Source organism: Rhinolophus ferrumequinum, chromosome 8, assembly GCF_004115265.2.
Source record: "Rhinolophus ferrumequinum isolate MPI-CBG mRhiFer1 chromosome 8, mRhiFer1_v1.p, whole genome shotgun sequence".
NCBI lineage: Eukaryota > Metazoa > Chordata > Mammalia > Chiroptera > Rhinolophidae > Rhinolophus > Rhinolophus ferrumequinum.
This window is the reverse complement of record NC_046291.1, coordinates 57,743,190-58,031,547: the sequence shown is the minus strand read 5'-3', so window position 1 is coordinate 58,031,547 and position 288,358 is coordinate 57,743,190. Positions and strand designations below refer to the sequence as shown.

The window sequence follows — 288,358 nt, the reverse complement described above, 5'->3', positions numbered from 1 at the left end:
TGTTGCCATCTCACACTCCTGGGCGCCTCAGTATTACCGTGTGATCCCTCACACTTGGGGATTTGTTAACTAAGATAATAGGGATAATGAACTTGAGCAAATGAAAGAGTTCTCTTAGAAGATTGGTTTCTACTTCCCTAGTAACTTGGAGGGGACTCAACTATCTTGTCAGAATATGGTTTGGTCTGCACTTAAAATATAATAGACATTAGATGACTTTATTTTCTAATACTAGTTACTTGCAAACAACCAAGGATGGGTCTGAAAAACTCAAATTAATCTAATCAGGATTTAACTCTCCATGTAAAAATACTAAATTTTATCTTCTTTTTCCCTTTAAAAAGTGTATATTTAATTAACACTACTACCTTAACGTACATTCATTAAGGTGCAGAGATCAAAGCAGACATTAGGTGGCAAACTATGCACTCTGAAGTGTAATTTGTTGTTTTATATTATGTCAAGTTAATTTTACAGCATTATGAGAAAACTGAAAGATACAGTTTACTCTGGTTGTTATAACCAACAATGGGCTCAGGAGTCACCTGGGTTTAAATACCTGCGCTCTCGTAGTTATGTGACCTTGGTTCTGTTTCTAACCCTAAGCCTCAGTCTCCCCATCTTTGAAATGGGGATAAAAATAATGCCTTTTTCATATGGTGGTTGTGAGACTTAATTGACATAATTCATGCAAATTACCAAGTATGGATTTTAGGCTTATAAATGTTAGCTATTCATACTTCAAAAATTAAAACACTAAGATATTCTGAAGTTGAAGGTGGAATATCTCTAATTCCATAGGGATAATTTTTCCTTTCTTTTATACGATTACAATAACCACTGCCAGAACAGCAGGCATCTATATTACTTGATTTGCCTAAAACGGTAAACTTAAGCACCCTGAGTATATATTTCTTCAGCAAATTGTGTATAATGATTCATCAAAATCAGCATGAATATTTGAATATACTCTGTGTGTGTGTATTTTGAGGAGCCTCCTTATAAGAATTTTTTAAAAGTCATAAACATGAAATAAACATGAAATAAATAAAAGAAATAACCATTGTAAACCAGTTGGTGCTAATAGGACCAATTTTTAAATCCCTACCCATAAATACCCTCACAGACATGTATATTGGTACTTATATGTGTTTCTGTAATGCAAAGGCATAAATTATTTGTGCATGTGTTTGCCAGACAGTGGTCATACAGTAATACTATTTTATCTCCTGCTCTTTCTTATTAAATAATGTATGCTGCCAAGAACTTACCCCATCGATACCCAGCAAAAGAATGTTACATACGTCCAAGATTCATCATAGTGGCATCATTTGTAATAGGATAAAAGTAGCTAATTATTCTGAGTTTAAATATATAAAGTAGAGTTAAAACATAATATTGTAGCAGCCTCTCCTCACAATAAGCTTTTACTCTGGCTTACCATCTTCCCTTGGTTGAATTCAAGATTATTTCACTCTTCATTGGTTTATTTGGTCAGTTTGGTAAGTCACACAGTATTTATTGTGTACTCTGTGCCAGGACTCTCTGCTAGGCCCTGAAGTATCACATGGCCTGTTCCCTCATGTGGTTTATAGCCTTGCCACCTAGTTAGGTAACTTATTTTTATTTCTCAGGCTCACGTAGGTATCCTTTGTACAGGAAAGTAGCAAAGACCGAGTTAAGTGCCCACTTTTCTGTTCCCATAGCAGCCTGTATATGCCGCCTGCCCCATTTTAGCCTTATTACACAGCACTGATATTTCTTGTATGTTTCTCTGTGTCCCCTACTAGTCAGTAAACTCTGTGAGAACAGAGAGTGTACGGTATTTTCTTGGCCAATGTTGTTTACTCAGCCTTTAGCACAATGCCAGGCACAGTAGGTGCTCAATAAATATGTTAACTGAATCAATGTTCATCTTGCCTGAATCAATGTTCATCTTGCCTGAATTTTGCTTTGGCCTCTCCATTGTCCCTATTATAGTCTTTGCTTCATTTTTCAGTGTCTGTGTTTGTTTCTTCTGTGTGTGTGTCAGTGCCGCCTGACCCTAATTGGGTGAGACATTGTCTATTTAATCAATCTTTTTCCATGTCCAGAACAGAATAGTTCATGTGATCTAGCCTTTAAACTCAGAACAAGTTGTTCTGAAATGAAATAATTTTAAGCTCAAGGGCAGAGTTGAACTCAAAACTGCAGAGTTTTTTTTTTTGTATTCTCTCATACCTTCTGATTCTCTACATAAAAGGATATTCAATAAATATTAAGCAATATCAAATGTGATTGCAGAGAACATATTGACTAAAGTAAAGATAGCCGTGAAATAGCTGACATGTTTGATAGTTTTAGAGAGGCAATATACTACATAGGGCTTGAAGTTTGGCAGGGTTGGTCCCTGCCAGAACTGGATTTGAATGTTGGCTCAGCCACTGACTTTGTGATCCTCAGCCTTAGTTTCTTCATCTTTAAAAGAGGGTTAATAAAATTTACCTCACTGGGTTCTTACGAGTGATAAATAGGACAGATTTTTATAAACACAGGGCACATAATACAGTGGTCTACAGTTGTTGTTTCACTCTTGTCTTTCTTGACAATTTATAGTCTTTATTAAGATAAATAGGAGATACTTTACATTTGTATATTATGCCAATATATTTATTGGCTTATTTTCTTTTACAAATAGAGATATTCTTAAATAAATGTAAAAGCCTCTGAGTCTATATAATTTTGGCACATAGTGATATAGGATTCTTGTATCTGTCACCTGGAGTTTGTGGCCTCATGCACTCAAAGAATGAGAACGCGGACCTGGAGAGGTAAATTGAAGCAGTATATAGTTTTATTGCAAAAGTGAAAAGCACAATAGTACAGCTCTCTGAAGAGAGGGGAGATCTGAACGGAGTACCCTGCATGCTACATAGTCCAAGGAGACTATATGTCCTTGGATTGTTTACCAGGAGCCATTGGGCTCTCCCCACTACTTCCGTTCCTGCACCTGGGCTAGTATCTTGGCTGACTCTGCAGTCTTAGGCAGTAGCCCCTCCCGTCTAATTCCCTTTTCTACATTTTTGTTGTTGTTGTTAGTTACTGTTCTCTTTGGCCTTGAGGCCCTCCACTGCATGTCCCTGACTGCCTATGATTTTCTCATCTCACTTTGAGACTGTTTGTCTGGGCCTTGATGCCTTCCACTATGGTTCTGTCCCTAACTGCCTGTGACTTTCCTATCTCAATAGGAGTGAATGCAGTAAACAAAATAATTTTCTGTTGCAGCTTCCAGAGATGGAGAAATATGGAGACTGAACCAGAGTATTAGGAGGCTATAACTCTGCATATTGCCTGCTTTCAATCAGCGGGCCACTAACAAGTTCCAGTTCCAAAATGAGTTGTAGAAAGTACTATTTATGTTAAGGAGAGTTGGCCACTTTAAACTGGAATGCAGGATACATCGTTTTCTTTTAAATGATTGCTCCTGAAATATGCTTTTCAAAGCACATTATTAAAATGGAAAATGAAATCTTATAAAATATGTATTTTTTTTAAAAAAGCAGTATTGAAGTCATGTTATTTGTGGAAACTAGAATTGGAAATGAGTTACCTTAAAATATGGTTCTCGAACTCTAGAGTTGATTAAATTCTCCTGTTTTATTCCTATATGATAACCGCAAATTGAAAAATCATTAAATATTTGAAGCTGGGTTAACGTCTTGAAGTAAAATTTGAATATTAAGAGTGGGACAACGTCACACACACGCGTACATGAGATTTGGGGAAGGCCAAATTTACTCTCTTCAAAGCTAGACAAGTGTAGGTCTTCTTTACTGGAACAAAGCTGGCCCACAAGGATTACTGCAACACACAGCACATCCGAATGTCTCCTGCAGACAGGAAGACCCAGAAATAGAGCTCAGAAGATGTAAGCCAAGTTTTCCTGGTTCCTTCTACTAAAACCCCTAGGGGCCATCACTCTTCCCACTCTCGGAGGAGTAAGGAGGTGAACAGACACTGGAAATATTCTTTCCACACTTTTCCCTCTGGGATAATGGGTTGGAAATTTCTTTTATGAAAACATGGAGAGAGAGAGAGAGAGAACATATGTATTTTCTGTTTAATTTTTACATTAATATATATGTATATGCATATATACATCATCACACACATTCCTTATAAGAGAGAAAGAAAGGAGGCAAGAGAAAATAAACAGAAAATAACAGGAAATTTTTCAATTATTTCAAGTTTCAAAATAAAAAGTTAGAGTAGTCCTAAAAGTCCAGGAACATTAGCTAATCTATTGAAGATAAATTGCCATCATCATTTGTTTATCTTTGATCTTTTATTGTTATAATTAACATTACCATCATAATATGTTCCCCAAGTCATGAATAACTTAAATATTAATCATGCTATCAGTTTTAGAATCTTAGGCAAGTATTAGTATCCCCTACAAAGTATATTTTTCCTTTTCATTATAGCTAAAGATCCATTTTTATGTAACATTTTTTTCATTTCTGGTTTGTTTTCCATGTTTTTTCCAGAAAGGTTTTGGGTGGCATTATGTTATAAATTCCTCTATTTATATGCTAGACTGTGCTCTCAGAATCTAGAAGGAAAAAGTGTTCAGTGAATCAATATCTGTTTCCTTATTTAAAGATAAAAAATTCCACCCATATTATCCATCATCTAACTATTTTAAAAAACACATTGATAACTTTAGTGTTGTGTGTAGTTCACGAATAATATAAAAACAAGACATTCATAGCATTTTTATATAAGGGCTTAAAAAATTCAAGAATGTACTTGTGTTAATTTTCTTTTGAAATTTTTTTCAAGGGAAGTAGCTTGTAGTATTAAAAATTTTAAATAATTTGCATATAAATTTATTATTCATTTTATTAACTTTCTTCATTTACATACTTTTTCCTATTTGCATTCTCTCCTAAAGGATATAGGATGACAACATAAACTGAAGATGTGACCATAGATTTTCTTTCTTTCTTTTTTTTTAAATATATATCACGTGTGTTCACCACCTAGAGTCAGTTCTCTTTCCATCACCATTTATTGGATTCCCCTTTACCCTCATCTACCACCCCTGTCCCCTCTTACCCTCTGGTAACCACTAAACTATTGTCTGTGTCTATGAGATTTTGTTTCTTCATTTGTCTTGTTCTTTTGTTGTTTGCAGTTTTATGTACCACATATCAGTGAAATCATATGGTTCTTGACTTTTTCTATCTTATTTCGCTCAGCATAATAATCTCAAAATCCATCCATGTTGTCGCAAAAGGTACTATTTCATCTTATGGCAGAATAGTATTCCATTGTGTGTATATATATACACATACACTTCTTTATCCAATCATCTATTGAAGGACCCTTTTGTTGTTTCCATGTCTTGGCCACCATAAATAAAACTGCAGTGAACATTGGAGCACATATATCTTTATGGATAAATGTTTTCAGATTTTTGGGTAGATACCCAGGAGAGGGATTGCTGGGTCATACAGTAATTCTATTCTTAATTTTTTGAGGAACCTCCACAATGCCTTCCATAGTGGCTGCACCAATCTGCATTCCTACCAACAGTGCATGAGCGTTCCATTTTCTCCACAGTCTCTCCAACACTTGTTATCAATTGTCTTGTTGATGATAGCCATTCTAACTGGTGTTAGGTGATATCTTATTGTGGTTTTTATTTGCATTCTTTGTTCATTGATGTTGCACATTTTTTCATATGTCTATTGCCATATGTATGTCTTCTTTGGAGAAATGTCTCTTCAGGTCCTCTGCCCATTTTTAATTGGATTGTTTGTTTTTTTGTTGTTGAATTGTATGAGTTCCTTATATATTTTGGATATTAGCACCTTATCAGAGGTGTTGTTTGGCATAGGTTTTCTAAACAAACTAGCTTGCTTTGAATTTAATAAGACTACAGAATAAAGGAAGAAACGTTATTTATGCTTGCCCAGACAGTTGAAATGTAAAGAATACTATTAAATATCACTGACTCACATTTTCACTTTTAATTACCTTTTAAATTCTAGTTGAATTAATTTGCTGTTTTATAATATAAATAGGGCATTTTTATAAAATAGGAGAAGTGGTTCTTTGTAAGTACCAATAGATTCCATATTTCTATTTGTGTTTTTATTCATTTTTAATTTTAAGAAATTTGTTAGTTTGCACTTACTGTACATTTTATTGATATTTAATGAAAGAGTCTTGTAACTAAACTGGTATATAACTTTCTTAAAGAATTTATATATTCTTGTTATAATATTATTTGTTTATTCTCATTTTTAATAACTATTGCTATTACATAGAAAGATTGAATTATGTTGTAGTAATAACTTTGTCTTTATTTAACCATAGAAGAAATAAATGGCTTTTCTAAAAACAGCTCTTTAATCTATTTACATTTTAGCTGAGTAAATAGGTGACCAAAGAGTATCCTCATTGTCTCTAATATTGTGTTGTGTGTGTGTGTTGGGGGGGGGTATTTGTGTTCTTTTTCTTTTCTCTCTGTGAGTGTGCTAGGTCATTGCATTACCTCCTCTGCAAGCAGCACAAGGGCTCATCACTGTTCCAAGCTTGCTCCAATCAGCCCTGCTATTTCTGCTCAGAGGGCAGAGGAGGAGGCCTCTCCTGTCTCCATGACAACCGTGCGTCCTTGGGGAAGCTGCTCTTAGCTAAAGAACTATGAGAGTTGGGGGAGGGGCCGTTTCTAAGGAAAATTTCACTGCATCTCCCTGCTTTCCAGCGAAATTTGCTTAATTGTGTATCTCTTTTATTGTGTTTCTATATAATGCTGTTACCCAAAAGCAACACACCCAAAACGTATTTTCATAAGCAAAAGAGCCATATCACAAGAATTTTTGTAGCATCTGGCACATAGTTTCTTCCTCGCCCCCCCTTTTTGTGTTAACTTTGACTTGTCTCTAGTTCTCCAATTCCCTGAAATGATTTAAATACTAATGATCACTGGAAAGCCAAACACTGCCGTGGCCTGGGAACATTGTTGATATACCTTATGAATATTTAAAAAGAAAAAAATTTCATTCCTTTGCTTTTTGTTTAAACAGACTTTCTGGTGTAATTTAAAATTGCAGGTGCCCACACACAGACTAAAAAAAGTTTTATCGTTAGACACCATCGATGTGTGCCATATATATTATACAGATCTAAATTTACCAAATTAATTCATTAGGGAGTAAGCATTTGATCCACATTTGTCACACATTCTCAGCAATATTTTACATACACATTCCTTTAAATAAGCTCTGTTATGAGAAAATAAGTTTACTTTTACCTTGTGGCTATACCTTGTAATGGTATTGGGCTGGTACAGTCATCTTCCAGACTGTGGCTTCAACTAGCATCCTAAATCAAATGAATTACAATTCGCGGCAAGTTTATCTTGGGCCCTGGATTCCTCCTTAACCTGGGGTGGTGACCTATGTGGAATGAATTTAGATAAGTTGGAAATACATTTACAGAATTCCTGTACCCCTATGGCTTTGATTTAGCCCAGCTGCTAAGCAGAATGGAAGCAGCCGCCATATTATTTTATGCTCCGAGGGTCACACATGACCCCAAGTAAAATGCTAAATTGTGCTGCTGCTGTTCATCTTTCGGGAGCAGCTAGGGCAATACTGGGGCCTTAAACTCCTCTAGCTTTTTAATCTTCTGTGGATCCTGGACCAGGTCGGTGAGCAGTTCCACATTGCTGGGGTCCAGCTTCTTCTGCAGGTCATCCACCTTCTTGATCTCTTTTGGCTTCTCTGAGGCCTAGGCCAGGTGACTGTGGGCGAAACTTGACTAAATTTAAAGGAGAAATAGACAAATCCACAATTACATATGAGATTTAAACATGTTTTTCTCAATGACTGATAGAATAAGCAGGGAAAAATAGTAAATAAAGAAATGGTTAAATAATAAATATATAGATCGCTGTAGCTCACAGGTGCAGAATAGACATTGTTTTCCAACACATGTGGAAAAACACGGTATGTCATCTATAAAATCCCAACAAGACTTAATTTATTTTTTTAAATTTTATTTTATCGTAAGAACATTTAACATGAGATATACCATCTTAACAATTTTTAAGTGTACAATATGTCATTGTTGACTATAGGAACAATGCTGCACAGCAGATCTCTAGAGCTTATTTATCTTGTTTAACCCAAACTTTATGCCTATTGATTAGTAACTTCTATTTCCCCTGGCAACCACCATTCCAATCTTTGAATCTATAAATTTGACTATTTTAGATATCTGGTCTAAGTGTTATTATGCAGTATTTGTCTTTTTGTGATTGGCTTATTCCACCTAGCATAATGTCCTTAAGGTACATTCATGTTGCCTCAAATTGCAGAACTTATTTCCTGCATAGTATTCCTTTGTATGTATATACCACATTTTCTTTATTCATTCATCACAGATGGACTTTTAGGTTGTTTCCACATCTTGACTATTTTGAAGAGTGCTATGATGAAAATGGAAGTGATAGTATCTCTTTGAGATCCTGACTTCAATTTTTTGGATAAATAACCAGAAGTGGGATTGACGGATTTTATGAAGTTCTGTTTTTTAATTTTTTGAGGAACCTTCATACTGTTTTCCTTCACAGCTACACCATTTTGCATTCCTGCCAACAATGTACAAGAATTCCAATTTTTCCATAGGCTCGCCAACACTTGTCTTCTTGTATATGTAGATTACTGTTTTTGATCAAATTTGGAAAGTTTTTTGCCATTATTTCTTCAAAAGTTCTTTCTTTCTCTCCTTTTGGCACTGCCATTATACAGATGTTGGTGTGTTTTATGGTGTCTCACATTTTTCTGAGGTTGTGTATTTTTCATTTTATTTCTCTCTCTCTTCTTAAAATTGTGTAATCTCTATCAATCTGTCTTCAATTTTGCTACCTTTTGTTCGGCCAGGTCAAATCCACTGCCGGATCCCTCCAAAGAAGTTTTTACTGTAGCTATTGTTTTTCAACTCTAGAATTTCTGATCCTGCCTACACTCCAAGATTATTGTTGTTATTGTTTGCTAGTTTGCTTGGTGTTTTTTTATTTGTTTAGTGATTTGGCTGAACTAATTTTGTATTCTATTTTCTCTACAGTGTTCAACTCTGATTTCCCTACTCAGATTGTTTTCCTTTATTTTTCTCTCTTAGCCTTAGATGCCTTAGTGTTGTCCTTGGGTCAGCATTAGCCACTTACCGGTCAAAGATTGTGCTTAAGCCCCCTTATCCAGTTAGATTTTTACTCTTTGCCATTAGATGTGTGTGTGTTTGTGTGTGGCTTGGAGGCCATTATCACAGTTCGGGGAGTTTGGGTTTTGGACCCTTTGTTCAACCAGGGACTAGTAGCTTTGAATTCTCTCTGCATCTAAGGGAGTATAACATTGCACAAGGACAATATCTCTCAGCTTGCTGGAGATGAATCTGAATTTATTTTTAGTTCTGGCCTCCTAATAGTCACGCTTGGGTTAGAATAGTTTGTCGTTCAGTCAGTGTTTGGTCCGAGTTGCATTTAAGCCTCTTATGCAAGTGAGCCGTATGCTGTCCTGTAAGATGGGTTTGTGTGCCTCTGGGGAGTGCTTTCTTGCCTGCCCCATGTCTTGTTCTGATTACTCTTGAGTGAATGACGCGTAATGCGTGTACAACCTTCTTGACCCACTGAATTGGCTATGACCTTAAGAGGGCTGTTTTTGGCTTCTCTTTCCTTGGTTCACGCCATTACATTTCGGGCTGCTCTGTTGTTTTGATTGTAATGTGGAACTACTAGCCACCTCTTAAAGTCCACGAATATCTCTTTGGTTTTCGATAACACCTTTGGATATGGAGTTCTATACTTTCTGTTCCAAATAAAGTCAGTCCCCTCAGGAACTAAAGCTCTTTGTCTTTATCCTCATTTAGAACTAGGACTCGAAATATATTCCAAAAAGATATTTTTAATTTAATTGCATTCAAATCAGACACCATGGTGTGGTCTGTATGATATCAATTCTTTGAAATTTTTTGACACTTTCTTTTTGGTCCGTTATTTAATGCATTTTAATAACTGTGACGTGCATTTGAAAAAAAATCATGAGAGTTTTTCAAATGTTGCTGCAGAGTTCTTTATGTGTCCAATAGGTGAAGCTTTTAATTATAATCAATGATTACATGGCCTTTTAGGTTTTTATGCCCGCTCATTATATTCTGATTATTGTTCATTTCCACCAGGTTATTTTGTACTTTTTATTTATCTTATTTTTCCTATATCACATGTTCTTCTCGTGCATTTGAGTGTATTTAATATTGTTATTTCATTTTCCTCTTGTGCTAGTTTTAACATTTTTATTCAATTTTTTTCCATGTATATCTTTGACATTTTAGTAAACATTTTCAGCAGTTTAATATCTTTATCATCCTCCTGAATAAGACAGAGACCTTGCAATTCTTGAACTCTATCAACATCTTTCACAGCTTGCATGAAAATATTTTACTCTTTTAGCTCTATTTGTTTTAACAACAGAAGTAAAAATTATTATTGCTTTTTGCCATTACTGTTTTTTAACTTTATCCTGTTATAGATTTACAAGTATTTTTTTCTTTTTTGTCTGAACATTCCTTTCTGCATTTTAGAGATTTCTGATGAAATAATTTTTCTTCTTCATGAAGTATATGTATTTCAGATATTTCTTTTGTGAGTTTATATTGGTAATAAAATATATTTTTTGTTTATCTGAAAATGTTTTAATTTCCTCTTTATTAAAGAGAGTTTTTCTGTATGTAGACTATCTATTTAACATTTTTATAATATTTCTGTAATTACTGTTATATTCAAATTGTTCTGTTTAGTTTGTATTTCTTTTCTATTTACTTTTAAGATTTTTTTTAGGACTTTATTGTTCTGAAATTTATTAACTTGTGCCTGAGCAGGGCTTTCTTTTATTTACCTTAATTAGGATTTTTTTGTGATTCCTGAATGTTAAGATTTATGTCCATTATCAATAATGGAAAATTCTTAGTCATTATGTAAGCAGTCATAGGATATATTTTAATTTTCCTTTTGGAATTCTAATTATGGAATTCCAATTTCTTCTCACAATGTGCTTAATTTCTCTTAACGTTTTTCATGTATTTCACATCTTTGTATCTGCTGTTTTGTGTGTAATTTTTTCAGATGTTAATTCACTATTTCTCTCTTCATTTCCATGTAACCTGCTATTTAAGTCTTCCATTTTGTTTTAATTTCAATTATTATATTCTTTATTTCTAGAAAAGGCATAATATTCTCCAAGTGTGTCACATAGTTTGTCTCTTACTCATTATTCATATTTTAATTTCTTTTTTATGTTTTAATACTATTAAACATGCTCATATCCTATATCTTAAGACTGTTGATATGTTCTCCTCTTGCTCTGTAGCTTTGTTTTCTCATTGGTTACTTTGTTATTTCTCTTATTGTGAGTTCATGTTTCTTGGACTTTATTTGTGGGATATGTGAGGTCTGGACTGAGGTGTGGTCTTTCAGAAAGGATTGCAGTAAATTTCTACCAGGAGCCTAGAACCACTAGCAACTTGTATCTGCTTTAATTGAAATTTTGGCTTGCAGTATTTTGACTTCCAGTACTAAGCAGGTAGTATACATTTGGGCCATAAATCCAGGTGAATTCTGGGCCTAAGGGGTCTGAATCTCAGGAGAGAGTATTTCTATAAATCCAGAGCTAAGAGAAGACAGAAGTTTGCTTGCCAAGTTGCCTTTCTATCTGCTTTTGCAAGGTTGGTTTTTAAAAATGTTTTCATTAAGTGTGTAGCTTTTTGTGGGTCTTAAATTTATTTAGAATCTCCAACTCTTATTGGATCCAAATATTTCTCTTCTATTCCCTGTATGCAGACAATTGAAATCAAGCTATGGTATAAGTCACTAGGATCCATAGAAGCCCAAAGAGCTGTCTCTGAGTTCAGTGCTCACTTACCTTTTTCTGTCAGCCCTAGGGAATTGCCCTTGCTTTCTTTTAAGCCCAACCATACATTAAAATGGTCTTTTAAAATAGTTTATTCTGTTCTTAGATATTTTATGATAGGAAGATTTTAGGATAGTTGTCTCATTACATGATGAAATATATATTCATTAACAAAATCCAAAAGCTATCACACTACAGTGTACTCATGAATTACCAAAAGTGAAGAATATATCTATATGATTAAGATACTGAAATTTTAAAAAAGCTTTTTTTATTCATGCGACATATTTCTAATTGAGGATAAACTATTGTTTCTCTCATAGAATTAATGAAATGAAGTTTTTGTTTCAGTAATTTTTGTTAGAACATAGACATTAATTGTACATCAGTTAACAAGGTATACAGTATTTGTATATTTTCAACTGATTATAGAGGTGGATTATCTGAATTTAGATGCTAACAAATTTGAGAGTCATTCTCAGTAAGGTCTGAAAAAAAATTACTTGTATTGTTTGGCACTTAAATATTTTTGTGTGTTCCTACAAGAATCAATTCTAGCAATATATCTGAATACTGATAGTCACTGATGCTCTGCCTCTCATTGCTGACAAAAGAAAGAAGGGTTAAAAAGAAAATTAATGAGATGTGTCCCATACCTTGGATGTACTACAGTATTTTAGAAGAGATGAATGCGAAGGATGTAATATAGCGTGGTATAATACACATCATCATAGGAAGTCTGAGGGGAAATAATATACTCTATTTGGGGAAATCTGAGGCAGCTTCTTATAGATGATGATATTTGAGCCTGTTCTTAAAAAATGAGCAATGATTTACCAGAGAAAAAAGGAGAGGGAAGAACACTTAAGGCAAAGAGAGTAGCATGTGCCAAGACAGGAGAAATATCAAAACATTGTGTAATTGGCAATTATGTGATTCTGTGGGGGAAGAAGGAGCATGAGTTGTGGAGTGGTGGCCAAATGGCAGATGATAGTAGTGGAATATGTGAGGGCTGATTATTCAGAGCATTTCTATTTTTTTTTTTTTTTTACTTCATGATAAGAGGAAATTGATTGTCAGGTTTAGAAGGTTTCAGATATGTACTTCAGTATGTTAACTGCTGTGTTTCCCTGAAAATAAGACCTAGCCGGACAATCAGCTCTAATGCATCTTTTGGAGCAAAAATTAATATAAGACCCGGTCTTATAATATAGTAAATTAAGACCGGTCTTTAATATATCATATCATATCATATCATATCATATCATATCATATCATACATCATATATCATATATATAATAATACCGGGACTTATATTAATTTTTGCTCCAAAAGATGCATTAGAGCTGATTGTCCAGCTAGGTCTTATTTTCGGGGAAACAGGATAGCAGTATTACAGAGGACAGAGAGATTCTGGTGAGAAAAGGAGAGGAGAAACACTGCCACCAAAAGGACCCTTAGGAGTAACAACAAATGTTTAGATGCATGAAATTTTTAATTCTTTTCCTTGTGAAAAGAATAAAACATATTAGATATTATTATAAGGTAAGAGAATGATGTACATTTTTGATTCATTTGTGATAAAAACAGTCTTCTAGGGAATACAAAACTTTAGCCCAACTTCTTCAAGTTTTGTGGCAAATGTTAATTAGTATACCAGGAAGTAAGTAACTTGGGGTTTGAGACAGTTTTAGAAATTATTAATAATTTACTTTTTTAATCTCTTCTGTTATATATCATGTATTGTCTTTTAGAAATCTGTAAGATCACACAGAAGAAAAATGAAGAAATAATAGCCATCTTTTCAGTTACTTAAAGCATCCTTCAACTTTGTGGCATAAAATTTTGAGGACAAGAAGGCTTTTAATGGGGCTAAACTCAAGGCCAAATGTTGTGTTTCTGTCTATTTAAAATTATCTGAGGAACGTTTTAAAAAGTATCTTGACTGTTCTGACTATTTTGGAAGATGATCATTTAGATATAATGCACATCAATTAATAGATTGCTTAACTAATGATTACATAATAGTATACATTAAAAGGCTAAGGATTTTGCAAATTAGTTCTTGACTTCTCTGTGGTATTGGCAAGATCTGAAAATTGGCTTGAGCAGAAAGAAGCCAATTAATTCCAATTAAGTCACCTTATATCACTTATGTTGGGGTAATATGAAATGCATGTTTAGATGCAATTCATCTTCAAAAAAATATGCATTGCAACTGGAGTTTCCCACTGAGAATAAATGTTTCGTTTTGACCTGACATAAATCCAAGGGACCCTGAAAAAAATTCATATAAATCCTCAATCTCTACATCATTGATACTTTATCTGTAAATAGGAGTTCATAAGATTCATTTAAATAACAAAGTATATAATATTTATTAACTATCAAGAAATTTGGAGATAGTATCAATCACATTGAGAGGAGTTGAGATTCAAGTGCTAATAGCCAAGGTAATTAATTTAAATTGATAATAATTGTAGATAGCTATTATTGTTATTGGACCTGCAAGTTGGACTAGGTGGGTGTGATCCTTTGCACACACAAAAGTTCACAACACTGTTTTTAATAGCCTTTATTCTGTAGTACTGCTTAGTGAATCATGCACTTCTTTATTATAAAATGCATATGAACTTTTATGTATAGAAATGTCAGATCAAGTACAGGTTTCAATAATTATATATGTTTTTAAACTTCCAACAATAAAAAAACCAGAGGCCAAGAAATTAAATACAATAAAAAATGAAATATTTATTCTTTTGGCTCAATAATGATGTTAACTCACCATTCTTTTCAGTAATAGCAATTCCCTGCATGCAATTCATCAATACACTACAAGTAAATAGTTTTGTAAAATGAATCAACATTTAATTTTTGGTTTGTGCAAAAAACAAAAAAATTATATCATGTTAGGTAATTGCACACTTTGCCATTTTGTTCATGGATAGAAAGGACAGAACCCATATTTTATCTCTAGTAGCTTTAGTGCAGCAGGAATTAAAAAAATAAGACTAGTCTGCATAAGCAAGTACTACAAAAGTTGAGTAAAAAGAAAAAAACCTTCCATGAATAAAGGGTTATATTGAGGCAACCATAGTTGGTAGAAAATTATCTAGGTTTGAGTTTTTGACCAATGTATCTCCTGTTGACATGGTAGAAAATATAACAAAGAAATCCACAAAACCCAGTGTCTAACTTTTATTTTAGGAAATTATCCATTGAAAAGTCTTATGGATTCAAAAGTTTGGAGTTGTGATTAAAAATAAAAAGCAAAAGCATAAAGTAAAATAAATTGCCATGTCATCAACCTGAAAATAATTTTCTTATGTACAAAATGCAACAAATAAAATTGATCATATTTTTACATTATTTATATTTAAACAAGTTTTGGACATATTTTTAGCAAAATATGAAGTATAGGTTTTGACAACAGGCAGTACACAGTGTATATCCTTGAAATCTAGAGAAACATCATACGATACTCAAATTAAATATGCAGAAGTAAAAGTGCTTTTAAATAACTGCAAGTTATTCTGTTTGACATACTAGACAGAAAGCTTGTTGAATTCACTCTACCACCAACATGTGACTTCTAAACAAGACTTATGAAGAATGGATTGAGTAAAATAGAGCAGCATAGGCAATATTAACATGCATTAGTGATAGACTCAAGCTACTGATGTTTAATGAATGGTACAGGATACATCCCTGTTGGAAGCTCGCAAAAAACACATACACTGTGGTACATATTTGATTTAATAGAAGTTGTTTATCAGGCCATATATATATATATATATATATATATATATATATATATGCCTTAAAATGCACCACAGGATAAAATAACTATTTACATAACAGAGGGTGTTTAATTGACATAAAGTGTCAGCTTTGCTAAGAGCAGAAGATGGCAAAGCAATACTGCAGCAGAAAGTAGAACAACTATTCTAAAGAGATACTTCAGATATACTTTCTAGAACAGATTTATTAGATTACTTTTTTTGGAAAGCATTTAACCAAAATTAAATATAGAGCTCTGGAACTTGGAATAAAATTTGCACTTGCTGAAACTGAATACTTTGCATAAAAATAATCCTTTAAAAATTAGAGGAAACTTTACAGGCACATAACTGTTCAGATATAAACAAACAAAACAGACTAAAACACTTTCAAAATTAAAGTCATCTAGAAAATGGAAGTACCTGAAATTGTTGACATTAGCATCTTTTTCAGGTTTTGAGAAAAAAAATTTATCTCTCAGACAAAACATTTTTGTCTTGATTATTTGAGAAACTTTTGGAGTAGGAATACAGGGCTCTTATATCCTTTTTTTCTCAACTTAAATGTCATTTACAAAAATAGTGACATAATATTATGAATAAACTATGAATTAGTGACCAGGGAAGTCTACTAGAAGAAATTTTGTAAAAATATGGCGGATATGGAAGTTAAAAATAGAATGGATGCAAGTACTGTACTAAAGGTGTTTGGTGTAGTTACAACAATCACTTTGCACAACTATCCCTACAGTCTAGATAGTTGTTGTGTTTCTCCTCAGCAGTGTCAGCGGGTAATGAAAACAGCAACATTTTGTCGATGTTTATACCCTGACTCACAGAGTTGTAGTGACAGAGAGGTCACTGTCTTGTTATAGGCACTGACCATGAATATTTGTTAAAACAGTCAGTTTGGCATAGACCTCTGGAAGTCCAGTTGACATGTAGACTTTACCTTCGTTGGCTGTAAACAGTTGATCACAAAGATAATTATTTTCTTTTCACTTTTGATTTTCCCTGACCTCTTTCCCTTTGCTTTCTTTTTCTGGTTTGTCTTTCTCAAACTTTTCTTTGTCTGGCTTTGTTACACTATCATAGGAAGGAGGAGAGGTGGTAGAGGAACTTCCATCTGTTTTTTCTGGGGTGGAGTTTCCATTTAATTTGTCAATAATCATCTCTTCTTTTATAGGTAAGTCAACCCTCCCTTTGACTGCCTCTTTATTATATATACTTGATACATTTTTTAACCTTTGCCTTAAAAGATAACATCTGAAATTACGCTGAATGATAGCAGCTGACACCTCCTCTTGTTTGCGTTTCAAAGTGGTTGTGATGGGCTCATAGGAGACCTTGGAGGGGTTCGATGCCATGAACCTGTCTTCCATCTGTATTCGAAGCGCATCCATCTCTCCACTCTCACCCAAAACACGCTTTGTAAAGGCAAATAAAATATCGAGGCAGTGGATCCGGTCCCCACTGACCATGGGCAGATCCATGGCGATGAGCTGGACTTTGTTTGGTTTTGCTATGAGAAGAGGAGGATCCAGGGCAGCTGCAAAATCAGAGAGCTTGGAGAACTCTATAAACTGGGTGGCATCGGGATCAAACTTCTCCCAAACCTCGTAGAACATCTCAAAGTCATCCTCACTCAGGGGCTCTGCACTTTCTTCAGTAGCAACACTGAAGTTCTCCAGGATGACGGCGATGTACATGTTCACCACAACCAGAAATGATATGATGATGTAACTGACAAAAAAGAAAATCCCAACAGATGGGTTCCCACAGTCTCCTTTAACTGAGCTTCCAGGGTGAATTGTGTCAGGGTCACAGTCAGGTGGTGCACTGTTGAGAATAGGTGACAATAAACCATCCCAGCCAGCGGAGGTGGTAATCTGGAACAGGCAGATCATGCTGTTGCCAAAGGTTTCGAAGTTGAACATGTCATCAATTCCAGCTTCCTTTTTAACGTAGGCGAAGTTGGACATTCCAAAGATGGCATAGATGAACATGACCAGGAAGAGCAGGAGGCCGATGTTAAACAATGCAGGAAGGGACATCATCAGCGCAAAGAGCAGCGTGCGGATCCCCTTGGCCCCTTTGATCAGACGTAGGATTCGGCCAATCCTGGCCAGACGGATCACTCGGAACAAGGTAGGGGACACAAAATATTTTTCTATCAGCTCAGCCAGAAACATGCCTGTGGAAAAATATAGAAAATAGCAAAACAGTTAATATACTTATATGAATACTTTATCTTTGCAAGGTCTATGAAAACAACAAATTTGTTGAGTATAAACCTTGGCTAAATACCGGGGGTGCCAAAAGAATGTATACATATGACTTGTATTCATCTTTTGTTGTTGGTATATATTGAGTATTACAATTTTAATACAGTTTTTTCCTTTCTTAAAATGTATATACATTTTTTTTGGCACCCTCTGTTTTTAGATCTACTCCTTAATTCAGCAATTAAAGATGATAAAGTTTTATACAATTCTGGTGTAATATCATAAACCAATGTGGATTTTTACAAATCCAACAAATTAAATAATCGCAGATAGGGTATGGCAATTTAAGATTATACATACCCAATTTCTATGAATAGTTATCCTCACATATGAAATGGGCCAATTCCAAACAAAGGCTATTTGTGAAATCTCCATATATATTGTTTTCTATTTTTGAATACAAACATTCTTCAGATAGAGGAAAATGAACAAGAGTGTTCAACTTTAGGTGTACACGCATTACAATTCTCAGATCTGATTTCCATGTTACAGAGCTGTCAGGCCTTGGGGGACTTCCAACTGCACCTCTCTGTAATTAAGGGTGTTCTTACCTACAATGGAGAGAATCACCACCACAAAATCAAAGATGTTCCAGCCTATGGTGAAGTAGTAGTATCTGAGGGAGATGAGCTTTAGCACAAATTCTCCAGTAAACAGGACAATGAACACAAGGTTGATCCGGGATAAAACTAGAGTCATATATTTGCTCTGGTCGTCAGTTTCCACCATCATGGTGACCATGTTGAGGCAGATGAGGATCATAATGCTGATATCAAAGACTTGTCTGGTTACAAAATCAAAGACCATGCCTTGGAACTTGTTCTAGACAAAGAGAGAGGACAGAGAAGTTTCATATGCAGAGTTCGTAGACAGCAATCCAGTAAAATTGCAGAAGTTCTTCCACACATGGCTGTGAGATGTACACCCTTCTCACATTACCCCAAACAATTCTTTGTGCTCCATTTTGCTTCATGTTGAAAAAAGAGAAAAAAAATGAAAAAAGTCACATGACAAGAACAAAGCATAATTAGTAGCAATTGGCTGATAATGTGTATGGGCTTTGTTTGATTTTAATTACTATGATAACGTTTATAAAAATGACAACTAATAATGAACATTTACTAACTAGGTTAGTATAGACAGACTTTTAGATGGATGAATACCCCATTTATCCATACTTTAGGACTTTGATAGTATCTTCTTCCCATCTCTCCCTCCCTCAAAATATCAGTCATTTTCTATTTAATTCTACGTCTTGTAACTATAATGTTTAAGTGACCCAAGTAAAGCAGGTTCATGCCATTTTGAATAGCTTACTCAGCTCCAACTGTTCTTAAAAACATGGTAAAGTAAAATCATTTATAGGATTCATGAGACCTGGTTGTGTCCCAGTTCTAACAATTACAGGCTTTGTGACTTTGTATGATACGTACCTTCTTTGGGCCTCAGTTTCCTTATTTCTTACTCATCTCAGAGAGTAGATGAGTTAGAGTATAAGCTCTCTGAGCATAATACATTATTGTACCTTCCTATTAGGAAGCTCTACAGAGTATGCATTCTGAATAAGTCTTTTTCTTTTTTGCGTATGTAGTGAAACAGACTATTTTGAGGGTACCCTTCTCCTTTCTAAGTTTATTATCTAGTCATAAAAATAAAGAGAACAACCAGCAGAGAAGGAGGCCATGGGTATGGGATGGGATGGGAAATCTGGAAAACTCCATCTTCGTCAAAGGACAAGAGGGTGCCTTATAATACGATCAGAGGAGCAGGAGCTGGGTAAAATGTTGGCTGCAGTAGGGTGGCAGCACGAGCATGAAGCCTGCTTCAGAAAGAGTTATCGAGAACCCTGAGTTGGAAGCTTTGAACTGACAAACTGGAAGGAACATTGCCCCTTTTTAAAGAACTTAGTAATTCTGATTGAATGTAGCAGTTGTGAATTGTCTTACAAAATATGGACGTCACAATTAGGGCATATTACGTATTGGTATTATCACCCAATGTGTTCTGATCAGAGCACTGCCCAGTTTCATCATATGGAAATAAGGCTTTGGAATGTTAAATAGTCATTCTTACTGCTGGCCGAGGTATGGGTTTCTGCGGTTTCTTGGATCCAAGTTTCTTCATTGCATTGTAATATTTTTTCTGTTCCTCTGTCATAAAGATATCTTGACCTCCAAAGTAAAGACATAGTATAAAACTGGTTACAATCCCAACATGTGCTACAACAGCACTTATACAAAAATATTTCTGAGTCTTTCCTTTAGTTCTTTCTCAGTATTTAAATGGATATCACGCTGCTTCATATATATTTATCCTGCTTTTCCCATTTATGTGAAATTCTGAGTACTTTAATATTGTGGAAAACCCATAACCACATAAAACTGTGATTAGCATAGGGTCTTAATTTGATTATATTGTATTGAGAAGGAGGATCAGAGTTCTCAAATATATTTTCGTGAAAGACAAAATGTTTTCTTAGTCTGTTTCACTGCTGACAGTTTTAATTTTTTATTTAACATTTTTTGAGCTCTTCCTGTGTGTGCTGGTATCAGATTTACATAGATATATGACAGTGTCCATATGAAAAAAATTTAAAAAGCACTACAGGTACGGCAGAGATATCCATAAATTCCAAGACTCAGAAATGGGCTTTATATACGAGAGTCCCCTTAAGCTAGACCTTAAAGGAGAGTAAGGGCTTGCTAAGCAAAGGATTCCAGGAAGAGAAACTATCCTATGTAAAATCATGGAGGTACAAGAACATGGCTTGTTCAGAAAAGGACAGAATATCCATGTAGCTGTGTATGTAGCAAGAGATAGTGTTGATGGTGGGTGGGTGGTGACTGAGCAGTAGGGGGACAGACGTAGAAAATGGGGTTTGGGAGAAGATGAAGCTGGGAAATTGGGTGGAAATAATTCCTGAGAGGTTCTGTAAACAAGCATTAAGCATTGGAGGCCCATTGGATGTTTTGAAGTATAGGACACATTTTTGGGTGACAAAAACACTGTAGCAGATCTATGGAGGATGAACCTGGAGAGGTGCCATTCAATACAGAGGGTGGAATCCTCTGCACCGAGTTAATCATATTGTAAATGGAAAAGAACATCAAAATGATCTAAGTCTGTCATGACTGCAAGTATCCTGGTTACCTGGGTATATAACAGAGAGAACCTCAAAATGGAGAAAAGTTAGAGCTGAGGAATACTTATCTTCTTTTTCTGTTGGTTGAAGTTATCTATGATGACACCAATGAATAGATTCAGAGTGAAGAATGACCCAAAGATGATAAAGATGACAAAGTATAAATACATATACAGATTTTCTTCATATACAGGCTGAAGTTTAACCTAAATAATATGGAAAATATTAAATATTTTAAAACACAATAAATACTTGAACTAAATTAGCAGTTTGTGTAAGTGTTGTTACTTAATATAGATCTATTTTTGCCTTGAGATTGTGTTCTGCAAAAACAATTCTTTTCTCAAATTAGTATGATGTAGTATAGTGAAAGTTTGTAATTTTTATAATTGCTTGCATCTGTTCTCCCTTTGTGGCTTACCTGTACATTTTCTTTAGAGTAAATCACAGTGGTATAAACATGGCAAATATTTTGAGCCTTTTCTTAGTCTTATTATACTTTCTTTTTATACTTTTTTGTGATATTTTCAGTTTGGGTTTGGGAATGCTAGCTCTTGGAGATAATAACAGAACATGGACTTCTAGGAGGAAAATTCAGCATAAACAGTTATGTTCTGAGGAATTATTTTTATTCCTATTTTTAAAATTGAGTTTCACTGAAACTTGCTTGCTTTATCATGGTATTTTTGGAAGCTTCACAGACCCTGGCTTATCTTACTCTCTAGGGATAGGGAGAGAGACAAGTTACTTCTCCACTGAGCAACTTTCCCAATCTTCAGAGTCTCATTTGCGGGGCCAATCTTGTGTCTTCTGATCCATGCAGTTAGATATCTTTGTAATATACATATTAGACATGTTAACCAAAAAAATCATCTATAATGAAGTATATTGTCTTAAAAAATAATTTCTACATACAATAGTTAATGTTCTGATTACATCTAATATAAAATTCTGTGCCTTTCAATTAAATAATCTCAAATGTTCACTATGGAAAATCTAGTAGCTATAAATAGTGTTTGAGTGATACTTACATCTCGTGAATCAACAGCTGCATACATAATGTCCATCCAGCCTTTAAATGTGGCCTGTAAACAACATATTTTTGAATTCTGCATAAAAACCTACTCCATGAATATGCATTTGACTATATGAAAATCTGATAGTGCCGGTACAAATGACTTTTGTACAATATTATAAAATTTTCTATAAAGAGATTGAAATGAATTGAATGAAGAAATGAAACTGAAATAGAACAAGATTTTGTCTAGAGTCCGGAACTCGTTTTCTATGTTATTCTTGGAAGGTTTTCTATTTTTTTTCTACAGTAAAATTTAACCAGATTCATGAAACTTCCATCTCGGTCCCAAATACTTTTCACACCAAAAGGTAAGCTCTATTCCAACATATGGCATGTTTAAACACAACTCAGTTGTGTTTATTGATTAGGTAATATATTGTAACTTAAGTCAAACTTGTTAAACATTACACATTTTGAAATCCATTCCATAAAATCTGCATTTCCACAGATAGTACAATCATACTCCTTAGATGTCGGCACAGTTATTAATTGGCTAATAATCCATATATTTAATACACAAAATTGCTCCTTTGGCATTCATTGCTACAGCAAACTAAAAATGGTAATAACACAATAGCCCTCAGTAATATAATAAGAACAAATGGGAAGCAGAAATATAAAATCACATTAAAATATACTAAAAGCAGAATACTGGAGGAAATACGTTATAAAATAACTGCAAAACACCTTCTTTACAGTCAAGTCAAGCTAATTGTATAGGTGTCATCATCAACTAACTTCTGTACTTTCAGGTATTAATCATTCAAAGAACGTCAGATAAATGATCTTACTTGAACCATTTTGAAAACGTTTTCAAAACAGAGTAGCCACTTACCACTTGAAGCAATGCGAGATAGCCAGCACCAACATTATCAAAATTTACTTTCACATTTTTCCACCGAGCTTGCTTGCCAAGAGCCTGACAATCGCTAAAATTGTTGACTTCACTAACTTCAAACATGGCTCCTGTTGTTGTGTTAACACAATGGTAGAACTTGCCAGCAAACAAATTCACACCCATGATGCTAAAGATCAGCCAGAAGATGAGACAAACCAACAGCACGTTCATGATGGAGGGAATTGCTCCCACAAGAGCGTTCACAACCACCTAGAAGAGGACATGAGGATAAGACAGCTTAGAAATTGCCAAAGTGGAAAACATTTCTTTCATTTATTTAATACTAAAATGGGGGAGAAAAGAGTTAAATAAAAATATAGACGGACGAGTTTCTTCTGGTATTTTCTAGGACATACTTGATAAGGGAAAATAAACAGTGACACAATGAAAGAGCTAAAGGATTTAAGGAAAGCCAAATAATTCAAAGTGTGAAAAGAAATAAACAAAACCTGATATAGTAAGATGGAATCAGAAAATGTTTGTATGCTGGAGAGAAAAAGAAAAAAAAAATGCATTAAATACCAACAGAAGAAATAATCATCATTCAGCAATGAATTTTAATTTTCAAGAGTGTTAATGACTGATTGATAATTTGAAAGCATGGCTAAACAAACCCTTTGCAATAAAAAAGTATTAATAATGTAATAAATCTGTATCTGAAGATCAAGTTAACTTTTCATGGCTATTTAGAATAGGATTAGGAATTTACAAGGTCCTTTTTCCCCTATTGGTAAATCCCAGTTTTAAAAAGTACATTATTAAATTATGAAATGAGATAGAATTCATCTCTGGATATAAAAGCACCAAATGTGTCCCCATTATTATTATTCCAAATCTCTTAAATATTCACTTTGGGACACATGTTACTTCACCAGACCAACCTACTTCACGAAGGGAAAATTTAGTCACCTTTTCTCTAATTAAATTCAGAAGAGATTAAGACATATTTTGAAATCTCTAGGGAGGTCAACAGTATCTTTTCTTATCTAATTTAATCTGGTTTATATTGACTATTTTGTTAAGCATTTATATTAAATGAAACTATTGTTTTATTTTAAAATATCATAAATATTATTTTAGAAATCAACACCAAAATTTTTTTAATTGATGTCAAAACCTGAAAACCCAAATTTTAAAAATTTCATATGCTACTTGGATTTTATTTCTTTTTCAAGCTAAGTCAAATATATTGTACTTAAGCCAGGTTTTTTTTGCCACTAAAATTTGGTCAAATGACCTCCACAAGTTTTCTTATCAAAAAAAATGCGTAGTATATTTTGCTGTATTTTATAGCTAGGATGTTAATTCTGCTAAATGACTGAATTAAAAAAAATTACAAACAGAATATTTTTCAGAGTGCAGCAAATTTTATCAGTGTTTTTATCTTATTTAATTGCTATCTCCTCCTCAAAAATGAATTCTTAATATGAAACTGTACAACCAGATGAGGGCATTGTCAGTAGTGGTAAAAGATTGATTTGAAAAAAACCCTGAAATTGTGAAATAATTTTTATAAATTTTGTCTTGTGATTTTCTTATCAAGTAACAAAGAAATGAAGTTATAATGTAAAACCAAGTATTTCCTTGCTTGTAGTGATTTGAAAAGTCTGGAGAATGGTTTCATTCTTTTTGGTGAGTGAATCTCAAAGTCAAGGCTGAAATGTTTTTATTGCCCAAACAAACTACCTCCTAACATAAAGGCTCCATGACCTAGAAGAAATTGAATATCCATATGCATTTGCAAGCTGGCCTTTGTGCTATATACCATGTTTCCCCGAAAATAAGACCTAGCCAGACAATCAGCTCTCATGTGTCTTTTGGAGCAAAAATTAATATAAGACCCAGTCTTTTTTTACTATAACACTGGGTCTTTAATATAATAATATAATATAATATAACATAATATAATAACATAATATAATATAAAATAATACCGGGTCTTATATTAATTTTTGCTCCAAAAGACACAGTAGAGTTGATTGTCTGGCTAGGTATTATTTTCGGAGAAACAGGGTAGTATTTTGAGGGCTATAGCAAGTGGGTGTGTATATAAGTGAGTACTTTATGTTTAGAAACATACAATACACACTATGGAAGAGTGTTAGAAAGGAAAATACGAGTGCTATAGAAAAAGTGAACTTCATTCAGAATGCTCACTTAAAAGAGAGCAAACCCCAGGGGTTGCCTCTACTGCTTAATTAACCTAACCCTCTACTTTGTTTGCTTAGGATATATAGATTTTGTCAGAGGCTACAATTTAGTGTTGTTTTCTTGTACAACAACTATTTTTCTTACTGATATTAATTGAAGAAGTAAAAGCACACAAAACCCATTTTACCTTTCATTCATTACCAGTAATTTTTGAGGAATGAAGCTACCTATTGAGGAAGAAAATCCCCTGCTAGGATGAACGTCTGTAGTAAATAGTCATTTTAAAGTGTATAAGTAATGGAATGAAATAAACGGCAGCACACGGTTTAGGGATTTTGTGGAAACATCCTTGAACTGCCATCAGTTGACCTGGATTCTAGTCCTAGTTCTGTCACAATTTTTGAGGACCTGTTTCAGTTTCAGGAGGCTACGACTTAGTGATCATTCAGATTACTGGACTGAAACTCTGTAATTCTATTAAATAAATTTCAAGAGAATATGACGCCTCTCTGTATCTAAATCGTGACCTACATTTAATTTTGACATGAATCATTAGAGAGGTCTACTCTTCTTACCCTCATGCCTTCAAACCGGGATAAAGCTCTTAGAGGTCGTAAAGCTCTTAGTGTCCGGAGGGATTTGATGGCACCAAGTTCTGAGTAGCCGAGAGCATTGGCTACCAAGCTAACCAAAGAAACCTACGAAAGAAAAAAATTATTAATTAGTCCACCAGGAAATAAACTGCTGACTGAAAGAATAGGATGTGCTGTCTATTCTTTAGTGACAACCGCATGAAACTTCAGACATGTCTTGGCAGCCTTTATCTCCCTCATAGTGGGATCGTTTTATATTGCCAGCCCCATCTCATATTATTGCTTTTCATACCAGTGAAACAGAGCCCTTGACTATTTTTATAAACATTTGTAAACTCCTCCAGTTAGATATTTCACCCATGGAGCCCTGTTAAACATGTGTATATATATCAGTGATGATTCATGATTTGGTTCAAAAGCCATAGCCTCCATAGATGTACACTTAATGTCGTTGGTTAGACATCATGTTTTCCTGAATTTATGTAGTATCTTAGTTATGTGTACTGGAGGCATTTACCATGTAATAGCATCAATCAGTTAAATAATTTTCTTCCCTTCCAGGTTATAATAAACTTTTCATGGGCTGAGATAAAACATTCTTCTCTTAATGTGCCTAATACTGTCTGGTTGAATATGCTTTAGCCAATATGTGTTGCATAAATAAACAAAAGGAGAAAACATTACCTGGAAAAACATTTCATCGGACCGTGTTCTAGTTTCATAATAATAAAGAAATTTTTACCCAAACTCTTGGACTTACGCGTTAGAATATGCGTCTCTCATGCAAGGTGATACCACATCTTTCTAATATTTACACATATGTTAAATTTTACTTAAATATGTGGTAGATTAAAGAAGACATGTCTTTTTTTGGTGGAAGGTACTTTATTTGCTTTGATTTGCTTTCAACATAATACTTATTGAAAGTTTACTATGTGCTAAGGTTCTGTTCTAAGTGCCTTATACATATAAATCTAAAGAATTAGGTACTTTTGACTTTTTACTGGTGGAATTTGAGTCACCTCCTGGCCCCTCCCCCATGTATTCCCCCAAAAGCAAAAAGATGGATTTGGGGCTTGAACTCAAGTTATCTGACTTAAAAACCATATCTTAACCTTTGAATCCATTATAAAAAATATGTTCCTCATCTGAACTACAAAATAAAAAAATGACTTGAGTGATTATCTTCTCAGTGCTTTCCTTGATGCATAGGAAAGAAATTAATTCATTATATCCATTGGGAGGCTTCAGGGCATTAGGGCTTAATTTCTTGTGAAACGGGCTGTTGAACATGGATCTAAATGAATCCCCCCAATAATCCTGTGAGGTCAGATGAAAACAATGATATGACCAAGAACACAAGGTATGAAGGGTGACGCCAAAACCAGAACCAAGGCTTCCAAGGCAAATGGAGCCACTGTCCCCTCCTTGTTTAATTTAGCATACATCTCACAAAATTGAACAGAAAAATAAATGACTTGAAGTTAAACTTGAGTAGTGACAGGATAATTTATTGAGCTATTCATTTCTGTCTAGTATTTGCTGCTACAGAAGACTGGACAGATGGGAGAGGTTATTAGAGAATGCTCAGGCTTCTATATTCTGGGCTCCTTTGCCTCAAGAGGCATTAACATCTTCTTTATATTTCTGGAGCTGCTTTCTGAAGACTTCCCTTATCCTCCTACCCAATTCCTTTGTTTAAAGGTAAATGGCTGCAAATTTATCAAGACCTTAAAGTAAGGAAGCTCATGCTTTGAAAGGATAATAGCCAGAACTAGAAGGTACTGGAAGAATAGGAAGTTGTGGGTTCAAAGGGTGGGAGGTACCATTTGCATATAATCACCCCACAGTGGGGGATTTCTGTGTGTTTCTAGAGAATCTGGACATTAGTGAATCGCCCTTCTTTTAAGGAAGCTCATGTTATTTTATGTAGCACAAAAACTTAATAAGCTTTAAAGGCAATTTTGAAATAAGTAATTTAGATTTGCAATATACTTAAAATTTGAAAATAATTCCTATATTGGTAGGGTGCTTTACAACTTACAGTGATCTTTTTCACTCATTATCTCTGTCTCGGAGTAGTCAAATGACTAGTCACTAGTCCAAGAAAAAGTAGCAAGGGGCAAACTCATAACTAGAATTTAGGTCTTCTGTTTTCAAGTCCAGTGTTTTACACCTCAGCAACTTTGTCCTCAACCTTTAAATACATAATGTTTTAATCTTCATCACTTTTGAGCCAAACACGAAAGGCACACTTGCTAATATGTAAAAATGATTAGGTTGGTGCAAAAGTTTTGTAGTTTAAAAGGTTAAAATTAATTGCAAAAACTGCAATTACTTTTGCACCAACCTAATATAACAGAAACCTTTTGCCGAAAACTGAATTTTTAGTACACATTTACATGATTCTTGATGCCTCACTACACAGCAAATACTACTGTATGAAACTGTCTGTGCTAGATGTTTCAGAGGTGGTTTAGTTGTCATCCACATTTTTCAACATTCCTGTGACAGCTGAGACAGAGAAGGAAAAGAATAAAGCAGAAGGGATTTATGGTTCTGACAAAGACCCTGGAAGTCCTGTGACTTGTTAATGAACCAAGTGATATGAATTTATTTCCCTTAAAAATGGCTAAAGATGAGTGTTTAAGTTCAATATAAACAGTTAAAAGATTAAAACCATATGATCACCTCCATACATTCAAATAATACATTTCAATCCAAAAGTTCGTATGAATTTTTTATGGTGAAATCTAGAAGCATTCCCATTAAAACCAGAAATAAAAAAATATGCCCACAACTAACATTACTATTTAAAACTTTCTGGAAAAAGAAATAAGAGCTATAAGAATTTTTTAAAATGGAAAAAGTCATTATTTGTAGATATATTATTGTTGACCTCAAAAGAAAACCAAGGGAATAAAATGAAAACTATTGCAAACAATGATATAATTATTTTAAGTACGAATATGTTTTTTCTTTTTTTTTTTTTTACAATTTGTGTGTCTTTTGGAACTACACAAATGTTTAAATATTAAAAGAAAAAAGAATAAGATAATCTGACATATTGTTTTAAGAAGAAGAGAAATCAGAGAGGACAAATTCCATCTTATATTAAAACTAATTACAAATCTGCAATAATTAAAACTGTCATTTAGTAGAAAAGAGAAATGAAAGAAACAAAGTGAATGTAAATTAGACCCAAGACACACTGAGAGTTAGCATGTAGGTAGGAGTAGCATTTTAAATGAGAGGTAAAAAGAACAATGAAAATGAGAAACAATTGTGAGGAAAATAATATTGGAGCCTCACCTCACTCCTTACACCAAAATAAGTTCCAGATTGATCAGAAATTAAAACATTAAGTAAAAATGGATGAAGAAACAAAACTCAAATTATAAAACTGGAAAAAAATATGAGAAAATATTTAAATGATAAAAAATAATATTCTTGAAGGGAAATGGTCTTCATAAGCATGAGAAAAATTAAGAAGAAAAAGAAGACTGATAAATTTGAATAAATCGATATTAAAAATTTCCAGATAACAAAGAAACAGAGACAAAAACTCTTAATAGGAAAAATAGTCATACCAGTTATGACAAAATAGCAAATTTCTTTAATATAAAAAGAACTCCTACAAATCAGTGACAAAAAGGTCAGTAATCAAATAGTATAACATACCGATTTTCTCCAAATTTTCCTTTATTCTATTTGCTTGAACAACACATTTATTTAAACTCCCTATTGAAACTCAACTAGCAGGAAAGCAAAGGAGTACAAACAGAGAAGGTGGAAAAAGACCACAAATTCTGGACTATGGAGAACACAGAAGTGATTACTTCCTCAGCAAAGCCAAAGCAACAGAAACCCAAGAAGTCAAACTGTTTCAGTGAACTGTCAAAAGGCTCTGGACTTAGAGGCACCAGGTTCCCCTAAAACTGGGATAACAGATGGCACTGAAAACAATCGATTGGAAGTCTCTATAAAGGCAAGGTGAGCACTTTTGAGTCCCATCATCCACCTCTCTCCAGCCCTGCAGGAGAGCAGAATGGAATAGCACACCATCACAGCTTACAGAGTAAAATCTATCTCTGCTACAGAAGTCAGAACACAGAAATACTAATCCATGTTGTGACACTTGTGAGACCACAAAATCCTCTTCAACACATCATGCAATTGAGGGTTTTCCATTAACTATACCATAGGGTTTAAATAGCATGTGGACTAACTCAGTATTTCTTCGCGCAAGTGCACCTGGTCCTTCAGATTGCTAGGGGCACACCTCCCCCATGCTACTCTAAAACAGTCCTCTTTCCTATCTCCTAGGCCGTTGCTACAATGGGGACAGGTAATGGTGAGGACCAGGTACAAAGCTGCCATGGAAGTGGTGGCAAGGGGCAATTGGTGACAACGGGACACTGAGGATACTGCAGATGGTGGGTTTGGCCAGCTGGGATGGGTAAGGTTCACGGCAGGAAGGGAGTGAAGGATATCCAGTGTCTGAGATGCAAAAGATAGTTTCTATGCAATATTAGTCAGGAAAGAGAGTTCATTTTTATGTAAGGGGAGTTTGTAACTCAGGGACTGTCTCTTTGCCTTTGACACGCTTTTACTTCTGTCTTAGGCTTTTACAGTTTATTTGTCTTGAACTTGGTACATGATTAGAAAATTCACCATGCTTACCGGCTATACATGTATAAAAGCAAACATCTTGGTCATTATGCCATTGTGTATGTGTGTGTGTGGTATATGGCAGTGGGAGGCTGAAGATAATCTAAGTGTTCATCCCTTGGGGAATGGATGAGTAAATTCTGCTGGTGCATCACTGCAAATGGCTGTGTGGTACACAGAGCCATGGGGTGTGCAGCAATTTCATTTAAATTACAAACACCATTTTTTAAAATGGGGACTTTGAACCAGGTAATTTCTAAGTTTACCTCCTTGTCTGGAATTCTATAATTCAATAATTTCAAGATGATTAGAGCAAAATAACACTATATGTTTTTTATGCTGAAAAGACAAATCACAGTATTTTTATTTATGGATGCATCATCTTTAATCAAGTACACTACTGGAAAAATACTCATGTTTATTGGGTATGTAATTATGAATCTATCCTGAGGTTTAATTTTTTTTTTCTGGGAAAATAGGAATTGTTTCTGACATTTTACATAACACACATATGTTAGTCACTTAACAGCTAAGTAACTACTCTGCCTCAATTTCCTCATCTACAAAATTGAGATCATAACAATAGATGTCTCGGTGGTTGTGAAGATTAAATGAATTACGACAAAGGCTAGTTATTAATATCATGTATTATTAATATCATACATGAAAATCGTTATCTGCCTTTAGAATCCTAGCTAATAAGTTGGTATGGTATCCCATGGGATGGCCTTTAAGAAGACAAAGAGCCATGGGGATCTTTCTAAGGGAGGCATTTAACAAGGTCATAACTGGAGGCAGGGAGAACCTTATTAAGCCATTGCTTGGTCCAGTTAGTCATAATGATGCGGGTGTTGAAGAGGAGGGTCCAGACCCAATTCATTTTTTAGTTGGTAACGTGGAGAATTTTGCTGATTGAGTGGTTGTCAGGAGTGATAGAGAAGGAATAGCCTAAAGATGACATTTGGTTTAGCTTTGTAGATATACCACCTTCAGACTAAACAGAGAGTTAGGAAGAATGCATGATTGGAGGGCAGAGACAATGAATGTACTCAGATGGGAGAAGCATCAGTAGGTATTATCTAGGAAGCATTTAGAAATATGGGTTGGGGTTTTAGGAAAGAACAGAATTAAAGATTTAAAATCTCTTTGTCCTAAAAGTCATGATCTTTTCAGACACGAAAAATAAATGAAAGGCATCCAAATTGGAAAGGAAGAAGTAAAACTGTCATTATTTGCAGATGACATGATACTATATATGAAGACAACCCTAAAGATTCCACCAAAATCTAGTCTTGAGATATTTTGCATTATATTCATATCTTCTATATGGGTGAAATACATGGAAATACTAAAAGTGCAATGTAGTATTTCAGTGAATGTAAATTTCAGTAAATGTAAATATTCAGTACATTTCAGTTTTCTCAAGAATTTCTATTACATTTGTAAATGATCTTTATACATGACGAAATCCTTTTGAATCAGAGAAGATTCCTAAATGTGTTTAGTGTTTCATCATTTCAGGGAGAAGCTGGAGATTATGAATGCTAAATCCTAAAGCCAATTTGACAAAAAATTAATACTACATTTGTACCAGTTAGGTAAGAAATTAGTGGGGTAAAGGAGTGCTGAATTGAGAATTAGGAAATTTGTACACTATTCTTAGCTTTGTTTTAAAGTAGTTGTGCTATTTTTGGATAATTCTTTAAACTGAGGCTTCAATTTAGAATAAACACTTTAGAAAATTGTCTAGGATAAATGCTAGTTATTCTTTAAGATCCATTCCAGCTGCAGAATATGAGAATATTAAACTTCCCTTTATGAGTAGCTTTTGAGGATAATATTGAAAGTCATCTCTGTTATTCACTAAAGACCAGCCATAGAAATTGAAAGTCATTTGTGATCTATTAAAAGTGACATGGCAGCAGATTTCTTCTCAATTCAAAGAGTTAAACGCATTTTGGTTATAGAATAATGAGTATGTATGTGTGGGAGAAAGGGGAATAGAATTTAGATAGACCCGTACTTGTCAAAATGATAAGAAGAATGAATGGACACATACCACAATCATTGATTCATAGTGGCAAATGTTAGAGCTAAAAATAAAGTGCTTTATGATTGCTAGGAAACAGCTAGAGGTGCTTAAAGCACCTTGTTTTATTGGGAGGCTATGAGGCCTTGTGCAATGGAGTATCACAGATGGCAAAGAACCAGGTGACTGTCATTTTGCCCCAGTGCCTCTAAATTGCTAAGAATAAAAAAAGTATGCGAGTCAGACAGATCCCATTTTTGGCAGCCTTGCCATGACTACTCACCCAGGGTAATCAGATTCAGCGCAGGGCTCTTACACCTAGCTCTCTGCGTGGTAAATATCTGATTAGCTACTGGGCTAACTACTTATTTAAGAAGAGAAGTGCATTTTACTGTCTGTGGGTATGTGGCTGAATTCATACAGTATAGGTTATTTTAACACTATTTAATAACATGTAAGGGATTAAAGATCAGTTCTCATGATTTCTGTCCTCAAATTACTCTTCATTTTACTTCCTTGATATTTTTTTTTACTGAACTGTTAATAAATGCTTAGATCTGTCAATTAATACTGATTTTTTTTTTTTTTTTTTTTTTCCTTAACTTGAGGTCCTTCTTGTGACATAGAACCAGAAGAGAAACAGAAGAGCTGTCTTCTTGTGACATAGAACCACTCTTTCTGTGTTTTCTCTTACCACTGTCCACATTTTTAGGACCTTGTCTACTCTATTCCAGGAGTCTTTTCTCATTTTTGCGTTTATTATACTTTTTTTAAAAAAGATAACTGCATAATTGTGTCAGCATTAATGAAACTAGCTTCTCAAAAGTCAATTAGAGAAGTATATGGAATGTCAAATTTGCCTCTTAAAAATAATTTTATAGAAATCACTCAGTGTACTTACATCGACGATCAGGAAATCTAGCCAGCACCAGGCATTAGTGAAATATGTTTGAAATCCATAAGCTACCCATTTGAGAAGCATTTCCAGGATGAATATATAAGTGAAGACTTTGTCAGCATATTCTAACATGGTTTTGATAGTCTTTCGCTGTTCAATGTATATATCTTCAAATGCCTGTGAATGAAGAATGCTTTTATTTTACTTAAATGGCTTGCCTTCCCCAAATACTTGATAAAATTCTTAATGTAATACTGTTCACAAAGCTATCATTTGATAAATATTAGCTAATATCAGACTATCATTGAACATCAGTCAAAATTTAAAGACTAAAACTAATGGAAAGTGTTGTTAAAGAAATGTCAATATCTTTACTGATTTAGTATGGATTTTTTCCCCTGCCTCTCACCCCAAAATCTCTATTTCAATTATGGCTAGAAAGACATGCTTTAAGAGAAGTAATATAAATTCAAAAAATAGCTAGAATTTTTGTTAATGAGGGAGAGACTTGGCCTATTCCAACATAACCTTGAATGGTTATCTGAATGATCAGGCTTATTTTGAAAGAATAAATTGATTAGACATAAAGAAAACAAGATACACTTTTAGTCCATAAATGCTAATATGATTATTAGGGAGAACTGGATGGCATTTGACATGGAAGGTAACGTAGTTACAGAATGTCTCTGTAAATGGTTTTCTCAGTGAGGAAAACATCTGTTAGATAAACACCAGATGAGAAATTCCATCTGGCTTTTCACAGTCCTGATTTATTCTGTACTGAATTTTGCAGAAATCCTGGGAGCCAAGCACTGCAAGGCACACATACCTCCTCTTTTGCTTCTTAAACTCAGTGTATGCTTCTGGCATTTTTGGAGAATAAGCTATTTTACTAGAACCTGATTCTTGCCAATATGCATTTCACTTACCAAAGCACCACTACTAAGAAGGATCATGAAGACAATGAACGTCTCAAACCAGTTGTGCTCAACAATGCTGTAGCAGGTTTTCCGAAGATGCCACCACACCTTTCCTTTGCCTTCTTCTATACTTACTTGACAGAATGGAAACTTTTTAATACATCCTAAAAGATAAGATTAAATATAATAAATTAGAAAAATGTATTTTACCCTTAGGAAAAAATAAACTTCGTTGCTCCCTCTCCACATCAGGCTCAGATCATTTAATAGGGTAACTGGTGTCTCCATTCTCTAGTCATCTTCAGCATCCTTTCTGTATAATGAGTCGATCTCAGACTTAGATATTCAGCCAGCTATCTAGAATTTAAGGAATTACTTTACCAAGAGTTGCTTGAGTATAAATGGTTTCTTCCTGGAATACTAGTTAGGATCTCTCTTTGCCTCAAGGTCACTGATAGAAACAGGGTCCAAGAACACTTCTCAGGTTTGGGGATAAACCACATGTTTGAATTGTTTATTCATTTTTTGATGGGATCCTGGATTTTTCCTCCCTCCCTTTCATGCACAGAACATCCCCATCTTCCCAGGTATCAGCCACTGTCAGTTTTTCCAAGCTAATTTACTTTCTGCCTCAGTGCCTTTTATGGTCACACCTATGACTCATTTTGTCTGTCAGTATCTCGATTCCTTTGTCTTCCCCTTCTTTGCTTTCATGATATTTCTGACTTCCATCCACTCTAACTCTGAGCTTCTATTCATTGGATTAAATCCAATCACATCGAGTCAGCAAATCTTTATTGATTTGTATGCAAGAGGCTCTATTGGCCACTGTGAGAACTACTGTCCTCCCTGCCAAAGCTCTACAACCCATGCACATCCCCAAACAGCTCTGGTTCACAGCACAAATTAACCACATTTGAAACTGTAAGGGGGGGGCGTGTAATTATTGCAGTATCTATACATCAGATCACCACATTGACAATGAGGTCTGAAGGGACTGCTGTATCAATGAGATGACATTCCAGAATGTCATTTATCTCATAGTATTAACTTCTCCACATTCTGGAGGACTAAAAACAAAACAAAAAAAAGACATGTCAATTCATCTTAATTGTGCCGGTACAGTCACTGCTATAGTATAATATGGAAATATAGAGAAATTAACATTTCTCTAAGAATAGAGAAAAACAAAGATACACATGCCTTCACCATTTCTTTGAAATATTTCCTTCAAATGGTCAGTCTCTATAAAGAAACGGGAGATTACATTTAATCATACGAGAGCTTGTTTACCTTCAGTAAAACAAGCTTCTGGTTTAAGGTCTTCCTCAGGTTCAGTTTCAGCCTGTTCACCTTCTCGGGGTGGGGCTACATCAACTGTGCTTCCTTCTGATGAGCTGGTTGCATTTAATTTCTGGAAACAAAACCCCATTGCAAAGATGTAATTTTTCTTCCCTATTATTCAGTTAATTTGGAGCAAATGCTCTGTCATAGTGTGAAAAAATGGTAATGATTGCATTGGATTCTACTAACATTACTGATAATTATGCATAATAATGTAACATCATTAAAGTCCTACTATTCAGAGCAACATAACTCATCACCTGGTTCAGACAAAAAAAAAATGTTTAGACAGCTTTCGATGTGGGTGATTTGGAAAGGATGGACTATACTGATGAACTGTTCTATCGTCTCTATATAAGAATGCCATATGAAAATAATTTAACACATTAAGACTCAGGCAAGTTCAAGAGCAGTTTGATAAAAGTTTGGTATGCTGACATCCACTACTGACTATATTAATTAAAATGCATCAGATCAAATTGTAATTTCCACCTTTCCCAATGGAAATTTTCAGAGGGCAAAGAACATTACCAATTGTCTGTAACTACTGTCCATGTTTCTGTAATTTTAGAAAGGAAAAATGGATCATTGACATTACTCACAGTCATTATACTTCAATTTTGAGCTATATTTTTCTCTGGCTTACATAATTTTCATCTTACTTTACTAGCAGAAAAATGATGGATCTCTCTCTCTGTCTTTCTCTCTCTCTCTCTCTCACTCTCTCTCTTTCTCTCTCTGAATTGCTTAAATGGATTCAATACTTGCCAAAGAATTCTAAATGGAAATTTCTCCACAAATGGCATTGTCCAGAATCTGGATAGACTTATTAGGAGCACATTCTTAATTCAGCATGTGATCAGGCTGTGAATTTTTCCATTAAATAAATCATTGTGACATGCCACAGGATTAGGAAGAGCCACTTCAGTGTTACAAGAATAAATGTCTAATAGGTACTCTGAGATCACTCAGGAAGACAGTATGGATGTACAATGCTTTATGACACCAGCTGCAAAGACATGATATACAACACAACCTAGGAAATGTAAAGCTTTTAGACTGATAGAACAGCACATGGACATGTTAATGGTTACAAAGCCTCAATTAACTTTAGTAGCCAAGTGGTAGGGTAACGCTGCTTCTGAAAGAGTTAATGTGTTATTGACAAATACTTAAATGACTCCCTAAAGATAGGTCATAGTGGAGGAAATATGGCTCAGAATTCTTGATTTATTGAAATCATAATGCAAATGTAGTTTAATATTTTATAATGTGAACTAATTGAAGAGTGGTATCCAGATGATAACTTTCTGTGATGTTTCTTTGAGGGTGAGGTTAACCAGGTGCAACTAAATATATTATAAAAATTACGTTAAGTCAAAATATAGCTTTATAATAAAATGCCTCCTAGTGTGGAGTGTGGTACAGTATGGTACATCATTTTTGGCTGATGGTTCATAGGATCATTATAGTACAAGAATTTACCATTAAATTCCTCTCATTTTTGGAGAGGTGAAAAGCCAAGACATATTTTCTTCTCCCAGGAATTTTTTGCTTCTTATAGCCAGGATGTCTTTATTCTTTTAAGAAAATCCCAAGAAAGTTATTGCTGGATAGAATTGCAGCAGAAATACTGGATAATTGTTTCCACTCAGCAACTTAACTCTTTCCTTCCAATTTCACTTGTTGTTTAATGGGTTGAACACTATGGCATTTAATGAGTAGCAGCAATACTATCATAATTGCATATATGATACTATAACTGCATATAGAAAAACAGTAAGAAACCAATTTCTTGGGGATTAGTCATAAAAAGTTTTATGTTTTTCCTCTAGGCCAATCCAAGCTCAGTAATTTCTTTTGAGTCCGGTCATGATCCACCTATAGCATGAATCCTTTCTTTCATGAATGGTTTCTCCATACTAAATTTTATAGACATTTTGTATGTTATACCTGTTTGTTTTGAATATTTATGATAAATACTCTCATAAATATATATATATCAATTAAATATGTGCATAGTTATATATTTATGTACACATACATAAACATATATACCAAAAATGTTACACACACACACACACATATATATACCAAAAGATCCAAGCATAGCATAGACACTAAATAGTGTTGTGGAGTTTATGAAGAGTGAATAAATGAATGATTGCATTTTTGTATTACTCTTACAGAGAGAATTATAGTAGTTAGATAATTTCATCTCTCCATTTTGATATAGGACTAATTCATGGCCTCGACAGAAATCTATTTAATGTATCAGAAAATGCATTTTCATAATGATTAGGAATTATTTAATTAGCAATATTTAGTGATAAAAACACATATTTCCAAACCGTTTCTCTAAAAGTTTGGCAGACAATTAAAAAATTCTGACTTCTTTATCAGATTTACTAAAGAAATCTGAGAGAAGAAATTAATAAGTATATATGTATATACACACACACACACACACACAAATACACATATAATTTTCCATTTGAAAACTTTAGAAAATATACTCACCCTTCACTTCTCATTTTACCACTGCTAATATAATTGTGAGATGTTTATTGTTTTGCATTATAATTATCTGCCATATATTATTTAGGTGTCTTATATTTAAATACAAATATTTAAAGCAAACATTTCACAGCACAAGTAATGGTAGCTGCTAATCTTAATCACAACTGAATCTACTCTTTACTAATTATTGACCTCTGTATATATTTTTGTAGTGAGACTCTCTTTAGATTACAAATATTGGTGAATGTGGTCAACATGTTTGGATATAAATAATTTTAATTTTCTAAATGGCTATATAAAGTATGCATTCGAAAACTGTAAAGTAGAGAGGGTCAGTAGTGAGTTCGTTTCTGTCTGCCTGGCATTATGAGTCATGACACATCTTTTGAAAACAGACAAGGAAAGAACTCTACATCTTCTCTTCTCAAACAAGCAAAACCCATTTTACATGGAGAATTGCTTCACTGTTATCCAGGAGTTTTTCCGATTGGAAGGATAAGCTCTTTATAGTTATGCTCTGGAAAGCTCCTTAAGGAATATTCAGACGGAGACTTGTAGACCCTCATGCACCAAAGCTTAAAAGATAGTTGGTAGCTTAGTGTTCATTTTACTAAAAAATATTTTGTGGGAGGCTCCTTGCCCTACACCATAAAGTTAATTTGTCCTAAATTGAAGAATCGGGCTTATTCATAGTATAATCTTCATAGACCACAATTTTGTCATAGGAAAACATGTACATTTTATTCTATGAAAAATATTGTATCAACTACATAAATTTTAAAAATTGTGCATGTATTTACATTTATAAATTAAAGCTTAGGCTGTCATTAAGTTATGACAACTTATCAATTATGATATACTTCCTGCTATGATTTGGATCCATAAAGAATTTTACTGCTGTATTTTTAAACCGTTAATTTATACCCTTGAAAACTACTTAAGCATTTAAAAATCTATACATTGATATAATACTATCCACATAATCTAAACAGTTTGACATTCATAAGACGGTAAAGGTAGTTTGTGATTCGTTTTATCATAGGCACACCAAAATGACTTATGTAAAAGCATGTAACTGATTTTAAAGCAAGTGACTGATGATAAATACAAAGAATAACTTACTTTCTTTATATTGCCATAGCTGTGATACTAAAATGATATTAAAAAAAAAAAAAGCAAAGAAACCTGAAATGAAATTTTCCACATTAAGGAACTTGATGACTATACCAAATAACTAAAGTTATATTTGTTCTAAAGTAGTTAGAAAAATATATTTGGGTAATTGGCATAACAATAGAAAGCTTCCGTATTAAGCTGCATAGTACAAGCTCAGACTTGTTTTCTTGTACTATTTTCTTCCTACTCCTCCAATATTTTATGGCACTTAAAGTTAGATTCTTCCATCCCTTGTAGAAACTACGGAATCTACAGAGGGATGATGATTTATGCTCTACAAATGCACACTGGAAAGCAGGTTTGAAGATGCAACATTCCCCCGGCCTAATTCAGCCGCAAAAACATGCCTGGCTGCAGCAGAAGCCCGGCGCAATGCTGTGGAAGCCGCACGCTGATCCAAGAACCATGTCCACAAAGACATGGTACCTGATTGGAAAGTTTTCAAGAAGGTTAACTGCAAATACCACTCATAAGAAATGACAGAATCAGCACCCCGAAAGGCCATGAGACCATGTTTTCCCTCTAATAGCATGAACTTACATAGAAATTCCCCCTTATGATGAATATTGCTCTTGATTTTTATCCAATTACATAATGCAATTTAACTTTCGGAGATAGAAGAGAATGTTAGCAACTGGCCTACTTCCACTGAAATGCGCTCACATTTCATTTATTTTCAATCAGTATCACATGTTTGACTCTCATGAACTGCCGTATGATTCAAGAGGCAAAAATAAAAGATTCAGCCATTACAGATTGCCTTTAAAATCTAGCCATTGATCTCCAAACTTCTGGGTTTTGTCTTGCAAAGTAGAAAAGGAAAATCTTTTGGTTATACATACAGTGTATGTATACATACATACGTACACTGTATGTATGACCAAATATAGGTACTAGGGCCTTAGTCTGACCTTTTGGATATGCATATCCATATCTTGACTTACGATATTTCACTTGAAGAACATGTAGCCACACAGCGAGGCCATTTGGCTTCTTGTCCAAGACAGGAAGAATAAAACTAAAACCAACAGTCCTTTCTTCTGGACCACTTAGCAAATGCTTAAAAATGTAAACCACCTCTATTTGGTTTGACCTAGAAATATTTTAAGTGTGCAACACCCCTGGTGCTCCTTTTATTTTAAAATAGCCTGAATAAGAACATAATATATGAAACTGAAAATAATTATGTGGTAGTTGAAGAATAAGAGAAAGGGGTATCAAGAAGGCAAACGAAAAAGCTGGTTCGTCTTCAGAAGATCTACAAAAATTGCCATCTAAACCAGCCTTAACTGAATATTATTTCAGCAGAAGTGCACTCACTAAAGCACCAAAATAGTTCTCTACAGGTTGAGCTAGGTTTTAAATGACCATTCACACACCTTTCTGTGCCTCTCTAAGAGTTGCCTCGCATTCAGTTTCACAAAGAGTGTGACTGAAAAATTATTGCTAAGTAAAAATTACATAAATCACCAGGGACTGTATTTTTTTGCTTTTCACTATTTTTCATTAATAATTTTATTTCTGAATTTGTTTCATTCTAGTAATTCTCAGTTGTTCCTGAAGAAGATGAGAGTATGTATAAATTAAACCTAGAGACAACCCGGAACTCTACTTATTCTTTTTCACCAAAAGCCTTGAAAATTGCCAATATTCATGAACTTTTCACTTTTGCTTTGTAATTTCCCTCCCAGAACCCTCACTTAGGCTGATCTTCCAGTAAGCAATGATATCAACAGGAGAAAGTTTAGTCAAGAGAATAAACTACAGATTTAGTTAATCCACAAACCTACAGTAATTTTGGAAGATGCCCTTTACTCCTCATGAAACTATAATTAATAATAATCAAAAGTAGGACATTTTCCAAGTCCCTTTTTTTTGCCTGGTCAGTTTTGGGTAGAACATTTAGGGAGAATTAATGTAGATCAGAGAAATTTTTTAAAAATGGGTACACTGAACCAATTATATAATGATCAAGATGCAATGAAATTTTCCTAACCCATATTGTGATGCTTTCCTTCTTTTAATTACTTTGTAGTTATCACTTACGCTTTTTCAGACACATGACTTAACAACTTCCCTAAATTGTATGCAAATCCAAGATATATGGTGACCAAATGCATACAGACTATGGCCCTTCATATCCAAAAATTTGTGATCTCCCTACTCAGTTTTGTAACAGAGCCTTTCCCCAAAAAAAACATGAAAGCAGACATTTCCATCCGGAGTGCATGAGTTGAAAATTATATTCACAGGTCTGAATATAATGACCTGAAAATGTAGCACTATCAAAAAACCTTGTGAGGCTCATTTTGGTAATACAATTTATTAATACTTATAAAGGCTGAATCAACAACCAAACAGTTGTGATCTTATTTTAATGAAATAAAAGCAGAGGAAAAAAAAAAGAATGCATGCTCTCAAGTTCTTGACTATATGAACTTTACACATTCCTATCATGTTTTAAAATAGATATAAATCCTATGAGCATGCAGTTACTGCTTTAAAAAGTCTTAAAAGACGAAACTGGAAAACTCATTAGCAGAATCAGATATGATGTTGGACTGCCCGCCTTGCCTGACCATGCTGTGATGTGTCACACGACTCAGCAGAGAGCAGCTGGGATGTCTAGCACTTCCTTGCCATGGCAGGGGAAGGAACAGAGCTGAATAGCATGCAGGCCAGTCAAAATTCACTTAGAAAGTGATTGTACATGTACAACTTGCTTGGGTAACCTGGGTAATAGTGGTGGCACGAGCCTCTGGCTGATTAAAAAACACCAGAGCTGCATTCTTGATGTCTCCAGCTTGATTTTACCCCTGTGAGAAGTAAGAAGGGTAAGCGGTGAAGGTCACGGTATGATATTGCTAGGTTATGCTTTGGAATTCAACTTCAAATATGATTCTTAAGAGCATGTATCTTATATCCTTCACCTAGGAAGACAATGACATCGTTTAAGAACTAAATTGTCAAAATCCATAGTTATATAAAAATTTCAATAAATCATGATTATGGGAACTTTAAAACTATAAAAATCAACAAAATTCTGTTATATCTTATCACACGATTTGTATAATCCAAGGTATTCCAAAATAAGAAGATCACTGTTTTGAAATCCATACTTTCAATTCTCTTACATTTTTTTCATGCAAAGCTTTATATTTGTTTCCATACCAGCCTGTTTATGTTAGTGGTCCATATATATAGATACACATGTATAAATATATATATAATGTATATAATATATAATAACAGCAATTCATATTTTTATCTCTAAAAACTTCTAAGGATCATTTCTTCCCAATTCTGCTACAGCCAGTACTTTATTACTGAAGTGAATGTAAGGAGTAGAGTTTTCAAATACCATCTACCATCTAAATTAATGACTAATTTACTGCCTGTTCTAAAACCAGAAATGTATTGAAAAAATTTTGCTTTCTCCCTTCCCTCTTTCCTTCTTTCCTTCTTTCCTTCTTTCCTTCTTTCCTTCTTTCCTTCTTTCCTTCTTTCCTTCTTTCCTTCTTTCCTTCTTTCCTTCTTTCCTTCCTTCCTTCCTTCCTTCCTTCCTTCCTTCCTTCCTTCCTTCCTTCCTTCCTTCCTTCCTTCCTTCCTTCCTATGTATCACTGTGAGAAATTCATCAATATGCTTTTATCATGTACGTTTTCTCACTTTGTCAGAAAAGAAAAAAGATATCCTGTGCTCACCAAAGCATGGCTGTGTTTTTTGTTTGTTTGTTTGTTTGTTTGTCTTTTTACTTGTGGTCAAAAACTAAGAAGCATAAACCAAAATGTCACTTTATGGATATGTTATTAATATTTTAAATTTATGTGTGTGTACAATAGCTACTAAAAAAGAATAATAGCTAACATAAATGCACATCTGAAATATGACCTGAGTTCAATGCTAGCAGTTTCAGAAATTTCAGATCAAAACTGAACTTTACTAGATTTTATCTAAATTTGCGCTTGTAATGTTAGAGCATGGTGATTTTTGCTTTTAATCTTTGTGTAAGTATATATGAGAACTGCCCTATTAATTTTTCAGGACTTTTTTGGTACTAATTTTAAAAATCATTAATATAAAACATATTGAATTTAATTTTACTGCACAAAATAATTTGAAATGCTATCCTAACTTTGTAAAAGTATTTAATTTTATATTTACTTTGATTGATTTTCCCCACTATTGTATTTGTACATTTTAAACACTTTCATTACATTTTGTAATTATATTCCATGTATCCAAAATTAGCTTGGAATGCTTACTTTAAAAAGTCACCCAATAAGGAATTATTTTTTCCATATAATAAAATATTTTCTAGGACTTGATGATGATGATATTGTATCTCATTGTTCCAAATTTTTTATTTTTTTAGCCATTAAGAAGATACGACAACAAGGTAGTATCCTTCTAAGTAATCATTTGAAATATCTGTGGACATTACAGAGTTTCTGAAGTATTCCAGAAACCAGCTGTTTGAAGACATTTAATTTCCATGATCTAATGTGATAAAACTGTGATATTAATGTAGCAAAAGTTTATCTACATCTTTGACTTTTCTACCTCTTCTTGATCCCAAGCTAGTCTTGTTGGTAGTCTTCCCTATTTTCTCTTTATAATTACTTTTTTGGTGAGCTCCTCTATGTTGGAGGAACAGATAATTATGAAATCTGCGTTGTTGAAGCAATTTTTAAACCCTGACCTCTCATCCAGACTCTGGGTCCTAACATTGTCACTTCTTCACTGTATCCCAACTGAATTCCTCTTCTTCCCACATAAACCTGGTAACCTTTCTAAAAAGGCCACCTCAGACCATGGCATTGCCATTTTTCCAATTTCCCAGATTCTTTACTAGGTCTGTCAAGTTGACAGTCTCACTTCCCACACTTATCACCCTAGTCCCGTGGTTCCTCACCTCATTGCTGTGAAATGATCGTTAACCACATTCCCCAAGAAAACTTCCTTAACCCTCACTCCAAACTGTTTTACTCATTGATATCAAATGCATTTTCCTAAAACATCACTTTTTATTGCCTTTCCCCTGCTTCAGAACAGACAAATCGTTCCTTATTGTCTATGCAGCCAATTCAGAACTCTTCGGCCTTCTTCAAAGACTATACAATCTGAAACACCTGACTTGTCCAAACAGTTTTCCACTATCTTCTCAACCAGTACATACTTTATTCATGCTGATTGTTTCACTGCCTCGGCTTACTACTAAGCTCACTCTAAACTGTCTTTTGTTTAGTGGGTTTCTGCTTTTTGCTTTCTGTTCATATATTTGAGCCAGACTTTGAAGTCTGTTATAATTTTATCTCTTCCATTTACCAATTTGCTGTGTTCTTGCTATTCTCAATACCTATAACCTTACATTCAGTCCTGCAGGATTAAAGTTTTCAATATGTCCCTAGTGATATTGTGACTTAGTGACGTTGAGCTTCTGCAAAGATGTTGAGATTTTGAGATGTCGAGATTTCTCTGAAGAGGGTCAGGTTATGGAGCTCTCCCCTTGAATTCCTTACACTTAGTGTCCAACCAAGTTCACAAAAAGTGCCTAATAAATGTTTGTTAATCAATTTGTGTTTCTTATTAAATAAATCTATGTCATAAAATTAGAATTCTTGTTTTTCCAGAATGAGCAACATATAGATTATAATTGAACTCACTAAGCAGACTTGGAGTGGAATTAAGAGAAAGAATCTTATACCTCACTTTGAAATATTTTTCAAAATATTTTTACATTTACTATTATACCTCAGCAACTCTGAAATGCCTGCAAAAAAGGGATCAGGAGGCTATGAGTTGTGACATTGTCAACTACTTGTTACTTACACAAATTCTGTTCATACTGTTATTAAAAAGGGTTCCAAAATACGCTCACAAAATCAGACATTGTTAGTCTGATTCCTATGGTGTCAATATTACACCCTGAATCTAAAATTCCATGAATCTTTTATAACTCCATGCTAGACTTATTTCCTATTGCTGTATTAGAAATCCATAAATAGTAATAGGAAAAATTTCAATCCTATTCTTCACAACATAGAATTGCAGAATTAATACCATTAAGCTACTATTATGGGATCCTATGAATTCTAATCATACAGTAGGAATAATATCCTTCTTTTCTTTTAAACAACTAGTAATATGACAGAGCAGCTTTTCAGTGTATGGTTTAACTGTAATCCTCAAGTGGAGCTTTTCTAAGTAGTTCTTAGTATTTTCAAGTTCATCTGGAAAACCTTATAGATTTGCTCATTCTTGACTGGGTAAAATATAATCAGTGGTACTTGGACTTTCCTAATATGTGTAACACTTTCATAAATGAATAACATTCTATCGTAGTCAATAAAACTTTCAGAGGTGAACAAAAAACTACACAAAACTTTCATATTAAAACAAACCGTAGCAAAAGCTAATATAGAAAGTAAGGAGGTGACACTTAACACAATATCAATAAAATATGGTTCATTAATTTTTCTAAAGAGCATAAGATAGTATAGAATGGAATGTATTAAATAACATCTCTTTTTTGGAAGGGCATACTTTTTTTTTAAGACTTTCAAACTATCAAGTTGAATATACTAATTATTCAAAATGATGGTTTCCAGTGGAAAGTTGGAATTTCTATGAATGAATTTCCCAATAAAGAACATCTCATACTTTTCTAACATTACCATATATATGATTTTCAATAAACTTTTAAACAATATAAACACAATGAAATACTCAATAACCATATTGCATGGGTATTATAAAAAATACAACAAAAAGTTAAAAACATTCTTACCTCCTTGCTTTCTTCTAGTTCTGACTCACTACTGAACTCTTCAGTATTTAAGTTTTCAAAATCAGACTCTCCAACAGCAATTGGCACTGTTACAGTGAGACTTGGGTTGTTTATGAATGACATATAATCATTTTCATCGATTACATATTTTTCGACACTGCTTCCAGTACCTAACCCACTGGTGGTTCCATTTCCATCTTTAAGATAATTTAGCTCTTTGCTTATTTCAATCCCAGTATTATTGGACAAGCAGCTGTCTATCTTTGTGCCCTCTTGTATTTCTATAACTTTTGGCTTTCTCAGAAAGGTTTTTCGGAAACACTCCCGTATCTTGTTCTTTATGTAATCGATTCCCTTCTGCATCCTTCCTATTGCAATCTGGAGGTTGTTCATTTCATTATCATCATCAGTAGCAGCAAGGTTGTCTGAGCTAAATGAACTCAACAATAAGGCCAGAAAGAGGTTCAGAACCTAAACAAAAAAAAGAAAATTTGCGACATTAATATTGAAGTATACATAAATACAATAGTTTAAACAGGAAGCATGTAGATCTTTGCTAAAATTAATTCATCACATGCTTCTTGAATGCTTACTATATTTCAGACACCATGTCTTAATTACACACTGTTTACAGGACCTGATATCTTCTACCTGCTGTAAGGGTTGAATGGTAAAACAAGTGTCTTCTGTTTCCTACTGAAAACAATGGGAAACCAGAGCCTCTAAGATCTAAACAGTATCTACTAAGGGTTGTCAGTGAAAGAGCAAATCCCATTTTTATGGTTTTGGCCAATAAGAAAAAAAATAGATATTTTCATTTTAGTCATTTTATCTGTTTGTCTAGGGAACGTCTAGCTTTGTGTGTAATTAATTAATTAATTTAATAGCTTAGTGATATTCACTAAAACAATATACTTAAAATATAAATTCTGTTGTCCAATGGTCACAAACTCCTATAAGAACAGAAATTTCTAAATCGAAATTATATAACACATTTCCCACCAACATGCATTGAAATTTTTGTGTCCAAATAGTTTAGCAGATGGAGAAAAATCTAAAATTATTCCAAGGATAGGCTAGACCCACATAATGTAAATTACTTTTCTCTTTCCTTTTTTTGTGCAGAAAATATGAGTAAATCTTAAATCTTGGAGTATCATTGGGATACATGGGGGAAAATTACCTAATTAACTGATAAAATATGACTAATGCAGGAATAATTAAATATAGCTGATATAAAATAAAATTGATTTATAGGAATATTTTTAGCTTGACATGTCGTTACTGTATTTCAAAAACTGTTACATGGTAGGAAGACACATGCAAAGCAAGAACCCCAGTTTGTTTCCTCATTTCTATATCAGATTTCAGAATCTAGAGCTTCCTAATTTTCTATTCTGAAAAAAATTGCCTGTTCACTGGTATCCCACAAAATTCTTTTAAGCAATCTCACTTGAAATGTACCTCTCAAAGGAAAAGTCTAGTACGATACATAAGGAATGCTTTGTCTGTACATGATTGAGAAGTTTTAAACATTTAAATACAAACATACAAATTATGCTTTTACAGTGGTGCTTTTCAGTTAGAGCTAAAAGAAGTAAGTTTTTAAAATCTGGTCAATATCCGTATGTATGACTAATTTAAACTATAGTAATTTATTTTCCTTTAAGAAAAAAAATTCAGGGAAGCATATATTTAGTTCCTTTCCAAGTCATTTAGATAATTACAATACATAACTAAAATGTAAAGCTCTATTTCATCAAAATTTGGTAATATGCAACTTATGCCTTTGAGTAAGTAAACAGTATGGACTATGAATGTATAAAGAGCAATTTCAATATAGAATAGATTGTTGTATTTTTAGATTTACTAGAGATCATTGTCTTATCAAAATAATATTGGGATAAAAATAATTTAGGCTATAAGAATATTAAGATTAAGTTAGTCTTGATGATAAATAAAACATTTCATTGAATAAAAAAAGCAAAAAAAAAAAGACCCACTAATGTTTTTGCTCCTAAATTTTCAGATAGACCTCATTTAATCCTCACATCAACCATAAAATTTCAGTTTTGTTATTTCAGTTTCATAGTATGGGAACGTGAGCCTCAGAAAAGTTAAGTAACTCACCCATGCACAGAGTGCTAGTAGTGGGATTTGAGTCTACATCACTGATAATAAACCAGAGATACATCTACTGGGTCAGGCTACCTTTCTAGGTACTATGTGAACTTGTTCTTAATTATAAGCACTTGTAACACATACGTACCACAAGGTTTCCAATGACCATGACCAACATAAATACAATAAGGCACATGGTTTGGCCAGCGACCTCCATGCAGTCCCACATGGTCTCTATCCACTCTCCACACAGCACGCGGAACACAATCAGGAAAGAGTGAAAGAAGTCATTCATGTGCCAGCGTGGGAGTTCACAGTCACTGGAGATCTTGCAGACACATTCTTTGTAGCTCTTACCAAACAGCTGCATGCCGACCACGGCAAAAATGAAGACGATGATGGCCAACACCAAGGTGAGGTTACCCAGAGCCCCCACTGAATTGCCAATGATCTTAATCAGCATATTCAGGGTAGGCCAAGATTTTGCCAGCTTGAAAACTCGAAGCTGCAATCAAGTGAAAAGATACTCTTGGTAGAAATCACAATATAATTTGGAAGTACGTTAGACATCGTTTTATTAGTATGCCATATTGTAGACCTGCCTCTGAGGGATATAAAAACTCAAACCATACTAAACAAACTCAAATCCAGAAAAAAAAAGTTAATAATATTGGAATTGTAAATCAAATTGTAATATCATTTAAATGCAAAAAATTGAAAAGATAAAATATTTTAAAGGTGATGAATAAAACATTTCGGATTCATCAATAGCTATATCTATGAAAACAAGTTAATATTTTGATTAGAGACATTGTAAATTAAGCAAATTAATATCATCCTTAAGCTACATTTTAGAGAGTTAAGAAGAAATATGAAAAGCATGAGTTATATATTACAAATGCACATTTATAAAATAAAAGTAAAATAAACTAATTTGATAAACTTACAGAAGGCTTCCTTTCAATTTGAAAAAAATACACATTTTACTTAATTTCCAATAAAATTTTGCATATTTTTCAATAATTTTTTTTTGCTAAATTCAAAAAAGTTTGTTATACCATTGTTTAAAGTGCTAATGGTATCAAATATTTCCCCACATGTTTGTTTAAAGTCGCTCCCACTATCATAAGTTGATAAAAAGCTAAGATTAATTGGGGGCCTAAAGTTTTTATTTGCATTTCTTTACAGACTTTAAAGCTTTAAACAATTTTAAAGCAAAAAAAAAAATTTTAATGAATTTAAAACAATTTTTGAAGCATATTGTGTTTTTAAATGTGCCCCATATAGCTAACCATTATGGTGTTTCAACCATTTTTATCATTCTTAGAAAACAGTCACACTTAGCTTTAAAGAGAACATTTATATATTTTCTTAGAATACCACACATATTGGTGTAAATTTAAAATATCAGTGAAAGTAAATAACTATAGAAATACGTATTGATTCACTTTCAAAATAAATCTTCTGTTAATGAAAGACAAAATATAAACAGTCTATGTAGATACCAGTCTGAATGATCTCAGTACAGACAATCCCTCCACATTTGACAGGCCAAGCTCCATCAAACTGAGACTGACAATAATTCCATCAAAGATATTCCAACCCTCTTGGAAATAATAATATGGATCCATGGCAATGATCTTGAGAACCATTTCTGCTGTGAAAATTCCAGTGAAGACCTAAAGTGAGGAATTGATGAAGTTTAGCATTTTGTTTGAGGGGAGTATTTTAAATAGATTTGTTTTATTTAATGAATCTGTTAGATTTCCAGGAAAATGCTAATTTTAAGACATTTCATGGTCCACATTTTAAATTTGATACTAAATAATAGCTACTGAATATCAATGAAATACCAGTTACCCTTTTTGGTACACTGTGCTTCTACCATAATCACAGTATTTTTTTTTTAGAGTACTATCGCATTAGGAACAAATCTGTGTTATTGGAAGTAATATAAACATTACTTTAAATTTGATAGAAACCATATTTTGTTCTTGATTTTTTTTAAGGGACATCATCGTATTTCTATGATTTTCTACACATTCCTGAAAGAAGAACGAGTTTGCCACAAATGTTTTATAATAATGATCTCTGGATGCATGCCTCAAAATTAAGGGTAATGGATTAATAGAGCAAAGAACTGCAGATTTAATTGAAAGCAGCAGGAGAACATCCTCAGCATGCATACATCCATAATTAAGAATAACAAATTATTTGACTGGTTGAATGAGTATTTCCCAATAGAAAGAAAAACAATGGCATAAACTCAAAATTTGTTTTTTAACTCAAAACCACAGCCTAAGAGACCCAAAGACATGAAGAGTTATGAAATTACTCTTGCAAAAATATATATATACATTTTAAAGCAATTCTTTTAATTAACTGCAAGTAAAAGCTTCATGTCATGACTATAAAGTCAAGCTTACCATTTACCAAGGTAAATCAGCCTTTACTTTGGAGAAACTCTATCAAGTAACTGTATCAAAATTATTTGGTTTCCTAAAACATCATATTAACATATCTTAATCCACTCTTACTAATATGTAATTGCAGCTAACATCTCATTTTCCCAGTCGCAGAAAGACCTAAGGGAAATACCCATCCAGGAAAAAAAACGAAAAACAAACAAAACCTTCAGTTTATCATTTATTCATTCAAATGAAAATAAAATGTATTTTAAGCAAGCCTATCCACGAAAATCCAGATATATGGTGGAATGCACATTGAAAAATTATTTTTTCATTTTATGCATTGATTCACCATGGGATTTTCCCCCTGGTGAATATAAAACATGTTTTGATTTATACAAATTTTCTTTCTTATATAAAGTTTCAGAAGCAGCTACTATTTAAAATAGGCAGCCTAATTGTAGAAATATATTAGTTAAACTATCCAGGTAAGAGTTAGAAACTATCCACATAAATGATCTATAAATATCTCTTCCTACCGAAAATCATAAGGCGATCTTTTTAGCTCTTCTGAAGTGACTGGAAGATATCTTTCATTCTAAAAACATATACCTTAAACTTACATTCTTTCATCTAAAATTTTATCCCAATGTGATACTTCTCTTTAAAAATAACATTTTAATTACAATCTGCCATTTAAAATCACAGCTCTTTGTATCTTTCAGTGTTTTCAATTTAAGTCCTAAAAATCACTGGGACTGCTTTTGGTATATTTTAGTCTAGGTTTAGCATTGTCAGTGAGTAAGAATTTTTAAGGGGGCGGCCAGTTAGCTCAGTTGGTTAGAGCACCGTGCTCTTAACAGCAAGGTTGCTGGTTCCATCCTCACATGGGCCACTGTGAGCTGCGCCCTCCACAACAAGATTGAAACAACTACTTGACTTGGAGCTAATGGGTGTGTGGAAAAACACACTTAAATAAACAAAAGTTTAAGAAAAATAATTTTTAGAAGTCTTTCCCATTCTTGCTAAGGTCAACCAAGCATACTGATTGTGATACCTATATTTACATAATTTTAAAACTCCATTAAAAAATGCTAACAGCAGAAAGAACTGGCAACCTCTGGATATGGACAGGAATTTATATATATATATGAAATATTACCCCAAAAATAAGACCTAGCCGGACCATCAGCTCTAATGCATCTTTTGGAGCAAAAATTAATATAATGCCTAGCATTATATTATACCCAGTCTTATATTACATAAGACACGGTCTTATATTAATTTTTGCTCCAAAAGACACATTAGAACTGATGGTCCAGCTAGGTCTTATTTTTGGGAAAACATGGTGTATATATTACACACACACACACACACACTGTGGTATGGTTTATAAACCATGCTAATGCATGGTTTATAAACATACATTCATCTGCTTTTGAATTTTCTGTATCACAAAAATAATTTTCAAGACCCAGACAATTAATAAAAAACATGTAGAATGTTTATTGTTTGTACTTAGCCAAGTTATATCTTGTCTTCTGCAGAAGCTTTTTATCTTTTGAAACTGGTTTATATGATCCTGTAGGCATTTATTCTTTCATTTATAAAAAATTGCTGGGCACCTAATAAATGGTAGATACTGTGCTAGCTTTGAAAATACAATAGTATTTAAGATATACAAACCTGAAATTGCATAAACATAATTCTTTTAGGCTGATATATTTTTTATGGACAGTGTGAATTATTAAGTTTCTTAAACCAGCTTCTATAATGAGGAGATAAGTTCAGTGAGAAGTTCCTAATATATGCTATGTGATGGATAAGATAACTAGTCAACTAGTCAAAATGTAATTGCTAAAAAAAAAAAAAAAAAAAAAAAATGTAATTGCTAAGGGTTGGGATGAGAATCAGCTTGTGAGGTCTGGATCAAGAGTAAAAGAAATCTGAGGCATTTGGAGTTGTTTGGGGGGGGTGGCATAGAGTTTGGGGTGATCAAATGTTAGGGGTTAAGGCCTCAGTTCAGGGATGGGAAGGTTAAATAAGTTATATACTATTGAGTATTTACCTAGACAGAGAGGAAAATTCTGTTGATACACATTAAAAAGATAGAAATGTTCCTTCTAAAAGCTGAAGTTCTCATATTGATCAGTTTGCTCTGCAGAACCTCTGCAGACTGATGTTGCTCAGTCTGTTGCTCAGACTGATGTTCCTTTCCTTTGTAGAGAATTTGATGTAGCCATTTGCTCCATTATTACTAGCCTCTGTTTTAATGCTTATAGTTTTATTATCCCCATGCCTTTTGGATATGCATGATTAAATATTTGTTGTTAATTCGTTTTCGATAAAATTGAAATATAGTTAAGGAAAAGTGATGGCAAATAATTTGACATTTGTGATTTTCATTTCCCTTCTCTGTCAAGGGAGGATATTTATTGAAATGATTTATCAGATCTGTGTCTAAACTTCTTGGACTTCTATCAGTATTAGCTTAGCAAATTTTATTCAGAAATTGGTGTGCACATGATTATTGTCATACAAGAGCCTCATTAGAAGTTGTTAGTTTGGAGATGACAAGGCATTATTATACTACACCAGGTAAGGAGTTAGGTGGCAAAATTGCACTCCGTAGATGTGAGAGGCCTCCCAGGTGAATTCTAGGATTTGGCTCCCAAATGTTTTTTCTTTAAATAAATAAGTCATTATTTTTCCTTCAAAGAGTTATCATATCCCTTTCCTGAAATTTAAAATTAATGTCCTACACCATTCCACTTAATTAAAATAATTTTGCTAATTGTGTTTCTTTGGGTTTTTATTTCCAAATAGCCTGTAAAATCCTTAGAACAGGTAATAGCTCTGAGTTCCCTTCTGGATGTAGCAGAATAAGGACATATGATGCACCCTTAATCACTGTTTACAATGAGCATTATAGAAAGAAAAGAAACCAGTTTGTAGGCGTTATACATCTTTGTCTGTATTCCCTTAAGAAAAAGTTATAGGTTATTTGGAAATGATTGTGTGATAAAGAGGTTGTCTAACCTACTATGACCGATTGGAGGATTTCTTGCTTAGAGAATCCCTAAGGTGGGTGCATGGACTTTATAATTGTCACAATAAAATAAAAAACAAAAACAAAACAGATCATGTTAGAGAAACTTAATAGATATTTGAGGTCTCTTGATAGTCAAATTTAATCAATCCATTCAACAGAGACGTGATGTAATTTTTATATGCTCCAGAAACAGGATGCAAAAGGGACACATCGATCTAAGTAAAGACTCAAAGTTATGCAATTCTGTTATGGGTCGTTCTTTTCTTATCAATTCAACCAAAACCTCTTGTGTCATTTATAAGGCAGTATGCAGTCATTTGAGCAGTAAAAAGTAATCCATAGAAATTCTAATTTTATTTTAATGAGCAAACTATAAACTCCCCACAAACTATGAATGCAACCATACAAGGTGTGTAATATATCCCAAAGTCAGCTAAGTATCCATGATATAAGAAATATTATATCATCTATCTATCTATCTATGAAATGTTATTTTTATATTTAATAGTACGTGTATTTGAAACACATTGTTTTTTCATATATAGACATTTATTATAAAGTTTTTATTGGTATCAAATATGATATGTGAGACATTAAACTATAAAATGCTTTATGGATGTAAGATGATAATAATAATAATAATAATAATAATAATAGACCCATCAACCAATAGAGATAAGTCAGTTTTCACATTCTCCTATTCTTATTTTAGGAATAGTTCATTCAAATCTGTTCCATTATCTACACTCTCCATCTTGATGCGCTTTCTTTCCTCAGCACTAATCTCAATTTAACAGTGGTTCTACCAGTCATTAGTCTTCTACCTCACTTCCCTACCTTCTTATCTTCATTGCTACTCATAACTTTATAGAATTTTAGAACTGGGCGGGAGGGCATCAAATGTTATCTAATCCAAACATTGTACTCATGAGAAAACAGACCCAAATATCTATGTGACTTTTTTAGGACCACACCGATATTTAGCTTGGACACTTGAACTTAGACCCAGATTTGAAGCTTTAGTCTAGTGCTTTTCCATTTCATTATTCTATAACCCAACCTCTCTTATCCTGTGCTTCCATACTCAATTACTTGAACATTGGAATTCTATAAAACTTCAATTTCCTGCTTCACTCGGGCAAATTTCCAAAATGTCTTCCTTCATTTGTTCAACTTCCCTAACACTCCAATATCCTGGGGAAAATACAAGAGCTAGAGCAAGACTATTTTCCATCAGTATTTCAAAGAAAGGTTAATAGCATATATAAGAGGAAGGAAATTATTTATTGAGTGCATGCTAGATGCCAGGCATAGTGCTAAGTGTTTTCACATTACCTCATTCAACCTTCACAACAACTCTGGGAGATGGGTATTATTATGTCCGTTTCAGTAATAGAAAACAAAGACTCAGATGTTTTATCAGAATTGTCCAGATTGCTACATGATTAGTAAGCATTGGCAATGAGGTCAAACCCAGTTCCAACTGCCTTCAAAGCCCATATTCTTTAATAAAACATAGCCCCTTTTGGGGGGAAACAGCCCTTTTGGATAGGAAACAATGAGTTGGTAATTTATTGAGCAACAACCGTGTAAACACTGTTGGAGATACAAAAGAAAAATGGGATGTGACCTTAGCCACCAATAATTTATAATGGACTTGAAAATCAAGAATTATAATATAACATAGAAGTGTTTAATATTCATCCATGTTTTATTACAAATCCATTTGGAGTTAAAAGAGTGTTCAATTGGGAGAGTATCATAATTAGAGGAGATAGGGCTGGAGTTGAGTCTTGGAAAACATGAAGAATTAAGGTGAGGTGAGTTAGAATATTCTAAATGTGAATGTAGAGCACAGTGAAATATTTTTTCATAGGTAAACATATAAACATTTGTGTGGTGTTTATGTGGTACAGTGATAAGTCTGCTCTGACGGGGCTGATGGTAGCTAATTAGGAAACAATGGACAATAAGCTAGTATAAGAAGGATAGGATCAGATAGGGTAGGGGGAGTCTTGAAAACCAGACAGATAAGAGTGTTGAACCACAAATATAGACAATAGACACTTTATCAAGGTCAAATCATATTGAGTGCCGAAATTGGTGTACACATGACTATTATTGCACAAGAGCCTCATTAGAAGAATACCAAAAATATTATTTTAATAGTAGTTATTGAAAGAAGAAGTAATGGTCTTCATACCAAGTTGTATTAAGAAAGAAGGGAGAAGTAAGTTAAAATAGCTATAAAACTCCTATGAAGATAGGATTCTTTGAAGCTGGAAAGCCACTATTAGAGGTAACACAAAAATGAAGTGAGATTGTTAGGACTTTCAATAGACTGTGGGAAAGATGTACTATGTACTATGTCTCATATACTATGTTTAAAGTTGTCCTTGAGCAATGATCTATAACAGTTGGAAACATAGGACTGGGACATACCTTATTTCACAAGAGTGGATAATCATTAGAGTTGTCAAGTACATAAAAACATTGAGTAAAAAACAGAGCTGTAAGAGGCATAAGAAGAGAAGTTCAGAAAAGGAGGCAGAGTTGGACTAATTGGAAATATCAATAATCAGAACAAAAATCAATATCACAGGTGCCAAAGATGAAGATCTCAAGAATCTGGTAGGGTTCTATTGAATCAAATAATGCAATGAAATTGAGGCCAGTTATTGGGGTAGAGGTTTACACAATTTTCTGCCGAGTATTCTCTTTCCCCTTCTGTTGGCGATTGCTCCTCCACCTGTATGATTCCTTAACACTGCGATGTTTTCATCTGACTCCACTCTCTGCCAAGGCTGATTTAGCTAGAGGTGAGCATCTAACCCAAGCTATGCCAAGTAGAGTCCTCTTATCATGAGAGTCTTTGAACTGGAATTTAAAAAGAGATCTAGTCTTTTTTAAGTGCAAAAGTTACAGGATGTAAAACCAGTGAGCTATGGCTGAGCATGTTTCCTGTCCTAGAGGCAAAAGACGGCAGTGAACGTTTGGGCTATACCCAGGCCCTTGGTTAAAACAATTTCCTGGAGCCTAACTACAAAATTACCCTTTATATGGTTTGGTAGTTTGTTTTCTCTTTCCTTTCCACAATTCAGTGTTTTTCTTCCCCCCTTCTTAAGCTAGCTTGAGTTTGTTTCTGTCTTGTGCCAAAAAGGAAGATGTTGATTAATATAAATCCTTTTCTTACTTGTTCATCCATTTCAATCTCTTCATCTAATTTAGGAGGAAATGTATATGCCAGTATACACAAACACAGATGCCTGCTCAAGTAATTTGAACCAAAAGTATGGCTAAATTACAAATGCATTTTTACTATTCCATCTATGTGTAAATACTATTTCTAACGCTTTTTGTTAGTTAATTCAGTTTGAAGCAACTATGCCCTCTTTGGTATAGAATTCGACCTGTATACAATGGACATGATGTCTTCAGAGGCTGTGTATGTTTGTGGAGCCAGATTTAGATCTCATGTTTTCTCTGGATCTATATTTTCAGCAAGAATGATAGTAAAAATTTTAATAAGTTTGCAACTGGTAAGATACCATTATCAATCAGTATGGACATTAAACAGTCAGCATTAATACTAGTTGAATTTTAGACCTTATTGCTGAGATTCCCTGTAATATTCCTTGAGATTTCTTCCTATGAAGAAAGAAGATACAATTTTTGTTTCAACACAGCACGAATGTATTTCTTTTTTGGTCTGTCTCCTTCACTCCTACCCAAGGAAATAAACTTCGAATGAACTTACCAGGTTTCCTACTGTCAACACTCTACTGAATTGACCAGTCATTGGATAATGTTCCATGGCCATAAAGAGGGTATTTAAGACAATGCAAATAGTAATGGCAAGATCAACAAATGGATCCATAACAATTAAATTGACAAGATGCTTCACTTTTAACCACGCATCACAGCAGTCCCAGATCAAGAACACGTTGGCAAATCTATACCAGCATGGTGGACATTTCTGTCTAGATTCTTCAAGTTCTGGGGAAACAATAAAGAGGAAGAGTAGTAAATAACAATAAAATTTAATTATTGTTGCTATAGATTATACATTATTTGATAAAATTGATGCGTCTACTTGGGGATGGAAGTTTATATAACTTACCTTAAACATGAGAAGACAATCTCATTAAATATTTTCATAAAAATGTTCATTAAAAATGTCATGGAAATAGACTTTATCTCTCCTTTAATTAAATACAGAAAATAAACACTTTGAATTTAATATTTTGCTTCAAACTAACTTCATTACCTAATAACTTAGGTAATAGTTGATTAAATAGCTATAGTCTCTTGTATCAAAATAAGTTTTATATCAGCTTTACAGGAATATTAAATCTATCAAACAATTATTCTTTCTTTGAAAGTAGCTTTTTAAGAACATCATCTAAAGCTGTGATCCTTATTAGTATGTGTGACTCATCTCTCGTCTCATTGTCTCCACATAAGCATTGATCTTGCACACAATGAGAATATCATATGTCCGTCTTTTTAGTATAGTATAGATTCAGACCCAAACTTACTTCCATTATTCATATTTCTCGTATCTTTCAGAATTTTAGCCTAATATATAAACAGTTACTATTAATTTTAATGGGTGAAACCTGTTATAATTATGTGACTGTGTTCAGGTATCCAATACATCAACAGAACAAGATACAAAATGTAATTGGTATTTCCTGAAGAACATAAGAACATATGTTAGATATGACATATAATTGACTTATAAAGTTGCAGTACTAATGTAACATCTCTCTTCAAGAAGTGGAGACTTATTTAATGAATGAACAAAGGAGCAATAGTTGCTGCCCATTCTCCTGTGCCAAAATTAACAAGCATTGTGTCAGCCCTCCTTTGAAGGAATGTAATGGGTTCTGTATATATGGAAGATGGAGGAGAAATCTTTTTTCAGGGTCCCTATTGAAGCAGAGCACAGGTTTTGATTTGTCTAACTCGTTTATATGTCTCCCCAGACCCCACCACCTTGCCTAGAAAACAGACTAAAGGTTGAAAGAGATGTTTCCTTGTGCTTCTATATACCAAAATTTAAAAAGGGAAGTGTTCCCTCTAATTGCTTAAGGATAATGTAACATAAGGATAAATTCTCACTGATAGGATACCAAATGGTGAAATATCATTCTGCAGACAAGAAAAGGACCCAAGTAAAAAAAGAAATAAGGACACCATTAGTTTTATAATCGATGTGGACATAATGTATTCCATATATCATCTGCTTAGGTCTATAATACAGTTCTGATCCTGGGTAATTGACTGTGGCAATTCTATGAGAAGAAGGTATAGATCCACAAAGCATACAATCATAGAAAGCTGCCTATTCCATGGCCTCCTTCTTACCCTCCATTGTGTTGGTCAGTTTGCTGGCTATGCTCATGGCTCTTTGCCTTCCAGAGGAATCCTCCAGCATCTCCATTGAAATCTGATAAGAACTTAGCCTTCTCTTTCTGACCTCCGTTTCGGTGGTGGTGCCCTGCAAACCAAATACTGATGGCTCAAACCACCCTTTTCAATGAGTAATACAACACCACATAGCATTTCTTTGGAAAATCATGCTACATGCAATTTTTTCCAAGTGACAGTTTTTAACTAATAATATCTATTGATTTTTAAGTTATAAATAATTTTAAAAACAATATCACAGGTAATACCCCTTAACAAGAATTAACCAGTTAGATGCAATCAAATAGGGCAATTATATTGCAGAAATATTTTAAATAACCTGCAGGAATTTTCAGGGAAAATTTTCATAAGCATGCTAATGATATTGTTTCATTTTTCTCAAATGCAAATCATTTTTCAGCTTATTTCAATGATTACTAATCAAATCAATATTCCCCCAAACAGATAATAGGATTATATAGTCCCAAAGCTGAATTATTTTCTTTGAGGCTGTTTTGACAATATTGACATATATGGGCCAATTTTTCCATGCACAAACACAGATGTACAATGAAATGTGTGTGCTTTCCTGATATTTTGAAAATTATTTCTATATGCCATCCTATAAGAAATCAAAACATTTTAGAGTCATTTTAATAGACATCAAAACATTTTCGAGTCACTGTAATATTCACAGTCGTGTGAAAACTATCTATGTTGGTCCCTACAATAGTTAATTTTAAGTATATGAAATGTTCAGAATACGAATAGATAATTACACAGTTCTGGGCGAACATATATCTATAATAATGATTTGGTTGTTAAAATGTCCAGTATTTTGTGTTGGTAGGTCTACTGAATTTGCAGATATGTGTGTCATCCCAGACTCCAAAAACTGGGTTCTTTTAATCTAAAATATTTGAAAGCTAATGGTCCCATACAATTCAGTTGGTTCTGAATATTCTATTGTTTTGCATTCAATAAATCATATATCATTTTTAAGGACTTTCATTTTGGGGAAGCAAGATGGTATAACAGGCTAAACTGCCCAGGCCTTGATTATTTCAAATTGGTGTGTAATGTCAGTGTTAGCTAACTTATTATCTATTATCACCTCTGGCGGAAGTTGTCCAGTAGGTGAGGTTAGAGCTGTTGGTCCACCCACCAAGGAAACCACACCATTGCAATCCACAGTGCTGTGCATCTTCCCATTTGCTGGAAGCCCTGGCACCATCCTGGATGACATACTGGCCTGACTAACGTTACTGTTGCGTCGCTCTCCATGTCTGTGGGGCACAAACAGTGAGTCTCTCCTGCTCTCGCTGTCTTCAAATGTACTGTGCTCGTCGTCAGCAAAGTCATTTTCAGAACCGACATCCTTTGTCCGACCTCTGAAGCTGAAAATGCTTGTTTTGCTATTGCGTCGTGGGGAAAACAGAGAGCCACGGATACTTAACAGAGACTGAAAAGAGAGCAAGGAAGAAAGGAATGGGGATACACACACAGTAATTTAGTAAAAGTCTGAATGTTGCAGAATCTAATTGCTCTGGGGTTAGCATAGTCTTGCTCTTAAGCACAGGTAATCAAATTTATAAAGAACACATATGTTTCAATCGTTTTACTACAGATCACAACGTTAATTTAAGCATAACGAGTGTCTTTTTGATTAAGCATCCTGATCTGCAATTTACTAAGTGCTCATCCAGTTCATTTAATCTCCACTCTAGTACTGGGAGTTGGAGTTTGTCATCAGAATGTTATAGGTGTAGAACTTGATCCTGGAGAGGACAAATGATTCTTTTTGGTGGGAGTGGTGGTTAAACAGCCAGTACGTGGCTTTCACTCCCAAATGCTATGATTTGAAAGGCATGCAACTTGGAAAATAAGGTATGGCTCAAGTGACACTGTGGGCTCAAATGTGTAATATTTGTAGCAAATATTTTACTTTAGGATAATGTTTTGAAAACAACAACTATTATCTTCTCATTCCCTTCTTTTGAATTGTAAAAGGAAATTACTCTTTTTCTGTCTCTATCCATATGGGAATAAAAGTCACGAAATTTACCTATGATGTTGTCTTCCATATTTGCTAACAGTTTCCCAAATGATTTCTAATGATTTACATTATTTGAGAGAAATATATGTTGTAGCGGTAACAACAGAGAGAATTCCTAAACTGCTATATAAATTCCTGTTCTTATTTAACATTTAACAATGGCTTTAAAAAGCAAGACATATACACATGATTTTACTAAAGGTGATGTGGAAGACAGCTTTTCCTTCTCATCTCACTTTAATTTTATTAAATGGAACTGGATGATTCAAAAACTTTTTGTATTATTTGTGTTCACAAATAAATCAAGGAAATACTTTCTGGTACAGGAAAATGAGGATTTAGCATGAAGTGCCTTCTTTCACTTTTTGGATAGATTTTAAACTGTCAGCATCACATAATTGTATTTATTCTAGCCTTGATGAAATTTTCAAAAATACCTTTATTCAGTCTGCAGAACCTTTGTTTACTCTCTTCCTCATTAACAGTGACATTCCCTGTGGCCTCCCTGGTTCATCTCTCATCACCTCTCTTACCTCTCTGCATAACCAGGGTAATATGCATGCTTACATACACATCCCTAAGCATACATAGCCGTATGCCAGCGTAAGTATGCCTGGACCTTCCCTTTCTTCCTCCAAGCTTCAGTGTAAAACCAAATACAAATAATTTTAGTGGTAAAAAACATAAAAGCAAACTCCATCACATTTATTTTTGGTCCTTTTGCCTAATTAGGTCATGCTGATTTTCTTAGGCCCCATTTGTAACTTTATTGTTATGGCTTTTCCCAGACTGCAAAACACTAGAATAATCTTTGTTGCCCTCTTTCTCAGCGATGTTCTGGAAAGATATTATTCGTTAAGAAATGCACCATTGGTTTGGACTTGGCTCGGATACCCACAGGAATTATTGACTGTCTGGTTTGTCAAATCTGTGGCTATGTCTTTGTGACACACAGGTACGCAGCAGGTTTGTCTCCCCAATGTCAGGCAATAGTTAACCTGATTTTTCCAGTCATCAGACAGATCAAGAAATTAAACATTGTAAAGACATTAATTCAGCTCCCTAAAATAAAGAATATTAATGTTTTTAATCTCCCCAGACTCAGATTAAATTATTGTTGGTTATGTTCAGACTTGTTTTTGGAACTTGAGTGTGCATGTTTAGGTCCTTGCTTTTGCGAATTGGGATTCAGTAAGCAGGGGTTAGGACTCTGGAATTTGAATATTTACCACACGTTCCAGGTGGTTCTATGCATGTGGACCTCTCCCTACACTCCAGGAATGCTAACTTTGTTTTACAGTAATCCCTGGGATGGTTCAGTGTAATCATCTTAATTAATATGCTTACTCTCAGAGACTGTCTTTGGAAACTGAAACTGTCTATATGATGTTAGTTGGCAGTATGTAGTATGTGGTAGTCCATGATGTATCTTGTACATGCCTTTAATTTGCATATTTTTATGTCAGGGTGTTCTCAAAGGCGTTCCAGATCTTTGGGTTTATTTGAAACTTCTATTCACTCTTTGGAAAGTATAATAATGGGTGTGAGCACAGCTTTCAAGGCAATAAAGACTGAAAAAGAAGATAACAAAAATAGTATTCAGAGAAAATAAACCAAAAATAACACAGTAGAAGGTGAAGCAGCGTAGAGGGAATACCCACAGCTGTGGCAGTCCTTTCTCCAGGGAAAACAAGTTATTATGCTTTAAGGACCAAAAGGTCACCTTTCTTTGCCTGGGGCCCCAGGGTTTTTTTTGTTTTGTTTTGGTTGTTTTGTTGTTGTTTCATTTTGTTTTGCCTTGTTCCAAGAAGGTAAATCTGAACTCTTTTTCTTAATTTTCAATAACAAAAGCGGAAATAGAAGAAATTAGGTCTATAAAACACAATCCTGCATTTAGGCATTAAACACGAAGGGGATTGGGAAAAGTCAAGATGGAAGATAATGCAGGAATTTGAACGTGTTCTAGTAAAAGCATGTAAAGTATTTGTTAGAAATACCTACTTAATAGCATTTCAAGTTAAATGTGTGTCCCTTATCAATGTTTTCAATTAATCAACAATTACACTTCGTTCTAGCTACGAAGGTTTTGATTTAAAATAAATTGTGTCAGTGTGTCCAAACAACATAGGTTGAAATCTTTGGGCAGGATTTCCTTTCCAGTGTACAACTTTAAAAACTTTTGCCATTTTTGTCCTGTGAACATATATTATCTATTTTAAAACAAAATAATGTAATACATGTAAAATAACATTTAAAATGTATGATAGTAGAGGGTAGGGGACCTGTAATTTACAGCTTCTCTGCCTTGACATTTACAAAAGACATTTCTCTTTGAACAGTATGCCCTGTCTATCTTCTTCTTCCTGTCCCCACTTCACTGATTCTCTTTCCCATCAAAGAGAGTCCTTTTTTGTTCACAAATCCAGAACTCGTAAATGGCTTCTGGTGTACTATTGCTTATGAGTCGTGTTAATGTTCTCTGCCTCTTTTTTACTGGGGTATGTAAATATCAGCGCTAATAAGTTTTTTCTTTTACTTTTGAAATATCGACTATCATGTACTCTATCGAACATCTATCTACCTATCTCACTGTCTCTCTATCTACAAATATAAAATGAACTACATATGACATATGTATATACTGATTGTGTTTTTAGTATTTAAACTCTGGCTGTCGACTGACTTCTCTCTTCTGTTGCCTCTCTGTGGCTTATTCAACACAGGCCTCGCAGCTGCTCATTGAGCATTCAAGGCCCTACTGCATCAGGGACTTAACACTTACGCTTTCATGATCCTGGAATGCTCTTCTGTGACATAGCCTCTTCCCTTGCCACCTCCAAATCTTTGCTGAAATGTTTCCTTTACAGTGAGGTGTTCCCAAACCACCCTGTTTAAAATGTTTGCCTCCATTTAGCTCCCATGATCCCCCTTTCCTGCTTTGTTTGTTTGTTTATTCCCATAGCACTTGTCACCTTCTGACATCGTCTATAACTTATTTATCTTGTTTATGTCTATCTCCTCTTTTCGTATAAAGTTTCATGAGGTCAGTGAATTGTAGCTCTTTTGTTCATTAAGATATTTTCACAAAAAAAAAAAAAGGAAGATATTTTCAGCATCTAGAACTATTTCTGCCACATAAGGTGATCAACAAATATTTGTGGATGGGCTGAATGAACAGATTCATTAAGTCTTTACTGAGCATAATGATGAAACAATGGTGGACAAGTACTGTTTTCAAAACCACACAGCTATGTATTTTCATGTAAATATTGCTACTAAGCATGTATATTTGTGAGTAGTTGAATCTACTCAAATTTTCAGTTTCCTTCATTTAGAATTCATTTCATCTTAAGAGCTTTACTATTTGTCACATAGGCATTCCATATATTGCTTAATCCCCCACAACTCTTTAAAGTAAATGTTATTACCCCATTTTACAGAAATCTTTCAAAGTACAAGTGACTTGACCAAGGTCACAATTAATTTATAATTGAGATATTAGCACAAGCTTTTGTGACATCAATCATTATGCTATGGTTTCAAATAGTACTACTCCTAATAATTTAATAATGCTAAAATACCAAGGGTGACAGTTTAAGGCAAAAAGTCTTGTCTGAGAAACTGACTTGCTTCATAGAGCTTCAGGTTAACCCCAAATGTGTTATACTGATCTACTACCATACTTTATATTTGTGTTATGCAAAATAGTAGTTGGATCCCTTGATACCGGCATTATTTATAGGAAAATGGTTTTTATCTTATAACTTCTTGCAGGAACATAACTATTTTGTCCGAATATGAGAATTCAAGTTAAAAGTTATTATATAGAGTTTATTTCTTTTTAAACATTTTATTTACTTATTCAATATAAATTATAAAATAAACACCCATTCATAACTTGTATATGCCTTTTCTCCCAAGCAAGAACTAAACACTACACTGAATTTTGTGCTTACCACTCAAATTGTTTAAAAAGTTTTTGTTATTTATAAGAAGGATATTTTACGCTTGGTTGATGTACATTTTTTTGCTCTAACTTAATTATATAGAGTGCCTCTCAAAGCATTATCTTTGGGGTATAATTCTGACCCAGATTAATATGATTAAAAGAGTTAATAATTCAGAGCACATGAAATTTTAATGGAACCAAATAGTGTTCAAAGTCATAACTGTACTTATCACAGATCCCATAACTATCTACTCTTTACATTTTGCAATAGATAAAACTTATTAACAGACAAAAAGTTGAAACTATTTTTCCTTTTTGACTTGAATCTATGCTGAAGAATTGGTTAGTTGGCATTAAATCGGAGCAAAAATAGATGTCTTCAATTTAGTTCTCTTCAAGAGCATTCAGGTCATAATTTTAATGTATCATAACATGACACCATATCAGGTTAATGAAGACTCATGATAGCACAGTTCTCATATCAAAAGATAAAGGCAAAATCCAGAGACATTTATTTTCAAGATGTATGCATATATTATGATTAGAACCTCAGATAATAAAGGTAGAAACCCAAATGCAAAGAAGATAAGTTCATGTGAGGTCTTAGAATGGAAAAGGTAAACAAGAGATACAAAACTGTCTACCTGAAGAGAAAAATCTGATAGATAGGCCCTTTCCCCCCAAAAAAGCAGATGAAAAAACATGGTCTCAAAATAGTGCAACATATAAAGCTGATTGCCTCAAATGAAAAGTTATTAATGGTTTAATCAAAGTCCTGTTTAAACACAATTTATGATACAAATTTAAATAACTATTAATGTCAGTTACCTGTCCTTCATTTAAATCAGATATTACAAAAATACACCAAAACAAAAATAACAGCAATTAAAAAGCAATAGCAATGTCAAAAACAATTTGGAGCACTTAGTAGAAAGCCATACCTGATGAGGGGAGTAGAATTTCTTGTCATTAGTCAGTTGGTTTCCATCCATAGAGAAAAGGAAGCTTCTTCTTTTGACACTGTCTTCAGATTCAGATTTAGGAAACCTGTCTTCCTCTCCTTTGTTTCCTTCAAGGTGCTCCCTCTGTCTTCTTTTCTTCCTTCGGTTCCTCCACTCCTTAGCGCTTTTGGAGCTTAACTTTGATGCTTCTGAAGAACTTTCCAAGAGCTCTCCTAAGCCACCTATTCCACTGAAATCTCTTGAAGCAGCTGACGCTGCTGCAACTGCCTGTTTAAAACAAAGCGAGGCACTATTTAGAACATAAAATTTTGAAAGCAGTTGACTATGGTACAAATTTGCCATTTATGACTCTTAACTATATGTGAAAATTATGTCTTCTGGTCATTTCTTTCTGATTTACTACAAGAGAGTTCACTTAATAATGACACAATTTTGAATAATATAAGGCAATATGCTAGCCTATGCATTAAGACAAGAAAAGTCTGCTTTGGCACATCTTCTGGAGAGACCCCGCCCCTTTTAATTCTGTTGAGATTAGCTTCATTTCAGGGGACAATTGCTCTCTTAAAAGTATCTTCTACACTTTAAAAGCAAATGTTCTCTTTTGATGGTTGCTGATCTGATTACTATTTCAATTCTATCCATAGGCTTTTTCCTCCCAAATGTGATTGTGAATAACTGAATGGTGTTTTGTTCCTTCTAAATCTAGGACAAATGACTTTTTCTTTTCTTTTTTTGGGGAACAATGCATTTAAACTGTCTGCTATTTCACCTTTAGATAGAAGTAGTGGGAATATATTGGTTAGTTTATCCTCTTCCTTAATTTGAATTACATTTGTTGCTATAGTTCACATCATTGGGGTCATGTTAATTTCTGCTATTACACAGAACTTTTAGTTTTAAATTTTTTAATATTATAAATTATTATTATAAATAATAACAAATTATTAACACATCAATCAATAAGTACCTGAAATAATCATTCAAGGGATTATGAGTACTTCTTCAAATATTTTCTTTCTATATTTCAGCACTAAGTATACTTAAGCATTTTTAATTTCTGTACATACTAAAGAAACCCAACCTGCTCTGAGGTGAAGCATGGCAGATGTTTTGTATTTTCATTACCATGACTAGTATTTTTAGACTGGAAATGATCTAACCATGACTAGAGAGGATATGAAATAACAATATAGTGCATATCAAAGCGGAGTTCTCATTTAGTATATTCCTGTTTTTAAGCATAATCAAGGAAGTGGAAATGATTACATTATGAGAATATTGGTTCAACTCTTTATATATGTCATTACTAAGTACAAACAACCTTATCTACCATTTTGTTCTGTCTTCTCCACTAGACTATAAATTGCATAGGAATTTTGTCATATGTTTTTATATGCATTGCCTAGCATGTCACCTGACATAGAAAGGGCTCAGTTACTATTTGGCAAATAAAGATGAAAAAAGGCATCATGCTGACAGTTGTCTCAGATACTGGGGTGGGGTTGGGGAACGAATAGGGCATTCTTAGACTTGACTCTTCAAAAATCTCATAGAAGACTATGTGTCAGAACGATCTATACAACGGGAATGTATTTTAGGAAAGACTGAAGAAGAAACCCATTTATAATGCTTTGACAACATGTTGTGTTTTATGTTTCTTCCTTCCTGAGGAGAAGCAAACCCTCCTAAGTAGCTTCCATTTCTGAATCTCATCTCAACTAAAAAAAGTGATACAAATTCTCTAGAATTAACATGAACCCAGGGATGGGAACCGAAGTACTATATATAGTACTAAATATGGATGTTGAGCTAAGCAATACATAAAATTAAATGCAGATATTTGTTTATATTGAATTCTATATTCATTATGGAAACCCAGATCTAAAACTCAGTATAAGACAATGCCTAGCATTTAAATGAATCATTAATTCAGAATTTGGATATTTATAGAATTGCATATAGTCAGATAGCCAGATTTTTTAATTGAATTTTTGATCCTCAATATCACTTCTAATATCAATGATGAAAGATGAGAAATATTAAAGGCCCTTTTTAAATATTAAGTTTAATATAAATATGTGTAAAATAAAGTGAATAAATGAAGCTCTTATCTATAGCAAGTTAAATATAGTTTCATAGAGCTTGATACATAGGGGTACGTAATATACACCATTTGTTGAACGTATGAATATACCTAAATTCCTTTTTTCCAAACAAAGTCCTTAATTCACCTTTCCACTTCGTATAGACAGAAACATGCAACACACAGTGCTAATCATTTATTGACTTGCTTGTCGTTAGAAACAAAGGAAGTGGTGGTAATATTCCTTTGCTTGTAATCCGGAAACTCACATTCATTTAAATCACTTCTGGAATTTGTTTTGCATAAGATATGATTTCCCTGCCTATTCTGGGTAACAGTTGGAATAACTCAAAACCAAAACAGATTTCTAAGGCAATGTCGGTAACCTCCCGACACAACACATTTTCTGTGTCACTCATCAACTCAAATCTGTCACTTATTCCACTTCCAGTGATTTGATGATCCCTCAAAGGCAGATGTTTCCTGTCACCTCCCATGTCTGTGTACCTGTTTATACCTAGCTCTATGACATGGCCAATGTCCTGTTTATTTAGACTAATAGCGTTACTTTTACAACTAACTGCCTTTCTGAATTTCTCTTGTAACAACTAACAAATAAGTCCTTAACATTTGCACAGATAATGACATTTTCCTCCTCTTATAACATTGCAGTGTGATTCAAAATAGGCTTTATAACTCACTATATCCATGTGTCTTTAAAAAAATAAAACCACATGACCACCTGTGATTATACTTCATTTTAAATATAAAACCCAGTTTTAAAATCCCATTCAAAACTACAAGACATTAACTATAGCTGTTTCAATTCAACCCCTAATTATATTAGATCTCTTAAATACCACTATTTCTGATTTTGTCCTAAAGCTTACTCCTAAATTTTTCCTGTGGCATATGCTATGCTGGGCACTGTTAGCCATTTAAAGATCACAAATTAAATGCCAAACACAATTATGATGATTTAGGACAAAACTTTTGTGGTTTTTTTTGTTAGGCTTTATCTGTCTCCATCTTTTAAAGTTGCATTTGATTTGTGAGTCAACTGAGAAGAATATGTCACTTTTTCATGTCCAAATGATGACTAGAACTAGGAGGTCCCTTAAAGAAAAAAAAATGGAAGTGATGCTAAGCTTCATGAAATCATTGATTAGATAGTAACTTTTGAAGAGCGATAGGTTAGCAAGACTCAAGTTAGACTGGAGCACCATGATCTCATGGATAGACTAAGTCTGCCTCTGTCCCTTTCTCCAACCCCCACTCTCCTCCAATATGGGATATTTACTAGTTATTGTTACCTGTGTCATCAATAAGGAACTAACACTGGTTTGGTACTATGCCATCTGGGATCAGTCACCCTGGGGTCAGTTTAAATTTTTGTACATATGAAGCTAAAGCTGCGTCTAAGAATGATTTGATCAGTGGAATCCAATAACTGACCTTTAAATGAAAAGAACTGACATATTTCAGCTGTCCCAATTAAGATCTAGATAATTAGGTTTCTTGAAGCTCTATTAGTACATAGTACATTTTTACTTCTAAGTTTAAAAGATTATACTCTTTTAAACATATTTTACCCTTCGGTGGCTCAATTTCGGAATATACTCTTATTCTTGTACTGTGTGTCTGTGTAGCATTCTCAAACACATTGCTCTGTTTTTATAAATGATAATAGGGTAATCCAGTGTTTTAAAAAATAATGATATGCAATCCATGAATATTTCTTATAACATTTATTTAAAACTTTGAAATAAAGAAATTGTTTGCCCTATAAATAGCTATTTTATTTCATTATCTTACAAATGTGTTTTAATTATAGTGATCTGAAATAAATGCTTAAATTCTTGAAATATAGTATAACTTTCTGGTAAGCATGAGGTATACGTTATAAGATTTTTAACTATCAGCAAATTTGTTTATAGCTTTCCTTATAAAATCAATAAAATATAACCATGTTACTACTCTGTACTCAATGGGAAGAGGAAGATAGCAAAGCCAGCATGTTCAGCAAATGCTAAGTCTATGGTTGGTGTGGTAACCAGCTGAGCAGTTTATTGTCAAATCCCTGTCTCATCAAAAATGCCTCAAGAAAGGACCTAATGCTTTATAGTGTGTATATTCAAAGTAACTTAGAATTATTGAAAATTTAAATTTTGAACCTACAAATTTCAAGGATATACTGGCCATTCAAATAATGCTTCAAATATCTGGTACCATCTATCTGAAAAAAAATCACCATGTATCAAATAGTCACCATAGACAAAAGTTATTTGGACTTCTGTTTCTGGCCAAGAAATAGTAACAGGGATCAGACTTGCTCTCCCTCCCGAAACAACCAACAAAACATACAGAATACATGTAGCAATGGTTTTGAAGACACTGAATGAATGAGATGTTGGTAGAGTATTACGAAGGATTTTCACACAGATGTAGGGGATAATTAACCTTAGACTAAATTCTGCCCTAATTCTACCTAACGAATCTTCAAAGGTTTGAAGATGCAAAAAGATCAAACTGTTTATAAGTAATGTAACTATGAACCCAAACAAAGATCAAGAATTTTCATAAGAATACAGAAATAGTCAGCACCTAAAAAGGTAAAATAAGAGTGTCTGGAATTCAACTAAAGCTTGTCAGGAATGCAAAGAATCAGGACTATATGACCAATAATGAAGAAAAAAAATAATTTGAAAAACCAAGATCTGATATAGATGTTAGAATTAGCAGATGAGGACTTTGAACAGTTATAACTGTGTTGTGTATGTTCAAAATGCTAGAAATAGGAGAGATATAAAAGATTTAGATCAAGCTTTTCGAGGTGAAAACTAAAATATCTGATATGGAAAATACACTGTATGGGACTAATGGAAGACATGACATTGTAGGAGAAAGGATGATAAACTTGAAGATATCGCAATAGAAACTATCCAAACTGAAATTAACAGGCTGATTCTAAAATGCATATGAAATTACAAAGGACCTAGAATAGTCAAAACAGCTTTGAAAAAGAAAAACAAAGTTGGAGAACTACCACTATCTGATTTTAAGGTTTATTAAACAGCTACAGTAATTAGGAGAGTATGGTATTGGTGTAAAGAGAGACAAATAGATCAATTTAGCAGAATAGAATCCAGAAGTAGATCCACTCACACATGGACAACAGATTTTTGACGTTTTCAAAGGAATTTAGTAGAGAAAAGATATTTTGTTTAACAAATAGTGCTGGAATAATTAGATAACTATATTTAAAAAAAAATCTCAATACATAAATCGCTTTTTACACAAAAATTTACTTAAAATGGGTCATTGACCTAAATGTAAAACACAACGCTTTAAACTTCTCAAAGAAAAAAGAGGAAAAAAATCTTTGTGATGTTGGTATGGCAAAATTTTCTTAGATACAACACCAAAAGCATGATCAAACAAACAAAAGAGCTTCATAAAATTAATTTAATCAAAATTAAAAACTTTTACTTTAAAAAAAAATACTGAGCATAAAAAGGCAAGTTACAGACTAGGAGAAAATATTTGCAGAGCATATATATCACAAAGGAGTAAAAGACTTATTCCCAGAATATATGAAGACTACTCAAAACTCAGTAAGTAAACAAACAGCTCAGCTAATATAATGGGCAAAAAATTTGAACGTCCACTTCAAGATAGAAGCTATACATATACAAAGTGAGAACATGAAAAGATACTCAATATCATCAGTCATTAAGAAAACGCAAAACAAAACAGCAATGAGATACTTAGTAGAATGGCTAACACCAGTAGACTGACCATACCAAATGTTGGCAAAGATGAATTTGAGGCAGCGTAACACTCTCTGACATGAATTAGATCTCACTGTGGTTTCCCATGATTTTCACCTTTCAATTTATGTTTTGTTCATTTTAATCAAGTACTGTTTTTCTGTCTCTTCTCCTCAAGACATAAATGCCCCACTCACCATGCTCATAGCCCAAACAGCCTTTAATATTGAGAATATAATTTGGAATCTAATAGCAGTGAATGCCTTCCTGATATCCTGATAAGGGCTACAGCAAACACTTTTTGTACTACAGAAACCGCAAAGAACCGTTAGGAGTAGATATACATGAAGTTTTCTTGTTAACATTTGAGGTTAATTTCAGAATAAAACCTCACATGTTATAATTAGGAGTGAAGCACCATAGTGGAAATAACAGTTATGTATCTTTTTCATGTTAAACTGAAAATCAGATTCTCCTCTCAGGTTTTACGAGACAATTGCATAGTAGTTAACCTTATCCCAAATGGGTTTTCTACTCCCAGCTAATTTTCTTATAGTTATCGTCTAAAACGTTCCTTTACTCCAACTTCAGAAACAATTTGAGGTGAATTATTTTCTCTTTTAAGTTTTGATAGTTTTTTTTTCTTGATTTAAGTTAATTGGGGTGACAATGGTTAGTAAAGTTACATAGGTTTCAAGTGTATAATTCTGTAATACATCATCTATATATCTCATTGTGTGTTCACCACCCAGAGTCAGTTCTCCTTCCATCACCATATATTTGATCCCCCTTACCCTCATCTACCACTCCCCTTCCCCCTTCTCTGGTAACCATTATGAGAATGCCTGTAGACCAAATGAAAAGCCAATTCCCATTTGACTTTATGGTACAAAAACATTCTTACCTAAAACAATAACAACAACAACAACAATAATAATGAAGCTTTGCTTATTTTCACTCAGTACCTGAGCTTCTTCCTGTTGCTTTTTAAGCTGTTCAAGCACTTGCTGAAATTCAGCCTCTTTCTGTTCTGCTTCTTCCAACGTGGCCTGATTCTGTTCCTCATAGGCCATGGCCACCACTGCCAGGATCAAATTCACCAAATAAAAAGAGCCCAAGAAAATCACCAGGACAAAAAATATCATGTATGTTTTTCCAGCAGCACGTAATGTCTAGGGGACAAAAGGGATTATTTCAGCAGTATTTTATATAATGTCAGTAAAGATCTAATTACTCTCATTAGATAATAGATGAATGATTTATCAAGATTTTTTTTTGTTAAAATGCACGTTTACACACACGTGCATGCACAAACACACACACAAATAAATTATCTGAGGCTTGACTATCGTGTCACTTAATATAAGCATACATTTCAAATTAGTATATATTGGATATATATTTAATCCCTACTAAAATTCTTTTCTTCGAGTCCATAATGCAGGACAATATTACAAGTGATAGTAGAGTTCCACGTCCACTGCAGCCTACTCTCTGCACCATCTAGCGATAACATCTTCCTCCCTGTTCTTCTAGCCCCACTTAATCATAGGTCTGATTTAAAATTTTATGTAATTGATTTTTAAAATCTTTTCACATGCTCTTTTTGTATTTATAATTTGATTATAAATTCAGTCGTGAACATTTCTTTGCATCCTCCACAGACCCTAGTAGAATTCCTTTCATGTACTGACTGAATGACCAATTGGGGATTCTAGGTACACTTTCTATAAGACCCGCCTCTGTATTCTAGAGTGTTATAAACAAGTATCCATATTTGTTGTTTCATATGTTCATAAAATTAAATCCTGTGCATGTTAATTTGAAGCTTACTGCTATGTCCTGAGTGCGGTGTCCCTCCAAAACTCGTATGTTGAAATTCTAATGCCTAATGTGATGGTATTAGAAGGGGGGCTTTTGGGAAGTGCTTAGGTCATGAGAGTGGAGCCCTCATGAATGGGGCTAGTGCATTAAAAGGAGCCTGCACTGAGATCCTTTGTCCCTCCCACCAGGTGATGACACAGTGAGAAGTCGTCGGTTATGAACCAGGAAGAGGGCTCTGGCCAGAATGTGACCATGTTGGTGTCTTGATTTTGCACTTCCCAGCCTCCAGAACTGTAAGCAGTGCATTTATGTTTTTTATAAGCTACCCATCTATTGTATTTTGCTATGGAAGCCCAAATGGACTAAGACGCTAACCAGCTGGTAAAGGTTCTCCCAGTAGTCTTGAGTCATGAGTCGAAATAGAGACAAGAAAGCCCAGCTAAATGTGTCAAAGCTTGTGTAGCCATAGTTGGGGTTTCTTCCAGCCTTCACACAGATGTATCCTTCTGGACACTGGCTGTAAGAGAGAAGTGGAGCTAAGGTCAGCATAGGAATTATTGCTATTTCAATCGATGTTGATTTATAGGAGTTGTCAAAACCCAGAGCTGATGTCTGTGATGAATTTTTTGCCTTTCATTTCCAGAACACTTTAGATGATTGTTCACAGTGAAATTGTTATCAGATGAAATTTGTTAGGAAAACCAATAGAAAATCTAGGTGCAAAGAAGTCAGATTTATAGACATTTAGGAGGGCAGAGAGGCAGCAATCACAGACTTCTGTCTCTGACACCGTCACTATCCCACTCTTTACACAGTGGCAAGAATCAATAATTAAAAATGAAAAGACAGAAAACAGCCAAACGAGAGGGAATCACTTAATGAGCTACTTCATTAATCACTTCTGTAGAATTTCCTAAAATAAAATTTGTATTTTAGAACAATGTTAGATTTACATAAAAGTTGCAAAGAGTACAGACTTCTCTTATATCCCAGGCCCAGTTTTTCATATTATTAACATCTTATGTTGGTATGGTACATTTCAATCCGTATTGATACATTATTATTAACCAAAGTCCATACTTTATTCAGATTTCCTCAGTTTTTCCCTGATATCCTTTTTTATGTCCCAAGGCCCAATCCAGGACACCATATTCCATTTAGTCATTATGTCTCTGGAGTTCTCTTGGTTGTGACAGTTTCTCGGACTATCCTTGTGTTTGATGACCTTGACAGTTTTGAGGAGTACTAGTCAGATATTTTGAAGAATGTTCTTCAATTGAGATTTTGTCTGATGTATTTTTCATGATTAGATTGGGTTATAGATTTTCGGGAGGAAGACGACAACTGTGAAGTGTCATTATCTTCACATCATTATCAAGAGTACATATTATTAATATGACTTAATCATCATTGAGGCTAACTTTCATCACCTGACTTGAGGTAGAGTTTTCTCAGGTTTCTTCACTGTAAATTTACGCTTTTCTTCTTCTTTTTCCATACCGCATTCTTTGGACTAAAGTCGGTATGTGCAGCCCACACATAGGAGCAGGGAGTTATGACCAACCTTCTTAAGACTAGAGTATGTACATAAATTATTTAGAATTCTGCATGAGAAATTTGTCTATTATCTCTCATTTATTTATCTACTTATGTATTCAATCATTTATTTATATGAATATGTACTCACAAATATCTATTTTCTACTTTGAATTATAATCTAATATTTATTTATTTATTTTTGCTAAAATTTTCCAATTTTGGCCATTGGGAGCTTTTCCAGTTGACTCCTGTATCTCCTTGACATAGCTCTGTGGCTGTGTGTGTTTTTGTTGTTATTGTTTTGTTTTTTAGCACTTTCTTACTTTCTGGCACTACAAGAGGCTCCATGATCATCTTTTATATTTCCGGCCCCAGTGCTAGAATCAGTCATTTCTCCAAGGGGCCCTTGTTCTTTTATTGGAGGATGGTGTTAGAAACCAAGATAAATGTGTGTAGTTGTCTGTGTATGTGTAGTTGTAGTTGTAGATGCAGGTGTAGGTGTAGGTGTATACCTATATACCTCCTTGCTCTGTCAGTTGAGGGCCTAGAAGCAATGACACTGCCTTAGCAACAAACATACTTAGCACCCAGATGTTGGTTTCTAATAACATATATATATATACATATACATATGTGTGTGTGTGTGTATATATATATTTTTTTTTTCTATATGTAACCACCTGTGCCTAGATTAGTCTAAATATGAGGTCATACTCATGTTTCCAACTTTACTTCATTACCACAGGATCTCTCTAGACTTCTCCCTTTGCTTACCTGTAATCTCTCACTCCAAAAGTAAGAAGCTTGGCTTCTATCATCTGCTATCCATATACTTAATGTGTAGTTGTTTCAGGATTGTTAACCCATACTACCATGGGAAACAACTTTATCAACTAGAGAACAGTTCCTTTTGGAGTCTTACAGACTCCAGTCAAATTTATTTAAATTACCACCTATTCCCTCACCTCTCTCAGTGAGGTTATTTTTTACAGTTAAGTATATTTAGATACTTTCTGTGCTTCAACAGGGATCCCCTAACCTCACAAATTATTTTTTTAAATTTGCATACAACATTCACTCTTTGTGCTATAAAGTCCTATAAGTTTTGACAAATGCTTAGTGAATCACACAGAATAGCTGCTCCACCCCCCAAAATTTCCTGTGCATAACCCAGTCAACTACCTACCCTGAACCCACCCCTGAAAAACACTGGTATTTTTACCATCTCTATTGTTTACCTTTTCAGAATGTCATGTAACTGGAATCATACAGAATATAGTTTTTTCATATTGGCTTTTTTCATACATTAATGTAAATTTAAGGCTCATCAATGTCTTTTTGCAGCTTGATAGCTCATTTCTTTCTAACACTGAATAATATTTCATTCTATTAGTATACCACAGTTTGTTTATCCATTCACATATTGAAGGACATCGTAATTGCTTCCAGTTTCTTGTTATGAAGAATATAGCTGCTATAAATATTCACATGCAGGTTTTTGTGTGGATATAAATTTTTAAATTAATTGGCTAAATACCTAGCAGGGCAATTGTATGGTAAAACTGTGTTTATTTTGTAAAAAACTGTCAAATTTTCTCCCAAAGTGTCTATACTATTTTGCATACCTACCAGCAATGAATGAGAATTCCTGTTGTTCTGCATCCTCATCAGCAGTTATTACTGTCATGTTTTTTTTTGGATTTAGCCATTCTAACAGGTGTATAGTAATAACTCATTGCTGTTTTAATTTTCAATTCTCTAATGACAAATGATGTTGAGCATTTTATATATCCATATTAGCCATCTGTATATATTCTGTAATGTGTCTGTTCAATTTTTAAATTGAGTTATTTGTTTTCTTTCTGTTGAATTTTGAATACTTTGTATATTTTGGATACAGGTCCTTTATCAGATATGCGTTTTGCAATATTTTCTCCCAGTCTATGGCTTGTCTTTTTATTCCCATTACACTGTTTTTACAGAGCAGAAATTTTTAATTTTAGTAAAATTCAACTTGCCATCTTTTTCTTTCATGGATTGCGCCTATTGGTGTTACTTTTAAGACTCATAATCAAATACAAAATCATGTTAGCTTTATCCTATGTTTTCTTAAATAATTTTTATAGTTTTGTATTTTACGTTTAGGTCTATTGTTGATTTTTTAGTTAATTTTTCTGTAAGGTGTAAGATCTATATCTAGGTCCATTTCTTTGCATATAGGTCTTCAGTTGTTCCAATTTGTTGAAAACTTTCCTTTCTCCATTGAATTGCATTTTCTTCTTTGTCAAAAATTAGTTGACTACATTTGTATGTGTCTTTTTTTTGGCTTTCTGTTCTGTTTCATTGATCTATATGCCTATTATTTTCCAGTAGCATACTGTCTCAATTATTGTAGCCTTATAAGAAGTCTTAAAATTGGGTATATATTTTTAGAGTTTATTTAATAATAGAGCAGCTATCGATTTTACCATGTAAATTACCTAACCCGTAGTAGGTACTCAATAAATGGAAGTGATTATTATTATTTAATAAGGATAAAGTATGTATTAACCAACCTTATCCAAAGTGTTACCTAGTCTTTTACATTAACCATAATAATAAAAAGTAATAGGTAACATGCAATAACTACTTATGATGCACCAGATACTAGTCCAAGTGCTTTATGTGTGTTAAGTAATTAATCACCGTAACAACCCTAAGAGAGAGGTTGTTACTCTCTCCATTTTAGAAATAAGTAAGGTCAAACACAGAGAGCTTAAGCCACTTTTCCAAGGTCAAAGAGTTTGTAAATGGTGGAGTTAGGATTTGAACCCAGGTATATATGAACTCTAGAATCTATGCTCTTATTCTTTATACTCTCCTAACAAAGATTAGGGAATCTATCAGGGAAAACAAATTCTCCCATAAGCTCCGTCTCTGTGACTGGTATGTGTTTTCAGTAACGCTCTTAGATCTTTATGGCCAAGCCAGTTTTCAATTTGCAGAGTATGTTCTGTGTAAGTTCTATGGTCTAAGAGTCACTAGCTATTGCTATTCCTTGGTATCTAAAAAATTTACTCTCCACCCTGACTTAAAATTAGTTTATAATACTCTTGAGAAAATATGTTAAGTATGAGAGATTCACAGGGTGATTAAGATACTACAGCACCTGTTATTATAGAATGAGACCAAAAGGAACCGTTAAGTGTGCAGTCTCAGCCTTGAATATGCCTTTGACATAAATCTGCACTATGGCTTCTTTGTACACAGGGTTTCATGCTATTTCAAAGAGATTAAGTCTCTCAAAGCAGTTTCCCAACAGGACTTGTATCCTGAAGACCACGTTATATTCTGGATCTTTTTCCAGCCACAGCAAAATATCCTATCCACACATACTGACACCAACTAAAACATGCCCATTTTATGTTTCCTTCCCTGTGTTTTTTACACAGCTCTGATAAATTTACAGAAAAGACAGACTGTGGGCCATCACATTTTGGATCAATAATTCAAGTACATCTTAACTGTGAAACTTTGCAGAAAAGGTCTTCACCCAAAAGGATGATTTTAATGGCTGTGAGTTTAGGACTAATAGCAATGCAATAAGACAGAGGAGGGACTTCCTAGGTAGGCAGCACCACTCTTTATTATATATATGGAACACTGTCTTTATATATTTTTTTCTTATCTGCTTTTTTTCAAAGTAGTCTATAGCTTTAAAAAAATTTGTTCCTTACCCCGCGTCTGAGCCATTTCCACAGAGTAAAGGGTCTTTTTGTCCATCCAAAACGTAAAAGTGACCTGTTAATATAAAGAATATACTATTTCATTTCATATCAATTTTATTGACATTAGGAATTAAATGAGAGTTTGACTATCTCAGTTATTTCCCAAATGGACACTGATAAATTATATTTACAAAGATGGCTTCACACCCATAGCCTCAACTATTTATAGTTGAAAACTCATTCATCAATGGCTAAGGGTAACAATGTAGCAATATTTCTTACTGTCATCTTCAATGTAATCTTTCCAGTTAAATGTGCTCATTGTTACATTAACAAATGTCCCATTCGAATCCATTGTGCCATTAAAGAAGGAAGTGGTGCTGCTTTCAAAAGCAGAATCGCTTGGGGGCCATTGCAAGCATTTATTCCTCAGGTTGCCCATGAAGAGCTGCAGACCAATTAGAGCAAACACACTCAGACAGAACACAGTCAGGATCATGACATCTGAGAGCTTCTTCACAGACTGGATCAGGGCCCCCACAATGGTCTTTAAACCTGAGGAGAGAGAACAATAGGTCAGCTGAGAAGGAGTGCCATAGCCACAACATCTTCTTAATAGTCATATACATTCCTTTTCCCACAAACATTTGCTTGGCTATTTAGACATCAAAGCTTTGTGGACAGCCAGATGGTTTGAGAAATGGATGAAAAGCAGATTTTATTTATGAACAGTATGCTTTCTGGAGGTGAAAAATGAAAGTGTAAATATCTAGGCAGGAAGTTTTGTATGTGTGTAATTTTGCATGCTGCCATAGACATGTAAAGACAAACTTATAGTTGTTTTTCATTTCAGATTTTCTGTTTCATGGGGCTATTTCCTTCCAACCCCTTCTTTATACTAGCCTCCAAGTAGCAATGATTTAGAGGAGAAAAGAATTTTAAAATGATGAATTTTCCATGCCATGTGCATGCCATTCAATAATCATCTTTTCTCCTTTATAAAAGAAGATCCATTTTCAAAACAGATCTGCAGTGAATGGTAAAATCCAAATCAGTTAGTAAAGCCATGGTAGCAAAGCTTTTTTAAGAATGTAAAAGAGAAAACTTTACATCATAAAAGGAAAAATAGAGGGAGAGAGCAAAACTGATATTTTTTTATACACATGCAATTCTCTGTTAAACTCAAAGGCTGACTTGCTAAATAAGCATGTAATTTCTAAAACTGTAGGATCTGAACTGCATTGAAATGTCATTTGGCATTCTTGAAGGTGACAAGCAAGGATAATAAGCAAAAAGGTTAATGTAATAAGTGTGATTTGAACCTCAACATTATTACAATATATTTAGTCAGCCTCAGTGTTTAACCTAGCTCTCACCTGGAATGACTGAAATTGTTTTCAGTGCTCGGAGAACTCTGAATGTTCTCAACGCTGAGACATTGCCCAGGTCCACAAACTCTGTCACATATCTGTAATAAGGGAGTTCACACACAAACACAACAACACACAAGAAAAGTTGAAAATATAAGGGGTCTACCATCTTACACCAGTTTCTTCTTACCTGGGATTACAGAAATAGTTTTCAGAGCTCTCAAGACTCTGAAAGTTCGAAGAGCTGAAACATTGCCTAGGCTTACAAATTCTGTTACATACCTGTAGAATTAAATCAGAGTTACTGATAGTCTTGGCAAAGTTTATAATAAATAAAGAATGAAAGCTGGGTTGGGCATATAAAGCCTCTTGAGCTTAACAAATGGAATTTCTGTAGACATCAGGGTGCCATATGCTAAAAGCTGCTTTTAAGGAATAAAATTTTCTTGTTTTATGTTAATGTAATTTTCGTTAATGTGAACAAGTTTGTTTGCAAAACTAATCAAAGTAGACTGGTGTTGTTAAGTTAGTCAATGAATAACTTCATTTTGATGAAGTGGAAGACTATATGACATGAAAGTTATTCTTTTTATTGCTCATTTACCAGATCAATTGACTGTGCAATATGTAATCTAATATGTATTCTCAAAATATATGAGGCATATAGTTAATTTGGCTAATAAGCAAATTCTACATTTACAGTATGTCACAACAACCTGATTTACGCTGCAAATATTTTCATTCCTTTGAGCTTAACAATTTTTCAAAAATACTCACGCCATCACAATGACACTGAAATCCAACCAGTTCCATGGATCACGAAGAAATGTAAAATTTTCTAAGCAAAATCCTCTGGCCAAGATTTTTATAAGTGACTCAAAGGTATAGATTCCAGTGAATGTGTACCTAGGAAAAGCATCCAAATGAAATTAACAATTTTGTTTGAACTGTTAAAATAGACATTTTTAAAGATAGCAAATCCTATCGTTTTGCGGTTTTTCAATTCACTAAAATTTTGTTCCTTATTTTCACTTACGTAAGAACCTACTAGTTTCATGAATTCTACAAGTCTGAGTAAAAGGTTAAACCTAAGAGATAGTATCTTCCCCAAACAATATGATCGTGTGTACAATTGAGGTTTTAGAATAATAGTTTCATGTGTTTTATGGATAATTGAACTTGACCCTCTAGAACAACAGTGTCTGGTTAATATATAACGCAAGCTCTATACGTAGTTTTCAAATTTCTAGTAGCAAAATACAAAAGTAAAAAGGAACAAGTGAACTTAATTTTCAAATCATATTTTATTTAAACCAATACATCTAAACTATCATTTCAACAATTAAGACTAGCCAAATTTCAAGTTTCAATAGCCACCTGTGGCTGGTGTCTCCCTCACTAGATAGCACAGCTCTAAAGGTAACATTTCTTGGATTTATTTACTTATAATAAAATATTTCATCCAAATTTTTTAATGATTAGAATTATTTTGGGGGATACTTTACATGTCTAATCTATAAAATATAATTCCCTTTTTACATCTTTAAGAGTGAGGCATACAGTTACAAAACTGCGCCTCTCTCTCTCTGTCTCTGTCTCTCTTTCTCTATCTAGATAACTTTTTTTTCACAAGAAACTTTTCAATTCATTAGGATTTTATATGTGTGTACACAGTTACCAAAATTCAGGGATGAACAAAATTCCTGAATCTAACCTTATATCAGCTACTATCTCTCCGCAGTTGGACCAAAGAATTTAAACATGCTCAAATTCAATTTCAGCCTCCAATATGGTGAAAGACTTTTCATTTGCTGCTTTGATATAGTAGTGCATTTCTAGCCCTCCTTTTGAGGGTTGATAATATATTTCTGTTTCTTCCAAAAGTAGTTGAAGTAACTTGTTTTTCGATATTATGTTCTTTTTAAAAGTACAATTTAAGTTTATTCTTCAGATTATTTCACTTAAGCCACAAAGATTTGATTTCCTCTTATTGAAATTCATCATATTTTCCAGCCTACTAGAATTTTATATATGAAAAAAGTTAGGAGTGTTATTTTTGCATTACTTTCCATAGATTTTTTTTGTATGAGGAACAAAGAACTCAGAGGAAAATGTGTGGAGAAATCTTCACATCTAGTTTTCCTAAGAATATTCTGTCTCCTTTTTAACCAATTCAGTTGATTTCATAAGGACTCTGTATCATTGCTATCTTTACTTTCTATGAAGTAGCTGACTTGATTAGGAAAAGATATAATTTACAATGTCAAGCTTATGTTTACTTGTGTTTTAGCTTGGATCTTTGTGTATTACACATAATCACCAGGACATTTCTATTTGAAAAGATAGCAAGCAGGCTCTGTAAAAGGCCATAAGAGACAGCTCACATGTATGTTCTATTTATCGTATCAATTGTTAGTGTCCTATGGTCTATGCTTATACAATTCTAAGTAATCCACAGAGTTACTAGGAATAAGATTAAAGTTCCTACTTCTATTCTTTTTTTTTTCCTCTTTTTTTTTTTGGAAAAGTAAGACATTATGTTAGGACATTTGGAATTAAGGTGAGTGTTGATAGCTATGCAAGGAAGAGAATCTGAGAGCTTAACATCTGAGACAGAGCTTTGCACAGAACAGGTGTTCAGAAGTGCCCGTTAGCAAACTAAATTGAACGGGTAAGTGAGAATTGAGGAGACTTGATCTTTCTTGGCTCTGTGCCCACTAGGCTCCTAATCATCCTGTTGATTGTGTCCATGTCACAGGTTTTGGTTTTTGTTTTTGTTTTTTCCTGTAATTATGTCTGTAGAAGTGCCTTGCCTTATATAATGTGAACTTCACTATATAATTTGGTCGTTCGGCCGTATCTGTGTATGCCACCTCTTTGTACAGGGACTGTTTCTGCTCTCAATGACTTCTGTTTTCTTTTCTTTTTTTCCTTTTTCTAATTAAAGTCTGTTAGGGTGACAATTGTTAGTAAAGTTACATAGGTTTCAGGTGTACAAGTCTGAACTTGTAACGGTGACCCTATATCTTCTATTTTTGAAATTTAAATCTCTGATGTAATTCGTTAGCTTGGGACTTTTTGAAAGTATTTTTTTTTCTTTGCTTTGCTTCCCTCTCCTCTCACTAAACCTTGATGACTCTGTTTACTGTACATTTACTATGTATGTATACCACTTCCAATGGTTCTGTTTACTTTGGAACAGTGTGCACACCTGGCTTGGTAATTCAGGAGGAGGTTTTGCATCTATGTGGGGTTCACTCTTGACCCTGGGGCATAACAGCCTCTAGGAAGTGCTTTTTCCTAAAGTTGCCAGGCCAACTTCTCCTTCCTTTGTTCTGCCCCTCCTTGTGCATCTGTAAGACCTTTTGATCATATAGAGAGAAGGAAGGCAGTCTTTGTGGCAGGGAGACCCTGTCTTCGCTTAATGCTGGCATCTTAGAATAAAACTTGCTTTCCTTTCCACCAACTCTGCCTCTCGAGTTTTGGCTTTCGTGCGGCGAGCAGCCGGACCTATTGCACGATAACAAACTGTTTTCTTTTCATTGGACTTTGGGTTTTTAGTTTTTTTTTCTGTAACCATTAATACTTTGTTTGTTTTCCTGATGCCTTGTTATCAAGTGACTAGAGATAATTGATCAGGAGCCTTGTGAAAAGTTTTCCAAATGCAAGATGTCGGTCAAAAACTTTTACAAGGCTGTGACTATTTTCATAATGGATATAGTCAACTCTAAAAATGACTTTACAAAGAGAGACCTGCAAATTCAAGTAATAATGTTCAGGTGTTTCCTTTACCTATCTTTTTAAAATGATATACAAATAAGTGAAATGTATACATGTTTAAATATTTCAATAATTTCTGTTGGGAAAAGTACATACAGAATAGTTTTATAGAGGTATGTCCATAAGTTAACCTCCAAATCATAAGTGGTAATGGAATTTTGTTAAATGGCTTGCTTCAGTATAAGAACTGGATTCTTTACTAAAATAATTTCTAGGGAACATTTCCAAGCTACTATTAAAAAATCTTCAATGCATTAAATCACTGGCAAATGATGGTTTAGGATGGTACAATAAATGTTCATGGAAATCCATAAAAATACTTAGAATTAAAAGTGGCAGTATTACCAAATACCTAATTGTTGTGTTGTGCTATACATAAATAGCCTGTACAACCTAAACACCTTCTGTTTCATGAAAAAAAAACCAAAAAACAAGACCATGTTTCTTTATCGTGAATAACCTTATATGTGACTGATAAATTAGGGATAATGTTATAATGCAGAAATTGTGTTAGTTAATATACAATTTTCTCTGGTATATATGGTTATATGTTTTGAAACAATCAGGGGCATCTTTTCTCCACTCGTAACTAGATTATTCTTAGCAATAAAAGCAGACCTTAAGTCTAAAGCAGAAAATTGGTAGAAGTACCTTCTTTAACGTAAACAGGGGCTAGTATAATATTCCCAAGAACTACTGTGCCTCTGTATTAAAATATTGAATCAAATGTTTTAGTTTGATGACATCATACAAATGTCCCCAGGGTCTCCATCTCAAGAGAAAAAGGATGAGGCCCAGGGTCTGTGACTGCAAAGGAGTTGCTGGCTAGGATTTTAGGTACAATGTCTAGAGAGATTTACCTGGACCAGTACCTTTTTATTGGGACTGTTATTGTTTTAATTAGTGTTCTAATTACAAAGTTTCATAAGTTTTGAGTGATCTTCCCTTTATCATGCTTTTCTGTTAAGTCTTCTTATTTTTTGAGCATGATTTTTCAGAGATGTTTTATTTATTTTATGGAACACATCTATGGTGTTTTAGCACACATGCTCTGTCTAAATAAACTATATATCTGAATATAACTAAACATCTAAGTAACTTAAATACCTAAATGTATTTTTCCTAAATATAACAATATGAAATATAACCAAAATTCCTACTATAATAATATAGAACTAAACACCTATATAGAACTAAACTATTTTATCAGAATATAACTATAATAGTAATATACTAGAATAAAGTAATTTTATTTATCAAATTACTCTAATAGTCATTGTTTTTTACCTAAAATACATAACTATGATTGAGTATTAACTTTTATGTTAAATGCTTGGTTTAGTTTACCAGCTAGTGTATACTATTTATAGCCTTTCTTAAATAGATAGCTGTCTTGAATCTGTTGGGAAAAAATACTTACCTCATAGAAGAAACCCTTCCCCTCCACCCCAAGAACTTCCTTTATCTTCTTTCATATTATGAAAATAACTTTTTCTTAGAAGTATATAGCCTGACTTCAAAAAGTGGAAACCGTAAGTCAGACCATAACCATAAGGATATTGCTGGAGAATTTGAATGTGCATTTCTCATTACAAGAAGTCATTTCTACTTACTCTACATTCTTTGTCCAGTCTGGAGGGTTACTCAAGGTCATAAATACACAGTTGGTCAAAATAGTGCACATGATAAGCATGCTGAATAAAGTAGATTAGTTAAGGAATAAATGCTAGTACATTATCATGGCCATTTACAGCTGATCCAACACACACATACAAAAATCGCCAACACAAATTACCTGTGAAATTAATCTTACGTGTTTTAAAACAATGGCAAAAATAATAAGAAACTTCAAAGCCTGTCATGTATTCTTGGTCCACTCTTTTTTTCATTTTACATTGTTTCTTCACAAAACTGAATTTAATAGAAACAGATCTCTATCTGAAGCAAATGGGATTTTGCACTCCAATCAGTTGCATGAACTTGCACTGCAAGGGGAAGTGACCATTCTTTAGTACGTTTATGGTATAACTCAAGTGCAAAAGTTGTAGTTCGGATATATTTTAAAATATGCACTGACTGATAAAATGTTAATGAACACAAAATAAAAAGCCTGAGAACGGATAGCCTGGTGTATTCAAGGATTACATTGATTAAGTATTCCACTGCATTGAGGAACTCTGGTAGTCTTATAGTGACTAAACCGATAAACACAATTTTGAAATCTTTCTGAGAACTAGTGAAATAATTTTTTCTTAGGATCTCAATCCAGACTTCACTCTAAGCAAGCTTAAGATTATTTTGAGGTAAATCTTTTATTTTAAAATATGAATACATTCCAATATCAAACCATAGAACGAGAGAATTCAAATGTACCTCAAAAGATTATCATTCTGTTTGCCCTATCTCTAGAGTAACCAGTATTTTGCTTCTCTTTTTGTTTTTATATAAGCCTATTTTGAAATTGCCTATAGAAAATGCCCGTTCTTGAACGCTGCCTCAGGAGCTCACCTTTCTATTCTATCATTATTTATTTGAAAATTTTCTTGAAATTCACACCTATCCTTTCCTTTTCCATATACTTTTTGACTATCATTATAACTAGTTTTAGGTTCAATGATTTTTAAATATATATGTTATCAATTAGAAACATAAGTACATAGTTTAATAAATATGTACTGAAAGCAGAAAGAAAAGAAGGAAAGGAAGGAAGGAAAGATGGATCCAGGTGCTGAAAATATAGAACCAATTAAGGCAAAAAAGTTTGAACATTTAGTAATGTAGATAATAATATTAACCGCAATAGACTATATTTCTCTAGCAATGGTTATATATGGTCTAACTGAGGTTAATAAAAAGTGTGAAGCTTTGCTGCTGTTCCTACTATACAATGTGTTTCATTTACATATTCACTATCATAGTTGCATTTTTGCTTTTTACTATCCAGTATGACTATAATACAATAGTCATAATATAATATAATATAATATAGTATAATGTAACATAATATAGTACAATATAAATAGAATAGTCATTCTCTAATAATTTTGTTATAAGTAGCAGAAAAATCAATGAGAGCAACAGAGTAAACAACGTTACCATTAATCTCAAAGAAATTTTATATACATTTTAGAAGAAAGAATGATGTTTTGTATAAAACCAACCACAACAAGCAACATTTTGACAATTTACATGAAAAGGATATGAATGTACCAAAATCTTAATAGCAATTTTTCTAACAGGGTTTAGCGGAGTTAAAATATACAAGGCAGAGGTGGCACTGAATCGGAAAATTGCCTTCCCTTTATTCAATACTATAAAAGTCTGAAAAAGAAAATGAGAAAAAAAAATTAGTAGTTTAGACATGCGGTTTATTTGAAGAGCTTATACACATGAAGAACTTTTAACCTGATTTTCTTTGTTCAAACTTGTTTGTTTAAACCAGTTGGTATGTCATACCATAAACATGTTAGATGTTAGTCCCCTGAATTAACATATCTACAAATAAAAATATGACATACTATTATCAAATCTGTCTAAGGTTCCAACTTCCTGGTATAAATTAATATCATACACAAAATTTTTACCAAGTTGTAAGGTAACTTTACAGACTCCAATTCTATTTAAAGTTTACCATCTGTCTCCAGCTTTGGTAACTTTTCAGTTTATTCTGTACCTGTTGCTATTAAAATAATATTTTATAAACATTTTAAATAGATCAAGTCTTTTAACTCCAATGTTTATGAAGGCTTTCTATTTTCCCTATGGTAGTTTTCCTAATTTAAAATGTTCCAACAGACTGAATAACCTGGTTATGCTGATTCTGTGGATCAGCTGGTAATACTGAGAAGGGACTGCTGCATTGAAAATAAATCTGAAATACATCATTTCAAAGGGCATTCATGGCTAAAATCTTATGACCTGAAACCTGTAATTATCAATGTAGTGTTTAAGGTATGCTACCCAGTGGTTACCTACCACGTCTCTCTAGGATTATTGTTTATTTTTTCCCATCTGCTCCATCCAATTCAACCCACTTTGTCAATCCCACTCGCAACCTGTCAACTTCTCTGTCTGACTGAAAATGAGTGTCATAGGATCCCAGAGGAAGGAGGAGCTGGAGAGGTCATCTATGCAAACGCCCTCCCATTTCAAGTCCATAACAGACTTATAGTGACCTATTACATCAAAGGTTCTTGGACTCTCCTGGGGTGATTTTAAAATTGATAATATTCTGGGGGTTGGGCAAAGACATAGTTATGTTTAAAAATTCCCCCAGGTCATTCTAATATTCAGCTAGGGTTGAAAATCCCTACTCTGGGAATATCCTCAGCTGTCAAAATAACCTCCTCCATTATGTCTTTCCAGATAAATCACACTGCATTCTGATCACTCCCTAATTGTTTTCTTTTACCAGTTAAGATTGGTATGTCAACTTGCACACATTGGCATGTTGTTTGTAATTATAGTCAACTAGCAATCTACATGTAGGGTGCATTCCATAGAAGACTAGGTTAGAAATTGTTATAAACCACTGAGCATAAAGAGTCTGCAATCTAGGTTTTCTCCATTTTTTTCACAATATTTAATGGTGTGATTTGCAAATAAATGCTTGTTTTAAGCATTTAATGTGTGTTTACATTTAAAATGCCCTTTACCTTTATGACATCTATATAACCATTTACTTAATAATATGTGTTTACCTTTTAACTAAGGGCTATATCCCATTCAGTCATATTTACTGACAATATGTTCTGTTCGAATAGGTAGTCAGGAATATTTATGTTATGAGTGTAAAAGTCAGAGAAAACTACTTCTCTGTACATCGCTCTTTTGTATGCAAGACCATGGAGCTAACCAATAATACCTCACCAACCATTTTCTATGAACTACGCCCTATAAATTTGAACAATTCTATGAAGAGGGCAACTACACTGTTCTTTAGTAGCACTGAGATTATCCAGGAGGGAAGATATCCTTGAAGCACAAACACATTAAAGAATTTTCTTGAATTCACAGGATTAGCTCATTTAATATAATCAAACAATCTAGATCCATTTATGCATTCAATTATAGCAGTAACATGTGAAGTTCACTATAATTTATGGTATATTTATGCATTTTTCTGAAACAATTTCTCTGAAAAAGCAATTGCCACTTGTAGCATTAGAAGATTTTATTTTGAAAAAAGCTAAAATAACAGAAAGAACAGAAATGAACTGTCCCTTTCAACATGGAATCTTCTGCTCCTCCTGCAAGATTAGCCTGTGGGGTACTAATGGGATTAAAAATTGCATGCCAAGGACATCTTCATTGAATTTACAGCTTCATTGAATTAGCAGTCCCCAAGAACAAAATTCCAGTTTATTTCTGGGGAGCAAAACCTGACACAAAGAAAACCCTGAGTTCTGAGAAATGAAGAATAAAATACTAACGTCCTGTATAATGAAAGAATTATGAGAAAGGCATTTGAAATTTGGGGCTCTGCTGTTATTGAGAGATGTACCTAAAGTGAAATACTTGAGAGAATGACAAGTAACTGGAGGAGGGATAATTATTGTCAATAACAAAATCTGGTCTTCAAGTAACAATAAGTAATGATATGACTTAAAAAAATAGTACTACATAGTGTTACTAAGGTTATGAACATTATCGCTGGAAGTATGTTAAACTGGTTGTTGTCCACTCTGAAATGCTGCTTGCTTCTGTTTCCCAGGTAAATGCACATCTCATATAGGTTTACTAAAAATTTTACTACTGGAGGCAAGAAGAGCTTTACATCTCTGAGTAGGACCACATAAATGAGATTTCAAAAGAATTATACAACTGATTTTTTTAAACATTTTATTTCATTATATTAATAAACACCATGTATAGTTTTGCTCAGTAGTTAAGAGCTCTGGGTCTGGAGACTGACTGCCTGGCTTCAAATCCTGAGTCCACTATTTATGAAGTGTGATTTTGGGAAAGTTACTTAACCTCTCTGGGGCTTCACTTCCCCATCTGTAAAACAAGGCTAACATTGTACCTGGCTCACTGGTTCTTTGAATATTAAATGAACTATGTTTGAGTTATACCCAACGCTGCCTGACAAAATATGTTCACAACAAATGTTATTTTTGTTATCACTGTCACTATTCTTACTAGGTGGTCAACTGAAATGCCATTAAAATACATTATGATATTGCTCATCTGATTAAATTAGATATGGAAATGTATCTTTAATGGCAGCAAATAGTTATATAATACTTTACAGTTCTAAAATGTCTTTCATCTACATTATAATATAACATAATATAATAAGCTTCATACCACACTTTTAAATTCCAGAACTTCTCCATTAGTTTCTTACATTAGCTCCTACTATCCTAAGAATAACAAACTATCTTTTTCTTCAATATCACCTCAATATTCATCTTTATAGACATTTCCTAAAGGAAAGCAGTGTAGCCAGCATTAATGAGTAAGCATTCTAGATGTCACTCAAGGTGGGTTATAGCCACCATGAATAAATCGAGGTCCACGCCTCGTTCTCAGACAGGGAGGCAATAAAAACTGGCTTTGTTAGCACACACAGAACAATTCTGTCTCCAAGTGGCAGACTCACATCAACCAAGCTTGAAAGCCTGGAATATAAAATCAGAATGTCAATTTATTTATTCACAATGAGACATATTCCTGTCACATGGACTGAAAAAAATTGCAATAGCGTAACTAGCACAATCTTTCCTTTTAAGCAGAAGGAAGACAAATTATAGTAAGAAGGGTCTTTGCTGAGGTTGGAGTATAAACAAGCCAACTTAATAAAAAAATTCATAATGTTTTAAGACATGTCTGTTAGGTAGCCCAATGTAGCCCCTCTAAAATGAAACGTCCTTCAATTTTGGAGAAAAATGCCTTCAGGCAGGGCTGCTACTAAAGATCTGTCTCCCTTGGAAAATGCTAATGTTTATCTTTTTATTATTCTCTTCCCCTAACCCCAATCTTACTAATTCCCTTAAAAACACTTCCTTTCTTTAATTAGCAAACACATTTAGTCATCTCAGAGTAAGTAATACCCTGTCTTGTGCAAGTTATCTTTGTTAATACATAGTTTAAGTCAATAGTTTTCAGAGGAGAATCGTCTTTTAGTTTCTTGAGGGATGTTGCACTGTCGTCATTGCGTGTAACAATACAGTAACTACATATCAAAATTTTCTTTATCAATTCTATAGTAAAGTGCTGGAATAGATTACTTTTAGAAATATATACTAAATGCCACCTTTCATGAAACTACTTTAAAGGGAAAAAGAAATGACCTGTTTATTTAATTTTGTTTTATGCTTTTAACTAAAACATTTTAAAGCTTGCTACTCAAAGTATGGCCCATGTATTAGCAGCATGAGTCTCTCGGGGCCTTTTTAGAAATGCAGGGTCTCTGGTCATACCCCAGATCTATGAAATCAGAATCTGTATTTTAGCAATATCCTCAGGTGATAAGTATGTACCTACATGCAAGTTTGAGAAGCACTCCTTTAGAGCAACAGGGATAAGTTCCTGTCTGAATGGTTGATTGTCAGTTTCTTTAGCCATCACTTATCATATACATTTAAATTGTATACTGTTTAAAGAATGAAATTTCATTAGCCATTTCTTATAAAATGGCTGGCTTTGACTAATGAAGGTGTTCAAAGTCTTCTTTAATCCGTAACCCATCAACTCATGGTGATATTGATTTATTTTTATTTCTACACAGACCTGTTTTTATCTTGTGAATCTGAAATATAAATTGTGGTTACAAGATGCCAAAATACTCAATTAGAAAGCATAGAATCTATAATTAATTTTAAAAAAAATCTTGTGAAATACTACACAGCTTGTTTAACTTAAAAAAAAAGCTAATTCTGACAAAAATCATGGTTAGTCTAGCACTAGGAAGGCAAAGTGATAACTGTTTATCATTTTGTGATGTTTTAACAATATGTAGGTGTTCCAGAATCTAGCCTGTCACAAATTAAGTAAAGTTAGAGAAGCTCCAAATCGTATTCCAGATTAGTGGACAAAATATATATATACATATATATATATACATATATATATATATATATACATATATATATATATATATATATACAAATCGTATTCCAGATTAGTGGACAAAATATATATATACATATATATATATATATATATATATATATACACATACACACACACACATGTCTGGGTGAATGTGCTTCTCATTGTATTATTTTCCTCTAGGAGCCTTCTAAGTAAAAGATTATTACTCTCTAGAATACAAATGTATTGTGAAGAAACTCAAGCCACGTAAGAACTGAAAAATAAGAAGTATATCTGCCTGTAAGTCTTCTTTTGCCTGCCTATGATTGTATTGTCTACCATGTGCTTAAATATGTCAGCGATAACAGACATTTTGCTTTGTTGACATCAGTTTTAATTTTGGCTATCTCAGTTACTGTGAAATTGTAGGAATGGTTCATCTTTCCATATCTTTTCACTGTAGCCAAATCTTGACTTTATTTCTTATAAGTGTTTCTACTTATTATGGTATAAAATCTTTAAATGATGATGCAGTATATATATGAGCCTGAGAAAAATATATTACAATATTTAAATACTTAAATTTGGAAGTATAACTCAACTTTCGGAAGTGTAAAACCACACTCACTTTCTTACTGATGTAGTACGTGTCCAGGTCCTCCAAGGGCTCTGACACCATCTCTGGAGGAATATCTCCATAAATAAATGGAAGGGTTTTTCCAGCTTCCAGGTCACCATTTGGCTTTGGTTTGTTCTCATCATCATTGTCTTGTTCTCTCTTGGGCTTCTTGGCTTTCTCTTCTGCAGCACGTTTTTCGATAGCAGCAAGAGATTCTCTAGTAAAAAGGCGGAAGCTTTCAGGTCCCGGGGGTACCAGCAGTGCCTGTGCCATCTTTTCATCCTGCACATTTAATTACGTTTAGCTTTTTGCATAAGAATTGCCTACAAAAAAAATGCATGAGAGAGAGAGGAAAGAAAGTGAATAAGATAGATTAAGAAAATCAACCAAGATGTTATTTAACGTTTCTTCTAGTAAGTTTTAAAAGTATAAACATAAAGTAGTGCTTTTAGTGCCGCATTACAAATTTCAACTTGGAAACCTCATCATTCAATCTAATTTTCAATAAGCCGAGTTTATAAGTCTATCACAAGTCTGTTCTGAGACCTTTGAGCCAAAATATACTAGAGTACACTTTTGGTAAAAGAGTAATGCCAGTAACGCTTGTCAATAAAATACTTCAGGGCCCATTATTTCTCTCCCCCCTCCTTTTATCACATCTTACAAACTCTCCAAATAAAGAAATACTGGTACAGTAGTGCCTAAGTTTTAGAACATTTCAGAACTTGAACAGACTTCCAGAATGGATTGCATTAGAAAACCGAGGTACCACTGTACATCCCTGACTCATCAAATCTCAAGATAGGAAAGAAGTTTTGCTTAACCCAGGAAACAGAGTTTTCTTTTAGCTTTTCACTTTGGATCCTTCTGAGGCAATGCAGAATATATGTACTTCCTACTCTAGTCTGCTGTTCTTTAACTCTTTCAAGACAATTTTCATATTCTTCCTGAATCTTTCATTTGGTGTAGTGGTTAAAAGCATGGACTGTGTGTTATGGAGCTAGACTCCCTCTGTTCTAAACGCTGGCTCTGCCACTTATGAGATATGTGTCTTTGCAAAATGTAGCCACTCAGTGCTTCAGTCTTCATCTATAAAATGGGATAATATGAAAACTGATCCCCCCCAGGTCATTGCAAGGAAAAAGTGAATTAATTTACATTAAGCGTCTAGAATACTTTCTGGCATTAGTAAACACTATATTAGTGTCAACTATCATAATCTAATTATCTTCCATTCCTCCAGCCATTTCTTCTGTTGTGGTTTCAAACATCCTCATAATTCAAGCCACTCTCCTTTAAATAAAGTCTTGATATGCTGGAACCACAGCCTACCATTGAGCTTCAGGAAGGGGCTGGGAAGTGGAGAGCAGGCACATTCACAGGTGCCTACCAGCTGGCTGAGAGAGGAAGGGAGGGAAAGCAGGCATGTGGAGTGGCCCTGCTCAGTTTCCCAGGGAAGGGAGAAAAATTTTTTCTGCTAGAGGTGTGACAGAACTGTCAAAACTACGGGAAATCAGCTACATAAATTTTGAAACATAAGTTAACAGTTATTTTGCATTGTGTCAAAAATCACATTTTAAAAATCAAGATAGAAAATAGAAACAATAACAACAACATATGAGTACATCAGTTATCTTGCAGAACGATCTAAAATAAAACCACAGCATCAAAGTATCTTCAAAGTCATCTGTGACATTTTCCCTATCCCCAGCCACCCACCTGCCTCCGCCCCTGCACTTATTCTAGTCTCCATAGTAGTTTATCCCTAAATGGCTTTCTGATTTGAGCAGTTTGTTGCATTGATGTACTGAGGTTATAGAAAACAAGAAGTTCTAGATCTCATAGTAACATAAGAAAAATTATATAGGTTACTATATGATTTCTGAGTTACTCATTCTCTAGTCTGTTCTAATGACAAAAAGGATTTCAATAGCTCTGTCTTTTTAGTGAATTTGTATTTATAATATGACATTGTCGTTATATCCCTGTTACGATGAAGATATATTCTAAATAAGTTATAAAATATCAGACTTGTCAAAAAATTATACCATTTCCCCTACTAGTTCTGGAAAAGAACTTCTGATCTGAGGTGGGACAGAGTTTTTTTTGTTGTTGTTGGTTTTGGTTTTTTGTTTTTGTTTTGTTTTTTACTCCATTAAGTGGTATGTGAATGTAAATCAGAACGTTTGAGAACAGTTATTTTATTTTACTCAAAAGTCAATCAGTGATTTATTTTGTGCCTTATAAATTTATGGCTGATGGCACAAAGTAGAATTAATGTTTTCAACTGTTTTATGTCCTTTTCAATGGCCACATAGACAACCCAGCTCTAGGCATTGTGGAATAATCACAGCTTTTCTACTTTTGAGTGTGGAATGAGTTCACCCTTAACTGCAAGCCTTAAACACCCAGAGATGTGTAATACATCTGTCTCTCATCACCTGTCATGAATTGAATGGATAAGTTTCTTCCCAAGTGCTAAATGAAGATGAAACAGCAGGACAAACATGTCTTAAAAAATGTCTGTGAAATATGGTTGCTTTCTTAGGTAAGAATAAGATTACTTTTACATTTGAGCATTTAGTTGAACAGATTTGGGTTTTTTTTATTGACAATGGAATGAAAAAAACAGATAGCAATTGCAATCAGAGACTGGGTTAGTATTGAGTCTGCCAATAATAGTTTGCCCATGTCATTTCACCTTTCTCAACCTCAGTGCTATCAAAGTGCCTTATCGTAAATATGGCAACTCTTTGCCATAAAGGAATAACTAATTTTACTCATTTAATTGGAGTCTCCTGATTGCCAAATTTTAAAATGAAATTAGGTTAAAAATACCTAATGTGGACTTCTTTCAATAATCTTTACAGATGATTCTGATTTCTCTGAGATGATGTGGAGCAAGGAATGTCATAAAACTGAAAATTTATTTAAAAAAAAAATAATCCTTTACCTTCATGTTCATTTATCAAGACTAGAACAAAGAATTTGAGCCTTGGACAGAAGGAAATAAAGAAATCTCTTTGAAATTCTCGTACTATTGTCTCTTAAATCCTAAGAAGACAGCCCAGTTCCAGACTCTCAGCGTCTCATCTTCCTTTGCAGGGGCAACTATTTGGACAGGCTGAGACATTAAAGATTGCAATGAGTAGAGTTTCTCATGCCTTCACCTGCTGCTTTACTGTTTAGAAACATCTCATAGTTCTTTGCAAGTTCTATTTTAGTATTTTTCCTCTTCTTTCTTGTTCTTTGTGAGCCTGTTATACAGAACTCTTACATAATTTTATATCCCTATTAAAGCAGACTTTTAAAAATTAATTCCTACCGATGCGTTGGTGTAGAATATATATTATTAATGAATATATGTGCATTATAATTTATTAAAATACATCAAATTTAATATACCAAATTTTCTCCAGAACTGTCCTTGCAAGGACAAAAAAAGAAAAAAGGTCTGAGATGATCTCTTTGATTAAAAACCAAAATGTCTGTGTGTATGTGTGCATGTGTGTGAGTAAAGCAAAAGCATCCCTCTGCTAATCAATAAAAAAGATTGTGATTCAAAATATCCTCTTATAGAGTTTCAAACCTGGAAGGGAATTGGGATCATTTATTCAGACAATGTTTATTGAGCGACTACTATGCATCTAAGCTGTGCTTGAGGTAGGCACCTATGGTCCCTGCCATAAGGACCTGAGAGACAGATGTTTATACAATAATGATAATACAATTATATGCAGCTGGCTTTTGTCTGCACTGCATAAAAGGGAGCAATTTATTCTGCCCAGAAGGGAGGAAGGGGTATGTTTCAGAGAAGTTTCCCAGAAGAAGTGATATTGGGGTAGGTTTCTTAGACTGGTTGGGATTTGACCAACAGCTGGGGTGGTGGTAGTTGGGGTGGATTAGTAGAATCTCTAAGAAGGGAGACAGCACGTACATGGACCCAGAAATATGAAAGAACATGGGGAGTTTTGAGGAACTATAAGGAGTTTATTATGTGTGAAGACCAACCAGCCCAAAAAGAAGTGGTAAACTTAGAAAGGACTGGAAAATTAGGCAGGATAAATATAGATTATCAAAGGTTTGTACAGCCCTCTAAGGTAAGCCATGGATGTGGAGTAACATGATTAAATTGAAGATTAGAAAGATGCTGACAGTATGAAGTGTAGACAGGTGGGGAGTGATCCTAGAGCAATGGTTTTAAGAAGTTTTGGTTTCAGGATCCCTTTATAATTTTAAAATTATTAATGATAATGTCCTCATAGAGCTTTTGTTTATGGATGGACTTATCTAACCATACTTATCATTGTTTAAATTAAAATAGAAAACTTAAAAACTTTTATTAAATAACAATAATAAACCCTGGTATATTTATGTATAAAACAGATGTTTAGTAAATGTAACTATATTAACCAAACAAAAAGAATTGAGTGAGAAGAATGAATTTTACATTTGGGTAAATCTCTTTACTGTCTGACTGAATAGAATATAGCTAGATTCTCATTGTGCTTCTGAGTTCAATCTGTTGTGACATGTTGTTTTGATTGTAGTACACAAAGAAAATCCTCATATATATATACATATATCTGGAAAAGGAATCTTATAATTTAATTGCCTTTACAGGCCATTGTGAATATTCTTTTATACCCACCAAAACTACAAATGGTAGTTTCTTAAATTAGTTTCAATGTGGAATATGAAACTTTATCAATTAACTTTTGATTGATCTTGCCCTTTGCATGGATTCTGTACCGTCATGTATGAATCATTTGGAAAATATTGGCACATTATTATGCAGTTTTCACATTTGTTAACATCATCATTGATCTGATGAGAAAAGTCATAATGTACTGGGGAGGTTGTCAGCTCCTCGTGACAGGTGAAAGTTTTCCAAAATTCCAGTTTCCACTTGAAAGCTCGTTTTAACACTGTCAACAAACGCCGTTATTTGCTTTTCCTGAGGTGACAGGCTTTTCCTTTGTTCATTTTTGAGAAAATATCTGCTAAATACCTGAGTTTGAATAACCATAGTTTGTCAGTTCCTTTTTCAATGGTATTTCATGAAAAAAAAGGAGGGACTTATTTAGCTCCTGACTCACAAAATCACACAAGTGCTTTTTCGTGAGACAACCATGGTGCTTCCGTATGCAGCAGAAATATTTTATGTATTCTTCCCATTTCATCATATAGAATATTAAAAATATGTGTTCTTTAGGCTCAAGAGTTAATAAAATTACAATATTTACTGCTTCATCAAAGATTTTCTTAAGTGAGCTGGCATTTTTTTTCCTCACATTAAGTGTGTGGTGAAGAAAACAAGGACTACTACAATTTGATGCCATTGCTTTGACTCCTGCTAAGCCATTAGCAGTTTTGCACCCATGACTTTTGCAGTATCCATGCAAATGCCAAAACAGGGAAAAGAAGCAATGACATCTTGGCATTGTTAAGAAAGAATCTAGACCTCACAGTCCCTCCTGAAAGGGATTCAGGAACCCCCAGTTGTCTGCAAACCACCCTTTGAGAACAGCTGCTCCAGAAGGAAACAGATGGATACCAGTAGTCTAAGGAAAAGGGCAAGAGATTTTGACCCAAGCTCTACTCTTTAAGGGCATAGACTTGGCAGTCAGGACTGTATTCAATCCTTAGCTATGCTATGTGAACTTGGACATGGTTTTTTATCCTTTACAATCTTCGGGTTCCCTATTTGCACATTACCTGCATTATCAGGAAATACTGATAGCACATACTTCAAAGAGGTAATGTGACATTTAAGTGAGAAAATGCACGTAGAGGGTGAGCACAGTGCCATCAATAAGATAGTAGGCCATCAATAAATCAGGGAGAAAACAAACCATGGCCAGAGGACTGTATTCAAGGCAATTAGGGGACAGAAAATCAATGCGATTTTGTGATGACTTGAGATGAGAGGGGAAGAAGGAAGAGGTATGGGGTCAAGCTCATTCCCAGATTTCTGATTTGAGCCCCAAGTTGTCATTAATCCAACACAGAAGTGAAGGTTTGTAGGGTACAGTAATAAATTCTGCTTGGGATTTATTTTGTTTGAGATGCCTATGATACCACTGGGTGTATAATTATAAAATATGGGTCCAAGACTCATGAAAGCTATCTAAGCTGGAAAAATATTGATTAAGAAGTCAATCATTGAAACTGAAGTTAAGAATATGCATTACATTGTCTAGGAAAAAATTGGAAAGATGAAGAGGCAGGACTCCTGTGACAACCAATGTTTAAGGAGAGGGAACACAGACAATGAAGTCAGAATAGTTATATGGATTCCAAAAGAGGAATTTCCCAAACACTAATTAAAAGCATATATTGGATATGACAGTTAGTCCAACTCCCTGCCTTTAAAGTAAATGAGGAACAGGCACAGAGAAGCTAAGTAATCTTCACTGAAATGTCTACTAACAAACACAAATTGTTGCTCTGAGGCAAAGCATTTTCCACACATTCTATTCTTAACTGACTTTTCTTATTATACTTGACATTTTTATCTTGAATCTTACTATTGTGTGCTTTGATTTTAAAGATCTAGGCTGTCCATGAACAACAACAGTAAAATAGATTTGTATAATTCAATTCAGCTTTCCAGGCCCCCATATCTGTATACTATGATACAAACATAAGCTTTTGAACTATATGAAGTCATACTTGTCAATGAATCAAAATCTGAGAAAAATGGAATGGTAAACATTTGAGATATGCTGTGGCATTACTGAGGCAAAGACACAAGTTGTGTTCATTTTTTTCCGTTAGTCATATAGGCCATGAATTCTCATCTTGACGAATTTTCCAGAATAGCAGACAGTTTGGCGAATTGCATTGATCTATAACCTGTTAGTATCAATAGTCTCTTATTCTCTCTCTCTTTCTCTCTCTTGATTATGGTACAGACAAAATTGATTAGTGTTCTGATCTATTCCCACAACAAAATTATGCCAGAAGCTGTAAATTTGCCATCTGCAAGGATGGAATGTTGCTCTGTGTCATACAACTTGACAGATCAGAAAAAAAAAAAAAATCCACAAAGTACTTTCGAGTTCTTGATGATGAGAGAGAGAGTTGTCAGGGAAAGACTGGGTCCACTTCTGAGGAAAGGTTGTGTTTTCTTGGTATCAACAAAAGAGACTGTTATAGGAAGGGCATAATCTAAAAGACAAGATGGACCAATTAACTACCCTCCTATTGAAGAAAGTTATTAATTTTTTCAAAAGGAATTTTCATTTTGTGTTAGTAATTGTCTAGTATTTACCATATATTCTCAGGCAGCATATGTGACCAAGAGCATAACATATTATTGAAGGCATTCACAGAGCACTCAGCACATTTTGATAGCCATTGGACACTCTCCAAGGTAGAATTAAATACTACTTTCCATATTTCAAAACAGTTTTGAAATAATACCAGGTTGGTGTACTGATCTAACCAGGTGGCTTTGAGGATTAAATAATAATAGCCAAAACTGTTGAATGATTACTGGGTCTCTGACATTCTTTCATGTAATTTATTCATACTAACTTACTTAATTGCCTTTATAATCTTATGAGATCGGTGCTATTATGATTCCCATTTTACAGATTAAAAAACCTGGGTGCAGGTAAATTGGATAACTTGTCCAAATTACAAAAGCAGTAAGTCAAGGAGCCAGGATTTGAACGCAGGTAGTTTGAGAAGTAGTGTGGGCCCCAAGCCTGCAAAATGAAATTTTTAGTTCATGTTTTCTGAAACAGAATTAGGGTGAGTCAGCTACTTTATGGGAAGGTTACTATATATACAGCCCTGTGTTATGAATGAGGTGGTGCAACCTAAGAAATGAAATAATATAGTCTTCACCTTTGTTGTAATGCAGAAGATAAACAAACAAACAAACAAACAAAAACAGGAATGAATTAGTAAAAAACATAAAACCCACATCTAATAGATATATGTTTACATGTGTGTTTAGCTCTTCAGAGTTATTTAAAGGTAAATAAAAAGCCTACGCTAGCTTCTGTTATATCATATACCATCTTTCTGTCAGTATGGTGTTGAGGAATTCAGCATTACTATTGGTACTGTATGAAGAAACCTATCGAGAAAATAACTAGAGCAAAGATACCACTATGCCAGGGCCGACTACAAATGAAATGTACACTTTCTGTACCATTGTTCCTTTCTTATTAGCTAAATACATGATTGTCCACACATAAATATTATTTATTGGCTTGCTAATTATTTAGTAAGAGAATCTATGTCTGCCTGTCTCTACCCGATTCAATGCCATGGCTCTGAAGAAAAATGGCTGAGTATGAAAGCACGAGCTCATCTCTATCTTCAGAGCAATTTTTATCTTGGAAACAATATTTAGCTTTTAGAAGATGATGTTCCCTGTGACTTTGTTCTTATCAGACAGATATAAACTCAGAAAAACAACTGCTAACTAATAACAACAATTAAGCCAACATTCTAATAGACAAATCAGCATCATGGGTTTTATTATAATAGCTCCTGAATTTTTCTCCTGTATGTTTACAAATTGAAATAAATTGTGTGTTCAATCCCCAACATCCATCCCACTCCAGATACCTCCTCCAAGTCCCTTGCCAATCATTGGTTAAAGAGTCCGGTTTGTGGTCCAATTATGGCCAACATATGGTGAGGGAAGTCCACCAAGTAGGTGTCTGTAAAAGGTTTCTTCACTCCTCAGCAAGAGACCAAGGAGAAGATGGAAATCTTGTCCATGCATCTTATTGCATAAGGATATGATAACATGGCACTACTTCAGTCAACTTACAACCAGAAGGGATGACATTCTGAAGGCAAGCTGACAGACTGAGGGTGGCAGATCACAGAGACAGAGAAACCCCTGGGCTCTTGATGGATCACTCAGTTATTGTACCCAAACAACCTCTGGCACTGCTTGTTATGTTCAATAAACATCCTTCTTAACTAAGGCAATTCTAGACAGCTTTTCTTGTTAGTAGCAGTTGATACCCCAAACAAATAAATACTCCTTGGTTGATTCAAAAACTTGGCCAGTCCAGAAGCCAGCTTACTAACCACATATTTGATATCCTTTACCCCATGCAAACAGGTGATCTATGGATCCAATTACAAGTAAATATAATAAAATTCAAGTACATACAGTCCTGGGTTATCTACTGAATACACAGTGAATATCTTTCTTAAAAGAAATATAAAACTGGATTAGTCTCTCTTACATCAATAGCCTTTGGCATCATTCCACTTACTGAGGTCATCTCTGCCAGGTCTTTAAGTGTTTACCCCTTTGGAGGAACAAACCAACAAGGAGAGAGGAAATCACATTCCTGCCTTTTTTTTGTCCTGATTCAGTTGTCCTTGTTAGCTAATAGAGATTTTAGTTTACTTTCCACAAACATGAATTTGTACCCACTAGTAGTTTAGGTACCTTAGATAATCACAGCACCTTTTTCCGGAACTGCTCCAGGCCACTTCTGGGAATTATCTCATTTGTTCTTACACTATCCCTAGAAGAGGTTCTGTATTTTTATTTCAGTAAGCCACTCTGCCACAAATCCTTGACAGATATCTCATCCCTGATGAACTGTGATGTGGCTTGGCGTCAGCTTTCTAGCTTCATGATCTGTGTGGAAAGGGAACACAGGTGAAGTTAGTCCAGCATCTTTGACATTTGGTCTGAAGTGGGTGGTGTGTGGCTCTGGGTTTTCGCACTTTGTTTACTTGTAGCACTAGGTTGAGAAAGCAGGATTGATGCAAAGCAGGATTGATGCAAAGCAGGTTTTTGACCCTGTCGGCAGTGTGCCCTGGTGTGCTCAAGGAAGGATGGGGCCAGGAACCACTGCCCGGATCCTGCGGCAGAGGTGGGGCTCTCCTTCCTTCTTTGGCAGCTTGATTCATTTATTCTTTCTGAAGACATGCTGGAGCTCCAGAGTATCTTCCTGTTCTTCTCCTTCTACTTCTTTCCCTTCTCTACCCTCTTTACTTCCCTTTTTTCCTTTTCTTCAAATGCCAGAAAGACCAAAGAGGCAGACCAGTGGAACGTGTGGTCCACATTGGTGTTGTGGGTCATTATTCTAGTTCCTTTTCAGCTCCTTTCCTGTTCACCTAAAATCCCATTTGATGGTATGACTAAGATAATACCAATAAATAGTATTCAGTGACTTCTAAGAGTATGTTTTAGACAAACAGAGTTTAGAAAAACCAACACGCTAAATCAAGGCGTACTATTAACCTAAATATAACAATCTGATGTCATTTTCCTGTCAGTGAAATGTCAGTGAAATCAGTGATGGCTTAGCCCAGTTCAACTAATAATTATTTCTAGGGACAATATATGTAATTTTAAAATCAGCTATTGATGTTTAAAACAATATTTACTTAAGTTAATTTGTACAATGCCCATAAAGCCAAATTGATTATGGATTCTTACCAATAAATCCCCTTTTATAAGTTATTACGACAAAAAAAGACCACCATTAAATCTCACTTTTTAGTTTTGTACATGGTGTATTAAAATCTTTGTCTCCAGATGAGAACTCACTTGTAAACCATCAATCTTTTCCCGAATTTGTCATCAGAGTGATCTTTCCAAAATATGTATCCTAGCCTTATTAAAAATCTGTCATTGGCTCTCAGTAATTTATAGTCACTTGAGCAAAGTGTGCAAGTGCCTTTATGATCTGGCCTCTGCCTTTCCTCCCTTACCTTTCACTTTGTAGTAACACAAACCTGGTTCTGTGATTTGCTAGCTGTGTGACAGTGAACATGTACTTAATTTTTAGCTTCCCATCTGTTAACAGGATTATAATCTAGCGAAACAGAGTTGTTAAAATTAAATGAGATTATACACACATACACACACACATGCACGCACACATAAACCCATTTGTATACTAGATGGTATAAAGTAGGTTTGCCATAAAAGCTGGAGGTTTTAGTAATATTAGAAGAAGCAATAAGAGTAAAGTAGTATTGTAGTTATTATTTTCTATAAAATGACAGTAATACTAATAACACCCATCAAACAGACACATGAATCAGAGCTTGAAGCATTAATTAAATAAATTTATAGCCCTTCAATAAATGTGAGATCCCTCTTCTTTACAGCCACAAGCTTCATAAATGCTGCTTCTCTTCATGGCACATAACTAACTGGGTTTTAAATAACTTGGTCTCTAGCCTGACATATATAGTAACTATAATGTTAAATAACCAAAATGTCAATTTAGATACATTTCCAAAGTACTTGAGGTCTTTTCTCTGGGTTCATGGAAGGGGATGATGTAAAGTGGGTTGAATATCAAAGAGGGACTAAGAAGTTAAGGGAATGGAGTTTGAGAAAGCATCCCAGATGGTTCTGATCTGCTTGCGATCCCTCTCTTCTCCCTACCCTTTTGAAAATTACTGAATCATGGATCAGAGAAAGTATACCTCATGGTCTGGGTTCCAAATGGGAAGATTTTTTCCCCAATCTCAAATATCCATGGAGAATAGCTGTGATTTCTGCATCTGTCCTCATGCTCCAATTTAGGCCTCACACTTCAAGTTGCATTATGTCTTAATATGATCCGTCTCGCTCATCTTTAAAAGCAGACCATGGCTATGGACACTACTTGAATTAAGAGACAACGAAGATTCTTTCAAGCAGTTCTGAACCTCAGCGAGAATAAGAAACAATAAGGCAACTTATTAAAGATACAGATTTCTGGGTTCAATCTCTATATATTCTGAAAAAAAAAGTTGGTCTAGGGCAAGTCCCAGGGACCTGCATTTTCTTTTTTTTTTTTAATTTATTGGGGTGACAATTGTTAGTGAAATTACATAGATTTCAGGTGTACAATTCTGTATTACATCATGGACCTGCATTTTCAACAAGCTCCCTAAATGAATTTGGTGCAGGTGGTACATGGATTACATTTTGAGAGGAATGAATAGAGGGAAAAGAATAGAGGTTACTAGGACTATGAGATGGGTGCTTTGTACAGTCAAGGGTGGAATTTAGCTCTCATTGTACTCAGTAAGTAAGAAAAAGTGGCTTTTTCCATATCCCATGGATTTTATTTTATTTTAGGAAAAAAAACAAAACAATTTTTAAAGACTGTATATAAAAAGACAAACTTTCTCCAAGAACTAAGCTGAGGAAACAAATTTTGCTTAAGATATAGCACAAGGAACATGAGGTAACATTGCTTGACAGATGTCTTAAATTTAATTTCACACACAAAAAAGCCCATACAAGATTTAATCAAATAAGTCTTCTGTTTGCTAAAATTAGTTAAATTCAATGAATCTCCTTTAGAAGGTGAAGAGATAAGATGATTGAGAAACTTTACTTTCTGATTATCTAATACAGTGTTGCCACTGGAGATCCTCCCAAAATGGATGGGCTGCCTTTGAAATTTTACCTTAATAGAATTTTAGCATTTTGGAAATTAAGGGGAAGTTCTTGCCACAAATGAGGAAGTGGTAGCTCAAAGAGCATGACAGAGGCTTTACCCTGAAAAGGGTAGGTATCAGATCACTAGCTGAGGAACCTTGGATAAAATTGCTTCGATTTTATTTTTCTTAACCCATTTTTATTTTTACTATTGATGTTATTAACTGTATACTAATAGCAACGATTGAATTTTAAAATGAGTTTGTTTATATTCACTTTTGTGTTATTTTAATTTATCCTACAATTTAGTTATCCTTGAAGATGTTCTAGTCCTCAGTGTTTTTTTGTTTGTTTGTTTTTATTTTTGTTTTTTAATTTTTATCTTACTCCAGCTCCATTGTTTTTAACCATCATTCCATCCCCTTAGCTTATCCTTTAACTATTTTTGGCCATTTATACTATTTTCTTTCCTTTCAATCGACTTTATCTTCTTTTATGTTGACAACATGCTGTACCTGCTTCAGAACTTTCCAGATCAAAACCATTTCTGTCATGCATTAGGAGTAAACCTCTGGGGACCCAGCTCTGTGCAAGGGCTGAAGCAGATCCAAAGCTGCTAACTGAGGAACAATCAGACTTTGCCAGCAACTACCTGGCAGCGTTTCCCCATGGGGAAGGGGCAGCCTTCCATCTGGGTGGGAACACTGGGTGGACCTTTACTGACTCAAATAGTCCTAGCCTAATAGCTGCTCATTTGTTTGTAAGATTTGAGCCCTTATCAAGGAGATAACTTCAAATGGCTATATCACCAAGATACTATGCAGTGAAAAACTAAAAGTTTGTGTCTATGAAGAAAACCATACATCCATTCCTCTGCATGTTCCAGACATTTTCCTGGATCAAATTTGACCATCAGGAGGCTTCATGGCCATCATATTCACTTAAAATCTGAGGTTTCTTTCTTTGAGTTACATGAAATTCATCCCTGCTTTTACTCTAAAAATGTTAAACCTAGGAGGGCTCAGAAGTAAATGTACATTCTAAAAGAGTAATTTCATTAATCAACAGACTTTAAGAAGTTTATTGTCTACATTTTCCTTTTCTTCAACTTCCTATTGTGCATTGATTAAAAAAAATAATACACCATTTACATCACTTTTTATAAAGAGGTAGGATATAATACATAAACGTCAAGTTTCTCTAAATATGTGATTTAAAAGATTTATTTGTTCTCAAATCTCTCTATGTGGGTCTATGATTCATATAAATAAACCATTTTCCTCAAGGACTATACTTAATTTTGTGATGAAAAATAAATGATAAAATTTAAACTTGGAAGCGCAGTATCCTAAAATTGAAAGGGATCTTTCAGGCCACCTAGTTTCATCATTTAAGTTTATACCAGTGGACCTTAATATTGAGAATCAGAATCACCTGGAGGACTTTTTGTTAAAACACAGCTTGCCAGGCCCCATCCCAGAGTTGCTGATTCTGTAGATATGGGTGAGGCCCCAAATTTTTCATTTCTTCCTCCCGCCTTTTTCCACCTCCCTTCTTCCCCCCCACCCCCTACCCCAGTTCAAACTATTGTTTCTCAGTCTAGTTGTGTAGGACACAGCTCCCTGGCCCATGCTGGGATTATGAGCCTTGCATTGCCCTGCGGCTGAGGCAATTGGTCGCCAGTCATTGGTCGGCCACTCACAGCAGCTCACAACAGCCCAGCTCCAGGGAGAGCTGTTGTTCACAATCTTAGCTGGAGAGGATGGGAATCGAACCGGCAACCTAGGCGTTAGGAACACGGCGCTCCAACTGCCTGAGCCACCGGGTCGTCCCAAATTTTGCATTTCTAACACACCCACAGATGATTCTGCTGACCCACGAATCACACTTTGGTAATAACTATCTAACGGAATCCAGAATTAAATGTTTTTTGAAGTTAGAAACGTGTGCCAATCACATTGCTCTCATTTTATGATTTCTCAAAGATTACAATCATAGCTTCTTATGAATCATTTGTTCATTCATTTAATGTCCTGCAGTATAATTCCTCTGAACCTGGAAACTTGAAATGATTTATGGCAGTATTTCACAGAAGCCTAACTGTCTCCCTACTTCCAGCCTGACTCCCCTACAGCCTGTTTTCACTCAGCTGTCACAGTGATTTGGGGAAAATCTATATCAAATCATGTTATTCCTCTGCTCAGAAGCCTCCAGAAGCTACTCAGAGAAAAAACCAAACTTGCAATTGCCTGTAAGGCCTTATGATATGATCTTCCAGCTACCTAGCCGAACTCATCTCTTCCTGGTGTCTGCCTCCCTCACTCCTCTCTAGCCAGATTGGCTTCTGCACACATCCTCTGCAAATGCCAAGCACACATATGCTGTTCCCTGTCTCACGAATGTTCTTTCTCTAGATAGCTGAATGCCTAACTCCCTCATCTTCAAGTCTTTGTCAAAAGTTTACCTTCTCAAAGAGACCTACTGCACTTCCCCTCCAGCTTCTTACCACACTCTGTTATTTCCAGAGCACTTGTCACCTTATTACCGTGTTTCCCCGAAAATAAAACCGGGCCTTATGTTAAGGTTTGCTCCAAAAGACACATTAGAGCTTATATTCAGGGGATGTCATCCTGAAAAATCATGCTAGGGCTTATTTTCCGGTTATGTCTTATTTAGGGGGAAACATGGGATGTAGTGTATAATTTGCTTATTTATAATGTTTATTATTATTCATGTTCGGTATCTCCTGGGTAGAACATAAGCCTTGCAGTAAGCAGAATATCATCAGATATCTGTTGAATACTATTACATAAAACAAGTTCTGCAGATGCCCTGTCCAATGTGGTAGCCGCTAGCCACATGTAGTCATTGAACACTGGAAATGTTGCCAATCCAAATTTGAAAATATAATATTTTGGACATATTGACTTAAATAAAATATAGCACATTCATAACATTAATGTCACTTGTTTCTTTTGTGTATTTTTAATTTTTTTTTTTGGTGTTAACATGTAGGAAATTTCAAGTACCTGTGTTAGTCTCATTATGTTTCTATTGAAGAGTGCTAGTATAGTGTGTATCTTTCCCTACTACTTTTCCCTCCTTCAAGCGATCAAACTCAAAACAAATGCATGAACTAAGAAGGGGGGTAATCCTCTATTCTGAGATGCTCTAAAAGGAAAAGTAGCTCTCTCTGGATCAATAATTTTTCAATTTTACTGTAAGAATGTTTTTTTTTGTCCTTAAGTCTTAGGATTTTGGACCAAGAAATACTGTAATGGAAAAGCTACTTGGCCCATAAGCAAACATTGTGTGTGTGTGTGTGTGTGTGTGTGTGTGTGTGTGTGTGTGTGTGTGCTTGTGCACACATATTTGTGGAGCAGAAACTACATTTCAATCTGAATACAACAGAACTGTAGGAAACTTTCTATTTTGACATAAATTGGTATCATGGCAAACAGAAAGCAAACAGCACTCTCAGACCAATGATCAATCCTTGAACCACATTCCCACCATACATCAGTTTGCTTCAGCCACAATAGTCCTCTGAGTGGCCCTCAGCCATGTTTCTCCCACTGCGTGGTGGTGCCGTGAGCTGTAAGCAGTTTCTGTCTAGGCAACCACGAACTGTTTACTGACTGTAATCAAAATGACAGTGCACTGTTTTCACAACCGAGTATTGAGTCGATTGCCTTTTTCACTTGGCAACCGGAGGAAACTTTAGAACTGGGCTCTTGAGGTACAATTTGCATTACTTCAAGATGGCGGTGCTTACTTCACATGTTTCTTGCACTGCTTTGAGATTTAAAATACAGAGGATTGAGTTTTATCTAGCATGGAGCAGAGAGGCTACAATCACTGCCTTCAGATCGGTGCCAGTGATAAAGTCCACTGGAGCACAGGTGGATTCAGCTGGGGCTGAAGTTCAGCTGTCATGTGATTCTTTACCAGCTAGAACCCAGCGACTGGAGGGGCCTTCCCTACCAAGCACACCCTACAAATAGATGGTTATAGATAGTACTGTGGAGTCGGATCATCCTGAGTGGTGCTGCAGAAGACAGTGCAACATAATGGAAAAGCATGCCCTATACCATCTTTTTAGAAACAACATTAAATGAAAAGATAAAGAAGAAAGAGAGGGAAGAAAACGGAAGGAAGGGAATGGAACTTGCACTTCATCGCCATCACATGCTGTGACATATAGAACACTCAACACCTTAGGTGGTCAATGTCTACATCTGTAAAAGAGAGGGAGAGAAGGGAAATTGACTAGTTCATTTGTAGTGCCTCTTTTATCTCTAAAACTCTCTTGTCCAGTGCCCAGACTCTGGGACTTTGTACTAGGTAGACTCCAACATGTATCTTTCCTGAGAGAGAGTGAACTGAGGGCACAGCGATAAATAGCCTTATACTCTGGACAGCAAGGATCTTTGAGTACTGGACTAATCATGTCACTGAAGGAGAGGCTCTCTTCACATTCAAATTACTTTAGTGAAGTAGGTGCTTGCTCAAATTTAAATTATATTTTTTGATGCGTCAATACTATGAATGCCTTGAGTGGAGCATAGCTGGGAGGTTGATTGCTGAAAAGAACTACTCCCTGAATCCTAACTCTAGAATTTCAATTCTGTATACATGATTTCTTCAAGAAATGGTAATATCAAAAATCCTTTCATCTGAAAATTCTATCCAAATAAGAGTTTAAAAAATGACAAAACTTGAAGTGTAGTGTTCAGTGAAATATGACAAATCACTTGGTTACATCTCCCCCAAATAAGGCCTTTTGAAGCAAAGATGAAAATGTCTTTTCTAGGATATGAATTCAGTACCCAGAGAGTCTGTCTTTCCTTCAGCCTTTGAGCACATCATTGGCACCAAAATAGAGCAAGGGCCTGTGTGCGTTGCCCTGATTTAAGTGTCAGCCATGCCAGTTACAGCAGCAGAAATACAAAGTGGAAGATCTCTGCCTGTAAAGGCAGGAGGGATGCTATTCAGTACTCAATTCTTTTGAGGCTAAAGGAGAGTCAGAATGCTGCATTTAAGAAAAAAATACATGATGCAAACCTTTTTTCCAGACAGGGATTGCAGCAACCAAACTACTAACGAGAGCCAAGACCGGCATAGCCTATCTGTCTTGGCCCTTCCCAAGATAGAGGATCTAGCAAGTAAGACCCTAGCTAGAGAGGACAGCAGTCATGGTGGAGAAACATAAGAACTGCTAAAGGGAGAAGATGCTAGGAAGGACAGAACTGGAATTTGTGGTGTTCCAACAATATACCAGGCATACCGCTTAAACTGTCTCCTCAAGGACATGGATAATTCAGGATTCTGATAAAATTGCCAGTGCAAAATTGGGCATTGGATCCACTTATTCTTTTAAGTGCCCCACCTTTTAAAAAAATTAATAGACTTTTTAGAGCAGTTCTAGGTTTACAAAAAACATAAATTGGAAAGTACAAAGAGTTCCCATATCAAGTTCCCTTTTTTTGTCTTAAATATTTAGTCTTCACATTTTTTATTCAGGAAGAAATTAAGAGAATAAATAAACAATATTTTGTCATGCATGAAATTGCTCAAATTTAGCTTTCCTGAGGGATATGGATTGTTGGAAAAAACATGTATTATTTTGTGACTAATTTGGTCTCATAGACTGTTGTCTGACACCTGGCACCACTGTGGTGCATTTAATGGATATTTAAAAGAAATGTGTCTTACAATGACTTAGGATAATTTTAAGACACCAAGTAAAAACCATGTCTAACAATTGTATAAGAGAGAGCTTGTTATAGTGATTTTGGTGGTGTATCTTAACTCTTTTGTGTTAATTTGCATAGAGATCTGCATCATGATTTGGATGGGCTCTGACAACTTGTTATTTATTCCTTAGCATTATCCTTTCACTTTTCAAAATGCTTTTGAATAACAAGTTGGAATACTTTCCCCCAAAGACTCAAGTTAGTTCACACAGTTGTCACCATGTTGGTAGAGGGAAAAATGGTTATATCAACATAAATTTTTTAGTCTCTATACTGATTGAATAATTTAAGGTGACCCTTCTTTCAAAAAACATTCCTTCTCTGTCAAAAGAATGTGAAAAAACATCCTTATTAATATTTTACTGGTTGGTTATTCATATTTTAATTTCAGACCACTTAAGTGATTTGGGTATAAAGGTAGGATGTAATTTTTTAAAAGCAAATGATGATCCCCAGTGTGAGAACCCAGGCGCTGTTTCACAGACATCCATCATAAATCTAGTCTCAAACATAATATTGTATTCCTTCTGTTTGCTATACATGCTCCAGCCTCCTGCTTCCAAATATCGTATCCTCATCCTGAGATTTAACAGATCTTTCCTACACGGTGATAATATTACTGACCAGGTGGAATGGTAGAGGTCATGAAGAAAGCATACTAGCTGAGTTAGTAGTAATATTAAAGCACGTTTCTATAGAGAAAAGACTTTACAGTATAATCTGCTCTGAAGGACATAGAGGGTTATTTTATTAAGTGCTGCCACAGTATCATCCCCAGTTGGAAAAGGACTGTGGGAAACCAACATGGAAAAACAACTGAGGTGTTAACGCAGCATTTGTCTCCATAAAGAAATGAAAAAGCTGACTCGCCTTAGTAATGGAATTCCTTTTAAAAAATGCAATTCATTATTAATTCCACTTAGCTATTAGATTAATTCATTTCTTTTTCAGAAATACCACTTTCTTAAAATGCATTGTAAATGCATTTTGGCTTTAAAAAAGTTGTTGCCTTTCCTCTAAATGTGCCACAACTGTAGTTTCAAGAATTAGAAATCAGTGTTTTGTTTCCAGCTGGATGACCTGGATATTCAAAGAGTACCTTTCAATAGACTCTTATTTGATTATTTAAGACACTTTTCAAAGGAACAATTTATAAGGAACAGAATAAAAAAAGGGCCAATCTCTAATTGTACAAACTGAAGTTCACGGATGCTTATTTCTGAGTAGGCACAAATGTTTATATTGTTCATTTGCAAAATATACCATAACCAGCAGCTGGGTCAACTTTCATAGAGGCAAAGGTAGGAAATTAACAACTTGAAATATAAAACTGCTTAAACATATAGAATAAATACGAGCTTATTCAACCAAGAGAGAAATGGATAGGGATGTATTTTTTTGTCATTTTCTTAAGTATTTGCATAGTCTCTTTACTTAGCGTATACCCACTCATTAGCATTTAGAAATTATTCTGAAAGTCATTTCTCAGCTAATTTTTACTTCTTTGGTTAAGCTTTCATTAACTCCTGTGGGGACGGAGTCCCAGAGGGCAGTTTCCAGGCTCTCGGCCTCACGTGGAAAGACGCTGGCTCGGTTATTAGATGGCCATCAGCTGTAATTAGATGGCCATCCACTGTGGCTGGGTAGCTATCAGTCGTTACTGGTTAGCCATTAGCCACTAATATAACTGCCATGGCTATGCTAGTTGGGTTGGTTGGTTGGCAGAAAAGCGGAGGGCAGGTTGCGGCTCTAGCTTCCTGTGTCTCCAACTCAGCCGCCAGCGAAAATATAGTGGTATGACACCCCTATCAGTTGACTCCCTCTCAGTTGGTATTCATTTTTGACCTCACCATATCCTGCGTTCTTGTGCAGGGAGCGGGACCAGAGGAGTCCCTGCATGATAGCTTCTCTTATTTTTCTCTGCCTTCCTCTATAGTCAATTGGTTCCCAAACCTGGCTGCATATTTGAACCATCCGTACTTGCAGAGCTTTTAAACAAACATTGATACCCAGGTCAGGCCCAGAGAATCTAATTCAATTGGTGTAAGGTGGAGCCTAGAACTGCCCTTTTTTGAGCTTTCCAGGTGATTGCAGTCTGTGGCCATGTCTGTGGGCCACTCTGAATATGTTCATCGTGTGTTGTCTTTTTCTGTTTTCTTTCAGAATGTTTGCATGCCTATTTCCTTGCAACTGTTTTTTTTCTCTCCTGTTATCTTTATTAGTGAGGGTTCAAAAATCTGTTTGGGTTTTTTTTTATTTCTCATTTTGCTTTCTCTTTCTGATTTTCCATTTGCTGTCCAAGAAGTTCTCATTCCAGAAATGTGTATTTGGTTTGTATTATCTAATACTAACAAGTTTTTATGTCAATGAAAGAGAATGTAATCAGATTGTGAATTATACTTCCGTCTGTTCTTCCAATGCTAATATAATAATACTTAAAATTTTGGTATAAATATATAAATATTGATAATAAAGCCCAACACAGTTGTTGAAAACTAATACTAAGAATAGATTTACTTGAATTGTAATCATTATTTACTATGCTTAAAGATGTTTTAGAACTTTCAGACCATATAGGACTCAGGGATGTGTAAATATCCTAATAATAATAGTTTTACCATTTCACAGCTAAGGAGCTATGCTTGCTCTAAATTTTAAGCTTTAAAAACAAATTTCAATAGGTTCAGAACAGGGCAGAAGTGGGAATACTGCATACTGCACTAACTAGCATCAGTAACAAGATGTCCACAGCAAGGGAAGCATTCAAGTCAACAAAAAAGAGGCGGGAAAGAACTATGATGCTGAAGTTCAGTGAGGTAAATATCAGTGGGGAAAAGAGAAATGTGGGTGGTAATGCATTGCATATTCAAGGATTTGAAATGAAAGAGATGGACAAATGGTGGGCAGTTGGGTGACCCTGAAATAGTAGAAAATAAACTGTGATTGCCTGTATGGCTGTGCCTCTAAAAATAGACAAGCCATTTCCTCTCCATGAGGTTTATTTTCCGTAACTGGTAAAAACACTGGTTGGGTTGGCAAAGGAAAAAAATCTGGCAAAAAAATCTCTTGGCCATATCTTGCCTGCAGGTATGTATTGTTGGATCTATCCTGTATTGTAAATAATGTGAAAGAGATGACATTTAACAGAAGGGAGATTTCTAATAAAAATCTGTATTTTCAGCTTCTTTGGAGAAATCGTTTGATTCAACATTCTCCTAGCCCTAAGAAAGAGCTTCCCCTCTTTAGAAAGGGTATGGGCTTTGAGTTCCTTAGTACTAACCTGATTAGCTTCACTTATTTTTCTTACCTGCTTTGCCATGTAGGAATTTGGGGTTGTTTTCTTGAGAATTTATTTTTAAGATCATTTCCAATCATGGTACAAGTTCCATGAAAAGAAAATGCCCAGAATACTTTGTTTAGGTTGAACAAAAATAACTTATAATGAGAAAAAAAAATGTCACAAGCAAAAACACCAAGGAGACAGAGAAACTAACAAACAGGTGACAGGTTCTCAAATATAGGCCTAAGCCCATAAAATGGGTCCCATTAACCGTATGCAAGAATAGTTTGGGTTCTAATGCAGAAGCACAGTGTCACTTAGCAGTGACATTGTCACTGGGATTTAGTGAATTATTTCAGTGCGAGCTTTTGGGAAAGGAAAATGACAAAATGTTCTGTACAACCCAAGGAAGAATAAAGTATATTCTGAATATTAAGAGATTAAATTCCCCAAAATGAGCTTCTTGGCAGAAAACGTCCAAAGTTATTTAAAGAGTGACTTCCCATCTTTGAATTCACCCATTGAATAAAACAATATTAAACCAGTGTTTAATAATTCAACAATCATCATTTCTTTCACTTTGCTCTGGCACGGAGCTTAATCACATGAAGGGCTCCCTATATGCAGTCTCCAAAGTGATGAAAACCTAATTCAATTGTTACAGAAATAACTCCAGACTTCTAAAAGTTTTCTCTGAACGAAAACAATCCTTGAGATTTCCCTTATACAACCACCACCAGCATATGTTTATATGCACTATATTTGGGCATAATACATATATTTAATATTATAAACCTGCTTAGAAGTTACTTGTAATTATACTCTATTCATACATCTTGGGCAGAAACTTCTTTAAAATACTTTCCATAAGGTCTTTTATTACTAGACAAAAGAGGTAGACTATTTAAAAAGTCAATACATAAGTACTTGACACATTAAAACTTGTAGGATCCAGTTGAGTAGGAAGTTATATAAATTTTAAAGAATTCTTCTCTTGTGACAAATTGTATGTCTGGATGAAGATTCAAATCTCAGATACCCAAAGAGCTGGTGCCTGTCAGGCAGTTCAGAGGACAAAGTATGTCTTTGCTTAGCAAGAGAGCAAGATTTTATTACTGTTTTACCAAGTAAACTAAAATTAACACTATTCTACTCTGAAATATATATCTGCACTTGATATATCCCATTAAAATTTATCCAAAGAATATGTTAACTTCATCCCAGGGTGAAAAATATCATCAGGTAAAGCTGAACTGAAAAAGTAGCTTCCCGATCAAAAATAAACTTGTAACGTATAAGCCAAAGCAACAATACAATTGGCTTTTATCCTTCCCAAATTTTACAACTACCTCAAAGAACAATCAAGAAGTAGTATTTTAGATACCGGATTCTATATTGAATCGCCATTAAAATTGTTTGTTGGGTGAAATTCAAGTGGAAGCAAAAATAATTTATAGTTGAAATTAATTGAAATTTAAAACTAGATCCAAAAATTACAGAAGTATACTGTTCATATCTTAAATTATATTTCAGGGGTAGGTGGTAATTCATCCTCATAGTTTGGAAAAACTGGTGAAACAACTGTCAATGTTAAGATGGAGCGAATAATATTTTTAGATGACAAATGAAACATTAATTCCCAATGTTCGGTTAGTTCACAATGTTTCTATACATGAATGATAATGAGAAAAAGGTAATTTGCACAGCTACCCATGCAAAAAAAAAATCACTATCTAGTCACATGTTCATTCTTCGGTGGGAAAAAAAGCATTTGTCTTTATATACTTATACTTATGGGTGCTTTCAGTTAACTTCAGCTCGAAATAAGGAATCACAAGAGCTGAGAGTGACCTAGTGTCGGGAGAATCAACTAGCAACAAACTCCAAGCACAGCGTTGTCTCATTGAGAAACCAGCCTCCCAAACTCTTGGCCATCTCAGATCTGTCTAATCATGAGCCCATTAAGTCATCTTGGCTGCCATGAAGATGAAAATGACAGCACAGTTACTTGAATCAGTTTAAAGAGGCCCAGTGTGGTTGAAGGGAAAAATTAGGAGGCTTGGGGTGCTGTAAGAATATCCCAACTTTTAATTCCCAAAGATCCCAGTAGCACACAACTGTCAAGCGCACAGAGTTGCTCATAAAGAAAAACCTATGGAGGGAATCAGGGGCTTTGCAGTATGTTAACAATTTCATCAGGCACAATCAGTCTTTCCACCTTCTACATCCAGACATATCATTCGTCACAGAAGATTACTTTAAAATTTATATAACTACGTACTCAACTAGATACCACAAGTTTTTACTCTACCATGAATAGGACGTAAGCTGTAGAGAATTTGTGAGTTGATCACGTAGCCAACACATGCAGTCATTTCTGGAATTTAGGCTCTGTAATTTGATGATCACAGTAGAAATTATTTGGCATTTAAATGTGGTTTTTGATTTAAAAAAAAAACAACTAGATTTTCTTTGTGAATTTTCACAGAAGCCTTTTTCCTAATACGCATTTCTTTTTAAGGCATAAGTGAAGTAAATCCCCTTGCCCTATTTTGTTAAAAAGAAAAAAAAAGTCTTTGAAGTGGAGTCCACAATAATATATCATTGGCAAAAGAACAGTCTTCTAGAAGGTATGAGAATTCTATAAACTCTTCAGGAAATGTCTGGGATGTTAGCACCAGTTGATATTATTACAGGGAACACATTTTGTTGTTATTGTTGTTTCAGCAAGGGCACTCTTCCAAGATGAGAATTATTCACTTTTCAACTGCAGAATTCCTTGGCAGTTTCATTCTAACCTTCCTGTTGTGGTGGAAGATATTATATCATCATCACCAATAATAACAAGAATACCTGTTCCATTTGGTGGGGGTTGGATGGCGGCAGGGGTTACTTACTTAATTATATTTCAGGATGTATAACAAGCACTGAGCAGACATTATTTTATTTATACAATCCTCCAAAATAGACATTGTCCTTCCTGTTTTATCAATGATGTAATAAAGGCTCAGAAAGTTTTAATACTTTGTCAAGTAATAGTGGAGCTATGGTCCAATCTGCCAGCCCTTGCTCTTAACCACTTTTCCATATCGCTTCCTAGTTTTTAGCACTAAAAAAGGAACTGGCCAAGGACTTTTAAAGCATCTCTATCCCTCTATTTTTCTTTCCCCAGGTTTAGTGTACCATTAATTGTGATGTATAACTCAGTAGGAGTCAGATATTTTCCAAATTACAGTTACACTGAGAAATCAATTGGTGAAAAGACAAATAAATTAGTCACAGAATTTTAAAAATGAAAAGTGTCCTTATATGTCTTTGATTTGAATTCCCATCTTTTACAGGCAAAGAAAGGGCACTTCAGTGATACTTGGTGTCTTTTCTGAGGTGACAAAGCTCATTAGTGGTTGAACTTGTACCAGAAACTAAGACTTCCAGCTCAGTGCTTAGCCTTTCTATCCCTACTACACCAATAAATTACAGGATTATTCTTGACCTTATGAATGAAGTCACTATTAGGTTGTTCTAAAGAATAAGATATCCAAACTTATTTGATATAACACTTAATTGAAACAAGTTTGATTTCTAAAAATTTTCAAAGAGCAAATTTTGTGAATAACTTTGTGTACACTTGTCCTTCACATTGTGACTGCATATATAGACAAATAACTAAGAGATGATTGCAACTATAGCAAAAAAAAAAAAAATTGCTAACATTCAGGGCCAAAATGTAAGCATCCATTCATAAATGTACAACAGTTCAATCAAAGCCAGCTCTTGTGTACACAGAACAAAGTTACTCACATTCGGTCACCTGTAGAGAAGCACGATGTGTACAATATACACAGTCAATTAACATCCATTTCTGGGAACCCTTTTCAAAGAAACAATTTTCTTTATATCCTATGGTAGGAGTTCTTCTAAAATATATAAGACCCAGGGCTTTTCTCTGAGACATCCACTGTTTGGAATGTTTTTAGGAGGAGTATTATTGCTACTCAATGTAAAATATTAAGTGAGAAATCAGTATTTTTACCATATCATTAAAAATTACAATTGCTTTTAAAGCAAAGGCCTCAAGTTCTATTTTTAGGCCCTTTTGACCAGTGCTGACTGGAAACCCATGTTGAAATCAGAGGTCTTTATTTCTCATAAGGCACATACTACTTGAGGTGATGGTGATTAAATTTTTTCATGCAAATCCCTACAATCACTTATGCCTTTATCTTTGTCCTCATATGCTACATTACACCACCTGTTGTATTTAAAAAAAAAAATACCTCTATGATATTTAAAACTATTCTTTCTTTTTTCTGCCAACAGTTTTATTCTAAACATGTTATAGCTAATTGAATGAAACATTTGTGGTTATGCTACAAAATATTTTAAAGAAAACTATAGAAAATATAGATTACAGATAAAGTAAATAATTGTTTTTTGGCTCAAGTGGCTCTCTCTTGTAATTAATAATAATAGTAATAATAATGACAACCAGTTATTAAATCCTTAGTAATAATAACAACCAGTTATTAAAAATCTAGTTCAGCATTACTAAATCACAGAAAAAAATAAACAGAAATGTATCAAGCTTATGAGACAATTCATAAAGAAGATATAATACCCTTTAAGTCAATATTAAACGGTAAATATTTAATGTAGAAATGAACATATTAAAATATAAGAGCAATAACTCATTAGGGAACATATAGGGATCATGTTATTATTAGAAAGCGAAATCTCCTTTTAATGGCTAGCATTGGTGATCTTCTTCCCTCAGTGAGAATAGATCATCTTTGGAAAAAATAATGTGTTTCAAACAACCAAACACCTCTATATTGTTACCATTGCCTATAATCAAGGCCTCGCCAAAGCCAGTAAATAAAAGACTAAAGCACAAGGATGATAGTTCCAATTTCACTATACATTTATGCTTAAAAAATACTGGACACACTGAACATTTACATAGAGATGTACAGCCACCATATCCATTAGGTTAGCTTTGCTAGCTTTCATATTTCCTCTAAATACTATGAATCATAAACATCTGCATGATTCTAAAATACAAGATCAGTAATGCCTAGTCTGTACCATAAGTCACCATTTCAAGACAGGCTCTATTTCTATTGAGAGAAAAGGAATAGTAAGCAGTTTACACATCAAATGATGCCTTTGGTTCCTGTAATTTACATTAAAACAACATTAGGTTAAAAATAGCAACATGAAGATGATTTAAAAAAAATAAAAACTAGATTCTATGGTGCAAATAATTAAATGTTGTGCTAGCTTACCTGATAAAACAGAGCTTTAGGGATCACAGCATAACAAAGCCCAGCATCCAAGATGGTTAGAGTGTAACGTGCCTTCCTTTGCAGTTGTTCACATTTGTGGCCACAGAGTTTTACAGATGAATAATAATGTTTTTCCTTTGCTTCCTCTGTGGACAAGAAAACAAAGAGATCTTTCCAGAATCCTCTCGGCTATGCCTCCGCTTCCTGTTCTGAGATTCACTCTATGGTACCCAACATATATCAGAAAACAGCTTTGAGGGAAAAAAAAAAAAAAAAAAAAGCTGACAACCCAACGTGGTACCGCCATCTATTGGCAGACACACAAAATTGAACAAAAGGAAAAACATCCCCATTATTCTCTGTCATAAAGTAGAACATAACCTGTCGACTGCAGATGAGCGCGTACAAAGAGACTCTTTTACATGTTCAATTATTTGCAACTCACTAATATATTTTTTTAAACTTTATAAATTTAAACAGTTGATTCACCTATAAACTTCTGCAAACACACACACACACACACACACACACACACACACACACACACACCCACACCAGATTTATGTTTGAAAATTAGGTTTTCAAATTACCTTACACCTTACATGCAGTTTTGCAATATCACTCTTGAGGCCTGCTCTGGTCTCCTGAAAACTTTCTCTTGTCATGGAATGAATTCTTTTCCAAGTCAATATTCTGACTCCTTAAAGAACACACTCACTGATAATTTTTTTGTGTTGCTTTTTGGTAAAACATCTTCAAGAAATGATATCTGAATATGGAAAACAACTATGTTATTAGATTATTATTAATTACATACATTCATATTAATGGAGTGCTTTCAAATATGTCAGGCACTATATTAGCTTTGAACAGATAAAGATAAAAACACACAGTGCCTGTTATCAAGGAGCTGTATGATGAAGAGAGACAAATAGAACCGATATCACATTTTGAAGCCATGTGCTCAAGGAGCATTATTTACTTAGTTTTTAGTTTCAGACCCCATTTTGTCTAATGGCAGAAAAATAAGTCTAGTCAGTTCCAGGTAAATTGAGTCACTTGAGGCTTTTCCCAGTAATTTCAGGTTTACACTAAACCAGTGCATGATTTTCCTCCTCCAACCCCTCACGTGGACAGATCTAAGTCCAGGAACACTTACATATCTGGAAAAGAGTGGAGCGTGGCCCTCAGCCTCCTGCTTTTGTGGAGGAGGGCATCCATTGAGGTGTACAATCCTATATGATGCTGAGCATCACGATCCCTCCGCACAAACATCTACCGATGTGCCCACATTCCCGTTTGGCCCCAGACACACCCATCCATTAAGTTCTGAAGAGGGCAGCATGCCCTCTTCATGACTACTCCTTAGGTTGGGTTTTATCAGCTTTTCCTTTCAGATAATTTTTTTCTTGTTCTTGGGGGAGGCAGGAAGAAGAACAAGTAGCAGTAGGGTTACTCTGTGCTGTTATTGGCTGACATAAGTCCTAAGTCCCAAGCACCCCACACTGCTCTCTGGGTTCTACAGTTTATATCCTATAGGGTGCTCTGTGGGCTTCAGACAAGTGCGGCACTATTTCTGCTACATGAGACTATCCCAACCTCTCATCTTCTACCTTTTGAGCTAATCCTGGGCGAGCAAACTATGTAGAGGGTCCTTATCAGAGACCCCAGTTGGGCTGGGCTCCGTTGCTTCCTCACAAACTTCCTTTCTAACTCCAAAATAATTTTACTTGGATCTTTTCCTTCTGTGTCAGTAGTAAATTGGATCCACAAATTTTTCTCTCAGATCTTTCTGTTTTATACCTAATTTATTGGTTTATTGGGCTGCTGTAACAAAGTACCACACTGGGTGGCTCAGACAACAGAAATTAGTTTCACAGCTCTGGAGGTTAGAAGTACTAAATCAAGGCATCAGGCACGGCCAGACGCCTTCTGAAATCAAGAGGGGAAGGAGCCTTCCTCGTCTCCTTCAGCTTCTGGCAGCCCAGACATCCCTTGGCTTGTGGCCGTGTAAACTCCAGTCTCTGTCTCCATCTCTCCATGGTGTCTTCTCTACAGATTTTCACATCGTCTTCCCTCCGTGCATGCTTGTCATTGTTTTCAAATTTCTCCTTTTCATAAGGACACCAGTCATTTTGGATTAGGGTCCACACTGATGGCTTATTTTTATCGTGATTTCCTGTGTAAAGTCCTCATCTCCAAATACGGGCTTATTCTAAAATATTTGGGATTAAGACTTTAATATACCTTTTTGTGGCGGGGGGCGCAAGGACACAATTCAACTTGTAACAGTTACACTGAAGCTTTTACAGTTTTAAAACACAAGAATCTGACGACTCTTTGATCTGTTTTCCATAACAATTCCACTCAGGAAATAATAGCCTTGTATCTGGCCAGAATTTAGGGGAGTGACTGGGGGAAGAGCCTCAGGTAATATGGAAAAAATTTCAATAATAGTAACAACAATAACAAAAATCAACATTTATTCAGTGCTGTGTGCCAGACACTGTTCTAAGTATTTTGCATATATTCATTTAGCCCTCACCCATAGGAGGTATTATGATACACATTTGACAGATGAAACAAATATGGAGGGAAGTAACAACACATTAGTTAGTACTTCACATATCATCTCACCACACAAGCAATTATAATTGAGTAAGATAACTGCTATGATACCAACATGTACCAGATGTTGGAGGAGCATAAAGGAAATGAGCTTCCACTAATTTAGAGCACTGCTACTCACACTTTTAGTAAAAATTCATGACATTTTACCTTTTCATTGTATGAGTTTTCTGTCATGAGATATTTCTATTTTCTAAGAACTTTTATCTTTCTTCTGTAGTCACAGCCCTTAACTCTGCCTGTCCCTTGCTAGCACTCCATACTAATTTCTCCACTAGTAACAATACTTAGAAGTGTATTCAATTTAACGCCCACCTTTGGGTATCCATATACTCAAAAGAGTTTTCTGGGAAACTGTTTTTTTAGGTGATTTTACTTCGTGTGTGTGTGTGTGTGTGTGTGTGTGTGTGTGTGTGTTAAAGTATAAACTCTATTCTGAGGACAAAAAGTGGGAATTGTCATGGGATAAAATTAAAATTTGGGGGGAAAACAATGCAGTTCTATAACAAATTCAATAGATAGTATTATAAGTAATTTAACAGAAATATATAATTATAAGTATCAATATAAATTTATAACATAAATAAATATAAATTATACCAAATTTACCAGGTAGAATTCATATATTATTACGGAATTCTAGTCTCATCTAATTCACATATTCATTGCTAACATTTTTATTTGCTCCACTAGATCTGTCAGTAACAATTATTATTGCAAATATTTAACTTAATTTAGCATTTCTCTTTTAAATTTTCCTAGATATCTCCCTGTCATTGACTTCCCCTCACTTAAATTTAAAACAGTGGTTCCCTAGGCCTTGTCCAAACACAAAAATAGTATAAATTTAAATCTGAAAAATCAAGAGAATATATAGAGCTAAGGCAAATATGTAAATACTGTAGCTAATATCCTAGAGAAGTAAGAGTGTATTATTACTTGTGTGAAGTGAGAATGGGATACTTTTGGATAATAATAAAGTATAATAACGAGTTCTCATAAGTTATATGTATCATAGATAAAGCAGGGGAGAAATCAGTAGACAGTTTAAAAGAATAAAATTAAAGACGTCTTTCAAAAAGTTGAAAAAAAAAACACAAGGATATGAAATCGTGCTTTAAAAAAAGAACATCAATCCCAAAGTAAAATACCAAGTAGACATATTACCAGAAAAATTTCCAGAAATGAATAGGCTCACCAAGAGTTCACTTAATGAAAAAGAACATACGCTAAGATGCATTATAAAATGTATGTGTGGTATACTGAGATTAAGAAAAAAGACACATCAAGGATTCCACAGTTGTCACTTCTCAGGAAAGGAACAAAATGAAGAGTGATATGTATGGAAATTTCAGGATTTGCTCTGTATATTTCTATTGTGTTTGAACTGTGTGTAATTTTATATGTGTGTATTATTAGTGTAATTAAAATATAATTATGATTTTAAAATATATTAACTATGTACCTCCACATGATTTATGCTTATTTATCCCTCGTTGTTCCCTTTTTCAGTCTAGAATAGATCCATTCTGCTATCTGAAGAGACCCTGGAATCTGTCTTCTTCTAGAAGGCCTCATTCTCGCTGATCCTTAGCTTCTATGCTTCTGTCTGTAGTCACCTCAATAGCAAAATCCCCGACCGTTGAGCTTGCATTCATTTTTATTAATTATTACGAATTTAAGTAAACAAATTAATTTACGTTACGTTTTCTGTACATTCACTCCTCTACAGTCCATTTTAGATCATGATCTCCAGCTGGTAAATACTGATACTAACTCACTTTGGTCCAGTGCTTGATATATAAGGTGCTATAAATTATAAAAAGGAGTAAATGGTCTTTTTCTTATAAAAGATAATTAAATACTTTTACATAAATTATATCTTTTTCCTTTGTAGCACCTCTAAAAGTTGAAAAGTGTAGATATGTTTCACATTTTTTAAGCTGAGAAAAACAATGGTTACAGAAAAACAAAAATTACATGGTGATAAAAAGCAGTCTAAAAAGCAGGATAATTGTCAGTTTAAAGCCTATTCAGTAGACAACATGGTTTTATATCAAGGACTCAAATATTCCAGATGTAATAAGTGTCAAAATATTGCTTATTAGATGTGCTTGAATTCAGCAATATTAAAATTTTTCACCTTTTTTGTAAAAGAATAATGCAGTAAAAAATACTCTATGTCCAAGTGGTTTTCAATATAGATTACTCTCCATGTTGTCTCTCTACAGCTATGGAATTACAAGATTCTGAAGGTAGCTTGGGCGACTATGCCTTTTTAATTGTTATCCCTCAGTGTGCAATTACTTTTCATTATTGCCCTTCTCATCCTCATTTCCCTCCCACACCTGGCCAACTGATATTTATTCTTGAAGACTCAGAATAATGAACTTGATATTCTGTCTTATATCCCCACAAATGATTTAGACACCCTCTTCTGCATTCCCCAGATTATATGGGTAGCATTATGTTATATGGTTACATATTATTATATCAACTTGTATGGTAGAATTTTTTATACTGTACTATAAATGTAACTTATTGGTTGCCAATCATCCTCTTTAACATTCTACACAAGCCTATGAGTTCCTTGAGAGCAAGTACTGTATCTTCTTTATATCCTTTTCTTTGTTACTTAACACAATGTGTGACATACAGTAGGTATTCATTAATAATAAGTATTGTTATGCATAGGATGGTATTGTGTCACTATGTGTAAAGTGGTGTATTGTTTATCTCTTCCGTTTAGAAAACTAGTTATGAGAAAAAACTTGACATCTAATACAGATTTAGAACAAGAGTCTACTCCATTTTCAAAAGGTACAAATTTACTCCAACTCACCAATAGTGTAATAACTTGTGGGAACCTATGTCTAAGTGCAGAGTATCAACTTAATCATAACCTTTCAATACTACCTTTCATACTACTATACACCTTGTCAGAAGTGAGAATATGTCATTTATTCAAATGACTGAATACTCTTAGATGCTTGTAAGCGCCCTTTATTTACCATGGGGTTTCATTACAAAAAGACAGATGTGAAGCAGATAAGGTCAGGTATTGGAGATACACTTCCCCGCTTCTCAGAAAAGATCGCTGGATAATCTGTTTACCTATATATACACACACACTCTCCACTCTAGGGCTTTGTGACTAAGCAACAGACCTTTTTTTTTTTTTTCCTATACAAACTTTGTTAGTGTGACACTGTCAGACTGTCAGATCAGCTTAGCTAAAGGGAACAATACATTGTTGTTTTTTCCATGATCCCTTAGCATCTATTGCTAATTCTAAGCAAGCATTTAGATAACTCACTTATACAATCTCTCGTTCTACTAAAATTTGGTGGGCTCAAGTAACTATGTCCAAATCTATGCATGAGTAGGTCGATAGGAGGAGAATTGAAATTTTAGTTTAATATGCTCTCTTCTATTTTTTGAAAATATGTACTTGACCTTCCATTGTTGTCATTTTAAGTTGGATGGTCATGTAGGCAGTTATTAAGATGATGACATTTAAGCAATGATACATGTCTTTGGCAAATTTTGTCAAAATCTTTTATGAGGCTGTGCATCTTGGGCCTGGTTTCTCCTCTTTTGGATGTAAAATCCAGCCATTTTGTAAGGTCTAGGTCCCTCTCCAGACTGCTACAATAGCACTCAGATTCCTGTTTCTTAAATACCTACTGCTATCAATCTGTATGCCAGTCCAAGGGCTCACACAGAAATCTCTCACTGTCTCTTGCTTCTCTAAGTTTCTCTTCATTCCTTCCAACCCAATGCTTTTTGTTTTGTTTTTTGTTTCTTCACCCTCTTTTCAACCTACTATTTTTTACCCAGTTTTCTAGCGTCAGTAGTTGGGACAAATTTTAGGATGCAATTGCTCTAAACCGTGTGTGTTTTCTTAGAGTCCCTTACATATCCCATTCCCATTCTTTCTCTTACTACCTGGAACATGTTTCTCTCCTTCGTACTTGAAGCCAACACTGCAATGTTCAGGTGGGGGGGTGGGGATCTGCTTTTCCGAGTGACTGCTGAGGGGCAAGGAGTTAGCTCTCCGTGGCATCAACCTTGACCGTGGGCAATAAGTCTGAGAGTCACAGCCGAGGCATTCAGGAAGTTCCGTATTTCCTTACATTTTACAGACATTTTATTTAGATCTTGGTGCCCCATCCCACTGAAGTAGAAGGAAATTTAAAGTTTTGTTTTTAAGACTTATTGCCGCCCTCCTTCATCGACAGAAGTGAAGTTTCTAAGGTTTTAGCCAATGTCATTAGTCTTCTATCCAAACCATTTACTTCTTAGTTTTTCATTGATTTGTCTATCCTTTCACCTCTCTGATATTTTGGTATAAAAATTTATGACCATAAAAGTGTAATGACTTACGTTTATTGGACATAGTGATTGGTACAGTGTTACGTACTTCACATGGATTTTTTTTTCCGACTATATGAGATATGTATTGGCGTTGTCTTCATGTTAAAGATGTAGAAATTGAGGCTTCAAGAGATCCAGTAACTTAACCAAGATCACACAGCTGGTGAATTCAGGATAGGAATGTCAGTGGTTACTGAGCTCTCATTTTTACAGTAATGGATTTAGTAGAAGAACTGGTTTGCTCTCTTTTAGCATTTACTATGTGTAGACATGCATTATTGTTAAATATCTTAAAGCACCTAGTAGATTATAAGTTCAATGAAAGCTAAATATTTTATTTGTTCTTGTACTCTCTAAATTTTCTAATGTGGTGTCTTGTATACAATATTTCATATTCTAAATAATAGTGGAAATGAATAGGAAAATCCATAAAATAAATTACAATAAAATCTCTGAGAAAAATGATATTTTTTTCATAGCAAAAGAGGTAATGCATTTTATACTGCAGCTTTTCTAATCTGATATCTAATTAAGCAACTTGAAAAAAAAATTGGTAAAATTAAGAACCACAACAGGAAGGCTCATATCAGAAAATTTTAATTGCTAAGTATGGAGACATCATCATAATAATAATAAAAGGTGGATACAGATTTTATGGATAATGATTCTCAAAACTGACCCAAATGAAAAGGGTAGCAGTGGTCCAATTGTTGAGTATAAATCCCACAGGGAAATGTTAATTGTGTTTTAATGTTCAAGCCCAAGAACAGAAAGACAGAGGTAACTTTAAATATATAAAGTTTGGTTCTATGAAGAAAAACTTTTATGAAACTTTAATTTTCTATGAAGAAAATTGAATCCATAATTTACTATGGATCTACTCAATTGTATGGGTAGATGCAAACAATTATTTGTTTGTTTGTTTGTTTTTGTTTTGCATTTCACTTTATTGTACTTTGAAGATGTTACATTTCTTTCTTTTTGTAACTAAAGTTTATTGTGATGACAGTTGTTAGTAAAGTTACATAGATTTCAGGTGTGCAATTCTGTAATAATACATCATCGCTATATCACATTGTGTGTTCAAACCCAGAGTCAGTTCTCTTTCCATCACCATATATTTGATCCCCTTTACCTCCATTTACCAATCCCCTCCCCCTTTACCCTCTGGTAACCACTAAACTATTGTTTGTGTCTTATGAGGTTTTGTTTCATTTGTTTGTCTTGTTCTTTTGTTGTTTTCAGTTTTACGTATCAGTGAAATCATACGGTTCTCTACTTCTTCTGTCTGACGTATTTCGCTTAGCATTATAATCTCAGGATCCATCCATGTTGTCGCAAATGGTACTATTTCATCTTCTCTTGTGGCAGAATAGTATTCCATTGCGTATATATACCACAATTTCTTTATCCATTCATCTATCGAAGGGCACTTTGGTTGTTTCCATGTCTTGGACACCATAAATAAAGCTGCAATGAACATTGCAGCACATATGTCTTTATGGATAAATGTTTCCAGATTTTTGGGGTAGATACCCAGGAGAGGGATTGGTGGGTCATATGGTAATTCTGTTCTTAATTTGAGAAACCTCCACACTGCTTTCCATAGCAGCTGCACCAATCTGCATTCCCACCAACAGTGTATGAGGGTCCCTTTTTCTCCACAGCCTCTCCAACACTTGTTACTATTTGTCTTTTTGATGATAGCCATTCTAACTGGGGTGAGGTGATATCTCATTGTGGTTTTTATTTGCATTTCTCTGATTAGTGATGTTGAGCATTTTTTCATACGTCTATTGGCCAGTTGTATATCCTCTTTGGAGAAATGTCTCTTCAGGTCCTCTGCCAATTTTTCAAGTGGGTTGTTTATTTTTTTGTTGTTGTTGCTGTTGAGTTGTATGAGTTCCTTATGTATTTTTGGATATTAGCCCCTTATCAGAGGCGTTGTTTACAAAAATCTCCCATTCAGTTGGTTGCCTCTTTATTTTGTTGATGGTTTCTTTTGCTGTGCAGAAACTTTTTAGTTTGATATAGTCCCATTCATTTATTTTAGCTTTTACTTCCCTTCCCTTTGGAGTCAAATTCATAAAATGCTCTTTGAACCCACGATCCGTACGTTTAGTACCTGTTTTCTTCTATGCATAAGTTTAGTACCTATGTTTTCTTCTATTGTTTCAGGTCTTATGTTTAGGTCTTTGATCCATTTGGAATTAATATTGGTACATGGTGACAGATAGCAGTCCAGTTTCATTCTTTTGCACATGGCTTTCCAATTCTCCCAGCACCACTTATTGAAGAGCCTGTCTTTTCTCCATTGTGTGTTTTTTGCTTCTTTGTCAAAAATTATCTGTCCATATTCATGTGAGTTTATTTTTGGGTTTTCAATTCTATTCCATTGGTCTGTGTATCTATTTTTCTGCCAATGCCATACTGTTTTGATCATTGTTGCCCTGTAGTACAAGCTGAAGTCAGGGAGTGTGATACCTCCAACATTGTTCTTTTTTCTTAGGATTGCTTTGGCTCTTTGGGGTCTTTTGTGCTTCCATACAAATCTGATGATTTTTTGTAATATTTCTTTAAAAAATGTCATTGGGATTTGGTGGGGATTGCATTAAATCTGTGTATTGTTTTGGGTAATATGGCCATTTTAACTATGTTGATTCTTCCAATCCATGAACATGCAATGTCTTTCCATTTCTTTGTGTCTTCTTCAATTTCTTTTAAAATATCTTATAGTTTTCAGTATATAGGTCTTTCACGTCCTTGGTTAAGTTTATTCCTAGGTATTTTGTTCTTTTTGTTGCAATTGTAAAAGGAATTGTTTTTATTATTTCTTTTTCTGAGATTTCATTGTTAATATATAGGAATGCAATGGACTTTTGTACGTTGATTTTTAGCTGGCAAATTTACTGTATTCGTTTATTGTTTCTAATAGCTTTTTGGTGGTGTCTTTAGGGTTTTCTACATATAGCATCTTGTCATCTACAAAAAGTGACAATTTAACTTCTTCATTCTCAATTTGGATGCCTTTTATTTCTTTCTCTTGCCTGATTGCTCTGGCAAGGACTTCCAACACTATGTTGAAAAGCAGAGGTGATAGGGGACAGCCCTGTCATGTTCCTGAACGTAGAGCAAAGGGCTTCAGTTTTCCACCGTTGATTATGATTGTAGCTGACGGTTTGTCATATATGGCCTTTATTATGTTTAGGTATTTTCCTTCTATACCTATTTTATTAAGTGTTTTAATCATAAATGGATGTTGTATCTTGTCAAATGCTTTTTCTGCATCAATTGATATAATCATATAATTTTTGTCCTTTACTTTGTTTATGTGGTGTATAACATTGATGGATTTGCATATGTTGAACCATCCTTGTGCCCCTGGGATGAACCACACTTGGTCATGATGTATAATCTTTTTAATGCATTGTTGCATTGATTTGTTAGAATTTTGTTTAGGATTTTTGTGTCTGTATTCATCTGAGATATTTGTCTGTAATTTTCTTTTTTTGTGTTATCCATACCAGATTTTGGTATCAGGGTAATGTTGGCCTCATTAAATGAGTTAGGGAGTACTGTCTCTTCTTCACTTTTTTGGAAGAGTTTGAATAGAACAGGTATGAGATCCCCTTTGAATGTTTGGTAGAATTCACTAGTGAAGCCATCTGGTCCCGGACTTTTGCTTTTGGGAAGGTTTCAGATAACTGATTCAATTTCCGTATCAGTGATCGGTCTATTTAGATTTTCCAATTCTTCGTGATTCAGCCTAGGAAGGCTGTATGTTTCTAAGAACTTGTCCATTTCTTCAAGGTTATTGAATTTGATGGCATATAGTCCTTCATAGTATTCTTGGATGATCCTTTGTATTTCTGTGGAGATGCAAACAATTCTTACCTTCCCCTTGATGACTCACACTAAGTATCTTTTAAAATCTTTTGGAGCATCCTGCATAGGTTATCTCTAGCAATGCAAGTTTTGTTTTTTGTTTTTTATCTCTATCTGGAAAATAATGGTATCTTTATTTCCCTTGCAAAGTGTTCCTCTAGCGAGAGATAATAATTTGTCCCAAATTGGCAATGTGTACTCTTTTAGAAAAATCTTTCCCTCTGCTACCCAGCTAGACAGGTTGCCCTGGCTCTGGTCCTTGTTGCTATGGATCACTGTATACCTGGACTCAATTTTTCAGCCTCAAGTGGAGCAGGTGGGATGAGGGTGGGCTGTCTGGCGGGACAGAAATGGACAAAGCATAGTGCTTTGCAGTCTCATTGAGTGCATGGGTGGGCACAGGCTATACGAGGCTCGGGAGGGAGCCAAATAGAAGGGCTGATAATGCAAACACAGACTTTAGAATCTAAAATAATTCCTGGCAGTAAGTAGAGCCTGGCAGCCACTCACACAGTAGTTAAATGCTGGTTAACATCAAGGCAGGTGCTCTGCATAGGCTGGGCAATTGTAAGCCCTTAGATAAATATTAGTTGTTGATTTATTCTCACTGTTTTAAGAGTGTCAGCTTCCCAGCCTTCTGGTAGATACTACTAATTTACTCCATCTAGCCATTTATGTATTATGTATGTATGTATGTATGTATGTATTTACCTCTTCATTTATTCAGTTTTAAGAATGCAGCAGAGGAAGTAGCAGCTGTGTTAAAACAAGGCCAGAGGTCACTTGATCTGGATAGGTTTGTAAACATAAATAAAAGTGTTCAGCCTGATTAGCTTTATCGCAGGGGTGGAAACTTCAAAGTTGGAATCTTGTAATTTATCTGTGCTACTTGATTATGATGATAGATCAAAAACATCCTCAATGATTTTTATGGGAAAAATCATGTAATATGACTGTTAAAGGGTACATTGAGATAGAGAACCTCACGTTCAAAGTTCAAGGAATAATTTGTGACAATAAAAATATTGAAGGTTGAGTTATTCAACCTTTACTCAACAAATATTTATTAAAAGCTTAAGGTGTGTGGAGGGATGACTGTACGTGTTGATCCATGCCGTTTTACATGGGGGAGCATGAGCATCTGTGGATTTTGGTATCTGCAGGGGTCCTGGAACCAATCCCCCACAGATATGGAGAGACAACTAAGTTTTTAGGAAGTCAAAAGTTATAATCAGATTTTCAACTGCACAGGGAGTTGACACCCCTAATCCCCCATATTCTTCAAGAGTTAACTGTAAATCTGAACTATCAATTTATTTACAAAATATTCACAGCCTAGTAATACATTGAACAGGCAGGACTCACGGAGTCTGATATCAAAAACAACTCTATTTTTATCTCCACTATTTTTTACTTTATTTATTTATTTATTTTAATTAAAGTTTATTGGGGTGACAATTGTTAGTTACATAGATTTCAGGGGTGCAATTCTGTATTATGTCATCTATAAATCCCTTCGTGTGTTCACCACCCAGAGTCAGTTCTTCTTCCATCACCATATATTTGTTCTCCACTATTTTTTAAAAAGGTATACGGTGGTTCCCCTGTTCATAGTTAAAATATTGGGCATGCCCAATGATTTTGCTGGCCACTCTTAAATAATGTAAAGCTATATAGTCTCATTTTGTCACAGATATATTCTCAATTCACTGACTGTATGTATTAGAACCACTTAGAAAATAAAACTTTGAACTTGATTTAAACTTAAAATTTTCTCTCCTTCTGGTGGAAATTGGAAGGCAGTCCTTTTTTTTTCCCCTTGTTAAGATTCCACCTCTTCTCTCCCAGGACCCACTCTTGGGTTCTGACCTTTGCAAGATTAAAGATGGGTAGAGATGGAAAGTGGAAGAAGGAAAGTTCTTACTTGGTTGGTAAAGTTGTAAGTGTCTTTATCATCTTGACATTGCACGAATTACCAAATGTTAGATATGATTCTTTCAAAAGTTATTCTTTAGAAGGAACATTTAAGAATATTTAACTACCCTAACCTTCAAAAGGGCATTCCCCGTCCCCCGCCCCCAGAAATGTTTCTTCCTCAGCTCCAGGTGTTCTGGTGGGTGATCCACTTCAGGCAGATTATTTGTCCACATCTCATTGCCTTGTCAAATGGACAGTTGAAAGGGTTTAAAACTGTTTCCAGATTGACTCTTTTTATCATGTAGAAACTCTTAAATATTTTGCCTAACAATTTCTGGAGATGAACTTTAATCCCAGTGAAGAAACCATCTTTCTTTTGTTTTGCAAAAGCAGCATTTGCAAAGCAGCATTTTAGATTTTCCTGTGCCCTATTCCTGATTAAATGCTGGGTACTTGTATTAAGCTCCATGACTGATCCCACTGAAACCTCTATCATTATGCTTTAGGGGAGGACTGACGGAGCTATCTCTCTTAATGGAGGGTGTTTTGGGGACTAATCAGTAGAAGATTCAAAAAATCCTCTTTGAAAATTTCCTCTAATTTCCACACACCAAATTTTGTCCCTTTGAGATGGATGCAGGATTTTAAGAGTCACGAAACGTCTTTCAGAGATGGATGTCGGGAACCTTCTTTGGAATATAGCATTTATTAATTCTTGCTTCTTTGGTTGACATTTCTAATTAAAGACATCCGATTCATCGATTGTGTTTAATCCACACTCATTTTATCTCTCCAAATCCTTTATAGTGTGTTGTTGCAGGTGTGTAAAGCCCACTGATCCATTTACTTTTCAACATCCCTATAATCTGAAATTTCTACCAGCAAAATTGGTCAGGCACTCCCCAGAGATTGTCCTGACTGCCTTCCTGTTTCAAGAGTGTCCTTGTAGATTAATTAGGCTAGCATAGTTTATGTCGTCACGATAGGCAGCGTGATGTAATGATGATAACGATCCATAATGCACTTCAGTTTTTCTTTAAGATTGAATAACGTGAACAATTTTTCTTCACTAATTAGAAAGTTGTCCTATAAATTCCCCAAATTTGGGGAGCGACATTAAGAACAAATGAAGATTAAGGATGTAGCTTTCACTTCTTAAATGAGTTGCTAATTTTTGGTAATTGAGTGGTAAAAGGTTTTAAACAATAAGTAGACAGACAACTCGGTGAACAAGAAACAGTCGTAATCATAAACCAGATTTCTCATCGAAAGAAACGCCTCCAGACCAAAGAGTCTGACAGAACACAAACCACACAATCTTTTTAATTCTTGACCACCCCCAATGATCTAGATAGAAAAAAATCTGCTAGAAGAAAAGTCTATTCTGATTGTTATGGGTAGGTGACATGGAGGAAGATAAAGGATTGAGCTGTAGACAACTCCTGTCTGTGTCTCTGTCTCTGTCTCTCTCTGTCTCTCTTTCTCTCTCTAACACATACACACACACACACAATTTTAACTAGAGATAAATATTTAAATGGTATCTAGACACTTCAGTCCTATAATTCTTTGTGCTACTACACAATAGCAAGCTAGTTGCTGAAGAAGAAAGCATTGAAACACTCTGTAGATCATAAACTTGGGGAAATAAATGAGGTGACAAAGCAAGGCTGTCTGCCATGTCTCTTTCACAAGTTGAAGGCATTGCATTTAGGTAACACATTATGTCTGTTGGACAATCTTTATACCATTTTAAATATGGAGGTTAATTGCAGGGAAGCACTGAAGGGAATTTCCTAAGAGCTTAATTCACAGGGTGTGTCCTAAGCATTAACAAAATCAAAACCCAGTGTATTGTAAGAGCAAATAAAATGAGGATGGCATTTAATAAACTTGTAATTGAGTACAGAATTTCAAGTGCTAGAACTAAAACTACTTTCTGAGAGCTATCATATATCTGATAGTTTTCCCTGAGCACTTGCAAATTCAAAAAAAAAAGTTTTCTTTAATATAGTGCTATTCCATTTATGAGTTTTATACAGTTAGATCAATCACACTAATAATCAACATCATTTGGAAAGAAAAGATGTTTGCTAAGACAGCCTCAATTTATGATTATTCTTATATAGGGGCCTTAGCTGGCTGTGAAAACGACTGCCCAGTTTTCTTTTGCCTGTCAAGAACAGGCATTTTAGAAGCAGTGATATAAAAATCTGTATTACTTGGCTTCAAGTGACAGAATACCCACCCGTAATTAGTTTAAGGAAAAAGAATTGGAAAGTCCAGGGGGTAATATGGCGTTAGGCAAGCTTATACCCATGGGATCAGATGAAATCATCTGGATTCAATCTCTCTTCCAGCTGTCTCCTTTTCTTTTCTCACTGTTGGCTTTATTCATAGATATGCTCATCTCTCTTATGCCAAGATGGAACTCCATGTTTATATCCTCACAACTCTAGTCCAGTTGAAAAGAAAGTGTGCCTCTCTTCAGACCATTCCCAAGCTTTGATATTTCAATCCATTGGCTCTGATTGAGACTAATGTCTAATCTTGAACCAGACTTGGTAGCCAAAGGAATACAGGATCTGGACCAATTCTAAGTTACATACCTATACCAGAAGCTGAAGGCAGTGCCAGTATCACATGGGCTACAGGTACTGAGAGTTTGGGCAAGAGAAATCTTTGGAGAAAAACTGGAATGTGAGCATAAGAAGATGATGGGATGTGTGCAAAGTTGCACATACATCAAGTATCCACTTCAGCTTTTTTTCCCGCTGATCAATTCCTGAAGAGGACCGTGAAGGAGAGTGTCTTGTAGTGATATCTAAATGCCACTAAAATTGCATTCTCTGCAAATGGTCCCCTGAAAAATGCTGTTTTGTAGTTTACGGAAATTAGTTTTCCTTAAACTAATTATGGGTGGGTATTCTGTCACTTGATTTTTATGTCACTGCTTCTAAAATGCCTGTTCTTAACAGGCAAAAGAAAACTGTGGCATCTGAATACAGAGAAATGGACAGTCCTTCTCCCTGGCCAAAATTCATATAAATTTGTAGCTAAAGCTCTTTTACAGACACTCTCACTGTTAGGTAATGTCTTCCTATGTCTTGTGATATCTCTGATTAAAAAAAATAAAAACTTACTTGTAAATAGAACTTGCAATTTGTTATAGTGTTTTCCCATTTATTATTTCATCTGAATTATTCCCCAGGACTTTTCCATTTCATTAGCCAAACTAAATTTGCTTTGCATAAATACCAAAATGATGTATACAGAGTCAAAGACAATGATCTCTGCAATGTTTCAGTTTGCAATTTATTCTGTCCAAGCAGCCAGAACTCTACGTTTTTCTTTTTCAGATATAATTTTATTAAACCTGATCCACCTCATTTTAAAGTTAGACTTTTATATCCAGGGCCAGAGTTTTATATTTAACTCTATTAAGCATTGAATTTTCTCCTGTTTCTGTAAGATTTGAACTCATTTTTCCAGCATATTCAGATATTTTGAGGTCTAATTTCTCATGTAATAAACTGGTTGTAATCTCTATATTTTCCTCTCCCTCCCCGCTGCTCACCCCATCTTCCATGACTTGGGCTTAAAGCAAAGGTTCAATGATGTTCCTATGCCAAAATCTTCTCTACTGAAGGGCTTTTAACCACTCCAATGCCAGATTTTTGTGACATGCACCCTGGAATTCTTGGAGTGAATATTTATGATCCAGTGCTAAGTTGAAAATGGTGAGTGCAAATTGGGAAAGGACATAGGAAGAAAAGCCTCTAAATTCTTGACATCTGGGTGCAATGTGGCAAAGGAAGGGGAACAAAGATATTAAGTTTGGGTAAGAAGATTAAGCGTTGTCTAGATGTTGTCCTCAGTCTATGTATAATACCAGAGATAGTAAAAGTAGTTTAATCCTTGACTAGGGCATTTTGACTCTACTCCTACTAATCCTCAGAAACCATTTCCCTGGTTTCACCAGAGTCCTACAATTACCAAACACAAGGATATATTTTTGTTCGCACATTACTTGAAAGTTCTGTGTTCTTTCGTACTCTTGGCTCTCTCTTCATGAAATTCTACTTCCTGTGTCTTTGGTGATACCATTCACCTTAATGACTCCTCTTCTACCTCCATCGTCCTTGGTTTCAGTCTTTAGTCACCTAAGCTAGAAACTGAGAGTCAGCCGAAACTTATACCTCACATATATTCTTCCCCAAGGCATTTAATTTGATTTTTAAATTTTTAAAACAGTTTTGTGCAGAAATAATTTGCATATCATATAATTCACTCGTTTAAACTGTACAATGTAATAGTTTTTAGTATACTCGCAGAATTGCACTAGTATTACCACAATCAGTTTTAGAATATTTTATGACCTCAAGAAGAAATTCCATATTCATTAGCGATCACTTTCCATTTTTCCCAACTCTTCACCCCTGCCTCTTCAGCCCTAGGTAACCACCAATCTGCTTTCTCCATATCCTCACCAACACTTGTATTTTGCATCTATCTTTTAAAATTATTATTATAGCCATCTAGTGGGTATGAAGTGGTATTTCATTGTGGTTTTGATTTGTATTTCCTTAATGATTAATGATGTTGACCATCTTTTCCTGTACTTTTTGTCCATTTGCATATTTTCTTTGGGGAAATGCCTATTGAAATCCTTTGCCCATTTTTAAATTGGCTTATTTGTTTTTTAATTGTTGAATTGTAAAAGTTCTTTATATGTCATGGATACAAATCCTTATCTTTTCATTTTCTTGATGGTGCTCTTTAAATGACAAAAGTTTTTAGTTTTGATGAAGTCTAGTTTATTGATATTTTTTGTCACATGTGCTTTTTGTGTTGTATCAAAGAAATAATCACTTAACCTAAAAAGCATATGTGAGAAAAACAATAAAAATAGATTGACATCTATGTTTTCTTCTAAGAATTTTATTTCATTCTTAAATTTAGGTTTATGATCCATTTTAACTTAATTTTTCTGTATTGTCTAAGGAAGAGTTCCAGCTTCATTCTTTTGTGTGTGGATACCAGTAGACCCAGCACCTGTTGTTGAAAACACAAATGAATTTTTTTGGCACCCTTGTCTTAACTTGTTTTTAAATACTGTACATTATAAAGTTTAAATATCTTTTATCTATTCTTTCCATTCTGCTGCCTTTGCCTTCATTAGGACTTTATTAATTCTCATTAGGATTAGGGATTATATATATTCAAACATGTGTAGTGTGTGTGTGTGTGTAATCTCATCCATATATATCGTCATGATTTTTGTGTGGTACCTTAGTTCCTTATTCATGAGACACAATTTATTTCATAATGATTTAAATGTTAAAAGGGAAAATAACTGAAGAACAATTCATCAGTTCTTCACCCACTGTGAGATGAATTCTCAGAAACCACCTTTTGATTTGTTCTTAGGAAGCAAGCGAATGATGAGAAGAATGAGTACCTGAAATGAGGAAAGTGAGCCTATTCAAGGGAAAGAGAGCAGCCGGGATGTAAAACTGAAATTGTATGGAGCCAAGAAGCATGAGGGTATGGCAGACTTTGGTTTTCCTGTATTTTGGTTTTGGGTTCAAGCACTTGATAGTCTTTTAAATAAGAGACAAGTAAATGAATCTGTTAATATTTCAGAAGGGCTTATTTAGGAATATTTAGAATATAGTCTTGCTGAAAGACTCATAGTAATGAAGAGATTTTTGTATCCTAATTATGCTGCAAATGTATTTCTTTCTCTAGCCAAAGTATAATTAACATGAATAAACCTTCTTTATCATAGTCTATGATGTCACTTGCGTAGGTGCCATAACATTTACAGAATATTTACTCTGTTCTAGGCACACTACATTTTTTTGCTTAATACAACCTTACAAGATAGTTACAGACGAGTATCACATAGGTGTTAATTGATATCAGAAAGATTAAGTAAAATTTTTGAACCAAGATTTCACCCAAGGATTGTGTTGCACCAAAGCCCACATTCTTTCTTAGCCAAGACACACATCAAAATATTGACAATATACTTGTTCTATTAAGTGTCAGAATCAGTGCAAAATAAATGCATTGTTTAGAGAAAAGAGGTTATGTGGGTCAGGTTATTCAGGACAAATTCAGAAAGAGGTGACTCTCGAGCCAACCCTTAGGAGGATGGTGGAGGAGAAAAGATGAAAATAAAGATGAAAGAGAGATGGTGGATGTGTTCTACTATAAAGAATAACATGGAGTAAGAAAATAGAGTCTTAAAACACTCAGTCTGGGTTTTATGAAAAGTTGCTTTTTGATTCATCTCTTTGGGACAAATGTTCTTGCGTGATTTAATAGAAATGGCATTTTTCTGCAGATACCTTTGAGCCATACTCTGAGATGCAGAGATTTTTCTTGTTGGAATCAGCTCTGCTAGCATGCTTGAATAAGCAAAATTATTCCTCTAAGGTATCCGAAATGGAGCTGAGATACCAGTAAGCAAATCATAACACACGAAAAGGGAAAAGCCAAACATTGATTCCATCCAACTAGTGCTTACATTAATCTGATTAATTAAAGCATGAATGAAAACTATTTACTTGTGTGTTGTGAAAGAGCAGCATTAAATTGCTCTCACTCTAGGAGACACACTGTGATTGTTGGCTTTCATTATGTTTTTAGCCTCATTGCTTTCTTCTTTAAAAGCAGTATCTTACTATATTTTCTCATGTTTTCTACTAGTTGAAGCCGGGCCAATGCACAACCAGAAAACAGCTTTTTCTTCTTTCTCTGATAACCAGATTCAAAATAAAGCAGGGTTTTAATCATGAAATTAAGCATGAAATTTGTCATGAGAAAGCTTATATGCACATCCACAAGACAACTACCCAAACGGAGGCGATGATATGAGGGTCAACTTTTACCTTTTTGAGGATTTTTTTAGAAGTTTAGTTCTCATTTGGGTTTTAGCTAATCAGCTTTCCTGTAAAAAATTTTATAAGCACCAGATTGATTTCTAATTTTTTATCTGTTGCTTTTACTATGGGGTTTCAATGGGGATAAATTGTTTTTACTGAATCAATTTCTAAAGAGGGATGCTTCAGGATTCCTTGAAATATATAGGAAACTTAAGAACCTAGTCAAAATTGCTCATAAAATTGCCTTTTGCTCAAGGTCTGAGGCTGACTTAGTTCTGACTTTGACCTTGAAATGTCTGTCTGGAACGACCTTTCTGAATATGTTGGTGGGACTTAAATGATCCTCGGTCTTATAAGTGGGTCTCCAATTTGTCCAAAGGACCAGAAAATGTTAATGGTCTCATAAATGCAGAACGGAAAGTAATAGGGTATGTGAAGTGACTTAAAATCGAAATCAACTTAAAATGAAATTTAACTTGAAAATAGTTGATTATGTCATTGAGTGCCATAAAATTGAAAATATTTGTAAAAAAAAAATTCTTGGTAAGAAAATTAATATGCAAATAGTTTAAATATAACATGAAGTTACCTTTAAATGAACGTCAAGTTTATTTAAAATTCTGACAGAGTAGGAGGCAAGAGAGGGAAGGTGAAGCTTTAACTGGTAATTCCAAGTGTGGGTTATAATATTTTTCCAAGCTTACAAGATATTTGGCCAAGTAATAAATTCATAGAGCGCAGGCTCTGAACTGAAAGGCTGGGCAAGAACCCAAATACAGCAGGTCCTAGAAGAACATCATTTTGTTCATTGTCATTTCTTTATAATGTTGATGAGAAAAAAAAAGGAAAAATCAGTTTCCAGCCAGGGCCACTGTCTGTGTGGGGTTTGCACGTTTTCCCATATCTGTGTGTGTTTTCTCTAAGTCATTCTATTTCCTCCCACAACACAACGAGGTGCATAGGAAGTTAATTGACATGTACATTGTTCCAGTTGGAGTGAGTGTGGGTGTGTGTGTGAGTGCGCCCTGGATGGAAGGATGTCCTGTCCATGGTGGGTTCTTGCCTGGTGCCCTGAGCTGCTGGGATGGGCTACAGCCACCCTCGACTCCGAAATGGAGTAAGTGATTTTGGAAAGAATTCTTTTACTTGTTTTTATCAATCTTTCTCAAATGTATAGCTTACATTTATTTCGATGTGTAATATTAGAAGTGTTTTGAGTGTTTATTTAGAAGTTTGGTGATGTTTTTGTGATCAGAAATACCCTGTAGGAACTTAACTCTTGTTTATATCGATGGTAAAATTGGTAAAATTGGTTTCGTTATACATTCTTTCAATTAAAGTTCTAGTTTCCAAGAATCTATTGACAACGTTAAGAGAACACTTACTGTAGGTTTGTGGTGGGAAGTTGTATAAGAAAACTGGTATATAAACTTCTGTTGTTTACCTGAGAAACCTCTCAATCTCCTTCTTGCTTCCACCCTTCGAAGTTTTGTTAGCTCTGTCATCCGCTAGACTTGCCTGTATTATGAAATATATCCCACTCTGTGTTAATCTTGGTTTCACTTTCCTTGTCATCTATTAGAAGGTGAGCTACTTGAAGCAGAGTTCTTATCCTGTTCATCTTTGTGTCCCTAGCACCTAAACACAGGGCCTGCAATAAATGCATATGCAACTGAATGGATCTACACAATTGTCTGGATATGCTCAGACATTTGGGGTTGCCTTTATTTAAAGAGATAGAATAGGTTTGAAATTTGGGGTCCTATCTTTTCAAGTCCACATGACTAACACCTAGCGGTGCACATGAGGTGGAGGAGAGCCTAAGGGCTATTTCTAGGAAGAAAGCGTTTCTCTGATCCTTTGCTTCTGCCCACAGAGTTAATAACACTGTGTTCAGCACCCACACTGTCAATTTCATTCCAGCTGGGACTCTTCTGCTTAGCAGTCTGCTCTTTGTGTTCCCGGAGACAGACTAAAAGAAAGATGGACTGTGATGACAAAATTAGATAAATATGATATTATGTTATGATGGCATCTTACATCAGTGCCAACAGGAACAAAAAGAAGAAGCTCAAACCTTCCCTTGGGATTGTTATCCAGCACCGCCTACTGATAATTTCAAAATACTTTTGTAGTAGTTTATTGTTTCAGGAATAACTGCACAGGTGTTTCTTTCATTTGATTGATCCTTGTAACAACCTTGTCCTTTAGGTGGTAGAGGGAGCTGTGATACGGTATCCAAGATAAGGGAGAGAGAGGGATGAATCTGCTTCAGATGGTTGGCACAGTCTGTGCAGGTCCTGAGATTGACAAGATTGGTAGATTATCAGACAGATGATGATAGAAAAGAAAGAAGGTTCTCAGTGGAGATAACAATGTGGAGAAGGGAACAGAGGTATGAAGATTATGTTGTGATAGATAATATCCAGTAACATAGAAGCTAATGGTGCAGGGTGGAGAGGGGTTTCGGGTAAACTTCCAAAGGTAACGCAGGCAGAAATCACATCACGGAGGATCTCGCTTGCCATCCTAATGGGCTGGGACTTCATCCCTGGACAGCAGTGAGACATTGGATACTTTTTAGCAGAGGACAACTATTGATGAGTTCTGTGCTTAGTAAAAGTTATTCAGAAATCACAATTGCTCATGATGGAACAGAGGCATGAAATCTTTTTCTGCTTCAAAATATATGCTATTCACACTGAGGTCCAATTCCATGGTTCTACCCAAAGGGAAATGTTATTGTTAACTTAGTAACTGTAAATCCAACTTCCTTTTGCTCTTAAGAAAGCCTCCCTGAATGCAAGTGTGTGGGATTCACACTATTGTAGGGATAATCTCAGATACACTTTAAATTATATACATAAGTAATCATTTGTAACTATTAGCCCGTTATCATTGTTGACAAACACGATACTCTTTACATTTAAATCACTGTGTCTGATCAGACAGAAATGATAGAAGAAGACAAAGAGCAATCACGGTGCTAGATGGAGAACCAGATGAAAGACCTAGAATTATTGACACATGGCAGAAAACCCAAACTTTGTTGCTGTAACCACAATGGCCATTAAACTCCAACAGCAAAACTTCCACTCCCGTATTTTAAGCCTTCTCTGCTGGTACCGTGTTTCCCCGAAAATAAGACCTAGCTGGACCATCAGCTCTAGTGAGTTTTTTGGAGCAAACATTAACATAAGACCCGGTCTTATTTTACTACAATATAAGATTAGGTATAATATTAATATTAATATAATATAATACAATATAATATAATATAATATAATATAATGCAATACCGGGTCTTATATTAATTTTTGCTTCAAAAGATGCATTAGAGCTGATTGTCGGCTAGGTCTTATTTTCAGGGAAACACGATACTTACAGTCACCATAAGGAATTGTATATCGTTTCCATGGTGAGGGAGTGTTGGATATAATAGAAAGAAAACTGGTTGGGAGATAAAGTGGTAGGGCTTCTAGTTCTTTCTCTTGAAAAGTTTTCTCTGTTAAGTCACCTACCTTTTCCGAGGTGTAATTCTGAGATGTAAATCAGTTTCCAGATTTATAAAATAAGAAAAGTGTGTAGATATTTGTCTGGTCACAGCATCTTTTTATTTAGGATCCAAAGTGGGTCATAGGAGCCAGCTATTCCCATATCAGTACAAAAATCCTGAGTTCAGAAACCCATTTGACAACATTTGACAGGTGTTCAAACTCTGGTGGAACTTGGAGAAATTCCTGCCTGCAAGGCAGCTGGTTCCTTTGTCACATGTCTATGGTTAAGTGTCTATGGTTAAGTTCTCTCTGATAGTGAGCAAAAGTGTTACGATAAAGCAGGTGGAACTTAGAGATTTAAGTCCTTCCTCTTCGCCTGAGTTTTGTGTGAAACTATTGACAGTCCCTCTACATTATTCATACTTTCACTGAATCTTGCCACCTATCTTCATAAATGCTCAAATACTATATGTCATCATTCAGCTCTCGCATCTGCAAATGCTTGCTTCTCTTTTGGTCAACTCATCCAACAACTCTGCCCACCAGTCCTGGGGAACATAAAATGTCACTGCTGAATATTTGATACCCTCTGACAGCTTTATGTTTCTCATCTATGGGTTCACTTTGTATCTCAACATTCATATCTTTTATTCTTGGCTCACCATCCTTATCTACTCACTTTGTTCATGATGATGTAAATTCAATTTCTGTAATAAACACAGTTTATTATGCACTATATGACAATTTTGCCCTTTCTTGTCCTACACACACTTCTGCAAACTTTTTCTCTTGGTCAGCCTCTATTCTCCTTTTATTCAAGAAGGAATGGGTTAAATGTCTCCAAATATGCAGATATTTTCCAACAGGTCTTTGTACAGATCTCAGCTGGTGAAAATATAAAGATCAAAATGGAAATTTCAAGCCACCGCTAGCCATACAATGGAACTCTGTAATGTACACGTCCATACAGCATGTAGACAAGGCCAGACCAAGTGTTCAGTATGGACTATCTTCATTTGATCGATACATCTTGTCATTTCTAGGGTTTTCTAGTTACTGATGATGGGTCACTGCTATTTGTCCCACTATTTGTCACAATTACTGATCTCAAGAAGGCAAAACGTTTCATATATTTTTTAAACTAGAACTGAAGCCTTCCTCATGCAAAGATCCTGTTGGCTTCAGCTTTGAAAGCTGTTTTGGAATCACTGATGACACCAATAATGCCAGAAGGATATTATTCCCCCCAGAAAATCTCTATCTCATTTATGTTTTTCCATAATGTTTTTATGTAATCTTGCTCAAGTAGTAAGGTCAACTAACCAATGAAATCCCCTTTGAAGTCTGAGCACTTTCTTTTGGGATCATCTTCTTGAACTCTACCTGTGTCACTAAATGACCCTAGCGGTTCATTGACATTACACATGCAAAGGTGTTGAGAACTGAGCCTGTTCATGGGCCTCTACACTCCTTCCCCCACCATTGACCTTGTACTATTTATCTTGGATAATACCATTCTGGTGGTGGTGATTCATTCTTTCAAAGAACTCATTGAAACTACTCTAATTTCAATCCTCCTCTCTACTTGAGCATCTCAGTGACTTGGCTACACGCCTAAAATAGCATTTGTCCACCCCGAGGACTCTGTTCTCCAGTTAAGTTTTATAACAAGTTGCTGCCAACTGGAGCCAAGTCCAAGGCAAGAACAAGCTGGCTCTCTGCTGGGGCCAAAGATGCTGAGTGCTGGAGGAACACTTGGTGCCCAGGTGGCAAAGTTGTGAATTGTGTGGCATTTAATTTCTAGGTGTTCCCCCCATTCCTGACATCCCTTATCTTCTGTGAGTCAGTGATTTGCCTGGCTCAAGAAAGTACCTTCCCGATGAACTCCCAGGTGATAAAGGTAACTTTCAGTAACATATGTTGTGAAGGGGCAAGGATCAAGGGAAGAGATGTACAGTACCACCACCTCTTATCTCCAGACACTTACCAGAGAGTAATTATCCCCACTGGAAGGGGAACATGGAGACACTCAAAAATTTCTCAGACTTCTTCTTTCTCTGCCCATTTCATTCACAAAACAAGGAGCATCTTTCAGACCCCAACACTCTAATGTTTTATTTTGAGTTTACTTTTCTCATTTGCCATGCTGGAATTTTCTCATGTGACTCTGGTCCCTGTAACTTGTTACAGTGCAATAAATCCGATCATAAAGAGGGTTGCTTCTAGTAATTAAGGTTCCTACTGTCTGTCCTTCCCTAGTTTAGCCTTTACTTTTCATATAGGTGGGCAGAAGGCTCTCTGCTCATTGTATCCCCAGAATTCTAATCATCGCTGATCTCTCCACTCCATCCTATAGTTCATCCCAGTGAGCTCCTCCTAAATTTTTTTGTTGGGCTGAATTAAGAGCATGGTTGTAGTTCTTTATCTTGTGTTATTTACCCCACTGAGAGGTGAATTTGTCAGAAAATAAAATTAGGAATCTACCAAATGCAGTTTTTAATAAAAAATATTTAGTTGATAATTATCATTATTAGTAATAATAATAATAATAAAGATAAGCTTGGAAGAATGAAACACTATTAAATGGCTACCATAAGAACCATAAAAAGGATTTAGAGTTTATAATCAGTGTTCCACCTATCAGGGATTTTGTGGACACCAAGTAACCATACTTGGTCATAGGGTTCACAGAACGTGAACTTGTCTAAGTGGTTCTTCGTCATGTTGGTTGAGTTTTTGCTTCAAGACAAAAGCACACCTCTCAACTAATGATGTCAGTACAATCTAATTGTACTTACCTTCGGGAAGGAGCCACCAACCAGGATTCAAGTATTTCTGGTGTCAGTAACAGGGTCATGTGAGGCTTTCAGCATGGATCAGAGAACTTCTCTTTGTTCAGTACATCATGGAAACCTGCACTCTCTTTCAGAGAGTTATTTCCTGGGAAGAGAATTATCTCTGGCAGAGTTCCATGGCGTCTGTGCTTTTCTCCTTTTGCTATGCTGCCTTCCTCTCCCACTTATTAATCTCTTGAAAATTTATTGTCCGTAATCACTCTGACTGCTTCTGTTTCTCTTCCTGCCTTCGCTATCTATCTTCCTGTATGAGTCTCTCAATCCATTACAAACCCATCACCTGCTTTAAAATGCCACAGTGAAGAGAGGCATACTTGATGATCATCCTTCTCTTTCACTTCTGTCTTGCTCTTTTGGCTCACGTAATTGTGAAGGCCTGGAGCTGAGAACAAAAAGTACATAAATTCTAAAGGTTACTGGAATAGTTTCCTCAGAGTGTCTATCTTATGAGTCACAAGTGGAATTCAAAAAGAACGTGAACATTGAGAAAGAGGTCTGAGTTGGAGTTCAAGATACACTTTTTTACTAGCTGTGGGATTTTTCGCTTTATTTTTCTCATCTTTATGAAGGAAAAAATGAGAACCTAGTTCACATGTCTGTTGTGGGAATTTAAAGAGATAATCCATGCAAAGTGCTTGGTACACTGCTTGGCACATAAAAAATACTCAATAAATGTTAGCTATCACTAATATTATTTGTTACACCCCCTCTTTGAAAGGATTATGGCAAACATTCTGTTTGTCAGATTTTGTTTATGGAAGTTATACACTTTTGCCAGCCTTTTTTTTTTAAATCTTCCCTTTATTTCTTCATCCATCATTTGATAGCATACTGGTAAATGTCAACTCATGTAAGTGGAATTAGAGTGATGAGGTACCTTTTTCATCAGTATTAGAAGTCTTTGAACCTGGTATTAAAAAGATCTGCTTTTTCCAGCTTGACGGTCTGTTATGCCCTAACAATAAATGCTGCAGGAGAAACATTAGATATGTTCAGCATTTTTAAATTGTTCTGAAGTTGGCAACCAGTAATTTAAAAGAGGTTCGCATATTTCAAGGTGACTAAAACTGTATATTAAAGTGTTCTTCTTAATATTCTGCTTGGTTGCATTTCTCAATGCAGCTACTTTACATGGGAAGAAATGATGCAAGAAAAATGTAAACAATATTAGGTACAAACTAGACTCTTAGTCTTCCTTTATTTCTTGAATTGGATGGATGTTTAAAAAAAACTGAGAGAGTGAAAAGTAAAAAAAATGACAAAATTAAGCATTTAAAAATGCCTGCAACTTAATGGAGATGAAATAAGGCTTACTTAGTATATTAGTCATGGTTCTCCAGAGAAACAGAACCAATAGAGGGATATATATCTAGCTCTAGATATATATCTAGAGCTAGATATAGATAGATATAGATATATAGATAGATAGATAGATATAAAATCTCTATTAAATATATTTAATTATAATGATATTATTAGCTTTATATATAGCTGATATATAATATATGAAATATATATAATTATATATAACATGTACACTCTTACACTATAACTATTATATATACACTATAATTATTATATATAATGTACAAATATTTTACATAAACATAGTATACATTTAAATATATAAATAGAATATAAATACACACACACAACAATAGAAACCCAGGAAAGCCAGTGGAGTAATTCAGTCTGAGTCCAAAGGTTTAAAAACCAAAGGAGCCAAAGGTATAAATCCCAGTCAAGGGCAAGGGAAAATAAGATAACGTGTCACAGCTCAAGCAGGGAGGCAGCAAATAAAAGGGGTAAATTCCTTCTTCTTTCATCTTTTGTTCTATTCATGCCATCAACAGATCAAATGATGCCCACCCACACTGGGGAGGGCAATCTGCTTTACTGAGTCCACCAATTCAGATATTAATCTCATCCAGAAACACCCTCACAGATACACCCACAAATAATATTAAATCTGGGCTCTCTGTGGCCAGTGAAGTTGACACATAAAATTAACCATCATACTTGATTTTATCTCTAAAATTTAAAGTAGTTTTAAAAATCAAGCTGACAAAATAAAACTGTAGATTTTATGATTAAAACAGTCTCAGAGAGACATATCATTGAGAAGTTATGTATTACTGGTTTGTTGTTGCTAGCCAAATAAATGTCAGCTAAAGTTGATTTCAGAATATATCTATATTCTCTCTCTCTCTCTCTCCACACACACACACACACACACACACAGACACACACAGAATATGGGACATGTTGCTTATATCTTGATAACTTATTACAAAACAGTTAAAATATTCTAGGTGAAATAAACACTTCTTTAATAAAAATCAAGTTATAATAACCTCTTCAAAGGTCTCCTTCAAGGTCTGGCAAAAAGTGCTAACATGAAATGAGTTGTTCAATGGTATTTTACCAATTTTTTTGTTCAGAACTCCATTGAAAACAATTCAAGAGGATAGTTGTCTAATTACAACATTTATATAATTAACTCAAGATATTTATCGAACACCCACTATATGTCCAGCTTTTTGTTCAGATTTTAGATGATATTTTAATCCAACAATATGCTATTTATTTCATACTCTATGACAGACATATTAATGAAAACATACGAATCCATACATAAAAATAAATAACACATGCACAATGTATTAATAAAAATAATGTAAATAGTCTATATCTCAGACATTCATTAATTATTTGGGAAACTTTTTATGATCCAGATACTATTTTATGAACCAGGCTTATAACAGTGAACAAGACAGATAAATATGTCTCCTTCCTGGAGCTTACATTTTCCTTAAAGTAGGCAGACAATAAACAAAATATGTAGTATGTCAGCTAAGTATTACAGTGGAAAACAAAAATAAGAGAGGTTAGGCATGGTGTTAGGGCAGGGCTAGCCTCACTGAGGAGGTGACAGTAAGCCATAACCAGAATGAGAGAGGAAGTGAGTCAAGAGGAACTCGTGTAAGAGCTTTCCAGGCAAAGAGATCCAAAGGTGGAAACTTCCTGAATAAGGAGCATCGCTGCCATGTTTGAGTAACTACAAAGAGATCAGAATGCAAACGGGCCCAGATTGTTCATAAACATTGTGAACATTTGGTCAGGCTTTGGCTTTATTCGGAGGGAGATGGCTAGTCACTGGAAAGTTTTGAGAAGATGAGTACATTGTATGACCTACAGATTAATAGGATTATTCCAGTTGCTGTGTTAAGAATAGATCATAACAAAGGCAAGGGGAAAAGTAGAGAAGGAAGCTAGTTAAGAAGACACTGCAAAAATACTTACCAGAAAGGATGCTGGCGTATGCCAAAATAAAATTGTAAAGTAGTAAGTTAGATTCTAGGCACATTTTGAAGGAGAAGGTAACAGTACACACAAACTGATCAGATGTACAGCATGAAAGAGAAGAGTCAAAGGTGACGTTAAATTTTTGGCCTAAATCATTGAAAAGATGGAATTGCTATTACCTATGATAGTGAATACTACAAGAGATTCAGAAGCTCATTTTCGACATTGAATTGAGTTAATAGGGAGTGAATATGTTTAATGCCATTTGAATATAAATCTGGAGTTCAGGAGAGAGGGCCCAGCTAGGGCGATAATTTGGGAATTGTCAAAGATTGTTTTCTGGGGCACATCAACATTCAGAAAGAAGTAGGAAAACAGGAGGGAAAATTAGCAAAGGACACTGAGAAGAAGCAGAAGAAGCGGCCATGTGCAGAAGAACTAGAATATAGAATGGTGCCAAGTAAAGGCAAGTGAAGAAAGTATTTCAAGAAGGAGAAAGTAAGCAATGTTTCAAACACATTTTAATATCATGATTGTAAATACACCACTGTTAAGAATGTAAACTGGTATAGCCACTATAGGAACAGTATGGAGATTCCTTAAAAAATTAATAATAGAATTACCATATGACCAGCAATCCCTATTCTGGGTGTCTACCAAAAAACCTGAAAACTTTTATCTGTACAGATATATGTACCCTTATGTTCATTGCAGCATTATTCATGGTGGCTCTGAAATGGAAACAACTGAAGTGTCTTTCGATAGATGATTGGATAAAGAAGTGGTACACATATACAATTGAATATTGGTCATAGAAAAGATGAAATACTGCCATTCGCTACAGCATGAATGAATCTTCAGATTATCATGCTAAGGGAAATAAGTCAGACAGAAAAAGTCAAGAACCATATTATTTCACTCATATGTGGGATGTAAAACTGAAAGCAACTAATGAACAAGACAAACAGACAAAAACTCATAGACACAGACAATAGTTTAGTGGTTACCAGAAAGTAAGGGGTTGCGGGGATGATAGAAGACAGTAAAGGGGGTTAAATACAGGTGACAGAAGAATTGACTTTGGATGGTGAGCACACAATGCAATATATAGATAATGTATTAATTACAGAATTGTACACTTAAAACCTCTTTATTTTATTAACCAATGCCACTCCAATAAGTTTAATTAAAAGCAATAATATAAATGCAATTTTGAAAAGCTTTTTAAAAGAAAAAAGGGAAATACACCATAGAATTAAGCATGAAGAAATTGGATCTGGCTCATGACAGACTGTCCCCAAATAAACACTGAGTTAGTTCGTGGATTTCTGGTTCTGCTGATAACTGGTCAGACTCGACTGATCTTAGCTGGATTTGCTTATTTACCTGTATGAGCAGCCAGGTCAGATTGGGGCTAGTAGTTTTTGGAAGTTCACAGCTGGGAAATCTATCTTTGCTCCATGAGGTCTTAGGACTTCCACCAGGTAGACCCAGATATGTTCATATGGTCAGAGAGGGTTCCAAGAGAATAAGCAGGAGCATCAAAAAGTGTTGAGGCCTAGACTTAAAACTTAGAACAGTATCACTTCTACGGTATTTTATCATCAAGTTACAAGGTGATCCCAGATAAAATATAGAAAAAACAGTCTCCATCTCTTAATGGTAGTCACATTGCAAAAGACATGAATATTGGGAGGATAAAAGAATTGTAACAATGTTTACAATTTACTACAGTGACTTTGACAAGAGCATTTTAAAAATGAAGAATACAAATGTTATTTTGTAACTTTTTTAAGGTATCACTTATTAATGTAGAACTTATTTTATGATTCGTAAAAACCGAGTTATATTCTGGAAATGAATACATAAAGAAATTTTTTAGGTAATTGCTTATTTGCTGAGATAAATTGATTTTACATCATACAATCTCATGGTCCTCAAACTGGGATAATGTATCCATAGGAGCAGGAGGCAGCGTGCCTAGAGGTACATAAAATATCAAGACAAATTAGACATATCTTCTAAAGGGTAAAATTTACTCCCAAAATAATGGGAACAATAATATTTTAAGAAAAATATTTAAACGTTATATAAATTGTTATAAAATTTCCATGATTTTAAAGATAATGTGAGGCTTCAATGATATTTCATGTCTGTGGCATCTCAGGCTCTAATTTTATGATTTCAACCTTCTTGGCCATTAATAATGCTTTGCTAGAAAATTTGAGAGAAATTATCATCATTTATGTGCCTGAGAGTTTATATCGGTATGCTGTGTTTTTGCAGAAAACTTATGAGATGAAATAATTGTGTACATATTTAAACAATTTGACCTGCCTACTCACTTTATTTATTTGTTCAATGTTAATAATGTATTTTAAATACCATACAAATATATCTTAATTACATTGTAGAAATAGTAGTAAGGCAAAATTTAGAGAACCAGGTTTGTTCTTTAATTAACTCTGGACAAGTTACTCCAGAGTGGGCTTAGGTATCCCAATTTATTCAGTGGGGGCACTAATACTGAAGCAATCTATGTAATATAACCTTAGCAAGGATAAAAGTAAATGCTATATAAAGGATCCAAAGAAAGTGTGACCGATAATTATATTTTTATTAAATAGATTCATCAGCATTTTGGCTTCTGATCAACGTGTATGCTACATATTCTGTGGGTAACATATTACCTAGATATTTGTATATTTGATACTATCACTTATTCTGGATGATATAGCGCTTTTAAAGATAAAATTTATATCAAATACGTATTACAAAGACAACATTTCAGACCAGTTTAAGACCTAGAATCCTTTGAGTGCTTGAATTTTCAGCACCACGGACAGCGTTACTGCAATAGCAGCTACTGAAAGGCTTTGGAATATCAGAAGACTAAGGAGAATTTTAATCATATACCTGGCCCCAAATTAAATGGTATTGTAAAAAAAGTAAAAGGAGGACTGTCTATCTTTTTATTTCAAAACTGAAAATAAACCATGGTTTCTTTGAGCACATAATATGCTCTCTATAACTGGTGTTATTTACCAAATGCATACCCATTATAATTTATTTTTTATTATCCCCCAATAAGATATAACTACATTCTGTAGTATGCTATAATTATCAAATTTCCTATACTGTGCAATTTGATATCTGTATACTTTGAAATAGCTTTAAAAGCTTGGGTTGACTAAAGATTTTCTAGTTTGTGTTTTAGTAAGTTCATTGTCCTGCATTAACTTTAACCCTGCAACATTTCCCACAAATAAAAACCAATAACAACAACATAATGCAGATTTCTCTAGAAACAAAAACTTATACAACTTCTCCCGAGAGGTACCCAGTAAAGACAAATTTGACATCTAAAATTATACAGAGGGTGCCAAAAAATGTAGACACATTTTAAGAAAGGAAAAAAAAAAAACGATTAAAATTGTAATACTCAATATATACCAATAACGAAAGATGAATACAAGTCATGTGTATACATTTTTAAGACCCCCTGGTATATAGGAGATACATACTACTTTTTCAGGTGGTAAACAAAGTTAAATAAGTTTTAAATTAAAAGCATGAAGTTTTTAATGATGTATGAAAAGCTTCCATTTAAATATAAGGTAAATAAATTTAACTAAACCCTAAAAGTAGGATTACAAATTTTAAAAATTCATACCCTAATGTTTCCTAAATGTTTAATTTACAGTTAATTAACGTAGTTGATTTTAAATACAGTAGAATTAGGAGCTATACACTACTTAATCAAACTTGATAAATGCAGTATTGCCAAAGGATCTTGAATGAATATGGTTCCACTTTTAGCCAGGAGATGGCGCTGTCATGTAAGATGCTGCCTTATATTTATTTATTTATTTATTTATTTTTTCAATTTAGCATGCTGCTTTCTAACAGACAGTGGATACCATCGAGTGAGTGTCAGAACAGAAAGCTAAGGCGAGAGGATGCTATGGTCTTTCTTGTTTTTTATTTTTCAGTGAGGCTAGAAAGCATGTGAGATTTTACTTTCTGTTCTCGTCGAAATTCTGAAGAACTGCATTGAAGACTATTATATTCACATATATATGGATTCTGTGCTATGATTTACAGTTTCCTTTATTTCAGGTAAGTCAATATTATTCTATTTTGACCTATCAACGAATTGTTATCTATGTTAATGAAAGCATTTAAAATAAGACGTGTGCTTTGTAGGCTTAAATTCGGATCTAAAAGATTCAAAAAATCTAAATTTAGCTGTTCTGCATTTTTAAATCTTCCTAGACTGAAATAAGCTCCAGCTCTGGCATGCTATATTTTAATATTTCTTTGGCTTTCTGGCCTTTACTGTCCCTCTGTGGCTATACTTTTGTGCCTTTTGAGGGTTAAGCTTTCAAAGTGAAAGATGGGTCTTCTTCTCACAAGGGAAATACTGCTTCTTAATGCAGTGAACAAATTGTAGCGATGTAATGAAGCAGATTAATATGGCAGTGGCTTTGCCAAAGCCCAAGGCTGAGCCTTCTGATAGCAGCCTCACAGGCTTGCCAGCATCCTAAGTCCGAAGGCCTTCTGAACCCTTCCTGCCAGGAATGATGATATGGGTTATTTATGCTTTTTTCCCTTTTAGATAAATTTTTAAGTCATTTCTTCCACATGAATGGAAGATTTATGTGTTTAAGAGACTTGAAATGATAATACAGACCCTCTCCCCTCCCCCAATGTGGATTTAAGGAGTAAACTGAAAACAAATTAATTGTTGAGAAAATGGGTTTGTCTTAGATCTTGGTGGATTTGTAATGATAAGACTATGGCCATTAAAAATAGTCAATATTTTATAAGGTGCTCACATTTAAAATTATTTTTGGTCATGTGACATTAGCTATGTAAAGAGTGGAATGACTCAGGAGCTTTTCTCTGTTTTGCATAATTTCCTCTAAATCCTCTTTTTATTATTATTATCAAATTGATAAGAACGCAATATAGAAATCCTGTGTTTAAAAGTCTTGATTGTTGTCTAGATTAATTTAAAATGAGAATTTTAAATATTTAAGAATTATTTTGTAAGGTTGTTTTTAAATGGCTCTTTCCCTCCTCTTTGGAAAGAGAGGTGTGTGTGTGTGTGTGTGTGTGTGTGTGTGTGTGTGTGTGTGTGTGTGTTGATGGTGGTGGAGGTGGCAGAGGGTGGGGGTGCATCGTGATATTTCTGTCTTACTCATCATTTTCCTATAAAGAGGTAGCTGCACTGTGTCAGGTTGTGAAAGCTTTGGGGAATGATGTTACAGAATGGTTTCAACCACCAAGAAAAAAATAATCCAGTCTTTTGACATATGGGATCTATAAAGAGATTAAGTTCCACATGTTTCTATATACATGGGCATTTTTAGAATCACAAATTTTTAGCATGTATCTGTCTCATCATTTAAAGGATAGCAACTGTGGCTGAGAGATTAAGTAAATTTCCCAGAACCACATATTAAATTAGAATCAGAGGTAAGGCTAGAACACTGGTTGACAGTTTTCAATGTCTTTCATAGCAGTAACACAAATGGCATATAGCAGATGTGCTGATACTGTGTGTGAGTGTGTGTGTGTGTGTGTGTGTGAGTTTGTGTGTCTGGGTGGAGTCTGTGAAACAGAGTTTCTTTCAGTGTACATGTTACTCGATGCAGTGTTCAACTTTCTCAGGCCTCTTGACAGGGCGTCCAAGAAAACTAAAACAACAACTATGGAGACTCTGTTTCTTAGTGTTCTCCTTTCCTCATTTGATGAGGTATATTACTCTGCACTATGCCCACGAATGATATGTGCAGTCACATACTAGCTCATAACTCTTTTCTTCTACTGAACAGAACAGACTGTCCATATAATCTGTTGACCACTACAAGAACATCGTCATGTCCTGACCTTCTGTTTTTTATTTGTCACTTACTGGGCACAGGATGCACCTTGCTTATTCAATATCTTGAGAAAGGAAAGGGATTAAAATGTGTTACTTCCATGTGCAATATTTATGGAGTACCACACACCTACCAATAACTGTCCACTGTAGAGATTGAGACATAAACAAAGGCACAGAGTTTACTTCATGGAGTTTAACATGGAAATGTGTATATACAGATAGTACCATAGCTCAAAGTACTATAAACATGAACATGAAAAGAGACGAGAAAGTGAATGAGACAGGTATATGAGCACCTGTCTTGTACCAGACTGTGTTTCGTCTGAGATTTAAAATAAGCCAACAATCACAAGTTCTGTGCATGAGTAGCTAAGAATCCAGGGAAAATGATTTTAAGAGGATATGATAGTTCAATTAAATCTTTAAGAGTAATTTGAGTATAAATAAGTAAAAATACAAAGTTGCTCATTCCAGGCACAAAGGCAAGGCAAATAAATACAAGGAAATAGGGAACTATAGGACATTACATAGGCAAATTATAGAGAATGGTAAAAATCTAATCAGATTAAAGCCCAAGAATGGTGTTTTGTTTTGTTTTTGTTTTCTGTGGCAGCCATAGTAAGGGTAATGTATTTGGCTTTCAATGTTATGCTTTTGACATACTAGCACATACTTTCACATAGAGATGTTCTATTATATAAGGTGAACATTTTATGTACAGATATCAGATGAGAAGATAAAGGCTGAATATATGGATGTATATGAAGCTGTGGCAAGAATTAAGTTACACATAAATGAATATCATTGGAGAATGAAAGTGGAGTGAAGATGCATGGGTGTAACTTTAGGTGGAGTAAAATGAGTCGGTGAAAGGATACTAATTAACTGTGGAAACATAAAGGGAGAAGTTGGAGGAAGTTGACTACCGAAACGGGGCTCAGGAACAATAGCAAACTCCTGAAGTGGTTGGTTAATAAGAGAGTAAGGTAGGAACTGATGGATTTCACTATTGGGTCGTGGGTGGGTCCTAAAACGTTTAGTAGATTTGCCGAGACAGGGTCTCAGACTGAGGACTAAATGGGAAATGAGAAAGCTGACGAGTAATTTTAGATTTTAAGACTTCTGCTAGTGAAGGAAGGAGATAAAATTGTTTACCTTGAGGGGTATGGTACTTTTGTGGTAAACTTGATTTTAGTTAGGATTAGAGAAACCTCAGCCCCTTCATAGAGTAAAGTTATTAAGTAAGTAAAGGGAAATTTGTAAAGGAAAAAAGAAACAAAAACATTGAAGTCCTGCAGGAGATAAGAGAAGGAAGGTTCAAGAATGTTTTTTCTTTGAGATGAGAAGAACGGGTAGGAAATGATATAAAGGAAAGCTGATGTAACTCACTTTAGTGTCCTGTTCTTGGAAATTAAATCCTTGTCTGTAAGATAAAATATCTCTTCTATTTAAATTAGTTGGGTCCTCAGAAAAATATATTTGTGGCATATGGACTTTCTAGAGGAAATAATTAATCCTCAGTAGCAAAACACTTTCTAGCAGTGCTGGACTAATCCTTGAATTGCAAAATAATAACATTGTTTCACATTAGGCTTATTGTACATACTTCAATTATCTAGTTCTTATTCAGAATGACCTGTTTAAAAACAGCTTCTATTTTAAATTTGCGTAGGATTAGACCAACACATACGTGTTTCCCCGAAAATAAGACCTAGCTGGACCATCAGCTCTAATGCATCTTTTGGAAAAAGAATTGATATAAGACCCAGTCTTATTTTAATATATTTTATTTTATTTTAATATAAGACCGGGTCTTACATAATATAAGACCGGGTCTATAATATAATATAATATAATATAATATAATATAATATAATATAATATAATATAATATAATATAATATAATATAATACTGGGTCTTATATAAGACCGGGTATAATATAATATGATGTAATATCATATAATGTAATACCGGTCTTAAATTAATGTTTGCTCCAAAAGACGCATTAGAGCTGATGGTCCGGCTAGGTCTTATTTTTGGTGAAACATCGTATCTATTATATGTTATCTAGTTTGATTATTAAGGTCTGGTTCACCAGCATCTGAGTTAATTATTCAATCTCTGGCCTTTTGCTTCCTGTTTCATCAGTATTTTCACAAGGATATGTGAAAAGAAAGTCCATTTAATTACAAAGAGAAAAGAAAGTCCATTTAATTACAAACTTCCCTTAGGCAAGCTAACCTCCTTTATGAGGCTTCCTATCAGAAGTTCTGTCTCTCTTTCTGTTGACAGTTCCAGAATCCTCTTGTGTCTTTCCTAGCGCCCATCTCTAGGCTTGCCTTGCACGCACATGCCCTGGAATGACAATGTGAGACCTTGAAGAAGATACAGACATGATGAAGAATCCCATTCTTCCACTGATGCCTGTGAAATAGCTGCTTTCTCAGATCGGATGAACTCAGTTCAATTCAGAATTGGTTAGATAGAAATACCACCTCCTTGTTTCTATACCTGACTTTAGCTGGGCTGTATGGCAAGCCTGACATGTTAGCATGAAACAGGCTGACTCTGGGCAACATTGTAAAGGCAGACTTCTCCCTGCCCCTCCGTGTCCTTCTCTCCCCACCTCCCTTCTTCCCCTGGGAGTTACCTGTAGATGTCCTCCTGACTACCTCACTCAGTTACCAAACTTTATAAATAAGACTGTGTTTATCTAGCTTTAGTTCCTCGTTATTAAAGTATTGAGATCCAATTTAAATGTTATTTGTGTTTCTTTTTAATCTGTTGTTAGGAAAATTTTAGGTTATTATTACCAGCAATAGGACTCTTAACCCTTGCCAATTCCAAAACTTGATGCTTATTTGTCTCCATGTTTTCTTGGCCCGCAGTGTGAGCGCTTGGGGAGATGTGGATGGGATAGCTGATGATCTGAAGTGGAAACACTAACTCAAGTTTAATTCTGTTAACAGCTGTTGTGCACCAACACGAGGGTCATGGACAATGCTTAGCAGGAGAGATTCTGAGGTAAATGATAATCGTACAGCAAACCTAGGCCACCACCTCTCTGCTCAGAGCTCTTTCAAAGGGAGGGAATACTATGTTTGGTTTTGTTGTTGATTCCCTTTGTAAAACGTTTATAATATAATTTTCTAATTTTGTAATAGGACATAGAAAATACAAATCAGGCCTTAGAATGATATTTTTCAGATTTCTGCTCTCAGCAAACACACTAGAAAGTATACATTACGATCTTCTAAAATTTCTTTTGATCATTTTTTTAACAAAGGTCGCAAATACTTTTTAAACATCAGTTCCAAACCACTTTTGGATACTGCCAATAGAAAAAAAGTTCCCACTACTTTTCCTGATTTTATCACTTTTTGCTGTATAAATTATTAATGAATTCTGTTCAGGGTGCTTTAAATACTGATGATAGTTACAAACAAGTTTATTTCAAGAGGAAAGCAATTAGGAAAAAATTAAGAGATTTTAGTATGTATTTTGCATTTTTAAATACTGTGGATTTGGATTTTGCCAACAGCTACTTCATATGTCTATTATCTTTAGAATACAAGTTTAACATGGTCTCTTGTTTAAATAAATACAATAAAAGTAAGATTTTTGAAAAAAATTGGTTTGCTTATGTTGGTGAAAGATATTGCTTTAAGATTCAAAAAAGAAGAGTGATAATGCCTATGAAAGCAAATAAGATTTTTAGTTATCAAAATGTAATTTTATACTATATTGGTTTTAAGGAACATTAGAATCTTATATGCAATTTGTGGATGACAAATATCATTGGCAATATAGCGATGCGTATTGAAATATTATTTCTATATGGGAACAGATGGCCTAGTGAAGAACATGAAACGAAGTCATATTAAAACTGAAAAGTAAAAACTACTGCCTTATCTCCCTGTAATACTCATATATAGATGTCATCTCCCCCTTACTGCCTTTGGGTTTAGAGAAATCAGAGGTGGGTGGAAGCAGAGGTGGAGGTGGACTTGGCAAATTTTTCCTGACAATATTCCATTAAACCTTTAAATCCAGATCTTCATTTGGATGAAAATATAATTACTAACTACATTAATAATAATAAACTTCTATCATGTAATGGCCTTTTGTTATTTATGAAAAGTTTTGGAGAAATGGTTTAAGAATCATGCATATTTAAGTATATTTTACCTATCTGAATATGTTAAAAGGTTTTTAAGGGTAAGAAGATCATAATTTCAATTAACTTTTTGTTTCTACTTGCTGAAAAATAATTTTGTACTGGAATACAATGATTGTAGGAGGCAATCACACTCAAGAAGTGCTTTGAATTGTTTATATTATTATTATAGTTCAGAATATTAAGTCTTGTAGTGGTATCTAGGCTCAGTTGGGATTATACTACACTTTCAGCATGAGCATGTCTTGTTGGTATTAAGAAATAAGTATGCAGTTATGTGATTGTAAAATTATGCCCTGCTACATGTTGTAGTGGGTGATATGTATGGAACAACTAAGTCCTTATGAGGCTCATATGAAAGATAGTGGATTGGTTGGAATATTGTGAAAAAAGAGAGAGTTTATAAGATAATGATTATGATTATGTCTCCCATCTCTGAATAACTGATATCAAAAGGTAGAAATATCTAAGATATAAAGCAAACCAGTCAGGGGGCAGTTGTGATAGTATCTGTATCAACCCAGCATTACTAGCTAGGATGTTTTTCTCCTTTTCTGTGTTTACCCTGGATTGAGCAACTGAGGTGGCCCAGGAATTGTTAAACAGGGAGATTGTGCCAGAAAAGTGCTCAGACTTACACTCGCTGTTTCTTGCATCAGTGATCTAGAGAACCTAGTTGTGTAGACATGGTGACCATAAATTATATAAATCACATTACCTAATTTATCTAATAATTTCTCTAGAACAACAGGAGTAAATCAAGGCTGCCCCAGACCAACTGCGAAGTATGGTTACCCCATTTCTAATAGTTGGAAGAGAGGTAAGGCAGAAAAGGATTATGCCATATTTTATATTTGATTAGTATACCCAGATAAATGGTCCACAATTTAGTTGCAGAGGTGTCAGAAAGTTAAAATGTAAAATGGCCCATCAAGAGCCTGAAGATAACACGCCCAATTATTGGCCTTTATAAATCCACCAGCTAAAATCTCTAGTGACTCTTATTGAATCCTTAGTTATATCACCAGGAATGACCTAACTCCATAAATTTTGCGCCTGACTTCTTACAGAAGTCAACTTTCTGCAGAAACAACTGCTTTCGTAAATATATGTTGTTATTACCAACCTAGACTCCGAAGAAGCAAGAGTATGGGAAACCCTTTTGCACTTGATATATCCTATCCACAGGCTTTCAGGAAAGCACCTATGCTGATGGATTCTTGCACTAGTCCTATATCCTCAGAGTCATAACTTTCTATATCTCCAGAAATTTTAAGGGTAAGGTCTCACTTAAAAAATAATGTGTAGATTGTGTAGATGAAAAAAATTGTGTAGATTAAAAAAATAATATACACAAAACCTAATATACACAAAACCTATGAGAATTTTCAATTCTGGAAACTCAGTAAACTAGTGAACGTGGAAGACCTTTACCAACATCTCGAAACTCTAAATATAACCAATAAAAATACTTCTTAAATATATAGTTATGCTCATATTAAATAAAGGGAAGCCTCCAGTATTCAGAAATAAAGAGATAACTAAAATCCCCAGCAGTAAACATGAAAGCTGATACAGGGCTCTGGGGAGCAGAAGGAGGTATATCATATTAAGAATAAGATCTAAATTCCCAGAGGGATTAGTTGTAAAGTATGGAAATATGAGGGTGAGGCCTGGAACTTTGTGATATGGGGAATTGAAACTGAGAGTCTCTGTATAAAGAATAGAGCCTCAAAAAGTTGTATTCTCACTGAAATAAGAATTAGAAAATGTAATCTGCTGATCCAGGAATTTAAAGATACTTGTCTCTGTCCTATCTTTTAGGAAAGAAAGTAATTTAGAAAGAATTAAAACTCTAGGACTGCATCAAGTGAACTAGAATATGGATATAAGCTATTCTGTGAAAAGAAATTCCACAGTGTCAAACCAATATCTTTGAATACTCGGCAGAAGCAATTGTAAAATAAAAGATTTTTTTAAAGATTTTTTTAAAAAATTAAGGTAAACTCACAATAAAAATATGCCAACTACATGAGAAATAAGCCATTATAACGGATATTCAGCAGACATAACAAAAAAGTACATAGAACCAGCATCTCGTGAACTTCAAGTAATAAAATAATCTAAGATAAACTGTAAATAAGCATGTTTAAAATGATAAAAGTGTTAAGGAATAAAAGTAAAGCACTATGAAATAAGAATAATAAGATACTGAAAAAAGAAACCAAACAGAAATTTGTAAATGAAAATGATAAGAATTAGCATTTAGAACTGTATGAGTTTAACAGATTAGATACAGCTGAAATAAGAATTAAAGGTTTCTAGATGAGGATTTACCCAGAATGCATCAATGGTATTCTTGGTGTTAAAAAGCGTGATAAGTAGAATTAAAAGGTTCAACAACACCAAAGAGATATTCTAGAAAGAGATCATTAAGATAATGGGGGAAACTTGATTTTTGAAAATATAATAGCAGAGAAAATTCCAGTACTGATTAAAGACATGTTTTCTTGGATAGGAAAAGCATAAAACAGATGATGAGACTTTCTATCTTTACACCTAGACAAAATTCTCTAACCATTTGATAATTTAGTAACAAAGGTGCATAAAGTAGGAGCTGTTATGTGGGTTCAGTAAAGGAAGCCAAAAGTGAGAGCGAGAACATACATCCAGCTGAGCAGGCTAGGCAAGAGAGAACAATTGAAGAAGACCAACAGCAAAAGGGCCAGAAATGGAAGGAAGCCCATGTGGATCAAATGTGGTGATTCTGGAACAAATTATTTGAAACTGCTCATGATTTTATAGCTGACCAAAGCCTAACTAAAACACTCAACGCGACAAAATGAGACTGGTCATAATTTTGGAAATGGATTTATTTGACTTTATATATTTGTTGCTTTAAAAAATTCATCATGACTTCTTTTGTCACATTTGTTTTAGATTATTACAAAAAAAGATAAAATACGGCACAGTGAAAGACTCCTTTGTACCCTATACTGATCCCATTCTTATCATTTCCTTCTCGGTTAACAGCTATTTTGAATTTGATGTGCAATCTTTACATTCATATTTTTAAATTATACTCCATACAACTTGTACACACATACAATATGGAGCACTGTTTTATGCATTTAAAAAAATTATACAAATGGTATCATACTATATTTACATATTTTGCTTTTTACCCTAAACATGATGTTTTTGAGAATTGATCATTTTGATATATGGACATATAACTCAGTTATTTCAATTGATGTATAGTTTTCCATTATAGAAATGTATCACAAATTCATAATCTCATAATGATGGATATTTGGGTTATTACCACTTTTTGTTTTTACTATTATAAACAATACTTCTATGAACATCTTTATATATTTTTCTTCTTCTACCCATGATTTTGTGTAGGTAGGTCAATGGATTTCAAATACACCCTATGTAACGGTTTTGTCCCTTTGACTGTAGTCCAAATAGTTGGTCAATAGTCCAAATTTCCACAACCAGCATAATAATAGCTGTAATCTTTCATTTAGAGAAGGCACACATCCATTATAGTATTTTGGAGAAAAGTGAATGGAAAAATTCTTAGTGTTCATATGAAACAAGACTTTCGATCTTTTTGATTCAACATTTCCACTTCTAGCTATTGGTCTTAGACACTACAGTAGACACTACAACATCGTTTGTAAATCATAAAAAAAACCTGGCAATGACCTCAATATCTATTTATAGAGCTCGGTTTAATCAGTTGTAGTTCATCTACATAACAAATATTATATAGACATTAAAAATAAATTTAGACTTTCATATACTGATATGCAAAAATGAAGTGATAAAAGCAGTTTTCATGATACTCTGTATGGTATTATCTGTAGAAAAAAGATAGTTGGGTTTTGTTTTTTTATCCAGCCAGCCATTCTATGCTTTTTGGTTGGAGAATTCAACCTATTTACATTTTGAGTAATTACTAATGTCATGTTATTAATCGTTTCTGGTTCTTGCATAGTTCACCACCCAGAGTCAGTTCTCCTTCCATAACCATATATTTGATCCCCTTTACCCTCATCTACCACCCGCCTCCCTTCTTACCCTCTGGTAACCACTAAACTATTGTGTGTCTATGAGTTTTTGTTTCTTCATTTGCTTGTCTTGTTCTTTGTTGTTTTCAGTTTTATATACCACGTATCAGTGAAATCATATGGTTCTCTATTTTTTTCTGTCTGACTTATTTCGCATAGCATGATAATCTCAAGGTCCATCCATGCTGTTGCAAATGGCATTATTTCATCTTTTCTTGTGGCTGACTTAAACATAAGATCTGAAACAATAAACTGCACAGAAGGAAACATAGGTACTAAATTTATGGATCTTTGGTTCAAAGAGGGTTTTATGAATTTGACTTCAAAGGCAAGGGAAGTAAAAGCTAAAATAAAGGAATGGGAGTATATCAAATTAAAAAGCTTCTCTACAACAAAAGAAACCATCAACATTATTTCTTTAAATAAGTTTTCTGCTCCCTTCTCCTTCTCCTTCTCCTTCTGGAACTCCAATAACTCACATATTATTTTTTTTATGGTGTCCCATAGGTCTTGTAGGCTTTCTTCACTCTTTCATTCTCTTTTCTTTATTCTCCTCTAACTGGATGATTTCAAGGTTCCTGTCTCCTAACTCACAGATTCTTTCATCTGTTTGGTCTGTTCTGCTTTTGATGGTCTCTATTGCAATTTTCTTTTCATTTCATTGAATTCTTCAGTCTAGAATTTGGTTCTTTTTATGTACTCCCTAGACATCTACCAAAGCTTCTTCTTGCTGCTGGCTTTGGAAGCCTGCACAGGGAGCCAGCTGCGGGGGAGGGTGGGGGGGAGGGTGCAAGGGTGAGGCACTCAGGCCAATTGCAGAGATCCATGGGTGTTGCATTACCAGAGGCTCGTGGGTGAACTTCCCAATAGAGTCCACAATGCAGTTGTCAGGGACCATGTGCATGTAATACCCTCTGATAATTTTATCTGCCATTCTCCTGATCCCCTTTCTTCTCCCAATCATGGACCTTCAAATTTAGTAGTCTGGATTCTGCAAGAGAGCCTCTTTGTCAGAGTCCCACACAGCTGGGGAAGCTGAGCATTCACTCCCTTTCTGCCAAGAAAGAAATCATGCCTGAGAAGGTCTCACTTAGCCCTAAGCTGGGCCACCTTGAGGCACATGTGGACAAAGTCAAATGTACCTCTTATCCACTCCAGTGCATCACAGCTCGTTTTTTTGTTTGTTTGTTTTTGTATCTGTGTTTTGGTGTTTGTTTGGTTTTTTTGCTTCTTTTTTTTTTTGCTTTGCTGGTATGTTGGAAATTATCCTCTGGAAACCTGGACTTCCACAAAGGCTTTCTTGTTTGTGAATGAGTGACCAAGTCATTGTTCTCTATGTGCTCCTGCAATGTGCCTAGAACCAGTTCATAGGCTTCTGCAGGGACCACAGCTGGTACTGAGGCCTGTCTGCCTATTACCTGGTGCACAGGTGGATGAGACGCCTCCTGTGCCCATTGGCATATGGTTCTGGATTTCACAATTCCCACAGAAACACTTTTGTTTGTGGATGGATGCTGAATTTTTGTTGTTAAGTAGGGGGAGGGAAATACAAAATGCCACCTTGATGCTGATGTCACTTCATTAAACCACTAGCATTTAATTGAAATCACTCAGTTTAGGTCTCCTAAAGAGGCTTTATGCAGATCTTCTAAGTATCAGCTTAGATGTTTGTCTTTGTTAAAGGCCTAATGTCTTTATAGAAAATTCTGTCTACCATAAACATGCCAACTCGCTATTAGAAAAATGTATCACTTTCCACTTTATCATATACTAAAAAAAAATCCACTGAATATATTTCTGTCTTCAATACACTGCAGTGTTGCTGTGAAAAAACATTTTTTATAATACCCAGTGCTTCAGAAAATATATACGAACTTTTGTCCTAATTATATCTAACTCAAATGTCACTTCCATTATAATGCTGTCTTTAATGTTTTCATGTGCACTGTCACATTTTGTTTTGTACTTCCATTGCATCGTGCAACTCTCTCTACCCGTGTCATAATGTGGACTAGCCAGATATGTGTGCACCTGGGTCATCTATTATGTGAAATTGTATACTATATAAGGACAGACATTGTATCTTATAGTTCTACCAAGCTACCCAGTACCTACATATAATGCCTTCCCTAGGAGGTGATCAGTACATTCGTTGAGCTCTAGTCATTTAAAACTTCAAGCAGGATACTATTTGAAATTTCTTACATCCACAACATAATTATGTCCTACTTCAAGTGACTTATTAAAATAGCTCTCAATAGTTTGCTTTAATATAAGTGCCTTAAATGGCCTTTAAATTTAGAGTTGTAGTAGACTACTTGGTTCAGAATCTCTATTTTCAAATCTTGTTTATAAGAAATTGTCTTACTCCATAAATAAGTAAATTTTATAATCAATAACAGAATTAATTAAAAATAGTCACACATGTACATTTGTATACACACATAATTGACCAAACTCTATCCCCTCCAATCATTATCTAGCTTTAAAAATGCAACCTAAAAAAAAATAGTAATAGTAAAATGACCTAGCTTCTATAGGAAGTAGTGAAATGTAGATTTCAGTACTCTTTTGACATTATAATAGCAGAGGCTATATATCTTGTAGTATATTTTAAATCCTTAATTGCAGAAATACGAGATGTGATTAAAAAAACAAAACATGGTGAATGTTTAAATTTAAAACAAATTAATTACAGTAAAAGACACAATGCCATTAATCCCCCTCAAAATACTCCCACTCTCTTCGAACACACTTATCCCATTGTTCTTGCCACTTTCTGAAGCAGTTCTGGAAGTCCTCTTTCATGAGTGTCTTTAGTTGCGCTGTCGTGGCTGCCTCGATGTCCAGAATTGATTCAAAATGTTTTCTTTTCATGGTCATTTTGACTTTGGGGAAAATACAGAAGTTGCATGGTGCCAGACCCGGTGAATAAGGTGGATGAGGATACACCATAATATTCTTATTTGACAGAAATTGCTGTATATCAGAAGCAATGTATGACACGGAGTAGTATCAGGATGGAGGACGAAGTAAAGACACTCATGAAAGAGGACTTCCAGAACTACTTCAAAAAGTGGCAAGAACGGTGGGATAAGTTTGGTTGAAACAAGAGGAATTAATGGCACTGTGTCTTTTACTGTAATTTTTTTTTAAATTTCAACATTCACTGTATTTTTTTATCACACCTAATAGTTGACACACCTTACTCAGCCAATAAATTTAATTTCTGATCCCACGTTGTTCATCATTTTCCTCTGAGCTTCTGGTTTCTCACATTCTTGACCTGTTTAACTCTTCAAAAAAATTCTGATCATTATTAAAGACCAAAAAGAGATATAAATGAAACAAAATATGATTTAATAAATCAATATAGTACATTTTACAACTCAAAACATCTAAGACTATGTAAGTTGACTTTGTCTACATTGCTATCTTAGCTTTTGTGACAATGTTTCTAACAAAGTTAAATGATGTTACATAAGCTAGTGTTCTTTACAACAAGTAACAGAAATAGATCAAGGAAAATGTTAAATAAATAAATAAATAAATAAATAAATAAATAAATAAATAACATATTGGCTGGGTATAGGGAAGCCAGTAGATATGGTGTCAGAAAGGATACATACTGGGATGTTCCAATAAGTAAGTGGTAAGAACCAATGCCACATTAGTGATTCTGGAAGCAGGTGTCTGAAAACAAAATAAAACAAGTTATAACAATAATAATAAAGAAAAAAGTCAATGGGCAATATATTTTTATACTTAGACTTTCAAATGAGATCATAACAACTCTTTGTCTTAGGAATTTTATGAAAATGCTGCATAAGTTTATAGGTTCGGTGCCTTCTAGCCCTTTGATTCTATCACATTTCATAGCACAGGGTGCTTCATGCCCCCATAGCTTAACAAATTAAAATCGTCCTGAGAAAACGTAATTGTCCCTTGGACTAGGCACTGGTAACTCTGTCGGATTGAATAGAAAGATTAGCTTCTCTACTGCATTTCTTTTGAGTTATAATGTAAATTAATGTGCTAACTTTGCGTCTAGTGGTTCTTGGGAGAAAAGAGACATTAAAAGGAGTGGGTGAAAGAGTTGACACAGGTTTTAGTGTGTGATTTTTAGTTTGTAAACTAAGAATTTTCATAGCTTTTTATGGTAGGCTGTATAGTGGCCCCAGAAATACCCAGGCCCTAATCCCTGGGTCCTGTGAGTGTTGCCTTATATGGCACAAGAGACTGTAGATATGATTAAATTAAGGATCTCAAGATGGGGAAATTATCCTAAATTATCTGGATGGGATAAATATAATCACAAGAGTTCCGTAAGAGTGAGGCAAAGGGAGTTTTGAGTACAGAAGCAGGACATGTGACAACAGAAGCAAGAGGTTGGAATAGTGTGAGGAAGGTTTCACAGACTAAGGAATGTAGGCATCCTCCAGGAGCTAGAAAAGGCTTAGAAACATAACCTACCTCAGGGCCTCTAGAAGAAGTGTGGGTCTCCCAACACCTGGTGTCAGCCCAATAAAACTCATTTCGGACTTCCATCCTCCAGAACTGTAAAGAATAAATTTGTGTTATTTTAAGCCACCAAGTTTGTGGTAATTTGTTATATTAACCATAGAAAACTAATACACTTTGTTATTAAATAGGAAATGACTAGGACATTCAATAAGTTAGAATCCTTAATGCCAACAACTTCTTTTTTTTTTTTAATGGGAGTCAATTTTTGATGATTTGATCATTGGAAAATGATAGAAAAGTAGCTGTTCTGGATACATATTTTTTCTTCTACTTTTTTATACCACGTTCTGAAATCTTGAAGGTTCCTTGTTGGCGTGGTATCAAGAGGCAACCGTGGTCCGTGACTTCTGACTGAGAAGGCCAAAAATAGGCACCAGCAGGGACTGGAGGGTTGGAAGAGAATGAAGTTCGGGTATTTACTGCTCACATCCCTCTCTGCCAGATTGCTATGGTACAATGTGAAGGCCATACGGGTCCAAGTGACCCGTACTCCCTCTTGATTGCAGGAGTTATTACCTCATTCTTCTTACTGCCTCTAGCCCCGGGGTAGTGTACCATTGCTTTGTTGGTTTCCTTTAACCCCAACATGCCTTTGTGGATCATCTTTTTTGCTTTCATCTCTTCAACTTAATTCTCTGTGTCATCTGTTTTTCTGCCAAGAAAAAATCATACAGGTGCAAGTGAAACAATGCACATGAATCAGATTATTTGAGTCTCACAATGACCCTGTGAGTTAGGGACTATTATTATTAGATTTAAAATAAGAATAAATTGGGGTCACCAATCCAATTCCAATGTGAGGGCATCCTCCCGACCCCGCATCAACAAGCAAGTCTCAGACACCAGCAGGGTGTCCAAGAATTTAACTTAATTCTGACACTCTATGGAGATAACATCAGGTTCCACGGATTAAGCATTTAAATCTACAGAACAGACAGGCAGACACACACACACACACACACACACACACACACACACACACCACGCTTCAGATGCCAGCTGCAAGCTAGGCTAACTGTGCTTCTGACTACCCGGTTGAAGATTCCAATGACCCCCTCCAACTCAGAATGCCAATTGCAAGTCCAGGTTGTAACCTATACTTCTGATCACCTGGCTATAAATCAGACATTCCCACAACTCCATCCTTGGGTTTGATTAATTTGCTATTAGGTTGGAGCAAAACTAATTGTGGCTTAAAAGGTTAAAAATAATTGCAAAAACTGCAATGTCATTTGCACCAACCTAATAAGAGAATGGCTCACAGAACTCAGAGAAACATCTTACTACACAGATCACTGGTTTATTATAAGAGGATGTAACAGGAACAGCCAGGTAGAAGAGATGCGAGTTATGTGGGATAGGGCATGCAACTTTCATGTTATCTCAAGGTACACCATTCTCCCTGCATCTCCGTGTGTTCACCAACTCAGAAGCTCTCGGAACCCCATCCTCTTGGGTTTTTATGGAGGCTTGAGTTCCATCCTTCTAATCACAAGGTTGGATCTCCTGGCAACCAGCCCCCACCCTTGGTGCTTTCCAAATGTCACCTCCTTAACATAACAAGAAACTCCTTTTTCACTCTCAATGAAGACCAGATATATATGAGAAATATATTGTGGTCATCTGAATGATCAAATATATATTTCTTATAAATTGCAGTATTGTAGTGATAATACTGAAAAGACATAGAGTTTAAATAACTTGATGGCTACATAGCTAATTGTCTAAGCCAAAATGGAATCCAGGGAGTTTTACTCCAGAACTAAATTTAGATAATGGTAATAAATTAATTAATATGCTTTTAAATATAATCTTATATTTTTGGTGTTTATATAAATCCCATAGAGAGGACCTAAATATAGAGAAAAATAGAGTAAGTAGAAACAAGTCAGGAAAATTTAGTTCATAGTTAATAAAACTAAACACAGAAGGCACAGAAATCTGGGTTTGGAAGTGGTTTATACATGCATTCTGCATATCTGAATGCTTCAGGATGTTATTTAATATCTTAATTTGTATGAAAATGGAAATGAGGGGCAGTATTCTCTTTAATATACAAAAAAACCCTTTTATCATACAAATTATTGAAATTATCTATTGCTGTCTGTGATCATTTTTCAGTGATCAAAAGCAGATGAATTAAAGATGAAAAAATGCTACTTAAATCCCTAAAGATTTGCTAATGCAAAAATCAATAAATGCCTTTTACTTATCCCCTGAAAGTGCACATTTACCACTTTTTTACTTGACCTTTTTCATATTTTAACTTAAAGCATATGTAATTAAAAAGATGAAAAAATTATTTCCTGGAAAATTCTTGCTGATTTTCACATAGGGGTGTGACAAAAATGACATCAGAATTTGTTATTATTTTATCTATAGAAACTGGAAGAGAAGATGAAAACTTTAAAAAAAAAAACACCTTTGGTACCTCCTACCCATCTTTTCTAACCTTTGTATTCAAAATTTTCCTCCCAGTTATATACCGGGTAGTAAAATGTCTTTCTTCCATGAAGTTTATGAAATTCTTCCTGGCATGACCTGGGCTTTGAGAGTGCCATGTGACCTGCATATTACCTAGCACATTGATCTATGATGATATCCCTGGCAGGTCACTTACAGCCTATACCGAACAACAACAAACTATGGTCTCTTATAGGCTCTTTTGTTTAAAATAGCGGGAAATAAAGAAATAAAATAGCTGGGATGTAAAAATTATATGAAATTTGAAGTATAATACATAAAGTTTTATTGGAAGATCCATGCTCTTTTCTTTATGCATTGTACATGGCTGTTTTTATGCTACTACGTCAGAGTTGCATAGTTGCAGCAGAGACATATGGCCGACAAAGCCTAAAACACTAGGTGGCCCTTGTAGAAACTGCGTTTCAGACCTCTGGCTTATATACTCACATTGTAGTACAATTGTAAATTATAGATGATTGACAGTATTTCAACTTCTGGATGAATGATCGTACAGCGTGAAATACATAGTTATAGCTATATTACAGATATAACCTATGAATTTTACCATTTTTAATGGATTCTTTTAACTTTTCTAGGTATATAATTTTGTCTGTAAATAATTATGGTAATTATATCTACTTTTTTCCAACACCTACTTCTAATCGATGTTTTCTCCTAATTACATTGGTAGATTTTCCTGGAAAAAAATAATAGTAAAAATTTCTAGCTTTTTCCTCACTCTAATACAAATATTTATAATTTTTCATCACTAAAACATATTTACATTAGTATTCATAGTGACATAACTGTATTGATGTAAATTTGATCTGAGACAGACTTTATATCATGTAAAGGGGTTTCGTTTATTTCTCATTACAGAGAGCACTTATAATAATTTACAAATGAGACTTACTAAATACCTTTTTAGCTTCAGGCTATAGTTCGTATTTTTTTATTGATCCATTGACATACTGTATTTCATGAATATATTTTCAAATATTACATCATTTTTTGCATTACTATTTTGGATGTTATTTTTTGGCACATTATTAAGTAGCTGATGAATTTTACTTAACATTTTTACATCTGTGCTCATTAATAGTATTAGGTGTAATTATCCATTTTTAGTTTTACTATCAAATTTGTATTTTTCTGAAAAACCTTTTGAGTAATTTTCTCTTTCTATGCTTTGAGTGATTTTTTTTAAAACATGGAAATAAAGTGTTTCTAGATAATGTCAATATTTATTTTTTAGAAGAGATCAATAACTCATCTATAAAACAATATCATGTTGTTTATTTTTATGTAGTTTTATGTATTTATCTATTCATTTCCTTATAATTTGCCTGGTCAAAATTTCTACGTCTTATACAATTTTGACAATTTCATTTTCATACGTTATCTATTTCATAGAGAATTTCAAAGATTTATCAATTTTCAAATTAGTTTTATAAGTTTAATGTATTATGGTCAAAAATATGGGTGAGGTCTACAAATTCTAACTTCTGTTGTTTATTGAGGTAGGATTTTTTGTTTAATTGCTTGTTTGCTTGCTGCTTTGTTGCTGTGTAATTGATCAGTTTTAGAAATTATAAAAGTAAGCTTTTTCTGTACAATACAAAGTTTGATACAGTTATTAAAATAACAGTAATAATTATTTTATTCGAATCGTGAATGCTTTTCATTTGTTTTCATATACGATCTCTCAAAAATAAAAGAAATGAATTTATGTCTTCTACAATAATATTGAGTGTCTAAGAGTTTTGCATAATATTGTACTACTAACTTTATAAATTTATGACTAGTACATCTTTATTGGAAGATTTGCCTTTAAAAATATAAAATTATTTATCCCTTCATTATTTTTGTCTTGAAATATATTTTGTCTCTAATAACATTCCAAAAGCTACATTTTTGTTTGTATTTGCCTGATGTATTTTTGCCCATTTTATATTTTTAACATTGGCAATTTGTTCCATGCTTCTTTTAGATAAACAGCATCTGTTCATCTTTTGCATTGTGATCTAATTTGGTACTTTTTGTTGTTTAATATGAATAAACCAATTCATAATTTATCATCATAAATATTAGGTATATTTGATTTTTTTTCTCATAACTTGTTCTGTCGTTTCTACTTTTATTCTTTATTATTTTTCTTGATTTGCCTATTGGGTTATATCGACTATAATTTTTTCCTTCTTTTTTTCTCCCTCTGTTTTTTCTAGTCATATGGAATGAATATATAGCCTGTTTGCATTTTATTATTTTAAGAGAAATTGTCAGTATCAAAAATTGAAAGAGTATCTATTAATTATCCCCATGTGAGATAGAAATATTTTTTTTTCCTTCCCTGTTCAACTATGTTCTAATTTTAAAAATGCATTATTTTGGTATTTCACACTAATTTAAAGAAATGGTTTTCATAAATGAATTGTTTTATAACCATGCTGACAATAATGATTTAAATTTAGCTCTATGGTTTAACTTCGCATCCTAACTGAAAGTTCGTTTACATTGCAATTTCCCCATTCTTTCCATCATCTTCTGTAGAGCTGAAGTATACCTTAGAATCATCTTTTCGTGAAGGATACATTGATAATAACTTGCTTAGCTCATGCTGTGTGAGAATATTTCTCTCATACACTCATATAGGAATGACAGTTTGTTGGTACACAAATATTTTTCCCTAAAAATTCTTGTTTTCTTATTCTCTGATATCCAATATGAAGAAGATAAGATACAGCCAGAAGTTTGCTTGTGTTTTTCCCCTGTTTGAACACTAATCATTTTCCCCGATTGGAAACTTGAAGGATTTGTATCTTTGTCTCTTAACCTTGTCTAGCTTAAGAGGATATGTCTATATTCTGGTTTGTTTTAATTAATTTATCTATTGTTTAATGGTCTCTTTTGATATGAAGATTCCATTCTTTTTTGAGATTAGAAATTATTGCGACTACTATGTTTGCTTTAGTTTCTTCTGAAATTCATGTCTTTAATTATAGCATCTTCTGGGCTTTTGTCTCATATATATTTTTATATTCTTCCTAATAAATCTGTATCTTTTTTTCTTCTTAGATCTGTGGAAAAAACTTGAGTTTGTTGTCTATTTAAATGATTTAATTTTCCGAATTTTCAAATCTGCTGTTTACTGTGTATGTTGTACTTATGGATTTAGCTATTTTTAAAGTATCTTTGCAGTCTCCATTTAGGTTCTCTTGCTAATTGTTAGCTTTCCTTTCCATACTTTTAATGTCCTCTTAATCAGAATAGATTTCAGCATTGGCATATTCTTTCCTGCTTCCTGTAGTAATTCTGTTTCATTTTAAGGAGGCATCTGCACCAATTTTTAAGAACATGCCCTTTATTTTGAACAATGACATCTTTTTGTATGTCTCTTGATTTTTCTCTACTTGCTCATCCTCACAGAGAAAACTCTATGCTGTACAACATTGGGATTTGAGATGGTTTTGCTGGTGTTGTTAATTTCCTATAAACATCTAAAAAATATTTTAGGAAGAAGAGAAATCTTTAAATTCTCAGTTGTTATAAGTTTGCCAATTCAAGGGTCTAGTTGCCTAAGGAAAATAGGAGCTAATCAAGGCAGGGACTTAGAAGGTTTCAGCAGCCCAGACTGAATCTTAAGAAGTGAGGCATGATTTTCTGAATTGGGTTGCCTGAATGGAGAGCCGTGTTCCTGTTCTTTGTCCACTATGGCACCTGTTATAAGCTGGGCACAGAGTGTGCCATGTGATAGGCAGCTCAGAAATACTGGTGAAATCTGCAGTGTCCTTGCTACAAAACATATTCTTCCCGCAACCCTTGCCACGGGTCCCATTGTAACCATCGTATTCTAGGGGCACACCTTTCTTTTCTTTCTGAGTTATACTGATCATCCTTAAGCCTTTAGTCCTGAAAAGTTTGGCTTTCCTTCAGTCTGCTCCTGCTGGATTAGATCTAGAAAATGACACTCATGGCATGTGCAGATCTATCTTCTTATTTCCTGCAATGATACGTATTTTCCCTCAACTCATTTCAGAATGCACAATGCTCTTTTCAGTTGCATCTGGCAGATAAGAGAGTGGCAAATTGTAAGGAGAGGGATTCAATGTCTGTGATCAAGAGTTTGTGTTAGCTAAAAGTAAATGTCCTTAAATCCTAAGATTATTCATGAATAAAGGAAAGAGTTATAATAGAAGTATTCAGTGACTCTAATATATATGTGTTTGTGTTTACTTAATAGAAAACAATTCCCATTTTTATCTTTCAGTTCAAATAACTTTTGTTCCCTTTATTTTTAAAAATCTCACAGTTTGTTCTTTTCTTTAGAGATAGCAAATTATTACCAATGAAAAGAAGACTGACTAGGAATCAGAAAATCAGACCTCTGGTTTCAGATCTAACACTAAGTATCTTTACTCTGGTATTCTATGTGCTTTAATTTTATCACCATTAAAATGAAAGAAATGGACTACATTCTTTCTAAGGTGTCTTCTAGCTCTCTGTTTCTTCTTGTGCATAATAATAGCACTATTGTTGACAATATCTATGTTTAAGACTATAGAATAAGTCAACAAGGTAGGATAAAGTTATTTCCTCTTTTAAAAGACAGAGGTTGCTCAACACTTGAATTCTGAATTACTAGTAAAACAAAGAAGTTAGACACTAGATGATCAGTGTGCTTTTAAATGGTTTAACCTTGGCTTTGCACTATTAACTTTCACTGTGCTGTTAATTTTGTATTACTTTCAGCAATAAAATATGCTAACTACCTCAAGTAGATGTCTACCTATTAGAGGAGAGTGATTTGGAGAAGACTCCGTGTGGACCTTTTTGCTGTAAATTATCTCCTAACTCAGAGTATTGCTGTGGTTCTGCCACTCTTCTCATACCTTTCCTGAGCACCCCCTCATTTTAGTCACCCTGCATCACTGTATATGATGTTGAATAGGTTTTTAGTTTTTGAAAAAGAGAAAAGGGATGATCTTTCAGTCATACTACAGTGTTGGTTTGTAATAAATAGTATCGTTTAGTGTCTCTGGATATCGCATAATCTGTAAAATGAAATTGGCTTTTCAGTGCTTTGGTTATCCCTCAAATGGAATGCCCTATATTTTTTTCACTGATAATTACTGGAAAATGTTTCAATACAAGGTCTTAAAGCCAACTAGTGTTTTATCCAGACATCTATCCTGCCTGCAGTGGTAAAAGAATACAGACAATGGTTCATAAAATACCAATATCTAAACATTTGTTTTCTTCTGTGTATGTGTTTCATGACCATCTCTAATAATTGTTGACACTCTCCCTTAGTGATTAAGCTCTCTTCTGTTGAACTTTAAAATAATGGTAGCCTATTATTAAAATTCCTTTCACTTTTTATATTGATCGACTACTTAAAATGTCAGACTATTTTTCTTAATACTATTTTTATGTTCATCCCAACAAACAAAATTTAAATAAAGGAAAAAAGTTATTTTTTACTTTTTATTACATTTCTTTTTACTATAATTTTTTAAAATATTTTATTTTAGTAAATAAATAATCTAATTTCAACACCTTTCCAGAAAGATCATTTTACTCCTTGTTATAGAAAAAGTGTATAATAGTCCAATGAACTGTGGAAATATTCCCCTACTCTTAAAAAGCACATATATCTTTGTGTTAACCAATGCTGTGTCTACTGGCCATTCAAACTTCACTCAACTTTTTTTTTTAACGAAATAATCAGAAGTAGTCATTGTTCACCGCATCCCCACTTCTTGCCCCTGCAATTTAATTTCCAACTGACTTGGGTTTCTTCCTGAGAAAGATCCCTCACTAATATCCTTGATTCTTCCCCACTTCAGTATCTCAGGGCAGAATAACTTTTCTTCAACACAACTTTCATTCTGTTTTCCTGGGATGGCTTCATATGAACATGGACTTCAAAGAGGATGAGATTAGTGAGGGTAGGGAAAGGCAGAGAAGGTGTCTGCATCCTGTACATCAAGTCCCCCTAAACAAAAGCCTTGGAGTCATCTGTGAAGTCAAACCTCAAATGTTATTGAAGCACCCTCAGAAATGCGCAAATCATCTCTTCTTTATCCCATTGCTTCTGCCTCAGTTTGACATTCATGGTCTATTGTTAGGACTCTTACAATAATCTTTTATCTTGTCTTCTGCCCTATAGGGATTTATACTCTAGACCCTTCCATACCAGCAGAGTGTTATCTAAGAAACACACCCGGTTATGTTGCTGTTGTGAGTAATGTTCCCCAATGATTTTCCTTGTCCTTAGTATAAAATCCAGATTGCTTAACTTGCACATGCGGCAACGCCACCCCACGCACGGGCTTTATACTTCAGCATAAGGTTCTGCTGGTTGTAAAGCCTGGGAGGTGGCAGGGGTCACAGTCTGTCCTGGTAATGGTAGACCTAAAATAAAATTTTGAAATCTTAACACTGTAACAGGAAATAAAGCCAGAACTGATGTTTTACAGTTTACATAGGCGATTTTAGTCACCATGCAAACGTGGTATTTAAGAACTTGGACTCAGACATCATGTTGCTCCAGTTCAAATTCTGAATTCTGACTTCGCTATTTACTAACCTGTCCTTGGAAAAGAAATAAACTTCTTTGGGACTCCTTGTATATACTACAAGTTAATAATTGTTCCTACCTCACAGGTTATCGTGAAGATTGAATTACATAGTACAGTAGACATATAAAACATTTAGAACAGTACTTGGCCTTAGTAAGATTTTAACAAATATTAGCTTTTGTTGACTAACAAAAAAATGTTCGTTATTATGATGTTCTATTGTGTTTCATTTCTGGAGTATTCAGAAAGAAAATTTTTCCTTATTTTAAACTAAAGTTGGCCTCACACGAGGACATCATATTCTCTTTTATTTAAGTGGGGTGAAAAAGAGACTATATTTATATATATTACACACACATGTGCATATGTTTATGTGTGTATATACACATGTGTATGTATATGTGTATATATTATATGTGTATGTATGTATATATATATATATGTATGTGTGTGTGTGTGTGTGTATATATATATATATATACTGTGTCTACTGGCATATATATATATACACACAAACACATATGAATTATTACCTAAATTTATATTTATCAAAATCAAGTCTCCAAAATTTCTGTATTTTTATTGTTAAAATATCTTCTTTCTTCTGTAAACTACCAACAAAATCCATTTCTTATCAGTTATAATTCAAATGGACTTATTATTGTTTTCTGAATTTTCCAATACCAATTCTTTTCTTCTAATTTTTTAAAGCAGTATCTGGCATAGAACTTTACTCAAAAGAATGAGGTAATCAGATGAATTTGATCTTCTCTGTTGTTAACCTTAATTTAAATGTATTTTCATCCCTTTACACTGACTTTACCCCATACTTAATGTTATCCTTTTGTTTTCAAAGGTTGATGATTTTTTTCTTTGTTGTTAACCCCAATGTATCCTCATATTCCAAGAGAAAGTCCCCTAAAGAAAGTACTCTCTCCGTATTTTTTATATCTCTCTGTGTTTCTTCATTCTCTTCATTCTTTCTAAGAAGGTGAGTGTGGGCAGCCACTGCTGGCCTCTGACAGGTGTGGCTCTGTGAGCTGTGAATGAAGAAAGATAATGGGAGCATCGATTACTAGTAAAGAATTCACAGGTGGCCTCCCAAGGCTGACCTTTTCCATCTCAGGTACTACCTTGATAGGAATGGAGTGATCTGTTCTACACCAGAATCCTGAGCCAGATCAGGGGAGAGATGTAGGATCTGGTAACGATGAGGAAATAAAAAAGCCAGCTGGATCCTCAAGCTTTCATTATGCTATTCCTTCCCTGGATCAATATACAGCCTGTACTTGGCAAAAACAGTACACTGGGTTGAGGAGTAAAGGTAACGTTCTTATCACCAGAGAGGAGTGAAGCCGTTATCAGGGCTTCATATCAGAGCCCGTTGATTCAGGTTTGTCTGGGATTGTCTTGTGCTGATGATCCTTCTGGGACTGATCCTCTCAGCCTTCCATATGATCCAGCATTCCCACTTCCGGGTGTACATCCAAAAGATGAAAATGGGACCTTAAAGAGGTATTTGCATACTCATATTCATTTCAGCATTGTTCACAGCTGTGAATCATGTGAACAAACAATAAAACAGTTTCCAAATTCTAAGCCTGTTGCTCTTTGCAGGAAAAAGATTTTGTTGTTTTTTGTTTTTTCCCCCTGAAAAATGGGTTTGATGACAGAGTTCACTGAATTAAGTTGTTGTAAGGAGTAAAAAACTGGGGGACTTGTGGGATTTGGTTGGCGTCCTGAGGCAGGATTATCATGGCTGTCATTCATGCACACTCTACTTTTCCTATTGTTGTCATTTCAGGCACTGATCAAGCATTGAGTCTGGGTGGAGGAGGAAAGCCTCCCCTCTCAGGCCACATAGGGCTTCTGTCCTTTAGAGGATGTCTGTGGTCTGAGTATGCTGATGATGTCCTCAGAGCTGGTATTTATCTGAATTTCAAATCAGAGTGTTACTGGGAGAGCTTTCCTCCCCAGCCTCTCTGGGAGAGTCAGCGCTCCAGGGTGCTCTGAACTTTGAGTATCCTAGGCTGGATGATGGGCATAGTATCATGTTCTCAAGAATCTTCTTCCTAAAGCACCTGCTTCTTTCTTTTTTTCATTTTTTTATTTTTACTAAATTTATTGGGGTGATTTTGGTTAGTAGAATTATATAGGTTTCAAGTGTACAATACTATAATACATCATCTATATATTACATTGTGTGTTCATCACCCAGAGTCTACACTTTTCTTTGTGATATTTCACTTTCCTTCTTAAAAGTTTCAGCAAGTAGTCATGACCTTTGGCATTATATTTGAGACCTTCTCCATACTGGCTCCTATCATCCTTCTCTAATTGGATGATTAGATTTTCAACTTGATCTAGTCAAGAACTTCGACTCAGTGTAACTAATCTTTTCATTTGCTATTGTCCTGACCTACCTTGTTTTCTCTTGTAGGTCAGAGCCAGACCCTGCTTGGGGCTGGGCCTTTGCTCATGATTTCCCTTCCAAGTGGAATGCCCTTCCCTTTCCACGCAGCCTTTAAAGCCCAGTATAAGTTCCACCTCATCCAAGAAGCTTTTCTTCATCACTTCAGTCCTCAATGCCTTTAACCTTATAGCAAGGAATATAGAATACATCATTTATTGAGGAGGGGGATAGTCAAAATACATAAATTTCAGTCTTTCATCTATTGATTATTTGCTGTGTCCAGTCACATAAGCTAGCTAAAAACATAATTCCTTCACCTATTTGATGCTGTTCAAGCTTGTCATTGTTATCACAAACAAATCATATACTGCCTTGTTAATTGTATTGTTAGTTGTCTTTTATGCTGTTACTGGACTCAGTACTGTTATTAAATTTCCATGTGTTTATTGTAACTACCTAATTAGCTTTCAAATTCTTTGGGGGGCAGGGAATATTGATGGTATTGTGATCAAAGACCCAACTCCAAATTATCTTAGAGCTAGTTATCTTAGAGGTACAATTGGACTGTACCTCCCAATAAAGTATGAATCCATATTGGAGAAGCTTATATTCTTATTTTGGTCACATGGAGATAATAAATTGAAGGTATGTGATAGAAACACTCTATCAACTGAAAGAGAGTCAGCAAGAGGGAGAATAAAGATGGTTGGCTTATCTCAGCTTACCTAGGTCTGCCTTGCTGTAGTCACACAGAGTTATTAGAAAACAGGAAGTAGAAGAAAGACAGTAGAATTTGGGCTTATGCCATTTTATTTAATAGAAGTAGTTTGCATAAAATAAAATATGCATTAGTTTGACTGTTGATAAACATATGTTGAATAATACCCCATTAGATAAGTGCGTCTTTGTATTTTATTCACCTATTGATGGATATTTGGGTTGTTTCTTGGTTTTTACTAATATGGACAAGCTGCTGTGTACATTCTTGCATAAGTCTTTTTGTAGGTGTATATTTTTACCACTCTCGAGATTGTCAGCAGACTGGATAAAAAGCAAGATATGATGATACACTGTTTTCAAGTGACACATTTTAAGTATAATAATACAGATAGATTGAAAGTAAAAGAATAGCAAATGATATAGCATGTAAACACTAAGCAAAAGAAAGCTAATATGGTTATATAAATATCAAATAAAGTAGACTTAAAGTCAAGGAATATTAACACAGATAACAATGATAATCTCATAGATTAAAAGGGCTAACAAGACATAACAATCTTAAATATGAATGACAAAATCATAGAATTCCAAAATAGAAGAAGAAATAATTGTCAGGACTAAAGTGAGAGACAAAGGCACAATTATTGTTAGAGATTTAACAATCTTCTCGCAGTAGATAATAGGAAAAGTAGGAAAAAAATTGTAAGGATATAGATGACTTGAATAATATTATCAGTTATCAACATGAGGACCTAAATGATGTTTATAGAATATTACACTCAACTGCAGACTATTCATTATTTTCAAGTGCACATGGAACATTCACCAAAGGCCATATGCAAGGCCATAAATAACTCTCAGTTCATTTGAGAATATTTGACTACAATGTAATTAAATTATAAGCCAGTAACAATAAGATATCTACAAAAAGTTCTTTTTCTTTTTCAGAAATTAAGCAACACATTTCTAAATAATCCATGGATCAAAGAAGAAATCATAAGGAAAATTAGAAAGTGTTCTATACCAAGTGACAATTAGAATACAACATGTTGAAAATCTTAACCATGGTTAAAAATTTTAGCCATTCTGTTGTCTCAGGAACTGATTAATCAGATTAACATTTGATTCTCTTCAGAAGGACTGAGGAAGGGAATAGGAGAAAATCAGACTGAAGGCTGAGAATTATAGAGATCATGTCTACCATCAGCCAATATTTTCATTTTACTACAATTGTAATTAAATCACTGGTTTCACTAATAGGTAAATATCCTTTTAATGTCAATAAACAGAATGCTAAATAAATATTTTGGCAATTTTCCCTGATAAATCCTATATAGGGGTGTGGATGGTGCTTCCATTTCCATCCAGTGAGGCACTAGCAGAAATAGTTTGGATACTGTTAATACTGACAGGGGTTATAACTAAAGAATAAGTTAGATAATGATTAAAGAGTTGAATAAACAAGCAAGGAAAGTTGTGAAATCTCTGTTCTGAGATCTGAGACAAAGCCATCTGTCTCTGATGTTAGTTCAATCCTTAATGAATATATTAGGTTGGTGCAAAAGTAATTGGGGATTTTAAAGGTTAAAAATAAATGCAAAAACCGCAATTACTTTTGCACCAACCTAATAAGTAGTCTGACTAAATGATCTCTTGGGAGGCTCTATTCCAAACACAAATCCTATATTTTTAGTTAGCATTGGTTATGGTGCCAATATAAGGGAAAAATTTACCCAATGCCATAAAGGAAAGTAGGGATTCAATTCTAAATCTAAGTCATATCGTCTACACTTGATTTCAGCCAAGAGGTCGAGAAGCGATGTCATGCCTTCTAATTTACAAATTCTTTTATTTGGAAGAATATTTTCTTTATAGAACTGAATCCAATATCTTTCTCTTCTGTCTTCTCCTTTCCTTTCTTCCCTCTGCTCTCTCTCTCAACCAAAAGAAAATTCAGTTTCAATTTGTGATCATGACTTGAATTTTTCAAAAACTATGTGAGTCATATCTTGCCCTTTGATCATTTCCAAGTGATAAGGCTGCTTCCAAGTGATACAGATCATTCTTTGCTTTTAATGATTTCAGTATATTTTGTTTGGTGGGAGAGAGAAAAATAAATGGGAAATGTCATTCACATGAGTATGAGCCTGGAAATGAATATGTAGAGGCAAATGGTCACTTCATTGGGGGATGCTATATGTTTTCCCAAGCCTTCTGCCCTTTTCGTTTCTCAAGTCTGCTGTTTTCCCTGATTCGTTTGCAGATGAAACTAGAGGAGCAATATGGTGGGGGTGGAAATCACATGATCTGACATATGTTGGCTTTACATCTAGGTACATGATACAGAGCTGTTCAAAATCTATTTTATGAGTTCCAACTTTACTTTCATAATTCACATACCTGGAGTTACATAGGGAAACTTTTAAATAGAGACTGCAAAAGATCATTTATTTTCAGTTAAAATTCCATTTCTCCATTTATTTCTCAAGACAAAAATTGATATTTTCATAATATTAAGAAAAGGAAGAAAATGCATTTGCCTATAATGCTTTGCAAATCAAAAAAATTTTTTACTTCAAATAATCTGAATTCATTCCAACAGCAACTTTATGAATTTGACCAGGATAAGAATTATCTTTATCCTAAAGAGAGGAGGGGAAAAAAAGGAAGAAAAAAGAAAAAGATAGAAAGGCCAACGGTCAAGAGATTAAGTGAACTGAGGAACAAAGTGGCTAATTCTCTATTTGTTTTCTCTAAAATGTATTAGGAATGATTAAAAGCAAGGAAATATACTAGTGAGGGTAGCTGCCAACATGTTAATTAGACAGATGCATTTTTTACACATGAACACCAATACATTTTTTACATATGAAACAAACACAAAGTTGTGTAGCAATATCTGTTTTCAACCTGTATCTTAATTGGTGCTATTGTCTCTTTTTAAGACTGCATCATGGTACAAAAAGAGTATCCCTTTTCTAATCTTCTAAAATTCCAATATTTTTAGACATTTAAATAGGCAACAGTTTGCGTTGTCTGCGTCTCCGATGTTGAGCTGTTCCTAGCTGCTAAATTTGGCTGCTGTACTTTCCATATCTGAAAGGCTGTTGTTGTTCTTGGGTCCACCCTGCAGACAGTCATCCAGGTTTAGACTTTTCTGAGCAGCCAGGCAAGGCTCTTCTGCTTTCTACATACCCTTTCTGTTCTCAGGCTCAGGACTTTAAGTGGCAGTGAGCTTTCCTTTATTTCTGGTCCGATAGTTGCTTCTCAGGGTCTGGCTTGGGCTCTGATCTTGACATTTATGTCACAGGCGTCACCGGTGAAACTGCTGGGAAACCAGATGGCGGGCCTAACTGAGGTTGGCAGCATCACAGTCCCGCTACCTGCTCTACTTTCCTCTTCTGTTGATGCTATTGCCCTGTGTTGTTGCTTTCATTCTTTCAATGTTATTTACTTTTCTATAGGCCTTCCCAAATGTGAGTACCTTTCTGTTACTCTTCTCATGCATTTGCTCTGCTTGCAACCCCATCATCCAGGAAGGCTCATTCCTTCAAGGGGTTTGGCTTAAATGTCACTTCCTCAACAAGACTTTTCCTTAGCACCCTAGTTAAATGTACAACATACTCTGCTCCTCCCGACCTCCTACCCTGATGTTTTTTCTCTCTTTCCTGCAAAATCTTTTTCTATAGCAGTTTAGTACCACCTGCTGTATTCTATATTTAACTTTGTTGTGCATTGTATCACTAAGATACATAGAATATAAACTTCATGAGGGCAGAGTTTTGTCTGTTTGGTTAGGTACTGTATTCTAAGCATCTGGAAGAATGCTGGCCCTTGGTTAGCACTTTAAAAATTGTTTTATTAAATGGTAAACAGTATTATAAATTCTGAAAGATCAGACTTCTAGCTTTACATTTGGTCTTATTCATTTTGCTTAGTACAACGCTAGGTATGAGTTGAAAAGTATTAGGGAAAACCCGATAAGTAGCATCTGGTATGTGTACTGGGTATTTTACTTATCTTCTTTAATCCTCACTAGAATCCAAGTCCTTTGCCCAGAGAAGCACAGCTGGAAATTAGCAGAGTAAGGATGCAAACTAGTTCTGTCTAGCTCCAAAGTTACACCCTTTTTCTTCAGAAGCATGGTGCCTACCAATTGACAGAAAGTCAGTAAGAGGCCTTCAAAATGAATAATGTTTGTATAAATCAGGTGTTGCTAGAAACAGAGTGTCAAAAAATACTTGGTTAAAAAAAAGATATGCAAATTAGCTCCCTAAAAAGATAATTAACAGCCCCAACAGAAAGAAATCTCAAACTGGTTAGAGCCATTACAGTCTTGTGTTAAGTGACTGGAACCCCAAGGTAGCTAATTTTAAAAGGAAAACATGCATCTGGGCACATATTTTGACATACTTGATGAAAATACATTATGTATGATGTGAACCCAACAAAGAGACACATGGTCCTAAAAAGAGGCAAGAAAAACTTCATGCTCTTCAGTGTATTCTGATTGCAATCCCAGGAGCAGTAATGAATTGTATTTCTAAAACAAGCCAGATTTTATTGGTAAGATCCTTTTTCCTATGTCTTCTCTTTGACTTCTGTTGATTTAGCTATGCAAATGTAAAATTAGTTCTCACACTTAATTTAGTAGCATATACTCATGGAGAAACCACATGATGTAGTAGCACTGGAGACTGGAAGGTGGTCAGCAGGCCCAAACCAGCTCCTGCCCGCAGGGAGCTCACAGCCCAGAAGGAGCAGCCACTGATCAGGGAGATGACATGTTCTGTGCCCATCTCCTGGAAGTGGAATTATCTCTAATCCAGAATTTATATGAAGAATTTAATCATTAATTTAATTTTTTTTTTTTTACTTTAGTAAAAGATAATTTGGTGCTCTGTTTTTTTAGGCAACCATAGAATCTGGCCGTTGGAAATATTTTTAGAATTATGCATTCCAATTATTTGCCCAGGCAAGCATCCTTTCTACAGTATTTGCTTAAATAGTAGCTCTGGTAATTGAGAATTATTTCTTATTCAAGAATAAGCATTTTGTTTGATGCAGGTCTAAGAATTTGAACATTACTGTTTAAATTGAATCAAAATTGTCTTTCCTATAGCATTCATGTTCATCTTAGATCTGTCCTCTAGCGTCATAAAAGCCTGTGGCATCTCCAGGCCCCCTCAACATGACAGCTTGTTAAATACTGTCTCTCTTTGAAATCTTCTGTTATTTGATTATTTTATTGGGTATGTACTTTCTGCAAGGTATTATTTTATGTACTTCAAGAGTTACAAAGAGGAGTACATCATAGCCTTACCTCAAGGCTGTTGCATAACTATATCAACTAGTGTGTGAAAAGCAAGTTGCTATTGAGCTTGAAAAAGTGAAAGGTCATACCCAGCTGGAAGGATGTGGAAATATTTATGAAAAATGTAGTATTTGAAATTTAAAACTGCTATTGTCTCATCAGGTTGAATTGGTGATGTAGTGAATTTCAGATCATGAAAACAACGTATATAACAACTTGGAAGTAGAAACATAGACATCAAGGTGCCATTTAGGAAAACTTGAGCAAATTATTTCTTCTTTACCATAAGGTGCTACTAGGGGTTGACAGGAGATAAGGCTGGTGAGGAAATTTAGAGCATTCTTTGAAAGTCAGGAAGAGGAATTTATACTTTATATGGGTGGTAATGGAGAATGGTTGAAGATTTTTGGGTAAGGGAGACTAATGTAATTTTACACTTTCATTAAAATTCACCTAGAAGTAGTTTGGGGAATAAATTAAAACAAAGAAAAATGTATGCAGAAGAGTGCATTAAGAGGTTAACACTGCATTCTTTTTCTTTTTAAATATAATGGAAATTCAGAAAATTAAGAAGAGATTCCTCACGGAAAGTTTTCCAGACTGAAGAATTGATAAGATTGAGAAAGGCAAAACAGTGAACGTTGAACTTCCTGGGCTGGGGAAATAAGCTACAGGGCCAGAAACAAGTGTAAATGTATGTACGTGTGTATGTATGTACGTGTGCATGTGTGATGTGTGTGTGTGATATGTGTGTGTGTGATGTGTGCATGTGTGATATGTGTGTGTGTGTGATGTGTGTGTGATGTGTGCATGTGTGATATGTGTGTGTGATATGTGCATGTGTGATTTGTGTGTGTGTGTGATGTGTGTGTGATGTGTGCATGTGTGATATGTGTGTGATATGTGTGTGTGTGATATGTGCATGTGTGATATGTGTGTGTGTGATATGTGCATGTGTGATTTGTGTGTGTGTGTGATGTGTGTGATGTGTGCATGTGTGATATGTGTGTGTGTGATATGTGCATGTGTGATTTGTGTGTGTGTGTGATGTGTGTGTGATGTGTGCATGTGTGATGTGTGTGTGTGTGATATGTGCATGTGTGATTTGTGTGTGTGTGTGATGTGTGTGTGATGTGTGATGTGTGATGGAGAGGAGAAACAATGAAGAGAGTAGTCTGACTAGGTTAAGGCCATGTATTAGGAAAGATAAGGTAAGTTCAAACTATGGAGGTGACACAAATGTATACAGAAACAAACTAAAACTTAGAAGCCTAGAATTAGTCTGGCATCGTGACAAATAAATTATATTGAAGATAAAAGAAAGTGTACTCAGTGAAAACAAGAAAGCCCCTGAATATATATATAGAGTTACAGTTGTTAATTCATCAATGATTTACTGGATGGTTTATCTCAGGTGAGATACTGTGCTGGGTCTTGTATAAATCACAAAGAAAGGTGAGATAGGATAAGAAAGATGAGATAATAGGAGAGAAAGGCTTTGCACAAATAATTTTAATAAAAGGTAGAAATGACAAAACACTAAGGTATCTCTGAAAAAATGAAAATCAACTAACATTTATGAAGCATGTACTATGTCCCAATTATAGTGCTTAGCTTTTTCTTACAAATTTATTTCAGAAAACTCAAAATAAACCTTCATTTCTACTGATGAGAAAACTGAGGTTCAGATAGTTGAAGTCATTCCAGCAGAGAAGTCAAGCTAAACCCACAATAGCAAGAGTATAAGAGGAAACTAAGTTATTTCTAGTGGGTCACCAGTTTGCTAAATAGCAGTGAGCCTATGGTATTTTACAAGTATCTTAGGTATAGATGAGGATCCAGTGACTTAAAAAATTAAGTCATTTCACACTACCATTCTCAGCTTGTATATCAATGGTACATTTCTCACTTCTGAGGGAAAATGAGACAATGAAGTGTATTTAGAATTTGAAATCAGGCACCTGTGAGTTTAAATGCTGGCTTTATGTTGTTGGTAATGGCAATAAACCAGGATCACCACCACATTAGAAAGTGACAACATGACTTTCTTCACAAAACATTACAAGAATTACATGAGATAGTTTAATATCAAGAACCAAGTAGAGTGCCAGAATTTAGGTCATGTTAACATGACATGAAGAGACAAATCCATGGTCTTTTATGCTTTCATTCTCTCATCTCTAATTCTCTCTCTGTGAGACAGACACATGTGTATGTGCGTGCATGTGGGAGCACACACAGACACACAGATTTTAGATCTAGGACACTTGGGAATGTAGCTATTTTTTGAGCATTGTTTTTCATTCCAAAGAACCGCTCCTGGCTCTGCCTGCTTGTTCTCTCCTGAGGAATATGCCCAGACATTCAGATCTACTACCCCACTGAGGAGTTTAGAAGCTGCCTTTCTCCCCTGTAAAAAAGGGTGATGACTGAGGGGACAAGTGTTAGGTAGAAGTCCTCGATGAAGCAGAAAGCATGAAGAAAACTAAGCTGGAAATACTCAGGCATTTAGAATAAATGGAAATGTCTCACTCTCATCAGGACAACCATACCTTGGGAAATCTTCTTTCTTACCAGACTATTAAGATCCAGAAGTGAAATTCTGTGATTCTAGTATAATCTGTGCGTCAAAAACAAACTAATGTGATCAGATTAGAGGTAGCCTTCCAGCTGATAAGTCACGTAGGAAGGGTTGAAGTAGTTCATGTATGTCTAACATGCATTTAATCCCTCGAAAGGTTAAGAAGCATGCAGAAATGTGTTGCTATTCTACCTGCAATAAAATAAAAATGATTTATAAAGATGTAGGCATATCTCATTAAATCAAATTTATTTTTTCCCAGGAAAGTTGATTGTAAAATGATTATCAGTACATTGAATGGTATTTTTCAGGTATCATCATAACAATTGTGTGCACTTGTTAAAAAATGGGCTTAAATAATAACAATAATTTATGGGAATACCTATACTTTTATAAAGAATATTGCTCAACAAATAGAATTTGAATATAAAATACTGAAAATAAGAATTCTTTTATATTGTAACTAACCCTAGCATTTAAAGAAAAGGGACAGTTTATCTGAACAGTATATACTGAGCCTATGTCTTCCTTTTCTATTATGTTCTTTTCCTAATCTATAGTGGAAAAACATGTAAGTCTGTTTAGAATTTTCTCTTTTACGGAAATTCTTAGTTATAGAAATAAGGTAGTGGATCAAGGTTAAAGAGAGAAGGATATGCAAAAACACAGTAAGTGACAATCAAAAAGTAAATGAGAATATAGACTCAAGCCTGTGGATGAAGAAAGTAGAAAATCCAGGAAATAAATGTTCTGATAACGTTTAGTAAATCTTTTCTTAGTTTATGTTTCCAGCATCACTCTAAAGTACTGAAGAAAACTAAAAAGTACAATTGTAAAATAAGATTAAGAGATCACTTTCAGAAAAAGATGTTCCTTAGAATTCTCAGCTTTCTAACTCAGCGACAAAATCCTCTTTTGGATTTTTAAGCATTTATCCAGTCATTGATTATAATTAAACTATTATATAATTATCTCCTTATTTATGAGATTTAATAAGCCAATGATTTTCTTAGTATAAATTTAACTTTAGAATAGTTATTATAAATGTGGAACTTTGTGGAAAGAGTCATATACTATTTACTACTATATATCTTTGTTTTGTTATTGCTTTAACTTTTACATAACTTTACTATTTTTTGTAAATGTCATCTTATGTAATAACATGGCTTAATTTTTCTTTCTATTTTGATTTAGAAAATTAATTTTCCTTTTTTATAGTGAGAAAAATAAAAGAAAGAAGGCATTGAAAGGAAAACACAGAAATATCAGCAGAATTTAGAAATCTAATTCTTAATGTCCTTTCCTTTCTGACTACTTAAAATAATATTGTCTGCCTTTCCCATTATTTGTGGTCTTCCAAATATAGTGTCTGGCCTTAAAAGTTGTAATACAAAATATTCCATCTGGAAAATAGTGTAACTGAATTAAGTTTAAAAGTCATGTAACATATGTCCTTTAGCATTCTCATGAAATATCAGGATGATGTGAACAAAAATCAGAGCAAATGGGAAAAAAAAATAATGTGTATGACCTCTGAAAACTTCATCCTGTGAAATCAGAAACAAGGGACTATGATTCTTATTTCAAATTTATATTGCGTAAAAGTCTTTTGAGATGGAAAAAAACATTCAGGTGTTGCTCTTCTTATGTCGTGTATCTTTTGGTAAAACATTGCATGTTCACCCTTTTAAATATCTTAAACATTCACTGACTGGGATCAATAGGAGAGAAAAGTGTGACCCTACAAGTAATATGTTGCCTTGGTGTGTTGCTGATTCTGGTAAAAGGCTTGAGATGTGTTGCATAATGGTTAGGAACATGGATTCTGTAGACAGAGAGTATGGGTTCAAATTCTGACTCTACTATTTCCAGCTGAGCAGTTATGCATGTTGCAGATTACTTAACCTTTTGGTGCCTCAGTTTCCTCATGTTCAAATGGGGATGATCACAGATTCAACTTCATCAGGTTGTTATAAGAATTAAATGGTTTTATAGGTCTTGAAATAGTGACTTATTATGGTTAATCTCCCCAAAAAAATATGTTTGGCAAATCACTTTATAAATTTTGAACTCTTAAGTTATTTTTTTATTTAGAATCTTTTGTATAACAAGTTAGCCTATTGTTGAGCATGTCTGTAAATTAAGACCAAAATATTCATATATTTATTTGATAAATGAAGATAATGCTCACCATAGACATTTTTGAAATACTTAATTACAGGACAGATTCCTTTGGGGAAGGAATCTTCTAAATATCTTGCCTGGTTTCCAAGTCCTAAGTGTTTTATTATATGGAATGAATATATATATATATATATATATATATATATATATACACACACACACACACACACATATACATATATATACGCATATATGTATATATATACATATATACTCATTATATATATACATTTGTAATGAAAATGATGAAACTAGAAAAAATGTGTATGTGTGTGTATATATATGTATATACATATGCTGATGTTCATAATGTTACTCTCTAAGTATTGAGACTAGAGCGCACACTTGTTTGTTTTTGTTGACCAGCATCAACCCCCCCCTTATTCTAATAATAGCACCCCAACTCTACTTTGAAGAATGTTTCTATACCACTACCAAAACACTGACTGTTCCTAGGTTTCAAGTGAGGTTTCTTCCTAGTTCCAAGGGTGGGCCATTTGGCTTAGGGGAGGCCAATCAAAGCACAGTGGACAGAGTACTTTACCCTGGACAGAGTACTTTAGGGGTGGATATATGACCCACTGGAGTCAGTGAGATCCAATGAGAGTTTTTCTGGGTCTTTGTTCCTGTTGGGTTTAAGTCTGCAGCTGCTATAGTGTCTTACTACAATAAGCAAATCTGTAGAAAAGCTATCACCATGGAGGTCAAAGCCAAAGGATACAGCATAGCTAGGTACTAGCAACATCAGTTGAGCTCCCAAATCATCCCAAGCCTAACGCTACTGTAGACAATAAATCTTGAACCAGTGGACTCCCTCCTTCCTTCCTTCTTCCCTTCCTTTCTTCCTTTTTTAAGTTCCTTTTTTCTCTTAAGCCAATTTGAGTCATTCTCTTATCTCCTATAACCCAAAGAAACTTTCAATAATGACTAAAAAGTTCTTTCTGGCTATATTTTCTCCTTGCTTATTCCCAACAAATACATTTTTTAATGAAAATGGTGAAGCTACAAAATATGCAAAATAAATCAATGTAATAATTATGACTGTTTCTGATTATAATTGGTGTCACTGTTTAATTTTTCTTTAATCTTTATTTTAGGCTTTATTTGCACGAACAGGTATTTCTTTTTAAGACTGAATAAAGATTACAGTTTTTGGTGTCAGACTTTGAGTTTGCCTCCTGCCTGTATGATCTTAGGTGACATTTTTCTAACCTCAACGCACTTCCTTTCTCCAGTTTTCAAATAAGGACCATGAAAGTGTTTATCTGACAGGGTTGTGGAGAGGATGAAATGGCATAGCACATGCACACATCTTAGCCCAGTCAGTGACTGGCACATAGTAAAACCTCAAATCTTAGGAATGTTAGTTGAAAGACTAGCATTTAGTATTCCACTGGCTTTCAGTTTTCTTCTGGTTGCTTTTCGGTCACTCAAATCAGATATGAAATAAAATTAGTGTCTCATCAGGTTAATTTTATTTCTAGAGAAAGTTAACTTGTATAGCACAAGGAACCATCTTTTTGTTGAATTAGAAAAGCACTATATTGAATTTCAGATACTCTGGAGCTGAAGCTAAATTGCATATAATTACTGTTTTATGAGTTTTTATTTTTACCCCTTCATTATTTACTTGCTTTTTACTTTTAATTTGAATTATTTGTATTCGTTTAATGACTTCTGGCTTAGCAAATCAAAAGTTTGAACAGAAGCTTTTGGTTAACAAAATTAATAATTGAAATCAGCAAAGTCTTAACGTTTCATTCTAAGAAAAGCCTGTAGAAGATCAGAGCTCCATTACTGAAAGATTTGGGCGGCTTCAAACATACGTGTGTGTACATTGTGAGGGGTTTGTCTTCACAGTTCCCCGCCCTCTAGTGGTAGTTACAAAAATACCATTTTGTAGTCCCCACACAGGAAATGCCCGTTCCTACTTCAGCTACCAGAATCCTTTTACAGGAAGTTAGGTGTGGTCTTTGAAGGAGAATTAAAAAAAAAGAAAAAAGAAAAAAGAAAAGGAAAAATGAAAAAAAGAAAAAAGCATGATGGAATTTTAGCTGCAGTCTTCTTGGTGCCAGTTTGTCAATCCCAAACTCTGGGTGTGAAAGATTCTGCAGGGGTAATGTTTTAATATTCTTATTATGCTTATTCTCTGTGATGCTTCTCTACCTTTACAGTAGAATATTTGAGGGAATTTGCAGAGGACCACTTTCATTTTGAAACTGCTGGCTGCATGTTTTAGCATGTCTCTTCTTAGAAGATTCAGGCATAGCAGTTTCCTACCTGGAGTGTGCAAGGAGGGAACTGCCATGCCTGTCGCCAGGCTTAAAGATCTCTGGGACTGGGTGAGGAAAATGAGGGATGTTTTGGAGGCACTGTGATACTGAAGGCTGTCTGCTGGCTGGTGGCTGACAGGTCCTACTTAGCATACATAAAAAAAAAAAAAATGTGAAGATGGATGGTACAGTAGCTTATGTTATATTTGGCATATGCTGAAGAAATGATCTGGATATTAATGAATTGTACTCTTAGAAAATGCACTTCATTTAATTAAGTGGCAATTCTCATTTCTGTAGGGTGGAGGTTAAAATGGATTGACATTTTAAAAAAGGGAAAAATAGATAAATGATTGTATACAGATGGCATTCGGATTCAAGATTTTGGTTGTGTTATTTCAAAAAGCAAACTCCTGCCACTGAGTCAGAGATAACAGTTGGGATGATTGGTGTGTGCTCTGTTGAGTTATATGTGTTAGTCCAGTAAAATGTGATTAGAATACAGTAAAACTTCATTTACGTTCTTGCAAAGACCAATGTAATAGGAATTTGCTTAAAAGATAAACTATGTTCAACTTAATATTTTTTTTCAAGTCCAAACCTGCGGTGTAGATTTTATTAAATGGGCACTATTTGAGAAAATGGGCTATCTCTACAGTATTTCCTAAGGAACTGCAAATTTGGTAATTTCAGAAGCAATTACACAAACAGCAGCAGGTTGCTAAACCAGGGGGTCCAAGCTCCAGACCTCTGACGTGGGTGACTTCCTGCCCAGTTTGGCAGGAGCTGGATCCCTTCCTGTGCAGCTTCCAAACAGTTCCAAAAGCTACCGGGCATCCCCTGCTCTTTCCTGTTCCCTTGTTTTCAAGCAGTATCCACCTATGTTTCCACAGCCTGGCATGTCAGGATTTCCAGAGCTTTTTACCAGGTGCGTTGATTTTGAATAAGCTCTTAAGGGTGGAAAAGTAGGCCAAAGGGAACATAGAAAAAAAGAGAGAGGTACATGCGAGATCCTTGCACAGCCCCGGTTCTACACTGTTGGGTGATTATTCATCTCTTGTTTCGGATCTCTGATATTTTTGCAGAAAGGATGTTGAAAAAGATGGCTGCCAAAATATTCACACAAGTGAAACAGCAGGCACAAACCAGTATCCTCCATTTCCTAGCTCTGAATTGGATATTTCCAGTTAAAGCATTTTGGGAGTGGGAGATGAGATTACCTCATAGACATCTACTGAATATGAAAGATAGATCTCCACGCAAGCAAACAAATGCATGAGGATTCCCTGGATGCCAAATACAGCTTTCTTAGTAAAATATGATTACATATAGCTTGGTTTATATATTTTATCTCAATGTCATGTGAGTGCCAAAGTCCCTTTTGTTTCCTAATGGCATTGCTTTCTTTTTTTCCCTCTTTCTCTTGTTTCCATAGCACTTTCTTATGCAAGGAGCTAAACAGTGATTAAAGGAGCAGGATGAAAAGATGGCACAGTCAGTGCTGGTACCTCCAGGACCTGACAGCTTCCGCTTCTTCACCAGGGAATCCCTTGCTGCTGTTGAACAACGCATTGCAGAAGAGAAAGCTAAGAGACCCAAACAAGAGCGCAAGGATGAGGATGATGAAAATGGCCCAAAGCCAAATAGTGACTTGGAGGCAGGAAAATCCCTTCCATTTATTTATGGAGACATTCCTCCAGGGATGGTGTCAGAGCCCCTGGAGGACCTGGACCCGTACTATATCAATAAGAAAGTGAGTTTTTAGTCAAATTGCCTTTCCTTCCCCTACTGCCTAATTGGTGACAGGCTGTTCCCAGGGATGTCTGGTAAAGAATGCCGTGCCTCCGCCTCTCTGTCTCAAGTAGCACTAGGATGCTGGGTGGGCCTGACTAGTAATGGCCCCACTATATTTTAAGTCGTCTGGATGCAATCATTTGAACCTACATTCCTAGCACAGGCAGAAAACTGAAGAGGCATCCTGCAGCAGGGGAACTGAGGAAAGGCAAAAGTCTGTCACCTTACAGTATGATGAAACAAAAAGTGAAAACAAGGAGTAAATTTTTCATAAGTGTATTTTATATGTCCAAAAGTAGTTTATAAATGCCTCTATTACAATCTTGAGCTCTATATAAGGTGTTTTGATCTTCAACACGTTTATGCCCTCATACCACAGAAATAATATCAGGTGATTTGCAAGTGCTCAAAAGAGTTTGATCCAAAAACACACTTGGAATACCTTGAAGTTCTTGTGAAAATTTGTCTAACTGAAGAAGTAATCAAAGCCACATTTTTATGCTTTTCACAAATTACAAATAGTGTAAGAATACTGATATCAAAACTTGATAAAGATGCTAAGAATTTCTATGGCATTGACTACAAATTTTCTTTATTTTCATCTTTAAATCCTCATGTCACAAAATTTAGGAGAATTTATAGTGCTCAGAAAGAAAAAGCACCTATCATTATCTCATATGTTGGCATTTAGTATGTTACTACATTTTTTATAAGGCTAGCTTTCTAAATAATGGTTTTGCCTTACTCTTAAAATGTCCTTGATGTATATCCTAAGTTATGTTTTATGTATTCTGCTTTCTTTTTCAGACGTTTATAGTATTGAATAAAGGGAAGGCCATCTCTCGATTCAGTGCCACCTCTGCCCTGTACATATTAACCCCCTTCAACCCTATTAGAAAATTAGCTATTAAGATTTTGGTACATTCATATCCTTTTTTCAAATAGTCACTTAATATGATTTTGCTCTTTGAATTATTGAGCTGTGAATTTTTTAAAAACTATATGTGGTTGGTTGGCTACGTTTTTTGCTGTTTCTTTTTCTTACCTCTTTCTCAACAGTTAGCATATTGTAAAATAGGATCCTAGGTAAGTGAACCACTTTTTCCCATCTTGTATTTCTCCTATTCCTGACTCACTACTTCTTTCTTCTTTCCTCCTCTGCTTCCTTCTGAATTACTTGCTACATCCAAGGCTTCTTCATTAATTTTGACCATAATACCAGGTTCTCCTTTTACAAGTCTGCCTCTCAAATTTTATGATGTTATTTAATGGGTCAAATTTATGAGCTAATTTTCTAAAGAAAATTACATTTTCTTTTTACACTTGGAAAATATATACATAATCTGAATTATACAATTATATTTCTTTTTAGTCTGAATTTTACTTTCTTTTCTCATTTCAGCATCTGAAAGCTTTGAATTAGTAAATATTTACAACTGTGACTATGTTTATAATAGCCTTTCGAATATTTCTCCAAATTCTTTTCCCAACAGTATTTAGCATTCTTACTGATTTTCTAGTTTCTCTTCCTTCCTTCATTTTCTTTCTTTCTTTTTTTTTTTTTTTGGTCGCTGGTCCTGTGTTCTAGTCAAATCACAGTCCTGTTACAAATATCTCTCTCCGTCACTCCCCCTACTGGCTTAATGTCTACTTACACATTTACATCCTTATTTTATTCTATATTCTCCTTATTGAAGTGGCTACTCCCTAGAAATGGGATTGATGGTGGGAGATGGCAATTTGATTTATTCCTGGAAGTCATATAGAGTAGTTGTGAATGATGGTTTAATTCCTCACAAGGAACAGTGGTCTGGCTGACTGCCAGCCCTGGGAAAACCAAGGAAGCAAAGGTTTGGAAGACTGGGGCTGTGCCAGGCAGGGATATTTACAGGAAGAACACAGCAGCCTTGGAATGAGGACTGATATGCATCAGGAATCAAAGGTAAGGTTCCTGAAGGGGAAATTGAAATGTAAGCAAAGCCTCAGATAGGACACCTTTTAATGTCTCTTCTTTAGAGAATCTTTGCCCGGGATTCTGCAACATGGCCAGCCTAGAGCCTGGCTTGAAGGCTTGCAGTGTAAAAGTTCACTGCCCTTACCAGGCCCAGAAAATATCTGAGTCAGATAAGGTGTGGAATAAGCTTGGTACCAGGGAACTCGGTTCCATTCTGGGTGGAGGGACTGTAAATCATGGCCTCAGACTTGCCTACCATTGTGGTAAATGATATCCTCAGAAGCATGGCATTCTGGGATTCAGTCTCCTTCTAACCTCTAGTTCATCCCTCTCCTCCCCCGAAGTTCTGCACATACATTAACATATTTTAATTTGATATTTGTTTTATGTTTTAAGATTTAATAATTTCTTCTGAATTATCTAAAGCAATTTGCTTCCTTACCTTTGTTTTAAGAGAACCCAGTTGTACAGGAAGAAAACAAATGTCTTTGAGTTGGTATTAGGAATGAATAATAAAGTTGAGATTTAGATTTGGGTCTCTTAAATTATAACTTATAGTCTAATATTATGTTTCAAGTATTTGTAATCTGTTTACTGAATAAATATTTCCATATATTATTTATTGTATTTTACAAATAATTGTAAACCCCTTGTGTAAACATTATTTTTACATGAAATTATGTGAAAACTCAGACTTAGTCCAATGCCCTGTTCAGAGTAGACATTGGGAGAGTATATATTGAATAAATAAGTGACTAGTGAATCAGAAGCTAGTGAATCAGACGCAAATCAAGTGATAAAATGGAAGGTTTGAATAGGTCAGAAAAATCTATTTTGTCCTGAATCTGAATAATGAGATGGAATTTTAAAAGACCAATTTTAAAGAAACAGGCAGATTTTTGTTTTAAGGATTTTGTGTGGAGATCTTTGAGAATGTCATGAAAGCTGTCATCTCCACTCCAAAAAATACTAGGAGGTTAGGGTGCTCGTGAATTTTAATTTAAGACTCTCAGGAAAGGGAGACTGCCAGTGAAAGAGGAAGAGGGCAGTTTTAGAAGCTCTGATCAGAGAACCTCCGTGTTGAGGACATAGTTTATGATGGGATCTCTCTAGGAATCAAGATAAAGCTTGAATTTGAGGCTTTGACCTTGCTTCCAAGAAGGAAGAAAGAAAACCTCCCTGGGGCTAAGTTGTGAGGGGGCTGCAGTGATGCAAGTTGAAATGTTAAGGCGGCCAGGTAGCTCTATTTAGACTTGCCAAGCAATCGACTCTCCTAGAAGCTTATAAATGGCCTATAGCCACACATTTCTTTTAGAAATCTTTCTAGAAAAAGTAGTTTTTATAAAATCTCTAATCACCTGAATTAAAATATTATATTTCAGAAAGCTCACCTAGGAGGAGAGATACAAGAAAAGGAAGGTGGGCTAATAGTCTAAGATGGATAAATTCTTCAGTCTTTTGGTGATAGTGGCACACTTCATTAGAGATGCTAGTAAACTTTGAGGTATATAATACGCTACAGTTTGCAAGAGATTTTCCCAGTGGTTGTTTTTGGTTTTGTTTTTGTTTTTTTTTTTGTTTTTTTCTCGCATTGCAAACCCGAGGCTCAAATCCTGGTTTTCTGACTTCAAGCACAGTAAGTTGAAAATGCTTAGAGATAGGGACGGTGGGTTTAGGCACAGTTGAGAGATCTTTGTGTATTTATTACCATTAGTTTCTAAGCCAGAATGTGGCCATTTACAATAAAGAAATTTGTATTTTAAACCTAGACTGGCACCTCAATGAGTATTTCCAACAAACATCCTGACTTGTTTCATAAAAAGCTGTTCTCTTCATTAGAAACTGTTGCATATCAAATAAGTTTTGTTTCTTAATTTTGGCAGAATAAGAAGTTATACTTATGCTTGCTATATTTTTTGCCAGGGTACATTTTGAAAACTGAAAATGCTTTTGATGTGCCTACTATCTTAATTTGATAGTTAAATAAAATATGGTTTTATTTTTTAGGTAATAAACATGTTAAGAGTAATCCATATTCCTAAAATTCCCAGTCAGAGTTTTAAATGTGTGTCATGTCAGTTTTTATGATTTTAACTTAGTATGCACACTTTTTTATTTTGCATTTATTACTCATTCGTCTGCTGATTTGCAAATATTTATTGAGTACTTACTATGTGGTAGATGTTCTCCTAGGCATTGGGAGCCAACATTGAACAAAATGAAGTTCCTGCTCCCATATAGTGACATCTGTGTGTATATGTGTATTTGGGAGGAGACAGATAATAAAAATTATATGTCAGCTAGTGATAAGTGCTATTAAGAAAAATAAAGCAGTGTAAAAAGAGAAGAGTGGCAAGATACTGTTTTAGGTCAGATAGAGGAGTCCTCTCTGAAAAGATATCATTAGAACAGATATACAAAGGAAGTGAGGGAGTGAGACATGGACATTTTGGGGAAAAGTAAGTGTAAGGGGCAAAGTATGAAGATAGATGTGAAACTGGTGTGTTCAAGAATCAGCAAGGAGCCCAGTGTAAGTGCAGCAGAGTGGGAAAGGCAGGGAGTGGGGGAGATAAGGTCAGTGAGAGTGGAGGTCAGGGGCTGAAGTTGTCGGCCCTGGTGAGGACACCATACTTACTCTGAATGAGATGGGGAGAGACGACTGAAGTGTTGTCAGCAGAAGAATATCAATCGTGACCTGACTTACATTTTACAAAGATCACTCTGGCTGTTTCATGGAGAACGGGCTATAGGGGAGTAAAATACAGAAGCAAAAAGATAGATTGAGGGCTTGCTGCCATTATGAATGAAGTCAAGGGATGCTGGTGGGTTGGACTATGATAGAAACAATAAGGGTGGCAAAATGTCATCACATTTAGGTGTATTTTGCAGGAGAGCTGACAAGATTTACTGAACAATTGGAGGTGGGGCATGAGAGAATGAGCAGAGCTAAGGATGCCTCCAAGTGTTTAGTCTTGTTCAAGAAAGAAAACTGTTGCTGTTGACTGAGCTTGGTGTGACCTCAAGTAGAGTGATATGGTGGGTAAAATCCAGAGGCTGGATTTGAACATGTAATTTTTGAGATGTTATTAGACATTCAGTGGAGGAGTTACATGGAAATGCAAGTCTGGAATTCAGGGAAAGGTTGGGCTGGAGATATACTTTGAGAGATGTCAGTATATGGATGGTATTTAAAGTCATGGCAAAGACACTCCAAGTCACACAACTAATTTAGAACTGCCTATCATTCACACAGGGAGGAAAATTAAAAACAGCTTTTGGTATTAGAAAACCTGGCTTGAAAAAAAAGGAAAACTTGGGTTCAAACCCACCTCTGACATTTATGTGTTAACTATATGACCTTGGGCCAAGTCACTCCAAATGTTTTGAATCTCAGTTTCTCCATCAGTGCAGTTGTAATCGGAATTTATACATCAGTAATAATAAAATGTCTGAGAAGTCCCTAGTACAATAACTGACACTTAGTAGATACTTGACAAACAGTAACTATGACAAATATTGTTGGTAGTATGGCTACAACTGAAGCAGCAACTGCTGCAAGATTAATAAAGGAAACTTCTCATATTGCTTAAGGAGTTCCACAAAGAATGTTGTATAAATCACTACTCTCTTGCATCTTGACTTTGCAAACAAAATGTTTATACAGCACCAGAGTTTGGAGCTATAAGTGACCAAAACACATGTGGTCAGTCCCAACCTTCTCACTTTGCAGTTGAGTTAATTGAGTTTCTAAGGCTACATTTTATATCAGTGTCAGAGCTAAAACTTCAGACCAGGTCTTCTGATTACCAGCTCTTTGCTTTTTCCACCCAACAGAAGAAACCCGATTTCTAAACTCTCAGGTATAATTCTCTGGGGGCTTTACCAATATCTGTCTCTATGCATTTTGAAGGTAATTTTCAGTGGCTCCAATTTACTCTTTTATTAAGTAAGAAGTGAGCTTGTTAGCTCATCCCAAAATTATATGGTATCTATGTAGAAATTAAAAATATCATGGTTTTCCATAGATAGAACTACATAAGCCTGTAAGGAGGCAGGGAGAACAACTTATAATTTCCATTTCCCCTGCTTTAAATGATCAAAAGTTATCACCTATTATCACATTGTTAAGAGATTTTTAGTAATACCTAGGATGAGACAACTCAAGAGTTAACTGTGTGTGTGTGTGTGTGTGTGTGTGTGTGTGTGTGTCTAGCATTTAATCAATATTTCTGCTGGCTCAGAAATATGTACCGATGTGTAGAAAGAGACCTATCCTACTCTGCGTTGTATTCTTCATTTCTATGTTAAAAAAAACCCTCTAACATAAAACTCTTCTCCCTCTAGTATGTGTGTGTGTATATATATATATATATATATATATATATATATATATATATATATATATATAGTGCCTTTCTCACAAACAGTGCCTTTCTCTTCCTTAAGAATAACAAAGAGATACCCTATATTTTATATTCAATAGACAAATAATTAATAGTCATAAAAGCAGCTGTCCTCTAAGAGGTGTTAGCACCATTACCTGCATTTGCATAAGAAAACTGGACGTCACAGCACTGAAGGACTTGCTGAAGCCCACGTGGGTTATAAAGGATGCAGCTGATTAACGGTCCGTTGTTTTAAAGCTCACGCTGCTTCACCCGACCTATGAGGACACAGGGGTGGACTTGGCGGTACTTTACTTATCCAGGTTCCATGTCAAAGGCTGCATAAACCATTTTCAGTATAAACTTGAAGAAATCTCTCCTCCTGTGCATACAGGAAATACTTTAGATTTATCAATTGACGGGTTACTTTCTATCAAAAGATTAACATAATTTACTAAGAAATAGATAGATTTGAAAAATCCTTTTTTCCTAATATTACATAAGGTTAGTCTGCCTCTATATTATTTTATATGCCAAGGCTCTTAAGGAAATATTATTATGGGATACGTTGTTCTTTTGAAAAATGAACTTTAGTTGATGTCTTGGCCTATGTATTTAAAAATAATGTAGGATTTATGCATTTTGTTACTGGTCCTAGGCCCCTGAAATCTGCCTTGGTGTGGAGTTTCTATACTTTTTCACTGTTTGGTATCACCAATAGAAAATCTATACCCACATTATTTTTTTTATATTTGTATATTTGTTATGATTATCTAAAACCCTACTATTCAGTCACTCACCAAATTCCAAAAATTTTTAAAGTATGTGACATAAAATAAATCCACAGTGATTTTTAAAAGTTAATGTGTTTTGAAACTATTTAGAGATAGTTTCATAAACTAAAATCTCACCGTAATTATCTCTTATTTTGTTTTAAAAGCAAAATAGTTTTATTTGCTTTCCTTTTTGAGTGTGTAAGGATCTTTAACTTAAGTGTGTTTTTTGTTAAAATGATAGTCATGCAATGTGGAAAACACCTGTTTGAGCATAATGCTTTATTAATTATTGCTTACTAGACAAAATCATTCTTTTGTGTATTAATATTGAAATATATATATTTTACTTCATTACGTATAATTAAATTCTATCATTATAAAGAGTAAATATTTTTAAGGGTCATAAAATCATGGCTCAGATAAAGTGACATAAATCTCATGAGGCTATTAAGTTCTACCTTACATTTATCTTATGTCCTCCCTTTCCAAAGGAAAAAAAAATTATATATATATAAACTTGTATACTCAATATATGTGAAGAAAAATTTCATCTTGTAGTTTTGTCCCATATCAATACCTATATTATCAAAAATCATTAAAAAGGAAAACTATTCATTTAGTAATAAATAGTTGCAAAATTGATTTCGTTCAATAGTCACATGACACTGTGTGAAATGACAAGGATATAGTGGTAAAGAGTATAGACATGGTTCCTGCCCTCATGAACTTGACAGTCTCCTAGAAAAGAATCAACATTAAAATTAGTCATTGGAGGAATAGTATAAGGTGATACAGGAATGCATAACTTGTATATCTGAACAAGTCAGGTGCTATTGTGAATAACTTTTCTACTTTTAATCTGAGTAATAAGTTTTAATCTCAGTACTTACTAAGTATGAGTTGGCTAGGGTGAAGTAGAAAGCATTTCCGGGGAGAAGAGGTGGCATTTGCAAAGATCCTTCTTTGAGAAAGAGCATATTTCATTAGATGATCTAAAACACTTACAATAATATTGCGCAGGGTAGAATACAGTGAAGAGTAAATAGTACAAAACTAGAGAAATAGACAGGGGTCAGACCTCCTAGAATCTAGACTATGTTAAGACATTTGATCATCCTAACAATAGTGGAATGCTATTGAAATGATCTGAATTACATTTACAAAGGTCATTTTGGCACAGTGTGCAGAACGGATTGAAAGGAACCAAACATGGGTTCAGAAAAAAAGTTAGGGGGAAACTGCAATAATGTAGATTAGACGTGATGGACACCTGGACCGTGTAGTAATGTGGTTATGCAGAATAATTGACTGAATCCAGAGATAGAAGGTAGAGTTGACAATATTCGGTGCTAAGTTGGATGTGGAGGCTTAGGGAGGGAGAGAAATCCAAGATTGCTCCTAGGTTCCTGGCTAGATATGGGACATTTTATAAGATACAGAGATATTAAAGGAGCAGTTTGGTTTTTTTTTCGGGGGCGGGAGGGCGGAGGAGCAGAGAGGTAGGATGAAGAGATTTTTAGTTCAGTTTTAGAACTCAAAATGTTTTAAATGATTTTGAAAATGTCATGTGGACAATTCAGTGTGTAGAGTTCGGAAGAGAGGTCTAACCTGGAGAGAAATATACACATGAAATTGGTGGGTATACAAATGGTGCTTGAAGCTATGTTTGTTCACGAGGTCTACTTTACTAGGATGTATATAGCAGAAGAGTTGGGAGATGGCTGAGATACATCCTATGTCCTTCTTTTCAAAAGGGAATTACATTTAAAAAGGTACAAAGAAATTGTTGCCCTTGAGGCATGAAGAAACAGGGGATTGGGAACTCATGAAGCAAGGGGAAAAGAACAAAATGAAAGGGGGAAGAATCATCTTTGTCAAACACTGTAAAGAGAGCAAGTCAAATAAGAACTCAAAATTATCCTTTTATTTTTAGTGACAAAACATGGAGAAGTTGTTGTCTTCAGGAAGAAAAGGTAGTAGGTTGAGGATGTGATAGATACTTGAGGAAAAGATAAACATCTTTTTCAAATTTGGCTGTGAAATGGAGAAAAGAGTTAGAGCTGTAATTAGTTAAAGAGGATTGTGGGTTATAGGAAAGTATTACCACCACCACCACCCCCCCACACACACACCATGACAAGATAGAAGCGACTAAAGCAAGTTTATGTTGGTAGGAAGAGGCCAATAGAGTGGGAGATGTTAAAGACAAGAGAAGGAAGAGATAAAAGATTTCTGAAGTATTCTAGAAAAGTAGAAGGTGTCCACAGTATGTGTGGAGGGATTGAATATTTCCCCCATTGAAACAGTGAGGAGGAAAGGATAGGTCCAAATTCAGAGAGCTTTGTAATTTGGGGGTGGGAAGTAAAGATATGGTAGACTTATGTTATCTCTACTCAGTGAAGTAGGAAATAAGGTCATCAACTTGAAGTGGGAGGGAAGGAAGAAGAAGGTTAGAGGACATTTGAAATTGTCTTTACAGAGAGGAGATGGGGCTAAGTGGAGAAATACGGGACTGTTGAAGTTGGGAACCATGTATTGAGAAGGATGCCAGTCAGCCAAGGGAGTTATTTTCCCTAGTAGGGCCTAGCAGGATAACAGTTCACGTCTGTAATCCTTTATTTTTATATGCTAATAGCAAATCATCTTTAATTTTATCTTATTTTTGTTTGTTTTTACCAATAGAGGAAAAATATGTTTCTTTGAAATGGTGTTTTTCTGTGTGCTCTGGGTTGTAGCGCCCTCACGTGGCTGATCCACAGAATTCATACATCGTTCTCGTGTGGATGCATTTGAACAAGCTGATAATTAAGCGTGTGCCTATATCACTGCTAGTATAAAGGAAAAGTCAGTTACTGCTTCGACTAAAGCCAGTTGTAGGTACAAAGAAACTTCCTTTGTAGTTTAACACACTGGCTACTTACTGTCCTATTTTACTGCACTTAAAATCATGTTGATATTTTGTCATATGCAAGTAATGTGAAAATTTATAATAAAAATAGTGAGGAGAGTTATGAATAGTATCTATTCATTTCCTGGGATTTTTATAGTTGTGTCTAAAGTCACATTGATAAAGGTTGTTTTGCATAATTGCAACTGAATCCTTCTTGTGCTTTTTATTAAATATAAAAGAAAGTCATTTAACTAATGACTACCAAATACTTTCTTAAAGAGATTTGTTGTTGCTTTTCAATATAAATAAAAGTGAAGGGCATTGGCTATGTCTACAAAAGCAAAATGGTGTAGAGTGAAACAAACTAGATGTTTGTTATAAAGTCGTATCCTCTACGATTCAGGAAGTTAGGAGAGCAATTTATTTAGCATCTACTTTGTACCAGGCAATTAAGTGTAGGAGCTTTAACACATTTTAACTAATTTCATCCTCACAGAAATCCTGTGAAATAGTTTGTTCTCTCTCTCTCTCTCTCTCTCTCTCTCTCTCTCTCTCTCTCTCTCTCTCTCTCTCTCTCTCTCTCTCTTTCTCTCTAATAGTGAAATGAACGAAGGCCAGGGAAATTATATAAGTCACCACAGGTACAAACCCAAAGAATGCCAACACTAACACCAGCCATTTTTTCTCTTACTATTCAGAATTTTATGAGCAATTACAGTATATTACATACTCCACTTAGAAAGGACATTACTAAAGACATTCTACCAGGGTGACCCTTTGAATGGAGATGTAATGTATTTAATTAATCACTTGAATTCTCTTGTCTAATTTTTGTCAGGGTTTACATACATGCTGTACTTGCAGTTCAGTTGTTGAGTCTCATTTCAAAAATTTAAATTGATAAATTATTTACTAATGAACCAATTGCTTTGTATTTAATCTTTTTAATTACTCAAAAACACCCAAGTAACCTCAAAGAAGTGGATGACTTGGCCTGACATAACCTAGATATGAAGTTATTGAATGACAGAAATGGAAAGAACAAACTCAATAATAAAATTATAAGGACATAAAAGTTCTAAACTTCATGGTGGTAAAAGGATGGTGATGCATGAAAGTTTGATTTTCCATTGAACTTTGTCTTCCTTGACAATATTCTACTTTATTCAATGTGCTCATTATGTGCACTATTCTTACCAACTGTGTATTTATGACCATGAGTAACCCTCCAGACTGGACAAAGAATGTGGAGTAAGTAGAAAATATTTTTCAATATTCTCATCCCTTTATATTTCAAATTGTGCATTTAATACTTTGAGACTTCATCAGTTTCTTTAGCAAATCATACTAGCTACTCCAAACCAGACCAGTTAGACAATGATTCAAGTTCTTCCCAACCATTAATTTCTTTTAGGACAAAGGTTGCAATGGCTCATTCAGTAGCTCAAATCACTACACTGGTTTCACTGCCAATATTTGTAGTCCTTTATCTTCTGTGTGAGTCTCACACTCTTTTGAAAATCATCAGTTATTACTAATATCCAATGATAAAAATTATACCTAGTTTGTATTTTCCTTTTCTCATGGTTTCACCTTTCTGTTTTATTAGTATATATTTTGTGGCTCTTAATAATGCATATTTTATTCAACACTAATGTTTTATCAACATTCTGAATTAATACCTGTTTGCTTAAATCAGACCGAAAGACAGTGTATCTAAGATATCTTCATATAAAACTGTATTAATGTGTGCCTTCAAATTAATTAGTGTAGCAAGTACAATACTCATTTAGTTACAGTCAACGAAAATGTCCTTCAAAATGTAATGCTTCTTTCTGCCTTAAACCCTACCTAAACTCTACATTGTAGGGAGATAGATACAGACCCATATGGAAGCCTGTAATTTTTGTTTGTTGTTTAAGTCTCTTAAGATATGTACATGTAAATTAACTTCTAGATCTTTAATGTGGGCTTGGGTATTTTTTTCTCAGGTATACCTTTACAGGAATTTATACTTTTGAATCACTTGTTAAAATACTTGCAAGGGGCTTTTGTTTAGAAGCTTTCACATTTCTACGGGACCCATGGAATTGGTTGGACTTCACAGTCATTACTTTTGCGTAAGTATCTTAATACGTTTTCCATCCTGGAAGAGTAAATCATTGGTGGGAGCCTACACTGTATTTCTTCTTTGTGGCTTCTCTTGACCGATCAAGCATTTTTTGTAGTTATCGTATGAATTGAGAATATTTTTCTTCCAATCAAATTATGTGCTTTGGAGAAATTAGGAACTATCATAGTAAATTATATGGCTTTGGTTTCAATTAGTGCTGTAAAGTAATAAAATAGTTTCCTAAGTAACAGATTATGATTGGTGACAATGCCATTTTTCTCTTAATTGAGAAATCTGATGGCAATACTCATTGAAGTTGAAAAGGTCTTGATGAAAGACCGACGTAGACTTAGATTTCCCTAAATTCTGAATAACTCTGATTTAATTCTACAGGTATGTAACAGAATTTGTAAACCTAGGCAATGTTTCAGCTCTTCGAACTTTCAGAGTCTTGAGAGCTTTGAAAACTATTTCTGTAATTCCAGGTAAGAAGAAACTGGTATAAGGTGGTAGGCCCCTTATATCTCCAACTGTTTCTTGTGTGTTGTCACTGTGTTTGTGTGTGAACTCCCTTATTACAGATATGTGACAGAGTTTGTGGACCTGGGCAATGTCTCAGCGTTGAGAACATTCAGAGTTCTCCGAGCATTGAAAACAATTTCAGTCATTCCAGGTGAGAGCTAGGTTAAACACTGAGGCTGAGTTTAGCTGCACTGGTGCTACAATCACAGCTTTTGTGCATAAGCCTATTGCTTGTCACCTATTGCGAACAAATATGTAAAAAAGCAGGAATCAGTACATCATATTTTGGATGGATTTGATTCTTTGCTTTTGCTAGTTGCTTTCTTTAAAACTGTCTAAATCAGCCTTTGAGTTTAACAAGTTTTTGCATGAGGCATTTGCAGTAACAGGCTACATGGTCTGCATCCAATAACATCAAGCTTTCTGCATAGAGGCTAAATTATGAGGCATTTGAACTGACGCAAACAATTGACCGTTTAGGTCAAAAATTGGTAATTTTTTGAAGATAAATGAAAGAGCAAGGAATAGCATGAGTGCTGCATGGGGCTCCAGTTTTCAGATGTCTTCCTTTTTTAACCCATACTCAAGCTTGCAGAATTCCCAAATACGTAACCTCATAATCCAGTGACTTAAAGATTTCTTACTATGCTATTCATATAGATTTTTCTAAGATCAATAAGAGGTTAGGGAGTAAGACATCTGCAAATAAAAGCAAAATATTTACACAAGGTCGATGTTTCAGCATGAATAACAAAAATCATTTTTTTGCTCTAAGGAGTGTTCGGAAATACACGTTGGTTCATTTCCATTCACGGTTATCTAATGAACATACAAGTTCTGCATTCATTCATTTTCACCAGCTAGCAGGCTTTTCATGAAAATGTTACTCAATCACAAGCATTAAACTAATACTGTTGGCATTCTGCATGACATTTTTATTTTCCAGGACAAGCTCATGATTTTTTTTGTTGGTAAAGTAGCTGTTGAATAGTGTGTTTAAAGGTCTCCCCCTGGTTTTATTTGTAGGCCTGAAGACCATTGTGGGGGCCCTGATCCAGTCTGTGAAGAAGCTCTCGGATGTCATGATCCTGACTGTTTTCTGTCTGAGCGTGTTCGCGCTAATCGGGCTGCAGCTCTTCATGGGCAACCTGCGGAATAAGTGTTTGCAATGGCCCCCAGATAATTCCTCCTTTGAACTAAACATCACTTCCTTCTTTAATTACTCATTGGATGGGAACAGTACCACTTTCAATAGGACAGTGAGCACATTTAACTGGAATGAATATATTGAGGATAAAAGTAAGCTATATTTTTTAAACCATTAAGTTGTTTAGTCTTTTAAATATTAAAAAAAAAAAAATACATCCATGGAATTGTCTCAATTTTGATGTGAACCAAATGACTTCGATCAATTTAAGATAAAGCAGTCCATGGGATACAGAAATCAAATGATGTCTTACTCCTTTTTACTTATCTGTCAGTCAACATAATGAAAGTTACCTTTTGAAAATGTGTTCTTTTCCTAAAACAGTGTTGAAAGCAATACCATATTATGGTGTATACACAAAACGAAATATTTATTGATCAGTTTTCAGTCATCTTACATAAATCAGTACTTTGAATGATTCAGTATATTATGCTGAAATGTGTTGTTAAGAAGACTGGGGGCGGGGGGGCGGCCGGTTAGCTCAGTTGGTTAGAGCACGGTGCTCAGAACACCAGGGTTGCCGGTTCGATCCCCACATGGGCCACTGTGAGCTGCGCGCTCCACAACTAGATTGAAACAACTACTTGACTTGGAGCTGATGGGTCCTGGAAAAACACAAATAAATAAAACTTTTAAAAAAAAAAAAAAAAAAAAAGAAGACTGGGGGGAAATAATTTGGCCCAATTTGGTTGACTTAATATATGTATTAAGTGTACATGCTGTATCTAGAAATAGAGGAACCATTCACAGACCCGAAATCTGAATTTGTTACTCGTTGGAAAATTAAGCAACCCCAATCCAGCCATTCGCTCCTTGATGATGGGAAACTGTAAACTCAAAACCTGCATCTTTAATATTGTTGTTCCAGTTTATCCCTTTGGTGTCAGTCACTGTTTTAGATTTGTTTATCAGTATAGTTTGATTTCATTTTACAGGTGGCATCAGAATAAACTTATGATGCCATAAGCTTCAGTACAATTTCTTACCATGGAAACCAGTCCCTCTGTCATTTGGATGTCCAAGTCCTTTCCTCTCCACGTACAATTACCTTGCTAATTTTCGTTGGTACCTTGATTATCAATACTCCACTGGGATACTTGTTCTGAGGTATCCTTCATGGGTTTTAGAACCATATGAAATTTCATCCCTTCTTACATATGAATATTTTAAGAGTTAGTATTCTTATGAAGATTTATACTGGGGAGATTAGGATTCATTGGATAAATGAATAAATAAAACAAATGATTCCATTATTTACGGGGTGTTCTATTAATGTTATAATAACAGCACAATGATCTTGCACCTAAATCTTTTCTCTCTTTCTGATTGCTTTCTTCAGATGGATTTTTATTAAAAAATATTTTGGGGTCAAGAGTATGATTAAGGTTATGAGTAAGAGTATGATCAGGTTGATTTGGGGTCAACCTGATTAAGGCTATGGATACAGTGTGTGAAATTTCTATCCAGAAAGATCATACAACTCATTAATATTGATTATTACCATATTTTTAATTGGGGGGGTAGAAGGAAAAGTGTATCCTAATGGTTCCTAATTATTAAGGTAGTAGAATTTTTTTTTTGATATGAATAAGTTTATTTTCATTTTCTTTGACATCTGCTGAAGTGTGGAGCCAGGCTCCGTTGGATAGGGCTGTGTGGTGCCTTGTATCTGTCTGCCTCCTGAAGTTCTGTTTACCATCTCCAGAAGGCTCAGCTTCTCAAGAAGCTGACAGTATATTTAGAAGGGTATGTTCCCAGGATGAGAGAGATTTGGAGCCCAGGCTGATGACATCAAATTTATCTCTTGGTCCATTCTGTTCTGGCTTCAGAGAAATAAGACAGTTGTTAATGAGATTGGTGCCATTTGGTGTAATTTCTGTACCTTGAACTCCCATGTCTCAGAGGTTTCGTTCCTGGTCTTGTTTCTGTTGTAAGAGCTCATCACATTCTCTTTTTTTCTGTACATGGAATCTAGATCTTCGATTTTGAAACCAAATTTGGACTCTTGACTCTGGAACCCCAATTTGCTTAGCAAGTTGCTAAGCAATCCCAGGATAAGGGTTGTTTGTAAATGCTGTGATGAGGATGTGTAATTGGGAGGAAGTGTAGCTGGTACGACACGGTCCATCTCTTCTACCATGAATCTTCTCTTCAGGGTGATCTTGGTCTTGGCTTGCTTCTAAGTCCTTCTCAGGTTCTAATCTTTTCTGAACTCGGTGCCTAGCTCTTTGATTCTGAAACCAAATTTGGATTCTACACTCTTCAGTGTTGATTTCTAAAGCAAGCTTTTGTTTGGTAGCATAACCTGGGTAAGGTGTTTGATTGAATACTTTGATGAGGATATTCAACTGGTCTTCTCTGAATTTGGTGCGGCTTTGTCTATGATTCCTTGCTGTGGTCTCGTTTGGAGAGTTGTTTTGGGCCATGTTGTAATAGTCTTGAAGCTTTCAACCGGGAGACAGTCAGACAGTAGAATTTTGCAGATATATTTTTAGCATCTTTAGCAAGCTATATATGTTATATAATGTTAATTATCTGTTGATATTTTTACCCATTATTCTTTCAGATGATTGTACATTTTAGGGAATTCATATGATTTCTTTAATTTATCAAGTATATTAACATTTTGTCTTTTTTTGGCAAATATAGTCTCCAACTTGTTTTTCATTTTGATTGTTTTTGATGCCTAAGTGATTTTGATTTTTTAGGCAATTAAGTCATTAAATTCTTTTCATTTTTTTCTATATTTTAGTTTAGAAAAAATATTTTTGATTTAGAGAAAATAAAAATATTCACCTAGTTATTCTACCTTTAAAGCAGCCACCTATATCTTCTACATTAAAAAGAAACCCTATACATTCTTTATAGCATATTAATGGACTTATCTTTAAATCTTTAATATTTAAAAATCTAGAATTATTTTTTTAATATATATTGTAAAGTAAGGATCTAAAACTTTTTGCAAACTATAACCCAGATTTCCGTGCATAATATATTAAAGGATTCCTTGAATATAGGCCTTAGGTATTCTTAAAAAGAGCCATAATAATTTTTGGTGAGGGATAAGTGTGTGTGTGTGTGTGTGTGTGTGTGTGTGTGTGTGTGAATATGTAAATATGTATGTTTATGTATGTGTATGTTTCTCAAGATCATCTTTGCAATTTATTAAAATTTTATGTAACGTATTCCCTAAGAACAGAAGCTAGATATACATAGAAAACATATATCTCCAAAGAAACAATTTATTTTGTGCATTTGAAAGATAGTAATTAAGGCAAAACCCAAAACAAAACACTTATTTACAGCATCATAGAAAGAGAAAACACACTTTCCACAGGAAATTCAGTTAAAATTAGTAAGAAAAAAATGTCTGAATCCATTTGAAGTCCAAGCAAAAGGTATTTTTAAAGTATAATTTTATTTGCATGGAAACATTTAGAAGCAACGGGCTTCCCTTTCTCTCACTTTTTGTGCCAAGAAAACAGCCTTAATTTAGCATCTCTTTTTTGAAGTATCTCAAGCATTTGAGTTGATATTTGCAATAAATTCTGATATCAGAATGCTATAATAGTTATTCCCTCCAAAATGGTTTTCTTTTTAAAATAAATTTTCTAAATATTTATTTATTTAAAAATGTTATATTTTGGTATTTGTTTAGTATTCAAGTTATTCTTAAAATATTTTCATTTAGTCATATACGTATTTATTATTTTATACATTTCATTATGGTTGACAAAAATGTAAGCTTTATCATTATATCTAGATACAATGGCTGAAGTGTTTTGAGGGCTTTTTAAATGATTCTTTCTGTTCCTCATTCTTTAAATAGGTCACTTTTATTTTTTGGAAGGGCAAAATGATGCTCTGCTTTGTGGCAACAGTTCAGATGCAGGGTAAGTGATGTTTTACATTGATGTATTGTCTGCAGTGCTTCATTGGCCTCAAGAATCGCCCATCCTCTTGGCCCCCACTCGTTCCTCATTCAAAGCCCTCAGTAAATACCACGTCACACTGACTCTCAGAATAGCTGGGATAAGTGTGGATTCTCACTTCCTTCACAAACTCATATGCAGCAATTATTTTTCCATAGCAGGTCACAGCTGATCTTCCAAACTAGTTAAATGGAAAATTGAAAAGCAGTATATATATATATATATATAATATAGCAGTATATTTATATATATATATAAAGCTTAAGTTAATAGAATTCATAAGCTAGTACTTTTATAAGAGTGATATTTTATATATGAGCGATCACTGAGGCATGGTGAGTGTTTGTGTAGCATATTTTAGCAAAGTGGTTAAGAATAGACTGCAGCGTTTGCATGGATTCAAATCCTGACTCCACCATATAATGTCACCTCTCCCTGCCTTATAGTTTTCTCATGTGATAAAGGGGTATAATAATGGGGGGGCTGTGAGAATTCAATGGATTACACTTACAGCTATCACAGCACTCCATAAGTTCTTTTAATTATTATGGTCAACGTCATGTGAACATTTGTTATTAAGAAGCATTGCACCTGCAGCTATGCAGCTAAAGCCTAGGAAAATTCAGAGAAATAGTTACCGTTACCTATTTGGCAAGTTTTTAGAATCATAGACTTCTAATGTTCTTTCTGTGGAAGATGATATTGTGGACTTTAGTAACTAACACCTGTAGCAAAATGCTGAATGGTAACAGGCTTCGCATTTGGCTTATATGGTAAAGGTTGTACTGAATTTATCTCAGATCCCAGTGATAAGTAAAACAGACTGAATTTAACTCCTTGTCTGCATTGTAATAAATGCTTTACATACAGTATCTTATCCAATGCTTATACATTTGTGAAGCAGGTTCTGTTATTAGCCCTTTCTTACGTATGAGGTGCTCGAAGATTAGCAGGTGTAACAAACCTGCCCCAGATCACACAGCACAGAAGTGTCAGGCACAATATTGAGGCCCAGTCAGCTTGATCATCAAGGTCATTCGGCGTCTTAATTATGCAGTTATTTCCTCCTCTCAGTGTACCCCCTACCCATCCTTTCTTTACCCCTCTTCTTTACTACCACATTCACGCACATGCTTCTGCCTCTAGATATCTTCAGTGAAAATCAATTTCTTTCCCTCTACATTTATTTATCTGTTCATGTCCACAAGTCCCCAAAAATATGAATCACGATATGACTGCTTTTAGAAGGAGACATGATAAATATAGTAACGACAATTATGAATCACAGAGGAATTCACAAATAGAATTAATAGAGTCTGTTGTTCTGTAAATTAGTCTGCATTGGGCTGAGTGCTGGGTAAGGTGAGAGGAATCGGCTTTCCCTAGTGTCACATGAAATAGGCATTGGCATCTGTGAAAACTGGAAAGCCAGCCCAAAGACCTGCAGTTCTGACTTCCTCTCATTGCTTTACCCTCATTTCAGCCAGTGTCCAGAAGGATACATCTGTGTGAAGGCTGGTCGGAACCCCAACTACGGCTACACAAGCTTTGACACCTTTAGTTGGGCCTTCCTGTCCTTATTTCGTCTCATGACTCAAGACTTCTGGGAAAACCTTTATCAACTGGTGAGAACAGATAATGCGATTCTTCTGGGAAGCATGAAATACTGAGAGCAAGAGAATTGCTGTAAAATACTTTATATTACTTACAGTGTGAGCTTGTAATATCCTATATAAAATTTAATAAAATATCTCTTCCATTTTGCAGACACTACGTGCTGCTGGGAAAACATACATGATATTTTTTGTGCTGGTCATTTTCTTGGGCTCGTTCTACCTTATAAATTTAATCCTGGCTGTGGTGGCCATGGCCTATGAGGAACAGAATCAGGCAACACTCGAGGAGGCTGAACAGAAAGAGGCTGAATTTCAGCAGATGCTCGAACAGTTAAAAAAGCAACAAGAAGAAGCTCAGGTATATTAATAGTTAGCAAACATAGATCTCTTTTGGGTTTGTTTATCTCAGTTCTCTGGTGATGTCAGTGGCATTTAGTACACAAAATCAGCAGTGGTTAAACTGACATTTGAAACAGGTCAGATGTGTTTGGTAAGTATTAGGAACCTGTTTGGTTATTAGGAGATTATTATTTTATTTTGATAATTACTGTCCATACTAATGGCATCAAAACATGGAGATTTAGAATTGTTTTATTGACAGTTTTTCTTCCTGGTGACTCCTCATTTACTCAAGCTCACAAAGTAGTTAAGCCAACATGCCCTCAATCAAAGTATTTTTTCTTAATCTTCTAGGGAAGAGAAATTCGGTTATAGTTGCGTCTTCATTAGTGTCACCAGAGGTGGTAAAAAGTCAGAAAATCAGAGTCTGAGATTATTTATTATTTATTATTATGAAGCACAGAGGAATTCACAAATAGAACTAATAGATTAATTCTATTAATTTGAAGAGTGTTTATATGCAAGTATGTGGATTGCACAAGGAAAACACTGATATGTGAACATAGTAAATCACTACATTCTCTCCCTCCTACCCTGTAAGTCCTTTCATTTGTATTTGATGAGGCTTCCAAATAAGGCAAGCATTTCTCTAATTATATTTGCTTGACTTAATGATATTAACTATTCAAATTGTCTATTCTTTTGCCTGTTCTTAGCTCTTGAGTAGAGTTATCTTTTAACACTGAGTAGCCTAAATATGTAATAACAAAATAAATAAAATGTACAGCAACAAAATTGAATACTATGTCTTTCAAAGAATTGTACTATTGTAATTTACAAATTCATTCAGATGCCATGACCTGGGTTTTTTTATATATATAATCTATAATACGTTTTTGTTGTGCATTTCTTAGTGAAATACTCAATTTAAGTCAAAGAGGAAAAAAGTCCATTAAGATAAAAAAAATATTCCACTGAATTAAATTCAGTAATTTTGACTGGTACTAAAAGTCATTGTCAAGTGAAAGTGTGATGGGTCAGGTTAAAATAGGAAACCTTTAATTCTTAAATTATTTGCTTCCTAAGATACTGTTTAAATCATAGGGGAAAAAATGTTACAACGTTTAAGTATCTTGTTCATATTATTTGAAAATTAGAAAGCAAGTGTGAGGCCAGAGCTTGAAGATTTTCATCAAAGTCACATGTATCATCTTCCATGTGTCTGTTGATTTAACTCTTTAATTGGGCTAATAACAATGCATTGTTTTCCAAAATACATACCTGAATGGAGCATTGTGTTTCAAGATCATATTCATGATACTAAACAATAATGCAGGTAGAGTTTCTTGAAGTTTATATGCAACTACCATTTCCTTTGGACCCTTCCAGGCAGCTGCTGCAGCAACATCTGCGGAATCGAGAGACTTCAGTGGTGCCGGTGGGGTAGGAGTGTTTTCAGAGAGTTCTTCAGTAGCATCAAAATTGAGCTCCAAGAGTGAAAAAGAGCTGAAAAACCGAAGAAAGAAGAAGAAACAGAAAGAACAGTCCGGAGAAGAAGAGAAGGAAGACAGAGTCCGCAAATCTGAATCTGAAGACAGCATTAGAAGAAAAGGTTTCCGTTTTTCCTTAGAAGGAAACAGGCTGACGTATGAAAAGAGGTTTTCTTCTCCACATCAGGTAAAAATATTAGATTACATAAATTGCATTTTTTAAAGCTATGGCAGAATTTGGTAGAGCTAAAACTGCCTTTCCCTACACAGCACAATGCTTTCAGAATGGTAATGATCAGCAAGTATTTTGATTATCACCTTGAGAATTTGTGAGTTTTAAAACTTTTTGGAATCCCAGGAAAGCATTTTTAGAGCATACCGTGTTTCCCCGAAAATAAAACCTAGCCGGACAATCAGTTTTAATGCATCTTTTAAAGCAAAAAATAATATAAGACCCAGTCTTATAGTAAAATAAGACCGGGTCTATAATATAATATAATATAATATAATATAATATAATATAATATAATATAATATAGTATAATATAATATGATATAACATAAGACCACGTCTTATATTAATTTTTGCTCCCAAAGACGCATTAGAGCTGATTGTCCAGCTAGGTCTTAAGTTCAGGGAAACACAGTAGATCCCACTGGTTTTGAGGTTTTGTTAAAGACTCAAACATCTCAGGGCAATTTTCCACATGAAGAAGTATCAGCAGATGTTTTTCAGCCCTTCTTAGCTGCTGTGCCCGGAACCAGTGAACTCTGGGTTTTCTGAGTGACAGGTTCCTAGAACTGAACTGTGGACTCTTTCAGACCATCTGTTCAGTTGTTCCCATCCACGTGCAGACTTCATTTGAAGAATGCATTCTTCATGCCCTTGTTTCAAGGGGAATCAGAACAATCTTTTTCTAGAAGTGTAACTAAAATTCTTAGGTAAGCATGCACTGAGGAAGATTTATGATACTAAAAACAGTGATGTTTAATTGCACTTGATTATCTCTATCTCATGTTTAATGTGGGACTTGCCTTGAAAGAATACCCTGATTTATGTAGTGCAGTCAATGTTTCCTGGATGCCTCTGGCTGATGTACCAAGATAAGCTGTTGCAACTTTGAAATTTAGGGTCTTTAATTGTCTTTGAAATTACCAAGAGAATTTCCAGAAATACACGGGTTCTCAGGAAAACAATTTCACCAGTATTGAAACCTTAATATCTATATAGTAATAATAGCAACTAGGACAACACTGATAGCAATGACAATGGCTACCACATAGTGCATTGCAACTTGCAATATAAACGCATTTAAGCCCCTCACTATAGCCTTAGGTAGGTACTATAATCATTATCCCCAGTCTACAGGTATGAAGAGAAGGTGAGGGCTGTATTCTTTGTTGAGTGCCTCTTTTATACTTGGTTTTCTTTTAACACAGTCATAATTAATGCTAACAGCCCCACATAGTATTATTTTCACTGTTTTTTTAGGATCAGTGAAGTTAAATAATTGCTCAATGTCGTATAGTTACTAAGAGCTGAGGTGCTTTTTAAATTTGGCCTGCAGCTGAAACTCTAACTTCCTACTTTATCAGGCCTACGAGAAAGAATATCTTTAAAAATTGATAAGGAAATTTACAATTTGATTTCATTTAAATCCTGAATTCAGATGAATCCCACTTTTCAAGTCACTGGAAGTAATACTGAAAATACCAAGCTAGGTAAAGTTTCTCAACCTGGGTACAGTGAGGAAATGTCCATTGCTGTTGTTAGATTTTGCAAGAGTCCAAGACCACAAAATATTAAAACCTGTTGTTTTGTTTTGACATGAAACAAAGGCAGTTGTGTTGGTAACCATTTCTACTTTCATATTTTATTTTAAGATTATAATTTTCTCAGTAAAGTAGGTGAATTGTATGAAATATTTCTTAGACTTCAACTGAACTTATTAGTATTACGAGAGGGAGAAGAAGGAAATCAAGAGTTCAACCTCTAATTAAGACTTAAGACAATCTGGATGTTTTATTTTAAAAGCTTTGTAAGATACAGTTGACCCGCTTAAGTCATTTTACTCCTCATTTGTAATAAACCAAGAAGTGTTGTTCTTCAGAGATTGATTTGGTATGGCGGATTTTTCTTACTGAATATCCTTTATTTGTGGCACAGCAGTTGATTGCTATGGATTTATACAATTAATTAAGTAATGGAAGTTGATGCCAACAGATGGGACACAATCATTTTTCATAAAGCTGTCCCATGTAAATTATGCTTTCGTATGGCATGATTCACCTTTGAACTTTGAGAAATTCTTGTGTGCAATTTTATAATTTATTTCCCACCATCCTTTCCATTTGCATTAATTGAGTGGAACACTTGTGAGTTAAAATATAAACTCTTACTTAGAGTGATACATATAAATAAATTCTACTTAATTTCTTATTGCCAATCATTTCTTGCCTGCCTTTCTTTTTGAGGTAATGATAAGCAGTAGGTACCAAATCCTGTAACTATTTTGTCCTTATAGCTAATTCAAAGTCCCTTGTGAAAAGAGAGAAAGGAGACATGAAAGAAAATGTGTAGTCTAAGAGAGACTTTACCAAAATAACTACCTATCTAGAAAACAATAAAGGAAAAGAATGAATCTTACGAAATGATGTTGATGATAGAATGGAAAAACATAGAAACAGAAAAAGGAGAAATGACTTTGGTCCAGGGAGCATAACAGTCTTCCTAGATGTGCTTCTTTCTGTAAATAGTGAATAGGCTCACAACATAAGATAGTGTTTAAGTTTATAAACATTTTATAAATGCTTACAGGCAATATTGAGACAAATTATTCTTTAGCTGAAAAGAAAATTAAAAGCATACTTACTCTCAGGAAATGTAAAAAAAATACACAGGTGTAAAATAATTTTAGGTAGTTTGAAATCCTTTGGAGAATAAAAGATCAAACTGATATTACTTAAGTGATGAAATTAGTATTATTTCTATTAATAATTCTAGGAATCCAACTCAAGCCATTGTTAGCAAAAAATAGAACTTTTTATATCATGTAAATAATATCTCTAAGTAGCTTTAGGTATGTCTGGACCCAAGGGCTCATAACATTATTTCTCCGTATTTCAGCCCAGGTTCCTCCAATATGGTGGCAAGATACAATGCAGTTCCACACTACTCAATATTTTTAGCAACCTTAATTGAAAAATGCACCTCATTCCTAAAAATTGTGAAAAAAAGTGGTAGCTGTCAATGGGCCATGCAGTATCCCCTGCCCGTCTTTAAACCATTTTTTTGGCTGGAGGTATGGAATACACTCATTGGCTAGGCCTGGGTCATGTTCTTGCCTGAGGATTATTTCTCAAGAATAATCAGGGAACTATCAAAAAAAGAAAGAGAAATAGATATTGGATAAGCAAAAACAAGTGTTCACTACAGTGAAGTTATAAAAGTTTGGGGTGGCCAGTTAGCTCACTTGGTTAGAGCGTGGTGTTAATAACACCAAGGTTGCTGGTTCGATCCCCACAGCACTATGAGCTGTGCCCTCCTTAAAAAAAAAATTAAATAAATAAATAAATAAAATAAAATAAAAATGATAAAAGTAGACACGTAATAAACAGGAAGTGATTCATTGTACTCAATGCTGCCGTTCTTAAGAATCAAGGTAAGTGGGTGATGGCAGTGACAAGGTAGCCATTTAGAAAATTGTTAAATGATTGTGACCAGATACTTCGTGAAAACCAGGTTTTTGTAAATACGGTGTTCTTCATATTTCTTGAGATAGACAGAAGAGTGAAAAATCAGGGAATGACTCATGCAGTTCTTTCAGCTTGATTTAATTTATTCATGAAGAGATTATAAAATATGCAAAGAGAAGGGAGAAGCTTTTCCTTGTACTATAATTATACAGACCTACTAGCAAGCTTGATTTTATTTTCCTCTGTGGGGAGATCTACATCAGGGTGTGGTGACTAGTGTGCTCTTATTGGATTTATATTTGGTTTCAAAGGACCTAAATGTAGGTGTGTATTTAATTGTTTTCCATTGGATTGTTAAATGAGATTGGATTCTAGAGAGGGGGGTCTAACAAAAATTGCAGTTCCAGGTGCCAGTAATAGGACTCAAAAATGTTGAGGGGTACTTGTGACTATCTTAATGCATGGGTAAAGTAGAAGAAAATGAAGAGAAAAAAAAAAGGAAAGCAAAACTAAAGAGGGGACCCTAGTAGAAAGTGCCACACCACCAGCAGCAGTTACAAGAGGAGCCCTTGGTTCCACCTGTCCAGTGACTTCTCTGTAGGTAAGTCAACAATTCTGAAACAGTGAGTCAAGTCTCATATTTTTCAGGATGCCAGCTCTTCATTCTGTTCATCTATTTTTGGTTTGTTTATTTCTTCTCTTGTTGTGCAGTCCTTATTGAGCATACGCGGCTCCCTGTTCTCTCCAAGACGCAACAGTAGGGCGAGCCTTTTCAGCTTCAGAGGTCGAGCCAAGGATATTGGCTCCGAGAATGACTTTGCTGATGACGAGCATAGCACCTTTGAAGACAACGACAGCCGCAGAGACTCTCTGTTTGTACCGCACAGACACGGAGAGCGCCGCCACAGCAACGTCAGCCAGGCCAGCCGTGCGTCCAGGGTGCTGCCCACTCTGCCCATGAACGGAAAGATGCACAGCGCGGTGGACTGCAACGGAGTGGTCTCCCTGGTCGGGGGCCCTTCAGCCCTCACGTCCCCCACCGGGCAGCTCCTGCCAGAGGTGAGGCCAGTGCAAAAGGCAGCTGTTGGGAAGGGAGCTGAGGCTGGGGCAGGACGGAGTGTTTTCTGTTTCCCTTCTAAGAATTTTGCCGGTCGTGTTCAAAGGCCGAGGGTTGGTTCAATCAAGCCGTAAACTTCTTTTGTCAGACAGATTGTGCTAGTCAGGCTTTTCTACAAATTAATTACAAGTATAGTATGGTTATCATAGAATATAATTAGAAGTATCCCGTCATCTTTATTACTGCAGTATGAAACTTGCCAAAGAACACACCAACAATTTATCAAGCATAAGTTTAATTAATATGCAAGAAATGATACCAAGACTCATTTTAAGGATTTTACCATCTTTCCTTTAAAAGGAGAATTTGACTCTTCCACTTGAAGTAGATACTTTTATCATATTAATTATATCGAAACCCAGCACTGCAACAACATTCTTTCTCTTTGCGGGTCAGAGTGCGATAACATTTTTAGCACCCACTCAAATGACCCCAGCCATTGCACGGTTGTGTGGTTTAGAAGTCACTCAAAGTACCTGGTAAAGCCATGCTGTAATTTTTAGAGATTTCAGTTTTTATGTTAGTGACATGAACTCTTTTTGTAAATAAAGTGACCTTAAATCAAGACTATGGAAAAGGGTTTCAACTAAATACTGGACACTTAGAAGAAAATATTATTGACATTTCTTCTGGAAAACATAAATTGCTTTTTAACTTTCGTATTAAATAAGATTTCATTTGCCGATATAAAAATATTCTAGCAATGACATTTGGTTGTATTTTTATATTATAGCTTGCTGAATCACATTAAAATCTTCTTTGTATTTTTTTTCCTTTTACACAATTCTATTTATTATAGTTGGACAAGGTCGTCAAGCCACATTAAAATTGTATGGAGTCAGCTTTCAGTCACCTAATAGAGGAGCTTCTTACCTTGGATTATAGAAATAGCCACTGGTTTTCACGTTTTTCTCATGGCCTCTCCTCATCACTTTCTCCCAGAGAAATGTCCAAGTACCCTGGAGTCAAATCAAATCATGTAAAACGTGGAACTTTGTAGTGAAGGAAGAATGCAGAGGGAATGCCAACTTCTCTTTCAAAATAATCATAGATAACTATGTACCAGACACTGTCCAGAACACTTAACGTGTATTAATTCACTTACTCCTCACAAAAACCCTTTATCATAGTCACTAATATTTTGCAGAGGAGGAAAATGAGGCCTGTGCATGATGGATCTAAGATATGACGCTAGGTAGTATGCTGGCTACTGAACCTACATTTTATCCATATTGCAATATCGCCTCCTATTGAATTTTTTTTTAACTTTCTTAAATGGAAAAGAAGAGACAGCTAAGAATACAAACACTTTCATTTTCAACCCAGTGTTTCCCAGAATACTTCCATCACACTACTTACATCAGAATTCCCCGAGATGCTTCTTGAAAATGGAGATTCTTCATTTCCCCCTCTCTCCACCCCTGATAACTACCAGTCTACTCTCTGCTTCCATGAGTCATGGTCAAGAGTAGGAAATTTTAGTTATGCAAGATCAGTAAGTTCTGGAGATTTATGTAGCATGGTGCCTAGATTTAACAATATTATACTGTATACTTAAAATTTGTTGAAATGATAGAGCTTATGTTAAGTATTCTTACCACAAATAACAACAACAATAATAATAAAGGAAGTGGGAGGAAACTTTGGAAGGTAATGGCAATGTTTGTGACCTTGATGGTGTTGATAGCTCAGATTGAATACTTATGCCCAAACTCACTGAGTTGTAGACACTAAAAACGTACAGCTTTTTGCATATCAATCATTCTGCAATAATGTGGTTTAAGGAAAAAAAAAAAATAGACATTTCTGGGTCAATCAAAACTTACCCAAACCAAAACGCTCAGAACAAAATCTCTTTCCTTGACAGGCATCCCACATGGTTCTTACACATAATAAAGCATGAGCATCACTGATCTTGATAAATGTTAATTGAGCAAACAGAAACAAGTGCACAACGTCATTGCATGAATACACAGAGAATGTCAATCTGTCAGAACATATTTAGCATTTATCAGTAATTACCATAAAACTTCTGTCCTGTTAGAAAGGATGGAATAAATCTCCAAAGGCAAATTGGGGCCCGTTTGAGGCAAAGCCTAGTGTCGTCCCTCTATTTCCAGTTCCCTCACATCCATTCTTCCGTCATGTAGTCAGGTGCTGTGAGGCAGGGCACTGCACTGCGTGCAGACAGAAGGAGGTGGCCCTGAGGGACTATGGAGGGGAAATGAGAATAGAAAATAAACAGTGGCCAGCAACTGATACCCTCGAAGTACACAGTGTCTTGGTCTTTACCCGTAAATTCAATCGAAGCAATTTAACCTAAAGAATTTATTCAGTAATATCATTAGAGGTTTGGGAATCTATCAGTAAAATTAGACATTTAGGATGATTGCACATATACTTCTGTATAGAGCACAAGGGACTAGATGACCTTTAAGTGGCCCAATTTTTTTCTTAAACAACTTTGCTTCTTTCTGACCAGGCAAAATATTTTAAATTGAGAGACAACTTTTTGATTTAAAAGAGCTTTAGTTTCAGAGAGGGGTTATTTCTTTTCTCATTAATTTTACTTCTCTTTTACCATAAAATTAATTGTAAAGTGACCTATATGGATGTTTATCACCATTAGTCACAATCATATCAATTGAGTGGAAACTTTGCTTTTGAATATATATGCATTAGACGTGCAGGTTACTAAAAATAATGTTACTCATATCACAATAAGGTCAGTAGATGAACAGGACTCGTATTGCTATTTTAGAAATAGGGAAAAGCCTCAGAGAACTGTAAGTGGCTTCTTATTTATTATTAGCACTCAGACCTGTTTGACATACTTAAATTTTGTCTTTGCTTTCCTGTAATAATTAACTTCATTGTTTGCTCTCCTAAAGAAGAAATAAATTTCTGTCCCATGTTGAAATTCTGGTAAGCTTATTTTAGAATAGCAAATATCAAATCATCATATTATTGTTAAAAATCAAAGACCCCCAAATTGGTGTTATCACCTTAAATTAGAGTGTCATTGCCAAGGATTGGTTGTTTTGAGGATGGAGTTGTTTTCCACATGTAAGACAAAATTATAGATTAGTTCTAATATTTAACTTTATTAAGGATGTTGGGAAATGTTACCTGTGTATAAAGAACGAAAGCATGTTGTAGTGGAATTCACATTTTAAGGGAACTATTAGTGATGCATATTAGGGAAACCTTAAAAATTATTTTTGTACATTACACTGAATATGTCTATAAAGATCTAATAACTCAACTTGCGAGTAAATGAAGGAACAATATGTTTCAGTCGAAACCCAACTGGGATTGGTTGAAATGATGAAAGGTTAACTACCCAATACTAGGTTGGTCCCTCGAGCCCAAAGCTCCAAGATGGAGGAATTAGAAAAGTCCATCTTGATTGCAAACCCTGGCCTTCCTGAAAGCTGAAAATCTGTTTGGCTTTCAAACACTTCCCAAAAATAATGACTCCAGCAATGTTTTAATGAGCTGTTCACATCTGAGAAAGCATGGTGAACATTTAGTTAAGTAGCACCTATTATAGTGTTCCTATTATAGGAACACTTGAGGTTTTGCTGCCCTTAAAAATAATGGTTATTTCATTTGAGACTTTATTTTTAGGGAACAACTACTGAAACAGAAATAAGAAAGAGACGGTCCAGTTCTTATCATGTTTCCATGGATTTGTTGGAAGATCCTACAGCGAGGCAAAGAACAATGAGTATAGCTAGTATTTTGACCAACACCATGGAAGGTACGTCAAACGTCTTACAGCATAGTTACTGCTTGGTGGTGCTTTGGTAGTGATAAAAAAAGACAATTCCATAAATTCCAAGAAAATTCTTTCTGACTTGATATCACATCATCATGTCTTTTACTAAATAAAAGTAAAATCCATGTACAACTCGTGGATTCTACCATCTCTGTAGATTTTTACATTTAGCCTCCAGGAAGCTACTGCAAATTCAAGATATACTTGGAATACTATTTTCATAAATTAAATTCTAAACTGTCGAAGCTTGTGTGTGCATGACATTGAAAGAAGTGTAATGAGGGATGCTTGTTTTTATAATGATGCTAACCCATTTGAATTGAGTATACTGCTTGAGACATAAGTTGTAAAATCATTTTATTTAACCAGAAATGCAAATGAGAAATGTAAATTAGGACTTGATATTAACCTTTTTGAAGCAGAATTTTCAAAATTTTATAGAACTACTTTTGCATCTTTCTGATCAGAGTATTACAATACATCAGCTTTCTCTTAGCTGCAGTTTATGTCTGAGTAGTTAACATATTGTTTAGAGGTCTGGATCTTATAATGCCAAAATAACGACTTTGGGGACAACTTGGTCTGTGATCAATTCTTGTCTCTGCCATGTGTTAAATGTGTTAGTTTATGACTCTAAACTTCAGTTTCTTCAATAAAATGTGGAAAATGGTGTTTAGCCATAAGGTTATTATAAGGATTAAATGAGGCATCATATATAAAGCAGCCATGTACCTGGCGTATAGAAGGAAGTCAATAAATATTATCATTATTAGTTGTTTTTGTTGTTTTTGTTAATTTACATGTTTGTGCCTTTCTATACTGTAAGTGCATTCAAACATCAACTATCAACTTCAAATACTTGGAAAATACTTTCATATAAAATATACTCTGTCCTCCTCCCTTACCCTCCTTTCTCCTTTTCTCTTTTATAACCTCTCCCTTTCCACTCCCTCCCAGGTATTTGTGTGTACAGATGTGTCAAAAGAAAAAGAAAGATGGAGAATGTGTGTGTGTGTGTGTGAGAGAGAGAGAGAGAGAGAGAGAGAGAGAGAGAGAGAGAGAGAGAAAGAAAGAGAGAGAGAGAGAGAGAGAGAGAGAGAGAGGAGAGGAAAAACTTGTGCACATGACTTTCTTATGTTTAGTTCTAGTTTCTCTTAATATTGGATAGATTCTTGGAATAATTGTTTTCCAATCGTAATGGAAAAATCCCATGATACGAACACTTGTACCCAAACCCTGAAAGTCACAGTCAGAAAAAGATCACAGTATAGATGACCGTATATATCACAGCCATGTCAGTATCACAAGACCCATTTTATATGTCCTAATGCAGATCAGAAATCTTTTCACTGATTTCTATGGAATATTAAACTCAGTACGTTCTTCCCCAACCTCGCCTGCAATAGCTTGCACTCCTTCTTCCCCCCCAGCTGCCAGTAGCTTGCTCCTCCCTGTCCCTCCAGGTAAATCTTTTGAAGATTCTCTGGTCTTCTGCTCCTTGCCATAGCAAAACCACTGAGAGGAAGCTGCCAGTGGTTCTGCTACCGATGTCAGCAGCATGTCTGCTCCCTAAAGCAAGAAGTAGAGAAGGAGACAGGGTAAGTCTAAATCAACAGTCCTACTTTGCGCTTCTGATAGCATTAAGTTTAAGCTAACATGAGAAATTACTTAATAAACATCAACCCACCACAAGATTGAACTTGTCCACTAATTAAGATATGGAGTTCAAAATGAGTGCACCCACATCACCCTCCTCGGGAATGTGTCTCATGGAGTTGCTTAGGAGGAAAACGATGTCCCAGAAATAAGTATAACTGAGGAAGCAAGAAGACTGAGTGTTTGGTTTTCATATCTGCAGAGGTCTTGACTTTATATATTTGTGAGACAATGGCTAAATTTTTATTCTATTTCTCATTGGTTGTATAGAATGAAAAGCTTGTTTTTCTTTATTCAATTATATCTAAACACTTTGAATGTGGCTTTGATCAAGGTCGGTTGTTAGCAATACTTAGCATACACGTGCATACTAGACCTGTCTTTCATATGTTATAGACCGTTTTTTGTTCCTAATAATGGTACAAATGTTTCTAAAGTTGATATAATCTATTTATTTGGGGATCTTTTCTTCTAACTCTAATGATTTAGTTCACCTTCCCTTTTTATGAACCAGGCTGTTGATCCGGCTGGCAACTTCTCTTTTCCTTCTTTTGAACTACAGCCAAGTCTCCATAGCCAGGGTAATGAATAGCTTCCTACTTAATGAAACTGTAGGAGATGAGCTAAAATGAATTGTTTGCTTTTCAAGTTTTTTAAGTGCAACAAGCATCTAGAAATGTTTCCTGGTCACACCCCTGGGGAAGTTGGTGGGAAGGCTACTTACAAGCACCTGAGAAATTGAAAAGAGCCACCAAAGTCTAAATTCGTCTTGAAATGATTCTCAGTGTAGATAACCCACAGCGGAATAATGGAGAGATGGCTGTAGTTCTCTCTTGAGTGCTTTGGTTTGTTTCAAAATGTAAGATTATCCTTTTTTTTTTTTTTTGGCATGAATAATTGAACGATTTTATTTTAAAACTTAAACAGCTTTGCTCCACTTTTTCCTGCTCAAGATGAACAACACTGGCTGAATTTCTTCTTTTGAACTTTTATCTTTTTTTTTCCTACACAATTCCTGTTTGCTTATATTTATCTATTAAATGACAGGTACCATTTTAAAAAATATTCATGCACAGTTTTTTTTCATTTCTCTTTTGTTATTTAGTGTAATAAGAATATCTTTTTTATCTTATCGTGTTGCCCTGAAAATAAGACATAGCTGGACAATCAGCTCTAATGCGTCTTTTGGAGCAAAAATTAATATAAAACCCGGTATTATATTATATTATATTATATTATATTATATTATATTATATTATAGATCCTGTCTTATATTATATAAGACTGGGTCTTATATTATATTATACCCAGTCTTATATAAGACCCGGTATTACATTATATTGTATTATATTATATTATACTGGCTCTTATATTTTATTTTACTATAGTATAATATAATATTACTTATATTACATTATATTTTACTATAAGACTGGGTATAATATAATATGATATAATACCTGGCATTATATTATATTATATTAGACCTGGTATTATATTATATTATGTTATATTATATAAGACCCGGTCTTATTTTATTATAAGACCGGGTCTTATATTAATTTTTGCTCCAAAAGACTCATTAGAGCTGATTGTCCGGCTAGGTCTTATTTTTGGGGAAACTCGGTAAGTATAGACATAAGGTTATTTGGAGTCAAAGCATCTACAAGATAACTAGCCATAAAAATTATATTTATATTTTTCCTCTGATATACAACACAGCTATTATTTATTGTTTACAAAATTACATATTAAAAGAAATGGAAATACACTGTGTACTAGAAGAATTTTAATATCTCAAGAGACAATTGAAGAATCTACCTCTTATGGATTTCTGTTAAAAATAATCAGGAAATTGATTTATTTTAGGGAAGTTGTAAACTTTATATCATTAGTTATTAGTGAATGTTTATCAGCAGAACAAAAAAAATCATTACCTATGGTCGTGTTTGTGCATTCCATATTTAGTTCCTAGTAAACTGCACGAGGTTGAGAGGGATATTCTTATTGCCACAGTAGTAATATTAAAGTGACTGACCAGAGTCAATTATACCATAAATGAAAAAAAGAACCTTTCCCTTTTATTTAGTGCTAAGAAGTGGAGGCCTTATTTAACAGAGCAGGTAATAGAGTGTGCAGCAAGGATATTGGCAGAAAACAACAAGTTTTTCATCCTTTTCCCACTCCAGAGTTGATTAAGAGATTATCTCACCAAAGGAAGAGAGTAGATAATTTACCCCGTCCTGAAACCCCAAAATGATTTTCCAATATTTACCAACTTGCAGTATTTTGAGTATCACCTGTACATTTCTACTTTTTATTTAGTCAATTTCTCCTATTATTGAGTCAAAATTCTTGAAATCATTATAGTTTTTCTTAAATAAATGTTTTAATATGAAATTTTATATCATAGGGTTTAGTATGATAATTATATATTTTAATACATAAATGCACATGAAATGAAAATTTATGAATTCTACATATGTTCCACCTAAAATCCTCTTGCATTTACCAGTAGTACATAAGTGCCATTTAGTGAGACATGGGTTTCTGCTAACAGTGAGGATCCTGGTTTCTTAAAGTAGATATTTCCTCTTCTTTTGTGCCATCTAGTTAAAGTAGGTGATAGTTGAGTTTAATATGCAAACCTATGTTTAATGAGGCTTAACTAGAAATGTTTTGACTAAGACTGGTGACAATGACAAAACTATTTTATTAAAAGACCCCCAAATATATGTAATTCAAGAAATTGAGATTCAGCATGACTAATAAAGGTTTTTAGGACATCTCCTGAGAGAAGCTCTGTAATAATATATATGTGTCTTGCTCTACCTGGAACATGGATGAGTTTTCTGTATTCTTAACATATGTCCTACCCATTAGTTTCTGATATCTTTGAAAGTAATTGTCAGAAAGTATTAAACAATGCAGATAGAATCTTGGAAACTATGTTTAGCCAAGTTGAATTTGGAAAGTTTACTAGCCTTTCTGTGCCCATGATTTCTATGATAGCTAACCCATTATAAGTGTTTTCCTGCTTCACCATCAGATTAAATGATAAGGCCTTTTAATAACTTTATTTTTTTTATCACTTGCAATTTAAACCAAAGACTGATTATTGGAAGTAAACAGTTTTCATGAGTATTCTAACTCTTTTCTTCCAGAACTTGAAGAATCCAGGCAGAAATGCCCACCCTGCTGGTATAAATTTGCTAACCTGTGTTTAATTTGGGACTGCTGTAAACCATGGTTAAAGGTGAAACATCTCGTCAACTTGGTAGTGATGGACCCATTTGTTGACCTGGCCATCACCATCTGCATTGTTTTAAATACACTCTTCATGGCCATGGAACATTATCCCATGACGGAGCAGTTCAGCAGTGTGTTATCAGTCGGGAACCTGGTAAGGTTCACTGAGGGTTCTTCTTTCCATTGAAAGACTTCATGATTGCCTGAATGAATTTCCCATATGACTCTCAGATTAAATATGAATTAAGTGACCATGTATATCTGGACAGCAAAAGTTTAGAATTCCTTTTTTAATGACAAAAATGTATTGCTACAGTTAAGCCATGGAAAAGATTCAAAGATTTTATGTACAATTTGAGTTAGAATTAATTTAAATTGTCCATTCATTAGAAAGATGATTATGAATTATGGAGGACATTAGTTTATGAGAACAAAATCCTGACCTATTTCTCACGTATTTAGAATAGATTTTTTAAGGATATGTATACGTTTGCCAAACAAATTATAAAATATGCCAAGTGAGATAATTTTGAAATATAATTTATAAATACCTGAAGATGGATTCTTTGGGAAGGAAACATCATATAGTGGTTATTATTTCTGTTTAAATTTCTCCTGTAAATTTAGGAATTTATAAATGATGATTTAAAAATTTGTATTAACATTCACTGGATACATGGTAGAGTGATAGAAATTAAAGTAAAGGGGTCTTACACAAACAATGTCAATAATTTCACACAACAAAAATATATTGCTACCAATATAAGAGGCTTATTAAGTTCTCATGCACCTCCCAACTTGATATATGAACATATAAACAGGTTGTATATAAGTAGTAAGTAATATGTTCTAAAGTATAATACATAATATTTTTAGGCTCTGAAGTAGCCACTATTTTTTAATTATGTTCCAGATAGGTCTTGATTGATGCAATGATAAAGTTAATATATACTGACCACTTATTTTGTACTAGGCACAGTACTAAACGGTTTACCTGAAATCCCTTTTCTGGGTTCCCACAAAGTTAGTCCTAAGATAAATACCATGATAGTCTGCATTCTACAACTGGGGAAACTACCAATGAGAAATTGACAGAACAGTGGAAGGTCAGAACCTTGTATCGGAGACTATGAAAGCTATTTGAGATACTACTGTAAACTATGGTAAAAAAAATCACAGAACTTTAGAGTAGAAAAGGACAGTAACATTACCTAGTCTAAATTTTCACCCATAAGGAATATCTTCAACATTATCTCTTAAATGTGAGCAAGGGAAGCTTTATGGAGGTGGGTATTAGGAAACAACTCAAATGGGCTTAAGCATAAATAGAGTTCATTACTTCAAGTAACTGAAATCTTTTCAGACAAAGCTCCGGGTTTTAACCTTGCTAAATTCAGGTTATCAGTCAATGTCACTGGAAGTCAGCTTCTTGCCCTACGTCTTCCCGATATGTTTCCTTCATCTCTGGCTGGGTATTCTATTGATGGCAATGCTCTACCTACTTTTATCCTAACAACAGAGTGCCCTGAATGAAATAATTGTACTACCTAACTCACAGCTTTATCAGAGAACGAAGAATTAAATATCATTGTCCTGTTTGGACAATGACCATTTCTAAGCCACTCAGTTACTCTGGTTCTAAGGTTAGCATGCCTTATTTGGCACAACAAGAACCCTGTCTGATCACTGGAGACAGAGTACATGAGTAAAACTATGAAGAAAAAAATCAGGTCTCCTATTACCAGAAGAAGAGAGAGTGGTTGGTGGAAAGATATAAACAACAAATGGACAATTCAAAGAGGGATTTATCTTATGTGTTAAGGAAGGTAAGATTTCTATTTGAGGTAAAACATAGAGTAGTAAAATATATATAAATAGGAGACACATTCCTCTCAAGTGCATATGGAATATTCCCCAGTATAAGCTTTATGTTAGGTCATAAAACAAGCCTCAATAAACTTAAAAAGATTGGAATCATATAAAGTACTATTTCTGACAAAAATAGAATGAAATTAGAAATCAATAACAAAAATAAATTTGGAAAATTTAAAAATATGTGAAAATTAAAAAGACATACTCCTAAATAATCAATGAGTTAAAGAAGAAATCACAAGAGAAGTTAGAAAATAATTTTGAGATGAATGAAAATGAAACACACCAAATGGAAATATATGGTATAGGACTAAAACAATGCTTAGAGGGAAACTTATACAGTAAATGCTTATAGTAAAAAAAAAAAAGAAGAAATATCTCAAACCCATAGTCTGTCATTCCCTCCTTAATAAAGTAGGAAAAGAAGAGCAAACTAAACCCTAAGCTAGTAGAAGAAAGGAAATAAAGAATAGAGTGGAAATGAATGAAATAGAGAATAAGAAAATAATAGAGAAAATCAACAAACTCAAAAGTTGATTCTTGAATAAATCAGTAGAAATGACGAATCTTTAGCTAGACTTAAAAAACAAAGACTCAAATTAATAAAATGAGGAATGAAGAATGAAGAGTGGACATCACTATAGACCTTACAGAAATTACTCCTTATACAGTATACTCATAAGAAATACTATACACAATGGTATGCCAACACATTAGATAACGTAGGTGAAATGGAAAAATTCCTAGAAAGTAATAAACTAAACAAACTACTGAAACTGACTCAAGAAGAAACTGAAAATCTGAAAAAAATATATAAGTAAAAATTGAATTAGTAATCAATAAATGTGTCCACAAAGGAAAGCCTAGGCCAGAAATAGTTTCCCTGGTTGATTCTACCAAATGTTTAAGTAATTGACACCAATCCTTCACAAACTGTTCCAAAAAAAAAAAAAAAATAGAACAGAAGAGAAAACTTCCCTGCAGAGTTTGGAATTTGAAGCTAACCAAGATAGAGAAATTGGACAAATACTTTGGGCTTCCCTTTGAAACCCATATGCACTACACTTTAGGAGTGAAAACTGTGTCAGAGAACTAGAAGTTCCAGCTAGAACAAAGAGCAAACCAAAATAGCCTTGTCCTATCTGATTAAGTATAAAACCAAGCTACTATAAGTTCCAGGTGGACAACATATAATTTAACTGTTTTCTAGGACAAAAATTAATATTCTTCAGAGGAAAATAATTGAATCAAAATTCTCTACAATACATCACCACTATCACATGAAAAATTATGTGATATGTGAAGAAGTAGGAAAATGTGACTTGTAATTGAGAAAAAAAGCATTCAATATAAGTAGATTCCGAAATGACTGAATTGCTAGAATTAATATAAAAGGACTTCAGAAGAGCTATTATAAATGTTTAACAATTTGAAAGAAAATATGGTCATAAATAATAACCAGATAGAGAATATGAGCAGGAAATAAATGAAAACTATGAAAAAAATTATCTAGGTATTTTAGAATTGAAATGTACAGATTCTAAAATGAAAAAAAATCATTGGATGGGTTTAAAAAAAAATTTAATATGTCAGAAGAAAGGGTTGCTAAACTTGAAGCAAATCAATAGAAATTATCCAATTTGAACAGCAGAAAAAAACTGTCAAGGAGAAGGGAGCTGGGAGATAAAAATGTCCCCAAAAGGGAACTTTATGCTTTGAGTACTGCAGCAAACTATCACATAATGCACAAAAATGCGTTTTGGGTCAATTTTTTTTAAAAGTAACTAAAAACAATTTTTTTTCTTGAGTATGATTTTGTTTTAAAAATATTTGGAAATAAACCACTTGAGGAATATAAAACGAAACCAAACAAAACAAAGGAAAAATGAACTGAGTCTCACTAATCTGCAGAATATTATCAAGTGGTCTAATATTTGTATAAGGGAGACCCAGAAGGAGGAAAGAGAATGGGAAAAAAAATATATTTGAAGAAGCATTGGCCAAAAGTTTCTCAAAATTGGTGAAAAATATTAACATAGACACCTTAATATTAAATAATAGAACTTGAATGAACATCAGCAAGGGTAAGTATAAACTACACTACATTGGGCACACTTTGGTCAAGCGACTGAAAACAAAAGAAACTTTGGAACAGCCAGAAGAAAAATACTTAAAAAGTCACATGCCACATAATGATGTTTTAGTTAACTACGGACCACATATATGACCTATAAGGAAGTGCCATAAGTTATGGAGCTGAACCATTCCTATCGCTTAGTGATATCATAGCCATCATAAGGTTGAAGCACATTGTATTACATAAATGCTTACCGTTGTGTTACAGTTGCCTACACTATTCAATACAATAATATGCTGTACAGGTTTGTAGCCTAGGAACTATAGGGGAACTGAATCTGTTACCCCCAAATATATCTCTTTGGCATAAGGATTATTTTCATCTGGCTAATTTTAAGAAACAGCAGACATGGGCTCTGTAAAGCAAGTAGAAGTCCCCTTAATAAAGGGCATTTACATTTGTAAGGGTGTCTCCCTTGCTGTATACTAGGAAGAGGGGGATGACTTTATCTTCAGAAATTTTTATCAATGCAGAAGACAAAGACTTAAATTTGTATGACAAACTTACTCTGTGCTTTCCTGGTAACCTCCCATAACTGACTGCCCCCACCCCCAAATCAAGTCTCTAGCTGGAGATGGTATTTAAGGTAGTGATTTCAGCCATTGCTTAGTTTTCCTGAGTCTCTCCCATGTATACATGTTATTGAACTTTTGTTTCTTTTTCTCCTTCTAATCTGTCTTTTTTATTACAGGGATGTCTAGTCCAGAACCCAGAAGGGTAAAGGAAAAATTATATTTCCTTCCCTAGAAAGCAATAGGTTATAACACACAGCCTGGGTGTGTAGTAGTCTGTACTACTAGGTTTGTGTAAGTGCACTCTAGCAGGATCGCACCGCAGTGAAATTGCCTAAGGATGCATTTCTCAGAATGTATCCCGTTGTTAAGCAGCACGTAACTGTAATATACAACAGACTAACATCTAATCAGAAACAATTCAGACCACAAAAAGTGGCCTAATGAAAGAAAGAAAAAGAGGAAAACATTAACCCATTATTCAACAGTGAAAATATCCATCAAAAGTTAATGTGAAATAAAGAATTTTAATATTAAAAAGAAAAACTGAGAGAACTTGTTGCACCAGAATTATGCTACAAGAAATGCTAAAGAAAGTTCTCCAGGCTGAAGGGGAATATCTTATCAGATGGAAATTTGAATCTGAGAATGATGGTCACTAGAAATGAATAAATGTGGGTAAATAGAAAAGACTTTTTTTCTTATCTTAATTTCTTTAAAAGATTACTGTTTAAAGGAAGTGTTTACAGCATATATAAATGTAAATATATATGAAAAGATTTAGTACACTTGACTGGGGTGCCAAAGATTTCTTGGAAAAAGACCAAAAATGCTATACACTATCTAAATATCCATAGAATATTCAAATAATGGAATTCTACTCAACAATAAAAGGAGAATAAACTGGTAATACATGCATGGGTGAATTTCAACTTGAAGTACTCAAGAGATATTTGGAAAAATCAGTAAGACTCGGGTTTTTGAGTTGGCCACAGAGGTTTTCAAGAGTATTCACTTATATAATAAACATTTCTCATTTAGGTCTTCACTGGGATCTTCACGGCAGAAATGTTTCTCAAGATAATTGCAATGGATCCCTATTATTACTTTCAAGAAGGCTGGAATATTTTTGATGGTTTAATCGTGAGCCTTAGTTTAATGGAACTTGGTCTGGCAAATGTAGAAGGATTGTCAGTTCTTCGATCATTTCGGCTGGTAAATTAAAACTGAATATCCATAACATTTTTATAATCAATTTCATTAGTTTTCACTCTTATCTAGCAAATTATTACAAGATTTCACATGGTTACAATATTGTTTGAATACATTTTTAAAGCAAACCAGACTGCCCCACAAATGGATGGTAATTTCTTTGCATTATAGCTTTAATGGGTAGATAATTATATTGAAAAGAACAGCCCGATTCTCTCCTTAGTAACTGAATGACAGTTTTCAGGGGAGGGAGAAAAAGAGAGTCATAGATAAACCCAAATCACAATTAAACAACACAGTATTTATCTCTGTTATGTGGAGTTAGTTTGTTTAATCACGGTGTTTCCCCAAAAATAAGATCTAGCTGGACAATCACCTCTAATGCGTCTTTTGAGCAAAAATTAATATAAGACATGGTATTATATTATATTATGTTATATTAATTAATTATATTATATATATATTATTATATTAATTATATTTAATTAATTATTTAATTATTTAATCATTTAATTATTATATTAAGTTTAATATATTTAATTATTTAATTTAATATATTAAATTAAATTAAATTTAAATTTAATTTAATATATTAAATTTAATATATTTAATTATTTAATATTTAATTATTATATTAAATATATTTAATATATTTAATTATTATAATTAAATATATATTAATTATATATTATATGTTAATATATTAATTAATATTAATATATTATTATATTATATGAAACTCAGTTTTATATCATAGTAAATTAAGACCTGGTCTTATATTAATTTTTGTTCCAAATGACTCATTAGAACTGATTGTCCAGCTAGGTCTTATTTTCGGGGAAACATGGTATGCCTTTCAGCTTTGTTGGAACTTAGGATAGGCTCACCTTTTTATCAGGAGCTCAGGAAGGATAGAATTGCCCACTTTGCCCCCATAGAAGCCAAGACTCAGGACCGCGTGTAGAAGGGAGGACAGAGCTTCCCATACATCTGCTCCTTTAGCCAGATCAGGAAATCTCCAAATTCACTCTCTGAGAAGAATTGCCTGTATTATGTTTGGTTAATTTTAAAGAAAGGGTCTTTATTTGATATTAATATTTTATAAGTATATGAATCTTTTACAACGGAAACAAAATATCATTTGATACTTTTCCATTTAAAAAGTTTGGTATGTTTTATTGGGTTGTGAATTTGTGTTAGCTCTAACTTTCTATGATTTATTTTCAAATAACAGGTTGTTATTACAAAATTACTAAAGTAACTTACTTTAATGGTGACAAGTCCAAGAGTTTGTTGTGAAATCTGTTTAGAATTTCTCTAACCACTTCAAAGTTCAAATTGGAGTTGTGATCCTTAGAGCTGTGGTTCCTTTCCCTACTCTTCACGGAGAGCTATGGATCTAATTTGAAGCTAGAAGGATATATAAAAAAAAAAAACAGAACAAAAATTAGAAATGATTGTATAAAAGTAAATATGGGCACCGGCATTTAAAATGTGTGGTAAATCTTCGTGATAATGTGATGTAGTTTAAAGAAATAAGAAGCATAATACATTGGAATCTTGCTTCGTGTGTCAGGCTCTTTTGCCTTAATTATTCTCTGGGAATAAATTAAACATTTTGGTGCTTATATTCACCTCTTTGAGTCACTTAGATACCATTAAATAATGTGCTATGCTTGGCCTGACATTTATTGACGCATCAGAAATGAAATGCTGCTGCTAGTTAGCGTAAATGGTATTTTAGAGGTCTCTATGAGCAAAAAGAACCGATGAGTCAAGCACATTGGTGGAGAGCCATGTACACACTCTAATGAGTTCTTGATTAAGTCACTGAAGACATCAATGTTGACAAAAAGCAGCTTTTACTTAAGTCCAAGTACTTTTTCTTTGAATGTAGTAAGTCTTTAAAATACAGACCTAATATTACAGCAAGCTAAAGAGGTAGTAAGATTAAAGCATCTAAAGGCTTAAAGAAATGAGTTGGTTTTCCCCTTGTACCTCATATTAAGTGTTAATTTTATTTGCATGTGTGCATTTCAGTATGATATTTCAAGTACACTGAAAAACATATGCACTTTGGGATTTTAAATAATGAGAGCCTCTACTTTTCTGAAATAGTCTCAGCTAATTAATTGTCATTAATTTTAAATATCTCAGTTCCTTACAGAAAAAGAAAAAGAGTATTACATATGATTATGTAAGATTCTGGAAAATGTGTTGTATCTTATTCTTAAAATACGAATGAAAAAAACTGTGTAAGTATTTATTTACAATATAGACTATTTTCAAAGGGAAACGCCCCATGTATGAAGGAAAGTGATACATTTACTAGGTAATAATTCGACACACAAATAGTCCATCACCGTACAATTGAGACACTGTAGATTTTCCCTGTAAATAATTCCATAGATTCTTTAGAAGGCAGGGCAGTAACAGCCTTCTTGCTTTCATTCCCAGCTCCGAGTTTTCAAACTAGCAAAATCTTGGCCAACACTGAACATGCTGATAAAGATCATCGGCAATTCAGTGGGGGCTCTGGGTAACCTCACCTTGGTGTTGGCCATCATCGTCTTCATTTTTGCCGTGGTCGGCATGCAGCTGTTTGGTAAGAGCTACAAAGAATGTGTCTGCAAGATCTCCAATGACTGTGAACTCCCACGCTGGCACATGCATGACTTCTTCCACTCCTTCCTGATTGTGTTCCGCGTGCTGTGTGGAGAGTGGATCGAGACCATGTGGGACTGCATGGAGGTCGCTGGCCAAACCATGTGCCTTACTGTCTTCATGATGGTCATGGTCATTGGAAACCTAGTGGTATGTAGCAAAAACATTTTCCGTAAAAGATAATGTAACCATGTAAAAATAGGTTCAACTGACGAATGTTTTACATGTTTCTGTGGGGGGGTGGTTATATCAAAGCCATTTCCAATTCTCAATTATTCATGATTTTAGGAGACAGGTATAGTTGAGACTATTGAAATCCACCTAAACTCTTTAAAAAATTTTTAAGTTATTTATTTATTTTTTACTGAAACATAATTGATATATAACATAAACTCTTAAAATATCTTTTAAGCCAAAGTTGTTCTTTGTCAGTAATACAGCTTACTATTGCAATGGACAGGGCTCTTTTATCTTTCAGTTCTGTGCTACAGAATGGAAGACTTACTAAGAATAGTCACTCATTTATAAGTACTAACAGTAGTATCACTTGAAAATGTTTCGAATTTGAGTTTCCTACAAATTGGAGTTAAAAAACATTAGTGATCCTCTCAGTCCATTAAAAGCACACGGAGTTTTGAGTGCCTGGAAACTACAGTATGACCAAGTAACACTGACTCAAGAATCACTTATTATCGCATCTGGGTAAAATGAACCATACCGAGCATCTCTGAACTGAGTCCTGGAAGCATGAGAAAGATGATAAGAAGATATATAAGGCATAGTGATATTGGATTTATTCGAACAGGAGTCAAAATAAGAAGTATCTAATACTTGTGTGTCAAAATATGTGAAAATAAAGTGCCATATGTCAAGTTCACAAAATGGAAAAATTGCTTTACAATGGCAAGGATGATCGGAAAGGTTTTTCAAGGAATTTGAACCTGAAATATCTTTAATTGAGATCTAAGATTTAACTTGGTAGGCAGAAAGGTAGACCATCCCAAATCAGGAAACAGTCGACCCAGTGGTTGGGGAACAGAAGACAATAGACTCCGTGGGAAGGATTAGGCTCTTATACTTTAAATATAAAGCAGTTAGACTGAGTTACTTGATTAGGTCCCATTCCAGTGGAAAAGAACAAGGATTGTCATAAGCAATATTTTAAAGTATATACTTTATAAACTTAACTTCTTTTCACATAAAAGTGATGAAAAGGGGTGATGGAAGGGAGCTGACTCTGGGTGGTGAACACACAGTGTGATTTATGGATGATGTGATACAGAATTGCACACCTGAAATCTATGTAATTTTACTAACAATTGTCACCCCAATAAATTTAAAAAATAAAATTAAAAAAAAAAGTGATGAAAAGGAAGAAAAAAGGGAGGGGAATAAAGCCAAAAGATTATCATTTTATTTCTGATCATTCCCAGATTTCAGCCTCCTCAGTATAGGTTAGATAATTTTGACCTATTCTTGAAGTAACAAGAAACATAAACACTGTACAATCCAGAAATATGAACAGTGGCTCAAAACAACAAATGTTTATTATCTCATACTTTCTGTGGATCTGAAATTTAGGAGCAGCTTATCTGGGTAGTTCTAGCTCAGGAGGTTTCTATAAGGTTGCTGTCAAGATGTTGGCTGGCGCCCCAGTGATCTTGACTGAGGCTGGAAGATCAGCTTTTAAGAAGGCTCATTTTCATGCTTATTGGCAGGAAATCCCATTTCCTTTTGGCTGTTGGCATAGGGCCTCAGTTCCTTTCCACATGGACGGCTCTCTCCATAAGATTGTTAAGTATCTCCATGACATGGTAGCTGGCTTCTCCCAGAGCAGGTGATACAAGAGAGAGCAAGGAAAAAGCCTTCTTTATTTTCTAATCTTGAAGTCACACACTGTCACATCTGCCATAGTACGTTCGTTAGAAGCTAGTCACTAAGAGCTCACACTTAGGAAAGAAGGAATTAGGCTTTAACTTTTGAAGGGAGAAGTATCAAATAATTTGTAGGTATATCTTAAAGCCACTACAATCCCCAGTACAACTTGCTTTCAGAAAGTGGTATACATTGGAAGAAGAGAAGAAAAAACAGAGAACTGAGTTTTTTAATGACAACAGTGAATGAATGGATCAGGCTGTAACAGGGAATTCATAGTGGGGGTACTAGAAAGTAAATTTGAGGCCAGACTGTATAGAGTTTAATTTATAAAAAAGACTGTGCATAACAAAATTGGATTTTTTTTTCTGTAGGCAATTCAAAGCTACAGGTGGCTTTTTATCAGGTAAATGACAGAAAGCAAATAGTATGTTGGTCAAATTTATGTAGCAGGAAAATGCAGAGTGGATTTAAAGGGGAAAAAACTCATCATATAACTTATGTTCTGTTAGTTTACTGAAATAAGACAGCTCTCTAATGTGTAATCACACAGAGGATTAAAATTGAAAAGAGAATTTCAGGAAGTATCTATAACTATGCATGGTGACATTTAATATTAATTTGGATTGCTATATATATACATACAAATGTATAGTCTGTAAAATCATTTCCATCTACTGGCATAAATTTAAAATCTGTACCTTTAAGAAAGAAATTAAAGGCTCTCTTTTTTTTCCTATCAGTTAAAAAAAATTCCTTCTTTTGTGATAGATTATTTCTGGAGTACCTAAGGTAGTAATATCTGTCACTTTTACCATGTTAAGGAAATGTGTTCATATCACATTTGTTTAAATAAGACTGAATGAACTCGATGCACTGCCTCCTACAATTCTTTCTTCTCATCCTCACCAGAGAGGATTAAGTTCCCCAAAGACAAGCTGGCATCACCCCCTTTTAACACACGTAAACTTCCACATGGTGTTCTACCACAGGACATGTGAGCAGTTACTGCCTTGCCTGGTCCACGGGCAAGACAGTGAAGGAGCCACAGACTGCTCTTCCCCAGGCCAGGATTTTTTTTTACAAGACATTCCTGGTTTCTTGACACTATGGCCAGAGATTTTTTTTTACAGGTTCAAGGCAGGTGCTGCAGAAAGAGCATGTGACTTTTTGAAGATCACTACTTGTAGAAGTATCTGACCCTTTCTCCTCCCTCTCTAATTGAAGGTGGGACATGGGCACACAGGAGTGGTGTGAAAGTTTTGGGTTCTCACAGATGCTGAATCAGGATGGATATATGTAATACAGTTCAATCTGGGACCCAAAATGGAAACTATGGTAACAACTTTTATTCGAAGAGACTAATTGGGGGACATGTGAAAGTCGATTTCACTCAGTGAGTTAACAGTCTGTCCATGAACACCTGTGAGACAGGATTCAGGGTTTTAGTCCCTGACTGAGCTTGTTCAACTGTGTTCCCCTAAATTGCCATTGATCTCACCAACCTCCTTGGTCAGCTGTTATGCAGATACCCTTTGGTAACAAAGGAAGTCTACACAAAGAGATTAGCATGGATCACACAAACATTTCTAGGAAAATAAGGTAAATTGAAAGATGTATTGCAGAAACAAGTTGGGTCATAATAACCTTTCCATGTTCCAGTAGCTGTGTGAGAGCCACATAGATTCTTTAATTGAATCCTGACAACTATCATGTAAGCTAGGCCGTAGGAAAATTGCATTTATTTTACAGAGGAGGAAACAGGTGCAAATTGGTTTTGCTACTGGTCTAGAGCCATGTGGTTAGTAATTGACAGAAACTTCAATTTTTACCCAGCACTCTAATTCTAATGAGAAAGAGGAGCAGGCCATTTAAGTATAATGAAAATGACACATTTACAAATAGAGTAGTTGCCCCAATGCTTAGAAGAAGAAATATAGATTGGGTCTCACTCTGGGAGGGTTGATTGATGTATATCAAGAAAAATTTCCTAATACAACAAGGACAGTGCATTAATAAACCTTAAGCAATCAAATCCAGAAAACAATTATGGCACCAAAATTAAATTTTATTATGGATAAAATCAAAATTTAGCAGTTATTGTTTTCTCTCTTTTATCTATTTTTATCCAAATAATCAAAGGCAAATTACAATAAAATATACATTTATTGGTAAATTCCAGATGAAAAGGAGCAAGCCTTAGCATGCATACCTATCAGCTATGGTATAGCAATTAGGAGATATATCAGTATAGACTCACAAAATTAGGTGCAGTCCTTCTTGGATCGTATATGTTTTTACCTTTCTTACCACCTTTGGTCAGAATAACTTGTAAGTGTTTGTAGACAAAGGAGCTCTAAGCCTCAGTAGTTTATTGGAAACAGGATTGCAGCAAGAATGTAGCATCCTTTTCATTGGAGTTTTACTTAAAATCTTTCCTAGGATTCTTCTCTTGTATCATTTACTTTTTGTATTGGCCCTCTTTACTGCTATATCATTCTTACATTCTATATGCTTGAATAATAGGGACTCGTGGTAATTGTTAACCAAACCCTGACAAAAAGCATATGACTTAGTATTGTAACCATAGGAGTGCCTGATTCCTTAGTAAATTACTTCTTTTTGAGAATGCAGTGGTTTTACAGCCACTAATCTTTTCACTCACTTATACCAGTGGGGCCTATTTTTGGAGATCCAAGTTATAGACTAATTAGTAGTCTTATTCATGGCAATATCTTGACTTCACAATCTTTAACTCAATGTTAACATCACTGTTGTTGTGTAATAGCCATTTCTTTGTAGTATTTTCAACCATTGTATAAATCTGGTGGCCACGATTTTTTTAACCAAAAAATAAAAAAATAAAAAATTGGTACAAATCTATAAAAATCAAATTATATTTAAATATATTGGAATCATCTTTGGTTTTAAGAATAAAATTATAATAAATTATCATTGTCTTGGAAAATCCAGGTTACATGAACAAAATACTCAGCATCCCAAATAAAACATTTTTTTTCTTTTTTACTAGGTTACTAGGTTACTTATTTATCTAATAACTAAGGTTACTCTTTTGGAATGGAACTTATTATAGATTTATTATTGAACATGGTTTCAGTAATTTTGCAATGACTAAAAAGAAAATAGTGATAATAGTCTTGTTTGATACTGGCCAGGGATTTATTTCACTCTCTTTTTTTTTTTCAGGATAGTTTGTCATGAGCTAGAAAAAAATACCTATTATCAAAAAATTAGGTATAAGAACAATTTTGGAATTTTAAAATCAAGAGCAATTGAAATGACAGAATGTTTTGATCACCTGATTTCCTGTTGTGTTTTAGGTTCTGAACCTCTTCCTGGCCTTGCTCTTGAGTTCATTCAGTTCAGACAACCTTGCTGCCACTGATGATGACAATGAAATGAACAATCTCCAGATTGCGGTTGGAAGGATGCAGAAGGGAATCGATTATGTTAAAAGAAAAATACATGAATTTATTCAGAAAGCCTTTGTGAGAAAGCAGAAAGCTCTAGATGAAATTAAACCACTTGAAGATCTAAATAACAAAAAAGACAGCTGTATTTCCAACCATACCACCATAGAAATAGGCAAAGATCTCAATTATCTCAAAGATGGAAATGGAACTACCAGTGGCATAGGCAGCAGTGTAGAAAAATATGTTGTGGATGAAAGCGATTACATGTCATTTATAAACAACCCCAGCCTCACTGTGACTGTACCAATTGCTGTTGGAGAATCTGACTTTGAAAATTTGAATACTGAAGAATTCAGCAGCGAATCAGATATGGAGGAAAGCAAAGAGGTAGGAATTTTTTAATAAGATATTCTGGTATTAGGCTTTAAAGTATCAGACTGTTTTAAAATTATGTTTTCTTTCTATAAGAAAATAAGAAGTATCGATTGATACCTTTTTCTATGGTAAATTGGTGATAAATTGATGACAAATTAAAATATAGCTAGACAAATAATATGCTATTTTTTCAGGTATTTATCATTTTGACTTATTGATAATATTAATCTGTAGATTAATAAGAAGTTTTCTAAATATTTAAAAATAATTTTACATTTATGAAAATGCCTGTTTATCAACTTTCTTCTTTATAATTCTCCCACAATGGTCTTTTGTATGTACTAGAAAAATATTGGTAAGTGGGTAGTTCCAATTTTGATTTTGCTACATTCGTGGCTTTTATGAAATGCTTCGTAAAATGTGGTCTTATTTAGTTTGCACAGGCATGTTTATTCATGAGAAATCTGATTGGGATCTTGGCTTGATATTTGCATATAATTTAATGTTTGCTGAAGTAAATAATTTTTTTAAGGAAGTAAAGCTAGTGATGAGGAATCATGCTGAAAATATTTTTAACCCTACTGAGCCCAATGAATGCTGTCTAAAAACACAAAAAGCCATAATATACTATTAAATGTAAAATTCTGAATTTATCAACTACAGTAAGAGTCTTGATAATCTACTAGAAGAGCATGAGTACTAGAGTGAGTATGTTTTTGGTTTATTTATAGGTTGATAAGTGCACAACTGGGGGTTACGAGAAACGGAAGTCATCATTTAGAAATAAAGTTGGGTCATTAAATTTTAATACCTATTCCCCTCTTGTTAGTTTGACATTATTCCTAATAGTAAATGTTTCCCTTACAGTAAGGGGAATAAATTTTTATTTTTATGTATGTTTAATTTTAGAGTATTATATAAACTAAGAATGAATTATGAAGAATCAAATGTTGAAGCCATCAGTCAGTTTAAACTTTTGGCTAAGTTTGAGTAACTTTTGAAGTGTAGTTAACTTGACATCCAGTACTCTTAATTCATAAATTTTATAGCCTCAGGCTTCTCTAAAGATTATGTATTTTGCCTCACCTCAAACCATTGTGTTGGACATAGTAGGAATGTTAAATAGGTGGGGCTTATAGTAGGAAAATCCAAACTATCTTTTTAATTTCTCTTGTTGCCATTAATTTTTTTTATTTTCTGCTTGAATTAAATACTCCAAAATAATATATGTGAAGTCAGTACTTTGGAATTGGAGGCAGACAACTGATCTGCCAGTTGGAAATAAAATTATTTTATAGCTTCAGCTGTGGAATCCTTTTAATACCTTCCCACCGTAGAGACTGTTACCTGGTCGTTAAAATTTATTATTTGGAGAAATTTTCAATTATAGCTTTATCTCAGACTTCCTAAATATAAACTGATAGACTAATAAAATATTGGGCAATGGTCTAGCAAGGAAATATGTGCAGGTTTTAATCTTTTTGTATTTCACCTGGTAGCTCTACACTAGGAAACAAAAGAGAATTGAAGCAATCAAGATTCCAAATGTTCCCACCTGAAATATGTTTTTAGTGGTCTGTCTTCAGGTTAATTTTATCTTGTCCTTTTCTTAACTGGTGGGATGGGATTGTGCTGTTCAATATCGCGTTTAGAGTAGTAAGATGGTATGAGGCTTATTGATATTCTTTTCTAAATGGTTAAAAAAATAAAGTGAAAAAATGGAGCACATTTTCATTTTTCGCACGCCTAAATAAATTCCTTTTCATAGGGCAGATTAACCAAGTAGACCGAGAGGTTCTTTAGGTGTTTGAACTCAATCCTCTTCTATTTTGTCTGCCAAATTTATGAGATTCTTTGATAGTTCTGTAGATTCTCTAGAGCATATCATTTAAAATTCATGTCATAATCGTGTATGCTTTCACTGTTAACATTATTTTGGCTACATTTAATGTAATTCCTTTTATACTGTGTGATTTTGAATGATCAATTTTTCTTCAGAGTTTTAATAATGTTGAAGTCGTGCTTAAATGATTTTATCACTAGTGCAATATGGTGACTTTCACTGCTTACCATTCTTACTTCTCACAGGGGTAAAATCAAGCTGGAGACATCAAGAATGCAGCTCTGGTGTTTTTTAACCAGCCAGAGACTCGTGCCACCACTTTTACCCAGGTTACCTAAGCAAGTTATACATATATAAATATAATCAGTTTCTAAATGAATTTTGACTGGCCTGCATGTTACTCAGCTACATTCCTTGCCCACCCATTGGCAGTAAAATGAAAACATGCATAGCTGCTCTTATGCTGAGTCATAAAGCATGGTCAGGCAATTCTGGCAAGCCTAACTTTTTAAAAAGATGATTTAGCTGCTAATTTTCTTACATAGATTTGAATAGAACCTATATTCAGTGAAAAGTAAAAGTGCATGCCTTTATGGATTATTTAATTTTTTAATGTTGCAGAGTTTTGAACATGCTAAGGGCCTGAAGGAGAAATGTAGGTGCTCTTTCAAAGACTTTTACAGAAAAACTTTCTTTCCCCTCGCCCCCCCCCCTTTTTTTTTTAAATATAGCCTCAGTGAGTGTACTGTGTGGGTAATTTTTTGTTCAGTGTCATATAAAGTTTTTCTGAAGGGTAATCTGCAAATTAAAGCAATCCCTAATTCATGTGCAAAATTTCTAAAGGATGTTTTAATGTGATAATAATGTAAATGAATTGGAATGTTTATATTTTGGCTGCATGGGTATGATTTTTATCTGCTTCATTTTAGAGAAAATGGCATTGCATTATTTATCAATTGACCATAAGTATTTTGCAATTAGAGTCTTATCCCCTTGGAGATTCCATTGATGTTTACCCCTAAAACTCTGAGACTGAAAGAAAAGGAAATAAATGTCTTTTGTACACCAAAAAAATAAGAAATACAGTCTTTTAGGTGGTATTTTCATTCTGAAAATGGATCTGGAATCCACTTTTTTCATTCTGTTTTTCCTCAGTCCTTTGTGATTTGGTCTCCTCCATTTCATCCAGACCTGCTGGAAAACTTTCTCCTGAACAATATTAATTATAACATGCACTGCAAACTCCTATGTAGGAAGAGACTCATGTGAGCTCTTGCTCCTTTGGTGTTTTTTAAATAAAGGGACCTCCCTTGTCATGTGACTATGGCAATGAGCGTAGCATGCTATGAGATCCATTTGGTAGACCTTTCATTTGAAGTTTTGTGCTAAAATATGCTGATCAAATATTCAGTCTAATTATTTTCAAGAAATGTTAATTAATACTTTGTCATTTAGATGCAGTTTCCTCTCCTTCTGCCATACCATAAGCACATTTGGTTCTCTGGAGGAACAATGATTATACCATTCTTGGAGAATTCTCTTACATTTTGGAACACAGTATTCAGTCACTGGTTCCCTAGATTTAGGAAAGATAACACCTCATGTATTAGAGGAATGATAAGAGACCTAAAATGAGACCTCAGATGTGTAATTTCTCACAATTAACTGCAGATACACATATACACAAGGGCTAGAATTATTTTTTTCATATTATGTATTAATTCTTCAGAAAAGCATGAGATATGACTCCCTAGAATAATAGCTTGTTTTTCCCAGTTTCTTGGGAAGAGGCAAAGTTTCCCTATTCTCCGAGTATCCCATTTTACGAGTTCCTTTGTAAAGAATTATATGAGGACAAGTGATCAGGTATATTATCTGCCAGTGTATTTATGAAATTTAGCTGGAGTAAGTGTAGAAAAACACTAAGTAGGAACTGATTTAAATGGACTTCATTTATTCTCAATTCTCACATTGTTACAGTTTCCAATGTCCTTGAATAGGTCTTTGATTCTCCCTCAGGAAACATTATCTGCTCCCTAAAAGAGTGCACATACTGAATTTCTTAGAAGAGGGGGAAAGAAGGGTAGGGATGGTCTGGGTAAACAATGGTGGGATGGATTCAATAGGAGCCCATCTACGAGTTTATCTTGTAGAATGTGTAGTTCTCAAGGGAAGGTTTTCCAGTGGGATAGTGATTAAGGGAGAAAAAAAGCCTAAATACCCTTTCTGTAGGAACAAAATGGGCCAAACTGTACTTTTGGGGCACTGGTAATCTGCTGAGGGGTAGGTCAACATGACCTAAGGATTACTTTTGCCATCCCAAGAAAGATCCTGCTATTTATAAATTAGGGAATTTTATAATGTACCCATTATAAAGATAAAAGAAGATTTTCTGGATAATATCGTATAATAATAATGATGTTTTGGATTTTGCCATCTTCCTTGTCAACAATTCCTTTCTAGTGGCACTTTGGTCTTAAGCCTATCCCAAAGCAAACAAAACCATCACTTTCACTGTTCAGTGTTAAGATTTTTCATGAAAAATAACCCAGAGCTCTTTAAGTACAGATTAGAATCAGGATCCACATGGAAAAAAGGATTGCCATTCTTGGAGACCAAAAGTTTAGTTAGATATGGAATACTTAATATTTGAATTATCTCTCTATTTTTTAAAAAAATCCCAATGTTTTAATTGACTCAGACTGTCCAAATTATATACAGTATTTACTAATTATATTTACTTAAAAATGTATTTTAATCTCATAATGAGAAACAAGTTTGTCTTTGAAAAACTTAATAGGAAGTTAAGTTTTCTCTCCCTTTTTCTGTTGTGATTAATAATTTTAAAAAACATTTTCACTTTCTGAAAGAAGGACTATTAGTTTGGCAAATTGATGTTTAATAATTTATCAATAGTGTGGAAAGTAAAAGTTAGAAGTAATGTGTTTAAAAATGCAAAGTTAAATATTTTGGTTTTTATATTTATTTATTAGATCATTAAGCAAAATACGATTCTGCCCTGTGTAGCTTCTATGACTATAATTGCCCAGTACTTAGAAGATGCCAGCACATTTTAAATAGTAAGAGCCCGTAATATGAGGTTTCCACTAAAAATCAAAAAAAAATTTTTTTTAAATGTTTAATATTTCCATCTGAAAGTAAATGATTGCCAATGATATTCATAGCAAATAAAAATTTGCTATTCCTGTTTGATCTCTTTACTATTCTGACATTGAAATACATTCATATTTTGTTAAAGTTTAACAAGGTAAAGGCTATTCCAACAATATCATTCAGTCTACTTGTTTCCCAATAAATAAGCACAGATAATAAAAAAGAAACCTAAATATCTAAATTTTACCAAAGAGAAGCATATAAATTGATAATGTAGATGTGGTTTTATTTCCAGCCAGTCAATATTTTGATCTGTTACTCATGTGGTACTTTATAGTGAATGATGCTAGTCTGAAGCACTTACAAACAGCCGTTATTTAAAAATTCTTTGGATGAATACTAATAGTACCACGTAATGATGTATGTTTGACAGTTCTAATTGGTGAGTTTGCACTGTAGTTAGGATTGATTGTAATTATGACCTTATCTGAAGCTGAAGATTTTTATATTCTTAATTTGATTCATTTGGTTTTTATAGGCACTTTACACACTTTAACTTTTTTAGCCAACATATTTTACAGGTTATGATATTTGCCTCACACGATTTTAAGCAAGTCATTGAATTGATGTTATATAGAAAGGTTTTATAAATCAGAATTTCTTGCCTACATCTAAGGATTATTGTTTAAAGTAAACTTTTGTTTATGAAATATTCCCATGTATCTTTAGCTCTACTATACATTAAACATATGAGGAATATAACTTGAACTAATACTAAATTCATGGCCATGAAACATGGGAATCAACAATGTCACAAGCACTATTTTGAACCTACATGTTTAATGATACATCACATCTCAATGCTCTAAATTGATGAAGATTGGATTTACTTAAGAATCATCAAAGAAATTCTCTTGGGAATCCTGGCAAAATGGAGAACAGAAGATGTAGAATTCAGCTACTAACTCACTATGACTTTTGACAAAATGATTAAATCCACATTTCCTTCTCTCAATAAACAATGGATTGCTTGATATGAAGGATTAATGTGCAGCTTAGGTTCTTTATTTCTAAACCAAGTAGAGCGATTCAGGTAATACGCAGGACAGGTAGGTCTTGTGTAGTCCACATCAGGAGGAAGATGGAGAAGGATGAGATTGCCTCTCCTTAAAGAGGTTCCACTCACTGCTGGGACTGGAGATCCATGTACATAGACTGGAAAGAAGGAAAACATTGTCAAAATGATTCAGTGTTAGTTTTCCCAATTCCAGAATTAAACTACAGTTTACTTCGTAGACTCATCTCAGGTCTGAATAATTGGGAGCCTAGTGTTGAGACAGCACACCTAATTCTAAGAGCTGTCAGTCATTATATACACAATTCAGAATCTTGGAGGATTTGTGTTACTCTACATTTAAGTCAGAATATTATTTGTATCCCCTTGAATGTGAAGGTAACTATTAGATAGGAGGTGTTGGAAATAGTTAGTGCTGGAATAAGAGTCCATGCAATGGTCATTCATTCATTTGCTATTAAGCACACACACACACACACACACACACACACACACACACCCCTAGTGATAGGTACTAGAGATACAGAGATGACAAAAGCATGACATTTGCTTCAAATGATTAAGTTTGGTGAAATATGTCTTCTAGAAATACAAAATATGTTTATGTTGCACTTTTGTAAAGCAATAACGTGACCTTTAAATACACAAATATTTGGCATCAATAAAAAGACAGCAATTAATTCTATGCCAATGCTAAGTCACTGCACTAAATGAAAGGATTGATAGTTGATATATGATATCCTCTGGAAACTTTTGAACATTTTAAACCAAGATTCCCTGGAATATCTCGTTTGGTAACTTTTCCCTATCACTGCCAAGAGCTAACCTTCATGATGTTATGAAGTTCATTCATTCTTTCATTCATTTTTAAAACAATATTTATTGAGTACCTGCAACATACCCAGTCCTGGCGTAGGTTCTGTGAAGTAATTTGCGAGGTCTAGCCTGAGCACGTGGAGCATGCTGTATGTGGATCCGCATTTTTTCCTGGGGCCCACCCTCAGTTCTTGCCCTAACTTATTCACAGTATGGTACTTGTTCCCAAAAGGAATGTTTTCCAATTCTTATTGTGGTTTGTCTGTAGTTAGACCAGATATGGGCACGCTTCAATTTTTCTGATTACTTACATCATATTTCAACATCCTGCAAATTATAAGATCAGTATTTTCAAGTCCCTCATATGTAACAATTTCATGTGAATCAGATGGATTGGAATGAGAGGGTAGATTAGTTATTTCTTAATCAACTATATGTATATAAACATGGCTACACTTATCAAAGACAAAGGACAGGAAATTAGAAAAAGTCTAAAAGATTAGAATATTTGTAATAAATCTCACTTTGATATTTCATCTTAAAATAAAATATATTTAAATTTTATTGACAAAGATATTATAATTGAGTGTCTAGTATTGTGGTATATTTGATAAGTAGAAAAATAAGTCAACAACCTACAACCTATTAACATATAATCCTTGATTAAGTAATTTGGTCAAGTTAAAAAATAATTCCCAAACTACTTCTAAGAAGGCAGACATGTATGATGTTTATGCTTCTATCATTGGTATTGTCATCTATAAATATTTTTCTTCAGCACCGCTTTGCCAAGTAAATATTTTATATAAAGAAAATTATTTTCGTATAAGAAAGGAACCATTTTCCCAGAGAAATCCACATAATCTTACCCCAAATGTGGGTAGACCGTTTCCAGTACTGACTACAACATTGGTGTTTTAGTAATTCAACATAGTTCAAGGTGCATTATATCATGTGCTTACCTCATCCCCTTTATGAAGTAGCTCTGATCAGCTCAGCCATTTACTAATGTTATGCACTAATGGTAATAACATTGTAGCAGGTTCGAGAATGCTGTGGCCCAAACTACTCTGATTCCATGTGGCATTCATACCTGGCCCTGTGTCATTCCTACAGCGTTTTAAGATCAGGTGAAAGACTGGGATCCCTTCATTTGTGCCGATCCCAGGAACGACCTGACCTGGCTAAAGTTTGTTTCTTCAAGATTTAAAACAACTTCTTTCTAGTATATTTTTCTCTGGTGGTATTTGATTTATCCTAAAGGAAAACAAAGTAACAACCAAAGATTCATTTCTGACTGTATTGATAGGACAGGTAAGAGTGCCAGAGTAACAAGTAGTTTCCTAATGCACAGTGAAACACAGGCGTGCATTGGCCAAAGAGAATGCAAAATATCAGCTCTTGCTATAAAGCTAACAATGTGCTGCTCTTTTTGAAATTAGAAAACTATAGAATGTATTTAATAACAACCAGTGGTATTTGTTTTCATGTCAACGAAAAGTGGATAAATTTAGATTGTTGCTGTTTATGTGCATTTGATCAAATCTTTTCTGCATTTGACATGAAAATACACTTGTGCAGCTTTCGTTGGTTGGGTCACAATTTTAGAATAAAACAAACTATACCATTTGCAAACTAATTTACAAAAGCAAGATCACACATGACCATACAACTCTGGCAGCTTACATAAGCTCTCTGCAGGATTTTATTTCAGAATCTTTATACATGGACTTGATCAAAATTTATTTAAGTTTCTAGCACCGTATTTTTAAAGAAAAAAAGAAATATCCTGTGGTGCCCTATCTAATCTTGTGACCACCCACCTCTACTAAAGCGAAGTGGCATTATGTTTAAGGTATTCTTAAATTACAGATCAAGGAAATGCATACAGAAGACGAGGTCACGCCTTTTGAATTTTTGTATTGTAGATTAAAGAAAATATTTTAAAGCTTTTCTGTGAAATTGATTTTCAGAAGCTAAATGCAACTAGTTCATCGGAAGGCAGCACAGTTGATATAGGAGCTCCCGCTGAGGGAGAACAACCTGAAGTTGAACCTGAAGAATCCCTGGAACCTGAAGCCTGTTTTACAGAAGGTAAGGGGAATGATGCAGATATGCTCATTAGGCTTCTCTTAGTCGTGCAGCGATTCTCTCTCCGCCTCCTTTTAATTATCTCCATCCATCTAGCAACCATTGGCTTATTTGTTATGCCTTTTCTATATCAAAACAAAGATGCTTTTTTTAAAAGGTGAGATTTAATTCATGTCATCAGATGTTCTTATGTTTGTGGATCCTGTTCAACTCTAAGAAATGCTGCTAACTATCTGGGGGTGTTGGTGCCTTCTAGAATATCTAATAAAAGCAAAGCCATATTACACCTATCTATCTTTACGCTTTAAAAAATGAGACGCTTTAAAAGTCAAATAATGAGTTTATTGTTTACTGTTTAACGGTCCCTGAGTAACAGTTATTTGTATCTCTCAAGGTCAAAAACGTTTTTTTAATACATTCTGGATGGTAATAGATAACAGATAATGAAACACCAATGTATACTATGAGCTAGATAATATGGGGCGCCATGCCATTGGAGTAATCTGAAAAGGATTTTCTGAAGCTAAAGTTACGTTATTTGCAGTATGGATCAGTTATCTCTTATCAATTAAGGCTATGTATCAAACCACCAAAACTCCTTGGCATGTAACAAAAGCATATATTTTTGCTCACAAGTCCATGGCCAGCTAGCTGGTTTTGTTGATTTTGTTTGGGCTCTCTCACAAGTCTGAGGTCCTGGGTGAGACAGTTGGGCTGAGTCAGCTCCCCTTCACGCTTGTCTCATCCTCGCACACCGGCCTGGGCTTGTTCTCATGGTGAAGGCAAAGGAGCAAGAGAGGAACCCGGATGCTGAAGACCTGTCAGGCTTCCCGTGTCAGGTTTGCTTCTGTCCTGTTCACATGCCCAACACAGATTTAGTGTGGGAATGTACTACTAATGATATAAAGAGGCATTAAAAATTAGCGCAATTCTAAAGAATATGAAATTCTTTACATTTCTCATATAAACTACTATTGTAGAAAAGAACGTTTCTCTAAAACCCTGGGAATCACTTCATTTTTAACTCATTTTTTTTTTTTTAGGTAACAGCTATTTAATAATTCATACTATGTTTTAGCTCCAAATTCAATACCATACAGTAATTGCTTAAATAAAAGTCTATTTTATAATAATGACTGCCTCAAATTGTTACTAATAATGCTGTTTTTTACAACTAATTCTAAAAAATGTTTCAATGGATGATCTACGTTTATATTAACATTAAAGCTGTTTTAATTTAAATGTTAAGCTAATTTTTAAAAAATGCAATTATGCAGACATTAGAAATCACAATTAATGTCAATAGACTATTTCAAGGTTATTACAGAAGATTGTGTTACATACACCTATTGATTTTGGACTTAAATGCGTTGGTGAAAATAAATATTTAAATATTAATTGTCACTTTTTAAATAATTTCAGAGAGAGAGCTATTTGTTCAGCATAAGTTATGAGGGAAGCCACTTTTTAACTATTTCCTTCAAAAATCTGCGTATATTTCAGTTCAGTTACTTGATTATGAAAAAATTTATGACTGCCCAAAACATTCAAGTGGTATATCACAAAAATTATTTTTATGGTATTAGTTATTACCTTTTCTCAGACGATTAGCCTATTTTAGAGTCACAATATATGCATAATAATAATTATACTATCAACATTTGTCTATTATAATTTTTTTTTAATTTTTATGAAATACACCAATATAACAGTATGGAAAATCATGATGAATAATACATAGATACCCATCAACCAACTTTAAGAATTTGAATATGTTTGTCATATTTGCTTCAGAGTTTTCCTTTAAGAATAAAACAGATACAGATCTGGCCCCTTTTGTGCCCCTTCCTTGTCCAATCTCCTTCTTTCCCTCTGAGAGGTAAGCCAGTGTCTCAAATTTGGCATTTATTATTCCCAGTAACACTGGTTAGACAGTGTTTTTTCATCTCCTATCCTCATTACGGGGAAAGAAAAACTACAGTTTTATTTAATTCATTTCAATAAATATTTTCAGGGCATGTAAGTCTTCTTCATCCTTTGGGAAACAGAAGTGTGAAAAACGTCATGCCCTCAAAAACCAACAATTATGCCATGTTATTTCTTAATTGAGAAACTAATAACATCTGATAGCACTTCATTAAGTTTTCATGAAACAAAGGATATGATTTGGTTGATCACATTATACAGTATCATCTGATAAATATCTACGCAGTAAAATATTATTCTCCTTCAAGATGAGGTTTCCATTTTTCTATTCACCGAACAAGAGCCCTCTGCTGTGGTTAAACTGTGTCTCCTGACTCCTCTCTCCCACACCTCAGTGCCCCACGTTGTATGTGCTGCCAGGTCCTATCGCCTCAGCAGTATTTTCTGATTCCTGACCGCTGTCACCCTCATTACCCTTGGTTTCACTTTCTTTAATGTTCCGCTGACTGAATCTCGCAGACTCTTAACTTGTTTTCTATCTTCTTTCTCTATCCATCTAATTCCTTAAATAGGCATAAATAAAATAATTCTAAATCAGTGTTCTTACCAGGTACATTTTCATAACTCCCAAATAAATCCTTCAATGTTTTCCCCATTAGACAGCACATAGAATTTAAATTTTCTAACTGACTCATTTAAATCCTTTTTTCAGATTGGCTCTCAGAGAGCAGATTGGCTCTTCTAGTCTTGGCTTTTTTTTTTTTTTTTTTTTTTTTTTTTTAAGGAGGGTGCAGCTCATAGTGGCCCATGCGGGGATCCAACCGGCAGCAATCTTGGTGTTACCAGCACCACACTCTAACCAACTGAGCTAACCGGCCATCCCTAGTCTTGACTTTTAATTCTGTCCATCCTGCAATTTCCAGATGTCCCTGTCACCAAGTTCTACTTGTATCATTATATCTAGATTCCTTCAGAACACCATGTACCAGACCTGACCCTTACACACCCTTCAAAGTCTAACCTCAAATCTGTTTCCTCCATAAAGCTCAATATCAGAAATTAATCTCTGCCAATGAACTCTCACAATACCTTATTTATAACCATGAAATCTGTAGGCAAATCTCCCACTAAAAATGCACATTATTTTTATAACAAAGCTATGTTTTACACATTCTAGTATTATAATTTGTCCAATACAGCTTCTTGAATATAGCAGGTAGTCAATAAATATTTGTTGATGAGCCTTTGATCTAATAGTCCACAAATTACACAAAAGCTTTTATTACATTATTGCTGATAACAGCCAGAGTTAAAACATAAATATTAAGTAATATTGGAATAGTGGCTAAATCTGATAATCTTATTTAGGGAAGTATTGTGAAAACTTTCAAATTCTATTTGCTTATAATAAAAAGGAAATGTTTATATTATATCGTTAAGTAAACTAATAAGAATTCAAATATACATAATGTCCATATATGAATGGAATCACACTCATAGGGTAAGAATAGGAGGGAAATGCCAACTTTTGGTGATTTTAAATTTCTTTCTGTTTTTCTATACTGTTTTTATAATGTAATATAATCCATTGTAATAGTCCCATAAACATAAAAAATTGTCAAATGAACGATTAAAAATCATATCAGTGATTTCTGGTTCTATAAGTAGAAGCCATCTTAAAAAGTAAAGTCATTTACAATGCATCAGGTAATAATGTAGATGAATCTCCCACCAACACAAATGACATAACCAAAGAGTAACTTTTTTCTTCATTTACTTTGACATATTTTAGACTGTGTACGGAAGTTTAAGTGTTGTCAGATAAGCATAGAAGAAGGCAAAGGAAAACTCTGGTGGAACTTGAGAAAAACTTGCTATAAAATAGTGGAGCATAACTGGTTTGAAACCTTCATTGTCTTCATGATTCTGCTCAGCAGTGGGGCACTGGTAGGTGACATGTGATCTGCTCCTTTACCTGTACCTGAAACCCTTTAGCTTTTCCTTCAATGTACTTCCTATTACATGTTTTCTACAGTAAGTTTTTTGTGAGGGTGTGACATCGTGTGATGTTTTTAGTACAGTTGTGAGAGGCTCAGGAAATAGCAACGTTTATTGTTCTGGAGTAGGCCTCAGATTGAATCAATCCCAGAACAATATGGTTTTTGTAATATTTAAAGAAGCCTCTTTTTTACTTTCAGTCATCAGAGACAGTTATTTTTAAGACTGACTATGTAGACATGATATGGGATTATCAGCTAAATATCAAACTGCTTAACATAAACTTCATTGCTGCAAGGAGCTCAGCTGTCTTATTCATACTGATTCATTAGTGCCAATCATAGTGAGTGGTAAATAGTAGACAAATATAATCACTGACTAGTAGCAAAGTGAACGTATTACAAACTTATTTTACAATAAGTTTGATTTCATTCAACAGAATGGTCAATTTGGTCAACATATTGAAGAACATAATGAAAACAGTGTAACCCATTTTCCCATTTGGTAATATAAACATAGTTGCATTTCTTTTATTTTTTTAATTAGTCAATAGTGTTTCTTATGTCGATTTCAATACAAGGATTTTGCATGGTATCTGGAAACCTCTAAGCCCACCTGTGATTTGACTAAGAATCCTACTTCCTGCCATATAGTCAGAGCAAAGAGGGTCAGTCCTGTGTTTTAAATGCCACATAGAAAGGGAACTGTGAAGTCTTGTCAGTGACAAGTGTCCTTGCTGTATTAGCTCTTGGTTCTCAAGTAACACCCAGTCAGAGCTCACCAAAGTGCGCCAACATGCTGGGACAATGACTGGTCTCTGAGGGGCTTCCACCTTCCGCTATAAATTGAGCTGAAAAGCCTTTAGACTCTGTATTAAGCCCTGGTCACAAGCCCAGATGCCACTTTTCTGCAAAACAGAAAATTTTCCTTTGTCCTTAATCCAGACCACTAGGTGATTCTGATAGTATTTCCTGTAAAGGAATTGAGTTAAATAAATGCTCTTTTCGTCCCAGAAGTCCCAAGGGCTCCTGCAGCTGAGTATGCCAACCCGTCCCAAAGAGTTCTGCAGAATGATAGCAGAGGGAGCTTCCAGACATACACTCCCCATCCCACCCCCAATCCCCCCCCCAGACACACACACACCCAGATTTCATAGATGTGAGAGAGAGAGGAGAAAGTGAGAAATTATAATCCAGTTTCCTTTCCCCTGGATAAACGGACTTCTTGCCTTATATTTACATTACTGAAAGGATACAGTCCCATGATTCTCCACGACACAAATGAGGTCTACTGGCAGATGACTTTCTGCCTCCTGCTCTAGAGAGAAGCAGCTCTTTTGACTGATGCCAACATTTTTAAATTATTTAAATTTACTGGTTGACTGAAATCTCCAGTCAGCAGTTGTTTGCATACAAATAGCCATAAAGTAAAATACAGGGCTGGGAAACACAAAGCACCTGAGAAGAGGCTTGTAGCACATTTTTCTAATAAGCTATCGATTACAGTTTATGACAATAAAATTTAATGGGATTGTTTTCTCCTACAGGCCTTTGAAGATATATATATTGAGCAGCGAAAAACCATTAAAACCATGTTAGAATATGCTGACAAAGTTTTCACTTATATATTCATCCTGGAAATGCTTCTCAAGTGGGTTGCGTATGGTTTTCAAATGTATTTTACCAATGCCTGGTGCTGGCTTGATTTCCTGATCGTTGATGTGAGTATTCTGCGCTTTCTTGTATTATTCCATTGGCCTGTGGTGCTATGGGCTAGTCCTCACGCTAGTCCTACTATGGTCTGGCACATGGTAGGTACTCGGTAATTACTGTCTTTATGGGCCCAAACACAAAAATGATGATTCTCATTTTCCCAACGAGAAGAAGCCCCAACCCATATTTTTGGACAGTTTAAATGCGTGTACTTTCATAGATGACTCAGCCAAATGCTGTTATAATTATTGACTTAGTTTCAAATTACTATTTAAAATCCCAAGTTCTACAAAATAATATATGAATGCAGTTTTGCTTTGTTACTCTTACATTTCACATAAGAACTGTATTTAAATTTTTCACAGGCATCTTTGATATTACTGTCTTTGTTGTCACCAAAGACTATTGAGAAGTGTTTATCCCACAGATGGATGACTAATTACAAAGAAATTTGAAAGGCTAATAGTAAGAGATACTTCTTGATTTGTATGATGGCTACCAGAATATAAGAAGCTTTTGAAAATGGGACATGAGGTTACTTCCTGATTCCTGAGGGAGAATTTTGAGGAAAATCTCACCTTTTATTCACAAATATAAAATCACAACTGAACAAAAATATTTAAATCATTTTTATTTAGTTTGGTGATTTACTTCTTAAATGCTTTTTAAATTAGTAGTTCATTCAGAATGGATAGGCTGGAACTGAAAGACCTTTTGTCTAGAAAAGACTAAGGGAGTCAATGGGGTGAGGGGACAGGGACATGGGGGAAGGGACAGGATGATACTCACAATCCACATAGAGGAGGAGGACGCTGGAATTTTCAGGAAAGCACAGTGTGTTTAAGGTAATATTTTGTTGATTGTAATAATTCCTTGGTTGGCAACTAAAGGCATATTTTGATATGTAAATATGCCTATCATTTTAGCAAAAGAAATATGTAAATTTACCTATCATTTTAGGAAAAGAAAAAAATGGACCGTTCTTGGATAAAATTATTTTTCACAGTTTCAGGTGAAAAAAAAAACTTTTAATCTAGTATGAGCTTTCTAATCACCAAATGGAAGGGAAAATTTCATAGGGAATAAAGAGAATTCATTGAATTTAAGAGAGAAAGATATCTTTGTTGGTTTTTTCCCCCTAATCTGTTTAAAGCAAATCCATGTTAAATATAACATATAAAGAAAGCTACATGCAGAATTACATCAAAAAGTTTTCTGGCAATAAAATAAGGCAATAGCTAATACTTAAAACCACATATGTTTGGACATTACAAACAATGGAAAAATATACCAATACTATAATAATTCTTTTATTCATATAATGAGATAGATGATACTTTTTCAAAAAAATTGTGGTTATGATACATTGGTAAATTTATAATAAAAATATCTAATATTTAATATAACTAATAATAAAGGCATTACGTCAACACTACCTGAATATAAAGAAATTCTTAAGAGAAATCTAGTCCTGCAGCTGGTGTTCATATTACCTGGCATATTTACCTTCTTAATATTGAAGAAAACTATTATATTAAACTAATCAATACTTGGCTTTATATCAATATATTTATTGAACATTATTTTGTCATTGAAGATACGAGTATGAATTTCATTTTTCGGGGCCTATGGGAGCTTACAGTTGACTAGTGAGGACAGATATGTATACAACTAAAAGATGACATCTGTATTAGAAGTGATATTCACTTCAATGAGGGCGGAAAGTCTTGAGGGCAGTGCAGTGTGAGAGCTAGAGTTTGAGGGATGAGAGTGTCGGCAGGTACCTATGAGGGGAGGGACACCAAAGCATTATGACAGGGATGCATGCCAGCAGGGCCTGTTCAAGAAACAAGCAGCCCTAGAGTACAAGCACAGTGCCACAGAGGGAGGGAGAGCATTCTGTATGGGGACGATAAGATAAGAAGGGTAAGTTGGAGAAGAGTTTGAAGACCATGAGATGCCATCCAAAGAGATTTAGACCTATGATTTAGAAAAGAAGAAGCCATTGAAAATTATCTATGTAAAGTGACAAGAGAAGCTTGCTCTTTCAGGGAGAGAAATTTTGTGGAGGTGATATTGATGGAATAAAAAGGGGGTTATTTAGAGACCAAAAGACCAGTTAGGAGATTGCTCCAGAAAGACAAAAAGTACTAAATGTATCTCCTTTGCACACTTAGCTACACAAGTCACATAACATTGGATATTTTACCACTTCTTTTAATTAGCCAATAAATACTGCCTTTGTTCAGAATTTTTTTCTTATTCTAACTTTTATCTTTTAATTTATCCTTTAATTTTCCTATCCCTTTTTGGTTCTGTCTTCAGAGAATGTAAGGAACTATAGGTCCTCATATTTTATATGAGAAAATAAGCACAATAAGTGATAATTCAGTAACTGTTTTTCAATTGTCTGTGAAGAGGAGATTTACAAAGCCTAAAAGTTTAGATTTTTATGAAAAATACCTAAACCACTTAAGATAAATTTTTATAGCTCAATTTTTTCTAAATTTAAAGGTTTCAGTAATTCAGATTATATGTGCAAAATTAGTTTGAATAAGTCAAGTTTTGTTGTAAAAATTTTGCTTCCTTTATTTTTCTTAAAAACATATGTTTTTTTCAGGTATCCAATAATATCATACTCTTAAAAGGTATATTACACACCTATTTTTCATTTATCTGGTTTTGAAATTTGGGGTACTTTAGAAGAAAATGTCTTTTCTTAGCTTATGCAGTTTTAATGAGTTTTCTATGTATTTTCAGAGGAAATCAGACATTTTTGTGCCATCTATGACAGTTACACTTTTTTAGCTGAGATTTTAAAACTTTTATCAACTATATTAGTCATCTGTATAAATGATTAAAGAAAACATTTTTCTTACAATTTCTAATTAACAAATACTAAAATCTCAGCTCGAGTTAATTATTTTAATTTGACCTAATTAATGAGTTTTTACCCTCACACTAAAATTTACAGAAAGGCAATGCCACTGTGTAGAGGCCTACATTTTCCTGAATGTGTTTATGTTCAGATTCACCAATGGTTTGCATAGTTTACTTGTACTAAGTTTTAATTTCCCTTTCAGGCCTGCTAAATAATATGAGAAGTGATACAGTTTTGCAGATAAAGATCTGTAGATGAAGATTACATGTCTGTGTCATTCTTTTTCTTCTTTGACATTTAATTTGAAAAAATGTTCTTGTCAAGAATCTTGAGAAGAGAACATGTATAGTTTATTTTTCATGTGTTTATAGCAGTGGTTCTCTAACTGTGGCTCACAGATCAGTATCATTAGACTCACCTGGGAACTTGAAGAAATGCAAATTTTCAGGCCCCACCCCAAACCTGCTGAATCAGATTCTGCCAGGGAGCTGTGTTTTCAACAAGCCCTCTGGGTGTTTTTGATACTCACTAAAGTTTGAGAACTACTGGTTTATTGCATAGAGCAAGGTTGAACTGTGTAAGTATTTTCATCTTTAAATAAGAAAATTGTGTTGCTTTTTCTGCATAGGTCTCATTGGTTAGCTTAACTGCAAATGCCTTGGGTTACTCAGAACTTGGTGCCATCAAATCCCTCAGAACACTAAGAGCTCTGAGGCCACTGAGAGCCTTATCCCGGTTTGAAGGAATGAGGGTAAGACCAAATGCTTTAGAGTTTGTTGGAATTATAATTAAGAACAGACTGACATTTCGTACCTTAAAAATGGCAAATCCATGGAGAATTTGTGTCTCCCACATTCATAGTGACGTAAGCAATCAATCAGTAATATTTGCCTTGCCAGACGTCCATAAACTTAACACTGTTGGAGACATTCACAGAATATAATGCCTGAGTGATTACTTCTAAGTAGATTTTTCACTCTATGGGAAATCTCTATCATGTTGTGTAGATTCCTGATGTGAGTCAAGATTAATTATGTTCATTTATAAATGCGCAGAAAATCCCACTCACTGTAATTTAAAACCACCAAGTCATATCTCATTTCTTCATTGCTCTAGATGATGTGTTTTGAGCCTTTCAAAGTCCAAAGGTGGCCTTTTAACTTTCAAACACAGGCTGAGATGACTAGGAGATAGGTCAACTGTTGAAATCTAACACTCATTTAGAAAGGTGGCACAAAGGAACAGGGAGGAATATGTGCTGTCCTTTGTCATCCCCTGGGGCACAAAACCTGAGACCACATACTCTCCGCATTGAGGAAATGATGATGCCTGCCTCAGTGGATTTACTTATTTTAAAAGGAACTTTTAAAAAATGATGCTTTTTGTGATATTTGAATATAGTTGCTTAGGACTTTCTGTGAATGTCGCAAACATAACCAGAAAAGAATGGTGGGTGTAGGTGTGTCTGCCTGTGTGTTTGTGTGCACATGGTTGCACAGAAAGGTATTGTTAGCCTTTAAGTTCTTTTCACTTTACCGATGTAAAATTACTGTTTTTGCAGTAGAATTTTTATTTTTAAAAATGGAATCAAACTTTCAGTATTAGTATAATTTTCATGTTTTCATATATAAGAACCTAAATTCCTAGTCCTTACATAGATTTGACTCCCTTGGAAAACACATGCATTATTTCTTTGCTATCTGGCTTTTTTAAAAAGTTATAATTGTATCTACCAGTGTCTCCCCACATTTGCGTAGTAGAGCATTCCTTGTGGTAAACTTAAAAATGAAGTGTCAAGTACCTCTGAATTATCAAAGACAGTTGAACTTCTAGTATAGCAATTTAACACGGTAATAAATTCTTTAAAACTTTATTCCATTTAAAAATATATTAAAACATTATCCTTTACTGAATAAGTTCCAGGTGCTAATTTGAAGATGAATTGTGCCTTTTGTCAAGTACCCTTTTGGTATCGTTGCTGTAAGATACCGTTATTAGTATATTTATATGTGTGTATGTATTTGTATATATTTTATTCCCATAAGGGATTTCAGGAAGGCTAATGCATGTACTTCTTACATTTTACATGTCTATTCATTGACAAGTCTATTTCTGATGTAGTTTAGGTGTGCTTGTACAGAACAAGATACTTGGCTACATATTTACTTGTGGGATAATTAAGAAATGCTCTGAAAAAGGTTCCTCAAAAGCCATGGTTAACTGAGAAAGTTGGAAGTGACAAAGCCAACAAATGAAACCCTTGTACTCAAATTTGTAATGTTTTATGAAAATGTAGTTGCTCCGAGCGAAACCTGTTCTCTGATTATTGTAATATCTCATTTTATAATTTGAGAAATTTCTTCTGAAAGGGATTCCACAAAGGAGACTCTTTAGAGCCAGAAAAGTTAAATAACTTGCCCCAAAGCACACAGCTAACTTGTGATACAAACTGGAATTCAGTTCTAAACCTGACTTCCAAACCCTTTCTCCTCATCACATGTTCAATCTCCACACTCCGATCTCTTTGTTTCCGACTTTCATTTGCAAGATGACTCTAGACTACATTGCTTGGGAGGAGAGTCCTGGCTTATACTTGCTTCTCAGAATAGTTATTATTAGTATTCCCTTTCACCCTAGAAATTCACCCTCAAGTGTTGTCTTTTAGTCTCAAATTATGGATAGTAAATTTCATGGTTTACATGATTTTAAAAAATTGTGAAATTTGTGTGATGACGTTACTTCTGTAGTCATGTCACTATTTGTGTTCTTAATTATTCTTTGCATTTATAATTAGTTTCATTATTTGATGAATGTTTACTACATGTATGGCCTTACCTATTGACAAAGCACTCTACAATTTAAAATTTAATTTATGCCATTCTTAGTATAATTAAAAATTTTAGTCAGAACTACCAAAGATTAGTTGCTGCCCAATATTTAAATTTAAGAACTGATATACTTTCTATCTTTTGACTGTTGTTGTTTTTATCCTGTTTAAAAATAGGTAAAGTAAATATTTGTTGTTGACTTTTCACCTATTTTTCCTTCTCATTTTTGTGCCAGGTTGTTGTCAATGCTCTTTTAGGAGCCATTCCATCCATAATGAATGTACTTCTGGTTTGTCTGATCTTTTGGCTAATATTCAGTATTATGGGAGTGAATCTCTTTGCTGGCAAGTTTTATCATTGTATTAACTACACCACTGGAGAAATGTTTGACGTAAGCGTGGTCAACAACTACAGTGAATGTAAAGCCCTCATAGAGAGCAATCAAACTGCCAGATGGAAAAATGTGAAAGTAAACTTCGATAATGTAGGACTTGGATATCTTTCTCTGCTTCAAGTAGTAAGTGACCACTTTATTATTCTCTGTGATGTATTATTAAAATGAATCTAATATTCTTCGTTCTCTGTATTTACAAATACATACTTCCTCAGGACCATCTGCCTAGATTCTTCCTCCATCACTGCTGAACTGTCTTTTCTTTGTCGTGTTGAAAGTGGACAACTCTGCAATGTTTATAACCTCCCAGACTATGCATTAGACCCCAGCCCCAGTCCTTTATGACTGAGATTTCTATTTAGGTTTCCATTGTTCCCCCCATCCCACCCCATCTCTACTCTGAGCAAAGTAGAGGCACTGGCCTTAGAGTGGAGTTGGAAAGGTATGGGGGAGTCATCGATTTCTGTACTCTTTCTCAGGTACTGGAGAGTATAGTCTCAAGTCTCGTCAAGTCTCCACCCACCCAACCTTCACCACTGTCATAACCCAAACTCCTTACACCCCTCGCACAGACTGCTACTCTATTCCCATCTTCCTGCCTGCTGCTTGAATACTTTCAGATTGGAAGATTGCTGTCTTGCAAATGAAAACCTTCCTATCCAGTCTGTTATATCTGCTATCAATTCATAAAGATTAATTCAACTCCTCAACAGACCACATGCACCCAGATATCAGCCACCCACGCAATACCCAAAACTATGTGAATATGATAGAAGCAGATCCTGTGGCACTAAGGAACTGTAAAACATGTACAAGACTTTTGTTCTCAGGTTACTGTTACGTTGGTGCAAAGGTAATTGTGGTTTTTGCAATTATTTTTAACCTTTTAAACCACAATTACTTTTGCACCAACCTATTGTGTCCACACTGAAAAACACAAATATTTAAAAGAGTAAATTGCAGTTGAACGTAATGTTTGTTTTCAGATTAGGAATCTGCTTCTTCTTATTTAATACTGCCTGAAAATATATAGTATATTCATCAATATTAAAGAGAATTTCAAGAACAAACCATCACGATTTGTGATTGGTGATAATACCATTTAGAAAAGAATACATAGGAAAGGAAGCATTATGGTCAAACCTTGCACCATATTTTTAAACTTGTCTGATGCTGATACTACATACATGAAATTATTTCGTCAAATTTCATGTTATATTATAGATACATCAGAGTCAAAGGTTGTTAATTGGTTTTATGATAGCATATTGTTTATGATAGCATATTGATTTAATTATAGATGTGAAAGATACATATAAATGTTATACAAGAATATAATGTTGAAGTATTTTCAAAGCATATATTATAAAACTTTGCCCAAAGTGTTTCAGTATTAATTCAAACTATTGTATATGCCTGTTTTGACTGAGTCTTGGTCAATCAATCTGATACTTAATTACTTTTTCTAATATTATAATTTGTGGGGGGGAAAGAAATTAAATGATGTGACTTCTTTACAGGCCACATTTAAGGGATGGATGGATATCATGTATGCAGCTGTTGATTCACGAAATGTAAGTCTATTTAGAGGGAAAGCTGTTTAATTTGATCCAGTAAATATTTCCAGGGTTGTATTTTAGTGATATCGTCAATAAAATAAAACCATGGATCAATTTATAGAGCGCATCTATAGTATAAAAATAAAATATTCAACCTAACATTGTTTCTTCTAAAATCTGAATTCAATGTTTTTCTCTACTCACTATGAATCTTTTAACATATTTTCTAGTATCTAGCATAGCACCTGGCACTTAAAGAATTGTTGACTGTTTTTTGCAAAATGAGGCATTTTATTTTTGGCTGTGATAGTTATGGCCATTTTGTGCACTGAAGCCTTCACAGACATGTTTTTCATTTGTCACAGATTTCCTTCAGCTTTTGATCTTCCTTGTAATAAAAAAGGATCTGGCTAATGGTGGAAAAAACAAACCGGAAGGAAAACAAACAAAAGACTTAGTACTGTGTTTTTCCCTGGGAAGTAAGATTTTTGTGTTAGAAGAAAGGGGCTTTCACAAACTATCTTATACACATCAGCACTTTTGAAAACTTCTGTGCAGTTTCTGTTCATTTCTCATTATACAGCAATGAGGGAGGAAATCACATTTTGAAAAAAAGAGATTGGCTTCTGGTATATTTCCAGAGCATAGTAATTAAGCCCAAAATGTTATTTCCCAGCACCAACAACTAGGTGTAACTCAGAAAGAATTCCTGAGGTTTGTTTTTTCTCCTTAGTAAAAATCAGAGAGCTCAAGAGCTAAAACCCCTGCATTGTATCTCTGTAAGTACCATCAGGTATCCCACTTATGGGCTGTTTTGAAGATTAATAATAATGTATTATTATTTACCACTTACGATGCTAAGGACTTTTTTATAGTATCTCATGTAATCCCAAATAATAATCTTATCATGTATTTGATATTAATTCCATTTTACCATGGAAGCAATGAGGCTTAACACATTAAGTGGTAGAACATGTTTTTGAACTCTGACCAAAAACAATGGGCTCATAACCACTTTCTACAATAGTCCCTACCTATTGATAACTTCATTTAAAATTCTCTCTACCTTTTTTTGTCACTGACCTACATGACATGCAACTTACTTTCAGTTTCTTCCTTCACAGACTGTCTGTTACATAACTCCTTGCCATTCAAGCACTTTACAAAAGATGGAATCCAATTGCCCACTAAAAATTATGAAAAGTTGCTCACTCTTTCTCTCACTAATAAACAGAGAAATGCAAATTTAAACCAAAATGAGATATCTCCTACAATGTTAAAAAGTTTGACAAATACCAACCAATATCCTTAGTTTGACAATACCAAGGATAAACAGCAATAAAAACTCCTATACCTTGCTAATGGGAAAAAAGTGGATAAATAATTCCTTAAAAAACCTAGCAATTATCACATTATTCAATAAAGTTCAAGATATTCTTTAACCCTGCAATTCCATTTTTAGCTATATCCTACAGAAACGTGTGCATTTGTAGGAGAATCAATGTACAATAATGAACTTTTTTTTTTGCCTTAACAAAAAACTGGAAACAGCTCAAAAGTAGAAGAAATAGACAAATAATTGAGTTTCATACAATGATGAAAATTGTATATGAATATAGTATACACAACAATGTGGATGAATCATAAAAATATAATAGAGTTATTACAAATGTATCTACTAGATAAAGTATAGACATAATTAACCTATTGCTCAAGAATACATAACTTTAGTGTTAACTCCAAAGAAAAAGCAAAAAAATAATTACCATAAAAGTGACAATAATGATCACACCTCGCAGGAATGGTAAAATTTCTATTTGGGAAAGAAACATCAATGTTTCCTGAGGGCCTGGCAATGTCCTAGGTTGTGAAATTCACTTTATAACAATTTATTACATTTTATACTTACATGCTGTGCACTTTGGTGGACGTATTGTATTTAATTTTAAAATGTTTAAAAGTATCATTACTACACACACAAGAAATGAAGTGAAAGTCTCATCAAAGACTGCATTTTTATAATATTTCTGATATTTTCTATTTTACCCTATTTCATTTGGGAAAAAAAATGTTGTGGGGTGCAGGTTAGCTCAGTTGGTTAGAGCGTGATAACACCATGGTTGCCGGTTCGATCCCCGCATGGGCCACTGTGAACTGCTCCCTCCTTTAAAAAAAAAGAAAAATGTCATGTTGGCCATTATCCTCTAAATTGGTATCACAACACAATGAGTCATTACCTGTATCCATTACCTCCTGTTACTGGTTGAGCTGATTTGAACAATATCATGTGAGACCTGAAAAATAGATTACAACCAAAACACAAACCAACTATCATAACTTTTTTTTTAATCAAAAGTATGCTGGACAAAAGAGGGTATCATTGTTAGAGAACCAGTGCCTAAGGCTTACTTAATAGGATTAATCTAGACACATATTGAGAATGGAAAGATCCTGCTGATATACCTATGTCCACACATACAATGATTCTGACCTATCAGAAGAAATGTGTAATAGAAATCACACCTTTACAGTTAGCTATTAATATTGGCCAAGGACTGTTTTAAGCTCTTTTCATATAGTAATATATTTCATCTTCCCAACTACCACGTGAGGTTTAGGTTTTATTATTTCCATTTTACACATGAGGAAACTAAGTCAGAGAGTAACTTTTAAATATTTCAACATAGAATAGTGTGACTCAAACATCTCCTCTATAGGAATAGAAAATCCTCACTTTGCATACCCTGTTAGGGTCTTTGCTTGTAAATTGCATTCCCAATCTAGACATTTATTGGGTGAAATTAGTTTTATTCCCAGTGATTGAGACATGCTTTGAGAATTGCAAATCCACTGATGTTCTGTTTATGAAACAAGTATTAGGTCTAATAGTTATCATTCTTCATATTTTTTGTAGGTAGAATTACAACCCAAGTATGAAGACAATCTGTACATGTATCTTTATTTTGTCATCTTTATTATTTTTGGTTCATTCTTTACCCTGAATCTTTTCATTGGTGTCATCATAGATAACTTCAACCAACAGAAAAAGAAGATAAGTATTCTAAAACTCCATTTTTGCTCTAAAATGTGAACTGAACATATCACACTGTTTCCTTTTGACTCCAAAAGGCAATCACCAAAAAGAAAGAATATGACATTCAAAAATTACTTTGAGAGATGTAATCTGCTATCAGTTTTTAAGTAATTAATAATTCAGATAGCATGTTTTGATATTTCCAGTATAGAAATCTGGTTGACTAATATGGCATAATTTATATATTGAATATATGCATCTCTATAAATACAGACATTAATTCACAACTTTAGAATAGAATGTGGAGCCATTTTTCACACAACTACTAAGGAGGATTTCGTAGCTAGCAAAGAACATGATTTTAACATGTTTTATTTTCATTTCTTTACTTTGGAGGTCAAGACATTTTTATGACAGAAGAACAGAAGAAATACTATAATGCAATGAAAAAACTGGGTTCGAAGAAACCACAAAAACCCATACCTCGACCTGCTGTAAGAATAACATACTTTCATCACCAGTAAAAACTATATTATCTATCACTTTCACAACTCAATTTGCTAGATACTAGTATTTTTGTGAATTTGCAAAACAAAGTGTTACCTTAACAAATGTGACTAACTAGACTAAATAGTCTAAGCATATGTATTTTATATATTCAATATGTATTTCATGTAGAATATATATATATATATATATATATATATATATATATATATATACTTCAGACTTATATGCCAGTAGTATTACATAGGCTTGATGTCATTGAGGAGCTTCTAATAATGTAAAGAAGAAAACATATCCATACGTATATGTGTTGAAATATTGAATATTCTCAGAGTGTAGTGGGGACCAATTGGGATAATTGGTACCTCTCAGATATGCCCCATTTTCTGTCCAACTCTGCAGATTGAATGGGATCATTAATGAAACAATTAACAGGTTTTGCTTTTTGGGGGTTTTTTTGGGGGTGGGTGTATTAAAAACATCTCATATTTCCCCGAGCATCTTGCCCCTAAATCAGATAACATGATTCTTTTTATGACTTTTTATGGTTATTCCAATTGTATATATGCCAGTTGCTGCTGTCTGTTTGATTGCCTCAGGGAATTATTGTCAGGAAAAGTCCCTGAGCTCTTCCATCATGCCTGAAGGAATACCTCAGGTATTGTCTCATCACTCCTCCCTTACGGTATACATGGGACAAGTCAATCCAGGCTTCCCCAGGAATTGAGACCCTATGAATAGATTAGTAATAATATTTTGTAAGCCAAAAGCTCAAAGAAAGTAGGTAGCTATGTTGGATAAGACATAAGGAACGTGCAGTTTGAGCCTAGTCTTTGAGAAATAATACAATTTGAATGGGTGGGAAGGAAAGCAGAGTACATTCCATCTATGAGAAAATGTATGTTCCAGAGCCATGAAAATAAATATGTTAGTTGAGAATAGTGACACATTTGAATTAGTGAAAAGTAAACACAGATTTTTCTGGGTTAAATGAGTCAAGGTTACCATTATGAGTCTGAAGAAATTGATCTCAATTAAGCAATACAAGTACAATATAGTTAAAAGAACAGCATGGTAATGTGAAAAAAAAGAGATTTTTAGACATTGGTATGAGAAGATGTTAGAGACAAAATAACACTGGGTGTTAGATTAAGAAGATGGGTCCATAATGTGGGATCATGCCGATAGGACTAAAACACAGGAGATAAATGAGCCAACAAGAAGATTCAGTGGGATGAGGCAGCTATAAAATATAGGAAAAGAAGGAAGACATGTAGATAATAAAGAATCTAAAACAGCTGATGTGTTGTGAAGTCTCATGTGTGGTTCTACTAACATAAATGAAAGTCTGGAGAATGTATTTGGAAATACAGATTTAGGTCCTCTGAAGTGTCAGACTGAGATATGTATTTTAGAGTTGTCAGACACAATTCAATTGAGCTCTGAAGCATAGATTCATCTTTGAAAGATAATTAGAATAGAGAAAAAGTAAAAGTGCTCAGCGTAAAGCCTTGAGCACTTCACCATTACAGGAAGGGGTAAACCAACGAAGGAATGAGATTGATCAGTAAGGCAGTACATATAGCGAGAGATATGACTGAGAAAACTTCAAAAAGAAAAGAGGCTCTTTATTTATATCAAATGGCATATAGATTTAGGGGAAGGGATGCATGGGAAGAGATCAGTGCATTTAGCTAGAATATTATTGATGACAATTTGGAAAATTAGGAAATGATCCTGTAATATCCACCCATTCATTCATTCATTCATTCATTCATTCAAAATCCACCCATTCAGTCATGCTAAGCATTTGGAATTGAATATTGAACAATATAGAGTCTATTTGGTGCAGCAAATTGTAATCCAATAGTCACACCAACAAATAGAAATATCCAAGAAAGAAAGGAAGAACACACTTGGCTGTGAGAACTGATGAGAGAGAGAGAGAGCTGATTAATAAGGAAATTAGGGAAGGCTTCATTGAAGTGATGCATGGCTGAGGACTGACGAAGAATAAGAAAGTATCAATAGCCAAAGTGGAAAGAGAAAAGCCCTTTAAGAGAAGAGGGATGCACGTGGCCCTGAAATAGGAAGGCCAGTGAGGCTGGGATGCAGAGTGCAGGGATTCATTTGAGTCACGTTGAGAATGATGAGATTAGAATGAGCCAGACTTTTCTGGGCTTCGTTATCCATGCTCAAGAGTTGTCTTTGTCCTTAGAGCAATAGGAAGCCACTGAAGGGGACCTAGTCTGTTTGAGTTTTGTGAAGACACTCAACCAGTATTGAGAAAGGCACTGGTTTTGCATTGTAGACTTGTTTGGGGGCTATTTCAGAGATGGTAAGTAGCCTGAACCAGAGTGGTGTGGAGGTAAATAAAAGTGAATGGATTTGTGAGTTATCACAGGAATGGAATTAAAAGACTTGTCTGCGAATTGAATATAAGTGTTGAAGAAGGAAACAACAAATATTACTTAAGAGTTTTTGCCTTATACAACTGAATGAGCAATGGTGTCGTGCAGGATACGAAGTAGGCAGATGAATGGAGAGAAAATTGGAGATACTAGTTTGTGGAATTTGACAATCAAAAGAAGGGGTGGAAACTATACGGTCATGGACCCATGAGGTGCTTTTTATTGATCATGCTAATATGAAAATAAATACCAAGTTTTTGCTTTTAAGCAATTTTGAGCCCACTGTACTCTAGGTGCTGTATTTGAGAGAAAAATGGCACTGCTCTGTCCTTACAGACCCCCAAATAAGTAAACGTGAAAATTAAAATTAAATAAGAGTAAATAATTTACAATACAGTGTCATCAATATTATGACAAATGTAACCACAAAGTTTTCTAAGAGCACAGAGTGCTTAAAAGTTAAAACTGAGTTAGAATTCACCAGACAGAGAAGAGGTGAAGGACGTCTGTTTCAGAGGAGACCGATAAACAAAATAAAAAGATATGATAGAAGAGTGTTAGGAAATATCAGAAAGATAGAAATAAGAGGAACATAACCAGCCTTGGAAAAGGAAACTGCAGTAAACAAGAAGGAAGTGTTTGGAACTGTAATTAAATGCATTTATTAGGTTGAAGTTGTCCAGGAAGGACAAACACAGATGAAGCAAGAGAAGTCCAATCCAGCAGGTCAAGTATGTATTCAAAGAGCGAAATATGACAAATGGGTGATGTTTGATGTCCAAGAATTTCAGTACGGAGTAATGGATACCTCTCACCAGGGCGAGGCATAGAAATCCAGTCCTATGAAAGTGTCTCTCTGGGAAAGCAGACTATGACATGTATAGAGGGCAGAATCAGTCATTCTAGTTGAGAAGGTAGAGAGGACAGCCTATCAAATGAAACTTAATCAAGGTTCATGCCCCTGAGAGCCTGAAATATGAAGCAGATAGAGGAAAAAAAGAACAAAGCATGGTCCAATTAGCAAAACTGGTTTACAAGATGAGGACTTCATAAACAAGACATAAGGCCATGCAGTGCTTGGAAATAAGGTCCAAATTAAATAGAGCAAAGGTGAAATATCTGAATTGTGAACTGTAACTTTTTAAAGATAATTTTATTCTTACAGAAGAGTTACCCCATATAATCTTCACCTAGCTTTCCCTTTTTTTAACATCTTACATAATGATTGATCAGTTATCAAAACTAAGAAATTAATGTTAGTACAATACCATTAAATAAAATAGGGAACTTAATTGGATTTCACCAGCTGTTCCACTGATGTTCTTTTTCTTGACCTTATAATTTTCTTGACCTTATAATTTTTAAAACATCTTCTCAGTTACACCTTACAGTGAAACTTAAGATGCTATGGCTTTGAGCTGATAATATAAAAGCAGTCACTAGAAATAAAGACAGGAAAAGCTGGAGAAGTATTTATTTATTAATTCTTCAAAGTTAATTTTGATACCTACTCCCAACCCATGGGATGTCAAAGATTTATTGGAGTGGCAAATATTTACTGACTGTCCATCATACACATGATGATGTTCTGAGCACTGAGAACATAAGTAATTCTTAACATAAAGTCAGTTTATAAAATCTGGTATCATGAGCTGTAGAAATAAAACTAATACCTTTGAAAAGAGTTGGATCTTCCAACATACCAAATTTTCTTCCAAGTACAAGACAAACATGGTGTTTTTACAAAAGCTGCATTTTCGTATTGCTGTGTTAAAATCAGATGAGTTGAACTTGGTATTTTTTTCCCCCTTTCTAAATGAACTTTTACATATTCTTTGATCTAGAACAAATTCCAAGGCATGGTCTTTGACTTTGTAACCAAACAAGTCTTTGATATCAGCATTATGATCCTCATCTGCCTCAACATGGTCACCATGATGGTGGAAACTGACGACCAGAGTCAAGAAATGACAAACATTCTGTACTGGATTAATCTGGTGTTTATTGTTCTGTTCACTGGAGAATGTGTGCTGAAATTAATCTCTCTCCGTTATTACTATTTCACCATCGGATGGAATATTTTTGATTTTGTGGTGGTCATTCTCTCCATTGTAGGTAAGAAGTGAGTTCACTCAATTAAGGAAGTTAGTAGTAATAATTTGTGTTTTAAAACTTTGAAAGCATTTTTCACTATCATCTTCCTACATCCAGAAATTTCCAATAAAAGTCTTAACAGTCCATTCTTCAGCTTGTCATATCTCTAATTGCATCCTCTGCACGAAGTGATGTGTTAAAAAAAAAAAGAATCTATATTTTTCAGCTTTCATCGTCTTATTTTAAAAGACAGTAACTGCAACTTTGGCATAATACTTCTGTACTCAATCACACTACTCTCATAGGGCCAAGTATTGCTTTGAATAAATAATTAACACAAGCATACACATATAAATCACTGAAAGTAGTCAAACAGTCCATAAATGAGATCTCCTTGATAATTGGAATAGTGCATATGTGTGTTTATATGTATATAAATGCATATGAGCTTCATGCTATCTTTGAGTTCAGGTAGTTTTCTATGGTTTGTAATATTCTTCAGAAGTAGACATTTGTTCAAAAATTCAAAGCAGATTCATTGTCATTAGTATATATTAAGCATTTATATAAGAGATTTAAGACAAGCTTCTGCCTATTTGAGGAAAGAGAGCATACACATCGAGAGAAACATAGCATTGCGCTGTTTATATACTTTCTCTGGTGAAATAGAACTTTGAAACAATGTTCCATTTAATCCTCACACAAGTGCTATTTGGTAGTAATACAGTGATTAAAGGATGAGAACCCTAGAGGTCATACAGACCTGGCCTGGGGCTGCTCTATTTCTACTACTTACCAACTCTGTGACCCATGGCAGGTTACCTCACCTCTCCAATTCCTGGTTTTCCAAGTAATATTTCTGTAAAGTGTTGTTGGGAGGATTAAATGAGATTATTATGTAAATGCACGTAGCCCTGTTCCTAGCACAAAGAAAAGACTCAGTAAATGTTAAGTTTAAAAACAACAACAAAATCATTGAGTGATACATAAAATCAAGGGCCAGAATTCAGTCCCAAAGTATGTCTGTTTCCAAAGCCCAAATTCTCCCTTGTAAATCAGTCTATCACCTCCCAAATAAAATGGATCACAAGCATCTCAGAAGAATGAGAACTCTTGTCTTTCCAATTCAAAATCACATGCCTTATCCATTAGTTCGTAGGTGAATACCGGAACTAGTATTTTAGAAATATAAATCCATTTCTGTGCTTGGCTACTTTGTGACATCTTTAGATCTTCAGTGGTTGAGTCTTTCTTTTGATAGATGTTTTTCTTGAATTAGGAAAAATGGCTATTAATACCTTCAGTTAGTTAAAAGGTGTTAATGTTGTAACACCAAACATGCCACTTTCATTTTGCTGAACAAATATTGAAGATGTTTGTGTATGTATATATATAAATGTATATATACACATATGTATATACACGCAATCCTCACAGCCACATTTTGTAAAACTAGCTAGTATTTATCTTAGCAATGTAAATTTTCATTTGCTGCTATTAAATGTAATACTATGTTTGTTGTTGTTTTCCACAGGCATGTTTCTGGCTGAGCTGATAGAAAAATATTTTGTGTCCCCTACCTTGTTCCGAGTGATCCGTCTGGCCAGGATTGGCCGAATCCTACGTCTGATCAAAGGGGCCAAGGGGATCCGCACGCTGCTCTTTGCGCTGATGATGTCCCTTCCTGCGTTGTTTAACATCGGCCTCCTGCTCTTCCTGGTCATGTTCATCTATGCCATCTTTGGAATGTCCAACTTCGCCTATGTTAAGAGGGAAGTCGGAATTGATGACATGTTCAACTTCGAAACCTTTGGCAACAGCATGATCTGCCTGTTCCAGATTACCACCTCTGCTGGCTGGGATGGTTTGTTGGCACCTATTCTCAACAGTGGACCTCCTGACTGCGACCCTGAGAAAGATCACCCTGGAAGCTCAGTTAAAGGAGACTGTGGGAACCCATCTGTCGGGATTTTCTTTTTTGTCAGTTACATCATCATATCATTTCTGGTTGTGGTGAACATGTACATCGCCGTCATCCTGGAGAACTTCAGTGTTGCTACTGAAGAAAGTGCAGAGCCCCTGAGTGAGGATGACTTTGAGATGTTCTACGAGGTTTGGGAGAAGTTTGATCCCGATGCCACCCAGTTTATAGAGTTCTCCAAGCTCTCTGATTTTGCAGCTGCCCTGGATCCTCCTCTTCTCATAGCAAAACCAAACAAAGTCCAGCTCATCGCCATGGATCTGCCCATGGTCAGTGGGGACCGGATCCACTGCCTCGATATTTTATTTGCCTTTACAAAGCGTGTTTTGGGTGAGAGTGGAGAGATGGATGCGCTTCGAATACAGATGGAAGACAGGTTCATGGCATCGAACCCCTCCAAGGTCTCCTATGAGCCCATCACCACCACTTTGAAACGCAAACAGGAGGAGGTGTCAGCTGTTGTTATCCAGAGGGCTTATAGACGCTACCTCTTGAAGCAAAAAGTTAAAAAGGTTTCCTCTATATATAAAAAGGACAAAGGGAAAGAAGGTGATGGAACACCTATCAAAGAAGACGCCCTCATTGATAAACTAAATGAGAACTCAACACCAGAGAAAACTGATGTGACTCCTTCCACCACTTCTCCACCTTCGTATGATAGTGTGACCAAACCAGAAAAAGAAAAATTTGAAAAAGACAAATCAGAGAAGGAAGACAAAGGGAAAGATATCAGGGAAAGTAAAAAGTAAAAAAAGGAAACAAAGAGTATTTCATTTTGTGATCCATTGTTTACAGCCTGTGATGGTGATGTGTTAGTGTCAACCGGATTTCCACAGGAGGTCTATGCCAAACTGACTGTTTTTACAAATGTATACTTAAGGTCAGTGCCTATAACAAGACAGAGACCTCTGGTCAGCAACCTGGGACTCAATAAACCAGAAAAAACAGCATTGACAGGAGGCTTTTGTTCTCACAACCAGCTGACACTGCTGAAGAGCAGAGATGTAATGGCTACGCAGACTATAGGAACCAATTTAAAAGGGGGAGGGGAGTTAAATTTTTATGTAAATTTCACATGTGACACTTGATAATAGTAATTGTCACCACTGTTTATGTTTAACTGCCACATCTGCCATATTTTTACAAAATGTATGCTGCGAATTTATCACATTTTGTTTTAATTCACAAGTTGTTTACTATTATATGTGACTATTTTTGTAAATGGGTTTATGTTGAGGGAGAGGGATTAAAAGTAAGGAATACTTACATTTCTCTATTGTATAACTGGATATATTTTAAATGAAGGCATGCTGCACTTATTCATACATTAAAAAAAAAATCACATCACAAAAGAGTTTACTTCTTGTTTCAGGATGTTTTTAGATTTTTGAGGTGCTTAAATAGCTATTCATGTTTTTAAAGTGTCTCATCCACAAAATTTTTAATGTGCCTGTAAATGTTCCATAGAATTCACAAACATTAAAGAATTATTTTATTTTTACATAATTCATTATATGTACATGTATATATGTATATATGTATATGTGTGTGTGTACATGACATGTACACACACACACACACCGTTACACAGTCATTCAGAGTCCCACAGCATGACTATAACATGTTTGATAAGTGTCCTTTGGCATAAAATAAAAATCCTCTATCAGTCATTTCTAAGAACCTGAATTGACCAAAAAGCATCCCCCACAACCACTTTATGAAGTTGATTCTGCTTTTTCCTGCAGTATTGTTTAGCCATCTTCTGCTCTTGGTAAGGCTGACACAGTATATGTCAATTTAAAAAATAAAAGTCTGCTTTGTAAATAGTAATTTTACTCAGTGGTGCATGTTTGAGCAAACAAAAATGATGACTTAAGCACAGTATTTATTGCATCAAATATGTACCACAGTACGTATAGTTTTGCAAGCTTTCAACAGGTAATATGATGTTATTGGTTCCATTATAGTTTGAAGCTGTCACTGCTGCATGTTTATCTCGCCTATGCTGCTGTATCCTTCTCCTTCCACTGTTCAGAAGTCTGATATGAGAAGCCATATGTCAGTGGTGAAGTGAAACCAGTTGTTCTACCAAGACCTCACGCTTCATGTCATTAAGCAATAGGGTTGCAGCAAAGAAGAGCTTCTTGCTTTTTATTCTTCCAATCTGAATTGAACACTCTATGGTTAAAAAGCCCAACTGTACAAACATGTTGCCAGCTGCTTAAAATCTGTTGAAAATAATACGCTTAGAGTTTTCTAAGAAAATATAAATACTGTAAAAAGTTCATTTTATTTTATTTTTCAGCCTTTTGTACATAAAATGAGAAATTAAAAGTATCTTCAGGTTGATGTCACAGTTACTATCGTTAGTTTCTATTCCTAGCACTTTTAAACGAAAGCACTTCACAAAATAAGAAACAAAGACTAAGATGCAGTGTAGGTTTCTGCTTTTTTATTAGTACTGTAAATTTTGCACACATTTCAATGTGAAACAAATTTCAGATTGAGCCCAACGTTTATTTGCTTTCAGATAGTAATGCCTTATCATCAGAAGCAGCTTAAGGAAAGATCAGCTGATACTCTTGGCATTGCTTGAATCAGATGTTTCCACCTAGTCTTCATAGTGAGAGAATCATCAGTCTTCTCCAGTGTTTGTTTCCACAGATAGATCTTAATCTTACTGACCCATATGGCATTAGAACTGTATCAGCTATGATATGGGATCTAAGCTCTTTTTTTCCCCCACAAAGCCAGGTAGTGAAATTATATTACCAGTTACAACAAAACATTTTGTGTTTCTTTCACAAGCAACATTAAACATAGATTCTTTATACTAAAGCTATTGACTTGTAGTGTGTTGGTGAAATGCATGCAGGAAAATGCTATTACCATAAAGAACGGTAAACCACATTACAATCGAGCCAAAAGAATAAAGGTTTTGCTTTTGTTTTTGTATCTAATTGTTCTGTCTTTGTTTCTATCTTTGAAATGCCACTTAAAGGTAAATTTCTGTCATGTAAAAATGATCTATCAGAGAAAAAATAAATGTAAGGAATACACATGAAATATAATAATTCATCTTTAAATTTTTTCATGGAATGGAAATTAATTAAGAAGAGTGTACTGGATATCTAGTTTTATTATTGGCCAAAAACCTTGATATGGTATTGGGTAGAGTAGTGGAAAGTTACAAAAATTAATAAAAAATTGACTGACATTTTAAGTTGTGCATCCTTTCCTACACGTCTACCTACTGTTTTCTTTAGTTTTGTTTTTCTCATGTTCATTTTAGTTCCTTCCCTATGTATTCTTGATCTACTCTTCTATATAGTTGTCTATCCCTTCCTTGGGTTCTCAGTATTTTTCATTCAGGATATTCTCGTTTCTTTTCTGTTCACCAAATGTCCTGTTTAATGCTATGTAGAGATAAGGGATTTGTGCACTTAGATCCCTAGTAATCTCTTGTCACTATAGAAAGTCCACATAATATCTCTCTATTCAATTCTATAATTTCCTTGGAAAAAATTCTGAGTGAGCCTACATCCCAATGCTTCATAATACATAAAGTTCCTGGTTGAAACAGATTTCGTTTTCCCATTTAATTAGGGCAATTTGTGAAGCGTTTCTCAATTCAGATTGCATATTAGAGTTACCTGAAATGCTTATAAAGAATGCTAATGTATGAACCAGGACCAAACCACTTGAACTCATATCTCCGGGAATAAGACTTAAGCATCTAATTTTTTTTAAGGTTCCCATTGGTGCTGATTCATACTGAAGGAGAAAAGTCAATGAGTTAGGTTTTCCTTGCCCAGTAGGAACATATATTCTACAGAAAACTCCTCTGTTCTCCTAGAGCTTCATTATATAACTCATCATGTACAAAATGAGGTTTCCAATATGATGGCTTTGGGATGTTCATCTTGTAGTATGACACTGATCCATTTATATTAGGGGTTCTTTTCTAGGATTGTACTTTTCTAGAATAGTAGAACTGGAATTCCATCAGAATAGTTTATTCAAATTATATGTACACACACACACAACATAGCACCCCAACCATCCCTAGCACAGACTGTGTGAGATGAATATGGCGGTGGTATGAATTCATAAAATAGCCCCCCTCCCTGGTGAATCCTGTGAGCCTTATTGTGTAAAAACCATTAATCTGGACCAGCTCACATTGGCCATTACAAAACATGTTCAGTTTGTCATTATCAAGTCACAAATCTAAACAGAAAAGTCTCCCATTCTCAGGTTCTCCACTCTTGAACACCTCTAACCATCACTTGTTTTCCCGAGTTCTGATAATACTGATCAATTTACAAAGAGAAGAGAATAGCAAAGAAAAGTGGGGAGGGGATGAAAATGGAGAGAAGGAAGAGGGAAGAACAACCAGGGAAATAAGAAAAGGAAGGGAGTATAAGAAATGGGAGGGGATGCTCCAAACATTATCCTCTGGATAAAAAGTATTTTGCTATCAAAATCTACAGCAATGGTGGGGGAAGGGGAAAGGAAGAAGCATGAGGGAAAGAAATTTTGCTTAGTTTTCAATATATTAGATACATAATTATAAATATGACTCTCCTCCCTTTTTTTCCCAAAGAAAAACCACCTATGAAAAAAGTGAAGAGGACATTATAGAAGTAAATGTTACAATGATAGCATGGATAGTGTTCTTTTCTTTCATCTGAACTAAATAAATATTCGAGTGTCTACGACATATCATCTTTGTGATAGGAGCTAAGAGATCAAGGATGAATATAACTGTCCAAAGGAAAGTTGTAGCCAGCAGTAAAGAGCCTTGAAAGTCATGCTGAAGAGTCTGGATTTTATTCTGCTGGCACTGAGCAGTGATTATTTGCCTTTGAGCAATAGAATAAGCAATGAAATCAGTTACATCTGTCTCTGATAGTCATCTGATAGTAATAAGGCGAATTTGCCCATTCTTTACTAATATTTTACAGAGATCTCACTTTCCCATCTATTTTTAAAAATGTCTGTGTTCTTATCTTTTAGTTCATAGTTTTAAAAGAAGATACCTTGATTTAAAAAAAATCCAATCTGTCATTGTCTGTTACTAGCCTACTTTAATCTCACATTTATTTTATATACAGATATATTTTAATTTTATCATCTTATGTTGTGTTGTTTATTTTTCAAGTTTTTTTTCCTTCTTGTCCTCTTTTGCATTAATTTTGTTATCTTTATTTTCTTGCCCCCATCTGTGCTATTTGGAAAATACCCAATATCTTCCTTCTTTCCTTCTCTTTCTCTTGCTTCTTTTTATAATTGATTAACTCTAAAATTTTGGTATGTATACTTAATTAGTAAAATGGAATCAATAGTTGTACCCTTATCTGGAACAATGAAGTTCCCTAGACTGATTACATATCATTGCCCATTACTTATGTTATTTTTGTCTACTATTTTAATTCTACTTTATCTGACACCCAACAAATTAAACAGTGTAATTATGGGGGATTTGTATAGGCAGTGCTTTTTTAGACTTACGTGTTAATTTCTTTCCTCAAATTTGCTTCTGCCTACTTCATTTTGTGTTCTATTTTATTTTTAAAATATATGAAGAATTCCATTAGTAAGGTCTGTAGGTAGCAGCAAAGTAACTCAGTATTTCTTTTTCTGAAAATGGCTTTATTTCAGCCACACTTTTAATAGATTAGCTTAGATTATAATTACTTTTGTTTTTTTTCTTCTTTTTTGAGTCTAGTTATGAATTACTTTTATTAATCTGATTCAGAATTTATGCTAATGTAATTTGAAGATTCACATATTTATTAACATCTTTAATTCAGGGAAAGTCTCAGCTTTTAACATCACAAATATTGTCTCATCGCATATTTTTATTCTCTCCATCTGGAACTCCTGATGGTTATATGTTGAAATTTCTAAAATTTTCTTCTAGGTCTCTTAACATCTTTCTCTTATTTTTATTGCCCTTTCTGGATAATATGTCAGCTTTTGGTATCTGGATAATAATGCTGTCTTTATCAAACAAGTTAGGAAGTGTTCATTCCGTAAAGAATTTCTGTAAGAGTAGAATTGTTTTTTCCCTTAAATACTAATAGGATTCACGACTAAAGATATTTGGAACTTAAGTCTGCCTTGTGTGGAAGTTTTTAATTAAGATATCAATTTCTTTAACAGTTACAGGGCTATTAAAATTTTTCTTTTTTTAATTTTGATAAACTGCATTTTTCTAAGACATTTTCATTTAAGTTACTGAATTTACTGAATAAAATATTGATATCATTCCTGTATTATGCTTGTCATCTCTAGTGATATCTCTTCTTTCATTTCTGGTATTGAAAATGTGTAATTTATCTCTTTTCCTTGATTAGCTTATCTAGGGGTTATTCAATTTTATTAATGTATTCAAAATAACAAAATACCAAATTGGTTTACTTTTGGTTTACTGATTTTTTTCTACAGTTTTTCAGTGTTCTGTTTCATTGATTTATGCTCTTTTCAATCCTATGAACATCATTTCCATTTTATTTACTTACTGGACTGGCTAGACATCCATTATAAAATTAAGAGTTATGATAATAGTTAGCCTTGTTTACTTCCTATTGCATTGGGGGAAGGTTTTACTAATTCACTATTAAGTGCACTGTTTGGTGTAGTCTTTTAAAATAGATACCCTATCATCTTAAAGAGGATCCCTTCAGTTCCTAATTTTCCTAGAATTTTTAAAATAAAAAAATGACAATAAATTCTATTAAAACTTTATTGCATCTTATTTCGATAATCGTATTTTTCTTCTTTATCTTGATATTGTGGTAAATACCATTGATTTAAAAATGTTTGACCTAATTATTATCCTGGAATTGAATCCAATTTGATCATTTGTATTAATTTCATATATTGTCGTATTTTGTTTTCTATTATTTTGTTTCATTTTCTTACATCTATGATTGTGAAAGAGTTTGGCTTGTAAATTTTCTTTCTTTTAATGTGATTGTTAGGATTTCATCATGAGGTTGTGCTAACCTCTTACAGCAGGTTGGGAATGGTTTTCTCTTATTTTTGTTCTCTGGTAGAGATTAAGATTGGTATTAATTTTTCCTTAACTATTTGGATAACTAGTGAAGCCTTCTGGACTGAGTTGTTTTTTGTGTCCAACTTTTTAATTATGTATTTTTTTAATAGAAGACCATTCAGATTTGCTGTTTCTTCTTGTTTCAGTTTCTGTAACATTAATTTTTCTAGGTATTTTCCCAATTCAAATAAAATTTCAGGTTTATTCACATAAAGTCATTTATAACTTTATATTATCTTTGAAAAGTTGGTAGATCGGTAGTAATGATCTCTTTTTTATTCCAGATATTCATATTTTATGACTTCTCTCTTTTTATTTATTCAGTCTTTCAAATAACCAAATATTTGCTTTTTTAAACTTCTCTACTGTACATCCCTTTCTTCTTTTCTTTGGCCATTATATTTCTTTCTTTTTATATTCTTATATTTCTTCCTATTTCTCTGGTTGTAGTTTATTATTATTTTCTCAGTTATCTAAATTAATGTTCAGCTTTTTTTAAAAGTAAATACACTTAAGCTATAAATTTCTCTCTAAGCATGGCTTTCATAACATTCACAAATTTTGTAGTATTTTATTTTACTACCATTTATTTAAAATATTTTCTTTTTTAATTTTATTTTTTTAAGGTTTTTATGACAGTGTAGCTAACCTACAGTATTATATTAGTTTTAGGGATACACTATAGTTATTCAACATTTATGCCTAAAGTGATCACTATAAGTCACTATAACCATCTGACTCCGTACTATGCTATTACAATGTTATTGACTACATTCCCCATGCCGTACATTACATCCCCATGATTTACTTATTTTCTACCTGAAAATTTGGACCTCTTATTTCTCTATACCTTTCCCCATTTTTTAATTTTTCAATTGCAGTTGACATTCAATATTATTTTATATTAATTTCAGGTGTACAGCATTGTGGTTAGACATTTGTATAATTTAAGAAATGATCCCCTGACTAGTCTAGTACCCACTTGGCACTATATGTAGTTATTACCATATCATTGACTATATTCCCTGTGCTTTACTTTACATCTCCATGACTGTTTTGTAAATACCAATTCGTACTTCTGAATCCCTTCAGCTTTGTCACCCATTCCCAACACCCCTGCCATCTATCACCCCAACAAATCTAGTACCCATCTGACAGCATACATAGTTATTATAATTGACTATATTCCTTATGCTATACCCTACATCCCCATAACTACTGTGTAACAACCAATTTGTACTTCTTAATTCCTTCCCCCTTTTTTACCCACACTCCCAAACCCCCTACCATCTGGCACCATCAAAATGTTCTCTGTATTGATGAGTTTGTTTCTGTTCTGTTTGTTAATTTTGTTCTTTAGATTCCATATATAAGCGAAATCACATTACATCTGTCTTTCTGTGTCTTCCACTCAGCACAATACCCTCCAGGTCTATCCACACGGCCACAGATGGCATAACCATTCCTTTCCATAGCTGAGCAATATTCTTTTGTATATATATATACCACCTCCTCTTTATCTATTCTTCCATTGATGGACACCCAGGATGCCTCCTCATCTTGGCCATTGTAAACAATGCTGCAATGAACATATGGATACCATGTCCCCTAGAAGTAGCATTTTGAATTTCTTTGGATAAATACCCTGAAGTGGGATTACTGGGTCCTTCATTGTCTCTTGTTATAGCCTCTGTTTTAAAGTCTATTTTGTCTGGTATAAGTATTGTTACCCCAGCTGGTATTTTTGTGTTGTTTTGTTTTTGTTTTAATTTTTTTACTGGGGAACAGTGTGTTTTTCCAGGGCTGATCAGCTCCAAGTCGTTGATCTTCAATCTAGTTGTGGAGGGCGCAGCTCAGCTCCAAGTCCAGTAGCCGTTTTAATCTTAGTTGCAAGGGGCTCAGCCCACCATCCCAGTGGGAATTGAGCCAGCAACCTTGTTGTTGAGAGCTCGTGCTCTAACTAACTGAGCCATCTGGCCGCCCCTCTGGCCGCTCAGCGGCAGTTCGTTGTCTTCAATCTAGATGTGGAGGACACAGCTCACTGGCCCCCATGTGGGAATCGAACCGGCAACCTTGTTGTTCAGAGCTCCTGCTCTAACCAACTGAGCCATCCAGCTGCCCACCCCAGCTGTTTTTCTGGTTTGTTTTTTTCATTTCCACTCTCATGAAATATCTTTTACCATCCTTTTACTTTCAGTCTGTGTATGTCTTTCAATCTGAAGTGAGTCTCGTGTAGGCAGCATATGTAAGGTTCTTGTTTTCTTATCCATTCAGTCACCCAATCTTTTGATTGAAATATTTAATTCATTTACATTTAAAGTAATTGTTGCTAGATATGCATTGATATTTTATTGGTCATATATACATATGGTTTTAAACAAGTCCCTCTAACATTCCTTTTAATACTAGTTTGGTGGTAATGAACTCCTTTAGCTTTTTCTTGTCTGGGAAGCTCTGGCTCTTTATTCCTTTAATTTTAAATGCCCTTGATGGGCAGAGTTGTCTTTGTTATAGGCCTTTGCTTTTCACCATGTTGAATATTTTGTGACAATTCCTCTGGTCTGCAAAGTTTCTGTTGAGAAGTCAGCCGACAATCTTATGGAAGCTCCCTTATAAGTTACAAGTTGCCTTTCTCTTGCTGCTTTCAGGATTCTCTCTTTGTCTTTAACCTTTGCATTTTAATTATAATGTGTCTTGGTGTGGGCCTGTTTGGGTTCATCTTGTTTGGGACTCTCTGCACTTCCTGGACTTGTATGTCTATTTCCTTCACCAGGTTAGGAAGGTTTTCAGTTATTATTCTTCAGATAGGTTCTCAATCCCTTGCTTTCTCTCTTCTCCTTCTGGTACCCCTATGATGCACATTACATTTGATGTTCTCTCAAAGGTCTCTTAAATTATCCTCATTTCTTTTAATTTTTGGATTCTTTTTTCTTTTTACTCTTCAGATTGGGTGTATTTGTGCTACCTTGTTTGTCTTTTATTGCTGATTCGATCCTCTGCTGGAAATCCCTTCTAGTGCCTTCTTCATTTCAGTTATGGTTTCTTCACTTATGAGTGGCTCTATTTTTATGGCTCTATGTCGTTTTTTATGCTTGCTATCTCTTTTTGAAGTTCTCACTGAGTTCTTTGAACATCCTTAAAACCATTGTTTTGAATACTGTGTCCAGTAGGTTGCTTGCTTCCTTTTTGTTTTGTTCTTTTTCTGGAGTTATCATCTGTGCTTTCATTTCAGACATACTTATTTGTTTCCTCATTTTGACTGCCTCTCTGTGTTTGTTTCTCTATGTTTCCTGCCTCTCTGTGTTTATGTAGTAGTTGCCCTGGGGGGCCCTGACACAGGTTCCCTGGTCACCTGCTCCGGGTGCTCCAGGAGTGTCCCTGGGTGGGTTGTGTGTGCCCTCCTGCATAGTTGAGACTTGCTTGCCATTGGCACTTCAGTGGGTAAGGTTGACCCTCAAGCTGATTGGCTGTGGGGTTTGGCCACATCCACAACTTATGGGCTGCTGTGCGAAGCACTTCCCCCACTGAGTGGGATTCACCCCAGCAGGCTATCATGCCTGTTGAGACCTACCTTTGTGTGTGCCACTTGTAGGGCTACTTGGGTGGTGCTCTGCTGTGTCCTGAAGCCAACCTCCAAGTATGTTCATTCTGGGGCCTCTTGGGAGGGGCTCCAGTGCAGGTCCAGGTCACCCACTGCCTGTGACAAGCTGGGAGCTACCTGGTAGGACCTACAAAGCAATCTGCAGTTGCTTGCTGCCTGTGCTAAACTTGAAGTCACATGGGAGAGGCCATGCTGCGAACCGGGGATATCTGCCACCAGTACCGAACCTGGGGTAGCTTCACAAAAAGCAAGGACACCCGGAGATCTGCTGTGACCTCCTGGCTCCCTTAAGGTTCAGCTGCTGCTAGAGCCTTGTGTGATATGCAAGTTGAATGAGGCAGGGTTTCAGGGAGTCCCTAGATTGGGAAGAATTATGGTCACCAGGTTAACGTAAATTCTGGTTTGGTGTCAGTGATGAGCCTGGAGATAGTCAGCAAAACTCTCAGGGCACACTGAGTCCACATACCGCCCACCTGTGGCCTGCCAGACTCCAATAGTTTTCCAAGAAATATGGTCAGGACTGACTGCTCGCAGAGAAAGTGCCTCAGGCATTGGATAAGTTGGGTGGGGCAGGATCCCAGAGGAGCTCACCAGGCCAATCAGATTCAGATTTGGCCTGTGGGGCGGGCTTAACAAAAGAAAGATGGCACCCTCCTGGCAGCTGCACAGGAGAAGAAATGCTCAGGGAAATAGTGAGCCACACACCTCAGTCTGCTCCCCCGTATGCCTCCAACACCCCACATGTCACCGTGCCTCCACCGGAGCCCAAGGTGAGTGCCTATAAGCGAGTGAGTCTGTGTGCGGGCTATTTAAGATGACGTCTGTGTTTTCCCGTAGCCTTCCATCTCACCCATATGGTCAGAATCCCCACTATTTTTCACAATCAAATGTGTGGGGGCTCCTCTTCCCAGCACCAGTACTCTGGACAGGGGAGTCTGGTGTGGGGCCGGGGTTCCTATCTCCTCCAAGAGCAACCTCCGTGGCTGGGGTATCCCTCCTGATTCTCAACTACCACAGGGAGGTTTGGGGCCCATTCCACATTTCTGACCCTCCTATCCTCTCAAAGTGACTTCTTTTTTATCCTTTTAGTTATAGGGCCTCTGTTCAGCTAGACTTCAAATGGTTCTCCAGGTTGATCTATAATTTAGTAATTTTAATGTGTTCACAGATGGATGCAGGCAGTGTTTACTCAGCCATCTTGGATCCTCCTTAGTTAAAAATATTTTCTAATTTCTATTGTGATTTTTTTTAAATCTTATTAGCAATTTAAAAGAGTACTGCTAAATTTCCAAATACTTAATGGATTTTCAATATATATTTGTTTTGATTTGTAATTTAATTTTCCTTTATTAAGGTAATTTTTATCATTTAAATTTTAATCATTTAAACTCATTTTAATCATTTAAGATTTGAATCATTTAATCATTTCAATCAATTTTAATCATTTAAAATCACTTCGGGGGAACTATTTTGTAGCTCAGTATTTGTCAAATGTGACATAAGTTTCATGTGTAGTTGAAAATAAAGTGCATTATTCAGTTGTTAGACACAATGTTTAATAGATCAAGTTTATTAATCATGTCATTCAAAATACATCTTTATTGAATTCTTTTTTCTTTTTCTCCCTAACATTCACCAAGAGGGGTGTGTAAAAATTTCCCATTATGGTTAGGAATTTATTTCTCCATTATTCCAGTTAACTTTTGCTATATATTTTTATTTTTATTTCGTTATTTGATATATATTAGATGCCTAAAATTTATTATAATTGTTACATTTTCATAGAGTGTTCCTTTTCTCATTATGAAATAGATTCCTTAATACCTATTAATGATTGCCTTAAATGTATTTTGTCTGGTATTATACCTACAATGGCTTTTACTTTGATGGTGGTTTCATGGTATACCTTTTTTCATATTTTTACTTTTAATGTCTCTATAATATCATAGTCAATTTTGGATTTTATTTGTTCTGTGTTGTATTCAGTCTGACAAGCTTTGACAATCTTTCACTAACACACACACACTACATTTGGATTTAAATTTTTGACTTCTTTTGGATTCATTATTTGTATTATTCCATTTTACAAATTTTGTTGCTATATTGTTTGTAGTTTTCCCAGCAAGCCACATGCTCTGTGACTTACTAAATTATAAAACAAATTAGTACTTTTACTAGTGTCTGTATATTACTAGGACGTGAGAATACTTTTATTTTATGTCTCTTCTCTCACCTTTTGTGCTTTTATTGTCATTTTACATATGTTTTAAACCTGGAGGACATTATTACAGTCGAAACTCACTTAAATTTCCTAAATTATTAATTATTTTTATTCCTGATTTTTTTTACTTACCTATGGATCATTTTTCTTCTGCCTGAAAAGAAAAAAAAAAAAAACGTTCTTTAGTATTTCTTTTACAGTGTGTCTTCTCTTATTGAATCTCTCAAGTTTAACTTGCCCCAAGGGTCTCTTATTTCAATTTTGAAGAATATTTTCACTAGACATAAAATTCTAAGATTTCTTTTCTAATTCAGTATTTTGAGAATGCTATTCATTGTCTTCTGTAAAATGATAATTTAAAAAAAATCACCTAAAACTATGTCTCTCATACCAATAAAAAAATAAATACATGTCAAAGATTAATGAGATT

General features: G+C 34.6%; 2 protein-coding genes and 1 pseudogene across 15 annotated transcripts; 1 reads left to right on the top strand and 2 right to left on the bottom strand.

Moving 5' to 3' along the window:
* Positions 1-15,755: 15,755 nt before the first annotated feature.
* Positions 15,756-119,833, bottom strand: SCN3A (sodium voltage-gated channel alpha subunit 3). Of its 8 annotated transcripts, none has more exons than XM_033112585.1 (28): positions 119,620-119,833; positions 102,350-102,544; positions 92,926-93,239; positions 87,463-87,581; positions 85,874-85,963; positions 81,258-81,386; positions 80,671-80,762; positions 79,393-79,665; positions 79,120-79,183; positions 74,240-74,381; positions 73,006-73,212; positions 66,164-66,451; positions 60,332-60,679; positions 59,176-59,308; positions 57,563-57,801; positions 49,851-50,024; positions 48,494-48,850; positions 46,225-46,695; positions 35,690-35,810; positions 34,406-34,560; positions 33,480-33,653; positions 25,861-25,983; positions 23,072-23,344; positions 22,190-22,243; positions 21,227-21,364; positions 20,090-20,194; positions 18,568-18,838; positions 15,756-17,925 (listed from the first exon to the last, which is right to left on the bottom strand). In XM_033112585.1, exons 3-28 carry the CDS (start codon positions 93,187-93,189, stop codon positions 16,730-16,732), a joined length of 6,000 nt encoding a protein of 1,999 aa, XP_032968476.1. In that variant the 5' UTR covers positions 93,190-93,239; positions 102,350-102,544; positions 119,620-119,833; the 3' UTR covers positions 15,756-16,729. The 8 variants fall into 8 exon arrangements, with proteins under 8 accessions (XP_032968476.1, XP_032968479.1, XP_032968473.1 ...); XM_033112588.1 differs by having other exon boundaries at positions 60,479-60,679; XM_033112582.1 differs by lacking the exon at positions 80,671-80,762 and adding an exon at positions 80,487-80,578.
* Positions 119,834-152,881: 33,048 nt separating this feature from the next.
* LOC117025712 (sodium channel protein type 2 subunit alpha) lies at positions 152,882-278,260 on the top strand. 7 transcript variants are annotated; one of them, XM_033111802.1, is made up of 28 exons: positions 152,891-153,096; positions 157,839-157,893; positions 193,617-193,934; positions 194,783-194,901; positions 205,142-205,231; positions 205,972-206,100; positions 206,675-206,766; positions 207,642-207,914; positions 211,652-211,715; positions 213,238-213,379; positions 213,522-213,728; positions 215,099-215,386; positions 219,607-219,954; positions 223,643-223,775; positions 228,614-228,852; positions 234,261-234,434; positions 236,889-237,245; positions 242,312-242,791; positions 251,601-251,721; positions 255,437-255,591; positions 257,189-257,362; positions 260,864-260,986; positions 263,299-263,580; positions 264,978-265,031; positions 267,931-268,068; positions 268,440-268,544; positions 272,813-273,083; positions 274,597-278,003. In XM_033111802.1, exons 3-28 carry the CDS (start codon positions 193,668-193,670, stop codon positions 275,790-275,792), a joined length of 6,021 nt encoding a protein of 2,006 aa, XP_032967693.1. In that variant the 5' UTR covers positions 152,891-153,096; positions 157,839-157,893; positions 193,617-193,667; the 3' UTR covers positions 275,793-278,003. The 7 variants fall into 7 exon arrangements, with proteins under 7 accessions (XP_032967692.1, XP_032967693.1, XP_032967695.1 ...); XM_033111804.1 differs by having other exon boundaries at positions 157,758-157,893; XM_033111801.1 differs by lacking the exon at positions 157,839-157,893 and having other exon boundaries at positions 152,882-153,096; positions 274,597-278,260.
* On the bottom strand, positions 209,542-210,248 carry LOC117025713 (double homeobox protein A-like; annotated as a pseudogene).
* Positions 278,261-288,358: the final 10,098 nt, after the last annotated feature.

Bases quoted from the DNA above. Each gene is read 5' to 3' on its own strand.
- LOC117025712 (XM_033111801.1), top strand. From the start codon at position 193,668: ATGGCACAGTCAGTGCTGGTACCTCCAGGACCTGACAGCTTCCGCTTC. The intron at 206,101-206,674 runs GTAAGTATCTTA...CCCTTATTACAG, and splicing joins TTCACAGTCATTACTTTTGC to ATATGTGACAGAGTTTGTGG. The intron at 206,767-207,641 runs GTGAGAGCTAGG...TTTTATTTGTAG, and splicing joins AACAATTTCAGTCATTCCAG to GCCTGAAGACCATTGTGGGG.
- SCN3A (XM_033112585.1), bottom strand. From the start codon at position 93,189: ATGGCACAGGCACTGCTGGTACCCCCGGGACCTGAAAGCTTCCGCCTT. The intron at 79,184-79,392 runs GTAAGAAATATT...TTATATTAACAG, and splicing joins AGATTACATTGAAGATGACA to GTCACTTTTACGTTTTGGAT. The intron at 23,345-25,860 runs GTAAGAAGAGTA...GTCCTCTTCTAG, and splicing joins CCCGGTTTGAAGGCATGAGG to GTGGTTGTGAACGCTCTTGT.